Below are 238,057 nucleotides of genomic sequence, written 5' to 3' on the forward strand. Positions count from 1 at the left end.
CGGGAAGCACCTAAGCTATGCTTTTGTCCAGCGACACCAACGATGAAACGAGGATGCGCCCCAAGGAACTGGGCTCCAGCAGAAAGCTTCCGTGTAAAAATACTGGGGAAATGGCCATTTCATCTCATTGCTTTACAAAGCAAATGCACGTATTAGAGGCTCAAGAAGAGCCCTTGGATAAAAGAACCTGTTAGATTTTATTCTGTTCCTTCTTTTCCCCATCTTATCTGACCGTGGAACCCTTCTTATTTGGGCTGAATATACAAACTTCCCATAGGAAACATTCTGAAGATAGCGGAGGTTTGGGGGTTAAAACCACCTCCGCTGAGTGACGAAGGAACAAGGCAAATCTGACAGAACTGGGGTAGGAGGAGGAAGAGACTGATGCCGGAAGCCCGGGGCCGGGAGGTACACCTGCCCCTGCTTTCCCCGCAGCAGGTGACACCTAGAAGGAGCAGGAGTGTGACAGCCGGCCGACACCTGGGGGCACGGACAGGTGCTCTGTGAGAAAACCCAGGGGGAACGCACGAGTTGACGGAACTGGAGAGAAAAGGAAAGGGTGCCAGAGCCAAGCTCAGGAGGACGCAGGACACCGCCCCTCCTCCTCCTCCAGGACTTTGTCTTAAGGACGATATGGCGACCAGGGACAGCGGGGCTGAGCCGTGTCGGGAGAGAGGAGGACGTCAAGGAGGAGGCTCCCACCCGTTGATCGGGGAGACCTCGCAGAGGAGGCGCTCGGAAGCTGCCTGAACGGGAAGGAGGCGACAGCCCACCTCTCTGCTTTCACATTTCCTTTTTGAGCAGGTGCCCAAAATGCAGCTGCAACTTGAACTCAGTGTGTCTCATCAACAGTTACAGAAAGATCCCTTACCCTGGACTCACGGCAAAGTAATAAACATGGCCACGGAGTGATGGTCTCTTTCGGGTGCTCCACAGGGAGAAAACATTTAGTTACTGCCACTAAAAGGTTTCTCTACGTGCGGACCAAGGACCATCTGCATGGGAATCACCTGGGAAGCTTGTCAAAAACAGATTCCAGGGACCACCTCAGCTCTGCTGAGTCAGAACCTCAGGTTGAAAATGAGCCCTCCTGCGTTAGCGCTCTGTTATACAAGGGATGACCCCTCATCCAGCATGGTCCCGTGTCTGCTAAGCTTAGGGCCGGACAGCCAAGTGAAGATACCCCCCACCCCAAACCAGAGGAGGCTGACGTGGGAATCTGTTTAGACTTGTTTACCTGGACGTAGGGCAAGGTCTGCAGGATGAGAACAGCCACCCTTTAGTGAGAACCTACTCTGCGCCAGGTGCTCTAAGGGCAGCACCTCCTTTAATCCTCACAACTGCCCTTCAAGGTCAGGATCTCACTATTTTACCACCGAGGGGAAAGCCCTCGTGACACTAAGAGGCCACGTGCCTCGTTCTGGTCCTGGAGGCAGTGAGGGTTAGCATCAGGTCCATGCCCTCCCCACAGTGCCGGAGACCTGACCCAGAACCATCTTGGGGGGTGGCCAAAAACAGAACGCAAAGCTGAAAGCAGCACCAGGACACTCGTGGGGATGGGGGGAGGTGGGCCACCGGCTCAGGTGCTGGGGGCTCCACAGGGACAAGCAAGGGCACGTGTCTGCTCGCCCACTTTGTGAGCTGGGTTCTTCCGGCCCCTGGAAAACCCGGTTCGTGGCCTCTGTCGCTGCCCTGCCATCTGAAGCACCAATTATGAATGGACGACATTCACGTCTGGAAAAGCCCAGCAAAACACGGCCCAGCTCACAAAACTTCCTCCCCTCTTCCCTTCCTGCCTCTCCTGAGTCACGCGAGCAGAAACACCAAGTCAGCCAGCTGTGACCACCCACCTCTCACTGCCGCTGACTACTCTACGAGAGCTGGGCATTTTGCCCTCCTGGGCCCACCTGCGGGCGTGGTGCCCTCCTGGGCCCACCTGCAGCCGTGGGCCCTTCTCACGGGGACACGACCTTCTCGTGGGGGTGGTGGAGTCACGTCGGCTGCTCTCCGTCTGCCCCTATCTGGGGAAAGGCGCAGCCCTGCTGTCTCCTCCCTGGGCAGCTGGAGCCACCATGCACTCCCCGCCCAGCATCCTGGGAGCTTAGGTTTCAGGGGATGCGGGCTGGCTGTGCTCTCAGCTGACTCCTGCCACCTACCAGTGAAATCGACCCCAAAAAAGGAACTCAGAGGGGCTCCCGCGCCAGCCGTGCATTCCCCGGGGCTGCTGCCCGACAGTGAGTGCGGGGGCGTTATCTGGCTGAGCGCAGCTGACACGGCCTTTTGGAGAGATGTCACATGCCACCTCCATGGAGGATTACGCGGAGAATTTGAGGTCAAGGGTTTAGGCCAAACCAGCTTCTATTTATAAAAAAAGAGCCTCTGGGGGGAAACATGAGGGCAGGAGATGCTCTGTCTGGGTGCCGCTTGGCAGCAGGACACACCGAGGCAGGGCAGCTCTTGTCATTTAGTCACGCTGCTCCCTTAAAGCAGAGCCCTCCACTGCGAGCAAGATCCTTTCCCTCTAGATGGCCCTGTGGACGCCTGCGGATCAGCTCTCTGGCTTGGCGGGGCGGGGGGGGGGCCTCATGTGAGAACACGTGGAGACGGGCTCTTCAATTCCACAAGGACCATAAAGAGTACCCATTGAGTGACTGAGGTCCAAGCTCTCTGAAGGAGACAGACACCCTGATGAGCGGAACATATGAACGGACCCTCACTCTCCTCTCACAAACTGCACAGAAGACAGGCTACGTCACCCAGGGACCCGATTCCGGTCCGGGGCTGCTGAGACCCAGCGTGCTGCACTAGGAGGCGCCTCTTCTCATGAGCGCAGGAAACCACCAACTCCAGCTCGAGGGCATCCAGGCCCAGTTTCAGTCCTACTGAGTCAGAACCTGCAGGACTGGGGCTTGTGAGTCTGTACTTTACACAGAGCCCCTGGCAGGGCAGGGACCCGCAGGGGAGGCTGTGGCCCCCAGGACCTCGCCGAGGTCTATCCTCCCAACAAGCCAGCAGAAGCAGCAAGGCCATGCTGGCTGTAATGTGACAAATTAAGTCACATGGAAAATTTTTATCAAAACAGTTCAAAATACAACTTTCCAATATATAAAAATCTAAATAACTGTCCCTTTCCAACCCTCCCCTGCTAATGGCCCAAGCCGAAGCACTGGCCTATTCTGAGCCTGAAAGATAACAAATTCTTATGCCTACGTGTGGTGCGAGGCAGTCCTTGTCTGTCAGCCACTGGCTGGGACATCACAGGCCTAAGAACTAAAATACGCCCAGGCCTGGAGCACAGTGCATTACAAGCACTCGAGACTGAAGTCACGACCTCTAGGCCATCCTAGCACACCTGCGTGGTGGCACTGGGCAGTAGCAATGTCTTCTCAACTCCCGGGTCTGCCCAAGGGTTAGGTGCACTGCGGTTCACAGACAGGAGCCAGGAGTGGTCACGATGTCACTGTCACCTACTGGAGATAAAAGCTGTATCTCAATTGCCCACCTCCCCACGAGAGCACAAGGAATTAGCTGTGGGACACATAGTGCCCAAGAGCCAAATGGAGAAGATGCGTGGAGGGTTCCCAGGGCCGCGTGCCGTCCTTAGCACCCACTGGCCCGTTCTCCACGCCACCTCACGCTGCCTGTACTCTGAGGCACGAGTACCTCTTCTGACACTCAGCTAACGCCTGCCTGAGTGAGTTCCCTCCTTCCACCCGATCACGAAGTTGGCACCTTGAGGGGCCTGATACTCAACAGCAAAAAGGACGTGAAGAAGAGACACCAAGTTATGGCCTCAAAAGGCGCTGGCCAGCACCCGACCTCTTCCCCCTGGGGAGGGCCCAGGTCCAAGGAGACCAGGGGGCACCGTGTGGGAGACGCGCCTGCCTACGTGTGTCCCGTGCTGGACCCTTTCAGCGGCCGTCTTTGAGGACACACGCTGCCGGCTGGCTGGTGGAAGGCTGTGCAGGTTCCTGAGAGCCACAGGAATGAGGAAACCGCTCTCCTTGGCTGTGACCTGAAACAGCCCACATGCATTCTGTATGGAAACAGACCAAACAGTTTAATAGCAGGCGGGGAACAACCAATACAACGTATAAAACAAAGCAAGCAATCAAGCATCTCTGGAGTTTGGTTTCTGCTGTTTCTTTCAGGGTGACTATTTCAATGACAATGTCCAGTTCAAAGGACTGCTCCGGGTTTTCTCGGCGAAGGGGAGCTGAGAACGCAGTTGGTCACAGGAACGGAAAGGAACACCGACACCCACTCAGCTTCTCCAGCCACCAAAGCCCTGCACAGACCTGCAAGGGAGCATCGGGAGAGGTGGATCAGCTCCTGCTCTGAGGAAGGGCTTCAGGGTTCATGCAGCCGCCTGTGTTCAAAGTTCAGGACTCTGAATTTCTAATGTCATGCAATTCTACACAGCATAGCGTGAGGACCACAAAATAGGACTTGGTAATGGGCTTGGAGCCCAGGAGCTTCTGAGCCACGAACAGGAAAATGAGGACAAGCATCTCGAGTCCGGCCTTCAGGCAGTGCTCATCAGGGGCACAGTCTTGTCTCCCACGCTTGGCCCTAGAGGAGGCAGGCCTGCCCCCCGCCACGTGCCCACCCGGATCAGCAAGTCCACAGAAACTGATGCCAACCACCACGCTTCCAAGATGAGCTTTTAAAACAGGAAAAATGGATACTAAATGTACAGATGGAGCAAAAACTAGTATTTTCATATACCACACACTCTTCCACCCTTACTTAATGACTCAAAATTGAAGGTAGATACTTACGAGCTAGATGATCCAAAGCTGAATCCTGAAAAAGAGGAAAATGGGGGAAGTTAAGACCCCCACACACTTCAAAGACAAAGGTGGTCTCTAGGCCGCACTCCCCCTCCTTTGTCCCCACAAGGAAGCCCTCCTCCTGCACTGTCTGCAGGCCCAGGTGGGCAGGGAGGAGCGTGGCCTTCTGGGTATTTCAGGGCTCTTCCCTCCTCCCCCGTGGGCATTGGCCGAGGGTCTTTGGTAGGCCCCCTCTTTGCTGCACGTGCCATGCAGACTGCATTAGGAAAACATGTTTTTTCTACTTTTCCCATCCACGTGCTTCCTCTTCTTTTTTCTTTTTTAATTAATGAATTAATTTATTTTATTGGCTGTGTTGGGTCTTTTTTGCTGTGCGTGGGTTTTCTTTCTAGTTGCAGTGAGTGGGGGCTACTCTTCATTGTGGTGCGTGGGCTCCTCATTGCCGTGGCTTCTCTTGTTGCAGAGCACGGGCTCTAGGCGCATGGACTTCAGTAGTTGCAGCACATGGGCTCAACAGTTGTAGCTCACGGGCTCTAAAGCGCAGGCTCAATAGTTGTGGTGCACGGGTTTAGTTGCCCCACGGCATGTGGGATCTTCCTGGAGCAGGGATCGAACCTGTGTCCCCTGTACTGGCAGGCAGATTCTCAACCACCGCGCCACCTAGGAAGCCCGCTTCCTCTTCTTCTTGAGGCCGGAGCAGCAAGACCCTTGGGTTCTAGGCCTGGCTCTGCTGCTCACTGCCTGACCCTTTGGGGAAACTGGCCGCCTGGAGTTTCTGCATCACTTGGAAAGTACTGACGATGCCTAACTCTGCGTCTCGGTGGTGGGCTGCGAGGAGGCACATGCCCTACCAGGTGAAGGAGCAGAGTGCCAAACAAATGGAAGGCATTTTATTTTTTTCTACATCTTATTTTTTGCACCTGCTGGTTTAGATTTTTTAAATCAGGGTCTAGTAGAATGATGACTTTTGGAGGGTCCTCAAATCTTGAGAGAAAAGTCAAGTTGGCCATTTCTTTATTTGGTAAGAAACAGCACAATGTTATCAGTTTAATTAAAACCTAAAAAGAACATTTTGTCTCTCAAGCACTTTCAGCTTTTAAGATACTAGACTGAACAGCCAGGTAAAATCACTCATTCTCTTTTTTTGTGGGGGTGTCAGGCATTTACTGAGGAAAAGAAAGGAGAGACCAGTGTGAGGGAAGAGGTCGGGCTGCCTACCTCCTCCGCCTGATCCGAAGCCAGAGAATCCCCCGCTCTGGGTCCCAAACCCGGAAGACTGTTGGGACAGTGACCCGAAAGTTGGAGCGTTCTGACTGGCGAGGGTGCCGAAGGACGTGGTGTTGCTGCTGCTTCCAAACCTGCGTCCCGGTGAGAAATGAGACCGTGGTTAGCACGGCCACGCGGTCACCCTGCGCCCGACAGCCTCCGCCCCTCCTGCGTCTCAGGGCGCACAACACACGTGATTCGAGGTGATGTGCTTGCTTTACATGGACAGCCTCTCAGAAACAGCAGGCTAGCGCCCAGGGCAAACCTTCCTCTCAGCTTTGGGAAGGAAAATAAAGGGATGCAATAAGAAATCCCACTGGTCCAGTGTTTGAGTTTTCCTCCACTGTCTGGAAATTCCAGGTCACTGGTTCTGCTCTAACCCCATTCCTGCCTCAGAGGTCAGTCGGGGTCAGAGACAGTTTCAGGGCCAGGGACCTGAAAAAGGGTGACGGTCTCTTTTGGAGAATTCATAGCAAAGCTGGAACTCAGCTCTACTGGACAAAATGGAACTAAGCAGCCAGTCAGGGTTTCTGTGGGAGAGCCCCAGCCAAGGCAGAATATGATCCTTTCTTACCAGTGAAGAAATAGCTGGTTTCAGATAAATAAATAAAAACCTCAAGATTCCCAGCCAACCACCAACCTTCCACCAGCTTTGCAGTATGATGTGCTGGGCGGTCACTGGAGAGAACAGTGCCCGTCAGAACCTGCCAGAATACTGGCTTAAGTTGATCCCAACTCTCCTCTAAAAGCTTTCCTTAACTTTAAGTCTTGGGGTTTCCTGACTTCCTGGGAGAAGCTTAAAAGACCCATTGGTCTCTGCATGAAATCCAAGAAACGATATGTCTGTGTGCTCGCTGTCCTTGAAACTCGCCAGCACAGCTGCACGAGCAGCCTTCACGCAGAGGAAAGGGTATGAAGAGGACTCTGACTGAGTTGATTTTCACGATAAACATGCTCTTACCTGGCCAACCCTCATCCCACGTACCCTGACACTTCTCTCAAACAACTCCCCAGCCACCTTCCTGAACTCTTTAGCTTTCCTCGTCCTGAGCCAGTGCTGAGGGCTAGGATAGGCCTATCAGATGTTCATTTCAGACCGCCATACGTCCCTGGACACTTTGTAGCCATCACCACACATATTTTACTGGGACTTTGTGGTGTGGTGTAGGCTGTTTTTTCCTTGGGGGTTTTGGTGACCCGATCGAATTTCTGGGGCTCTTAAAACCAAATCTCTAATGTGGCATTTTCAAGCAAGGATATGCACAAGGCAATAAGACAGGACTGGAAGGCTGAGCAGTCATGGAAACTCTGAAATGTGTATGGGGCCCAGGCAGCGCCTAAGGAAGATGGCCCAGGAGACTGTGGACTGAAGACCCACTCTGGGGGTCTGCAGTGGAGCAAGGGACATAAGGAGTTGTTTGCTCAAGGACAATGGGTCTTCTGCACAACAATCCCAAGAGGAAAGAATCTGATAAAAACTACTCATTCAGGACTTCCTACCAGAAGTCACCACACAAGGGGGCAGTCCTGGCTGTAAAGCCGCCAGGGTGAGACTGCTTTCCTTCCTTTAACTAATGCTTTAGCCTCAGCAGGAGAACAGGGTCTGCCCGCCAGCACTCCAGGTACCAGGGGAAGCAACACAGCTGATGTCTACCATGTAACGGACAGAGTCTGGCTTGGGAGAAAAGAGCCTGCCCCTGGAAAGAACAGGAATCCTGGAGCAACTGGTTTGCTGATTTTGAGGGACGGGCCTTCAGCTCACTCAAGAGTAGGGAAAACAGAAGAACTTTCTTTTCAAAACAGCAGTCCTGGGCCCCAGTGCTTCTGCTGACCTGAGCCTGTGGTTTACCCAGGCCTCTCCGGGGAGCTTACCCGAATCCTCCTGCGCTGGCGGCCGCAGTACCCTCTCCGAACACTTTGCCTCCCGTCGAGCCCAGAGGGCTTGTAAAGGCTGGGGCTGAACCGAATGCTGGCACCCCTCCAAACCCAGGGGATCCCCCAAAAGTAGGAGGGCTGCCAAACACTGGAGCAGCACCGAAGCCACCTGAGCAAAACAGAGGCAAACAAACAGAAACAGGGAGAAAGAAAGAAGGAGACAGGAAGAGAAGACGATGAGCATGAGAAACCAGATCAAAAGAGGAAGGAGAAAGGGGAAAACACGTTAGACGTTCAAATTCAACCACTACGGCAAAGGGCAATACCCCTTCTATCAGCAAAATAATACACCCAAACCCAAACCCAACCAAATCGCCACCCCTCTACTTCCAGCAAAGGGGTCTCTGTGAGCTTTCCAGTCCCCCCGCAGAGGCGAGCTGGACTCATCTGCTCCAAGTCTCGTGAGATCCGACTGCCACCAAAAACCCACTTGGTGCACATCAGACCCCCGCCCAGCCCCTCTGCCACGTTTTGAGACTCTGCACTGAAAAGTTACGCTCGAAAGCGCCAACCCCTACCCAACTATCACAGTGGTCAGAGTTTATTACTTATCACCACGTAGGCAAGGCATCTAGCTTCAGGGAAACACAAATTATAATATCAGAGGCTCAAATTCCCTCTCAGGGAGTGTCTACGAGCTGGTTACAGAGGAGATGGAAGGACGCGTGGCTCTGGCGCTCGGCCAGGGGCTTTTTACTTATTTAGAGCCTGATGGCTCTCGTGTCTCTCACAGGAGTCTCTCTCTCCCTGTACAGAAGAATTTTTTTAAAATGCTCTCTCTCTGCAGTCAGGAACTACTCTTCAATAAAAAAGCACACTGCATTTCTCGTCTGCAGGAGGGCTGTGGTATGGATGTGATAAAGCAATCACTCGGCCCTGAGGACCGCCCTGGGCCCACGACCCCTGGGCAGGCTCCCAACGCTGCTGCTCACGTGGACACACACAGAGGTGACCGCGCAGGAGGGGCCAGGCGTGCCCGAGGCCGCCTCCCCTGATTGGTGGACGCCCACCGGGTGGGAAGACAGAAGGTCCTTCCCTAACTGTTCCTTCTGCTCCTGAGGGGGGTTTCCAAACCCTGAGATACTGTTCACATCATTCTGGGCTACGAGCAGAGACACTCACTGAACGTCTACTGAGCGGAAGAGAACAAAACGGTACCAGACGTGTGCTCTGAAGGGCAGTATTTCTCGCAATGACTATTGGCCCAAGCAGAGCCGGGAGGCAATTCGCCCAGGGAAACGGGGCCCTCGTTCTCGCCCCCTCAGAAAGGGAACCCCAGGTCAGAGGGATCACTCAGGCCTTCTCATCATGAGCGTAATTACACCACGCGCTTCGGCCGCCTGCACCAGGAAAAATCAAACGCTGGGCATGGAAGGCTGTGGGCTGAGCGCCTTAGCTAGCTGCTGCTTTGTGGTCCACTCGTTTGCTTATTCACCACGAACACAGAAGCACAACTGAGAAGGGGCTTTCTGCGCGGGCTCACGTTTGGGTTTACATTCTGTATTTTAAAACCTTGAGTGAAATTCCAAGCCATGATAATGGAGACTGTTGGGTTACAAACATAACAGACTGGAAAAAAAAAAGTGCTAAAAAAACCCTTGTAGTTGAATTATTTAAGACTGATCACAGATCTGGTTACACTTTCTTCCTGGACACACAGGCCTTTATCTAGTGCCTTGTACTCAATATTGTTCAGAGTTCTTGGTGGAAGGTGAGTGAAAAATGAGACTTCACAATGATACAGAAAGTACAGTGAATGTGGACGGGAGGAGACACCCCCCCACACCTACATACACAGCCCCCCAAACCATGAATCCACGTCACAACCAAGTGACACAGAAGAGAATGGTCACTTGGGCTTTAGTTTTGGAGACAGGCAACTCACTCCTGATCTTGGGGGGTCCAATTTTATCAGATGCTTGTATTGTCATGATTTTCTTCTCCAGAAGAGACAGCAATTTAGTAGTACTCAATGATAATAAGATTTCTGATTTACTGAGGGCCCTCCACGTGCCAGGTGCTGTACACCAGTTTGTTTCAATCCTCCCAACAAACCTGGGACCCTACTTCACAGGTGAGGACACCGAGGCTCAGAGAACGTGTCCCTTGTCTAACAGAAATACCAATACATTTATGTATGCTACACTCAAAAGTTAAACAAAAAATTATTTGGGAAGGAGAACAAAATGACACAGACATAAGAAACTGTTTAGATAACCTGTCTTGCCTATCACAGGTAACAGGCACCCAAGCACACTCAGGACGCTTCCTTGTTTATATGTCAGCTCCTGTGGTCTTACATGTTCCCTCACTGTGGTTGTTAAATGCAACTCTAAGTATTTACAATGCTTTCTTTCCTAAGAAAACACGAAGTTCTCTTAAGGGCTGCATGATATGCATTCTGTGTTTTTTATGTCTCAGGAGACCTAGAAGAGTGCCAGGAACATAGTAGATGCTCAGTAATTAGAAAATGAATCTGGGGGAAAAGATCTCTTCCTCCATTCTCCAGTCCCACTCCCCTGAGAACCACCCCAGAAAGCTCTCCTTCCAGAGGTCCATGCATGTTAAATATGCAGGTAACAATAACCACAGCTAACAGGCATAGGAGTACCTGTTTTATTTGGAGTGGGAAACCCAAAGCCTTGGGAGGCCACACTTCCTCCTCCGGAGCTAAAGGTGCCAGCGGGCTTCTGGTCTCCAAACGATGAGCTGGCAAACCCGCCAAATGTCTTGGCTCCACTGTTTCCAAACAGGTTAGCGGTATCTGAAGAGATGAAGAACAACGCATGAGGGAGGTGAGAGGGAGAAAAATGTCCTTTTCGACTTCCTAGAACAGAGAAGGAAGGAACCTCCCTAGGTGTTTGGGGAGAAGGGAGTGACAAAGAGGTCTAGGATCCAAGGTCACTGAGGGGCAGTGAAACAGAAACTTTCTTTGATTTGCATGTATCCTGATGACAAATTTTTAATCATTCTGGTGCCCAGGCTCAGGATTTCCTGGCACCCAGGCTCAGGATTTCCTGGCACGATTCTACAGGCACCAAACAAAGGGGCCACAACAGGTCCCAGGGAAGATGCTCTTCTGCAGAGCGGCACCTGAGTGCCCACAGGTATCAGGTGTGTCCAACAGAGGACCAACCTGCAGCTGCACACGAGACTGTGCTTGTGAACAACAGGGCTGGTATTCACGGATCTCCTCGCATGAAGACCAACGTCAAATTGTGTCTAACTAGAGAAAACAAAGTCAGAGAGAACCCAAATGGAGCGCAATGGCTTCCAGCATTCTGCTTTCACCGTCCAGCTGGGCGTACCTGCGCTGCCTGATCTGAGCAGAGAATGGTAGACGAAATAGGAAAACCCTGCTGCTCCTACCTGTGACCTGCTGGGAGCTGGGGATGTGCTGAAGAATGTAAGAGGCCAGCAAGACTTCCTGTCTGATTTCCTCTGTCTAAGAGGTTCAATTAAGCCCTTGACCTTTCAGATGTTTATCTAGTGGGTTGCTCCCTCAGCTACACACTGAACTGGCTCCAAGAATTAAAGGAAAAAAGGAAATGAACTATTAAAAACCAAGATGGGTGAGAAGATTTTTGGTACAAGAAACGTGAATCCGACAGGCAACATACAAATAGCCAGTCATATACGCAGAAGTGCTGGGAGAGTACAAACAGCACACTACATGGCTGCAAGTTTCCTCTAACCCTTTGCTGGGGGGAGAGACGAGGGACAACCCTCAATTCCCCACCTTGTCTGGACCCGTGTAAGATGAGTCTGCACCCCCGGTAAGGCAGCAAGAAGCTCTCCTGAGATGGGATCGATGCCCACAGCACAGGCACAGACAGGAGACTGAGCTGACGTGCTCCAGGTGGGTGAAAAAGAGCTGACTCCACGTCACCAAGCAAGACATACAAACACGTCACCAAGCAAGACGTACAAACACCTTCACAGGCCAGTCTTCCCCAAGCCAATCAGGTGCTCACAGTGCAGGTGATGGAAAGGAGAAGCCTGGAGGACGAGTAACTCTCAGAGTCAAGCTGTCTGAAGAGGTGGTCCACCACTAGCCTGTCAGTGCCAGGATCTCTCATCTCGCTCTGGCTGCCAATCCCACCCCCGTGTAAGATGCAACTCTGTTAATACTACTTTTGGTTGCAATGCTCCTGATCTACAATCTGGGAAGTGAGGCTCCTCATCTCAGGGACATGACCGCCTCAAATTTCTAGGCACCAATAACACAGAACCTCAGACAACCACAGGGTCCCCTGCTCTGTAAAACTGTCGCTGACAGTTTGCGAGCTTGGCTGTAAGTACGTCAGGCACTGAGAGCAGCAGTGGTTAAGAGATTCCTTTTCATCACCTTCACATACGGCCCCACAGGGCTATACACATCCCAGTGGAGTCTGCAAAATGCCCTCTTGAGCAGTCTGATCCCTCCCTTAGAAGAGCCGGCTGACGGTTGCATCTGATTCCTTCAATGGCAGTACATCTGACACTGGGACCAAAACCAGGCTTCTCAGTCGTTCCTTTTATTTGGTATTTCAAGAACAGAGGACTGTGATTTTCTGACTTTGTCAGTGCTAACAAGGCAAAAATTCTAAACAGCAAACAAATTCAAGTGCAAGATTAGAGGCTAGATCTCCTCTTGGAGAAATCAGAAATTCAGAGATGAAATGATTTTTTTGGGATGGTGTTGGAAGGCAAATTCTGGAGAAGTCAGAGAACATTTACAAGTCTTTGGGCTTTTTTATCCCTTTATCTCTTTAATAAAGAGTCCTTTGTCTTTAAGATGTTCACAGATAAGATAGTGGAATAAAGGAGTTGGCAGTCAGCCCTGACTTAGTAAACCTATTAACTGTGGGGCAAGGACTTAACCTCCTGAGTCCCAGTCTCCTCATACGTGAAATGGGACAGCAGCTGTGCCCAGGCAAGGTTGCTGGGAAGACTGCATGAGTCAATGTATGGGAAGCCCCTAGTCAGGCATAAGGTAGCTCCTAGAAGCCAGAACTTCCCCGCTCTGCTTCTTTAACTTTCCTCCTGCCAATCACGTTTCCTACCCCAATCGTGTTCACTACAATAAAACAGAGCAGGTCGAAACCCTTTTCATTTTGCAAAGATCACAAGAATGAAGCCATTCAAGCTGCACTAGTCATCTTTTGCAGTCTCAAAAGGAGTGCTGCATGTCGAAACGTTTTAGGATTTATTTAAGCTGCTCTGGAACAAAGTGGCACTGAATCATGGGATGACGGCTTCTCTCTGCTTCTATGGCCAACAATGTGCCTCTCAGTTTTCTCCTAGTGACTCCTAAATAACAGTCGCTAGCTCTTGAAAATATGGTAAATAAGAGAGTATCTTGGTTGCTGGAACAATATGTCATTGTGGAAGACACGTCTTCACTTGTGAACAAACCAGCCAGTAAGAAAGCTTGTCTCTGCAGAGCCATCGGGTGACTTCCACTGGGGGTTCCAAGAACGGTCACACTGGCATCTGCTCTGGGCTTCCCCCGCTGGTGCGACGTGGATCCTCCACGGTCTTCGATTTGGGAAAGACACTAGCAAAATCCAACATCAGGGTCTGACTCAATTTAAATTAAATTATACTTGATATAAATTTGATATAAATAATATCACAGAGACCAGGTCCCACATCATTCCGCAGGTCTAGTCACTAGACAAGGATTCAACACACACTGAGAAGGCGGTTCTCAGGAAGCCCTCATCCAGGACACCTTCCAAGACATTCTCTTAAAGAACAGTTGTAGAAGGAGCCTTGTGGGACCAAAAGATTCTCATCAAATGGCTTCTTCATCCTCATACAAACACGTCTTTCAGGTCCCTGTGCAGAAAGAATGTGCTGAGAATGGTTCTCACAGTGTCTTTAGGATAAGACTCGATGCAACAGGGCCTTACAGGTAACAACTGACAGGATCCCAGGGGTTAAGTGTATCTCTGGTAGCGTCTCGGGGAAGAAAGACAGAAGAAACCTTTGCCGTGTGAGCTTCTGGATACAGAAGACGCCAACTTCATGCAACAGTGTTCCTAGCTTGTCTTTCTCCATTGCTGCATAGTTACAATCACTTCTCAGGGCCAAAGAGGGCAGCTCCAGGACCAGGCAGCCTGGGGCCTGAATGTCACCAAGGGAACTGCTGGCCGCCCAATCTGTGCTCAGGTACCTGTCTGCAGGGGAGTGTGTTTAATGCCACGCGAGACGAGCACAAGGGCTGTCAGACTAGAGGCACAGGGAGGAGTTCTGTCCCACAGCAAGGCCAGAAGATCTCAGGAGGCAACACGGTGGATCAGAGCTCTGCACACACACCTGGAAGAAATCCTCCTTACGCCACTGGATGGCTGTTACCTTTGGAAGTCTGCATTCCTGCTCTGAACCTACTTCCTTACTGGTCAAATGGGGATGGCCACATCTAAAAATACTGTTGCGAGAGGTGTAGACCGCGTACACCGAACAGCTGGCACACAGCAAGGGATCAGTGAAGATGAGTTCCCTTCAGCTGCAGGACTCCAGAGAGGGGGAGATCACTGTGCGCCCTCATGACCCTTTGGCCACGCGGCACAGGGGGAAATGTACATTCCTCCTGAAAGGAAGGGTAGGTTCAGAGAAGCAGAGTGCAGGGAGCAGAGTGAAGCCTGGCACTGAAGCAGGGAGTGTGTGTGTGTGTGTGTATGTGTGTGTGTGTGTGTGTGTGAGAGAGAGAGAGAGAGAGAGAGAGAGAGAGAGAGAGAGAAATGCATACATGTGTGAATGAACTGAGTTAAAGTCAGAACAGTGTACTGGGGCTCACGGAGGGCCCTGAGTTGCAGCCTAAGGAGTCAGTCTGGACTTTGTTCTAGAGTTAGTGGGACGCTGCCAAAGGATTCTGAGTAGGGAGAGAGACAAAATAAAAGAATTTTAAGACATTCAATTTGGTACAGATTTCAGGCCACGATGCAGGAGACAGCAGGTGGAGACGGAGTCTGGAGGGTGATGGGGACACACCCCACGATGACAGGGAGGAAAGAGAAGAAAGGCCGCAGGGAAGGAACTGTGTGAGAGGCAGGAAGAGACCAGGAGCCCATCCCCGCAGGGCAGGAGCGCAGCGCTGCTCAGAGAATCACACGCTGCAGAGTTGCCCGAGGAGGAAGAGGCCGCCCCTGCGACCTGCGGAAAACATTCTCAGCTCTGTGGCAAGGACAGTGCCCTCCCCAGGGGCCTGTCCGCTCCTTCTCCACTGTTCCTTCCTCTCATCCTACACTTGGTCCTCAGGGCTACAGAGGCTCTTTTCCCTTCACTAGCAAATCATGCAGTTAGTTTTTTTGTTTTTTTTAAGAACTTTTACTGAGATACAGTTAACAGACAATAAACTGCATATATTTAGAGTGTACAATTTGGTATCCCAATCTCCCAATTCATTACCCCCAACCCTCCCCGCTTTCCCCACTTGGTGTCCATGTGTTTGTTCTCTACATCTGTGTCTCTATTTCTGCCTTGCAAACGGGTTGATTTATACCATTTTTCTATAGTCCGTCAAGCAGTTAGTTTTTAAAAACAAAATAAAGTTAAGTCTTTGCTGTACAGTTTCAAATTCACTTAAACTTCCCTTAAGTGTGAAAGTAAACTGCTGGATTAAAACAGCCAACGTCTAGGAGATGAAGACCAGCAGGTGTCTGGTATCAAGAACAGATATATGTTTATTTTAAACTGGAATTAAAAATTAGAAACAATGGTGTGCCTGTGAAAAACTGGGGGGCGGTCCCCCGATTTGTAGCATCGTCCGGATGTTGTGGTGTAAATTACTACTCCCTGATGTCACTGAGCGGAGAGCTGGGGAGGAACGTGCAAGCTGGCTCTCCTGGGCTGGTACAGGCCGGCTCCAGCCCGCCACTGAGAAGGTAAGAGCCACGGCATTAAAGATGAGTCTGACTGGAGGAAAGGAACTGTTACAAGGCTATGACACACCTATGTTTAACACAATAGGCTAGTAACACAATCTTGCAAACAATAACCTACCTATGGGACAAGCCCACACGTCTCACTAGCGTGTTTGACCATGTGCCTGTCCTGTGCCAGAGGCTGTGTTTGGCACCTCGTGTATGACCTAGCGGAGTTCTAGGGCTGCCACTTTCTGGCTTTGTGACTAAAAATCACCTAACCATTCTGGGCTTGTTTCTTTATTGGAAAATGGAGAGTGCCACCCAAGGATCATGTTTCAAAGTGTGTGCTACGGAGCCCTGCAGGTCTGTGCTGACAGCCGGGGAGAAGACGGGGGAAACCACCCAGGTGTATCGCTGGTTCTTGGACCCCGCCTCCATCAACATCCTGTTTTCCTGTTTTACATATCAGGATTCTGTGTAAGAGTTCATCTGCAGAAACACTTTCCGAAAGCTGTTACTAGACTTGATTTCTCAGATCCCTTCGTTCTAGGATTCTAAATTCCTCCTAGCAGAACACAAATGTCTGATTATATAATTTCACAAGTTGAAAGGCCTATGTGTGACTTCACTACAACCTCTCCTTATATATTGCTAGATGAACAGAGACATCAAAATAACTGATCTGTGACTCTAGGAGTCTCAGGAAAGAGAATTTTGCTTTTAACTACATGAGCCTTAGTATGAAGGAAATATCTGTCCTGTCTACAGAACAGGAGCTCTCGAGGCGTTAGGGTTGTGTACAGCACAACAGATGAGAGAAGCTACAGCAAGGATGACAGGCGCCCGCCTTCCCATCTCAGTCTGCACTGGCAGCAGGATATGTTTTTTTTTAGAAGACTTAAACAAACAAATTTCTTTCATTTCCAACCATGAACAGACAGATCAACAAGGAATTAGCTGGAGAAGAAAGTGTCAGCAGAAAGCCACGGCTTCATTTGAAAATAAGACAAAAATGTAAGAGATGAGAAATAATGACGGCTTCAACTTTTGTGTGACATTCCTCTACAGCAGCTGAATTTTAAAGCAAATTCAAAGAGAGTCCAACACAAATGAAAACCCAGATGCTCCTCCACGCACGCCCAGCTCGCTCTGCTGCTCCCTTTTATGCCTGTCTGCCTGCATTCATTTCAAGTCACTTCAATCCTAAGAAACAGAGCAATTTGGGCCTTGGGAGAGAAGAGGGGAGTATCGCAGTACGCAGATCCTCTCTCCCTGCAGCTCTGATGTCTTTTCATGATTATATAGGACATCTCATTAGAAAACCAAAAATAAAAAACAGAATCAAAACAGATCACACTGCTTTGGGGTAGATGTTTTAAATGGGCCTTCTAGACCTTTTCTTTCCTTTCCACACTTGTCACTGAAGCTTTGATAACACCAAGAGGATGACGACGACATCAGGGGACCGAGAGACTGGGAAAACGGTCTTAACTTACTTGGGGTGGCTGTGGCTCCAAAGCCCCCGCTGGCCGAGCTGAATGGGTTTTTGTTGGCCGCATCCTGGCTGGGTTTCCCTCCAAGGCCACTGAAGAAACCTCCCCCTCTTCCAGTGCTTCCAGACCCAAACACGCTGCCGCTGGAAGAGGACGATGGCTAGGAAACAAAAGGGACAGGAAGCGAGACAGGATGAGAGGTCACGGTACAATGGCAGGCCACGTCCACGGAGAGGACGCACTCACAGCTGTACAAATGGAAAGAGCCAGAGGACGCTGATTAGTTCTGGGACAGATGCTCTAACAACCACAACGGAAGCTGAGCTCTGGGCAGGAACACTCCCTACAATCACAAGTTCTCAAGTTCTTCTATGCTCACGGGTCTCTCTCATTTACAGTAGGTGGGAGCCTTCACAGTTCATCTGCCCCGCTGCCTGCAGTCTCTGCCGGACATGATGCCAGGCGGGGAAACCAAGCCCTCAAGAGTGGCCCCAAATGCAGAATTTTAAACGCACGGCTCAGTTATGCTGAGCACCGCTTACAATGATTCCTCTAGGGTCTGGCTGACCTCATCAGCGACCGAGGCTAAGTGATTTACACTGTCTTTTCTCCCAATTTGCGTGCTTATATTTCATAATGACTTCCCTAGTACTGCAGAAATGAGCTTAAATTAGCTCCATTGTTGAAATGATGACCGCAGCTGAATTCTGTCCAAGTTTGCAAATCTTATGCTCAGAGGATGCTGCTAGCTTAGGGCACGTGCTGACACAAAGCTGTAACAGGCACCACGCGCCGTATTTCTGTTTAGAAACTGGTTCTTTACAGAAGACCAGTGCTAGATTTGAGGGACCATTAATACTGGCATCTCCTTGGCTGATAAGGTAGAACACGATGGGCCATCAGAAATGGGTCACTGCGCACAGGAAACTTAGAGAGCCCCCTTCAAAGGTGCGGCGCAGGAAGAGAGATGTCCAAGTCCCTCTTCTGTAACATGGGGAAAATAAGCTACCCACCTCAAAACAGTGAGTGAAATATCAATACATGAGCTAGAAAGGTACTGCCCTTCAGAAAAGTGCCTAAAATGTAATCACATACTCAAAAAAGGGTTGCTGTTGAACATTTTACAACAACCACCATTACAAACCAATGGCTGAGCACTTTCTCTGCGCTAGGCACTTGTCCATGCACTTCACAAGTAGTTATTTAACCCCCACGGCAGTCAAACCTCTAGCGGGCCGCCCCCAAACATGCCCCCAGTGCGTCCCTGCTCTGCAGGTGCGCAGCCACCGCCCCCAGTCTGAGTCCCCCAATCGTGCCTTTCTGTCTGGACCATACGACAACGTCACGGACGTCCTGCTTCCCCTACGATCTGCGTTCACACAGCTAGAGTAATACCTGAAAACAGCAGTCAAATCACTTCCCTCCTGCTTACAAATTCTGAAAGACAACACGATTGGCCGCTTCCACCTGTCTGCATTGTCTTTTATCACCCCCCTCACTTGGTACAGTCACACCCGTCTTTTGTGCCTTGAACACGACAAGCTAATTTTTACCTGAGGGCAATGTACTTAATGTACTTGCTTGTCTCTCTTCCTTTTCTCCCCCCTTTAAACGTCTTTAAAAACAACAGTGACCGTTTACTACAACCATTTACTGACAAGTAACAGCTTTTTAAAACTTGGAGTTTTAAACCCAATCATAAGAGCACAGGCTTTGATAACTAGTAAACTGACATTCAAAGGAATGAAGACGTGACAACCATGCATGCAAGCAGAAAACAGAAAACATCAGGCTTCTCAGCCGCCTTCCATGTGCCAGGCTGAAACACAGGAAACTGCCAACATACGGACATTTTTACCCTACAAGAAAAAAAAAACAAACCCACAAAACCCAGCAATTTCAGATGGTTCAACGTATTTTTAAAAATATGATCTGAAAAATCATGGATATCTGTAGAAATGAACAGAAGTGAGTAACACTTCACTGAAGTGGATGTGAATCAACAGTTACTGCATCCTCAGAAGCGGGTTAGAGTATCCCATTCATCCTAATTACAATAAACAATAGTTTTTAAAACTTTATATGATGGAAAATCTCAAAAGTATAAATGGAGGAGCATAATGAACCCATGTGCCCATCACCCAGCTTCACCCCTTAACTCAGTGGTCCCTGACTTTTCCGGCCCCAGGGACCGGTTTCATGGAAGACAATTCTTCCTTGGACGGGGGCTGGGTGGGGGGTGGTGACGGTTCAGGCGGTGATCCGAGCGATGGGGAGCCGCAGAGGAAGCTTTGCTGGCTTGCCTGCCACTCACTTGCTACTGTGCAGCCCTGTTCCTCACAGGCCTCGGACCAGTACTGCGTGGCCCGGGGGGGTGGAGACCCCTGCATTAACTCACAGCCAGTTGAGTGTTACCCAGCGCCCCATTTTCGTCCCCTCATCCTTTATTAGTATGAAGTAAATCCCAGACATCTCACCACTTTATCCACTGATCTTCCAGGATAAAGCTCTAAAACATAAACCATAATAACACTAGCGTGTCTAAAAAACTGACACTTCCTTTATATCATTAAATAGGGAGTTCGTGTTCAAGATTCAGCCTAATAAAATTGCCTAAAACCCGGTGAATCTCATCCAGCTGCCAGACCCAAGCACCGTTTCACAGGAAGTGACAGAGGACAGAGGACCAAGTTACTTGGAAGCTACACCACAGGGATCTCCACAGGATCACCCACCTGCTTTGGTCAACAGCTGTATTAAGAGGAAAAATAAGAGTGACAGACATGGCAACTTGTAGACAAAGAGCCTGAAGAGACCTATCAACCAATCTCAGTGAGTGAACCTGACTCGATCCTAATTCAAAGAAATAAATGTAAAAAGAGACATTTATGAGACTTTTTCAGAAAGGCACTTCCTGATAACTATCACATCACCCTGCTTTACTGTCTTCACAGTACTGAAAACTCTTGGAAATTAAACTGTTCTAATACAGAGTGACACCCCGCCCAACCCCCTTCAAGTGTAAGCTCTGTGGACACAGCCACTTTTAGCCACTTTTGTCCGTCTTGCTCATTTCTGAACTCCTGCATGAGTGTCACATTAATTTTCACTGTCCTGGTTCTCTACTGCCATTTTAACAATGTTAAACCTTCTGATCTATAAACACAGGATGTCCTTCCATTTATTCAGATCACCTTTATTTCTTTAAACAATGTTTTATTGTATTCAGAATACATGTTTTGCACTTCTGTTAAATTTATGTCTAAGCATTTAACTCCTTTTTATGATGTTGAAAATGGAATTTTCTCAATTTCAATTTCACTTTCAGATGGCTTGTTGCAAATATAATGTAGAAATATATGGCAAATAATTATAGAAATATAATTGATTTTTATATATTGATCTTGCAAACTTGCTGGACTCATTTATTGGTTCTAGTTGTACTGTAGTGGATTCCTTTGGGATTTCTACATACGTGATCATGTTATCCGCAGATCTGTAGTTTTACTTCTGCCTTTCCAACCTGGATGCCTTTATTTCATTCTCTTGCCTAAATGACCTGGCTAGAAATGACACATGCTTTAGAGATCCATCCTTGTGGCTGCACTGTGAGTCGTCCTTCCCTTTTCATTGCCAGGCAGTGGTCCACTGTGTGAGGATGCCAAGGGCCACTATTCTGCTGATGGGCATCTGGATTGTTTCCAGGTTTGGTCTATCATTATTGAAGCTGCTGCAAACACTCTGATAGAAGTCTGTCTGTGAACATATATTTTCCTTTCTTTTGGGTGAATACCTAGGATGAGAATTGCTAAACCATAAAATTAGTATATGTGTAACTTACTGAGAAATTGCCAAATGGTTTTCCAAAGTGACCACACCACTTTACATTCCCACCAGCAATGCATTAAGAGATCTAGTCGCTCTAGATCTTTTCCACGTTTGGTCTTGTTGGTTCTTAAATCTCAGTGATTCTACGGGTATGACATAGTATTTTGTGGTTTTAATCTGCACTTCTCTGATGACTAACGATGGTGAGCAAGTTTTCATGTGCTTACTGGCCATCTGCATATCCTCTTTTATAAAGCATCTGTCCAAGTATTTCGCTTATATTAAAATTGAGTTGTCTTTTTATTTCTGATTCATAGGAGTTCTTTATATATTCTGGGCAGAAACCTTTTAGTTTATTTAATGTATAAACATTTTCTCCCAGTCTTTACCCTGACTTTTCATTTTCATAACGAAGTCTTTTGATGAACATTAGTTTGTAATTTTAAGGAAGTCTAGTTTTTCAATTTCTTCTTTTATGGTTGGTGCTTTTTGTGTTCTGAGAAATCTTTGTCTTCCTAATGGTTTCTTCACGTGGCATTATGGACATTTTGGGCCACATAATTCTTTGTCCTGGAGGGCTGCAGGATGTTTAGCAGCATCTCTGGACTCTACCCACTAGATGCCAGTAGCATCCCCCACTCATGAGGATCACGTCTCCAGACGTTGGGACTGTAAAATTCTCCTGGGGGGCAAAATCGATAGCGGTTGGGAAGCACTGATTTACTCCAAGATAGCAAAGATATTCTTTTTCCCTTTTTCCTATGGCTATCATACAGTTAATACCTTGCTATTAACCGCACAATACATTGTTTCTCTTTATGTTATGGATCTTTTTTCTTTAGCTGCTTTAAAAGTTTTCTTTCTGTATTTGGTTTTCAGAAGCTTAACTAGGCTATGTCCAGGGGTGGTTTTCTGGTATTTACTCTGAGGTTCACAGAGTTTCTTGGATTTGTGGATTCCTGTTTTTCAACAAATTTGAAAAAGCCTGGCCACTGTCTCTTCAAAAAAATTTTTTCTTTCCTGTTCTGTCTCCTGTCCTTCCGGGGCTCTGATTACACTATGTTGAATTGCCTGATACTGTGGCCCAGGTCACTAATGTTCTATCCAAGTTTTTTTCAGTCTTTCTGAGCTTCATTTTAGGTAATTTCTATTGACATGTTTTCAAGTTCATTGTTCTTCTGCAGCATGCACTCTGCTACTTAATCTGTCTAATTGTTTTTTATTGCAGATACTAGATTTAAACTTCAGATACAGATTGACTTTCTGTTGTTTCTGTGATTCCCATTTCTCTCCTGAGATTCCTTATTCAACCATTCTTTTATTTTCCTGTAAATGTGAGCACAGTGGTTATTGCAAACTCTCTGCCCGCTAGTTCCAATACTGGATCATCTGTAGGTTATTTTTTGCTCATTTCTAAAACACGATTGTGGTTCCCCTGTTTCACTTTACTTTGCTTCTTCATATGTTACATAATTTTTTTGTTCGTTACGTACACTGGACTTTAACAGTAGTGGTGACTGAGGAATGCTAATGTTTCCCCCAGAGAGTGGGAAACCACTCTTTCATCTGTGTTCTAAAGTGAGGATGCAATTACCCAGATTTCACTAACTGTTCAGCCGACTGGGAACTGGTTCACAGATTTAGAACGAGCTCACCTCTGGTTAGCCAAATACTGTCTTTGCTTAGGGTTTAGGTTATTCGTCATATAAGTGTTGGAGCCTGAAGCCAGGAGGCAGTTGGGCTGCAGAGCTACCTCTGGATTCAACAGTTTTAGAGAACAGGAGGTTGCAAGACTGCAAATCCTTCTGCTTTACTTTCTTTCTCTCAGCAAAATAAGGGGAGAGGTGAACAGAGGATTTTTATACTGAACTTGCAAGTCTTTCAGACTCCAATTTGTGTGTGTGTGTGTGTGTGTGTGTGTGTGTGTGTTTAAGCAGCTTTATTGGGATATAATTCATATACCACACAACTCACTGATTTAAAGTATAAAATTCAATGGTTTTGGTGTATTACATCTTTAAGTTTTAAAAATTGTGGTAAAATATGTGACATTAAACATGCCATTTTAATCATTTTTTAGTATACAACTGAATGGTATTAATTACATTCACAATGTTGTACAACAATGTCCACTATCTATTTCCAAAATGTTTTCATCACCACAACCGAAATCCTATAACCATTAAACAAGAACTCCCTAGTACCCTCCTGCCCCAGCCTCTGGCAGGCTCCAATCTACTTTCTGGCTCTCTGGATCCACCTATTCTAAATATTTCATACAAGTGGAATCATACAATATTTGTCCTTTTATATCTGGCTTATTTTACTTGGTACAATGTATTCACGATTTATCCATGTGTGAGATGAGTCACAACCTCATTCCTTTTGAAGGCTGAATGATATTTCTACGTAAGAAGAGACCACATTTGTTTATCTGATCACCCGTTGCTGAACGCTGGGCTGTTTCCGTCTTTTGGCCACTGTGAACAGTGCTGCAGTGAACATTGGTGAGCAAGGGTCTGTTTGAGTTCCACTGCTGGGTCACAGGACAGTTCTATGTTTAGCTTTTTGAGGAACCCGTTTTCCATAATGGCTGCACCATTTTCCATTCCAACCACCAATATATGACAGTTCCAAACTCTCCATATCTTTGTCAATGCTTATTATTCTTTGTTGTTGTTTTTTAATTATAGGCCTCCTAGTGGTTGTGGAATGGTATCTCACGGTTCTGATTTTCATTTTCCTGATGTTTATAATACTATTGATTGCCTTTTTGTGTGCTTATCAATCATCTGTTTGCCCTCATCGTTGCCAATAGCTTCCTCTGGCTTCTTCTCCAGACAGTAAATTTCCTTCAGCAAGCCTCTCTTCCACTTTCCCAAACCCAGATCTGATATTTGCCTCCAAAAGCTGCTGTACCATCAAGCTCACCTACAATTAACTCCTCTCTCTGGAAATCAATTCAACAAGGCTTTCTGCCATGTAGTCCTATTGTGACAAATTATAGTTTCCAAAGATGGGCACAGTAATATTTCCAGACCTAAATGCTCTTCTAGAGCAAGAGGTGAAGTCTACTCCCCTTCCCTTGAACCTGGGTGGGACTTTGTGACTGTCTTGAACAAGAAGATGCAGCATAAATGATGCTCTGTAATCTTTGAGGCAGCTTCTGCCTGGCTCCCTCTTTCTTTGGAATATTCTCCCCTGGAATATTCTTCCCTGGAATATTCTTGGAATATTCTTCCCCAGCTACCATGTTGTAAAGAAGCCCAGGCTGCGCAAAGAAGTCACACGTAGAAGTTGTAGCCAAGAGTTCCAGCTAAGGTCAGAATTAACAGCCAAGCCAACCACCGGAGAATGCTAAGTTTTGAGGTAATTTGCTACACAGCACTAGGTAATTCTAATACCCACAGAATTAGTGTGGTTTTCATACTATCTGGATTTTTCTTGGTATTATGATGGAAATGAAGTTCTTCTATACCCTGGCCAGAATCTACCTCGTATCCTTACATTTTTCTGAGACTACTCCTACTACCTGAAGATTCGTTCGTTTTTACAGTGCTTATCCTATGCTGGCCACAGTCCTAAGCACTGAGGATACAGCAATGGCTGTAACAGATAAGGCCCCTCCCACGACAGAAAAAAATGCATTTGAATTTCTAGCCTCTCCAGTTGCAAACATAATTCCTGTGAAGGAATAACATGAGGTGTGGGATGGTAACCAGTATGGAGTTTGTCACAGTAAGCTTTTAATCTCTTGGCTCAAATTATGCCTGTGAGAGAGAGAAAGGCTGTATGCCTGTAAAAGTTACCCACGTAGCTCTAATTTGTTCATTTTCAGAACTCTACTTCACAGTGTAGTAACATTCCACTACAGAATACCACAAGTGCATCTACCCAATGGAACGTCCACAACATCTGAGTAGCTTCTAGTCTTCACTTATTATAACGTATCCTTGCGCACAGATGTGTCAGTTTCTCTAAGGAACCAACTAGGAGTGGAACTGCAGGGCTTACTAGATCACGCCAAACTACTTCCAGGGTGACTGTGCCAACCTACACCCCGACTAAGTGTATGTGAGTTCTGCTGCTCTGCACACTTGCTGGCATTTGATACTGTTGGGCTTCTAAATTTTTGCTGTCTTACAGGTGTGTATCTCTTTGTGGTTTTAACTTATGTTACTAATTACTTTGACTATGTTTATGGTCCTCTGGCTATCCTTTTAAAAACAAAAGTTTTCTTATTTCTCTTTTTCTAAATTGTGGTAAAATATACATGAGACTTACCATTTTAAGCTTTTTTCCCCCAATGTGTACAGGGCAGGAACCAGGCATAGGCACAGACCAAAAGCCAAGCCGGGACAAACAAGGAGTCGCTTTGTCCCTGGCTGATGTGAGACAGGCACCAGCCACCAGGTGCCACTCTACCTAGGTCAGCAGCACCATTTTAAGCAGCTTAAGTGTGTAATTCAGTGGCATTAAGTACATTCCACAATGTTGTATAAGCAACACTATCCTTTTTTATGAAGCCTCTTGTCCTTTATCTTTCCATTGTGTTTTCTATTAAGTGTTATAAGTAGAGAGCTCAATGAATTTTGACGTATAACTGTTTATGACGTTCAACACTTAAGACATCAAACACTGTTAGTACTTTCGATGGCTCCCCTGTACCCCACTTTTAATGTCCTAAGAGTAACCGCCATCCTGATTTCTACCATGATAGCTAAGTTTTGCCTGTACTTGACTCCTAGGTAACAACAGTATGTCCTCTTGTGTCTTTGTCTTTCACTTAACACTGCGTGTGGGGTGCACCCGTTTTGTTCCGCATAGGAGCAGTGCATCTTATTTCACTGCTCGGAGCACTCGGCTGGATAAATACACCACAATTTATTTACCCATTCTTCAGCTAAGAAGCTTTGGGGTTGTATCCTGTTTTTAGCTGTTTCGAATACACCGCTATGAACATTCTTCTCCGTACCTTCTGGTGAACAAAGGCACTCGTTTCTGTGGGTTACACACCTAGAGCAGATATGCTGCAGGGATTCCGTGTACCTAGTTTTGATACCAAAGTGCTTCTATGAACTTTCACTCCCGCTCTGTGCGAGTTCCAGTTGCTCTGCTTCCTCCCCAGTCCTGGGTATCATCAGACCTTCATTTTTAACCATTTTGATGGGGATGCAGTTGTCTTTTTTTCTTTTTGATTTGTATTGTTTATATATTCTCAATACGATTACTCTGTTGGTTATATAGGCTACAATTTTCCTATTTCATGGTTTGTTTTACCATAAAATTAAGAAAGCTGTAATTTCAATGAGGTCAAATTTTCCTTCTGCCCGAAGAATAACCTTTAGAATTTCTTTCAGGTCTGCTAGACATAAATCCGCTCAGTATCTGCCCCAAAGCGTCTTGATTTCACTTCACTCTGTACAGATGTTTCTTGCTGGGTTCAGAAATCCTAGGTAGGTGGACTGTCTCTGGTTTTCATGGTCACTGCTGAGAACTCAGCTGTTAGTCCAACTGTTACTCCTTTGAAGGTAACTTGTCTTTTTTCTGAGTGCTTTTAATATTTTATATTAGTAGTTCTGCAGTTTCACTATGGCAGGTCTTGGATTCAATTTCCTTTTACACATTCTGCTTGGTATTTGTTGGACCTCTGAATCTGTGGGTTACTGTTTTCTGTTGGTTTGGAAATCTGTCTTTTTCTCTTCTCATATTGCCATACAGTCTCTCTCTTCTCCTTCTGATTAAATGTATGTGAGATTTTCTCTTTTAGCATTTTTGCTTTCTCTTTTGTATTTTCCACCTCTTATGCTCTCCACGATGAATTCCAGATAACTTAATCCGACCCTCTAGTTCAAGGCTCAGCACACTATAGCGCATGGGCCAAATCCAGCCCGCCATCTATTTTTATAAATAAAGCTTTATTTGTGTGGAAATAATCACACTCACTCATTTCTGTGCTGTCTGTGGCTGCTTCTGCGCCACAATGGTGGAGCTGCGTAGCTGTCACAGGAGCAGTCTGCAGCTCTCTATTTATCATCTTGCCCTTTAAAGAAAAGGTTCCCTGATACACGATCTAGTAGTTTACTGTTCTCTTCAGCTGGGTCTAATCTGCTGATTTAAAATTTTAATTATTATATTTTTCTAGAAGTTCTATTTGGTTCTTTTTCAAAGCTGCTATGACACTTCTTATAATTTCCTACTCTTCACTGGTATCTTCAAGTTTGCCTTTTATTTCTTTTTGACATGTAAAACACAGCTGTTTCATAGTCTAGGAAGTCTTTGCAAATATGTGTCTCATGTTTATTCTGGCTCTTGATCATAGTTCCTTATTTCCTGTTGTGACAACTTTACGTGTGGGAATCAATGATCTTAAAAATGATCTGAGGCCTAAAGTTCCTCTTCTTCAGAGTGGTCTGTGCTGTTCTGCCAGACATCTGGAGACACTGCCACCCTCGGATCAGGTCGAGCTCATTCTCAAGCCGGGACCGGTGGACCTGGCGGCATCGCGTGCAGTGGGGGGGGTCTCTTTTAGCTCTCCCACTTCGTGCACATCTTAGTGAACGATGTCTGGCCCTCTGCCCTTTGGGGTTGTTAACATGGGAAATTCAGGTGCTCTCAGGTGAGCAGATGCTCTCACGGCAGAACTGGCTTCTGTGCTCCACTCACTTTTATAGGTTCCCATTTTCCCTTTAATGTGGTCTCATAAAATACCATGTTAGCTTATAAGTACTTTTGGAACTATGGTTTTTATGTTTTACCTATAGCCATTTTCAGCTGTTTCCAGTGGGTAACTTCAGAATCAGAAGTTCCGTTTCTCTGTCAAGGATCACCAATTAGGGCAGAGCCCATCTTCTAAGGGAAAAGGTGATAAAGAAAATCTCCTATTGACGACTTGGAAGAAACATATAACATGGCTACCATTTTCTTAACAACTGGACAAATACCAGCTTCACCTTTAGAAAGTCAAAATCACTTCCAATATATCAGATTACCTTTCTTTGGAAGGACTCCTCATGAGGTTATTGCTATGATCTAAAAGCAGCTGGCTTTTATAACAGTAAATTTAACCCCCTGGGTCCTCTGTGTCCTCATCTGTCAAATGGGGATAATAACAGCACTACCTTCTACGAGCACTTAGTGATTCCATGAGTCAATGTGTGTACGGCACTTAAAACCACACCCAGCCCAAAGATAACCACTAGCTAGACAAACTGAAAGAGCTCAGGTCACCAAAAGGAGTCCCTGGACTACGTATCACTTAGCACAGGGGCCGTATACAGTATCCATTGCATATTCTTCTTCTTCTTGTTTAAACAACCACTTAAAAACAAAAAACAAAAACAAAAAAAGACCTCATCGCTCAATGGCCTTAAAAAAAAAAGCCAAAGAGCAGATTTATCACATGGCCATAGTTTGCCAATCCCTGGCCTCACAGCAGGCAGAAGATGGATGGAAATCAGGCATGTTCTTTAACGTGCTTTCCGAGAGGACTTTCACACAAGGATCAAAACTGGAGTGATTCTCTCAAATCAGAGGCTAAGACTTCTGTGTCCCCAAGGGAGCTACAGAAGGCAGAGCTTGAGAACCACAGGGCTGTTTGCTGGGGCTGGGCACAGAACACAGCTGATTACATCCTACAGGAACAACGCAAATGGGTTTGATATATGTCAACACGAACAGAGGCAAACATCCATATTTACCTGGCCAAAGACTGTTCCACCAGTACTGGCTGCTTGACCAAACAAAGAACCAGTATTACTAGACCCAAAACCTATAAAATAAAAAGATAGCAAAAGATTAATTTGGATGAACCTTCTAGAATATCGAAGTCTTATTTTTTGTTTTTTAAACAGCATTTAGGTGTGCTAAAGTACCTCATAATAAATCAACCCATGAATAAAATCTGTTTTCCTATCTAGGAAATGGAGGAAATTACGAGTAAATATCTTAAAAACCTTTTTTTCATTGCTAAAATTTTATGACAGTTAAAAAAAAAAAGTCCCAAAGTCCCAAGGACTGAATCCTCGTCTCCTACCAAACCCCAGGGTGAGGACTCTCAGAGTAGCTCTCCCCTAGATGCACAGCTGCCAAGAAGTGTTTCCAATGACTGACTTAATATCACGAATATTCCTACTCCCTGGTTTCCTCTAATCTCAAATACCAGATTCATTCAGGGTAGCTTATCTCTCTTCTAGGTGGCATCACATGGTTGAGGTGATGAGTTGCACAGGGCCTGGGAAAACCAGGCAGAACTGTATTTTATAACCAAAGAACCCTAACAAGGAGTTAGAAGACAAGAGTTCCGTGCTTATTTCTGCTACTGGTCTAGACAAGGGAGCTCAGGCAGGCCTCAGTTCCTCAACCAGGGCTGGAGGGGGCTGCTCAGGTGTCCTGCCACCTAGCTACTGCAGGAAAGAAGAGTTTTTCAGAGGTTCTCAGTTGTACTGAAATAGTTTTGATTATACTTGTGAATGCGGAGTCTCAAGTTTTGACTGCAGAACAACAGATTCACTAGCAACAGTGTTGACTACCCTCCTCTCTTTTAAGACCTACAAGGCCTTTTCCCTGCCCGTTCCCTATACCAACTTACTACATTTCCCATCACCCAAACAGGCCGACCAGCCTCTTCACAGGGCATCAGGTGGACCTCCAAACTGTCTTGCACCACTGTGTTCTTGTAGTGGAACACAGTGGGAGCTTAACATTTGTTGAAGGCAGGAAGGAAAAGCCTTTCTTTCTAATAAATTATGAACCAGTTTCAAGTAAATTATCACCAAAGGAATGTTTCAGCAGTTATCTATAATCCTGTCCACCAAGAAATCATTGATCTTTGAGCCCCACCCCCCTCCCCGAGCCTGCCTGAAGAAATACCTTTCATAAGATAACCACGGAGAAAGGAAAATTAGAGAAGATTTTCGAATTGTCCTGTCTATTGGTTTGAAGAGTAAAAGCAGCTGCTGAGACTGGACATGCAATAGTGAGGATTACGTTTTACTTTCAAAGTTAGTAAAATTTAAAGATTTGTTTAAAAAAAAAATTACACTGAAAATCGAAAAAAATCCAACTTCTCAAATGTAACTATCTGCCCTCCTGGGAAGCAAGATGGCATCCGAGGAAATATGAAATATTGGTGGGGCAGTGGCCGAGGATGAGAAGCTCTGGAGTCTAGTCCTGACTCCACTACTGGCACTAAATGACATCAGATCAGTCACCTCAAGGCTTGACAGTTTTGGACATAATGACCTCTAAAGCACCTTCCAAATCTGAAATTTCATTACTTATGAGTCATTCATTACTTGCAATGACTTTAAACTTGTTTTTCTCCCCCATGAAACTGGCACTCTGGTGACAAGGAGAGTGGAAAACTTGCTGAGAAGCAAAACTGGAGCCACAGTGATTAAACCAAAGAAATGCCCGAGACTGCCAGTGTCCGAGCTCCCTTCTGGACTTTCCAGAGCCTCTTCTGTTTTCCCTCCTTTTCTTTTAGTCACCAAAGTAATGCAGATTTGTTGCAAATGTTTCAAATAATACAGAGGACAACAAAGTAAAGATGTTCCCTAAAATCTTACCTGAAGCTTGACAAAAGCTAAACCCAGAGGATGCGGCTGTCGTGGTGGAGGCCGAGGTGCCACCAAACACAGAGCCTCCCTGCCCAAAGCCGGGACTCTGACCAAAAGCAGGAGGGTTGCTCTGGCCAAACAGTCCCGCTCCGGTGTTGGCAGAAGACTGTCCGAACGAGAAGGAGCTGGAGCTACTGGTGCTCGAAGAGGCACCGAAGACGTTCCCGCTGGTGGACGTGGGGGTGGAGGACACGGACTGCCCAAAGGCAGGCACGGAGCTGAACCCGGGCTGATTGAAGGAAAAGCTGCTCGCGGGGCTGCTGGTCGACTGCCCGAAGGCCGGGGCCTGCCCGAAGCTCGTCTGCCCGAAGACCGCGGGGCCCGTGGTGCCAAACGCCGGGCTGCCGAACCCCGAGCTGCTGGCCGGCGGCGCGGTGGCCGCCGTGCTGGCGATGCTGCCCGTCTGCGGCCCGAACAGGCTGGGGGCAGTGCTGGCGGCTGCCTGCCCGAACATGGGGGTGGCCGAGGGGGCCGTGGCCGTGTGGCTGGGGAGCTGGCTGAAAGCCGAGCTGGAACTGGCGGCGGGCGGCTGGGTAAAGCCAGACGAGCCAGAGGTGACCGCCCCGAACACCGCGCCCTCCGCGGCCGGGCCTGGGCTGACACCGGGAACCGCACCGGAGGTGGCGGCGGCGGCTCTGGCCGCCTCTGGGGCCACGGGCTCGACAGGGGCAGGGCCGGCGGTCTGCCCGGGCACGGGGAGGCTGGCGGCCGGGGCCGGAGGCTCTGTCTTGACGTCTGGGCCGCCGGTGGCTGCCGCCGGGGCCTCTGCGGAAGGCGCCGGGACGGTGGTACTGGCCGCCGCCGCGCCAGGGCTGCTGACCGCGGGCTGGGCGAGCGCGGGCTCTTTCTTCGCAGAGTCAGAAGCCGGAGCAGGAGCCGAGGGAAGCAGGGCTGCCGGCGGCGGCCCCAGGAGGGAGCCTGTCGACGTGGGGGCCTCGCTACCGCCTGGCTTCTCGGGCAAAGCCGATGATGTGGCTGTTTCGGTGCTTTTACCAGAGGACGTGGGCAGGGTCGGAGCAGAGGCTGAACTCAGGAGGCTGCCAAACAAGGTGGGGAGTGACGTAGGAAGGGGTGTGGCCGCGGCAGCAGGCGGCAGGGCAGAGGAGGGCGCTGTACTACTTGTCTGCTGGCCTCCGAATGAAAAACTGGTCTTGTTACTGCTTAGAGACAGCCCCCCAAAACTGATTACCCCGGAGGGTGCCGCACTGGTGAGGGGCAGGCTGCCAAAGATGCCCGTCGAGGAAGGGCTGGGGCTGGGGCCAGCTGCCGGCAACGGTGCCGCCGTGGTGGTGGCCGTGGAGGAGGTCACGGGAGGCTCCGCGGGCTTCCCCAGCACCGCAGGGCCTGTGAAACTAAACCCGGAGGAGACAGCTGAAGTCTTGGTGGGCTGTGCGCTAGCACCAGGCATGCTCGGGGAGGAAGCCTTACTGGCTGGCTTGGTAGCATCATCTGCTTGGCCAACCCGCAGTCCTGAGAAACTTCCTAGAGTCTCTCCAGCCAGAGAACTTGGAAACAGAAGCTCCCCCAACTTGGACGGCGGAGCTTCCAGCTTGCTGGAGGGGGTGGTAAGAGCGATTCCAGAAGGTGCCACGGGTCTGCAGCTGGACGGAGCAGACTCTCCTGGAGCAGCGATGGCAGCCCCGGTGCTGCTGGACGTCGCCATTCCCGAGGGAGGTGAGCTTTCAGGAACTGTCTCGTAAAAAGGTTTGCCTCCCCCGCCAAAGGAGAACGCGTCCAGCTGGTTTGACTCTTTACTGGGGGGTGCTGTTCCTAGCAAGAAATAGAAATTAGGAAATGGGTTGGATTTCACAAAACATGACCTATCACAGTCTCACTGACTTTTCTAAGCCAAAGCCTCTCTCCTCCCTTGATCCCAGTAGGGACAGCCTGTGTTGACAGCAGCAGACAGAACGAGAGCTTCTCCGCAGGAACGTTAGCTCTGAGTCATTTCACTGAGGTGAGATGAAGCAACGTTCTCTTCATGACCATTAAATCATAACAAATACACCTCTATCTAGAGTACGTGAAATTAACCTAGTGGTCCAAAAGAGAAAAAGGGCCTCTTCCCACACTTCCCCCTGTGTGTGTGTACCTCAATGATATTCTCTATGGACCTCTTGACAGACCAGGAATTGATCCCAAATAGAAGTTTTTCCCTTTTTTTTCCCCCCTGGCCACGCCATGCGTCTTGTGGGATCTTAGTTCTCCAACTAGGGACTGAATCTGGCCCTTGGCAGTGAGAGCACAGAGTCCTAACCACTGGACCACCAGGGAATTCCTCCTTTGGTTTCATGGACAAAGTGTCAATTCACAGGCAATCATTTTTACCTATAATTAAGGGCTACTTCCTAGTGCTCTCCTCACTAAGTGCTTTCACAGTGGCTGTGTGGCCTCCTGGTCAAGGACATGGGTGGGCTCTGAGGCTGGGTGCTCTGCCACTTGCGGGCTGTGTGACTCTGGAACAGTTAATTGACTTCTCTGGGTTTCAATTTCTTAATTTGGAAGACAGAGATAATAATAGTATGTACCTTACAGAGTTGTTACAAAGATTAATTGAAATACAGGTAAAGCACTCACAAGGCCTGGTCAAAAAAATGGTCAATAAAGAAGACTAACTAAAATTTGTTATTTACAAACTGAAATTGGCCTACTGCAAATGCTGGTTAATGTTTCTAACTCCATGCTGTTTTAAGAAGTCTGTCTATCACAAACTCCTGGGAACACTGCAAAGTCCCTACTAACTGGATAATCTCCAGAAAGCCCTCTTTGAAACACTGGTGTTGTACTGAGTTGCTTGTGATTTTGGATTGTTGTCTACTCTCGTATTAATGAAAATGTTTATGGAATTATTATTGTGTTTTACTCCTAATTTATTTCACTTAGGATTTTTGACAATTATTTTGTTCCTCTCCAATCTTTTTATAACATTTTTTTTTTTTCTAGAAAGTGAGACTAGGGAGAGGGTGGGCCTTGAGATTATTTGGCCATATCTAAGTGGGCAGAACAGTTTAGGAATCACTGTTCCAGGGAGTAAGGAATGAAATCAACAACCTTTTAAGTGCCACACACTGACCAGGTGTAGGAAGTCGGCTACGCTTTCAGCTCCCTAATCTCCCTCTAAGAGATTTTAGGAGATCCCTTTTTCACTAAAAAACTCTTACCACTTGGGCTGGCACATAGAAAGCACACATAAAAATATGCGTTGAATGAAGAGATGAAAGATGGTCACTGTCTTATTTATTACAGGGAAACCTGGAAAGAGCCTAGATGTCCACTAGGTGGATGGGTAAAGAAATTATGGCATATCCACAAGACAGAAATTATGTAGCCATTAAAAGTGACATTTATACAAGATTTTCAATAATACTGGAAAATTCAGAAGAGATTTTGTTAAATGAAATAAGGCGGAAGCAAAAACCCCAGAAGGAAATACAACAAAATGGCAATGGTGAAGGGTACAATGTGTGATTCTAGAACATATCACTTTCATAATAAAAGCTTTCTTTTTAAAATAAAAGTAAACAACTACCTAAACTGAGAACTGGAAGGCACTTAAAAAATACATTTCATTTCCTTATAGGTCCTCAAGTTCTTTTAAACATTAAAAAGATGCCGGTTGGTAGATCTGTAACAATATACATGGGACCAGTGTGCTTTCTGATAGGTTATCAAGGAAAAAGACAAGTTCAGCCTTTTATTTCTATAGTACTATGTCTATCTCATCCTATAATTTGATAGTTTTAAATGACATATGAAAAAGATGGAGAAAGAATTCTAATTCACATGTAAACATTCACACTGAAAGCACAGCCTTGCTTTTCTAGAAGCAAATCCTTTCCTTGTTCTTAATTATGAAGATAGAAGCCCTTCCCTACAGTTTCGTACATCTAGCCTATTTCTAACGCATAATATCAACACCAGGCTAACTGCAGCTACTTTAGGCAAGATGCAGCAGCAAGTAAAATGTCAACGCATCTGCCCCCAAAACCTGCACTTTAGGGGGAAACACAAAAGTAACGCTATGCAACACAGAGACTGTACCTTGTGCGGCAGTGAAATTAGAAGATGGTGTTGGTGTGATTATCCCAAAATTAAAGCCAGTCCTAGGGAGTGGAAGAAAAGAAGTCAAAAATGAACAAACCTAAGGTACAACACTGCGCTTTTAATAGTACATTTTATAACATATTCACACAACCTGCTCTCGAGGGACTTACAATCTAGAAGATAAACGTCAACAAAGTAAAAGCACATGATCTCTGAAGCAGCAGAGCGAAGCTCTCTAGGCGGGGAGAGGCAACTTGTGGGTGAAGCAAGATGGGGGAAGCAGGTGAGAAGGCTTGGAGGAACGGCTGGGCTTGCCAGGATGGAGGCTGGGGTGGGGACCTATTCTAAGGAAAGCAAAGGAGTGGTAGAAACGCACTAGGAAGGCGCCTGTGGGTACAGTGGCCAGAGCAGATGGGCCCGCCTGGTGAGGGAGATGAGACAGGCTGGATGGCCTCCATGACCCAGTCCGAGACCAAAGAGCCGTCAGGAGAGTGCACGCCACGGGGGAGACGATGGACAGCACGAAACAGAAGCCACGGTCTCTGCCGTCCGACAGAACGCTTAGTTCCAGGCTGGGAAATTTGGTTCAGAACTTTTCTTTACTTTCCTTTTTAAAATTCTGGCCGCACCTCGAGCTTGAGGGATCTCAGTTCCCTGCCCAGGGATGGAACCCGGGCCACGGCAGTGAGAGCGCCGAATCCTGACCACTAGACCACCTGGGAACTCCCCTCAAAAGCTTTTCTGATTCTTTTCATCACCTCCTCTCCTTTTTTTTATTTTTTTTATTTTTTTGGGGGGGTACTTTTATTTTTTGGGGGGTACCTCCTCTCCTTCTGTATATTTTCCTTACACCATGAGTGAAGACACCACAGCCAAAGAAGAAAACGCAGCACAAGCTGAGCCAGAATGGACTACTCACTGTGAGAAAAGCTCAAATAGCAAATTTAAAAAATACTACATAGCTTTAAAATAGAATGGACCAAGCATATCAAATACAGTAAGTAACAGTAAGGACTGGACTTCGGCTTCATCAAATGGATCAAGACCACCTAAGAAGATGTGTTATGCATTTTATCACGTTAAAAAATAAAACAATTCTCTTTCTTTGTCTCAACCTTAGTGAAGAAATTTTATCTAGCAGAGGTAAGCCGCTGGCCCAAACCTTTTCGGGTGATTTTAAAAATGGGAGGACGACTATCTGCTCACAGAAGGAAAGAGTGATTAAAAAATGCAGTGACTCCTGGCACCGCCCTTCTCTTTAAAATTTGTTCCAAACTACCTTTGGGAAGTAGAAAACACAATGACTCACAGCAAAATATATACAATTTCCCCCTCAAGTTCTACTCTAACACTCTCCTTTCTCTTAAGGTGTTAGGTTGAAGGACATTCAAGAGACAAGTTCACATCAGGGAAGAGAGAATTGTGGTCAGTATGATTTCAGTTACAAAAGCATAAACTGAAAGAGCTTAAGAGGCTTTTCTAATAGAACTGAACGCGCAACTCTTCATGGTAAAAACAATCTTTGGACAGGTTTTTACCTCAGCCACCCAGAGTCTAACTCCACCCCTGAAGGGGAAAGACGCTTTGGCAACTGTCACAGGTTTCAAGATGAGTGCTCGTAGCACAGAGAAAAGGAACTCTCCCTTCAAAGTTAATAAAAGTTCCCCTTGGGGGAAAAGGCGGGGGTGGGGGGGGTGGGGATGAATTGGGAGATTGCGGTTGACATATATGTGCTAATATGTATAAAATAGATAACTAATAATAACAAAAAAGAAACATTGTAAAGCAACTATACGCCAATAAAAATTAATTTAAAAAACCTACAATTTCGCAAAAAAATAAATAAAAATAAAAGCTCTGTTGGAATGAGGGTTTAAAAAGGACTCAACCTGACAAGCATAGCCATCATTACTTTTTAAAAAATGAGACAGAAATGGATTTCCTCACATCTATATAAAGCCCAAATTTTCAAATGGCTACTGTCTTGATCTCTCAGAAGTTTCATATAACGCAACCTCTCGGGGCAGCAAAGCCAATCCAGATGTCTCATCCAGCCCCCAAATGGTGTCAGAATGAAAATATCTCAGTGTGATAAACTAGATCAACCATGGACCCACTACCCAAAGAAAATGAGACTCATCCTAAAAAACAAAACAAATAAACAAATATGTAATAACACATGCATAGACTCGGATCAAAAAGGGGAAACAGATTTACATTGGAATGTTATGCTACTGCCACTATCATCAAACGCATCCCTGTAGCATTAAGAACTCTGGCTTCACATAAGTACACCTGCTGACTGGAGGACCTGGGGAGGCTATCTACAGGCTGCTGGTGATGCGCCAGGAAATTCGAGCTCACTACTGACCCTGATGAAGGAAATGAGAAAGGCTTGCTGAACTGCCCGACAACAGACGGGGTAGAAGTCACAGCTGTTTCTATTTTGGTTGCCACTGGTCCTGAAAAAAATAAGAACATTACAAAAAGACAGAAACACCATTTCAGTTTAATTCTCTGTGGCACCGAATGCATGGTGCCGTGCAGACCGCAGCCACAGGTCATGCGCTTGCAGCCGTGGTGAGTGTTGCCTACGTTGTGCTCAGGGTCTCTGCACTTGCTCTTTGGCTCAGTCACTGTCAATTCCAAACCAAGACAGGCTACATTTTCTCCTTTCCAGAAAACAGATCAAAATAACTGGAGTGCAGTTCAAATTTAAGGCTTTAAAAGCAGCTTTTACAATTTCGGAAAAGTAACATATACCAAAGGGGAAAAAAAAAAATCCAAAGAGAAATAGGTTAGGTTAACTCAATATCTCCATGTAGTGACTTCATGGCTATATGCTTTCTCTCCACATTTCTGCATTTTCCATAGACTTGCGTTTAAATAATAGTTTTCTTTCTTTCCTTCTTTCTTTCTTTGCTGTAATATAGACAATGGAGAGAGTTAAAAGTGCAACCCATCATCCTTCTCACATTCACTATAACTACTTATCAATAGTCTGGGGCATTACCTACAATCTCTCCCCCATCACTCCACTTTTAAAAGGAGGAGGGGACTCGGGGAATTACATTTAAAAAGCCCAAATCACACCAAACCAAACCAAACAGTAAGAAAAAGCACCTTCTCTTTAAGTAAGTATGGGGTAAATATTTGTAAAAGTATCTAAAAAACCACTATAATACAATGTGACGTGTATAACGAGACCCAAGGCAGACTTACTTATAATCTTGAAAAATTAAAAACAATTTAAGCTATCAGCAGAGTAGTGGTAAAACTTAACAAGGTACAACTGTACAGTGAAGTCCTAGACTACCATTAAAATGAGTGAGGTAGAGTTGCATCAGATCTGGAAAGATGAACACGATATTTTTAATGGGGGTGGGGGGCAGGGAAACAGATTACACATCAATACATATAGGATATGGCTATTTTTGTTTAAAAAAACAAAAGATACACATTAAACCCCAAGAGATATATATCAAATCGTTGAGGGCTGTCATCTCTGGAACAGGGACCTCACAGAGTAGCTTTCGTTTTTATATAGCTCTACACCATAGACTTTTTGTGGACCTGTAATATTTTTATAATCAGAAAAACAATGAAGGTATTTCCATTATTAATTAATAAAGGAATTATTGTATAGAGGTTTCAGAAATGCATTTTTTTAAAAGAAAGTTTTTGCAAACTCTTAAATAGTATTTTTCAGGGAAATTTTTCTACTCAAAAAAACTCTGTTTCCATCAAGTGAAGACAGAAGGAAATATCTAGCAAGGACAGAGAATATTTCACAATCATGATTGAATGACAAATCTTAGAAATTTCTTTGCAAGTCATGCTAACTGCCCAGACATGCATAAAACAAAGCCCCTTAGATGTCTTTGATTCTTAACCTCAGGAGTGACAAAACTCTCCAATAAAATCCTTGAAAGGGGTTAGGATATAATCTTTCAAAAATTTTTTCTAAAATATTAGCTAGAAATGGAAACAAATCTCTTAATTTGAATCCTAAATGATTCAAAAGTCTTTGACAATTCCACTAAAATTTCCCTTTCAACATACAGTTTTTAGCTCCTAGTCAAGAAGTGTTATATACTTCCTTCTCATTTGGGAAGGCTTATATGACAAAAACTGTGCTCCTCCATTAATCTGAATTCCAGAATACAACTTGGGCTTTCAAAATAATGGTTTTCTTCTGAGTGCAAGGAATATTTACTGAAGGTAAACCCAAGATCCAATGAGAAAGATTTGACTACAGAGAAAGTTGAGATAACGGTATGACTATGTAGAGATTACGGAAAACAGGCTGCTAAAGTGTGGAGTTCAGCATCTCTAACAGAATTTATTAGCTTGAGACCCACTTGAGAGCATGATCAGAATAAAAGCTGGAGTCCAGAGCACGGTGAGAACGCTGGACTGCAGGCAGCACAGTCCAATATTTTCTGGACCGTAGCAGAAAATAACACATGTCAAATAAAGTTGGCTCTACCATGAAGCCAAGAAAAGGGGCTGCTAAGGAAAAGACCACGTTAACCTAGGCTGCACAGAAGCATGCTTTTGAGTCAGGTGGGCTTGGGCAGTGTGAATGCCTGGTCAGAGCACCTTGTGGTGACTGTAAAAGCTAATTTCGGTTAAGAGTAACTATGCCTGAGTGAGTGTTGGAAGCATGTGAAGCCACAGTCTTTTAATACTGAATTATATCTACTCTGAGATATTACACTGTAACAGATCCTTTTTACTTTCTATGTTTTACCAGCTTTTGAACTGTTCTTGTTAACTCAGAGAGTTTTTCTTTCCTTTTAGTAGAAGAAATAGAGTTCAATATTATGATCCATTCCTCTCTAAACCTTCATCACCCAGCAAGGCAGGTGCTCCTTTTTAGGAAAAACATTTAAAGAAATATCGCTTATTTCAGAAGTCTGCGGAGCTGCTGAAGGGCTCACTAATTTCCTTGAGACTCAACATCAACTGAGCCTTTCAAATGTGTCTTTACTTGATTTCCCGTGTCAGCTGCCTTTGTGATCTACAACAGTGACCTCTATTGGACAGCATATCTTTCACCTTTATTTTCACTAAAACAAAAGTGCAAACTGACCTGAAGCTTTATCACCAGATGAAAACTGACCAGACACTGGTGTGGGCCCAGACGGCTTGAGGGCATTTATCAGCGGTCCCTACAATAGGAGCGAAACATTTATGTGAAACCACAAACCAGCCTTTGGAACAAAGGAACATGTAAAATGATACGATAATTTAAAATAAGCAAGCACAGACACTTTTATTTAGTTTGATTTTGTTTTTTTCCATTTCAATTTAAGTCAGTATTTTTAAATGCCTACCACGTGTAAGATTGTATCAGAGACAAGAAGACTCCACAAGCACCAAGAAGCCAGAGTCACGCCTGCTTAGCTTGTGCCTATTTCCTCAGTGCCCAATACAACGCTTGGCATGTAAAAGGCACTGGGATATTTGATACATAAGTGAAGGAAGAAGTGAATGAATGAAATAGAGTCTGGCTCTCCATAAAACTTATAATAAGGTTAGAACTGTTCAACTTGTCCATCTCCAGTCAATGTTCCTTTACTCGTTTATGATTTCTGCCTTACCACGTGTCCTCCAGGATGAACATGGAAACCTCCAGAAGGAAGACCAAATGCTGACTGCTTAAGTGCCATGTGAAGTCACAGCCAGGTAGGGAGCAGAGAGCCAAGTCTGAGAACTCACAGTAGGCAAGTTCTGACGTTCAACCTCAGACACAACCTGCAATTACCTTTCTAGAGACAGAGATGAGTGGCAGAGAAACCAGCTTTGCTTAGGGAAAGTTTCAGAGAGAGCTTGATCTACCTTTCAGGCATCTCCTATTATTTTCATCTGGATTGTTTAACTGTTTACAACATAACCTATTTTTGTAAGAGACAATGTTTATCAGGCAAAAGCCTGAAAGTAGACATAACAAACATCACCAAAGATGTGAGGTCAGAAAAACAGGGATTGCAGGAGAAAGCAAGAGAATCTATCCCCTGGACGCTGATACTAACAGGCACAATGACAAAGCAGTGGACAGGAAGAAGCTGGAAGACTTGGGTTCCAGCTCTCATTACATCATTTGATAGAAACTGTGGAAGCCTGCTTGAGCCCCGGCTTCTTCATTAGTGAAACACAGCTGAACACCTGTCTTGTCTATATGGTTGCTGTATCGGTTAACTAAGACAATGCTAAAGGAAAATAAATTTCAACTCCATACAGATACCCCACACAAATACAGAATTATGATCCAAGATTACTAGGTGCAGAATGTCACATGGCCTACAAAGAGAGCATCAGGTCCTGAGTGACCTACTAGGTCAAAACTGGCATAAATTGTGGGGAAAGGATCACAGATCTTTGTCAGACTAACAGTCCATTTAGACAATGTGATGACTTAGTACTATATTGTCCTCAGTTACAAAGAGAGTCACTGCACGTCACGTTAGGAAAGCAAAAATCAGCAGTTTACCTGCTTAGCTTGGTTAGCAGCCGCTGGGGTCAACACTGGGTGAGGTGTTTTGGCTGCAGAGTACGGCAATGAGGAACTGAAACACAAAGCATACGCTCAGGAGAAAGGCACGACTGGGTGAAAATCACATTCATCCCCAAGCCAACCTTCCGTCCAAAAAATAATACCAATTTGGGGGTAGAATATAGATGTCTGGGACCCTAACCAAAGTCACTTCACATTTTTCCGATTGAAGAATAAATTCTTTTTTTTTTTTTAATTAATTATTTTATTGGCTGTGTTGGGTCTTTTTTGCTATGTGCGGGCTTTCTTTAGTTGCGGTGAGTGGGGGCTACTCTTTGTTGTGGTGTGCGGGCTCCTCATTGCCGTGGCTTCTCTTGTGGAGCACGGGCCCTAGGTACGTGGGCTTCAGTAGTTGCAGCACATGGGCTTCAGTAGTTGCAGCACATGGGCTCAATAGTTGTGGCTCACAGGCTCTAAAGCGCAGGCTCAATAGTTGTGGCACACAGGCTTAGTTGCTCCGTGGCATGTGGGATCTTCCTGGGGCAGGGATCGAGCCCGTGTCCCCTGCATTGGCAGGCGGATTCTTAACCACTGCGCCACCTAGGAAGCCCGAAGAATAAATTCTTTAAATGAAATCTGGGTCAAAGCAGTGACCTTAAAATGTAAGGTCATTCTTCCTGTAATCCTAAGGAAAAAAGTTATGAATGTTCAAAAGTAGATCCTTTTCTTATCTGGAGACTAAGCCTTCTCCACCTCCTCCCCAACGCTCACAACCATTCCAGACCAGGTGAGGAATTCCTCATTCTCTTTTCCAAGCCTGAGAAAATGTTCAACTGGATCTATGGGATGTATACGATCTGGCTCAAAGAAGGGATCTCAGCTTCTCACAGCAACCAGCCCTTGGAGCCCAGGTCAGCACACAAGAGAGTCAAACGTACCACGATTCCGTTCCCAACCTGCACTTCTGCTGTGGTATGAAAAGTGCACCCAGTATATGTAAAAAGAGTTCCCACCATCTTTTGTTACCCCTGAACACAGTATGCAGAGAACTGTTATTTCAATATGTGAGAAAAAAAAAAAAAATCACCTGTTTAACACAAAGCTCTATTCTTGGCTCCTGGGAGCAACGCTTTCCATCAATGTACCTGACCTCAGTCCAGAGCTACTCTGACTGGTATGTATAGCAGTAGCAACAGTAGGATCTGGTTTTCTTTTTCAGAACTCCCACTTAGGGAGGATTAATAATTTTGCATCAAAAAATTAACTTGGAAGAGGAAAGACAAAAATAAGCCCACGCCTCGTAGAAAAAAATTATCAAACACTTTAGTTATCTTACAGTCACCTCAGGATACTCTCCTGAGTAACACAGGAACCTTCCCAAACAAACTTGATTAGATTCAGAGGAAGAAATAATGCAGTTATTTTCAATGAAACAAAACCCTCTTTATTTTCCTACTGAACAGAGAAGCAGCTACGAATGTGCGCCTCTGAAGAAACACATCCCTGTTCCCCCGAGACATTGTACCAAGCAGGTATGCAGGGACACTGCTCCCCTCAACTGCTGCCTCCCCGACGAGAAGAGACATGTGTGAGTGAGATGCTGGGACTGAGGAATCCCTGGATGGACACAGCAGACTTGGTGGAAAAATGGTACAGCTTGTGAGTCACAAGGGAAACGAAAATCTTTCACACTTTCTTAAAGATACACAAAAAAGCAACTACAAATACAAACAAAAGTAGCAATTCACCCAATTTTAGAACATTTTTTAGACCCCAAACTTAGTTATGACATGGTGGTAAATTAAATTACGCATGAAGCAGATTGCGTGTAATTATTGTTCTATTTACTTGTGATAATGCTATAAATCTCTTGGGTGTCCTAAATCCCCAAACACACAAAATTAGGATTCACAGTACTTACACACCAGTCATGTGACAGCCCTGCAGAGAAATGCTGTTCACTGCAATGAGCTAACAAACCAACTGACTAAATCGGTCCCATCATGATCCAAGAGAACAAACAGAAAAGAACATACACTGCCAAATAAGCGTGCTCCAAGACTTGTGCGCCATCGTGAACCAAAACAATGGGAATCAACAGCTAGAAATGTTCAAGAGAAGATGGAAATAGCAAACTTGGAATTACCATATTTTAGATGACTGTATTCTACCTTCTAGCAGTATGGACCTGAAGAGAGATCATTAGAAATTCATTTGAAATGTTCTGTTCCACAACTGAAAACAGAAATCAAAGGACCACAGGCAGAAAATGGCGCTACATGAGTCTACAAATGGCACTTACCGTACTGGCAACGCTAATACACTGCTCCAGAAAGGAGGGATGGAGCTACACAGGTCACCAAGAGTATTAACATTAGGTTCTTGGAGAAAAGCAATTGCAACAGAACTTAAATTCTCTAACTCTTCATCACCCAGACCACCCTGATAAACGTTAATACACAAGAGGAGGTAAACATATCAAATATAATATTGAAAAGCGTCACAACAAACCTCGTTCAAACAGCGCCTTGAACACAGAAAAGCCATTTTTTTGTTCTTTTTTTTGCCACACCCTATCAGCACTGCCTGCTGACATATGCAAACCAATGCACACACATTCTAGGTTGTGTACTCTACACACAACGATAAAATTGAGGTAAGATTGTGAAGCATTAAAATGTGGCCTAGGCCCTTTCCTAATGGTCCCTTAAACTTTAATGAACTTTAACAAGGTAAATATTCACACCACTGTTGTGAAAGGGGACAACTACTCGTTCTTTTACCTATTTCAGCATTTTAAAGAGCTTAAAAAACAACAGATCTGGTTATGTTTTATTTTGGTAAGTCAATCATTATCATGTATATCTTTGTGTATATTCACATATGACACAGTGGATCTAAACTGTGAAAGCTACTAAACTTATTTAATGAACTATGCATTTTTTGTAATAATTTAAAGGTGACGAAAGTAAGGAGACAGGCCTACTTATCAAGAGCAACTGAAGAAACAAATCTGGAGAGAAAAAGAAAATAACAGAAGGAACTGAAAACAAAAGCTATCAGTTCATTTTTTTCACCTATCAGATTGGTAGTAACCCTAAAGTCTGATAACCTTGGCAAAGATATGGGGAACCAGATTGTCACACACTGCTTGCGGGAATGAGAAATTGGTATAGGCTCTACTGAAAGAACACTGACAACAACAATAAAAATTACATGTATGTGTACACACCCACTCACATACGCGGATATCTCCTTCGCCTCAGCAGTCCTACAATTGAGAATTTATCCAGCAGACACGGCTGCAAGCATGCGAAATGATCTAAGTGTGGAATCATTTTAGCAATGTTGGTAATAACAGAAGAAGCGCATCCCTGAATACTGGTCAGTAGAGAAAAAAAAGCTATCAGTTTACTTTTAGGGGTTTCTTATGTCTATCATGAAGACTGTAACCACCGTTATCCCCTATTGGTAAATTTTATGTCTTTGAAGCCTCAAATACTTTCCAAAATATCATCAAGAAGTCTGCTAAATCAAACTATAGTTTTTGCACGAATGTCTAGATGCCAAGTAACTTAATACAAGTTGGAACTGCATTAGAGTTTTTAAAAAGACCGATATTAAATATGAGAACAGGATTGTTAAGAAGAATTTATAATCACATGGAAAAATGTTAACAATTAAGTTTCATGGTTAAGCTGAAAAATGAGATTACAAAGCAGCATGTTCTTAAATTTTACTTTATTTCTTTGGCCACACCGTGCAGTGTGCGTGATCTCACTTTCCTGACCAGGAACTGAACCTGGGCCACGGCAGTCAAAGCACCAAATCCTAACCACTAGACCACCAGGGAACTGCCCCCAAATTTTACTTTAAAAAACTAAATTTTCATGGAATAAAGATGAAGAAACATATAAACAGTGATAAAACATTTGCAATGGGAATAAACATAATTTAAATTTTGTTCTTTTTTAACTATCTGAGATTTTCATACTGTCTACAATGAACATTTGTAGTAAGAAAAATAACAGGATGAAAGTTTTTTTAAGGTTATGACAATTACTATAGCTATTATTATTATTATTATTATTATTATTATTATTATTATTTTTGCCACACTGCACGACATGTGGGATCCTAGTCCCGCGACCAGGGATCAAACCCACGCCCCCTGCATTGGAAGCACGAAGTCTTAACCACTGGACCACTAGGGAAGTCCCTATAGTTATTATTTTTAAAGTGGGGCAACTTTAAGTCAGTGAAAGAAAAAACTGTCAACCTAGAATTCCTTACTTAGGAAAAATATCTTTTAAAAACAAAGATAAAATAAAGACTTTGAAAGACACACAAAAGCTGAAAGAATTCAGATCTACACCTGAAGAAATGTTAAAGAAGTCCTTGAGCAGAAGGAAAATCATACCAGATGGAAACCTGGGACTAAACAAAGGAATGAAGAAACCGAAAATAACTATATGGGAAAACAAAAGATATTTTTCTTCTTATTTAATTCCGTTTAAAAGATAATCAGCACTCTTTGACATACATCAAAGCAACATCCTTTTTGACCCACCTCCTAGAATCATGGAAATAAAATCAAGAATAAACGAATGGGACCTCATGAAACTTAAAAGCTTTTGCACAGCAAAAGAAACCATAAACAAGACTAAAAGGCAACCCTCAGAATGGGAAAAAATAATTGCCTATGAAACAACGGACAAAGGATTAACCTCCAAAATATACAAGCAGCTCATGCAGCTTCATACCAAAAAAGCAAATAACCCAATCCACAAATGGGCAGAAGACCTAAATAGACATTTCTCCAAAGAAGACATACAGATGGCCAACAAACACATGAAAAGATGCTCAACATCACTACTCATCAGAGAAATGCAAGTCAAAGCCACGAGGTATCACCTCACACCAATCAGAATGGCCATCATCACAAAGTCTGGAAACAACAAATGTTGGAGAGGGTGTGGAGAAAAGGGAACTCTCCTGCACTGTTGGTGGGACTGTAAGTTGGTACAGCCACTATGGAAAACAATTTGGAGGTTCCTTAAAAAACTACAAATAGAACTACCATATGATCCAGTAATCCCACTCCTGGGCATATACCCAAAGAAAACCATAATCCCAAAAGAAACTTGTACCATAATGTTTATTGCAGCACTCTTTACAATAGCCAGGACATGGAAACAACCTAAATGCCCATCAACAAATGAATGGATACAGAAGATGTGGCATATATATACAATGGAATATTACTCAGCTATAAAAAGGGATGAGATGGAGCTATATGTAATGAGGTGGATAGAACTACAATCTGTCATACATAGTGAAGTAAGTCAGAAAGAGAAGGACAAATATTGTATGCTAACTCACATATACGGAATCTAAAAATGGTACTGATGAACTCAGTGACAAGAACAAGGAAGCAGATACAGAGAATGGACTGGAGAACTCGAGGTATGGGAGGGGGCGGGGGGTGAAGGGGAAACTGAGAAGAAGCGAGAGAGTAGCACAGACATATATATACTACCAACTGTAAAATAGTCAGTGGGAAGTTGTTGTATAACAAAGGGAGTCCAACTCGAGGATGGAAGATGCCTTAGAGGACTGGGGCAGGGAGGGTGGGGGGGACTCGAGGGGGGGGCGTCAAGGAAGGGAGGGAATATGGGGATATGTGTATAAAAACAGTTGATTGAACCTGGTGTACCCCCCCAAAAAAAATTAAAAAAAATAAAAAAAAAAAAGATAATCAGCTATCTATAACAACACATCATGGGGTTTATAACATAGGTAGGAGTAAAATACACGACAACAGCACAAAGGTGGGGGGGGGGTGAATGGAAAGAATACTGCAGTAAGAGTCTTATATCATATTTTAGCAGCATAATAACATTTGAAGACAGACCGTGACAAGTTAAAGATGAGTACTATAAACCCTAATGCAAATACTTAAGTAACACACAGAGTTATAGTTAATATGCCGATGAAAAAGATAAAACAGAACTACAAAAAAATTTGTCAATCCAAAAGAAGGCAGAAAAAGAGAAAAAAATGGAACAGAGAACAAATGGGGCAGAGAGAAAACAAATAACAAACCCAAACATGTTAATAATCACATCAAATGTAAATGATCTAAGTATTCCAATTAAAAGTCACAGATCGTCAGGCTAGATAAAAAAGCAAAGACCCAACTACATGCTGCCTATGAGAAACCCATTTTCTTTTATTTAATTTCTTTTACGTCTTTATTGGAATATAATTGCTTTACACTGTTGTGCCAGTTTTTGCTGTACAACAAAGTGAATCAGCTGTATTTATACATGTATTCCCATATCCCCTCCCTCCCATGACTCCCTCCCAGTCTCCCTATCCCAGCCCTCTAAATCATCACCCATCATCAAGTTGATCTCCCTGTGCTATACAGCAGCTTCCCACTAGCTATCTATCTTACATTTGGTAGTGTATATATGTCAATGCTACTCTCTCACTTTGTCCTGGCTTCCCCTTCGTCCCTGCCCCCACCCCATGTCCTCAAGTCTGTTCTCTTCATCTGCATCTTTATTCTTGCCCTGTCACTGGGTTCATCAGTACCATTTTTTTAGATTCCATATATATGAGTTAGCATATATGGTATATATATATATGGTATTTGTTTTTCTCTTTCTGGCTTACTTCACTCTGTATGACAGACCCTAGGTCCATCCACCTTGCTACAAATAACTCAGTTTCATTCCTTTTTATGGCTAAGTAATATTCCATTGTACATATGTGCCACATCTTCTTTATCCATTCATCTGTTGATGGGCATTGAGGTTGCTTCCGTGTCCTGGGTATTGCAAATAATGCTGCAATGAACATTGTAAGAAACCCATTTTAAATATAAAGACACAAAATAGGTCTAAAATAGAAAGAAAAAAATAAAAAGATATGCCACACTGGCACTAAACAAAGCAAGCTGGACTGGCTACATTAATATAGGAGAAAGCAGATTTCAGAGCAATTAATCTTACAAGGGAGAAGGAGGGTCATGTTGTAATGACAAACTGGGTTATTTCATCAAAAGTACGTAACAATCCTAAACATTAATACAACTAATAACAGAACTTCAACATGAAGCAAAAACTGATAGAACTGTGAAGAAAATAAATCCACAACTACAGCTGAAAATACCAACACCATTTCCATTAACTGGTAGAACAAGTAGACAGGAAATTATTGCTATCAACCACCTTAACTTAATTGACATTTATAGAACACTCCAACTAACAAGAGTAGAATACATGTTCTCTTGAAGTGCACACAGAACATTTACCCAGATGACTGGTATTCTAGGTCAGGGACTGGCAAACTACAGACCAAAGACCAGCAGCATGTTTCTGTAAATAAAGTTTTACTGTAACAAAGCCATGCCTATTCATTTACATTTTCTCTATAGTTGCGTTCATGCTACAATGGCAGAGTTGAGTAGTTAAGACAGAAACCTTATGCCCACAAGCCTAAAATATTTACTATCTGGCCCTTAAAAAAAACCTTGCTGATCCCAGTTATGCGCCATGGAAGAAGTCTCAATAAACCTGAAGAATTCAAGTCACACAAAGCATGTTATCTGAACACAACGGAATTACATTGAAAATCAGTAACAAAAAGGTGTCCGAAAATGTCCAATTATTTAGAAACAAAATAACATACTTTTAAATAATCCATAAGTATAAAAAAAAAAAAATCAAAGTATTTTGAGGGACTTCCCTGGTGACGCAGTGGTTAAGACTCCATGCTCCCAATGCAGGGGGCCCGGGTTCGATCCCTGGTCACGAAACTAGATTCCACACTCACGCTGCAACTAAAGAACCTGGGAGCTGCAACTAAGGAGCCTGTGAGCTGCAACTAAGACCTGGTGCAACCAAATAAATTAACACACACACACACACACACACACACACACAAACCACAGTCCTCATATCCTTTTTTTTTTTTTTTTAAAGTATTCTGAGCTGAATGAAAATGAAAAATAACATATTCAAAATCTGTGGGATGTAGCCAAAGCAATTTTTAGAGGGAAATTTATAACACCAAACGCCTGAATTAGAAAAGAACAGTCTCAAATCAATGACCTTAGCTTTGACCTTAAGAAACTAGGAAGAAAAAGAGTAAATAAAACTCAAAGAAAGCAGGAAAATGAAATAATAAAGATCAAGTAGGAAGGTAATAGGAAAAAAAAAAAATCAATGCAAAACCAAAAGCTGGTTTCTTTTAGATCAATAAAATTCTAAACCCCTAGCTAGACTGATGAGGGGAAAAAAACCCACAAATTATCACTAACAGGAAAGAAGGAAGTGAAATCATTATGAAGTCTATACACATTAAAAGGATGAGTATAAAATAGATAACTAATGAGAACCTGCTGTATAGCACATGGAACTCTCCTCAATGCTCTGTGGTGACCTAAATGGAAAGGAAATCCAAAAAAGAGAGGCTATGTGTATACATATAGCTGATTCACTTTGCTGTACAACAGAAACTAACACAACACTGTAAAGCAACTATACCCCAATTAAAAAAAAATAAAAATAAAAGGATGATAATTAGTGACTATTACAAAAAACTTCACGCCAATAAATTAGACAACTCAAATGAAAGGAACAAATTTCTTGAAAGAAAACAAACTACCAAAGTTCACTCAAGAAGCAGTTAAACTGGGACTTCCCTGGTGGTGCAGTGGTTAAGAATCTGCCTGCCAATGCAGGGGACATGGGTTTGATCCCTGGGTGGGGAAGATCCCACATGCTGCAGAGCAACTAAGCCCATGCGCCACAACTACTGAGGCTGTGTGCTGCAACTACTGAAGCCTGCAGGCCTGGAGCCTGTGCTCCACAACAAGAGAAGCCACCATAATGAGAAGCCCATGCACCGCAATGAAGAGTAGCTCCTGCTTGCGGGAACGAAGACCCAAAGCAGCCAAATATACATACATACATACATAAATTAAAAAAAAAAACAAAACAAGTAGATAAGCTGAATAGTCCTATATCTACTAAAGAAACTGAAATTTCCAAGCCAGAATGACTTCACTGGTGAATTCTACCAAATATATAGGATGAAATAATAACAAATCTACATAAACTTTTCCAGGAAATTGAAGGAACACTCCCCAACTCCTTCTATAAGGCCAGCATTACTCTGACACCAAAATGGAACAAAGATAATATCAAAAAAGAAAATCTACAGACCAATATCCCTCATTAAGACAGATGAAAACATTCTTAACAAAACTTTAGCAAACTGAATCCAACTATATATAAAAAAAAGGGCAATACATCATTACCAACAATTGGTTTAACATTAAATTAGAAAACCAATCAATGTGACAAGGACACCAAGACAATTCGAGGGGAAAAAAAAAAGTCTTTTCCGCAAATAGTGCTGGAACAACTGGATATCCATGTGCAAAAGAAAGATGTTGGACCACAGTTACACTATTCACAAAAATTAACTCAAAACAGATCAAAGACCCAAATGTGAGAACTCAAACAATAAAACATAGAAGAAAACATAGGAGTAAATTTTTATGACCTTGGATTAAGCAATGGTTTCTTAAACACATACCTATATTTAAGACACTTATAGCATAAGAAACAAAAGAAAAAAATAAACTGAATTTCATCAAAATTAAAAACTTTGTTGTTCTAAGGGTACAACTAACAAGAAAGTGAAAAACCACCCAAAGAAAGGGAGAACATAGTCGCAAATCATATATCTGATAAGGGACTTGGATTTAGATTATATAAAGAATATGACACCTCAACAATTAAGATAAATAACCCAATTAAAAAACAGGCAAAGGATCTAAACAGACACTTTTCTAAACAAATGCCCAATAAGCACACGAAGAGACACCCAATATCATTAGTCATAAGGGAAATGCATATCAAAACCACAAGGAGATACCACGTAACCCATTAGGGTAGCTGTAATCAAAAAGATGGAGATAGGATTAAGATGGCGGAGTAGGAGGACGTGCGCTCACTCCCTCTTGCAAGAGCACCAGAATTACAACTAAATGCTGCACAATCATCGACAGAAAGACACTGGAACTCACCAAAAAAGGCATCCCACATCCAGAGACAAAGGAGAAGCCGCAATGAGACGGTAGGAGGGGCGCAATCGTGTTAAAATCAAATCCCATAAATGCTGGGTGGGTGTCTCACAAACTGGAGAACAGTTATACTGCAGAAGTCCACCCACTAAAGTGAGGGTTCTGAGCCCCACATCAGGCTTCCCAACCTGGGAGTCCAGCAACGGGAGGAGGACTCCCCAGAGAATCAGACTTTGAAAGCCAGCGGGATTTGATTGCAGGACCTCCACAGGACTGGGGGAAACAGAGACTCCACTCTTGGAGGGCACACAAAAAAGTGTGCTCACCAGGACCCATGGGGAAGGAGCAGTGACCCCACAGGAGACTGAACCAGACCTACCTGCTGGTGTTGGAGGGTTGCCTGCAGAAGTAGGGGGCAGCTGTGGCTCACCAGGAGACAGGGGCACTGGCAGCAGGGGTTCTGGGAAGTGCTCATTGGCGTGAACCCTCCCAGGGTCCACCATTAGCCCCACCAAAGAGCCTGTAAGCTCCAGTGCTAAGTAGCCTCAGGCCAAACAACCAACAAGGTGTGAACACAGCCCCACCCATTAGGAGACAAGCAGATTAAAGTCTTACTGAGCTCTGCCCACAAAGCCCTACCCACCACCAGCCCCTCCCATCAGGAAGCACACACGCAAGAGCCTCCTAGATAGCTTCCTCCACAAGAAGGCAGACAGCAGTATCAAGCAGTATCAGCAATATTTCGTCCTGTGGAACTGAAAACCACAGCCACAGAAAGAGAGAGAAATGAAAAAGCAGAGGACTTCATACCAGATGAAGGGACAGGATAAAACCCCGGAAAAACAACTAAATGAAGAGGAGATAGGCACCCTTCCAGAAAAAGAATTCAGAATAATCATAGTGAAGATGATCCAGGACTTTGAAAAAAGACTGGATGCAAAGATCGAAAAGTTTACCAAAGACCTAGAAGAATTAAAGAGCAAACAAACAGAGATATGCAACACAATAACTGAAATGAAAAATACACTAGAAGGAACCAATAGCAGATTAACTGAGGCAGTAGGGCGAATAAGTGACCTGGAAGACAGAATGGTGAAAATCACTGATGCGGAAAGAATAAAGAAAAAAGAATGAAAAGAATTGAAGACAGCCTAAGAGACCTCTGGGACAATGTTAAACACACCAACATTCACATTATAGGGGTCCCAGAAGGAGGAGAGAGAGAGAAAGGACCCGAGAAAATACTGGAAGAGATTATAAGTTGAAAACTTCCCTAACATGGGAAAGGAAATAGCTACCCAAGTGCAGGAAGCGCAGAGAGTCCCAGGCAGGATAAACCCAAGGAGAAACACGCCAAGACATAGAGTAGTCAAATTGACAAAAATTAAAGACAGAGAAATGTTAATAAAAGCAACAAGGGAAAAACAACAAATAACATACAAGGGAACTCCCATAAGGTTAACAGCTGATTTCTCAGCAGAAGCTCTGCAAGCCAGAAGGGAGTGGCATGACATATTTAAAGTGATGAAAGGGAAGAACCTTCAACCAAGAATACTCTACCCAGCAAGGATCTCATTCAGATTTGACAGAGAAATCAAAAGCTTTCCAGACAAGCAACAGCTAAGAGAATTCAGCACCACCAAACCAGCCCTACAACAAATGCTAAAGGAAATTCTCTAGGCAGGCGGGAAATGTAAGAGAAGAAAGGGACCTACAAAAACAAACACAAAACAATTAAGAAAATGGTAATAGGAACATACATGTCGATAATCACCTTGAATGTAAATGGACTAAATGCACCAACCAAAAGACACAGACTGGCTGAATGGATACAAAAACAAGACCCATACATATGCTGTCTCCAAGAGACCCACTTCAGACCTAGGGACACATACAGACCGAAAGTGAGGGGATGGAAAAAGATATTTCATGCAAATGAAAATCAAAAGAAAGCTGGAGTAGCAATAGTCATATCAGATAAAATAGACTTTAAAATAAAAAATGTTACAAGAGACAAGAAAGGACATTACATAAAGATCAAGGGATCCATCCAAGAAGAGGAGATAACAATTATAAATATATATGCACCCAATATAGGAGCACCTCAGTACGTAAGGCAAATGCTAACAACTATGAAAGAGGAAATGCAAGGCAGAAATAGAGACACAGATGTAGAGAACAAACACATGGACACCAAGTGGGGAAAGCAGGGAGGGTTGGGGGGGGGGGGGATGAATTGGGAGATTGGGATACCAAATTGTACACTCTAAATAGATGCTGTTTATTGTATGTTAACTGTATCTCAATAAAAGTTCTTAAAAAAAAAAAAAAGATGGACAGGGACTTGGCGCAGGGGTTAAGAACCCGCCTGCCAATGCAGGGACATGGGTTTGATCCCTGGTCTGGGAAGATCCCACATGTCGTGGAGCAACTAAGCCCATGTGCCACAACTACTGAGCTTGCGCTCTAGAGTCTGAGAACCACAACTACTGAGCCCAAGCACCACAACTACTGAAGCCTGTGTCCCTAGAGCCCATGCTCTGCAACAAGAGAAGCCACCACAATGAGAAACCCCTGCTCATCACAACTAGAGAAAGCCCACACACAGCAACAAAGACCCAACACAGCCAAAAAATAAAAATAAAATAAATTAAAAAAAAAAAAAAAGATGGGCAATAACAAATATTAGTGAGGATGTGGAGAAACAGGAACCTCATATATTGCTATTGGAAATGTAAAATGGCACAGCTGCTTCGGAAAACAGTTTGAACTATGATTAGCTCAAAAGGCAAAACACAGAATTACCATATGATCTAGCAATTCCACTCCTAAAACATTACCCCAAATAACTGAAAGCAGGGACTCAGACACTTACACAACAAAGCTCACTGTAGCATTATTCACAGTAGTCAAGAGGGGGAAACACCCACGTGTCTGCTTACAGATGAATGGAGAAGTAAAATAGGATATATGCATACAATGAAATAGTATTCAGCCATAAAAGGAATGAAACTCTGACATATGCTACAACATGGACAAATCTCGAAAATTTGAGTGAAATAAGCCAAGGACAAATACTGTATGATTCCACTTATATGAGGTACCTAGAAGGGGCAAATTCTTATTAGAGACAGGAAAGTAGGATAGAGGTTACCAGAGACTAGAGGGAAGGGGAGTAAAGAGTTACTATTTAATGGCTACAGTTTCTTTATGAGATAATGAAAAAGTTCTGGAAACAGCATGAAGGTTACACAACATTGTAAACTGTACTTAATGTTACTGATACATATATTTTACCAAGAACAACAACAAAAAGCTTCCTGTTATCCCTATTTCTACCATTCCTCACTCCGGCCTTTTTCATCTATTCTCAATATAAGAACCAGAAGCTTCCAACTAAAACCACAGGTCAACAAAACTATCTGCATTTACTAAAGCTCATGGAATTTTACACTAAAAAAAAGGTGCATTTTACTGTGTTAATTAGGCCCCAATATTTTTTAAAAATTGCTAAAACTGCTTTTAATAAAGGAAACATAAATCAGATCAGGTTACTCAACATGTGCTGGTCAGCCAGGTCCTGACCCAGGCTTACTAGATGTTACAGGACCTGTACCCCCGGCCCTGCCCCCACTTCTCCTTCTCCCTCCAGCTGCCAGTGGCTGCCTGGCTCCTTCTTGGACCTGGCAGACATGCTCTCACTCCAGGCCTGGGGCTTGCTTGGGTCTTTCTTCCTCAGGATATTTACATGACCTGCTCTCTGGTCTTTGGTCTTTATTCAAATGTTAAGGGCCAAAGCCACTGCAAGGCAGAATGTTACATAAGACAGGAGAAAGCGGCTTAAATGGTTGAAAGGAATATGATCTGGTATTGCTGAGATATTTTAGTCACTAGCCATGTACAAGGAGCACCTTCCTTGCTCCTATTTAAAATTGCAACCCATGTCCAGACATCAGTCCCTAAACCCCTCTTCCGCTTTCATTTTCTCCATCATACCTATCAACACCTAAAACACTATGTATTTTACGTACCATCTGTCTCTCTGTGACTAGGGCAGGGTTTAGGGGTTTTGGGGACCTGTTTTGTTAACCGCTTTATCCCCAGTATCTAGAACTGTGTGTGGCATACAGAAAATGCTCATTAAGTTTTTGTAGAAAGAACGAATAAACAAATGTCAAATTTCCTGAAAGGAATGATGTATCTGGTGTGTTTTGGAAAAAAAACAAATCAACCAAAAATGCCACCATATTTCTAACCTCATTCGGCCCTGCTTTCTTCATCCTCCATTTCCTGCCACGTCTCTAGACACACTGGCCTTCTTTCACCTTCACTCAAACATGCTCTGTCCTTTCCCAGGTCTGGGCTTTCACAGATTCTGCATCATCTGCTTATAATCTCTTCTCTCCACTCTGCCTGGCAGCTTCCGGTCACTGCTCAACTTTCAGCTAAAACATCTTTTCCTTCTCAACCTCCTGTCAGCCCCAGATTCAACCAGACTGCTTCACTGTGTGCCCTCTTAGCACCTTGTACTTCTCCTTCACTGACTTACTATACTGCAGTTAGAGAACTGTTGATGTAACGGTTTAGTGACTGTCTTCTTGCTAAGATCTAAGTGCCGTGAAAGCGGGTACTTGGTGTGTCTTACTCACTACTGGATCCCAAATACGCAGGGTGTTATCATGCTCATGGCAGACACCCCTTAGGAATCTGCTGAATCAAGTGACTGAGCACTGGAGAGGAGTCTAGATAGCCATGGGTTTGCTCCAGATAAGCGCTCTTCCTGAAAACAGGAAATGAATGTAAGGCATGATGCCAACGAACATGAGATACACCAATGGCAGAAATGTGAAGCTCATCTTTTTTGTTTGCTTTTGTTTTTATTTTAAAATTTTTATTGGAGTATAGTTGATTTACAATGTGTCAGTTTCAGGTGTACAGCAAAGTGAACCACTTATACACGTGCATATATCCACTTTTTTTTTTTTTTCAATTCTTTCCCCATATAGGTTGTTGCAGAGTACTGAGTGGAGCTTCCTGTGCTCTACAGCAGGTTCTTATTAGTTCTCTATTCTACATACGGTAGTGTGTGCATGTCCGTCCCAGTCTCCCAGTTTATCCCTCTCCCCCTTATCGCCTGGTAACCATAAGTTTGTTTTCTACCTCCATGACTCTACTTCTGTCTTAAGTTCATTTGTACCCCCCCTTTTTTTAGATTCCACATACAAGTGATATTGTGATATTTGTCTTTCTGTGTCTGACTTGCTTCATTCAGTGTGATGATCTCTAGGTCCATCTATGTTGCTGCAGATGGCATTCTTTGCTCTTTTTTACGGCCGAGTAATATTCCTTGTATATATGTGCCACATCTTCTTTATCCATTCCTCTGTCGATGGGCATTTAGGTTGCTTCCATGACCTGGCTATTGTAAACAGTGCTGCAATGAACACCGGGGTGCATGTATCTTTTTGAATTATGGTGTTCTCTGGGTATATGCCCAGTAGTGGGATTGCTGGGTCATACGGTAGTTCTATTTTGAGTTTTTTAAGGAACCTCCATACCGTTCTGCATAGTGGCTGCATCAATTTACATTCCCACTCACAGTGCAGGAGAGTTTCCTTTTCTGCACATCCTCTCCAGCATTTATTGTTTGTAGATTTTTTGATGATGGCCATTCTGACCAGAGTGAGGTGAGACCTCATTGTAGTTTTGATTTGTAAGAAATGTGTAAACTTATAATAAATCTCTTGAAGATACTACTCAGAAAAAGTGAAATGCAAAATTAAGTATTTAAAACACACTTAGGAAACTACTGTGTAACAGAACCAGGAAGTAATTTTATAACGACTGTAATTCCCCCTCAAGCTTTCTTACTGGGGAAGATGGCAAATACCAATCTCCACTCGTCAAGTATGCTTACATTCGCCTACTACTCAGCAAGTGGCTGTTACAACGGAACTACACTCCGGGCACCACACTGCGCACACAAGTTAAATCACTGTACTGGAGTCCAATTCTGTGCGGAAAGGAAGAGGGTTTCTCTGACTCCTTTTAAACGTCTGTGTCTATTTTTCTTAAATCAGAAGGGCAAACTCAGCATTAACAAAGCCCTTATCAATGATTAGCTCAGATGAACTCTGAGGGGAAACAAAGCCTGAGTAAGATAAAGGAAATCACCAATAGGTGCTTCTCTCACAAGCTCAACAGCTGAAATATCTCAGAAACATCAGGCCATGTTTCTTTCACCATTAAGCCGGATTTTCCTGTATTACGTGATATTCTGCCTTGCAGTGGCTTTTCTCTGCCTACCCTACACTGGGAATCTGGCTATAACTCCCAAACTCCAATGCATAGTTCTTTCCCTGGAGAAGTTCACGACGACCACAAATGCCACCCTGGTCTAAGCAGCATAGCAGGGCTTCAAGGTCACTACGAGACAGGGAAGGAGTAGGCTTGTTTCTGGCTGTTAGTATGGCCCTGAGATAACTAAGAAATTCCTGGCAGTGTTGATAAATGGACCAATGTGGAAAAAGAGAGAAGGCCAGTGGACGAGTGAAGCAGCGCCACTTGATAAAGCCAAAACAGAACAGTGGGCAGACCTGGTGCCAGGGGAGTAGGAGAGAGCTAATGTGAACTGGAAGAAACACAGGGTCTGTTGCTGTTCTTCTCACCGCTGGACCTGTCGTGGGCACCAGACCCTAATTCCCTGAATGACACTGGTCCTCACCATCCCTACATTCAAACCGAGGAAAGGGCCTCACCTCGTCCCTCTTCAGCCACACTGAGGAGCTCCCAGCTACAAAAATACACAGAGCAGCAGGGCACAGGCATATTCTATGAGCCGTGCTGCCCAGAACAGCAGGAGGGAGCCAAGGCCTTGAATTCTAAACATGGATTCAGATTTAAGAAAAGTCAGCTCTGGAAACAATGACCCAGCCCTCAAATATGGCATGAAGAGAAACTGGAAGTCTCCAAGCTGAGCTGCTGCCTCTTAAAAAGATTGTTTTTTCATACAAAAGGTATGAGAAACTCGAAAGAATAGGAATGCCTGGAGAGAGGAAGGGAGGACTGTCAATCTCAAGATCATCACTGGGTTTTTAGAATCAATAGTCTGCATTAGAGCTGAAGTGTCAACTCAGGAGCCCCAAGAGTATTAAAAAAAAAAAAAAATTCAAAAATCAACCCCTACACCTCACCTGATTTAATAACCGTAATGTGTATCACACGTAGACTTACACATGGCAAACAGCATACTGAGTATATATCACCAAGACCTTTGAAGGTTTATGGCGCAACTGTCACTGCCAGTTGAAGAGGACAATTTCCTGAAAACCCAGTTGTGTACCCAAGATTAGCTGTCCACTCCATCCCTCTCATAGCCTAAAGCTCTGCAGGAAAAACAGTCACACTGTGACAACGCAATGCTGCCCCTTGCAGGCAGTTTATCGCTATTACAGAATAACTTAGTGACTTAAACACACTGAAAACACACATACCCCATCGCGGCAGAGGTGGCTGAAGGATTGTTCTTCAATTCCTGCACGTTTACCACCTGAGGGACATTCTTCAAAGTTGATTCAGTCAACGTATTGACAGCTATTTAAAGAAGAGACAGGCACATTAACTGCAGTAAAGAATCAAAAATTCTAGCCAGGTATAATGAATAACTAGGACACAAACTCAAGCAGAACGCACACTTATTATACAAGGGAAAGGTAGGTAGCTCTGCAGCACTGTTCAATGGAACACCTGGCCTACTCCATTCATAAAGGTTATTCGATGAAGCTTTGTGCAATATAATCAAATGTGCTAGTTTAGAAAAAGGAATTAACTAGCCAGCTTTCATGGAGCAGAGCCGAGATACCCGCCATACTGTTGGCTCGTCCTGGTAAAGGGCAGAAAGAGCTAGAGGGTCAGCAGAGTTCAGACTGAGGGCTTCTGCCATCCATCACGCATTCGTTCTTCAACCACTCTTTCACGTGAGCTTGTTACTGCTGGACTCTGTTAGGTGCTGGCAATACAACAAATGTCTTATAATTCCTTCTCTAAAGAAGCTCATGCCTTAGTGAGACAGACACAACGAATAATGTGAAAAAGGGAGCTTTGGTCAGAATGGAGGATGAGGCCAAGAGGCTTGAATTAAGGAATGGCAACAGGGATTGACTTGACACCTACTTATCTATCTTAGGCTTATCAGCTTTCATGTCTCTTTTTTTGTGGCTTATAGTTTAAAACTGTAGCCCAAGACTCAATGACATGTTATGATGAACTATTAAGAAGGCCTAAGCAAAGTGCTTAAATCTCTTCCAACTATATTTTGGGCAGAGTTGAAAGCTGTAGCCCAGGTAGGACGGTAGGTCCATGGCAGCTCACTCCATTTCCTCCTTCAGAGAGGCATCTTGCCCACAACAGCACATATTTCATCCTTCACACTCAAAGGTGCCGACACCTTAGACATTTTTGCTTCCGAAGGATACGAGATCACATCACCTCCTGCTGAGAGTGGAATAATCCCAAATCCCGGCAGACTTGAAGTTTATAAATAATCAACCCAATGAGCTTGATTTTTGGGCCTGTTCAGCACAAGGCTAAGATTCTGCTTGGTCCAACCAATCTTTAAAACATCAAAGGTTTCTTATTTTTTCCGAAGGCTCAAAAGTACCCTAAAAAGGTATCTTGTTTTTGCTCTTTCATATCTATTTTAGATGTCTTAATAAGGGCTTTAATATTTAAACTTTTCCTAGAAATCTTTTATTATTGTATAATGGTAATTCTTTTTTGTCTACATCAAACCACCTTGTCTTTTTAATTTAGTCTTTTAAAATTTTAGTCTAAATTGGTATGTGTTCTAAGCAGTTATGAAACTAAAATATAATTTTATTCAGCTAAAACAAAAATACTTGATTTATAGCTGAGTTTCTCACCCTTGGCACTACTGACATTCTGAAGCTGGATAATCCTTTGTTGTGGGGTTGTCTTATGCATTTAGGATTTTTTTTTTGCAGCATTCCTGGCAACAGCAATACTGCCAACTGTTGGCGGGGAGACGGGTGGGGCAAAATAGCCTCTGGTTGAGAACCACTGGCTTGTAAAACTGGTAACCAGTGATAACTGAAGTCCTGAGGTGAACCACCTAAGAATCTTAATGTAGAAAATTACAAATAGCCACAAACCACTGACAAAATGCACAAGCTGGTTAGCTCCTTAGAGTTTCCATCTGTCAAGTTTTCATCTTAAATTTGCAGTCTTAAGAAAAAGCTGTACTATAATACAAAGAACACAGGGCTTGCATCTGGGTGTTGTTACGTACAGGTGGGGTGACCTTTACCTCTCCAAACCTTTCATCACTCAAAAGCAAAATGGGCACACTTATACCCACTGCAAAGGGTGGCTGGGATCTTTAAAAACACTATGAGACAACTCTAATGTTATTAGGCGATCTAATTGCAAGCATTAATTTTGAGCTTAAAGCAGACATAATTCAAAAGTAGGGATTAATAACTCCATCAAAAAAACCCCACTCATCTCCCACTTAACTGAATGTGGAGATCTAATACCGCCCCCCTAAAAGGAAAGAGTCCAACTGAGTCTCTGCCCTCTTGGAACTCTCTCCCGCAAAAGGCGAGAGAGCTATCACATCGGTCTTCTTTTCCGAAGGGCAGCAAAGAGAGCCCACTGTTTCTTGGCACCTGTGTCCTGGCCTGGGGCTTAGACAGCTCACAATCAGCTCCTGCATAGGTGTCTTTACCTGGCGCCTGACTGGCCATCTGCCGTCTCAGCGCTGCCGCAGCGGCTGCCTGGGGAGCGGAGATGGGGTGGGAAGGGCCAGGGGCCCCATGCTTCACGGTTTTTGTTGCAAGCATTGTGCTATCAGCCCCTTGGGAAATAATTTTGCTAGCAGGTGTAGACACTAAGGGAAAAAAATAAATTAAGTGAGAGAGTGGGTCAGAGAAGAATATACAAAAATTAAAATGGTAAATTCTCCATGTGAGGTTGCAGGGAAAAAGCTAAGATTAAAAACCCTTTTAAGCATTAACACAGAAAATACTGGCAAGCTGACAGGCTGGCACCTTCATCTTTCAAAGATGCTATAGGCAATCTGCCTGCCCACTTCTATTAGTGAAAATACTTTTTACACGATCATCTCCTCTGACATTGAGCAAGATATCACTTTTATGCCCATACAGAGCAACGTCCTGCTCTCCTCCCATAAAATCTCTCCATTCTAGTACTTCAGGCCCGGCTCTGTCCTCTTAGAAGTCACTTCAACACAAAGTCCTGACGCTCTGAACTGAAGGTGTGACAGCACGACACAGGTCACGTCGGCGAGCCAACACAGACAATGAGCACTGTGGCTGGGGAGCTCGGAGGCACAGCATGGTCACAGGGGAGGGGCTGCAATGAGCCGGGACCTGAGAGGCACAAGCTGTGCTCCACAGGAAAGCGGTAACTGTGAACCCTGCAGGCTCTCCTCTTCCTCAGTGTTCTACCAACCCCTTTCAAGGGGAGCACACCTCCTGAATTTGTCTTGCAATTTCTAGAACATTAGCAGAAATGCGCTGGAACCCACAACTTATGGGTGTGATAGTATAAAACTCAGTTATAGTTCCTTAGGGAGTTAGAGGTCTCTTAGGGGAAAAAAGATAATTTCCTGTCTCACTGATTACTTACTTGAAGTTCCCATCACACCCGGCGAACCATGAATCAGGTGAGATTTAGCAAAAGGAGTCGCCTGGGTCAAGAGACTGGGCTGGATGGAAGGCGTTCGCACCACGGGCGCGTGCCGGGGGACCTGGACCACTGCCTCGTCATCCTTACAGGATGCCCGCGTGTCTTCACTCTCCAGAGACTGCGAAATGGATGACGTTGAGCTGACTTCATCCAAGTCTTCATAATACTTCTGAGACAGGAAGGCTGACCGAGACAGGCTGGCTACAAAGCCCAAAACAAAACACAACTTAGACAACTCAAGGCAAGTCCAAAAGCTATGAAATTTTCACTGTCACTAGAGAAATATCCATTTTGTAAATCGACTTAATTATTACTTATTTTAAGTGGAAGCAGTTGCTGTTGAATGTAAACAAATATAGTTTTTGCTCAAATGGGCTCTGCAAAACAGAGCTGTGTAGGACAAGAACATTTTGACTGTTAAACAAAAAAATGTGAGGTGAGAGACGGGATGCATTTTTTTGCTGGTGTAAAAGCAGGAAGTTCACAGGAAATAACACCATCTCAGCAAAGCAACAGACAAGCTTCCAGAGCTGAGTGAACAGTTACACTGCTGCTGCTGCTTTCCAACTATAAACTTCTAAGAACAGGCCTAATGCAAACCGGAAAAGACACCATGTCCTCAGTCCTGAGGGTCTCAGACACTGCCAGATAAATCTAATCGTTCTTTTGAATCAGACAATTAGGTTAAAAAAGTATATCACTGAAATCATTCCTCACCTTCCCTGTTTTTCTCCTTCCATAAATTATGAGGTAAGGCTTTATGCCATGTTAGTTTCTACCATGAATTTCAGAGGTCATGTTACTGTCTGCATATTGGAAAAAACCAAAAACCAACCTAGGAACATAGCCTTTTCTCCTCCTCAAGTTATTTAAAGGTACTGCTAGTATTTACTGACTTATTTGCCCTACAGGGATATTACTCTGGGAGATTTTATTTGTCCTAATGTAAGTGTAACATAAACAAATGCAACTGAAAACCAGCGCTGTGTGCTACGGCTGCTGCTCGGCTGTAGTGCCAATTTGGTAGCCATCAGCCACGCGTGGCTATTTAGATTAAAAACAATGAAAAGTAAATAAATGAAAATTTCGAATCCTAAGTTGCACCAGTCCCATCTGAAGTGCTCAACAGCCACAGGTTAACTGCTGTATCAGAGAGCACAGATTCAGAATATCACCGCCACTGCAGGAAATTCCACGGGGCAGCACTGCACCAAAGCATTCTGATGCAAGCCAATGTGCAGCAAGGTCACCTAGCAAGCCCATCCATAACCACCAGCACCACCAGTAAAACTGCAGTTAACATTTACTGAGAACCTACCTGGTGCCAGGTGCTACTCAAAGCACCTAACTAGAAATTGCTATTATCTGACTTTTTGGTTAATGCCTAGAAAGGTTAAGTAATTTGCCCAAGGTCATGAAGTTGGTAAATGGCAGAGCCGGAATTCAAATCTGGCGTGTATCTGACCATGTTCCTAACAACACTCTGTTATATATAAAATACGCTGTGCTGGGCAGAATTTTGATCCCATGACCTTTGCCCTCAGTGCCATGCCCATGGTTATGTTCTGTTAGGTGGTTATATTACATGGCAAAAGGGACTTTGCAGACACAATTAAGGCTACTAATCAGTTGACCTTAAAACAGAGAGGTGAGCCTGGATCCAGGTGGGCCCAGTGTAAAATCTCAAGAGCCCTTGAAGGTAGAGAAATGAAGCACAAGAGGAAGCAGAGAGAGGTGGCAGAACGGGAGGGCACAGAAGCACTGAACGTGCTATTGCTGGACTGCAGATGAAGGGGGCTGGGAGCAAAGGAAACAAGGACCTCAGTCCTACAGCTGACAGCTGCAAGGAACTGAATTCTGCCAGCAAGTCCAGTAAGTCAGAAGTGGGATCTTTCCCAGGGCCGTTAGATGAGAGCTCAGCCTAGCCAATGCTGACTTTAGCCTATAAGTCCTGAGCAAAGGACTCAGCAGAGCCTTGCTGCGCGCGGACTTCTGACCCACACACCCGTGAGATCTTAAACAGGTGGTGTTACAAGCCACTATGTTTGTGATAATTTGTTACATGGCACCCACAGAAAACCGATATAAACCCCACATTCTCTGAAGGCCACACTATTCTAATTTCTCTAAAATCCCATCTCCTGAGAGTTAGTGGCAACACAAGATGACTCATACTCACCACCTTCAGGAACTGGACAGAGAAACGGAAATAAGTAACTCCCAAGGTCTGATACCACCTGGGGTGCTCTCAGTTTCCTCCCTTCATCTTTCCGATGCCATTCATTGGATTTGGGAGGAGGGAGACCCACCAATGGAAAGATGCAATGGCCATGCTCACTGGCAGAGGCCAGGAGGCTGGAATGCTCACTGTCCCAAGGATGCTGCCTCCACAGCTGACACCTGCTGCTTCCTCTCGTGATCAAGGATGCAGCTACCTTCCTGGCACTAGAAAGGGGGCCCCACTGAAACCTAAAGCATCTCACTCTGCTTAAATGCTAGCTCAGATCAGGACAGGCAGAAAGCCACATTAACAGGAAGGAAAAGGGGTAAAGGACAGAAATCATGATCATCTCAGCAGACGCAGCAAACCTCACATCTTATGATGAACTACAAGAAGTGTTCCCTTTGGGATCAAGGCAAGGATGCCTACTCACCACTTTTATTGGACTCTGCATTGGAGGTCCCAGCCAGTTAAATAAGGTAAGAAAATTAAATAAAAAGCAGAAACAAAAGTGTTCATACCTATGGAGGATATAATTGTTTCCACACAAAGTCCAAGAAACAGCTACAGACATATTATTTGAATAAATGAGGTTAGCCAAGATGCTGGATACAGTCAACATACCAAAAAATCTAGTACATTTCTATGTACTACATCTAACATAAAATAAAACACAAAGTGAAATTTAAGGAAAGAATATGCATCATTATAAAAGCATCAAAAATACCAAACTCTCAGGAATAAATGTAACAAAAGATGTGCATGTCCTCCAAGCAGAAAACATTTAGAAAAATTAAAGACCCAAATAAACATACACCATGTCTAGGAAACGAAAGATCAACATTGTACAGATGTCAATTCTTTCAAGTCAATATAGAGATTCCATACAATCCCAATCAAAATCTCAACTTTTCTTTGAGGGCGGTAGAATTTAATAAGACAATTCCAATATTAATACGGAAACGGAAAGCACCAAGAAGGGCCCAAACAGTCTAGATCATGGGTCAGCAAACTACACGAGCCAGCTGCTTGCTTTCATAAAGTTTTACTGGCGCACAGGCATGCCCATCTGTTTACACACGGTCTGCGGCTGCTTTCCTATCACAAGGGCAGCGCTGACTAGAAACCACAGTCTAGAAGCCTAAAATATTTACCATCCAGCTCTTTAAGAAACAGTTTGCCAACCCCTACTCTAGACTGCAGGACTTCCTGCGATGATGAAATGTTCTATGTCTGTGTTTCCCATGACAGCAGCCACTACATGTGCCCGCGGAGCACTTGAAATGTGGCTGATGGGATTACTTGGATTTTTTACTTTAATTTTTAGTAATTTAAATTTGAATAGGCTATCATATTGAACAGCATACCTTTAGGATCTAGAAAAAAAACAGTATTGAGACTTATTTTAGCACTAGTTAATTGAGGCAGTGTGGTGGCAGTGATTTATAATCAGAGTACAGATCCACAGACCTACATGTATAAGGAAAACTGATTTACAGCAAAGGTGACCACCAAGCAGGGAGGAAGAGTCTTCACTCAACAGTGTTGGGACAATCAGATATCTAAACACAACAAAATGACAAGCGAGCCATACTTCGTATCATACACAAAAATCAATTCCAAATAGTATAAACAAAATATGGTCTACCCACACAACAGAATACCATTCAGCAATAACGAGGAATGAACAACTGACACACGATACACATCATGGGTGAACCTCAAAGTTACACTAAGTGAAAGAAGCCAAACCAAAAGACTACATATGATTCCATTTATATGCAGTTTCTTAAAAAGGCAGTTCCATGGAGAAAGAAAACAGATCAGTGGTTGCTGGGGGTAGACTAGGAACTGATTACAAAAACAGCATGAGGCAACTTCTTAAATGATGGAAATGGAATGTGGAGATGGTTATACAATTCTGTATCTTTACCACAATCATCAAAACTATACACCTACAACAGGGGAATTTTGTGATTTGCAAATTACACCTCAAAAAAGTTGCTTGAAAAAAATCAATTCCAGGTAGACAGATCTAAATTTGAAAGGCAAAACATAAACACTGCTAGACAATATTAAAAGTGCATACATACCTTTTACCTAGAGGTAGAGGAAGATTTCAATAGAACCACAGGAACTAACCGTAAAAGAAAAGGCTGAAAAATCTGTTTTAAAATTAAGAACTTCTATTTGCCAGTCTCTTAGGAAGAGACTAAAAAGGCAACAAAGTGAATATCTACAAACTCATGTAACCAACAAAAGGCTGGTATCAAAAACTGATAAAAACTTTATTGGTAGGACAGAGTATCCAATAGGTAGATGAGCAAAGGGTTTAATCAGGCACTTCACAAGGAAGATATCCAAATGGTAATTAAACACATAAAAAGGTGACACAGCAGAGTTAAAAGGAAAAAGACTGGCCATATCAAGCTTGGCCAGGCTGTGGAACAGCTGGAATATTCACACACTGACGACCAAGTGTGACTCGCTACAACCGCGCTGGTGAACCGCACGCAGAACCTGAAGCTGAGCACAGGGACAGCACGAGACACAACTCCACTCGGAGCCACGTGACCACATTAAAGACTAGACACGTGCCCCAAGGGACAAGCACAGCATGTTCAGAGCAACATTCTGCTATGTTATAGCTGAAAACTGGAAGCAGCAAGTGTCCACCAAGAGGAGAAGGGGTAAACAGATGCAGCATATTCATACACTGAAGCAACAAAAACAAACAGTTACATGCACAACACAGGTGACTCTTAGAAATCCAATGTGAAATACGAGAAACCCATCCGGAGAATAAATAAACAGACTTCTGCAGTATGCAAAGCCCCCAAAACAGGTAAAACCAAATTATAGTGTTTGGGGAGGCAAGCTTAAGTAGTAAAACTGTCAAAAAGAAAAAAAGTAAGGAGACTAAAGAGAACAAGGGCTTAATGCAACGTACAATCCTGGACAGGATCTGATCTTCTCAGAAGCTTGGCTGTGCAGAACCTAAGGGGGACAGCTGGCAAACAGCGAGCATGGGCTGCACTACGGTAACAGGGTTCCAGCAATGCTGGACTTCCGAAGTCTCATCACTGTTTTACTGTTGTGTAAGAGAACGCCCCTGTTCTTAAAGGACACGTACCGAAATATTTAGGAGTAACGGGTCCTGTGGGCAACTGATTTCCAAATAGTTCACCAAAAATAACAATCATAACATGTGCAAGTGTGGGAGAGAGGAGAAAACTGAAACACTGGGGCAAACGTGACTGGCAATGTGGGTGAAGCGGTGAGTGCTTACTGTATTATTCTTGTATCTGGGGATTTGAAATTTTTCAAAATAATAAATAAAAAATTTAAATGTCAGAAGAAAAAAGTAAAGGCAAAGACATGCTACCATATACATCCACACAGTGGTACCTTTGGGGAGCAGGGAGTTGGGAGTGCACAAAAGGGGGCCTAGGGAGTTGACACGGGCAAGGTTCTGCTTCTTAACCTGGGTAGAGGCTACGCAGACAGACACTTCTGATTTGTGTACTTTCTGTATATGTTACATTTCACAATTTTAAAAGTTAAAAATGTTTACATGCTCTGAATTATTCTTCACAGCATATATTCTAATGTCAAACAAGTATAACAAGCAGTTATCTGCTTAACGTCTGTACTCCCCCCTTAATCTAAAGTGTCATGTGGTCAGAGACTGTAGCTCTCTTATTTACCACTGTCTGGAACCGAGCAGGCAATCATTTTTGTTGAATGAATGATCATATAAATTACACAACTCTCACTTCTAAGGCATCTATAATAAAAATATAATCAGAGATGTGGTTAAAGGTTTGTGAACAAGAATGTTCTGAATAAAAGCTTGGCAGGAAGATTAACACTTAACAACAGAGATTGGACATATAAATTATGGCCTTCTAATACAAGGAAATATTATGGTCATTATAAGGCATATATGCTCATGGAATATTTACAAACAGAAGGCAAGGGAAGGGCTCATGATAGTTTTTACTTTAAAAAGTTTCCAATTATTTTATTGTAGTAAAATACATATAAAATTTACCATCTTAACCATTTTTAAGCATACACTCCACTGGTATTAAGTACATTTACACTGTTGTGTAACCATCACTACCACCCACCTCCAGAATTCTTCTCATCTTGTAAAACTAGAACTCTGTGCCCACTAAACAATTCTCCATTCTGCTTCCCCTCGGCTCCTGACACCACTGCTCTACTTTGTCTCTGAATATGACTACGCTCGGTACTTCAGATAAGTAGAATCATAAGTATTTGTCTTTTTTGACGGACTCGCCTCCCTTAGCATAACATTCTCAAGGTTCACCCACTGTGAAGCATGTACCAGAATTTCCTTTCTTTTTAAGGTATGTACATACCCACTGTTTATCCATTCACCTGTCAGTGGACATTTGGCTTGTGTACACCTTTAGCTATTATAAACAATCCTGCTCTGAACACGAGTGTACAGAATCTGAGTCCCTGTTTTCAATTCTTCCGGGCATACACCCAGAGGTGAATTACTGGATCATAGGGGAATCCTATTTTTAATTTTTTGAGGAACCATCAAACTGTTGTTCACAATGACTGCACTATTTTACATTCCTACCAGCAGCACATATGGGTTCATAGCTGTTCACATCCTCACCAACACTTATTTTCTGTTTTGTAGTAGTGCTTGGTGAATTTTTAATTAAAAAAATTAGGACACAGAACTGTGAGTGTTATAGTCCTAATCTCATTTTCAAAAAATCAAATTATATATGCAAAGAAAAAGTTTGGTAGTAAACCAAAATGACATAATTAATGACATATCTGGGTTAAGGGATAAAAGTAATTTTTCTTCTTTATATTTTTCTGTAGTTTTCCAATTCTATACCCAAGAAAATGTATTCTTTAGATAAGGAAGAAGGTTATTAAAAATTCACTTGTCTGTGACTATTACCTAATTTAGTTTATATGATTACAGAAAAATTAATAAATCATGGTACAGTAAGATTAAATTAAATTTCCTTCAGCTAATTACCAAAACACATCTGTTGCTGGTATAAAAAACAACTTCAACTCAAAATACAATTTCAAAGAAAAAAGCAGTTACAGGCACTAAAGCAAAGCAGGATTATGCCTAAAGTTGTATTTAACAAATATTTTTTAAAAAGAAAATTCAGGTAATTACATAGATAATTTCATGACAAAATATTTTTTTATCAGTTATATGGCTTCTTTTCAGCAAGTGTTTTTAGCCATCATTCCCTAATCTGTAGTGCTTTTTCTTCTTTCTTAGAACGTCTTTTTTTCAAATGCAGCCTTACTCAAAACCCCATACAAATCAGAAAAGTAAAGCTTCTCTAGCTAAAGCAGAGGCTAGGACCCCTGAAGCCAGCTCAGCCTCCCCCAAAACCCCTGGGAATCACTGCCACAGAACCTAAGGGCTGCGGAAAACACAGTGTAAAAGCCAAAAAAATAACTATCTTGAGCTGCTTCATTGACTACATATAGCTGCTTCTTACCCCAATATGCAGACGGATGACAGATTCTGGGAACACTTTATCTCCCATTAAGAACCAAAGGAAAACACACACACCCTATCCTACTCCCACAGCATGTACTATATGGTCTATCCCAAAAATTCAGGACCCGGTTTCCTCTACCTGGAGCAGTAGATCTCACCGGTGGGGTCTTCCTCTTGGCCAGGAAGTTTCTCAGTTGTGCCTGTTTCACAGGGGACAGTTTAGCTGCAAGAAATTCATGAACCCATGAATGCTTAAGACTCGGTTTTCAAGATATCAGTAGATGAAAGAGAACCAAGAGAGTTTAAAGACTGGGAAGAACGCATTTACCTGGTACTCTGGGCAAGGGTTTGGTGTGAGATTCTATGGTCGTTTTCAACAAAGCATTGCGCAGGCTTTCAAGCTCACTGTCAAAACTGAAACAGGATAGTGTTACACACGAACCAACTATGACCTGAGAAATCAGGGGTTGGAGGTGGTGGTGGTGGTATATTATCCTCCTAAATATAAAGGCAAAAGATGAGAGCATCCCAATACAGAAATGGAAAATCCGACCAATCAATGAAATCAATCCAAAAGGAAAGAGATCACAGTCTCCATATTTTATCCCACCCCCACAGCCAACACACCACCCATGGGGCTCCAGCAGGAAGGGAGATTAAAATCTACACATTTAGAGGTAAACTGTCTGACTGCAGGGTCTAAAATCTCCGCACTCTTGCAAAATGATAAATCTGAGCTTCAAGACAAGCTGGTCAACTTAATTCTGACAGCTAATTTTCAATTAAACAATACTATGACTACAGTATCTGCTGTCATCTATTGAGCATCTGTTTCGTCAGGTGCACTACTAGGTGCTTTAAAGCCTTAGCTGAACTCTCCAGTAATTCCACGAGACGCGTATTGCTAGCCCTACTTTTTGGCAAAGGAACAAAGGACGGAGAGGGTGGGAAATCTGACCAGGACCACACAGGTGGAAGACAGCACAGTCACGTTCTAAGACGACTCCACCTCACTCTGAATATTTATCCATTCATCTGACCACACTTATTGAGTGCGAGTGGCATTAACAGGCCGATTCTCCTGCACACCTGTGAGTGCTGCTCTGGGAGGGAACATCCAAGGGAAGGCTCCACTGGGAGGTTTGGTTATAAAGACGGAGCTGCTGCAGACTATCCACCAGGTGATTCAGCCTCTTCCTCTGCTGGTTGATGATCTCCCGGTTGTTGGCTAGGGTGTTAAACAGTGTCTCTCGCTCCGGCACAACCAGGCGCCTGTTGAGAGCAAGGAGGAAAAAATTAAATGTGAATGGTTCAAGTAAAGGAACTTCCCACTGGAAGGAAAAAAAAAAGACTCCAACTATAGCAGTGAAAAAAATAAAATGGAGAACCACTAGTGGGAAAGAAATTCAAGAAATTACTAGAACATAGGGACTTCCTGGTGGCCCAGTGGGTAAGACTCTGACCTCCCAATGCAGGAGCCCAGACTTGATCCCTGGTCGGGGAACTAGATCTGGCAAGCATGCCGCAACCAAGAGGTAGCACGCCACAACTAAGGAGTCCAAATGCCACAACTAAAGATCCCACATACCCCAACGAAGATCCCGTGTGCCACAACTAAGACCCAGTGCAGCCAAAATAAATAAATATAAAAAATATATATATTAAAAAAGTTTTTTTAAAAGAAATTAGAACATAAAAAGGGGATGCAAGCCTAATGAGGATAAAGCGGAAGGAGGAAAGAGCAGCTTAGGGTGTGCAGGACAGGGCCCGCAGCAGAGGACAGCGCAACCAGACAGAACCTCAGATGGGCTCCAGGGCAGAGATGGCGGAAATTCATCCAGCTGTATACTTAGGACATGTGTATTCTTCCCTACGTAAATTGTATGAAATAAAAAGAAAAACCCCAAGGGGTTCAGGGAAGTCTAGGGAGTCAGTCAGTCATTTCTTAAGAGTGCTGTCAAGAAAGAGAGGGACAGCACATGATTTAGCAGCGGCGGGGGGGGGGGGGGGTCACCCACCTGAAAGAAGTAAAAGAAGAGAGGGACAACAGTTCCTTTCTTTCTGGTGACAAGGTAGTTAGTTCAACGTAAATTTTTAAAAGGCGTTTCAGTAGGGTATAGGACACAAGGTAATATTTAGAGAAGGGCCTAAAACAGAGAAGTGCTAGAAAATTGTATAGATTTAAGAATCGGAACTCTGCAGAAAGGGAACTTAAAGCATGTTAAGCAGAAAATCCATGGGGTTGTTTAAAGGAGAACAAAGCCTGGAATCTCTGTTAGCATCGTGCACTTATTATTTTTTAAAATTTTATTATTTTATTTTATTTTATTGGCCATGTGGCTTGTGGGATCTTAGTTCCCCATCCAGGGATCAAACCCATGCCCCCTGCAGTGGAAGCTCAGAGCCTTCACCACTGGACCGCCAGGGAAGTCCCCATCGTGCACTTTTTAAAAAGCCAACTTATTAATTAGCAAAGAGAAATCCAACTGTCAAGCAGAGGAGAATGTTCTCGCTGTCAGGGCAGGCCATTCTCTACTTGGGGAGAAACATGAATTCAGAACCAGGGGAGTGTGCTCTGAAATCTCTAAAGCGGCCCAGCTGCCCACGGGGACAAGTGCTCCAGACTGCAGACTCTCCCCCGCCAGTGTCTGCGGGACACTCTTCACCACTGTCCTCCCGTATCTATGCCCCAAGCTGAGATTCCTTAGGTCGGGCACAAAGCCTTTCTCCACGCTGTACAATACAATGTATTAAATTCTGTTTACTGAATTTTAAACACTTTCTAGCCCTGCCCCTGACACAACACCCAGGCTGCCCCACGTAAAAGTCTGTGACCCCACAGCTTTGTAAACAAGTAAATAGATCATTTCCTGGTTTGTTTCCTTACAAGGCTAATCACATTAATCAAGTGTAGGTCTTTCAGAAATCTAGCATTTTGAAGGCTGACCTGGTTTTCACATTTCTTGTGGGCACTTACTGCTTTCACAATGTACTGCATTCTATTCCTTCTGGAAATCACAAGGCAAAAAACCAAATATCCACAGATAGAAAATTAGGATAGAAGGTTTTCCTCTACCTTTGTTTCCACTCCTCTCATTCTTTTAGTTATCCATACCAGTTAGGAATGTCTCCTCCAAAAGAAAATTTGGAATAGACAGAAAAGTAGAAAAGAAAATTTCCCCTTAATCCCACCTTGCAGGTATAACTGTATTTTGACAGATTTATTTCCAGCCTTTTCTACATTAGACCTCCACAATGAGGTCACGCAGTATTTTATTTCTTACCTTTTTCATATTTTATATATTGTACCTAACAATTATAGTTACAGAATTATATTTAATATGATTTTTTGAGAATATGCGCTTCAATGGTTATACAGCATTCTGTATTAAGAAAAAAATGTGACCAGATTTATTTAGCCACTCCTCTAACTTTTGGATAACCAGGTTGAATCCAATTTTTCACTCTCATAAACTGTGCTATAATAGAAATTCTGTAATGTAAATTATTGTGAACACTGCCATTGTTTCTGGAGAACAAATTTCCAGCTGTGTAATGACTGGGTCAAAGAGAATGAACCTTGGTAGGGTTTTTTTATAAATCCTCCTAAATGATCTTTCAAAAAGGTTGCAGCAATATCTACATGGTGGGTGAGAACCTCGCTCACTTTTGCTTTTTCTTTTGTTCCAAATGGCGGTCCCACTCCAAATCTAGAACATCATTCACATCTTGGACAGCAAATTTCACATACTGATGAAGGCGCCGAATTTCCTACAAAAAAAAACAGAAACAGCAAAATGACTCAGTTTCCCAGTAGCTTGCAGGAAGGTGTACCAAAGCAGTTCAAATGACTTTGAAGTCTTTTTCTATTGAGAACCATAATGAACAAGGAAAACAGAACAGGCAGAACGTTATTATTCAAATAAAACAGAAACTCAACCTTTTAAAGCATGTGACACAGCAGTGGTGCCAAGAAAAGGGAAAGAGAAAGGGCATGTGGGCCTAGGGCCTCTAGGGAACCAATGTTCTTGCTTAGTTCTTGTTTTTCAGCTCCTGGAAAGTATCTCTACAGGGCCTAGGAATTTCCCACGGCGCTCTGGCACTCCAATGGTGTGCCCATTTAGCTTTTGCTCTCCCACCCATGAAATTAACTGTAATAGAGACAAAATTATCCTAAAAAACAGTGCTGAAAATAATTCTGCACCTATCTATTCACAGAGTAGAACAATATATAATCATCTCCCCAGTGGGGAAAAACTCATTTCTCGAAAACAAAGAATAGTATCAGCATTAGAAACTGAATTTACTACAATTAAAAGTCTTACCTACTAACTTATTTTAGGCCTGCAATAATTTTCTTTAAATTTTGGCCCAGTGTTAACCTTCATTGCTATATAACCCGACTCTCAAAAATTAAAAATACAGCGCTCCACTGATGGAAACAAAGCATTCCATTAAACACATATGCAAACGAAGATGATGTGCTGTATACACTGCGAAACACTCTTTACATCTGTGCAAAGATCTTACTGTGTCTGACTGTATTTCCAAAATTAGTTTTGGACAAGGGTATGTGCCCTAACTGAAGAAGAAAATGTCATTTAAAGAGAGCCAGGCTGATTCTAGGAAGCAGCAGTAACCTTAGCATCAAATACAAATTTCAACCTAGGACTCCACTGACTACAGGGAGGCCTTTATTGTGGACACTTCAAATGTGAGCACACCGCTCTGTGCACTAACTGATGCTGTTTCTTTTGAATGCCCTCCCCACTTTGTCTACCAGGAAAAGAAACAACTGTTCTTTTACGGCCTATCACAAATATTTCCTCTCTGTGGCTTAGCTGCGCCCCCATCTGCAATCCCACAGCAACACACCCCACACTATATTCACATGTTTATCTTTCTGCTGCTACTTATCCAGCTGTAGTGTAGTGTGGAACAGCACAGGCTCTGAGCCGGACAGCCCAGGGTCCAGCATTTATTAGTGGTCGGACTTGGGCAGTTCCTGTGTCTCTCATTCGTTATCTTTCTTTTGTGTATGGTATGTGTTCAATAAATGTTATTTAATTTATTTTTTATTATTATCTACTTAACACTGTGAAAAAAGAAAATTATTTCCCTTGAATGGGGAAATTGTTCCCCCAAAGCTGAATTCTTTCACTTTGGACACAGAGCAAGAGGTGAAAAGGCACATAGGAAGAAAGTGTAACCGGATGCCACGCGGAGGCCTGTAACTTGATGAGTGGTAGGCACACAGGTGGCACTCTCTGTTAAGAGAGTTGCCATCCGCAGGAGAAGGACACACCTAGGAATACCTCAAGGGCGGCAGGACACAGCAGGGAAGGAGGAACCACTTCTTTCATTTTCCTACTGTCAGTATGTTTACCAGGTGTGGGATGGAAATGGCAGGAACAGTAGAGTCTGCAGCCTCACATCCTCTGAGGCAGGAGGGGTTCATTATACTCATGGACTCTCACGTCCCAGGTGAGGAAGGCCAGTGCTGCCACCCCTGCACCCTTTCCTACCCGATTCTAGGCAAATGCAAGATGCTGAGAGATGACCCCCACTAAAGCTGTGATGCAATAATTTTGAATAAATTAAAAGATGAAACCAAAACTCAGATTTAGCTCAGAGAGAATATAGGAATAATTAAGAATTAATGAGAAAATTAACTTAGCTAATAGTTACAAGAAGGAGCCCCAGAGGTGGGAGTTTCGATTCTGGTCCCACCCTTACTAGAATCAACATCACCTTCGGCAAGCTCCTTAGCCTATGACATCCCATTTCCTCATCTGTACAATCTGCACAACTCTCCTCATCAGTAAATCTCACCTTGCAGAGCAGCAGGTTTTGAAGACTAGAAATAATGTATTAAAAACACCTGGCAGGGTACTTGGTGCCCCATGAATAGTTGCTACTTTAATAACTATTATTCCTGATTTGACTTCTAAATATGTCTTTCTCAACAGCTACTCTCTACCAAGCGGAAGGTTTAATTAAGAATTATGTTTTACTGGAGGATGGAAGAAACCTTAGAGGATTGGGATGGGGAGGATGGGGGGACTCGAGGGAGGGTGGGGGGGACTCGAGGGAGGGAGGGAATATGGGGATATGTATATAAAAACAGATGACTGAACTTGGTGTACCCCCCAAAAAATAATAAATTAAAAAAAAAAAAAAAAGAATTATGCTTTTGTTTAATCCAAAAAACCTTAAGTGGGAAAGTGCCATTTTCTTGGTCACAGTCAAGGAAGTCTATGCGAAGCAGGTCCACACAGGAAGCGAACGATTCTGTAGGCGCAGTGGGCAACCCCGTACCTCCCACAGGAGAGCGGCTGTCTAGGAGTCTGTTTTCAGCAGCTCTGGCGAGGTTCTCCTACCTGGAGTTGAGCTTCACTCCTGGGGTCCAGCGGCCTCTTGTAGAGCAAGTGCAGATACCCAGAGTCACGGTTTCTCTCATTTTGTTCTCTGGCTTCTTCAACACCAGCAAAGCCCTCAAGTAAAGCTGTCTTCAGGGTACTTATATCTCCATGAAGAGACTAGAAAAGGTACGAGAATAGATACAAAAGTGGTATTTCCAAGAAATAAACCTTTCTTTCTAGATCAAGGAAGGTGGTGTTTCTCAAATATTTAACATGATGAACATCTGAATACAGCAAAAAGTGAATTTCACTGCTTGGAACGAAAGATACTAATGTCCATTTTTTTTCCTTTTTCATTAAAAAAATACATACTCTAATGATCGAGAACTCAGGAAATAAGAAAAGTACTGGTAATCCTGCCATCGAAAGATTATCACTGCTAGAACCCTGGAGGACTTTCCTCTTTTTTTTTTTTTTTTTTAATTTTTAAAATTTTTCTTGAGGTATAGTTGATTTACAATGTTTCAGGTGTACAGCAAAGTGATTCAGTTTTATATATATATATACATATATTCTTTTTCAGATTCTTTTCCATTATAGATTATTACAATATATTGAATATAGCTCCCTGTGCTATACAGTAGGTCTTTGCTGTCTGTCTATTTTATACATAGTAGTGTGTATCTGTTAATCCCAAATTCCCGATTTATCCATCCCCTACCCTTGAGAACTTTCCTCTTTCCAAGTGTGTTATTTAAGACCAGAGCTCTGGAGTCAGACCGTCCGGACTGGGATCCTGGCTCTATCATGCAGTAACTGGGTGGCTTTGGACAAATTACTTCATCTCTCTAAGCCTTGGTTTCCTGTTCTTGTAGAAGAGAAAGAATAATAGTGCCTACCACTCAGAAAAGCTATGAGGATTCAATGAGATAATATGAGATGTGCCTGGCACATAGTAAGTAGTAATAATAGTAACACAGTACATAATACAGTTAACAACAAATACTTGTTATTTTTATACTGTATTTGCTCTCACTATCCTGCTTTTTTTCTTAAACCTAACATTTTATAACCTAACAATTTATTATAAAAGATAGTAAATTTTCTCCTGTAAGTGACCCACAATATCTTCATTAAAGTCTGCTTTTATACCAAGAAAAAAAAGTTAGTAAATTTTCAAATACACCTAAACTAAATTAACAACTAGAATAAACTTTTAGGGAGTGCCTTGTAAGTGTCAATGGGGTAGAAGGTACTTACTTAATATCCCATTTTCCACATGAGAAAACTAAAACATACAGTAGCTAGAATAATTTGCCTAAAGTCACATAATTTACTATTAAGTGCTAAAGGTAGGATCTGAAATCAGGCATTCCTAGGTAAACCATTCATCCACATAAAAAACAACACTCGTGGTCCTTGAAGACAGAAAATATATACACCCATGGAGTATTTGGACAACAATTTTTAAAAGTGCAGTTCAACTTAGGAAGAATATCCAAACCACAAACCTCTGTGGTCTCTTTAATCTCCAAGAGAAAGGTGTGCAGGTCACCTGACTCTGTTCTCAGCATCTTCATCTCCTCAGAAGTGCCCACTTGGAAACAGGCTTTGGATGTTCGGGCTTTCAACTCTTCCAGCTCCTTTTGAAAGTGAGCAATCTGTAGAGGCCACAAATGAGGAGACGACTCAGGCTGACTGTCAAGGTCATCATGTCACAGCTCCTGGGCCCGCTAACAGTACAGACTCCCGGGACATGCCAAGGCTCAAGGTCAGAATAAAACAGGCACATGGGAGTCCACACTCAGAGCCAGTCAAGTCTCACTATCAGAGCTACTTCTGGAAAAAATCTGCTGGAACAAATTTACCTCCTCCCTGATTCCAGCCATCACAGGATCTGACTCTTTCCATTGAGGTCCCTGTTTTTCTGTAACAGGAGGCTGGAGTGATTTTGCCTGAAAGGAAACGCAAAGGTTTAAAAGTGCATCCCACAACCCAAGTGATGGCTTCCGGGAGCAGGTGGCTCAGTGTCTATCACAGGTGTGGCACTCTCACGATATCGTCACTGCTCCACCATTCACTCTTTTGAACCCATATTTGCTGGGTACCTTCTTGGTATAAGGCATGTTCTAGACAGTGGACCTAGAGGTAAACAAGGTAGATGAGGTCCCTGCTCTCAGAGAATTCACACTCTACTGGGACAAGAGCGATGATAAGAAGTAAACAAGTCAGGTAATCTCAGCTAGTGATAAGTAATTTGAAAAAAGTAAACAGGAACATAAAGAGAGAATAAAAACATTCTTGAGATGAAACAGCTCAAAAGCCCTCACTGAGCGCTGCCTCTGCACTGAGACCTGAAGTAAGGGAGAAAGCTGTGGAAAGTTCTAGGGGAAGCACCTCCAGGCAGCGAGAAGAGCAAGTGCAAAGACGCTGAGGCAGGAAAGACTTTGACAAGTTCGAGGCAAAGAGGTAAAGTGAATGTGGGCACATGGAGTCAGAGAGCGAGCTGGGGCAGGCAGGCGCAGGTCATGCAAGGCTATACCAAGCAGTCTGGATTTTATTCTAAGTGTGTTGGAAAACTACTAGTGGAGTTTTAGGAGAGTTTAAACTATTCTTTGATTGATGATATTACAAGATCCCTCCTGCTGCTAAACAGAGCAGGGATGACAATGACGGGCAGGAGAAGAAATAGGGAGAGTGGTCAGGAGGCTACTAGGGGAAGAGATGATAATGGCCTGAAATACGACATTAGCGGGGACAGAGATGTGGATTTATGACCTGTGAAACATCAGAGAGCAGAGCTGGCAGGACCCCTGCTAGAATGGACCAGGGGAGGTGCCATCCAAGAGAGGACTCGAGGATGACTTCTGCATGGGGGCTTGAGCAAACTACCTGGTTAGTGCTGCTTACTGAGATGGGAATACTAGAAAAGGAACAGGTTCCAGGGAAGACAGATATCAAGAATTCTGCTTTAGAGATGTTATAGTTTGAGACAGCTTTCAGATTATTTGATGCTTGCAGCAATTAACACACAGAGAGCTTCTAGCCTGCATACGCATTCATCAAAACAGCTTTATTTAATAAATGCCATGTCATGCATCAGGCCAAAAGCTACACCTGTAAACTGGACATTTACTGTGGCGCCCACACGGGTGTGTGCTGGGGTCAGGAAGGAGGTTGACTGGAAGAGAGACAGAAGGAAAAGACATGACCTCTGTTCTAAGGGCACTCAAATAATCAAGTGGGAAATGGACAGAAAATGCTCTTTAAGTTAAACCATAAAAATAAAAGGAGATGACAGACTGCAGATCTAAATACAAAAAGTAAAATAATAAAACTTTCAGAAAAACGTAGGAAAATATCTTTTTGATCTTGGAATAAGAAATGATTTCTAAAACAGGACACAAAAAGCACTGACCATAAAAGAAAAACTGATATATTGAATTATATTAACATTAAGAACTGCAGTCATCAAAAGACACCACAAAGAGAATGTAAAGGCGATTCAGAGAGTAGTAATACTTGCATTATATGTGTTTGCACACGCACGTGCATATCCAACAAGGAACAAACTCTTACAAACCAGTAAGAGAAAGACAAGCCAACAGAAAAATGGGTAAAAGACTTGAAATACTAACCAAAACGACAAAATACAACAACAAAAAATGAACGATACCAAGACTGGTGAGGACGCGGAGCAGCTGACCTCATATGGTCCTGGCAGGAAGGTACTGAAGAGGAATATGTGCAGAGCCTAGGACCCACCAATTCCACTCCCAGGTGTCTACCTGCCCAACAGAGATGCGTACACATATTCACCCAGAGACGTCAACTAGCACGCTCACGACGACACCACTCACGATGACGTAAACCCGGAAGCTACTCAGACGCCCGCCAAGGGTGGAATGAAACGTGTAGTACAGCTGCCCAGTGAATGCAGTACAGCAACAGGGATAGGGAAAACTCTCACAAACATAATGCTGAGCAGAAGAGTGAGATACAAGAATGTACACTGTGTGATTCCACTTCACAGGAGGTACAAGCAGGCTCAACAAAGCTGTGCTGGTAGAAACCATAACAGGGAGACCCCTTTGGCAAGGGCAGTGACTAGAGGGTGCGTGTGAGGGGGACTCTGGGACCCTAGTATGTCCTATGTCTCCATCTGGGTGTTGGTTACCAAGGTGTATTCAGCTGGTGACAATTCACTGAGGTGGACATGTGTCACGTGTATCCTCCCCCCCCACCACGTGTATTCTATGTTAGCAAAAATTTGAAGAACTAAAACAAACTGTGTTGTTATGGAAAGGCAGAGAAAAAGAAGGCAGTGGGTAGATTTCTTGGTCACTTTGGGAATCATAAAAAAAAATCAGGTGCTACACCACCCTCTTCAGACATGAGGAGAATTAAACACATGGAACATAGACTGGATAAGCTCAGGAAGCAGCAGAGAAAACAATTCTAAGATTCTAGGGTTGAAATAAATGGCTTTTATGAGCATATACTACAAATATTCAAAGTTCATACTTTGGTATTTCCTGTCACATAGTCCTAAATACTACTTCGAAGGTGTGGATTCTGAAACAAAAACCCATTTTACAAACATGTGTGTTTTGGGCAGTAAATTAATAAGTGCAGCATGGTAGGCTGACTGTAAACTTACCTGGGGAGAGCCTGCCTTGGCCACTGGAGGGGTTATCCGAGCTGATTTCTGTACCATTGAGGGCACTGGACTTGCACTGCCCTGAGCAGATCGCCCTGTCAACAGGAAGTCAGTTAAAACAAACAGTATTCATTCCCATTATTCCTCCCATCAGAAATATCCTCTCCTCAAATCTAAAAGGATAAGTTTCTCACTGTCCCTAGCCCGTTTATGGTCTTTGTTATGAAGAGTGACATCCACAGTTCCCGAATAACTAAAACACACACACTACATTTTAAAACAGGAAACTCCTTTGTAAAGCAGGTAAAACTGGAGTGTCTCCAATAATAGGTACATGCCTTGGTGTGCAGGCCCAGGAGGCTGTCCGCCTGGCCCATCCTTACTTCCCACAGAGGCTCCTGATGCACCTCTGGGAACTGGGGACAATAATCCCCATCACCTTGTAAGAACTCACAGGGTCTTCAGGACCCTCCTGGAAGCCTGTAGGACAAGTCTCACCCTGTTGTGCACTAGAATCACCTAAGAGTTTTTAAAAAACAAATACACCAAAACTCATACCCAAGCCTCATCTCTAGAGAGCCTGATTAAACGGTTAGGGAGTGGATCCCCCACTGCGTCCAGTGTGCAACTGGGATTGCGATCCAATAATCCAGGACCCCCAAAACTGTAAGAATTAAATAATGGCAGTGGGGGTGGGGAGATATGGGTCGTGAGCGGTATAAAGGGAGAAAGTGTATGCGCGTTACGGTTCAAGTCTTCTCTCCCAAACTGTAAAGAGAGGTGAAAAGACTAAAGTAAGGCTTGTTAATTTCTTAGGTCATAGACAGGTGCTTTTCAGAATTTGATGACAAGTCCCAGAATAAGGTGACTTTGGCAAGAGCCACAGGGCAGCCCTTTCCCCTGAGCAACGGGTAAGAGAGATTTCAGGAATTGCACAGCTCAGGGCTCCCTCAGTACCTATCAAGATAAAAATATTCCTGACGCTCAAGCACCAAGTGGCTACTCACATATGTCTGGCTAGGTATTCTCACCGGAAGTCATGGAAACAACCAGCCTAAAAACTGAGACAGATCTGACAAACACCATGCCAACCATGTCAGCAAACTGACATCACTTCTGTCGGGACAGAAAGAAATCACGTGACATGAGGCACATCGCCTACGTGGTATTACTGCTCACAGCGTTTCATGTGACTCTCGCCACGTGGAAACTCTCCAATCCAAACTGAGGGACAGTCCACAAAACTACTGGCCTGACCTCTTAACAAATGTTAACGTTGAAAAAGACAAAAAAGGTGAAAAACTGGTTGAGGTTCACGAGACAAAATCGGAATATAATGTGTGGTCCTTGAGTGTCCTGGACTGGAGGGGGAAAAGGCTATAAAGAACATTAGAGGGACAACTGTGGAAATGTGAATATGGGCCGTAGATTAGATTACTGCTAAATTTCCTCAGTGTGATAATGCATCAAGTGCCCTTGTTTCTAGGAGATATACAGTGAAGTTCAGGGGTGAAGTGTTTCATGTCTATGATTAATTTTCAAATGTTTTAGAAAAAAATTCACATTAAAAAAGAAAGACATAAAGCAAATGGTGCAAAATGCTAGCAAGCTTTGACTCGCAGGGAATGGCATGGTATTCAGAATACAATTTATGCAAACTTTCCACAGGTTTGAGAAAAGAAAAAGATAGGCTGGGACATCCCTGGTGGTGCAATGGTTAAGAATCCGCCTGCCAATGCAGGCGACACGGGTTTGATCCCTGCTCCAGGAAGATCCACATGCCGTGGAGCAACTAAGCCCGCGTGTGACAACTACTGAGCCTGTGCTCTACAGTCCATGAGCCACAACTATTGAGCCCATGTGCTGCAACTACTGAAGCACAGGCACCTAGAGCCCACACTCCGAAACAGAGAAGCCCACGCACAATGAACAGTAGCCCCCACTTACCGCAACTAGAGAAAAATCCGTGTGCAGCAACGAAGACCCAACACAGCCAATAAATAAATTTATATACAAAAAAAAAAAGATCGACTGGGTACATTTGCTCATGGAGTTTTATAATGCACTTCAACTTGTCTATAATCAGCATTTTCATTTATGATCTTTATTTAATAAATTTGCATGTGGTAGGGCTGGGTGTGAAAATCCAAAGACAGTCACCAGAGGAATAAGCACAAAGCCACTACAGGCACCTTCTCTTCTGTGTGGCTTAAAGACTTGCCCTGTGACTGACCTTCATGTAGGGCAGGCTCCGTGTGAAGATAAATGCCCCACAGCAAATCAGAGACAAGTGTGGCAGCACTGAGGCCACTGTGAATCTTCCCAATCCAGATTACAAAAGCCATGGGACTCTAGTGTGAGTTACAGGAAGCAAGAAAAAGTAATCTAGTCCAACTATGTGAGCTAGGATTTTTAAACGACTTGGGGGAAAAAAAATTTTTTTTCAGCTGTGCTGCACAGCTTGCAGGATCTTAGTTCCCTGACCAGGGAGTGAAACCACGCTCTCCGGAGTGAAAGCGCAGAATCCTGACCACTGGACCCCCAGGGAAGTCCCACAACTTGGAAAAATATTAATCTGGGAATTCAGGACTGAGTTCTAAAGCAGTTTGCTTAAAATCATACCCGATACTGAGGGAGAGACTGAGGACTTGGATGACAAGGAACTGGATGATGCCAAGAGAGGTGCGGGGTGGCTGAGAGGTCCAGAGGAAGCCGGCTTGGAGGCCGAGGAGAAGGGCAGCATGGAGGGTGTACTCTGTGAGTTGTGAACAGGAGCTGAGGTGGCCGCAACGGTGAACCTGGAAACGGCAGCCCAAATAGATCAGAACAGCCTGCTGCTGTGAGATTCCTCACACCAGTCATGAGTGATCATCAAAGGATAATTTACTAGCCATACATTCTCACCTTCAGGAAATGCAAATGATTAGCTATTTCTTACAAAAGGTGAAAGCTGCATGGAAACATTTATCGTCTGCTTCTTTAGAATGAAAAATTCAATGCAAAAATCAAATAAGTGTTTAGCATGAAGATGGAACTAAGCTTATCATGCTATAAAACACCTATCTTCTATTTTATCAAGCTGAGTTAAAAAAAAGAGGGTGGGACTCAACTGTACTTAGAGGAGTTTAGTACTCTCTCTTTGTCAAGGAAATTACTGAGAGCTCATTGTGGGGTGATCACCTCTTGGAGAATGAGAAAGGAAGAGGAGAGCAGGTCACCATTTTTGGGATGCTGACCGTCTACTGGGAAGGGAGGTAAGTTTCACCTAAAGAGCAAAAGTCTGTGGACAATCTAAACACCCAGCATCAGATGACTGGGCAAATAAATTACAGTGTGGCCACAAAATGGAATACTAGGCAACCTTAGAATGCAGTGGCTACATGACAATTTAAGGTTAACGACAGTGGCCAGCACCCCCTCCACAGTGACAAGAGAAAATACAGAAGAGTGGGGGAAAGCTGGTAGTATTTATATTCAACGGCAATCTTGGGAAGAGTTATAAGGGATTACTTCTCTCAAGAAGCTTACATTCTAGTGGTGAGAACAAAATAAGCAGATAAAGAAGTAAAAAATAAGACACAAGTGAGTTCACAGGACCCAGGTCTGGAGGAAACTGGAATACCACGCTAAAGAGTTTGGACTGTACTCAAGGGGCAATGTGAAGCCACGGGGGATGGTCATCTGACACACAATTTCACAAGATCACTCGGTGGCTATGTGGAAACCAGTTCAGAGTCAAGAGTGGACACAAGGGAGAAAAAGGACTAAAGAGATTCACTTTCCTTACGGGATATATAATCTGTACTGCTTCATTTTTTAAGAGTAAGGAATATCTCCTACATTTAAAACCTGAAAAACAAGCATTTAAATATAAACTTCTGGACTCTGTCCACTGATGAAATGCAAACCTTTCATGTCGTTTGAATTTTTACCATTTGCAAGTATTACTTTGGAAAAAAGGAAAAGAAAAGCTGTTCAATAACTCCCCTCACAGCGACTCTATTTCCAGTGAATAACAAGTGACATTTCTACCCATCAAACTTGGTTACTTACTTTTCGCTAAGGTTGACCTTGACTGCAGAGGCTGACGGTGGGAAGGTGGGCTTCATTCCTGTGTTTGGAGTGGACACGCTTGGAATTGGCGTGCTTTCCAGGGTAGGCTTAAAACCCGATGATCCAAAGGAGAACGAAGCAGCTGAGGGGGCCATGGGAGAGGTCGCAGGGGTGGGCGCGAGGGAGGCTTGAGGAGGAGCAAAAGAGAAAGAGGGTGCGCCAGGGCCCAGGGCTGCTCTGGAACTGTCAGAGGCACCGGAACACGGAGGGGCCTCCCCTGTGACAGAACCAGACGGCTTCAAGGACGAAGAACCAAAGGAGAACACGGCAGGGGCTCCAACGGCAGGAGGTAAAGAGAAGGTGGAGGTGGGAGCAGCCGGGGATGAAGGCAGAACAGAGGCAGGGGCTGCGGCTGCTGGCGCGTCGAGCTTCTGGGGGGCCTGGGAGGAGGTGGGGGTAGTAGGAGTACTTCCTGCGATGAAAAACACGGAGAAAAAGGAAGGGAAGAGTTAACCCTGTAACAGTGGAGGTCCACATCACAGAAAGTAAGTGGAAAAGGGTTTGTGGAAGAATGAAGTCAGATGTAATGGTCCTCATTCCAAAAGGGGAAGAAAAAAAGAAAAAAAAGGAAATGGAGTTGATGTTGGACTTTCTGTAGCAAACATTCCATATGGTAAGATGTTTAAAACTTTGAAGGAAAAAGGAAATGCAAAAAGACATTAGACCAACAGGACTTCATGAACACCCACTTGAATAATATAGAAAAAATACAGTTTTTGATGTCACAGTGAAAAATAAGTCATTCTGCAGTATTTTATTATCAGGAAAAAAACTTTAATTCAGACCCACACCTCACAACAGTCACTAAGACAACCCTGGTTAATTAAAGATACACACATATACAAAAACATATATATATAACTATATATCAAAACAAAGGAGGCAAAACGTGAGTTAAGTCTCTGAGAGTCTAACAACCTGATAAACCTAAAAGTGACACACACACACAAAAATCACAAAAGATAAAGATTTGACTATGTACAAAAATAGTTATGAAAAGAAAACGTAAATGAAAAAAAATCTGTGGCAAATGACAAGTAATATTTTTTCTTTTTAAAGATCATACAAATTGAGATTTTAAAAATTTTGAGACGTTAACAGATATAAGCTGGGAATCTAATTCACAAAAAGAAAACATATTCAATCTCTCCAATCAAAGAAATACAAATTTAAATGGTGCATAGTTTTGGTTGTCCTCTAAATTATCAAAATATAAATACATATAATCCCCTATGTTTGAAAGGGTAAAACAAACCTGAAACTTTTTATCACTACCCAGTACCTAATTTAGCGTAGTCTTTTAGAAACTATCTTAGCATTATGTTTCAAAAAAATCATAAAAAATGGACCCAGTAATCCCAATTTTAAGTATAAAGCCTATAAAAATAACCTAAAAAATGAAAAAGATATTTAATACAACCCAAATGGTAAAATATATTCAACAGAGTATTAAACACTCTTCAATGAATCATTAAAATTATGTAAGAACCTGGAAAACAGTTAAAATTTAAATAAAAGACCTGCATACTAATCATGTATACAATATGATCAACTGTGAAGAAAGAGGTTTATGAAAAAACACTGGAAGAGAATTCCATAAAAAGCAAATTTAAAATTTACCTTCACTGTGTCTGAAGCAAGGAAATACTTAGGACACAGTTATGAAAATGCCACTTTCTGAAAACCACTCTCAAGTAAATTGTCACGTCTATGAAAGTATATAACGCAAGCCTATCTATTCTGTTAATACTTCCTTTACACAACAAATATGGAACCAACCACAGCCAACCTCTTTAACAACCCAGGCATACGTGTTAATCTGAAAAGCATATGCCAACCCTGAAAGAAATCATAGGCATTTTCCCCACTGGAAATGGAACTAAAAATCTGAAAACCATCATTCAACCCAGCATCCCTGGCGCTAGAGTGTGGAAGTGGGCAGAACCATTGATGTCCTCAGAACCCATGAGGACATGGGTTTCAGCAAGAGTTGGTGAACTGGTCCTCCACCTTCAGTGGCTCGCTTCCCCTCATCTGAACATGGCTGTTACCTCTGGGCTAGGAGTGAGGGAACATGGGGTTTCTCTAGGAGAGGCAAATGGTAAAAACGGGCCTCTGCTTGCATTATATACTTTCATAGATGTGACAATTTACTCGAGAGTCACTGTTTTTAGAAAGTGGCATTTTCATAATTGTGTCCTAAGTATTTCCTTGCCTTAGACACAGTGAAGGTAAACTTTAAATTTTAGAGGCCAGTTTTATCTCAGCTTGGGGAATAAGGGGCTCGAAGCAAAGTCCCTCACACTGAGCTGTGCTCAGAAACAAACATCATCCCACAGGCTCCCAACCTCACAGGGCAGCCAGCAACTGAATGTAGGCAGTTCACAGGACTTAGGACCACTTAAATGGGAAAAAATAACTCAGAGTACACACTGCAGATAAGGAGATATCCCAACACTACAAAACGGACACAGTCTACGCAAGGCACTGGTACGTTACTTGGGGTCACACTGCCAGGTGATAGGAGCCCAAGTATCTGAGTGGCTCTAGGATGTACGACTCACTTCGCACTGGCAAGCAGTGAGAAAAGATCCCCTAAGTGTTCTCCACCACATCCAACCCAACTGGTCAACATATTTCTTCCTAGCTATAGAATTGGTTTCAATATGAGCTTTCTTAGCTATATTAGAAGAGAAAAAACTTACTGGTTATATACTCACAGAATTCAAAAAGAGAAATATTAGTAAAAGTCCAAAATATGAAACAATGCCCTTCTAAAAAGTTTATTTTGTTCTCACAAGTGATACAGTGTCACTGTGAAAATTCTGAAACGCAGACTGGCATTTACGTGCATGCATTTACGCACATGAGGAATATGTACCAAAATGTTGACTGGCTATTGCTTGATGACTAATGGGCTCTGAGGTGATTTTGTCTTTCCAATTTTTTTTCCAATTAACATGTATTCCTTAAGTGATATCTTCAAGAGGGGGAAAAACTAAAAAAACTAAGAAAATTAAATACAGAGAAAAAAAAATTCCCATGTTCTCATCACCCAGCAATAGCCACTATTTAGATTTTAATATCTTTCAAGTATTTTTTCTATGTACATGTTTTTCTCATAAGAAAGGAATCACAGAGTACACAGCGCTCTTTTAAGACATGCTCTGCCCTCCCCTGTCAATAGCTGCGATGTTTTTAGTAGTTACACGGCATCTCATTGCATGGGTGCGCAATCATTTACCTAACCAATCTCTCCCGGTTACACGTCAGGTTCAGGCCATGTAACACAGGCCTTATAACAGGGTGTTGCAGGAAGTTACCTAATGCGATCCATCGAGCTCAGCTTCCTTCTTCTCTAAAGTAGAGGCTGGAGAATAAAGCTTGGGGGTGAGAGAAGGCAAGTATGTGTGTGTGTTCTGGGAAAAGATTGGTCCTGCCTCAATAAGACAGCCCAGCTGGTAAAGACAACCACTGTGCGGCCCCACAGCACTCATCCCAGGAGACTCCTGCACGAGCCCTCAGTTAGGGGGAGGCACACACCTGATGACTTGGGCTGTCGCTCTCCTTCCAGTGAGAGCCGCTCTGGTGTCCTGAGGAGGGACCTAACGCCAGGATTTTGGTTGATCATGTAAAATGGACAAAGCACACCATCTGTTGAAAGTAACATAAGAACTGGAGCAGGAGGAAGAGTCTTCTCATCATCTGTTAAAAAAGAAAACAAAGATGACAAAAGAGCCAAGTCAACCAAAGGGCCTGGGCCCAGAAGGGGAGGACTGCCCGGAGCAAAATGGGCTTCCCTGGACTCATCTCTACGGTAGCTCAAGTAGGTCTGATCTGATTCAGATCTGAACAGCCTTTTCAGAAACAGCTCCTTCAAGAAGAGCTTCTGCCACGATCAGATCACCACTGTCCTGCCAGCCCTACATGGAAGCCCTAGCAATCCTGCGGTGGCCCTGACTCTGCCAAAACTCCAATTTTTACGTGTCCTGGTGTTTGAGAAAGAGGTGTAGCATTCCCCTGACAAAGACACGAGTCTCCAGGAAGCAACTCCTTTAGTGAAAAATGACAGGTGAGACTCTTCGGAAAACACATGGTAGGACTCAGAAAAGTGAGTCCAACTACTTTATATTCATTCACAGTTGAATCATAAGCATGTATTTTGTGAATTAAGTATTCATGAGGATTAGAGTAAATGAGCTAATCAGACCAAACAGCCTGATCAGGGAAAGGACAAGGAACTTAGCAATGCCTGACGGGGACACCTTTCTAAAATGAAGCACAAAGTGCAAAGGACATGTCTTTTAAAATATATATATATACATTTTATTGGGATAAAACTGACAGATAAAAACAGTGTGTATTTAAGGTGCACAACATGATGATTTGATAGATGTACATGCTGTGAAATGAGTACCACAACCAAGCTAATTATCACATCCATCAGCTCACGTACTTACCGTTTTGTGTGTGTGAAAACTTATTTTAAATTTTTATTGGAGTACAGTTGATTTACAATGTTGTGTTAGTTTCTGCTATACTGAATCAGTTATACATATGCATATATCCACTCTTTTTTAGATTCTTTTTCCATATAGGTCGAGTACTGAGTAGAGTTCCCTGTGCTATACAGTAGGCCCTTAGTGGTTATCTATTTTACATACAGTAGTGTGTATATGTTACAATCTACTCTCTTAGTAAGCTGCAAGTATAGGTCCCCAGAACTTATTCATATATAATTGAAAGTTTGTACTCTTTGACTAATATCTCCCCATTTCCACCACCCTCTAGCCCTTGGCCACCACCATTCTTACTCTCTGTTTCTACGAGAGTGACTTTTTTAGATTCCACATATAAGTGAGATTATGCAGTATTTGTCTTTCTGTGTCTGGGTTATTTCACTCAAGGTCCATCCATGTTGCTGCAAGTGGCAGGATTTCCTTATATTTTGGCTGACTAATAGTCCACTGTATACATATAAAACATTTTCTTTATCCATTCATCCACTGATGGGCACTTGGGTTGTTTCCATAGCTTGTCTGCTGTAATAATGTTGCAGTGAATATGGAAGTGCAGCTACTTCTTCAAAATCCTGACTCCATTTCCTTTGGAAATGGAAGTGAATTGCTGCCTCATTTGGTAGTTCTGTTTTTAATTTTTCGAGGAGCCTCCATCCTCTATTCCATAATGGCTGTACCTGTTTACATTCCCACCAACGGTGTATACAAGGATTCCCTTTTCTCCACATCCTCGCTAACACTGGTTCTCACTTGGCGTTTGGAGAACAGCCATCCTAACAGGTGTGAGGTGGTATCTCATTCAGGCTTTGACTTGCATCTCCCTGGTAATAGTGATGCTGAGCACCTCTGCATAGACCTGTTGGCCATTTGTACATCTTTTCTGGCAAAATGTCTATTCAGGTCCTCTGCCCATTTTCTAATCAGGTTGTTTATTTTTTTTTTTTGCTATGGAGTTGTATGAATCCCTTATATATTTTGGATATTAACCCCTTATTATATGGTTTATGAATTTTTTTTCCCATTCCATAGGCTGCTTTTCATGTTGATTTGTTTCCTTTCCTCTTTTTTTAATTCTCTTACTTTTTTTATACAATTTTAAAAGGTTATACTCCATTTACAGTTTACAAAACAATGGCTACATTCCCCATGTTGTACAATACATCTTTATAGCCTATCTTACACCCAGCAGTTTGTACCTCCCGCTCCCCTACCCCTATCTTGCCCCTCCCCACTCCCCTCTCCCCACTGGTAGCCACTAGTTTGTTCTCTAGATCTGTGAGAAAAAATATGTCTTGTCTCACTTCCACATTTCAGAGGACTGCGGCCTTGCTGAGCCTCAGCAGGGGAGGAGACAGACTCAGAGCACATACTCAGGCCCCATTTGGAGGCTTGTGCTTGAGGCCTCCATTTTACAATCCAGGCCTTCAGACCAAGTATTGGTATGCAGCACCCGCCTGGGCTGTTGTTCTCTGGGGAGGCACTGGGAAACTGGAGGGGCAAAGAAACAAAGCTATGAAATCGGTGTTCTGTGTTTCAGCCATGTTCTAAAGGACACACAGACATGCAAACACTCCAATGCATGGGCACACAGAGTATATGACCTGGGTCAATGAACAGCTATTCAAATTAGATGAGTGTTGTACAATGCACTCTACCTCACTCTTTAAGCAGAAACATGCTATGATAAGTTAAAAGTGCACAGCAGAGTAGATTCTATCATGAAAATGTAGAGCGGGCTTTGAGTATTAACCATGATGGGAAGAAGACTATTTCTGCACTAAGCTACATCAGACTACACTTACTGATGGTGATTTCCACTTGGTTAGTGTAATCTATGGCCACTCCCATGGGCAAGGAATCATCACTCTTGTCTGTCACAGGCAGTTCAGCTCGACTAGAGTCCTCCAGCAGCCAAGATTCCCAATTATTCTGGAGAAAAGAACAAGTAAAATAAGAATAAAATGCCATGTTGGTTAGAGCTTTCCCCAGCACTGTTCAAACAGGATAGAAGAATAAGGACAACTCACTTGGTTTAGTTGTGTGTTGACTGAGACTCTAAAATCTGGAAAGAGAGTCTAAAAGCTAAGTCCCCCAGCAAGCAAGGGGTTACTTTTCCAAGTCTCTCAATCTGTTCCTGGCATATGACATCCCTGCCTTGTGAATAAATAACCACTATTGTGAACATTCTCTGAAGTATCATCCACCACAACCAGGCAGACTCCTGAACACAGTGGGTAAATCCAATAGCTGCACTAAGCCAGTCAGCACCTGCACTCAGAAATCTGGGATGGGGACCAGGAACTCCAGGTGATCTCTATTGCAGTCCTGGGCACAGGAGCGTAAAACACTGGCCAGATGCCCTGTGCTCACTCGACCACATAGACAGAAGCTAACATTAGTTCTTGTCTTCCTAGTTCCTGCTACCAGTTCCTCACTGGTCAATCTTCCCGCCACTGGATTCCTTGAGAAACCACCACATCTTTCCAGTAAACTCCCCTTTCGCTCAACTTTGCTCGAGTGGGATCTGTTCCTTGCAACAAATGATTCCTGACTTTTAAAAATCACAGACATTTTGTCTAACTTGCAACCTTGACCAAAACTAGGCAGGATGAATCAAAGAGGAATAATGTTCAAAGAGAAACAGAAAAACCACAAACTGCTCAGGAAAGGAAACACAGTCGCACTCCGTGACTTAGCTATGGAGTAAACAGTCACATTCACAACAATGTAAACTAAATGGACACCAACTTTGAAGCCAAATGGGCTCCAACTTTGAAAAACAATCTATAGACAAAATAAAGAAGGCTTGCTAATCACTAAGAACAGAATACAAACAATATCAGCTTTGATTTTGCAAAAGATGAGCCACAAATGACAACAGCTTAAAGGTAGGAGTGGAGGAAAGTATGTAAAGGCAAGGGTGGGGTGCTGAGATGTTCCTCCCACAGCTTGCAAGATCAAGAGATATGGTGTATGGTAATACCATAAGAAATGAAGATACAAAATGATTACTTAAAGTTCAAAGATAACCAACAGAAGAAATTAGAATAGTGTTATAACCCTATTGAAAGGAAGCGGGGGGAGGGGGGGGGTTGAAGACTACATGTGAGCTAAATCCTTGTTTGCCATAACAGCCAAAATTAGTAATAAAACTAACAATCAATGACTAGTGATAAAGCAGGTTATTACTTAGGGATAAGGAGCTAACCATTATAAGAAAAAGTTTACAAGTTAAAAATGGTCCCCTTTAGAGAACAGGACAGACAGATCAAGACAGGATGGCCAGGGGTTTTTCACTTATAATCCTTTCTCCAGTATTTGATTTTTCAACCACGAACATAATTATTTTGATAAAAAGCAAAAATAAGTGCTTTTTAATGTGTGAATACATAAAATATTTGTGCTATTAGGAAATTGTTACTGAAGTTAATCCAAGAGCAGCAAATGAGACTGCTGAACTCTGGCCTGCGACCCTCTGAGAGCTACGCACTTACGGTGGGCCACCTTGCCACCTAGAGAAGGATGGATAAACTCTGAGTGACTGAAAGAGGCACATGTAACTGCATGTGGTACACGAAACAGTTTTAAACTCAAGGTAGACTTTTAAAGAGAAAAGCTCCTGGCTGAGGAGTTGTGAGAAATGGGCAGAATTCAGATGTATTTTGCAAGTAGACCAGACGTTACCTTTTGATAGTTGGGAGATGTGAGAGAAAGAGAGTCAGAGATGACACCGTAAGTTTTGCCTGAGCAATTGATGGAATGGAGATTAACCTACAAAGCAGGGAAAAACTTGAAGGAGGAGCGGGAATTGGGAGAAAAGTAAGAGTTTGGTTATGGAGAGTATTAGTTTAGGATCCCTTTTAAAAGTGCAAGAGGAGCTGCCACTTAAACATTTACATATGAGAGCGAAAAATGTGCCTGGTACAGACTCCGCTCGCTTCCTGCACGTGATTCTCTTGCTTAATGCCTCAGTTAATGGCGTGGCATTTAATGTGGGATGTCAAATTCTGATACAGATACTACTGCATCTGTATTTTATTGGTTCATATATTATTTTGTTTCTTTTGCCTAGTTCACTATTTAGGGTATATCAACACCCTGTAACAAATACAGAACCAAATATGTACTAGCCAACGTTACAGGAGATCTTTGGAGTTTGATTGGGTATTCAAGTTGGTGGAGTGGCTCTCCTACCAGCTTCATTCAGGGATCCAAGCTCCTTGTTTGTAGCTACACAAGCTATTATTTTGGTCCTTAACAAACTTTGTATCCAGGTGACAAAGGGAAGAGCGAATGGAGGAGGCCCACAGCTCCTGAGGGCCAGGCCTAGAATGAGCACAGAAACTGCTGCACCCATTGGAATAGGCAGGACTCAATCACGTGGCCACACCTAACACCAAGCAAGACAGTGGCAGAAAAACAGTTTATCATTTTCATGTTCAGAAGTGAAAGAAATTTTAGGTCATTCTCCTGGTTTTCTTAGCAATAAAAATAATATTTAAAGGAGGGAGGGAATATGGGGAAATGTATATAAATACAGATGACTGAACTTGGTGTACCTCAAAAACTGGTAAAAAATAAAATTAAATTAAAAAAAATTTTAAATTAGCAGACTTCTGATCTACTCAGTTTGATTAGTTTAATATTTAACTGACCCTTATTCAAAGTTCTCTGTATTCCTTTCTTACAATCCTTTACAAAATGCAGCAGAGGCACTAAAATTTAGCTCACATTTTAAATAAAACATTTTGTTGATTTGGTCTTCTATAGCTTATTGAGTTTTCATTCTCTCTTACTCTTTAAGAACGGCTCTGTATGTTTCTATGTTTGTCTCTGCCATTATTTCTTAGTAGTCTGCAACTATAGTTCTGAGCTTCTCTTCAACCTGAGTTATTTCAGTTAATGATTTTATATATGTATGTAAATATATATATATTTACCAGTATTTCGCAGTTTTGTTTTGATTACTTAAAACTGTGTCATTATCCAGCTTTATTACAAGGTCAGAAACTTGCAATGTCATTTCTGCATTTGACTTGATATGATTAATTTTTCAAAATGTTTTGTGGCTTCTGGGAAAAAAAATGTTCATTTTTTTTTAAGCTCTTTATTGGAATATAATTGCTTTACACTCTTATACCAGCATTTGAGGTACACCAAAGTGAATCAGCTGTATTTATACATATATCCCCATATCCCCTTCCTCCCTCAACTCCCTCCCACCCTCCCTAAAAATGTTTATTCTTGATGTGTACCCAAACATAATACAACCAGTAACTGACCTTTACTGACTGCATAATTAAAAAAAGAAAGAAAGAAAAGTTTCCCTTTCGTGTGTCTCCTGTGTACTCAGTGGGCACCACCTACCACAGCTCAGAAGAGCTCACCATGACAACCTCGGTCCACTCTGGCTTGCAAAGAGAACAAGGGGGAAGAAGGGAGATGGGTGCTTATCTGCACAGGTGCTTTTAGCTTTCTGGTAGTTTTTCAGAAGCAAACAATGTATTTCTGATAAAGTCACCATCTGGTTATTAGATTTGCATCTCTCCTCCATAGGCTACAGAAACAAAAGCGAACTGACTTCAATGAGCATAGCAGTGGAAACAAGGTCGAAGTTCTCATAAAATATCTGGGCAGAGCTCTTAGTTTTATTATATTTAGAGGTCAATACATGGAATTTTTTAAGTAAAAAAAAAAAAAGGGTTGTAGTTAACTGAATCAAAGAGGCAGGTTCAAGTAATAGAAAGAAAATAAACACGGTTAAACAGAACACAGCAGAAAAAACCTCCTACACATCCAGGTACACTCCTATTGGAGGTTAACTACTAGCATGTTTCCACACACCGTGGATGCGTCCTATCAGAACAGAAGGGCTTCTGATGACATTGTTGGAATGGCTAAGTCTGACACCCATGTGTATCCAATGCAATACCCAAGTCATCTGGTCCAAGGCTCTTGGTCATTTAAGCTGTGCTCTCATCCAGAAACTCATTAAAAGGACTTCATCTAAATCTAATCTCATAGTTAAACCCCTCCGGAATCTTTCTTAGGAAAGTATCACATAAAAGTGACAAAAGAGACACTTACCTGGCTGCTCTGTCGAGCGAGGATACTAACTTCTGTTGAAGCTGCAGATGCTGCCAGCACTAAATCCCTTCAGAGAACAAAACCAGAAGACTGTTAGATTCAAACAGTGGCAGTGGCACCTTGACTTGAGTCAGTGGCAACATCTACAAGGCTCTCCTTGAGATGTCAAGGAGAAAGGCAAGATTTTCCACCGGGTTGAAGAAAGGTAAGAAGATTTTGGATGTAAAGCTTTATTTTTTTAGTTCATAGGCCAGAGCCCTGGAGACTCCGCCAACTCCGTACTTAAAATAAAGGAGAGACACAGCAGAATCAAGTTTAGAAATCCAGTAAATACGTGCCTCTGTAGAGAGAATAATCTAATTAGAGGAACAGCTTTGCTTCAAGTCATCAATCTTTTAAAGAGACACTTCCGCTCAGAGGAAAGCTTTTAATATGTTCCTTAAATATCAGTATTTTCTTAAGTCATCGCTAGAGTTATTGAGAAAATGAGGTTTTTAAGTTTAGGATGCACTTGAGCTAAATAATTCAAGACGGGGGGAAAAGAAGTAGTAGTTAGAAAAGCATTATCTAGCATGAGCTGAAAATATGTTTGGGGCAATCTCCAGTCTCTATTTTCCTCTCTTACAGGGAGGAAAGAAAACAGAAGAGGCAGGGCAAAGGGCCTCAGGCATGCCCTGACAGTGATGGCAGCTGTGCCCTCCCTGGGCGTGTGGCTCACCACTCTTCCACGTAGCTGAGGTAGTAGTGGTGCTGCCTCTCGGTGCAGCTGCCGTAGCAGGGCTCCATGAAGTTCACAAACACTTCCGGGTGCTTTTCTTCTTTTTTCTACAATGAACAGAAAACCAAATCTCATGGGTGGTTTTTCTTTAATCCTACACAGTTAAGAATCTCGAAAGATAAAATCATGTAAGTTTTATGAGAAAATCCACTCAAAATATATAGACACGATATAGAGGCAGCACTGAGCAGTACAAAGAACAGAAGCACTGGCCACTGACCAAACTGAATGTAAACTTTTCTGTCACTGCAGCACGGACAGACTACTCAGCCTCTCTCATGATGTCTTCTCTCACGTATGATGGACCTAAAAAACCTACGTCGAAGGCTATTGTGAGATATGAAAGGATACATATAAAGCTTCTAACCCAGTACATGGGACATAAGTAGTATTCAACAAATCCTAGTGTTTATATTATCCATGGGAACAGAAAATTGTAATATCTTGAAATAAGGCACCTTAAACTTATTTTTAAAATTCAATATTGTCAAGAACCCAAAAGAGTTAATAAAAACAAGGCACTTTTTCCTCATATTAGATTGGCAAAGATTAAAAATGGCACCACTACATATTGACACAACTTTGGGCAACTGGTAGTCCTGTTGGTGGTAGGAGTATAAACTGATACAACTCTTCTAAAAGATACTCTGTGGCACTGACATATATACACTACCAAACAGTAAAACAGATAGCTAGTAGGAAGTTGCTGCATAACATAGGGAGATAAACTCCACCATGGGTGATGACTTAGAGGGCCAGGATAGGGAGGATGGGAGGGAGTTCTGGGAGGCAGCGGATATGGGGATATATGTACAAATACAGCTGATTCACTTTGGTGTACCTCAAAAACTAGCACAAGAGTGTAAAGCAATTATATTCCAATAAAGAGCTTAAAAAAATAAAAGATACTCTGGCAATGTTTTCAAAAGCCTATCAAAAGAGCATATATTGCTTGACCTAACAAATTCATTTCTAGGTATTTATCCTGAAAAATAAACATAATCCCATTAAATGTACATACCAGAATGTTAGTATCCTTTAAAATAGGGAAAAACTGAAAACCTGAGTATCCAACAGGAGAACAAGTGCTAAGTAAACTGATTGTCCAAAAGCAAGATTGAGATTTACTGACACAGGAAGATAGTTGTAATTTACTAAGTAAAACAAGGTTGCAAAACAGAATGACTAGTGCAACTCCTGCTTTCGTTATATTTAGACTTTCATGTATGTGTTTAATGTTTTTCTGGACTTTGAAAGCTAATAGGATTTGGAAATAGAAGCCCTGCCTCCGCTGTGGTTTTTTAATGCCACTGCAATTTAGTAAGACACTGCAGATCTTACTATTCAGGTCTTTCTTTGTCTTCTAAATGACTCACGCCCTCACTCGAACTGCTCTTCCTCAGAGGCCTTCCTTGAGCACCCAAGCTAAACGGCACCCTAGTCGGCACTCACCCCTCCCCCGCCTCATCTCCTCCATCACCCTCAGCACTCCTTGGTCCAACACTTGTGTGTGGACCAGCATATTCGTCTGAATGCAAGATTCACAAAAGCAACGATTTAGCCTTGGTCATGGCTGTGTCCTCAGCTTTAAAGCACACTGTAGGCATTTGAAAAATATCTGATGAATAAATAAGTGAACAAATTTTGAAAGTCAAGATATTTTCTTGCTTCTCCTAAAATGTCTTTATCAGGTTAACACCTACCATGACTCACAGTCTGCTACTTCAGCAAAGTTTTATGATTTTTTTCACCTTGTGACTCCACAGTAGGACATGCTCTAAGTGGACACCACCGTTTTGGTCCCCAGGCCCCAGTGCAGCATTAAAATCTTACACCTCAGGTTGCATCATCACTACCAGTACCAAAAGGAAACGGAGGCCTCAGCCTCAAACTTTACTAAAAGACTTCTAACATTCTCAAATAGCAAAGACCTCCCTCTCATACACATACCGGGAGTAGAGCCATCACCACGTCTGGCGCGGTTTCCAAGGTCCCATCTGCGGCGGCGTACACTATTGTGAATTCATACGTGCCGACCCACAGCACATCCAGAACTGAAAGACACGCACTCTCATAAACCACTGTGCGCTCCAAATAACCCCTGGACACCACGTTACCGCCTCACGGATTAAAGAAAATCCAACTACTATAGCTTTTAAAAAGGTCCAGGTTTCACTAGCTAAATATAATTCGCAAAGACTCAAGAAGCCCAAGTTCATCCCAAAGTGGTATTTTTTTCTGGTGGATTATAATTGAGGCAAATAATGACGAATTCTAATTACAACTTAGGATCCACTTAATGTCATTTAGCAAGAGACACAGGCGCCCACCAGAGGGCTTCTCTTACAGCAGCCTCACTAGCTAACTGAGAGAGCGAGGGTTTCACACAGGAGACACCACCACTCCCCTGAGCAGGCATACAGGTACTTCACGCAATCTGACATTTCTGCAATATGGACAGCACCTCATTAGAGGTCAGCCCGATAAGAAAAGCAAATGTGTTACCTCTGACGGGATGATCCGCTTCATAAAATGGAGGACAAGGAATGACTTTTTTTTCCTGCAAAGTCTGAAAGAGATTAAAAAAAAAAAAAAAAAAAATGTTGAATGAAACAATCCCCAAACCAATGAAACTGTCAAATCCAATAAGTTCCCCTAGAAACCACCTAGGCCTCACCTCCCCAGCCAGGAGAGAATGCACACAGAGGATCCCACCCTACAGAAACACAGCAATATGACTGATGCTCAATGCAATACCACTTAGAGAGCAAAACCACTCACACTGATCCAGGTGACCATGAATAATGGAACATGCATAAGTGAAGCACGGCTAGTCACACCGTGGACTACTATGCAGTCATGCAAAAGGATGAAGTAGCTCTATATGTAAGGAGTTGGAAAAAAAAAAGACTCCAATACACTTTTCTTTTCTTTTTTTTTTTTTGGCCACACTGTGCAGCATGAGGGATCTTAGTTCTCCGACTAGGGACTGAACCCATGCCCCCTGCAGTGGAAGAGAGGAGTCCTAACCGCTGGACGGCAAGGGAATTCCCTGCAATACACACACACTATTAAGTTAAAAAAAAAAAAGGCAAACAATAAAATTAAACCAACTGTGTTATCTTTTCACAGGCTAATGCCGTAAAAGAATATGTACCAAATGTCACATAACAACTTTTTGTGATGAAAGGAGAAACAAAACTTTAACCTCAAATCTATTCCACCACATTCACCACTCTGCAGCCCTACAGAGAACCAGAAGAATGCACAACAGCACAGACCTTGGCATTGCCTGTGAACATCTCCTTCCCATTCAGGTCTGACCAGACATACGTGGATGCCTTGTCAATCTATACTGAAGAATACACATGAATATTATCTCTACAAGACGACAGGGGGAGGATGACAGAGTGGACATGCAACAACTCTTTCCTGCATTCACTTGTGTCTGATAGATTTGTTGCAATGAGCACAAATTACATTTTAATAGAAAAAAACAGCAAAGATATTCCCAAACCACCCCCAAAACAGTGGGTAACTTGAGTAAAAAAGTTCTGAAGTGAAGGCAAGACTTACAGGAAGATACTGGACCACAGTTCCATTCTGTTTCCCCACTGCCAGCTGCTTTCCTTTGGGGCTCCAGCAGACTGGGTAAAGAAGAAAATGCTACCAATTAACAACTGAACAAAATGGAGCAAACCAATGAGATCTGTACCCAAACAGCCACATAATAACCACTTCTTGTTCCTCTGTCAGTCCATGGAAGACTGCGGGATCATCCCTACTTGGCAAAGTAAAAAAAGAAAAATCATTTCGACGATACAAGCCAATTGTGATGTATCCCTGGGCCACTGAATCAGCTACTAAAAATGCTTTTTCAATGGAGTATCACCCAGAAAGCTATAAAGTACATAAGATTTTATAGTCTTTAGATAAAACAAAGAAAATGAACAAGGTTTTCAAATATCAAGAAATCATTCTCTTGCTCCTATTGGATAAATTTTCTAATGCTTTTCCCCTGAAGGTACAAATGACAGTTTCAGAGTGCCACCCTTTTGGATCAAAACAATTATTCTCAACAACACAGTTCTAAACCAGCTACACCAAAATATTTCTTTCTCTACAAAACCCAAGCACATTCAAGTTAAATCATGTATGCTATCTGGCTTCAAGGACATTAACTATGGAAATAAAAACACTCCACTTCTACCAAAAAACAACAAACACGACAAAAAACCCCATTCGCTTTCTTTTCAGAAATTAATTGTTAAGTAGATTCCATTACCATACGTTACAGAGTAAAAGACTTTATTACTCACCAGACGTTACTCCCACTGTGGAAGGAAGAGTTGCACACACTTTTACCGTCTCTGTGACTTGCAGGACAGCAATGCTGCCATCGGCCAGACAAACGGCCACCATGGAGGAAACAGTAGGGTTCCACTTCATGTCAATCACCATGCCTCCTGCATCTTTCAGGAGTTTGTGATACGCAAATGGGCGTTTCTGCTGTTTAGCCTTTTATAACAAATGCCCAGATGCAAAAATAAATTAATAAATACAGAAACATTTACTAGTCAAAGAAAATTACTGATTATGCAAGTTTTCTTAAATTACAGCTCACTTTTCTCCATAGCCATGAAAAAAAAAATCTAGTTCTACACAACAGTCTATTCAGTACACGATTTTAACACAACTTTGAAAATGGCAATCAATTATCGTAGCATACTCAGAGGGACTCAACAAGGGAATACACAAGTGCGAAACAATCAATAAAGAGCAGACACTCAATAGAAATCTGGGCTCTGCTTCTTAATAGTGTTGGGCCCTTGAATTTTAGAGAGCTCTCATCTTAAAATACCTACTTTAATTGGTATGTAGAAGCCCCAAAGCCTTCAAAATTCCAAAATAGCCTCACTAAAGATTTGTTGTAGAAGGCTAATGAAAGATTAATGATATAAAAGGTGCTTAAAAACAAACAAAACAAACAAACAAGAACCCAAAATACGTAAACTCTGTGGGCCTGTTTCTCCACCTATGACATGAAGCAACAGTACCTACTGCATAAGGCCATGCGGGGCAGGCATGAGTGAGAACATGGCATGAAAAGCACTAGCACAGGGCCTGGCACACAGTCAGTATAAACACTCAATATCACTGACTATTATCATCACTAAACGGCCCAGAATGGAAGAACACTACATTAGGCGGGCAGAGATCCAGGATGTGGGAACTTCTGACATCATCTACTCACTCTGTGGCCTTGGCAAGTTGTCTAAGGGTTCATGGGCTCTGGTGGTCTCATATGTAAATGAGAAACGAAAACACCCTGGGGCAGGCGGTGTTACGAAATCATTTCTCAAAGTCACTTCTATCTCCGAAGAGCTATGATTCTATAATTAAGGACCTTTTAAAAACCCATATTTTACTCTAGAAAAAGAATTCAAAGGTCAACCAAGAACTTGTAGGCTATGATTTAATATCAGGAAATGTTCTTAGGTCCCTACAGTTTGCCAGCAGCTTACCTCATTCGAGAATGTGCGAACATCGAAAAAAGCAATAACGGAACCATATTCACTGGACATCATGCACACGGAAAGTGTGAGGTTATCACAGCTCAGGGCCAGGTGATGTATCGGGAATTTCATAGGAACTAGCAAGCTCTGAACTTTATCAACTATGAAAACAAAAAAACACAAAGCAGAAAATGGAATGTTCTAAGCACAAGCCACAAACCCTCTATTCAGGTCTATGTGAAACAATGTTTGCATCTACACAGAGACATGCACACACCCTGATCCCAAGTTGTGCAGATAAAGTGTCACTTTCTTATAAATGGATGATGCTGCATTAAGTATCACAGGGACTCTTCCTCATACGACCTGGGGAAACTGACTGTGACTGTAGCCCTTGTTGAAAATAGTGTCTTGTACTGTATTTTTGCAACAATGCTCCAAACAGTACACATTCCCATCTGCTTGGATGGTGCCGTTGTGACAACTAGAAAGTCGTGCAACAGAACTCTTCTGCTAGACAGAGGGAACCCAAGTTCCACTGAGCATGGCACCGTGGTGAGCTGTTCTTCCCTCTGAGCGCAGAGGAACGACTCGTCAAAAGATAAATACAAAGGACCAAAGAGCAGCCCCAGGAAGGCTTCCAGCAGCCTCCCTAGAAGTTCCTCTTCTTGGGGGTCTATCTCAGGACTAACAGCAGTTTTACTATGAATGATTTCTTGGGAAGCAAATGACATTAGCACTTCACCACTCTCCTCTATCACACAACATAAACCAAGGGACTTACCTATCTTATTGGGATCATCCCCAGGTTTATTCTGAATAAGAAGATTTTTAGTAGGAAAAACGTGCAAGCCACTGGCTCCACCAGCGAAAAGCAGGCCATACTTGTTGGACACGGCAAGCAGATTCGAGCGTTCCTTGGGCAACTCTTCAGGGGAGTCAAAGATTCTCACCTTCTTCAGTGCTCTAAACTGAAAATCCTGTGGTGCGGGGTCAAAACAAGATCAGTTCAGGGAAAACAGGAAATTAAATCACATCTGTCATTATATTCCAGCACACCCAATTCCAGTACAACAAAATACACACTACCCGCAGCGGGGTAAGGGGGTTTGTCATTTCTAAGCTTCCTGTGATACTGTGGCACCCGGTATAGTGCTTAGTAGTATTTATCGAGTAAATTAAATTTTAAAAAATTCTTTCATGAAGCCTTCCTTGACTAACCCAGCTAACACTGATCTTTTCCTTTTCTGAATTCCTAGCTTATTTATTGTCTGAACCACCACACAAGTTGGACTTTTTTATTTACAATCTTGTCCTATTTCATGATATGTCTTGTCTTATGATCCAGAGTAGAGCTTAATAAATTGTTGTTAAATATTGAAAGCATCACTCAACTACCCTGTAAGTTCAAACTACCAGTGCAGGACTCAACAAGAATACAGGAAATAATGACCAAATCCCAATAGTAACCAAATTCCAAGAACTGGCTTACCTGCATCAGATACTAAACAAAACCCCCCGCATAGAAAACGATATACACGGTCAATCTCTTGGTGTTCAAGAACTATAAACATACCTAGATGCTATGAGGACATCTAAAATCAAGTCCAAACCCCTTAACAGGCTGTAAGGCCAACATGGCCTGACCCGTCCACTTCCAGAGCCTCGCCTCGCAATACTCTGCTTCTCTCCCTCAACTGCGCCAGCACCTCTGCCACATCCAGTGCCACCTCCATTCCCCACCTATTTCCAGTTCTCATTTCCTCCCATTTTCACGCTCCTTAGTACCTTAGGGCCTGGGAGCCTCCCCCAACCTCCTGTCAATGCCTGACTCATCTAGTCTCCCATGAATCTATCCACCTGCTTTCAAAGAATTTTCAGCATGTACCACTTCTCGGTAAAAAGAGTTCCATAAGTTTACCAAGCATTAGGTTAAGTTGTGCTATGTATTTTTTTTTCTCCTTCTATTCTAAACCTATCTTTACGTCAAGGTTTTGGTGAAAAGAATGTGAATCTCCTTTTCTTATACTCCAAAAAGTGTAAAAGCCAAAGACAGCCTTTCTCAGACTTCATTTGGGTACATTTATGGTGTTTCCTATAGGATCCCTAACACCCCCCACATACTAATTTCCTTGAATTCAATATTCAACACATATTTGTTAAAAGATTAAATGACATACTCTTTGTAATTCCAACGGAGTATGGTCATCAGAAACCCACACAGCTTTCCAAGTGAGATCATAAAATTTTCAATCTCTTTTGTTAATTCTCATTCCGATAACCCCAAATATTCTACTTGGGTCTTGTAATCAGAAATTCAAAGAGAGACCATCATCTTCTAAATCTGTGGTTCTAAAACCTTTTCCTTCTCTGCCGCCGAATACATGAGGAATACAGCACCCTCTCATTGGGCTGCTCTTCCTTGACAGTGATTCTCAAGAAGAAAGAGCGCATCCTGGACTTCCCTGGTGGCGCAGTGGTTAAGAATCCACCTGCCAGTGCAGGGGACACAGGTTCAATCCCTGGTCCAGGAAGATTCCACATGCTGCAAGCAACTAAGCCCAAGAGCCACAACTACTGACCCCGCATGCTGCAGCTACTGAAGCCCGCGCACCTAGAGCAACAAGAGAAGCCATCGCAATACGAAGCTTGCGCACTGAAATGAAGAGTAGCCCCTGCTCTCCGCAACTACAGAAAGCCCGCTGGCAGCAAGGAAGACCCAACGCAGCCAATAAATAAAAATAAATAAAATTTAAAGAAAGAAAGAAAGAAAGCATCCTTCCTCTAAACATGGTATGGATTACTACGCCCTAATACATTTCAGTGATTTGTTGTTCAAATGCCTAAAACCTTCCTACAACTTATTTCCTTTCCTCTGTTTGTAACAATCATTTGGATCACCTGGCCCTCTCAGGTTTCCTGACTTTAGGCTGATTTCCAGTACCAAAACAGCCCTCCGATCCTAGTTAACTAAAGCTCTTGTAGGATAAGTGATGAAGCCTGGCTCTGGGTTAGGCAAGCCTGGACCACCTTACAGAAGTACCAGTACAAGAGAGGAGAGAGCATCTTAAAAACAGCAACAACCACCTGGATTTCAGCCCGCTTATCAAGTGCGGCTTTGGGTAAGTTGCTCCTCTACTTTAACAAGTACTTCGTACGGTTGCTGTGATAAATTATCAGTGCCTGGCACACAGTAAACACTCAATAAACAGTAATTATTACCACCACTCCGACCATCACACTAAAGTCGCTAGGATAACTCAAGAGGCTCGCACAACACCAACAGGGGACGCGGAAACTGCATTCGGCGGGGCTTCCACGCCGGCGGCACTGCAAGGTGCTCCAGGACGGGTCAGCGAGAACTCTGACCGCAGCCAACTGTTCAAACAGGAGGTGCGGGGCAGGGGACACCCGCGCTTCTCGGGTCAGCGGGGCTCCCCGGCAACACCAGGACTAAGGAAGGGAGGGAGGCCCCGGCCAGTGTCTGACCTTCATCTCCCGCTCGGGGATCACGGCATCCATCTCGTCTCCCATTGCGCCGCCCTCAATTGGTCAAAGCAGCCACCGCAGCGGCCCGCGCGGCCTTGCCGACACAGCCCAGGCAGCTCCCAGGCCAACTTCCTTCCCTCAGCGCCAGCGGCGCGCAGCACACTCCGCACTTCCGGCGCGCTTTGGTGATGTCACGCGTTTCGGCCCGCGGTGTGGCCTGCGGGGCCGCCTGAAGTCGCGTGCTCTTCCGGCCGCCGCCCCCCATTGGCTGGCTGCGACGAGTAGGGGGCGTGGCCCCGTATCCGTGCGCGTGCGCGTGCGCGTGCGCCTGCGCCTGCGCCTGCGCCCGCGCCCGCGCCCAGGAGCATCCAAGCGTCGCAGCCGCGTTCGCAGGGGGAGTGGGCTCGCTTCTTGTAGACGTCTCTCACTGGGAAGTGCAAGCGCGAGCCCTCCACGCTCGTTTTGTTGAGACTTCATAGTAATCCTTGGAAGTAGGTGGTTATTAATAGTTCCGATTTCAAAGCAGTTAGGAGCTTGACAAATATTTCCAAGGGGAGGCACCTGAGAAAGGCTTTGGAGGGGGCGTGGAGGAAAAAGAGGTTCAGAAAGTTGGTGCGGTGGGGCCTCGCCCCGTATGTGTCTGAAGGCTGAAAGGGGAGATTAAAGGGCCCCAGGGATCAGCTGTGTTTACTCTTTGGCGTAACAAGCCTGGAAACTGCGCGTAATACTTTAGATGTGTTATTTAATCTTCAAGACACCCTCGTCGCTTAGGGGTTATCGTTGACATTTAATTGATGAGGCAACTGGAAGCACGGAGAAGCTAAGGAAATTCCCCAGTGCCCCTCAGTCAGAAGATGGTGAAGGCTGGATTAGAACTGAGCATGTCTGAATATGCAGGTTGCTGACTATTACACACAGTCCTATGCAGAGATTTCCGTAGGGGAATTATAAGTGCCCTAAGACACAGATTAATAACTTGGAGCCCATGAGTCAGCTCCAGGGGACGTTTGGGGGGGCGTATTCTGCCACTTACTATTGGGTTCTCAGCAAACTGCTTATCTGCTCCAAGCCTGCTTTTCATGTATCAAACATGGATCGTGTAAAAGAACCTTACTCATGGGGTTGCTGTGAACAGTAAAGGAAGTTCAGCGTTCCAGGCACACGTGGCACATGCATTCAGTCTGTCACTATATCAGCCAACTATTCTGAATTTGCTAAGCCCCAGAACCATCCCCAAAATACACCAGCCAAGACATTGATAAGTTCGTCTGTTTTATTTCCAGTCTGTAGAGATGATATCCAGTACCACACACACTCACGTGCATACACACACACATACTGCATCCACTTGAACTTGCCCAACACACTCCTTCCTTTTTAATGGCAGGGACAGAGCCATACTTGGCAGTCCCCAAGTTGCTGGTTACATTAGTTAGATTTGGTCTTTCAGAAAGAAAACAGCTAAACTTCTAAGAAGCTGAGCCCTTAGCCAGAGAAATAAGAGTCCTAGAGCTAATACCCACAACCTGAAAGACATGCAGACCCCCCTCTTCCCAGGGACCACTCTTGAGACCCTCTCCCTCCAGGAGTTGAATTCCAAGAAACGATGAAGGAACTGGTGGGGTTTCCCGGGACACTCCCCATTCAATGAGAGAACTCTTTTCTGCCCTTTCTAGAAGCTGGGACACACTCACTTGCCCTCCTTCCTTAAGGAGGTTTCCTGAGCCCTTGTAAAGTGTGGAATCTGCTGAAATAAGCATGGTTGGTTCTGCCCTCCTGTCTGACTGAGGTACAGATACACTATGATGGGTACTTAAGGAAGGCATTAACCTTGCTTAAAGGTCTCAGCCTGTCCCAGAAAGGAAAGGCAGTGGGAAGGGGTGGAGACAGGCAGTTGCTCATCTAAGAATCTCAGGGGGAAAAAAAAAAAGGCAAGGGAGGGAGTAGGGGTGAGATTTTACATTTACAGGGAGGAATGTTTTGCTGGGGTTTAAACTTCAACTAGGCTTATGCATTTGAAGTACCTCCTTAGGCTGAAGATCAGTCAGTCATGGCCAAATAATCTTGTTCCTGAACTGGTCGAGACCAGCAGATTAACCCAGCCTGGCCATTTCCCCATCCCCTACCTGCTCCACTTTCTCGAGCTGCTGTAAAGTCAGCTCCTTGGGCCCTAGATTATGGGTCAAAGGAGGCACTGGGAGCTCACACTGGCTCCAACCTCCAACAGCCCCCAGACCTTTCCACTTAAGGTTTTGCTTAAGGCTTCTCCAAGACCTTTGCCCAGTCTTGGGCCCAGTTAGTCCTCCAGGATTGCAGTGCAGTCACCTCACATCCTCTTCTTTCCTCCCATTCATCGCCTGGGTCTGACTTCCCTACTAGACTCTAAATTCCATGAGTCTGTCCGTTTCACTACTGGGTTCTTAGCTTTTGGCCCATAACAGCTGCTTAATAAATATGTTCAGTGGATGAGTGCATCTAAGTCCTGAGCAGGCAGGGGAAGGGACTCCAGAATACAGGTGGGGTCAAGGCGGGGGTCCCCGCTGATGCTGCCTCAGAGGTGCTGAGCAGGGTGAATCCTGGCACAGGGCCTTCCCCAAGGGTTGACCTAGGAGACTGCCCCTCTCTGCCCCTTCCCTTGTTTTCATCACTGACTGAGGCAGCCCAGGGCAGAGATGAGGCGTGGGCAGGACATCTGAACACTTGGGCTCCAGTCCTGATCTTCCATCTCCAGGTTAACCCCTGACCTTGGGCAAGGCACTTAATCCCTGTGGGTCACCACAGTTTTCTCACCTGTGAACTGAAAGGCCTGACCCAGCTAACCTGCAGGGTGGATCAAGGCTCTAAAACCCTAGCCCACAATAAAAACCACAGATGACCCCAATCTGAACCCCAAGCTCAAGGTTTTGAGTGATTTGGAAACAGAATGATGAATTAGAGAGACAGTGGACATGGCACATGTCAGGACAAAGTGGGGGGACTTAAAGCTTATAATAGGCTGTCAATAAATACCTGTTGAATGACTGAGTGACTAAATGAAGAATGAATGAATGGTGTAAGGAAGGTGTAAGGCAAATGGGGAAGCAGAGTCAGGTTTCAAGCAGATTGGGATCAGAAAGGCAAACCTATTTCTCAGCTCCTGGCTTAACAGTGGGGCTGCCTCTCTTTGCCAAGAGCATTTAAGTCCTCATCCTCCTATCCTCTTGCCCTCAACATCCTCCCTAAAAGGTGGGACTAGACTGAGCTGAATCCCCTCCCCCAAGGCTCCTGGATCCCCTCTACCTCTGAAGCCCCAGCAAGGGTCAGGGGGGTTCCACCCTTCCTCTGAGCTGCCTATGAAGGTGTGGCCAGGAGGCAAGGCTAGAGAATTCCTCTGGAACCTTCTTGAAGGGCTCAAATTGCCAAGCCCCTCTCCTTCTCTCCTTCTGTCACCTCACTGAGGATAAGACAAAGTGTGGACTGATAGGGGACGTGGGACACTGCATGGCCACATCCTGGCCCACGCAAGAGCACTGGAACCCCAGAGCTGTCCGAGGAAACCCTACAAGGCCCTGCAGCCTTATCCCGACTCCAGGGTCTTCTGAAAGGGGCTGAGGTCCTCACCAGGGCCAGGCCAGGGTGCCGGGACTTTGCTCAGAGACCTGGAAGGATGAACAGTGCCAGCTTCAAGTGCGGGAATCACAGGCTTCTGGTCTCCCTGTCCTGGCCCTGGCTCCCTCCAGTTTTTGGTTTAATGTCAGCCCTTCTGCACAGGGAGGGGAGATGCAGGGAAAAAGTGAAGGAGGCGATCTGGACTCCCCAAACCAGAGCCCGTTTAAGGCAGATAATTTGTGCTATACAAAGAGATCACTGATTCTGCTGATGAAAAAACAAACGCGCAACAACCAAACAAGACAAATAAGACACATTACAATGAGTCAAGAAGGGCAGTGAGGTCAGGAGAGAGGAAGAGGAGTGGGGAGGGCGGGGCAGGTCTAGGCGGGGTTCCTCAGGGCAAGCTGGCAATGTCTCTCTCTGGAGGGGGGCCAGCTGGCTTGGGGCTGCTCTCGTTGGCTTTTCCTTCAAACATCATGACTCTGGTTTGGAAACGGAGAAAAAAAAAACACACACAAAACAGGATTAGCACTCCTTTCTTCATCCAGGGAAAGATCATCCCAGCCCTTACATCTGCAGGGTCCTCCACAGAATGCCCGTGCATCCACTCTCCAGCGAGATTTTCCCAGAAGCCCGCATGGCAGCTATGTGGAAGGGGCTGGTAGTCCCATTTTACAGAGGAGAAAACTGAGACACAAGGGGGCAATGTGACTCCTCAGAGTCACACAGGTAGCCTGAGGCAGGACGAGACCCCAGACCTTGGACTTCTAGGTCATGCGCCTTCCCCTAACCACGCTGCCTGGAGGAGGCAGAGCTCCGTTGGGCCATGGCTCTGCTCAAAATCCCTTCAGATCTTCAAAAACCTCCACTGCTCTGAGAGTAAAGTCTGGGAGCAGAGGATGGGGGTTTAGAGTATAGCTTCTGGAGGGAAACTGCCTGGATTTGAATCCCAGTCCTACTCTTTCCTAGCTGGTGACTTGAGCAAGACACTCAACCCCACCGATGCTCAGTGTTTCCAACTGAAAGTAAGGATGCTTACATCCTGGAGCTGTTTCAAGTGACAGTGCCCTACTCCCTCCGTACCCACTCCCTGGGTGGGCTCTTTCAGTCCCCTGGCTTTAAATCCCATCCAAAGTGTGACAGTCCACAAACGGCTTCCCTCTGAGCTCCAGATCTGCACAGCCAGCTGCCTCCTTAACCTCTCCCCCTGCACGTCTAGGAGCAGTTCCAATTCAACACATCAAAACCGAGCTCAGTTCCCACCTTCCCCGCTGCCCTTTTCTCAAAGCAAACAGCACCAGCATTCAGTTAACTCAGGCCCCAGACCTTACAGCCATCAGACTCCTTGTTTTCCTTTAAACCTGGAAGCAACCCTTCTAGCTCTACCTCCAAAATCACTCCCAACCCCAACAGCCCCTGCCCGCCTCCACTACAGCCTCCAGGCTAAGTGCCTCAGTTCCTACTTGCACAAGTGCATGAGCCTTCTACCAGCCTGCCTGCTGCCACTCCTGCCCCCACCACAGTCGGAGAGGGCCTTTTAAAAGTCAGCTCCTAGCTTAGAGTACTCCAATGGCATCCCTCCACCGTAGTACAAAATGCTAACTCAACCGTGGACTACAAGGCCCCATATCACCTGGTCCCGGCCCATCTCTGCAGATTCATCCTTCACTCACTGCACTCCAGGCACACTGGCCTCAGTGCTATTCCTTGAGCATAAAAGCATGGGACTGCCACAGGGCCTTTGCACTTGCTGCTTCCCCTGCTAGAATGCTTTCCCCTAGATTTTTACAGAGCTCATCTCTTCACATCTCCCTCACTCAGAAGGTCAAATGTCACCTTCTAATGAGATCCTCTCTGCCCACTATCCCACCCCCTCCCTTCCTCTTGCTCACTTTGTTTTTCTTTGTATTGCACTATTGCAATCTGCCGTTTTGGTTGTTTGTTTTGTTCTTGGCTGTCTCCTGCCATTAGAATGTAAGCAATTCATGTGTCCCCAGCAACAAGCATAATTTCTGGTGGTGCTCAATAAATATTTGCTGAATACATGAATGATAAATTTGAGTCAACATGCAGACCCATGCCTGAAACATAGTAAATCTTAGGTGTCGTTTTTAATAGCATCAGCACTCTTATTGCTGCCACTTGGCCTCTCAGGTGCAGCATGATGTGACCTCGGTGGTCTTCCCACCACACCTCCTGCCCGATCCCACCCCACACGAAAGGCTCCAACCAGCCCAAACCGCGGGCTCACGAGCAGGTCACCCAGCTTCCCCCTTTGTAAAATGAGACAGATATATTTTACATTGGCACATTTGAAGAAGTTAATCTTACAGATACACACCACTAAATATAAAATAGACAAACAACAAGGATTTACTGTATAGCACAAGGAACTACATTCAATATCTTGTAATAACCTATACTGGAAAAGAATCTGAAAAAAACCACGTATATATGTATAACTGAATCGCTTTGCCGTATACCTGAAACTAACACAATATCGTAAACCAACTATCCTTCAATTTTTTAAAAGAAAAAGTTAATCTTACTGCATAAAAGCCAAGTGAGTGTCCCTTACAGCTTGAACAAATACCGTGGGACTTGCCAAGGAATTTCTCTGCTGCTCTCCAGTGGGGAAGTACCCTCAAAGTGTGATTCTGGCTACCATACACTAGGTGTTTGCCATCAGCCAGGTGCCGGGATGGGCTCTTCACATATATTATCTCATTAATCCTCGGAACAACACTTCATGCAAGATATTTTTGATCATCTCTATCTTATAGGTGAAGGAAAGTGATTTGCCCAAGGTTGTTTCGGTAGCAAGAAATATAATCAAAATTTGAACGCGACCTCCCTTTAGAGCCGGTTTTTGACTCTATATAATGCTAACAACCCTGTGGGGTAGTAGAGTCACTTTACAAATGAGGATGCTGAGGCTCGAAGGTTTCAGCAACACATTTATCATCATTGTCACAGTCACAGTGGCTACTTACCGAGCACTGATTCTACCAGAAGTTCTGCTACAGGCTCATTCTGCCCGCAAGGTTATGTATTAACGTGACCATTTGACAGATGAGAAAATCAGGTTCAGCAAAATTAAGAACGTGGCCCCACAGCTCACACAGTGAATTACCTCCCTGCTGGGGACTGGCTGAGATGCCCAAGCGCAGAGCTTCTCCACACCCGACTTTGCCTCCAGAAGCCCCAGAAGAGGCAGGAGGTACTCACAGCTTGAGGACCGCCGACCGTTTCCCCAGCATCATGTTCACAAAATCTCGGTAGGAGATGGTGTCGCTGACCCCGCCCGTCACCTCCGAGATCATCTTCTTCATCTCCAGGTGGGTCTTGGGGACCCCAAGCTTCTCCATCATCCTCTTTAAAGACATCAGGTCTGCCGGAGGAAAAGCAGATCTGTTAAGTGGAGACAGGGAGCCTGGCCGAGTGGGGAAACTCCCCTCTGGCACCCCATGCCCAGAAGAAGCCCAGCAGGAGAGCCCCTCCCTGGAGACTGCAGTCAACGGCTTTTCTCCTCCGGGGAGAATGAGCCCATCACACCCTCCCTGCTCTGTACGGAGGCAGTATGGACTAGTGGTTAGGGACACAGGCTTCTAAAGTCAGACAGACTTGGGTTGGAATCCAGCTTTGCTATTCTTGGCTGTGGGACTTGGGACAAACTACTTAACCTCTCTGAGCCCCTGCTCCCATCAGTGGTAAGATGGGTTGATGGGCTCATCTGGAGTGAGGATGCACCAGAAGCACCTGGCACACAACAGGTGCCCAGAACACAGCCTCTCTTCTTCGTTCCACTGTTCTCTCTGCTGCTGCCTGAGGTTCGGGTGACCGTGAGCCCGCTGCTCCAGCTACCCGGGAAGTCATGGCTCAGTGAGGTGGGGCCAGGGAGGCGGCCTGACCCAGGCATCGGAAGTCACTCTCCAGGGCAGCTGGGTGGCAGCTCCTCCCCACCTGCCACTCCTCCCTGCAGTGCCGGGCTCCACCTCGCTGGAAGGGAGAGGGTGCCAAGAATATCCTGCAGAGCAGGAAAGCCAACAAAAGAACAAAATTCGAGAAAAACAAGGGAGGCACCGAAGTCACTACACCCGAGGAGTTGCTGCCTCTGACCTCCTGGCTCCAAAGATCTGAGGCAATTTCCTTCCGATTGTTCTGTGAACAATGGGTCAGCAAAGGAAGGCGGGAGTGGGAATGGGGCAGGGGGCCAATTTTAGGGTCCGGGGAGTGGGGGGTCAGCCCACCCGAGAGGCAGGGCGGTAGGACTGGGGCCAGACCCTTAGGTGCCAGGATGTCCAGGGCATTTCAAAGAAAGCTGGGCAACTTCCTACAGGAAGAAGTGAAAGTTCTCCCACATGCTGCTGGCCAGACTCTAAATTGGCAAGACCTTTCTGGAAGGCAATTTGGCAGGCTGCTTCAAAAGCCTTTGACCCAGAATGTCTAATTCCTGAGATTTACTCTAAAGAAATAATCAGCAACGTGGACAAAGATTCATGTACAAAGATGTTCTTCACAGGATTGTCAATCAGAGTTAAAACCAGACATCCTCTAAATGGGCGCTACTAAGGCGTTGGCTGAAAACATTTTAGTCTCTCCCTACAGTGGAATATCATGCAGCCATTAATTAGATTTCAAAAAAAAAATGAATCGTACATCAAAACACTAACAACATATTATTTTTTAAAAAAGGAGGTTCTAAAACGGTATAAAAACAGTGTTTGTGATTAGAACAAAGAATGGAAAGATATAGACCAATATCAGAGTTATTTCTGGGAAGTGGGATGGTGGTGATGTATTCTTGTCTTTGTGCTTTGCTGTGATTTCCAAAACATTCTATGATGACGATGTTTCCATTTGATACCCCTACCCCTTTTTTTTAAAAGAATAAAAAGGATAAAAATACTCAAAAAGGAGAAAAACAAGAGAAGATGGAGGAGGGGGAGAAACGCTGGAGAGAGAACCCACTTGGAAATCACAGGCTGGGCCCTGGGCCCTGGCTGCCACTTAATGGCCACCAGCGCCAAGCAAGTCATTTCACCTTTCTGAGCCTCAGTTTCCTCATCTGTACAATGGGAACAATTAAACCAGCCTTGACCATGTCATAGGACTACTGGTGAAGGTCAAGGCATGGTTTTGAACATAAGTGCCGTGGAAGAGGTGTTTGTCACCCCCAGCGCCTGGACGGCAGGACATAATGAAGGTCTGTTGGAAGAGAGAAGCAGTGTCCACGGAAGCCCCCTGTCAACTGCAGGACAGCGTTCAAGTAGAAGGACAGGCTTGGGGACAAAGGAAACGCCAGCCCCCTGAGCCAGGGCGGCCACAGCCTGAGCATCTCCAGCCCTGGGCAGGGTGGCACCTCTATCCTGAGTCCCAGGTGCACCTTGGGTGGGAGGCTGGGGCACGGGCAGGGAGCTGGGGTTGGGCGGAGGGAAGCAGTGGGGAGAGGAGTGTGGGGGGCAGGGGATCCAGGGTGAAAGGCACACGGGCTCAAGGCCCATCGGGACGCTTCATGGGTGCTCGTCACACTCACGAGAGCGCCCGGTGCTGCTCACCCGCGCAGGTGCATCAGTGGGGCGCTCTGGGCCCTCACGCCCCCCACCCATCAAACACCCCCCACCCCCACCCCCAGCACACCCAAGGCCCCACTCACCAATCTCGCCCTCATTGTTCAGGTCAAACTCCATGTACTTCTCTGGAAATTACAGAGCAAAACCCGGCATTAGCTGGGAAGCAGAGTTGCCCCCTGCAGGGCCCCAGGGACTCGCTTGAGGGTAACTGGCTGGGTCCTCAGGGAGCCCACACCATCCTCCTCACCCCACGTGGGGGTCTTGATGCAAGTCTCGTGGTTGCAGCTGTTGTCTCTGGAGAAAGGGCTCGCCCCACCTGCACCCCTTGCCCACAGGCACCATGGAGAAAGAGGCCCGGGGGCCCCTCCGACCCTCTGCCAAGAAGGGCAGTGGCTTCCTCCCAGGGCCCCACCAGAGAGGGCTGGCTGCTTCCAAATTGGCTATAAAGTGACTGGAATAGATTCCCGGCCCTGGAGACACGGATCTGCGGGAGCAGATTTTGGGGGCAGAAATTGGTGTGTTTTTGGAGTATCTCAGGTGATTCAGGTGGGCAGCTGGGTGTGAGAATCCCCAATTTAAGGAGTTCCTGTAGTTCTGAACTTTTGTGGGGGATCATGGGTACCACTGAGAATCCGATGCTCTTTGTGAAGAAATGCCCGTGGACCTGCCCTTAACCACAAAGTGGCATATACAGTGCCCAGGGGTACACAAACCCTCCCCAAAAACCTCAGCTACAGACTTTGAGTTAAACCTCCCTGATCAAGGGGTCAGAGCAAGGAGCTTGGTATCTCCTGACAAGGCAGTGTGTGCAAACAAGTTGTGTGGCCTTGGGCAGGTCACCCCTGGCACAGGGTCTATTCTGCACCAAGCAGCCAGCATGAGAAAGCCAAGGTCCTCCCAGTGACCCTTGAGCTCCAGGCTTGCCGCCCTCTGCCTGGAATGTTTCTCCCAGACATTCTCAGGGCCCCTCCTCATGCCTTCAGGGCCCCCCCAGCCTTTCTAACTGGGCACCGTCACCCCCACAAGGCACCTACTACCATCTGACACACTTTCTACTCCTTGCTCTCTCTTCACCACCCCTCCCCAACAAGGACACGGGCTCCTTTGGCGAGGGGCCGTCTTGTGTGTTCTGCGTTCTGTCCCTGGACCCCAAACAGCCTGGTGCCTAGTTAGGCTCATTTGGAGATCAAATGAGTAATGATTTGAAACCTCCGTAGTCCCTTTGCTTCCAAGGTAACTTCCTGTGGTCCCAGGATGGACCCTATCCTACAGCCCAGTGAGGTCAAGGAGAGTAGACATTAGACCCCTGGGACTTCTGTCCCTCCTCTCAGAGCCACCTCTGAAGAGTGACCCTATTGGTATCCAGAGAGAATGGAATGGACCGGCTGCTCCTCCTTTGCACTGGGAGGGGGAGGGGCAGAGAGATGGGACAGGGGAACCAACCAGGGGTGGGGGTGTCTTTGTTCTAGTTCTCCTTTTCTCTTCTCTTCTCGTCTCTTCTCTCCTCTTCTTTCTCTCCTTCTTTCTTTCTTCCAGTTCCTTCCTTCCTCCCCTCCTTCCTTCCTTCCCGTAAAAAGCACCATTGTGTACCGGTTAAGAGAGGGTGCTTTGGAATGAGACCAATATGGGTTCAAGCCCCAACTCTGCCATAGGTGAGCTGTGGGACCCCAGGCAAATGACCCCACCTCTCTGAGCCTGAGTTTCTTCATCTGTAAACTAAAGCTCGTACCATCTCCCTCCTGGCTGTATTGGGATGATGCAGGGAGATCTCAACCCGGACCACAAGGTCAGCGCTCAACAAATGCTCAGCCATTGGCGTCCTGCCTAAGGATGGCTAGGCTGCAAGTAGTTTGAGGAGCACTGGCAGGTTCTTTGCCCTGGAGCAGGGAGGATGCCCACATTGCCAAGACTCTGAGTGGAGGGGGGGCAGTGGATGCGGCCTGGAGGATGTTCGCATGGTCCCCCAGTGTGCCCAGGGCTCCCGCACCCCGAGTGCATCTCCCGGGCAGGAAAGGTGGGCCTGTCCCGCTCCTTATGTGCACAGCTCCTCTCCTTTCGAGCTGCTGGCTGGGAACCAAGCGCCAGGGCCCGGAACAGAGGGACCTTTATGCCGCCCCCTCCCCGCGCGGGCTCCTGGGCCATGTTTTCTTTTCATCCCGTGCTGCCGGGATTCAATGGGCAGAAACTCTGCCCCCTGCCCCACTGGGGCGACACAAACGTCCATTCTCCGCAGGGGCTCCCGAGACGCTCCACGGCGAGGGGGAGAGGCAAGGGCTGCTACAAAGAGCCGATTGTGTGTGGGGCCCCGGGAGCGAGCAGGGCCTGGGCAGCAGCGGGCAGGAACCAACCTGAGCCCTGCGGGCAGCGGAGGCAAAAGAGGGGCAGGGCAGGCTGGGCCCAGCAGGCAAGGGGCGAGGGGCCTGTGCCCCCCAGCTGGGCACCTCATCTCCTGGCCCAAAGGGAAGAGGGGTATTCTGGATGCAACAGGGGTGCAGCCTGGCCGTGTGGATAAGGAAGGATCCACCCAGTTCTCCCGGGGTGTGGGCAGCCAGCCACAGCTCACCTTTAAAGGCTGCGAGCTTTTCTGGCAGGTTCTCTTCATCACTGTACTTCTGGTCACAGAGGAACTCCTACAGAGGAGAGAGGACAGGGCTGAGCAAGGCGTAAGCAGGCAGAACTCACCCACTGCCCAGCGCCTCCTCTCCCGCCAGGTGGCTGGGCTTGGCCGGGCAGCATTTAGTCCTGGACTCCTGTCAACCCCAGAGGCAGATCCGCACAATCCCGGGTAGGAAGTTCTCTCAGCAGCTGAGGGTGAGGCCTGGAGGCTCTGCTCTAGAAGACTAAACACCTTCAGTCAACCTCTGAATCACAGGTGTGGGGACCTGGGCTTCCCCCCAGGGCATCCCGGCTTCAGGATCCAGGAAGCCGTGAGCAACCAAAGACAAGTAACTTGGTTCCAGCATTAACTTTTTTTTTCTTTGGCTGCGTTGGGTCTTAGTTGCGGCACTCAGGATCTTTGTTGACGTGCACGGGCTAGTTGTGGCCCGCAGGTTTTCTCTCTTTAGTTGGGGCACGTGGGCTCCAGAGAACATGGGCTCTGTAGTTTGCAGCACACGGGCTCTCTAGTTGAGGTGCGCAGGCTCAGTAGTTGTGGTGCACGCAGGCTTAGTTGCCCCAGGGATCAAACCCACGTCCCCTACATTGGAAGGCGGATTTTTTTTTTTTTTTTTTTTGCACACGGGCTTAGTTGCTCCACGGCATGTGGGATCTTCCTGCAGCAGGGATCGAACTCATGTCCTCTGCATTGGCAGGCAGTTTCCCAACCACTGTGCCACCTAGGAAGCCCTGGAAGGCAGATTCTTTACCACTGGACCAGGGAAGTCCCCCAGCATTAACCTCCTAGGTATGTGATCCTAGCAAATTGATCCCTCTTTGAATCTCTATTGCTTTATCTGCCAAATGGGTGTAACTATCATAGCTTCTTCTTGTATGAGAATCCAGGGGGAGTGTATATATGGACCTTGGCAGCTCAATAAACAGCAGCTTTCATATTATTAGTCTCTCTCTAGCTAGAAAATAACTGTACATTTCTTGAGAGGTCACTTACCCTCTCACCTGTGTCCTCACCTTTAAAACAGGGTCCACCTTCCCCTCAGATGCTTGGAGAGATTCACATGAGTCCTTCCAGAACCAGATGGGGTTGGGGGGAGATGGAATGGGATTAACAACAGCCCCCAGAATGAAGCATCTACCCACATGATCACTCTGGATCGCCCAGTGGGCCCAGGGGGTAGCTACTATTATTAGTCCCATTTTACAGATGAGGAAACTGAGGCCCACAGAGCCAACTTCAACTCAGCTCTGTCTGACTTAGAGCCTGCATCTTTAACCCTGACACTTAAAGATGGGCAGCAAGCAGGTATTCACTCAGCTTTAAAACAAAAAACTAACACTGTTGTTAATCTTCAAGCAGCCCTAAAACGTGATTCCAGATGAGGGAGCAGAGGGTGTGTTCCTGTCCTGGCACTGGAGTTTTGTAAATCCCCTCTACTTCCCTGGTCTTGCTTCCCTCATTGAGCCAACTGGACATGGCCGAGACGCCTTCATTCCTTCATTCTTTCAACAATTTTTGAGGGACCACAGTGTACACTGCTCTGTTCTAGGCACCTAGAGAGCAGGTGAGACCAAGGTGAATAAGACAAGGTCCTTATCTAAAATTACAGGAAGTCCCTGTTCAAATGATGTTAGGGACTTCCCTAGTGGTCCAGAGGTCAAAACTCCGCACTTCCACTGCAGGGGGCAAAGGTTTGATCCCTGGTCAGGGAACTAAGATCCCACATGCGACACAGCACAGCCAAAAATTGAAATGAAATGAAATTGAAATGAAATGATGTTAAGTGTTATCTAGGTCTAACTAATACAGTTTGAAGACCCCTTCTGCCCCGCCCTAATCCAATTTTTTCTCCTTCTCAGAGGTAATCATTATGCTGAACTTGGGGTTTCTACCATTCTCTTGAATGTTTTTTCTATTGTGACTAAGCCCACTACTGTTGTAACAAGACATCTTATAAGTTAATTTTGAAGGGTTTAAAAATGTTTCTAATTCCAAATTTTGGAGGCTTCCATATACATATGTACTTGTGGTTTAATAACTGATATTTTAAATGAGAAAAACATTACCCCGGTCACTCACTCAACCTGTTTCTAAATTCCTACTGTCATTTCCCACTAAATGATGACCAAGTCTGTACTTACACATCTCCTAGGACAGGGAGTTCACTACCTCTCCTGTCAGTCATTGTAAATGGAATGCAGAATGAGAAATGACAAGAAGTGAGGATAAAGTCTTCTGGATCTGGATCTCAGCCTCTCCTCACCAGCTGTGAAGTGGGCACACAGGTGCCCACCTCCTCGGGCTCCTACCCCTCAGTGGAGACAACCCACTGAGGGTAGTTAGCACCCGGCTCGAGCATCCATGCTCAGTAAACAACGGGTACGATTCCGTGTGGGGCGGAATCTGACCCCTTCCAGGGTTCAAGCTCCTCCACACCAACTCAGCACCCTTTGAAAGAGTAGGAGGAACCCATCCGCCAATGCAGCTCCTCTCACTGGGTCAGGGGGCCTCTGATCCCCCCCTTGCTTTTAGCAGGCACTCTACTATCCCATTCAATCCTCACAGCCACTGTTATTTGATTTTACAGGTGAGAACAGGAGGACCAGAGAGGTTACAACATATCCAAGGTCCCCTGGCGCTGGGGAAGCTTGGGGTTGGTTTGGAAGCTGCGTCCATCAGACTCCAGGGCCTAGGGCCTCCAGCAGCTGAGCAGGTGGAGGGCAGCCCCGGGGCCTCACTCGGAGCCTCATCACCACGTGCCACGCACAGCCCTGCCTCCACCTAGCTCCACTGAGCTGGAACCTTCCCTGCAGCCTGGGAGGTTGCCCTCCTGTCAGCTGGCTCTGTCTGTCCTTCCTTTCCTCTTGGCTTCCTCCTGCAGGTCTTCTCCACTGCAGCCCCCACCCCCTTTCACCCCCACCCCACCCAATGAATTCTTGTCTGTGACCCTGAGCAAACCAGGCACCTCCTGGGGTCACAGATCTCATATCTGTCCAACAGAGGTACAGATTGGCCAATGAGTCCCACACTGTGGGGTAAAGCAGAAAGAAACATTAAAAAAAAAAAAAAAAAAAAGGTGGGGGGGAGGTGCTAATATAGGGCTTCTGAGATTTTATTTTGCCAAGTAAAGACTTTAAATAATGACCATTGACTTCTGCCATGAGTTCAGAAAAGGTTATTTCATAAAAGTAGGAAGACTTTTTAACTGGAATCCAGTTAGCCTACATTCAACTCACCACATTGTCCCTCTGTTCCCTTCACTTCACCACATTAGGAACTAGAACGCCTTCCTGGAAAGGCACAAGAACACAGACAAGGCCCAACATCTGGGAACTTCGGGGGGGAGACCTGGGGGCCCTCGGTACGCCCATGCTCTGGTTGACCAGAAGTCCCGCACCAGCCTGGAGCTCATCTGTAATATATGGTGATCACCTCTAGGGATCAGACAGATTGGATTCGAGGGTCAGGACATGGTCTCAGGTCTCGGAGACAAATCAGACACAGACAAGAGCTCAGCCTGAACTGCAGGGTGCTTAATAGCCACACCCCTCCCTGGACCTGACCCTGGGCCAGGCTCTCAGCAGGCACAGCAGCCCTAAGGCTTCCAGGATTATTGTCTTTTCTCTGATGAAGCCGGGTTTTCTCCTTAGCACCAATCACCACATAACATGCTATTTCTTTTGTGTTCTCCACGTCCCACCCTCTACCACCAGCACGGGCGCCTCGGCCACCCTGACCTCCCTTCTATGGCTCTCCCATGCCAGGCGTGCTCCAGTCCCTGGGACCTTTACTCCAGCTGTGTCCCCTGCCTAGAGCACACATATCCGCATGTCACCTCCCTCAGGTCTTTACTCAACTGTCACCCTCTCAATGAACTCAACCCCATCCACTCTGCCTACTGCCTCCACTTCCAATCCACCTTAAGATAACACCTTTAGTCCATGGTGAGTCATCTCCTAACACAATTTACAATGTAATTGCTTATTAAGAGTGTTTTCCATTATCTGTCTCCCCCTGCTGGGTTCTACATAGTAGGCGCTCAGTAAATATTTGCAGGAAGGGGCAATGAACTGAGACTCAGAAAGGATAAACAACTTGCTCATCAAGGCAGCACAGCTTACAAATGGCTGAGCTGGGATTAAACGCCACAGCAGAGGCTGCTTGGGTTCCCTCCCTGCACAGAGCTGAGGAGTAGAAGTGGGTCTTGGAAGGAGGCAGGGAGGAGGCAGCTCCTTGGTCACAGGTTCAAGGAGGCTGTGTTTCCTGTCTCTGCCCCATGGATGCCTAGCACCTGGCAGTGCCCAGCATATAGTAGGTGCTCCATAAACACTGAATGCACGCAGAAGACTGCTGTTCAGCCCAGAATGACTGTCTCCACTCTCACCCCTGAAATGGAAAGGCAGCTTTGCAAAAGCATGTGTACGTGTGTGACAGAGGCTGGAGAGGACTCAGAGATTGGAATCACATTATTTCCTTAGAGCCAACAGTGACAAATGCTTGAGCCACAGAGTGACCAGGGGTGGGAGAAGCAGCTGACCTGTTCACGTGTGGGTCGGCAGCCCTCACTGACCCCAGGCTTGGGGCAGCTGTGTGGACCATGCCTTTGGCAGGGGGCCAGAGAGGAGGAAGGCGGGTGGCAGGAACAGGGGCTCCACTGGCTGGGCTGCCGGCTCCCACCCCACCTCCCAGCTTTGGATTCCTGATTTCTGCTCAAGCACAGCTCACAGCTTCCTCCCTCCAGGCATCCTCCCCCTCAAATCCTAGCCCAGCCTCAGGGCACAGCCACACCCACTGGGCGGGTACCTTGTCAGTCCAGACTCCAGTAGCCCTGCCTCTGCCCTACCTCTGGGCCCCCAGGTGGAGGAGATGGAGCTAGAAGTCACTCCAGATGTTTGGAAGAAAAACAAAAGCAGAAGCAAAAAGAGAGCAAGCTGGAGCCAGGATGCCTAGGTTTGAACACACTCAGTGCCGTGTGAAAATGACCTCATTTGTTTGTGCCTCAGTTTCCTCACCTGTAGTAAGGATAAACATATTAACCTCATAGGTTTGTCCTGAGAATTACAGTTTGGAAGCAAATATATCTAAAGTGCTTAACACAGTGCCTGGCACTTAGTAAATGTTAAGTAAATGTTAGCTGGTTATCATTATTATTGTCTAATGTTTATACACATTCAGTCCACTTACAACCCGCAGCTCATCACCCAGACCATCATCGATTATTAAATAGATTAGGAAGGAAACCCCTCCCCCAACTTAGGCTGGCTATGGTTGCTCTTTCCCGTTTCTGGGTACCCCCATTTGACAGATGGGACAACTGAGGCCCAGAGAGGTTGCTCAACATACTCAAGATTACAGCGTTTTCACAATTCAAGGCCTATCTCCCTTCACCATCCCAGCTCCCTCCATGCCCCAAACAAGGCCTGGCCACAGGTTTCTGAGCAGAAAGTCAGTACTGGGAGTTACCTTTCCTCTTGGGCAGCTAGAGAAAGAGGTTATTCCAGAGGCCAGGGAACCACTCTATAGCCCTCTAGGGACGTGGGGTGTGTGTGGATGGTTTATTCTAGCGCCATCCCCTCTCCCACACCAACACCCTGTCCCAAAAGACAAGTTTGTCGGGCTGTAGATACTGCTGTCAGGGCCTCCAGGTATGAGGGATGCAGGGACTCACGGGGTTCTGAGAGTGGCAAGCCTTGGTGGCCTGGTTATTCCCTGGCAAAGAACCATGAAACACAAGCAGGGACGAGCCTGCGGTCAAAAACAGGAAGCTCTGAGCCAGGCAGTCACTGCTCAAGCCAGTGTCCACGGGCCAGGCCCGGGGAGGTGGCAGAGCTGTTCCAACATCCACCCAGTCATAGAACCTGGAGGGGACTCCTCAGAGCATCCAGCTTGTCCTCTTTGTTCAACAACTGGAGAAACTGAGGCCTAGAGGGCAAGGTCTTGACTAAACCATCTTTCCACTGGGCAAGTGCAGAGCGGGCAAGGCAGAGGGACGAGGCAGGGAGGTTGACTTGGGGTTGCCTGGTTTCAAATCCCAGCTCCAGCTTACTAGTTCTGTGGCCCTGGGCAAGTTGCTTTACCACTCTGGGCCTCAGTTTCCTCATCTGTGAAATGGAGTCATAATGCTAGAAACTCCTCGTTGGGTTGGTATAAAGATTAAATGGGTGAACTGCATAGAAAGAGTCTGGCTCCTGGTACACTTCTAGGGGTTAGCAATCATCATCGTGCGTTTGGATTGTTCAGACTCAAGCCACACCAGGAGACAACTGTGAGTGGAGGAAGGGCAGAGAAGAGACCCACCCAAAACTTTCTTTGTCCTCTATTGTGCCACAAAGTCCTCCCGGTAAGCCTTGACCCTCTGGGCATTCCTTCTCAAGGGCAAACTTTGTTTTGTCCTTGGACACCTGGCTGAGCTGGCAGTGACGGGCCATCCACGGAGGACAGAGTGTGCCCATCTTAGCCCCGGGGGACGGTGCCCGCAGCCACACCGGCTCACTGCTGCGTCTCTTGGTCAGGCACATCCGAGTCTCCCCCCACCCCAGGAGCCCCATCCAAGTGCTCATGCCCAGGAGGGGCTATTTTCCAAACCAGCAGAGGTTGGTAGCCCCTGCTGTGCCCTGGCCCCCGGACCCTTGCCACCTGCCCGCTCCCCCGCCCCTGGACTCAACTCTCTTTCTGGGCTGGTACCTCTAGCACCTGCTCCCGGATGCTTGATCCTGGCCCTTCAGGCTTGCCTTTCTGTATTAGCTGCAGCAGAATTTTAGGGCGGGCAGATAGCACCATCTTGGAGGCCATCCAACGGCCTGGAGGCTGAAGCCCTGGGTGAAAACCCCAAGGACGGGCAGCACCATGCCTGACCGTGTGGCCTCTGACGCAGCCCACAGGCTCTTAAAGGGCCAGGGCCAGGCCCCAGATGTCCGGCCTGGTGCCTGGCGTGTAGGAGCCTGTAACATGCACCCACGGGGACAGCAGGCTCACGTTCCCCACGGCGGCTCCAGGTACTCATCCGGACGCTGTGTCCTCGCCAATAGATGGGGCAGCTGGAGGAAAAAAAGCCCCACCAACTACACCAATGAAGCAGACCCTGCAGAAATTCCATCTCCAGCTTCCTGTGACACGGCCACACCGAGGTCAAGACTGGCTGGACCTGCGGAGACACTGAATCCTCAGAGGCTCACGTGACCGCTTATCACCATCTCCCTTATAATATATTAAGGAAGAGCAAGAGAGACGGGTGCCCAGCGATGCCAGTTGGGCACATTCACCTGGGCAGGGACAGGGTGGCACTGCCAGGACACAGGAAAAGAGACACACCTGTGTGGTGCTTGGGTCAGGTCTCAGAGGTCCTCCCCTGCTGGGGGGAGGGGCCGGGGACAAGTACCCTCCCTGGGCAGAGGTACCCAGCCTGCTGTGCCCAGTTCTTCCCAGTACAGGTGCCGCGTGGGTTCTGAAATAAGCATCAGGCACCGAAACACTACAGGGAATGCTGAGTGCCCTTCATTCGACCCAGGAGGGCTGCAAGGGCGGGACAGTAGCCAGAGATCCTTACCTACATAAACAAGAGAGGCCTGTGTTACAGCGAAGCAGCGGCCACCTGGTGGAGAGGGGCCAGGGCGGGCCAGGGACGGTGTCTGGAGACAGAATCCCAGCTCTGCCACTTCCTGGCTGGGTAGCTTTGGGCAGGTGACTTCACCTGGCTGAGCCTCTGTTTCCTCATCTCTAGAATGGGAAGCTTAGTAATCCTCGTCTCATGGGGATGTGTACAGACGCTTGCTGCGCATCTATCTAATCAAGCGTTCCACTGAGAGGAGTCAGTGAGATGATTTATGTCAAGTGCCAGGCCCAGAGCGAAGGCACAACTCATGCCATTTTGTTAAAGATCCTGGCCTCTGGCCAGTGCGAGCCGCAGCTTTCACCATCCTCCAGGCTCCTCCAGGCTCCTCCTGCTCCGTCCCAAGGCGAAGTGAACTCTGAGGGGCACCCACCCAGCCCCACAGCTTCCCTCTGTCCCTGTAGAAAGCTGGAGAGAATTTGTCCTGTTGCCATATAAGGCCAGTTCTGGCTGGCCTGGGGTCACCTGCCATGCCATCAGGGCGCGGGGAATGTCAGCTATGTGGGGGGAGTAGGAGGCGCGCGCTGGTCCTGCCTGCTCCAGTAGTTCAGAGAACGCGCAAGCACACGCGCGGGTGCACACGCCCACACCCACACACACACACACACAGAGCACTGAGGTCAGGTGGGCACCCACAGAGGAGCCCCAGTCCAGCTCAGCGATCGCGAGAAGAGGCTGGGTTCCAGTGTGGCTGTTTAAACCCAGGCAATTTACTCAGCCCCTCTGAGTCTCGTCTCCGGCAAAATGGGAACAGACACTCGCAGGGTTGGAGTGAGCATCTGATGAGATAATGTCCGGAGCACACCTGGTACACTGCCTGGCACACGCCAAGCGCTCAGAAAATGATAGCAAAAACTAGAGTGAAACCCCCCAAAAGTGCATTTTCATACAGTTCCACCAGGACTCTAGGTCCACCCAAGTCTCCTTTTAGTTTGACTCCTGAATTCCTTATAAGTACAATAGCCAAGACTGAGCTACCCTGCTGCCCTCTGGAAGCTGGCCCATCCTGGGGGAGGGGGGAGCCCCAAGAGGCACTGTTGGCCCACAGAAGCCCCCAGAGATCATAGCCAGGCTGGGCTCTGCCCCAGGCAGCAGCCGCCGTGGTGCCCAAGCACGTGCACTGACTCATGCAGCCCCGTCCCTCAGAAGCCTTCCGGCTTCCAAGAGGCCACTGGGCAGCGGCTCAGCCCAGCCCCCCAGAAGCCCCACTCCAGTGGGGCAGTGAAACTGCACCCCAAAGGCTGGCAATCTGTGCTGCCAATACGGTTCCGTCCAGAATCCACCCACCCCAAGGCACTTCCGCCACGGCCATGGCCGTGGGTGAAACCGACTCAGACCCTCAAACACAGCAACTCCCTGAGAGTCTGCAAGGAGCTTCAGTCTGTTCATCGCCATTGACTGTTGTAGGGACTTGGAGCAGAGCAGGGGTCTCTGCTCCCACCTCAGGCAGGGGAAGATAAGATTCTGCCAGACAAAGGGGGCTGGTCCAGGCTGAGCAGCCAGTTTATTTCAGACCTTGCCCCTGGGTGTCCACTCCCGCAACTTTAAGTCCCAAACAAACGAATGACGAGGATCAAGACAGCAGCCAGCTCTCCTGTGTACTTCACATAGATGCTCTCAACTGAAAAATCACAACAAGCCTACCACCATTACCTCAGGTGGCTTGCCCGAGGTCCCAGAGCCAGTGAACACCCCTGCCACCCATGACTCTGAACTATGGCGGGGCCACCCCGCCCTGCCGTGGTAGGAAGCAGCTCAAACTTCCAGTCTGATCCTAGAGCCTCTTTCCTCCGGGAGCCCAGAGCCTGGGTCCCAGCAACCCGACAGTAGCCCGGGCTCACACAGTGGACCTCAGACTAGCATCCAGACAGGGAAAGGACACTAGACTAGAAGCTCTGCCAGTGGCTTCGGTGTGGCCTTGGCCAGCTGCATGCCCTCTCTGGGTGTTGGGGTCCCGAGGTGGTTGGACACAGTCCCCTCTTGTTCGCCTTCCCCAATCTCAGCGCTGTCTAGACCGGCCCCTGAGAGCCACAGACCCTCCCATTTCTGAGCCGAGCCAGTACACCTCCCCAAACAGCCTGCCCCCACCCCACCTAACCATCCCTCACACAAGGGCAGGGTTGACATGGAAAGCCCCACACACTCTCAGCTCCTCTGGTCTGTCCAGCTACAGTCACCTCTCCCCCATCCCTAGCTGTCTGTGGCTCGGGGTCCTCTGGCTGTGGGTGGATTCAATTGGCTTGGAATCTGACCAGATAAGTGGCCCAGGGGGCTGCATGAGGTCAGGGATCCAGGCTCCTGTCCAGAGGGCAAAAGCAGCCAAGACTAAGGCTGAGCTGGCTGCAGAGTGAACTGGGAGGGAGCCCAGCAGCCTGGACCCCTGAGAGCCCCAGCCAGACGTCCAGGCTCCCTTTCAGCTGTGCTCAAGATGGCACCAAGAGGCCAGGTGAAGATGGTGGTGAGGGGGCCAGAGTTACCCTGGAGTCCCCAGAACCACCCATGGGGTTCCTACAGCCAGTGGAATGAAACCAGGCAGACTGCCTAGTTCTAGGCAGTCCAAGGAAATCAAGGAGAGAATCAAGACTGCAAGCCCCTGGAGAGAGTCATACCACAACCATGCGGCAGCCCTTGGACCCACCTCCGCGTGGCCTCCACCAGCAACTTGCTGACCCTCACCAGCTTCCCACTCTGGGACTCTGAGCTGGGCTCAGATCCTGGGTGCCCGGTAGCCTCAGGGGAGCCCGCAGGGGGAATGTCCAGCCTTGTTTCAGCGTGCGTAACTCTGCAACCAGTTAGAAGGAAACCTGGAGACATCTTCCTCAGGAAGTAATCCTAGGACCATCCATTGAGGTCTTCTCTCGTGCCAGGTGCTGGACCAATCACATTACATGCCTTTCCTCATTAAGCCCTTATGGTGACCCTGGCTCTGTGATGCGAGGTCCTTGCTGGGGACCACAGAGCTGGAACATGATGGAGACCAGATCTGAGTCCAGGTCTTGCTGTGCTGCATTTGCCTTTTGGCCAATCCAGGCAGGCCCTGACACTTCTCCTTATCTTCTGGAATTCAAATGGTCTTTAAGGAAAGGTCTAAAACATCCCATTGTGTGCCTGGCAACAGCCGGAAGGATTTCTTTCTAGAAATCCACTCGGATCAGGATGAAAAGCACCAAGTCTCTAAGGCAACCTTTCCTAAAAGCTGGAGTGAGAAGGAGTTAGGGGGTGGGGGTGGGGGCAGACAGGAAGCCAACATTTTCTGGATGGAGAGAGCACTGGCCTGTGAGTCTGGATTCCAGGGACTGCTGTGCCACCTCGGAGCAGCCACCTCGCCTCTCTGAGCCTCTCTTCCCTCCCTCGCTGTAAAACTGGGGATTACTCCCGACATCAGGGCTCCTTCCAGTGCCAAGTCCCAGCAGCTGGTCTCAGGCCAGCTCCTGGGGAGCCCGGGCCGGTGGGCCGGGCTGGCATCAGAGCTCCAGGGAGGGCCCCACCTCCCTAGTCTTAAGAGTAACAACTTGCAACCCGAGACCAGAGGGCGGTGGAGGGGGTGGCGGGGGACCTACCTGCAGGCACAGAGACAGGGCTGGAGGGAGGAAATTGGGGGAAGCCCGGGAGGAAAGGAGGGGGGGTGGTTTTGCAGCAGGCACAGCCTCGCAGACGGAGGTGGGACCCGCAGCGCGCTGGGCGCTTTGGGGGCGACTCGCAAGCTGCCCTCGGCGGCGGCGGGGCTGGAAAAGCGAAGGCGGCGGCGCGCGCTTACCCGGTTGATCTCGGCCAGCCTCCTCTCCTGCCGGGCTTTGAGCAAACCGAACGCTTTCCCTCCTGGAGGAGACAAAGAGGCGGCCCGGGAAGCGGGGGTCTCCCCGGGCCGCGCGCCCTCGGCCGGCGCCCGCTTCCCGCGCGCCGCGGACCCCGCCGACCGCCCCGTGCGCACAGGTGGCGGGCGGGGGACACCGGGCGCGGGCGGGGGGCGCGGGCTGGAGGGCCAGGGGGGCGGGCCAGGGGCGCGGGCCAGCGCGGGGACCGCGGCGCCTACCTTGGAACCTGTTGCTGAGCGCGACCGACATGGTGAGCACCGGGCTCCCGCCGGCTCGGGGCTTCGCGGCCGCGGCGAGGGACGAGGAGGAGGGGCGCGCGCCTGGTCCGAGCTCGCGCGGCGTGTGGCGGCGGGACCGAGGGGCGGAGGGATGGCGCGGGCGGCCGGGCACGCCCCTCCCTCCCCTCCCTCCCCTCCCGGCCTGCCTCCCCTCCCCTCCCCGCCGCCGGCATCAAAGCGGCTATTATGCGGGACGGCGAGCCCGCCGCCGGCCCCTCTGCTGGAAGACGCGGAAAATGCACGGCGCGGGGGCCGCCCGCGAGCACCTCCCTCTCCGCCCCTCCCGGGACCTCGACCAGTCCCTTCCCGCTCCGGGCCGCGGTTTCCCCTTAAACGGACTGGCGACGACCTTAGTACACGTCGTGGGATGGCTGTGAGGATCAAAGGCGGCTCCCAGCTGCCGGGAGCTGTAACGTGCCTTTCGCCCTTTGCGCAGCACGCGCTTTTAGAAGGGAGGCCTGTGTTCCCAACCTGTATTCTCAACTCTTGAAAGATGTACAAACTTTTAGTTTGTTGAGAAAACGCATAATGACAAAGTGCCTCTAGGGTATCAGTGACACTTGAAATCAATTAGAACAGTTAGCGTTTTAGTAATAAAACCCATTTCTTGAGCCCTCGCTGGGCACCAGGCACTTTGCCAGACCAACACAGGGTATATGTTACATCATTTAATTCTCGAAACTCTGTGAAATAGGACTCGGCATTTCCATTTTACAGAAGAGTCAGAAAGTTGAAGCCTGGAGTACAAGTCCTCCAGGATGGGAAACCAAGCCTCTAACTCCTGGAATAGTGGGGCTCAGGAACTGGGGACATTTCTGAGAACGAGAGGCTGCACTCCTAACAATTATGCTGGGGTCACAGGCACAGCCAGGGACTGTCCTGGGTAAACAGCACACCTGGTCACCAGTAATGTGTACCTATCCACTCCCCCAGCATTCTTACACTGAGTGGGTCCCTGGGGATTAGATCCAGGAAGTCCCCTTCCCACAGGCTTCCCTCCAGGGGGAATCCTTGACCCTTAGGATTGAGATCCTGGGACCAGCTGGTTCTCTTTTATTCTGTAGCTGCCCCTGGGGAGGGAAGTGGCCAGGTTGTCCCAAGGGAGAGGGCTAGACAGAATGGGATGGCCCAAGGTGGGTTAATGCCAGGCCAGCAGTTGAGAGGGGCAGGCCCCATGTCCCCAGCACAGCTAGTTACTCACCATAGGCCCACTTCCTCCTACCTAGGTTTTGGATATGGCCAAGCTGTGTGACCTTGGGCAAGGCACTTGACCTGTCTGAGCCTCAGTCTCCTAATCTGAAGAATAGAAGAAACCATGCTTCTCACCCAGCAGGGGCTGTTATAAATTTTATTACCATCAGGGTAGTTTAAGCAGACAGGAGTTATAACCCTTGGTTGATGGGAGATGTTCCGTCTGGAGGCCAGAGAAGAGAGCTGACACAGAACAAGACCCTGAGAATGCACTTCCTGGTCTGGGCTCAGCCAGCCTGTTGTGCTGGTCGGTTAGGCTGGTTGGCCCCAGTCACTGGTTCTGCAGGTCAGAGGCCACCCCATCTTCCACTGCTCAGCTGCTGGGCTGCATGGCTAGCCAGATGTTCAGCAGCTGCCACATTCCACCCAGCCACAGCCCCACCTCTGGGGCCAGAGAGTGGCTCCCCACACACCAAGCATGACTGGACTGCGTGAGTCATGAGATGTCAGGTCTGAGGTACGTCACCGTGGAACAGAGGGGAAGACTGTTCTCCACCCGTTGGGGATGCTGGGACTGGACCCTGCTGAGCCCCCTATGGCTTGAGCAGATAAAGGTTTAAGGCCAAGAGCAGGCATCAGAAGAGCTGTGTGCCTCTGTCAGCAGAGAAGCTGGGTAGCAGGGAAGAGGGTTCCGGGGCATGAGACCCTGCCCCAGAGGTCTTCAAAGAACACCCGTCTCCCTGGCACCACTTACACCAGACATCAGTCATCAAATTCACAACCTCCCCACCCCCGTCCTCCCTCCCAAACCTACCGAGTCACTCCCCAGGTCACTGATGTGCACCTGGTCACCCGCCACCCCTGGCCTTGGTTTTCAGTTTCTCCATGGAGGAGGGCACCTCTTCTCTGAATGCTCTCTCCCAGTAGGGTAGCGGGGGTGGGGGAGGTACAGCGCAGGTCTCATTTTATGGCCTTGGACCCACAGACCCTTGATTTTCTGAACAGGAGTAGGGGGGACCTGGCCTAAGCTGGGTTGGTCTCTCCTGGGAAGCTGGAATCGGGACAGTTTCCAGCTTGTCTCTGCCAAGCATTTGACCCGACGACAAGTAAACACGGGGGCCGTGGTGGGTCCGGGTGGGGGCAGTGGGGACATTCTCTTCCATCAAGCACAGGAAAAGCAAAGAAAGCTGCTCTGCAGAGAGAAAAAAAACAAAGTAAACGCGGAGAGAGCAGAGGCAGAGACCAAGGGCAGAGGCGGGAGGGAGGGGAGAGGCAAGCCCCCAGCCCCTGGCCGTCTGTCTGCAAGGCTTGGCAGCCCTTCCTACCCCGGGATTCCAGGAGGCTCTCCCAAGTCCTCCCAACGACCTCCCCTGTTCTGCTTAAACCAACACGGGAGGGGGTCGGGCCTCGTGATCAAGAGCCCTGACTGAGCACGTGCCATGATCCCACCCCTGCAACCTGGGTTCCCGGAGTGACCCGTGCGGGCCAGGCCCCCACCCTGCATACGCTGGGCCGTGGCCCACCCTCTTGTCTGGAATGTTCCCGGCTGTCTCCCCACCCTGTGAGGCCTGGCCCAGAGCCCTCCTCCTCCTCTCCTCACTGGTGTCCCTCCCTGAGCCTTTCTGCACCGCTGGACACTGGTTTTGAGTTCATTTCCTGCCTCCGTGTCTCCAGCCTGAGCCAGAAGTCAGCTGAGGACCTCTCTGCACCCCACCCCTCACACTCCCCCAGCCCCTAGACTTTGCCTCATAAGCCCCCTGGAGCAGAGAGGAGAGGGCAGAGGCGTGGGGTCCCAGGACCCCAGCAGGGTGCCCCCAGTGGGAAGACCCTGGCAAAGCCAGTGGGCTCAGCGATGTCACCTTCCTTCTGCCTCTTGTGGGCTGAGAGGGATCACTGACCATTCCGCCACCAACTCACTGGTGCTGGGCAGGGCCACCCGCAGCCAGGGCGCGAGTCTACACCCGCAGCCAGAGCTCCTGCTGCCGGCCAGCACCGGAGGACCAAAGGCACACCAGCAGCTAGGAAAGGGGTCCTTTATTGCCACGTTAAACAGAGTTGGTTACACAGAATTGGTCTGGACTGCCCCTGTGGCCCCTGCCGCGGGCGGGAAGAGCACTGGGAAGGGGCTGGGCCCCGAGGCACCCATGCTCCCAGCGCCAAGGCCCTGCGGTCTGCTGCAAGAGGGCCCAGGAAAGGGGAGGAGATGCCGGGCGCCCTGGGCAGAGGCCAGCAGGAAGCCTGGCCACAGGGGGGTTCCCCGGCGTGACAGGCTAGAAAGACAGCCAGCCTCCACGCCCAGCAGGGCCTCCCCTGCGGCAGGTGGGGCCACAGGGCTGCAGGGCCAGTTTGGGACGTGTCGATGTATCAAAGGCCAACCAGGGTTGGCAGGGTCACAAAGCAAAGATCCACGCGACCTGTCTGAACCCGCTGACCCAGACGCCCTCAGGTCAGCAGGCGAGGCCTGGCTTTTTGGACAGGCCATGGTCTGAAGGGGTACCTGGCCCAGGGTAGGCGGTTCCTTCAGTGAGTCTGACCCAGTCCCAGGATCCTGAGAAGGAAGTATTCCACGAAGCCAGAGATAGCCCCGCAGGGGTGGGCCATGCCCCGGACGGCCTAGCAGGCTGTACCGTAGCGCCAGCAGAGCTGGGCCTCGGGTTCCACTGCTGAGAACCCTCCAGGATCTTGAGTCTTTTGGCCCGCCTGGTCCCTTGGCTGTGCAGCGCTGCTGGGTGTTCAGATAGCTCAGGGGGCTTCAGGACAGAGGGCAGGGCTGGGGCTGGGGGAGTGGCTCTTGCCGAACCCACCCTGGATCTCTGCGGATGGCCCCCCTCTGCCTCCCAGGTACCCACCCCGCCTGGGTTTGTCAGCCTGTCAGGCATTTAACACAACGCCCCCAGCATCCAGAGGAGGGCCAACACACATGGATGGACTTGTACACACATGCACGGACTTGTACACACATGCGCTCTACGCACAGGCATGTGTCCCGTGCCTGCGTGGATGGGGAGGGAGGGCACCTGGATGGGGGGTGGGCGCACACCGTAGCCGCCTGGATGAGTTCTGAACGCACACTCGCTCCGGCCGGTATGGAGGGACGTGGGCGCAGACTCGGGGGGGTACGCGGCAGCAGGCTCTGGTGAGTGTGCCGGCTGGGCGCACCTGCGGCGGGTGTGCGTGCCCTGGGCCTGGGGCACCGTGGGGTCGGGGCAGCCCTCACTGCCAGCTGGCGCAGCCCTCGGGCAGGCTGTGCAGAATGGCCTCCAGATTCTGCTTGTCAGCCCGGATCTCCGCAAGGTCGTTCTCAAAGCTCTGTATCTGCAGCTCCTGCTGCTCGGACTCCTGCTCCAAGAGCCTCAGTTTCCCCTGCAGGGCGCCCGGCGGGCCCAGCTGCAGCCTCAGGCGCTCCAGTGCCCGCTGGGTCTCATTCAGGGCCCAGGCTGGGGTTCCATGGGTGTCCAGCGACCCTGCGGAGGGGCACAGACAGCCTCAGAGGGGGCCGGCTCCCCTGCAGGCCCCAGGAATCTGTTCTGGCCCCATCCCCAGAGGCCCTCCCCAGCCCCAACCTTCCAGGATCCTGTTTATCCACGATCTACCAGGAAAGCAAGGGACCAAGAGGGCAGCGTGGTGAGGTGGGTGAGGGCCTGGCCTGGGCACCCCACCGGGCTTCTGTGCAGACCCTGGAACTTTCCCCCTTGGGTGGCATTGGGCGACTGTTAATTTTTGTTGTTGGTATTACTATTACTGTTAAAAAGAGGAGGCCCTGGGTGAGTCCTGAGCCCCAGTTTCCTCATCTACAAAGCAGTGTGTGGGAGAGAGGTCCCCGCAATGTCTGCTAGTTCCCACAGCGGGTGTAAATTCGCTGAGAGCACACACTTACAGATGGCACCTGTGGGCTGCGATGCGGGGACGCCGGGGTAAAGAGAAAGATCTCTGGCATCAGAATGAGGGCGGGGAAGCCGATCGGGCAGAAGGGGCTGCAGGCCTGGGAAGCAGGCGGCAGGGGGTCTAGTTCTGGCCCGGCCCGGAGTCGCTCTGTTGCTTGGGGTGAAGGACTTCCCGGAGCCTCTCCAAGTGTAAAATGAGGGGATGGGGCCAGGTGCTCACATATGAACTTGGTGATGGTGGCGTGGAATTCACGGGCTCTCTCCCCTCCCTGGCCTTTGTCACCTTGTCATTAAGGTGGCATTCAACAGGAAGACAGCTGAGGCAGGTGGGAGAGTGCTGGGGACAGAGAAACAAGTCCTAACCGACTTTTAATCCCACAGGACCCCACTGGGCCCCGGGGCTCCCCATGGCCCTGAGTTTCCTGGGCAATGGAGGCTGGGTTGGAGGGCAGGTGGCTGCAGGAGCTGAGCCTGCGGCAGGAAGAGGCAGAGAGAAGCTGAACCCTGCTGCCGGGCAGGTCCTGCTCCCAGCAAAGACCTGGAGAGGCCCCACCATCCACGGGAAAGTCCAAACAGCCTGGCCTTTGAGGAGGTTACAGCTGGGTCTCCCGGGGTGAGGACAGGGTCTAGGTGTGTGTGGTCACTCCTGCACCCCTGGGTCAAGCACAGGGAGAGCGTGAATGAATGAATGACAACCACAACAGCCGGAGTGGTTTACCCACATAGAGCGTCTGTTTCAGCCTGGGCATGTGTCCAGTGCGCTGAGTTCTTGCGGGTATAGACCCGTGGCTACGAGCGGGCACACTGTGAATCTGTCAGACCTGAGTGTGACCCACAGCCTCCCCAACGACTGGCTGTGGGACCCTGGGCACATCATTTAAATTCTCTGTGCCCCAGTTCCCTCATCTGCAAAATAGCAAGAGTGTAAGGATCCTTGCCTGGAAAAGTTAGAATGAGATAAGATGGTGTGTGTGAATAGCTGAGTGGGGGCCTGGCGTCTGGCCAAAATACAGAACATGGTGATTCTTCCTTGTCTTGTTCATCATGCTAATTGAAATACATGCTGTTACACGGATGAACCTTGACGTTACACTAAGTGAAATAAGCCAGGCACAAAAGGACACATTTTGTAGGATTCCACTTAGATGAGATGCCTAAAGTACCAAATTCATAGAGACAGAAAGTAGAACAGGGCTTGCCAAGGGCTGGGGGAGGCAGAATGAGGAGTCTGTGTATTAACAGGGACGGGTTTCACGCTGGGATGATGTAAAAGTTCTGGAGATGGGTGCTGGTGATGGTTGTACAATAAGGTGAATGTTGTACCTAATGCCATTGACCTGTATGCTGAAAGATGGGTAACATGGCAAATTTTATGTTTTGTGTAGTTTACCCCAACATTTAAAACTGCCTGTTGTTCATTTCAGCCTAACTGCTCTGATAACGACCCTTCACCTCCGCTCTGAGGGCTCCACATCTTGGGCGCTGTCCCCTTTTCTAGTTACAGTCTTATCATACTCTGCACAGTGTGGCCAGCACTCTCTAAATTACCCCACTGTTACGCCCATTTCCCAGGTCTGGGAACTGAGGCTCAGAGAGGTGGAATGATTTTCCCAAGGCCTCACAGCCAAGGAAGGGAAAGTGCCAGATGTGCATCCTGGTCTCTCTGATTCCAAAGCAGCACCTGATCCTCGATGCCAGATTTGCTCCTGCGACACTCTCTCTCCTCCTCTGAAACCCTCAACCTCCGAGGGCAGACCCAGTCACCTGGTACCTACAGGTGCTCTGTGGGTGGTGAGTGTTCCATGTCTCTCCCCTCCTCCTGACTAGCAGCCCCTGGAGGCACAAAGTGAGCTCGCTTCTGGACCCCAACCCTGCCTCGCGCAAGGGGACTGGGGCAATTACAAATGCTTGTCACTGAACACAAGGCTGGGGATGGGGGGAGCTGTGGACAGGAGGCCTAGGAGGCAGGCTTCCCCGGGACTGGGCCTCACAGGAAGATCCCAGAGATGCTCCAGGGACCCGGTGAGTCGGGGCCCGGCCTTGGGGACTCCTTACCCAGCCCGGCAAGCAGCTCCGACAAGGCTTTGATGTCCTTCTCCAGGGAGGTGCGTGATTCCTGCACCTGCCGCTCCATCTCGCTCAGCCCGACACCCACCTTTTGGGGAGGGGGAGAGGAAAGGCTTGAGCGGCTCCCAGCTGGCTCCTGGGACCAGGAGGGAAAGGGCTGAGGGTCTTGGCAGACATACCCGCTCAGCTGCCTCCAGCTCCTGTCTGCGTGCTTCTGAGGCGAGCACCTGCCGGGAGGCCTGTCGGAGCGTTGCCTGCGTCTGGCTGGAGAGCCGACCAGCCCGGCGGTGCTCCTGCTTCCCCTCCCTCAGCAAGGCCTTGGCGAGCTATGGGGTGGGCGGCAGCAGCAGGGAGGGGAGGGTGAGTGGAGAAAGTCCTTTTAGAGGTAAAGGGTGTTTATGGCCATCATGCCAAGTGCTCATGCCCCAGGTCATTTGTTCATGCACCCATTCAACAGATACGTACTGGATGCCGGCACAGTGCAGACTGCTGCCCTCTACTCCTCTCTCCCCAGGGGAGAGATTCCACTATTTTACAGATGGGGAAACAGAGGCGCAGAGAGGAGGAGCTGGCCAAAATCAAAATGGCAGGACCAGAGACCAAGCCTGGGGACTCCTTCAAGTCTAGCACTTTCTCTAGGCAGCTGTAAAGGCTGCTTACTTGGGGCCCGAGCATCAAAGCCAGTGATGTTGGGGAGATGCACATCGATTCAGATTTGGCCCCAATTAAATAAAAAAAGTCTAGAGGTTTGGAAATAGAGCCTGCTCCCTAAGGTGTGAGTCCTGGTTATGTGACTTAAGTTACTGGACCTGGCTGGGCCTCAGGGTCCTCACTGTCCCTTGGGGACAGCCGTGACATCTATTTCATGTGGAATCAACAGTGTCACCCGTGTAAAGCTCCAGAGCTCAGAGCCTGGGACCGTGTAGTAAGTGCAGAGTATTCAGCACTGCACACAGAAGGGCAGAGATCAGCAGGGGCATTTATCCTACAGAAGGCACCTCTTCTGCGACAGTCCTCCCACAGGCCAGAAGACAGGGATGCCCCTGGGGTCACATCTGTGGCCCTGACCTTGGCATTGTCCTTGGCCAACAGCTCGGCTTCCCTGCCCTTCTTCTTGGCACTGGAGGAGAGGGATGCCGCGTTTCCCAGCATCCTCTCTGCCTGCTTGGTCTTCTTTTTCGAGTCTGCAAGGAGTCTGTCCCGGACGAGGGCTGCCTTCCTCCTCAGCGCGGCCTGGTCCTTGGGCCGAGGAAACCTTGGCTTCATTCCTGGAAACCCGGCCAAGGCTGTGTCAGGAGGGCTGGGCTCACGCCTGGAGAGCCCGTCAGGCAGTCACTGCCAGATGCCTGACCAGCCCCAGACCCTTGGACAATGTGAGCAGAGGTACGCGATGTGTGAGATCGTGTGGAAACTTCTCAGGCTCCCCCAGGAAAAACAAATGAGTGAGCACACTGCCCTGTGAGTGTAAACATTCATGTTATATTATGATACTTACTAAAGTCACAGAATTACATGGTGGTTGGGACTTCCCTGGTGGCGCAGTGGTTAAGAATCCGCCTGCCAACGCAGGGGACACGGGTTTGAGCTCTGGTCCAGGAAGATCCTGCATGTCGTGGAGGACATGAGCCACAACTACTGAGCCCGTGTGCTGCAACTACTGAAGCCCATGCACCTAGAGCCCGTGCTCCACAGCAAGAAAAGCCACTGCAGTGAGAAGCCTGTGCACCACAACAGAGTAGCCCCCGCCTGCCACAACCAGAGAAAGCCCACGTGCAGCAGCGAAGAACCAATGTAGCCATAAATAAATAAATAAATAATAAATCTTAAAAAAAGTTGACCGAAGAAAAAAATCTCCTTAAAAAAAAAAAAAAGAATTACATGGTGGTCAATGCCTGGGCCAGTGGTGGGATGGGAGCCGCAGCAGAGTACACAGAAAGAGCCATTCAGTTCTCTGTTTTTACGGACCACCCATTTCTGAAAAGACTTTGAGGCTGTTTATCGTGATGAACAGACCAACAATTAGACTATGAAGATGAAAAATCAAAGGCCATATGTAACTGGGAGGGTAAGGAAGAATGAGACGTGCCAGAAAATTAGGATAATGGCAGCGCAGGTACCAAATGCCTCTATCTACCTTTTAGCCTCCTAACGGCCAAGACAAAAAGGGAAATTCTACCATTCACGTAGGTTTTTATTATCTAATAAGAAGTAGTTTCCCTCTATAAAGAAAGAGAGACTTTTTCCTTTCCTTTCAGGTAAAATTGTAAGAGAAATTTATCCTAAGGAGTGCTGATTATAGTAGACAAAGTCAAAATTTAAAAAGAATCAAGCCTTCTAATTTTCAGGGACATAATACTACATAATTGTTCTATGAAGACAATCCAAAAGTTAGATCTACTTTGCTTCTTGTACACAAAATTGGTGTTTCTTAAAGTGCATGCTGGGGAGTCCTAATTCTACACAGAGTGCTGATAAATGCTGGGGGAAATGTCAGTTAAGTTTACGTACAATGAACCTGGTTTCTTTACTGCAGGACTTCTCAGAGCCTTTAATATTCTCAGGTGTGCACTGCAAGGCCTCGGGGGGATTGATAGCACGTGACATTTCCTAAACTTATTTGAACACAAACCCTCTCTTGGCACAGCAATTATAGGCTAGGGGCTGGTCCACATTTCATTTAGCAAAATTTCCTCTCTTGGTCTACCCATATGTAAAATGGGGGCACTTGGCCTCATTTTCCTACAGCTCAAAAGAGACCTGCACTGGCATCAACCCACACCCTGTTCTAAAGAGAAACGCTGCGGGACTTCCCTGGTGCTCCAGTGGTTAAGAATCAGCCTTCCAATGTGGGGGACATGGGTTCAATCTGGGAACAAAGATCCCACATGCTGTGGGGCAACTAAGTCCCCGTGTTCTAGAACCCACGCACCACAACCAAGAGCCCACACACGGCAAAGATCCTGCATGCTGAAACTAAGACCTGATGCAGCCAAATAAATAAATACCTTAAAAAGAGAGAGAGAGAGAACACTGCATCCCTTCCCACAGCCCTGCTGGACATTGGACCAGGGCAGCCATATCTGTATCAGGTGACTGGACCCCTAGCCAGAGTGGCTGAGATCAAGGGTGGCCAGCTGATGGTATCGCATTCTCTTCCCCTCTGGCCCTGGGGGGCTCTGCGTGTGGTCTCATGATGGATGGCCACATGGGCAAGAACCTGTTGAGTGGGATGGGAGGTAGGGAGGGACAGGCAGCCGCAGGAGAGGGAGGTCCTGAGAGGCAGAGGGGGTGGTCTCCTTGGCATATGCCACATGACTGGACTTCTGTCCCCTGCAGCCAAGCCTGCGCTGGCCGAGGCATGAACAGACAGGTGTCTGACGTGGGCATCTGTGTATCCATGAGCCTGGGGCTAAGCAGGGCTCACATACCTTCCAGGTCAGCCAGCAGAGTCCTGGCTCCTGTGACAGTCACCGTGGCAGCCTGGACAGATGACGAAGCCCGGGTCAGGGCGGCTCTGGCTTCCCGGTGCAGCTGGAGAGAGAAGAGAGAGGCTGGTCAGGTGCACTGGGCAGAGCTGGGTCATGTGGGCACCAAACCCACATGTACAAGGTCCCAAAACATCACCAAAACTCTGACACCAAAACTCTGAATATGCTGTTTACCAGGAACCCCTGATTTATCTTATTATACCACCATTAAATCTTGAATATCTCTCCCAAGAAGTTACTTGCCCCACAAAAGCTCAGAGGAAAACTGGAAGCTGAGAACTAAAGGAAAGATGGACGGCTGAAAATTTCTTTTCAGAATGCTGCTGCATCGCAGCCAGAGGATGTGAAGTAGCGAATCTGTTTATTACACAGCTTTTACTCACAGAAAATTAGTTTCTTCCCCACTGCCACTAAATAGGGCTAGATACTTAAAGAATACGGGTTTGATGCTCGAATGGATACACAAAATATGGTGTATCTACACAATGGAATATTATTCAGCCATAAAAAGGGACAAAGTGCTGATATACACTACAATGTGGATGAACCTCTAAGATATTATGTTAAGTAAAAGCAGCTGGACAGAAAAGGTCACATATCGCACGATTCCATTTATATGAAATGTCCAAAATAGGTAAATTCATAGAGAACAGCTCTGGCTGCTGCTGCTCTGTCTGTCTGTCTATCCTCCTCCTCTCACACTTTTACTCCTTCTCAGGAAGTCAGGACCTCCTGCCTTGGCAGGGGCTGACTGAGGTTCTCTGGAGTTTGAGGGGAGGCACTGGAGGGGCGGAAAGAACCACTTGTGGTCTTTGCCCCTCCTTCCCCTGCAACCCCTGACCCCAGATCATGCCTGGGGCAGCCCCAACCTCCTCCATGTGCTGTCTCAAAGGACGGGAGCCCACCTGTGTGAGGGGCTCTGTCTTGTGCAGCACAGCCTGGGCGGTGGCTTGGAGCACCCTGGTGGCCTCCGTGACCATGCGCTCTCTCGATGTGACTGTCTTCTCCAGAGCCTGTACCTTCAGGACCAGGGTCCTGGCCTGGGACTTCTGAGGCTGCTGGGAGATGAAGGGCTCAGACAAGGCCTGATGGGAAGGTCCGAGGAGCAGGTGAGAGAAGCCCAGGGGCAGGGACCATGGGGGTAGGGCTGCACGTGGACCCCAAGAAGCAGAGGGGCCAGGGCAAGAGAAGCCAGGCTGGGGCACCTGTCACTGGAGGCTCAATTCCAGCCCCAGCAATTTCTAGAAGTTTGGCCTCAGGCAACTCATCTGACCTTCCTGACCTGCATTTCCTTCCCCAGGCTCACAGTCCCTTAGCTGAAACCTCGGGGCTGGATGTACTTCTGAATTCAGAATCTCCTGTGGGGACTGTTTACTACCTAATGCCCCCAGCAGTATCTGGGCAGCTCTCAGGGCCAAACACATCACCACTTGCATTTTGCTTTTTCACACACAGCAGGAGAATCAAAGACCCTGCATAAACAGCCTGGGAGCAGTCAGTCCTGGCAGGCTGGGCCCCAGATGCATTTCTGTAAGTTTAGCCTTTTTTTTTTTTTTTTTTTTTTAAAGTTCAGCTCCCCAGTTTCGGGATTTCAGGATTACTGAGAAGACATGATGAGCTGATTTATCCAGAAGTGAGGAGTACAGGGTGTCAGGCACAGAGGGGATGAGGGCTGACAAGCATTGAGGCCCAACTTGTACATTACTCACCAAGCCTCTCTGGCCCCTCAGGGATGCAGCCCTGAAATAACCTAATGCGTGAGCTCCATCTGACAAAGAAACTGAGGCACAGGGATGGGATGTCCTTGGCCAAGGTCACAGAACTAGAGTGGCGGAGCTGGGATTTGGTCCCATGTCCAACTGGTGTCATTGCCAATGCCGTCTCCACTATGATGCAGAAGAGGCCTTGGCCTTGATATTATTATGATAATCAACAATAAAGATTGGCTGAGATCTGCCTCTGTGCCAGGCAGGCACTCTGCCAAACTGTGGAGGTGGGTTATCTTTTAATCAACCGCTATAGAGTTAAAAATAAGCCACGTCATCCACCTGGGCTGCACTGGTTTCCCGGCTGTCACGTTCTCCCCCACCCCCACCCCATGCGGAGCTCCAAGGACAGCCGAGCTGACCCGTGCTGCAGGGGTAGCCAGTGAGGCCAGGCGCAGGGCCGAGTCTGCGCTGACTTGCTGCACGGCGGCCAGCACACTCTCAGCTTCAGGTAGCACCTCTGCCACGGCCGTGCCCAGCGCCTTCTGGGCTGCTTGCACCTCCTGGTACCTGGGGGGAGACAGAGGCAGGATGGCCCAGGAGCAGCGGGCAGGCCGGCCCTCCCCATTGCTGTCCCAGCCTCCCAGTGGAGCCCCTGATGGAAGGGGGCTCTGGCAACTTCCTGGGCAGAGCCGCCATCTGCGGAGTTGGTACCCAGCAGCTGGCCTCAGAAACTGGCTGCTACTGGGCAGCTTTCTAATGAATGGAAAAGGCAGCAGAGGGAGTGCCTTCTTGTCTCTTCATTCACTTAATTCAATCATGCTTTTCTGAAGGGGCTCCCACTTGGTTTCCACTTGAGAATCACATGTTTTGCAAATGTTTGGTGCCTCTGGATGAATCATGAAGAGGAAAAGGCCTGGTGTTGGGGGAGGGATGGCCGTCTAGGCCCTGATGCCCTTGGGTGACCTTGGGCATGTTGCTCTCCAGGTAAATGGAGACCCCTGGGCTGCATGATCACTCTGGGGCCCTTTTTCCCCTGTAGTGCTGTAATCCACTAACTAGGACAGCACTCCTGTCCAGCTGTCCACATCCCGTCCCACCCAGCTCCTCCCACCATAGGCACTGCTGAGATGGAACCTCCCCCAAGGGTCTCCCCCATCCCTCACCCCTTTCCAGAGAGCCAGCGCCCTTGCCCCAGGAGTGAGTCATGTGATTCGCCCAGCCATACCAAATGGCTCCAGACTGGCCACCTGACCCAAGCTGGGCCAATCAGATTCTCTCATCTAGGAAGTCCACTTGGGCCCAGTGAGATGTCCGTGTGTCTCCACTGACCCTCTGAATGAGCTGGATACAAGGGGAGGCCACCCAGAACAGGGAAGCAGAGGCCAAGAAGAAAGCTGGTGCCTGAGAGGAGCTGCCCCAGGGGCCTGGGGTCGGGCTGGGGAAGCTGCTGGGGGTGGGGCAGGACGTGCTGATCTGGGCTCTCTGTGTTTAGGTTCTTGGCTCTTCTCTCCAGAGGCTGAGCTGCACCCCCAGGCATGAGTGGGTTCCTATAACTCACCACCTAGCGGGCCCAAGACCCCCGGCATCCCACCCCACCCCAGAGAGCGTCAGGACTCAAGGGAAGGAAGCCGGACCTGGAACCAGCAGCCTCTGGCCAGGCCCTGTCGGCTCTGGGAAACCAACCCAAGCTCCTACCGACACCTGTGAGGTCTCACCTGTCCTCCAGCTCCTGCTGGACCTCCAGGGCCGCTCTCCCCTCCACCAGACTCCAGAGAAGCGCATAACTGGTGTTGGAGGCGAGCAGCGCCCTCCGAGCAGTGGCCTCAATCTTGGCGCTGGTGTCCCTGTGACTGTATGATAACACCCAGCCGACCATCACCAGGAGCTCACACAGAAGGGGGCCCGGGCCCAAACCACCCCCCATCCCCCCGCCCCCCCCCCCACCCCCTACATGGGCCTCTTGCCGTCCCAGAGTACAGCCTCTGTGGCCAGGCTCCTTTCCTCCCTCTGCCTGACACACAGTGAAGACTGATGGGAAGGGGACCCATGCCCCTGTTCCTGTTATATAGGGTTTATGCCTGTCGCCCTGGCATCATCAATAATAGGGCCTTTCATCACACAGAAACACCTCAGTTTGGACAACAAATTATATGGTCACCATAACAAGAGATAGTACAGAAAAGAGTGTCAAGACAGCCTGGGTTTGAATCCTGGTTCTATTACTTCTAAACTGTGTGTCCTTAAGCAAGTCACTTAACTTCTCTGAGTCCGCTTTGTCATCTGTAAAATGGCTCTACAGTCCCTAAAGTACAGCTAAAGGGACAAATTACTTCAGATTTCACATTTTTTAGGATCTTAAGCTACTTCTTAAAGGCAGTGGATGAAACAACCCAAATGTCCATCAACAGATGACTGGATAAACAAAATGTGGCACATCTGTACAATGGAATACTATTTGGTTATAAAAAAGAATGAAGTACTGGACTTCCCTGGTGGTGCCGTGGTTAAGAATCCGCCTGCCAATGCAGGGGACGCAGGTTTGATCCCTGGTCCGGGAAGATCCCACATGCCGCGGAGCAGCTAAGCCCATGTGTCACAACTACTGAGCCTGTGCTCTACAGCCTGCAAGCCACAACTACTGAAGCCCGCAAGCCTAGAGCCCATGCTCCGCAACAAGAGAAGCCACTGCAATGAGAAGGCCGCACACTGCAATGAAGAGTAGCCCCCGATTGTCACAAGTAGAGAAAGCCCACATGCAGCAATGAAGACCCAACACAGCCAAAAAAATAAAAAATAAATTAAAAAGAAAGGAAGGAGGGAGGGAGGGAAGAAAGAAAGGAAGGAAGGAAGAAAGGAAGGAAGGAAGGACATATGATACAATATGGATGAACCTTGAAAATAGTATGCTAAGTGAAAGAAGCCAGATACAGTATGATTCCATTTATATGAAATGTCCAGAATGGCAAATCTATAGAGACAGAAGGTAAATTAGTGGTTCCCAGGGGCTGGGGAGGGTGAAGGGAATGGGGAGTGATGCCTCAAGGGAACAGGACTTGTTTCTGGGGTGAGGAAAATATTCTAAGGCTGAGTGTGGGGATGACAGCACAATCTGTGAATATACTGAAAACCATTGGATTATACACCGTAAAGCTTGAGTTGCACGGTTCTGTGAATTATATCTCAATAGAGCAGTCACCCACCCCAACCTCCACAGACAGCTCTGTGCTCCCGCTGCCCTGGCACACCTCTCCTTCCCACAGTGGTGACGTCGCGCCCCACCAGGCAGCTCTGTGCTCATCTGATTCCACCTCCTGGGGTGGGGATACCTGTGGAGCTGGCCCTGACCCTAGAAGCCCCCAGGAGAAGGGCTGGGCTCCCTTCACGGTTGTGTGGACAGGACCTCACCATGCTCCCAGGGCATGGGGGCTCACCTCCTGGCGAGGGCACGGGCCTCTATGGCCAGGTGGCTCCAGTTGGTGGGCTGGCCAAGCCCTTCCTGAGGAATCACCTTTAGAGAAAAGAGACACAGGAGGAAACTGATGATCCATCCCTGGAGGGCAGGGGCCACATCTGGCTAAAGTGTTGGGCAGAACTGGGCCATGCCAGTTATTTTATAAACACTCAGAGCCAACTACAAAGTCAGCATCCAGGGGGCGGAGCCCTAGAGCTTGGAAATAACAGTAATGACGCCAACCACTTGCTGGGCATTCACTGTCCACTTGGAATATGCCTCGTTCTTTGCAAACATTATCTCACTGAATTGGCAGAAGAGGCACTGTGTGATCCCTATGTTGCAGATGAGATAACTGAGCCTCCCAAAGTGTGGGGGCGGGAGGAGGACTGCCCCAGGCTCCGTGTGGGGAGGAGTTGGGGGAGGGTCCCCTGGGGTACCAGAGATGCAAGGATGGTGGCTGCATGCAGAATCTCCTCTTCTGAGGACGCCAGCGCCATCTCTAGGTCTGCCAGCTGGATGCAGGTCTTCTCAGCGCCAGCCTGGGCACAGCGGGCGTCCCTGCTCAGCACCTGCAGCTGCTCCCAGGCAGCCTTCACAGCACCCTCAAGGCCCATCGCCTGCTCCAGGAAGGCTTCCTGGGCCCCTGCAGAAAAGTCCACAGTCCAGGAGTCACGGAGCAGTTGAGATTTCACAATAAAACTTCCACCCTCAAGGGGCCCCATCTGTGTCCTCTACACCCCCTGGGCACAGCTTAACTCCATCATCTGGCCTGAGCGCGGGTTCCAAAGAAAGAGCCTCGCCATTTTACAGATGCAAAGGCTGAGGCCCAGAGATGGCAAATTATGACCCAAGGTACCACACACGGGAAGTCAGCCACAGAGGAAGGACTGGAGGAACCCAGGCCTTCTAGAGACACAACGAACAATTCCTGAATATGAGACAGCAGTAAACCCCCTTAGAGTCAGCTCTGTAATTCGCAGAGTGGCTCAGTGTGGGCTTTTTAACACACGGTATCTGATAGATCCCTATTTTTTTTAAAGCTCTTTATTGGAATATAATTGCTTTACACTCTTGTACCAGCTTTTGAGGTACACCAAAGTGAATCAGCTGTATTTATACATATATCCCCATATCCCCTCCCTCCCGCGACTCCCTCCCACCCTCTCTGTCCTGGCCCTCTAAGGCATCACCCATCATCAAGTTGATCTCCCTTTGCTATACAGCAACTTCCCACTAGCTATCTATTTTACAGCTGGTAGTGTAAATATGTCTATGCTACTCTCTCACTTCATCCCAGCTTCCCCTTCACCCCCCGTCCCCCCAACCCCATGTCCTCCAGTTCATTCTCTGCATCTGCATCCTTATTCTTGCCCTGTCACTGGGTTCATCAGCACCATTTTTTTTTAGACTGCATATATATGAGTTAGCATACAGTATTTTTCTTTCTCTTTCTGGCTTACTTCACTCTGTATGACAGACTCTGGGTCTATCCACCTCATGACATATAGCTCCATTTCATTCCTTTTTATGGCTGAGTAATATTCCATTGTATATATAGGCCACATCTTCTTTATCCATTCATCTGCTGATGGGCATTTAGGTTGCTTCCATGTCCTGGCTATTGTAAATAGCGCTGCAATGAACATTATGGTACATGTTTCTCCTGGGATTATGGTTTTCTCTGTGTATATGCCCAGGAGTGGGATGACTGGATCATATGGTAGTTCTATTTTTAGTTTTTTAAGGAACCTCCAAACTGTTTTCCACAGTGGCTGTACCAACCGACATTCCCACCAACAGTGCAGGAGGGTTCCCTTTTCTCCACACCCTCTCCAACGTTTATTGTTTCTAGATTTTTTTGATGATGGCCATTCTGACAGGTGTGAGGTGATACCTCATGGTGGCTTTGACTTGCATTTCTCTGATGATGAGTGATGTTGAGCATCTTCTCATGTGTTTGTTGGCCACCTGCATGTCTTTGGAGAAACGTCTATCTAGGTCTTCCGCCCATTTGTGGGTTGGGCTATTTGCTTTTTTGGTCTGAAGCTGCATGAGATAGTTCCCTATTTGTTAGTCTTGCTAACAGGTGTTCAGCTCACCTGTGGCTGCTGCAGGAGTACAGGTGCTTGTGAACGCAAAATTGAACAAAATAACCGATTCACTTGATGCTCCCTGAATTTCAGTGTCCTAGGGCCAAATTCCACCTAGACCTAATGACAGTGTCTTTGTTTGTTTGTTTTTTCTTATTTACCCATTTATTTTCTATGGTGGGGATACAGCAGCGGGCAAAACAGCCAACAGCCCAGACAGCAGGAACTCTACCTGTTCAGCACCTGGGACAGCACCTCAATGACTGCTTGTGGGCTGACTGACAATGAATGAATCCAGCCCCTGTCCTCACTGAGCTTACGGGTACAGTCTAGGTGGCGTAGGGGGCATGGCGACCGAGGCTATAGTCAGAGACTGATAATAATAAGCTACAAAGTACAACTGGGCGAGGGACATTGAAAGAGAGGTCCATGGGATGTCTGGACTGCATCCCAGGAGGAATTCACTTAACTGGGGAGGTCAGACAGGCTCTCCCAGCAAGCAAGTTCTCCTAGGGGTGAGCCCAGAGCCCCTGAAGCATACTGAGGCCAGACTGAAGGGCTCCAAAGGGGGCATCTGACCAGCCATCCCCCTCCCCTTGTCTCCCAGTCTCCAACTCTGCACTCTCGCTGTACCTTGCAGCAGATGGTGGCTCTGGTAGATGTCCCCCCTTGGGTCCTCGCCCTGTAGAATGTCCAGTGGTCCCCAGGGAGTGCCACAGTCGGATCCCTGCAGCCACCCCTCCATCAGGGTCAGCCTGGCCTTCAGCTTGTCAGCCTGGAGGGGTCAGGGAAGGAAGGGTGTGTGAGGCTGGTGGCCTGAAGTCTTGCTTGGATACCTCTGCCTGGTTTCTGCCTACCCTGCCCTCCCCCAGACATTGCCTTCACCAATCCTACCCTTGGCCTCAAAGCTAAGGACACACTGGACCTTGGAACCAACTATGACCACCCTATCCTGGGAGCTATCCCTTCCCTTCTCACACCCACGGCACCTGCTGGCATTGAGCTGACATACCTCTGCCCTACTGCAGGAGGGATGGGAAGGGAAGCCCCAGGAGGATGTGTTCCCAGCACTTGGCACAGAGCAAGCATACGATCCTTGCAGGCTGAGTGAGTGTGCTTTGCAATGACTCCTAGCCCTGTTCTTTCACTCAGATGAACAATACATGCATTTATGGAGCACATGCTAGGAGCCAGGCATGAGCAACCACTGGCCACACCCCAGCCCACGTTCACCTTGTAACCACCCTTAAGGGGCAGGGGATACTGGTCCCGAGCCCTCTTCTTGATTCCAGCATTCAAAACACTCTGAAAACCCGCAAAACTTTCCATTCCTTATTGGAGGGCAAAATCAGGTTCAAAAAACCCTGAACTCATTTAGAAACAAAACTGTTCTGAACAAGGCTCCTTGTGATCTTTCTTTACCCTCTTGGTATGAATTTTCTCCTGTTTTCCTCCAGGTGTATCAGTGGGTTTGATTGGGGGGCTGGCCCAGGTGCCACAGGGAGTGGTACCTAATATTCAGCACACACCATCCTATCTTTCAACAGAACCATCATTCCAAAAGCGGGCCTCACAGGTTTCAGGTAAGGGCTTACAGGCCTGAACTATTCCATTTTGGAGCAGGAGAGACATGCTGAAACTTACCGAGGCTGTCACCCGCCTGTGCTTGTGACAACTAACAGGGTTGGGGGGGTAGGGGAACCCCAGAGGTCACGATCCTGACCCCTGCATGACACTACCTCCCTGCTTGGAATCCTACTTGTGTCCCATAGGGGGCACCACCCTCCTCCTGACCCTCCCCCAAAGGGCCACCTGGGGTCTCATCCCCATTGAACTTAAGAAAGAGTGAGACCCAGGCCTGGGGGGTTGGGAAGGACATGCAGCGGGAGACACGTTTCTCCTGTCCACTCAGGAGCCAGGGGAGGACAGAGGTGAGGGTTGAACCAGATGGCTGGGGGAGCACAGGAAGGAGGCAGCCGGTGGTCCCAGAAGGCCTGAGGGCTGTGGATAAGTGGGCATTTCCTGGTGCCCAGCACAGAGCTGGTGCTCACCAGGGGCATGAAATGAACAGAAGGTGGAGGGGGCCTGGGCAGGGCCTAGACGGGGAGGGCTCACCTCCTCCTTCACCAGGGCGTAGCAGGACGGGCACTCCTGGCAGCGTGTGCCGCCAGCCGTGAGGAAGAAGTTGTCCTGGCAGCGGTCACACGTGTAGCCCACAAAGCCGGGCCTGCACACACACGTGCTGTTCTCGTGACACTGGGCCGAGGCGGCGCCCTGCGGGGAGCACCTACAGGCTGGGGGCCGGGGCAGGTGTCACTGGGTGCCCTGATGGCCGCCCCACACCAGAACCCCCAGGTCCCCTGCACCTCCACATCTGGCTGCTCCAGACCCCCGTGGGCAGCTCAAGTACATTCCTGGGTCCTTCCCAGGAGACTGATTCAGAAGGTTGCAAGTGATGACCAAGAGCCTGAGCTATTTTAGTGCCCCTGAGAGCTGAAGACCAGCCAGGTTTGGGACTGCCATGCAATCCAACCATAAAAATGAGGCCCAGAGAGGTGACCTGATGGCCCCAGGCACACAGGAATTTAGCAGCGGTGTCTAGGACTAGATTCTTGGCCCCTACAGTCTTCTGCTCTGGTCACTCACTCCATGTTCCCACAGCTGCTCTAAGAAGACTTGCCCCGTATCTGATCTTTCTCTCTCCTGCTGCTTGGCCATCTTCCCTTTGGTCCTCTTTCCTAGAAGCCTCATTCTTTGGGCAGCCTGGGGAGGACCTGGCTTCCTTACCCCGGCAGCCCTTGATGGAGAAGCCAAAGAAACCCAGCTGGCATCTGTCGCAGGCCTGGCCCTTGACACCTGGACGGCAGGGGCACTGCCCAGTCTTGGGGTGGCACTGGTCCTCCTGGGAGCCCAGCGGGTGGCACTTGCAGCTACGATAAAGGAAGGGACCCAGGTCTGAGTCCAGCACTGGGCCGTTCCCAGCCCCGTGTCTGCCGGCTAGGGTTGGTGAGGGGCCTGGGGATCACAGCCTCTGCTGACAAGTTCCCATGTCTGGGCTGGTACATGTCAAAGTGCTTCCCCCAAGCTGCGCCCTGGGAAGCACAGTCTCACAAAATTCTTCCCCCCAATAAAAGGTACGGGGACATATATACATCTTGCACTACACCCTTCGGTTGGAAAGTCACAATGCAATTAGCATATTAAAGGCCTGAGAAGTCTGGTCAGGAAGAAACCTGTTTGCTTCACTGGGCATTTCCCTGGAGTTCTTCGCAGATCCCTAAAGACAGTATCTAGGCTACTGCTGTGGCCAGAAAGGTCACAGAGTGACGGAGTTACCGAGAAGGGAATCGGAGACCAAACCAGCCCTTGCCCATCCAGACATCCCTTAGGGCTGCTCTTGGCCTGCATCCTAGGTTGGCAGAGCCATGAATCTGACCCCCAAGGGACCATCCCTTTGTCACCCTTCAGTGCAGGGCACAGTGTACCTGGCAGTTGGCCTGGGGTGGACACATGCCAAGCCAGGCCCCTCTCTGGAGGATCCCTGGCGACTTCTTCCATCCTGGAGAGACATCCAGGGGAAGGGCACCCACAGCCTTGCCCCACCCACCTCCGGCAGCCCCTCCCAGGCTGGAGGTCGTAGAAGCCAGGGCTGCAGTGGCCACAGTCCTGTCCGGTCACATGAGGCAGGCAGGAGCACTGGCCAGTCACTGGGTCGCAGGGGCTCTGCTCGTTGACTGAGCCCGCCGGGTTGCAGCTGCAGGCTGGGGGTGGGAGCAGGAAAGGGTGTCGGAGAACCATGCAGATCAACCTTTGGGGACCCAGGAGAGGCAGAGAAGATGGGGAGCCCATGGAGATGACTCACATTCAGCTCAGATTCCTAAGACATCTCTGAAAAAAGGCTCTAGGGCTGGGCTCAAGTCTCAGCCCATTTTCTATGTCCTTGGAGAGACAGCCCAGAATAGTCGTGGTGGCAAATGGCCCTTCTGAGCCTGCCCTGAGCTCCCACAGGCTGGAGAGAAGGCCAGAAACTCAGTTGGGGGTCAGACCCTTGTTCCCACTGTTTTGGGTCACTTGACTCTGCTCTCCTGGACCCCATGAAAAAAGAGGCTGACAGGTGCTATGTGGAGCAGGGGCTCAGGAACAAGTGAGCTTGGGGCAAATGCTGAGCTTCTCCCTGCAGCACTTCTGGAAGCCTCCCATGAGCTGATGCACGCTGTGGCCCTCTGAGTGGGCACAGAGGGCTGAGCAACTTGGTGGGGAGGCCCGGTCTGACTGGAATCCCAGGGGCAGGACAAACATGACGAGTGCTGCAGGCCATCTGGAAAAGTCTTACATGCCAACTGTGGAGCGTGAGATAAGTGCAAAATTATCCAGGCAGGGAAAAAAAAAAAAATCACAGGATCAGAGCTGATCAGATCCCGAGGTTGAAAGACCTTGGAGAAGAGCAAACCCTGACACTTCCTTGACAAGGCAACAGAGAAGGTGAGTAATCTGCTTGAGGTTGCACAGCCTTGCAGAGCAGCTGCCTGGATCTGGTGGAGAACGGGCCCATCACGCCCCACCCTGTGGGTCCGGGAGGTGGGTACTCACGCACGCATTTGTCTGTGGGCCGAGGGGCCAGGGCACTCCCATAGAAGCCTTCCTGACAGCGCTCACAGTGGGCACCTGTGGTGTTGTGCAGGCATTGCAGGCAGTGGCCAGACAGGGGATCACAGTTGCCCACAGCATTGGGATCCACGTTCCCACTGCACTGACACAGCTGGCAGGGCTGGGGGGCCCCAGAGAGCCCCAGCGGGTCCCCAAAAAAGCCATCATCACAGGTCTCACAGCGCCGCCCTGGGAAAGGAGAAGCCTTGTGTGAAGGAGCAGGAATGAGGAACCCAGCCTGTCGGGTCCATGACGCGTGAGCGTGGGCGTGAACCAAAGTGAGCTCTCTCAAGGCTCCTTGTGGAGCAGAGCATGGTCTCTGGGGTCAGGCTGACCTAGGGCCAGGGCCCGGCTGGGCCATCAGTGGGCTGTGTGGTTTTAAGCAAGCCACTGTGCCTCTCTGAACACAGGCTCCTTGTCTGCAGAGTGGGGACAACAATGGCAGCGACCTCAAAGGACTGTTGAGAAGGTTTGGCGAGATAATCTGTGCAAAGCACTTAGCACAGATTCCTGGCAAATGGCTGGTGCTCAGCAGTAGTGGCTGTTATCCCCCTTCATGATCATCACCCTCCTTGTCATCATCTGCATTCTCCTCATCTTCACTGCTCTCTTCATCAGCACTTTGACCATCACCTTCATCATTATGGTCATCGTCTTGATCATCACCTTCACCATCACCACCTTCATCATTCCCTTCATCACCTTCAGCATCATCACCTTCATCATCATCTTCACCTTCATCACCATCACCTTCAGCATCACCATCTTCATCATCATCACCTTCATCATCACCTTCATTGCCTTCATCATCATCACCATCACCAGCTTCATCATCACCTTCAGCATCATCACCATCTTCATCATCATCTTCATCACCCTCATCATCATCACCTTCAGCATCTTCATCATCATCTTCATCGTCATCACCTTCAGCATCATCTTCATCCCCATCTTGATCTTCATCATTAGCGTCAACTTGAGTATCTTCAGCATCTTCATCATTATCTTGCTCATCACTCTCTTCATCATCACCTTCTTTGTCTCCATCTTCAACAACACGGTCACTCTCCTCTCCCCCATCTCCCTCTCTAAACTGTGGTTGCTTTTTCATTTGTGGTTTCTGACCCCTTTGTCCTTTCTGCTGCTAGTGGTTTCTGAACTCCCTTTGGACTATTCATTTCATACTCCCACCCTGCTTCCTGGGTTTGATCCGGGGCTGCTGCTTCATCTTCCAGCCCTAGGGTTACTGTGAGTCTCAGAAAAAAAAAAAAAAAAGCTGTATGAGGAGGTTTTTGGAGGGTCATGGTCTGGAAGGTCCACTCTGAACACAGATGGGGCATAAAAGAACATACTTGTACCATGTGCTTCACACAGTGTCAGTTCGTTCTGGGTAAATATGCCCATCTCTCTGTGTATATCTGCATGAAACAGACAATGGGGGGGGGACTCTGGAGGTGGCAGGATGATGGGCACCTTCAGTTGTCTTCTTGCTTGCATGCAGATTCACGTTGCTCTTTACACCTTTACAGTTTACATTGTTACAATGAGTATTACTAACTTCATAATTTAAAAAATAGCTACTTCATTGTGAAAAATAGTTGTGGGCTCCTTGCATCCTCAACGTGCATCCGTCCAGCTGAAATGAAGTTAATGCGACTAAAGGCAGGCAGCCTTGAACACAGAGAGGAGGAATACTAAGAAAGAGAAGAAAAAAAAAAGAGAAAAAGAGAGAAAAGGAAGGAAAAGGAGTCCAAGGTAGAGGCTAGTGTCTGGCTTTGAGATACTGAAATAGAAATGAAGTACGATGGGGGAAATTGCCTGGCAGTCCAATGGTTAGGACTCTGGGCTCTCACTGCAGAGGGCCTGGGTTCAATCCCTGGTCAGGGAACTAAGATCCCACAAGCTGTGCAGCATGGCCAAAAAAAAAAAAAAGTAAGATGGGCAAGGGGGAGATTGAAGCTGGTGATGAAGAATGTGGTCCCCGTAGTAAAACCTCCATCCACTTGAGACCAGGTGAGGATAGCTCCCAGGCAGGAGGCAGCTGCAAGGGGTCAGGATGGTAGGCAAGTGAGGCAGGCAGGGATTGGGCCTTGACCCTGGTCAGTCCCGGCTCAGACTGTCTGGCTGAGATCTCTGTGTGCTCAGCTCTGGCGGGACCTGAAGGATGCCGGTGTGAAAAAGACAGGGGCTGGCACAAAGCCCCAGGGCCCTATGTCCACCCCAGGCATCCTTCCCAGGGCTCCCTCTGCAGTAGTGCCCTGCTCCCTGAAATCCTCCCTCAGGTAACTTCTCTTTTCCGCCCTCCCATTGAGTGGGGTCCCCTCGTGTTGCAGACCAGGGGAAGCCACAGGTGGGGAGCCAGAAAATATGGGGGAGCTTATGGAAACAGATGGTGGCGGGGGGCAGGGGCGGGGGGCAGGGTCCTGAGGTGGGACCTCGCTCCCTCAGTTCTTGGGACCCCTGCCCTGGGGCATCTCCCCAGTCCCGCTAGCGTCAGGGAGCTGCTTTTAGAGTGGTCCCGACAAGGCAGACATCTGACAGGACCAAGATAATGGGCTGTCCTGACGCAGCCTCAGGTACCAAATATAGAACCAGATGTCTGGGAGCCCTGGAACATTATGCCAAGTGAAACAAGCCAGACACAGAAGGACAAATACCGTCCGAGTCCTCAAACAGTCAAATTCAGAGACAGAAGCTGGAATGGTGGGGGCCGGGGGTCGGGGGGAGGGGAACTAGTAAACAATAATTTAATGGGTGTGGAGTTTCTATTTAGGATGATTAAAAAAATCCTGCGGGGGGATGGTGGTGATGGTTGCACAATATTGTGAATATACTTAAGGCCCCAGAATTGTACACTTAAAAATGGTTAAAATGGGACTTCCCTGGTGGCGCAGTGGTTAAGAATTCACCTGCCAATGCAGGAGACATGGGCTCGATCCCTGGGCTGGGAAGATCCCACATGCCACAGAGCAACTAAGCCCGTGCGCCACAACTACTGAGCCTGCGTTCTAGCACCTGAGAGCCACAACTATTGAGCCCATGTGCCACAACTACTGAAGCCCACATGCTTAGAGCCCGTGCTCTGCAGCAAGAGAAGCCATTGCAATGAGAAACCCGAGCATCGCAACCAAGAGTAGCCCCTGCTCGCTGCAGCTAGAGAAAGCCCGCATGCAGCAGTGAAGATCCAACCCAGCCAATAAATAAATAAATAAATAAATATTTTAAAAAATGATTAAAATGGCAAATTTTATGTTATGTGTATTTTGCCAAAATTAAAAAAAAAATCAATAATGGCATATACCAAAAAACCATTGAATTGTATGCTTTAAATGGGTGAATTACAGGGTATGTGAGTAATATCTCAATAAAGCTGTTTTTTCTTAAAAAAAAATCAGATGTCTAGGATGACCCGGAGCCCTGGTGTGGGAATGAGGAACGGGGGGGGGGGGGGGGCCGGGGATGGGGGCACTTCTTCTTCACACATTATCTGCCAACTTTTTTATTTTTCATTTTTATTTATTTATTCTTTGCCACGCTGTGAGGCTTGTGGGATCTGAGTTCCCCGACCAGGAATCGAACCCAAGCCTACAGCAGTGACAGCACCAAGTCCTAACCACTGGACCACCAGGGAATTCCCATGGCGACATTTTTTGAAAGCTGAAAGTTCAATCAGAGGTTTTCCACCTTAACTACATAAAAAAGAATCAGCCCAGAAACTTGATAGGAATACAGATTCCTGAGCTCTGTCTTAGCTACTGAACCAGACTCTATGGGTTCAGCCAGGGCCGGACATGAGGATTTCCAGAATCCCACCTGGTATGTCCAATGGCCCAAGTTCTGCCAGGAACCCACTCAGCCCGGGGCCCTGGCTATGGGGCTATGCGACCCAAGTATCCCCAGAGGTCAGGCCTGTCACCCCTAAGCCAGGCCCCCCCTCATCTGCCACACGCCAGACCCAGGACTCACTCCTGGAACCTGGGCAGAGGCAGGGCCCCAGGGCACCAGCCACTCACCTCTCTGGCCTGGGGGGCAGTGGGTACACACCACCTCCCTGCTCTCTGGGATGGTTGTACAAGGTGACTGTCCAGGGCACGGACAGGGCTGGCAGGCATCAGCTTGGCCTGTGAAGGGGTTGCCATGGAAACCTGGCAAGCAGCGCTCACAGGACGGGCCCTCGGTGTGGTGGCCACACAGGCAGATCCCTGAGGGCGAGACAAGTACCTAGTCACCACTGTCTGAGCCCAGATGCTCCGGAGACAGGGGGCAGACTTCCGGTCGTGGGGGTCACAGAGCATGTCCCAGGCAGAGTCAGGGTGGGAACCCTTCCCAGGTGGAGGCAGCACCGCCCAGGGATGAAGCATCCACCCTGGGTTCACGTCTACCACTTCCTGGCTCTGTGAACATGGGCACCCCCTGCCTCAACGTCCTCACCTGCAAAATGGGCATAAATGGCTCTGACCTCAAAAGGTTTTCATCAGGATTCCACAAGGCCACACAGAGTGCCCTACACAGTCTCTGGCACACAATTATTATTACTGTCATCATTATTATTTTGTATTCCAAAACCTAGGACCAAACCAGCAGAGGACACAGCTAGCATTTGCTCTCACAGTTTTCGTTTCTCGCATCCTCTGTGTTCTCTTTTTTGTTGTTGTTCTTTTTTCAACTGAAGCCTCCACTTCCTCTTAACTTCAGGAACAGTGACAAAGACCCAGGATTCTGGCCTTGGTGTGAGGCTCCCGTTTAGGGGCTCTATTTCCAGAGGCTTCCTGGTCTCAGAACAGAAACCCTCTCTCTGCCCACTGGTTTCTAATGAAAGGGATTCTGCGAACCCTCTTCTCCAGCCCCACATCACCTGGAGTCTGCTCCGAGCTGCTGCTGGGGATTGAGGGAGGAGCCTGGCTAAGAAGGGGTTAAGCAGAACCAGCACTTCCCAGAGGCCCCCAGCAGCACCCAGCAGGGACTGAGGCAAACGGGAGGAGAGGGGACCCGGGGGTGGACAAGCAGAGCAGGGGTGGCATCTGGGGGAGCTGTCACACCCGCCCTGCTTTCCACTCAGAGCATCACCCACGCGCTCACTGCTCCTCCTTCCATCCAGGGTGGGCGGCAGTGGCTGCTGTGCCCATTTTACAGATGAGGACCTGCCTAAACAGAGCTGGAAGTTGGGCCAAGGCACGGGGCTCTGAGGGATGACAAACCAGTCCCATCTCACGAGATGACCCTCCTGGAGCCCTGCACGAAAGGACTATGGGGACTCATCTGGCTCGATTAGTGATGCCTGCCAGGGGCACAAGAAGGAGGGAGGCCCTCCTGTTGCCCGTGATTGCCCACCCCAGCTGGCCTGCTGATTCCCGGGCTACTGTCCTTTGTCAGCTGAGAAAAGGCATTTCCCTTTTCAGAGACCCCAGCAGCTCCACGAGAGCAGCAGGGCGTGGACCCTCCCACCCCCTGTGTGAGGGATCAGCGTCCAGCCCTGGTCTGGCACCTCCTGTCCAGGGACCACAGTCTCTCCCCGGTTTCCTCTGCTACAGGTGGGGATGAACAGCTGGTAGTGAACTTGTGGGAGGAGCAGCTCTGCCACCTACTGGCCATTCGGCCCCCCTGCACCTTAGGTGCCTCACCTGTAAGATGGGACAGGCACGGTCTCGGCACCTCCAGGGGTTTTTGCAGGATTCAGTGACACAGTATATAAAAAGGTGCCAGGGAGGAAGGGGGAGGGGGGAGGGGGAAGGAGGAGGAGGAGGAACTCGAGGACACCACCTCATCGGTACTGTTTTTCGTGATCACTCACACGCACACGGCTGACCCCATTCAGGTCAGTACTCATCTCGCTGTTCTGGGTGCAGCTCAGGTGGCCTTAGGGTGGGGGGTGCAGGGAGACTCACCTGTGTTGGGGTCACAGGTGCCATGCTGGTTACAGGTGCAGGGAACACAGTTGGCATAGGGACCCCCCAGTGGTGTCTCCCTCTTGTATCCCGGAGCACAGGACTCGCAGAACTGGCCCATGTAGCCCTTGGGACATGAGCAAGTCTCCACCCAGGAGGCTGGAGGGGAGAGCCCCCGCCGAGCTGACGTGAGCCGGACCTCAGTCAGGAATACTGAGCCTGCAGAGTGAGGAGAGAGAAGGAGAGCATTTCATGCATGTGTTTCTCCCCCAAACCTTCCTATTCACATGTATAACAGGCAAAGGGTTATTGGCCCACATATACAAAGTCAGTCCATGGATCAATTATAATTTTTAAAAAGCAGATGAAGGGCAAAGGAAAAAATAGGTAATTTTCAGAAGGAGAAATTGATCTGGCCGGGAATTTTACAGAAAGATGCTCACTCTCAATGGTTATTAAAGATATGGGGATTTCCCTGGCAGTGCAGTGGTTAAGAATCCGCCTGCCAAGGCAGGGGACACAGGTTCGATCCCTGGTCCGGGAAGGTCCCACATGCCGCAGAGCAACTAAGCCCGTGCACCACAACTACTGAGCCTGCGCTCTAGCGCCCACGAGCCACACTACTGAAGCCTGTGCGCTCTAGGGCCTACATGCCACAAGAAGAGAAGCCACTGCAATGAGAAGCCCATGTACTGCAACGAAGAGTAGCCTCTGCTTGCCGCAACTAGAGAAAGCCCGCATGCAGCAACGAAGACTCAACGCAGCCAAAAAATAAAAAAATAATAAAGATATGTACATTTAAACGCTGCTATCGTCGGTGAGCATTCTACAGATCGGTGATGGCGGAGGACGGGGGTGTGGGGAGCTCACGCACGTGCCTGTGTGAATGTGAGTCAGGAGGTCCTGCTCCTAGTAATGGAGGAGTAGCTCCTATCAGACTCACCTTCCTACAGGAGACAACTAGAAACTTGGCGGTGAAAATATAAAAAGAACTATCTGGTAAACACTGGAGAAAAACCAGAGCAGGGAGATGGGGGAGGAGGGCGGACACTTGTCAGCAGAGTATAGATTGGTACAGCCTCGCCGAAGCAAAAGTTGACAGAATGTGCCGAAATGTGAATGGATAAAGAAGGTGTGGCATATATATACAATGGAATATTACTCAGCTATAAAAAGGGATGAGATGGAGCTATATGTAATGAGGTGGATAGAACTACAGTCTGTCATACAGAGTGAAGTAAGTCAGAAAGAGAAAGACAAATATTGTACGCTAACTCACATATACGGAATCTAAAAATGGTACTGATGAACTCAGTGACAAGAACAAGGACGCAGATACAGAGAATGGACTGGAGAACTTGAGGTTTGGAAGGGGGCAGGGGGTGAAGGGGAAGCTGAGACGAAGCGAGAGAGTAGCACAGACATATATATACTACCAACTGTACAATAGATAGTCAGTGGGAAGTTGTTGTATAACAAAGGGAGTCCAACTCGAGGATGGAAGATGCCTTAGAGGACTGGGGTGGGGAGGGTGGGGGGGACTCGAGGGGAGGGGAGTCAAGGAAGGGAGGGAATACGGGGATATGTGTATAAAAACAGATGATTGAACTTGGTGTACCCCCCCAAAATAAATAAATAAATAAATAAAAATTAAAAAAAAAAACAAAAAACACACCCTCTTGGACCTAACATTTCCATTTGGAGGAATCTGTCCTAAAGACACACTTGCATGAGGATGCAAAGACCTTTATGTGAAGCTATTCCCTGCAGCACTATTTGCAAAGGTGCAAAGCTGGAAGCCACATCAATATTTATGAATAGGCGGATGGGTAAAACTTTATGGGGCACCTCTACCATGGAGTGATACGCTGTGGACATAGAGAGCCAGGCTTTTCTATGTTTAAGGCAAGTAACAACCTCCAGGATGAACTGTCAGCTGGAAAGAGAAAGTGGCAGAACATTATGCTGTGGGATCACATTTCTATGTTAAAAAAAATATATGAATGTAAGTACATGCACACAGAAAGGTCTGGAGTGATATACCCCAGAATGTTACCTATGGCAAGAGGAGGTTTGGAGGGTGGGGTGAGATGCATGTCCACACATCCACATGAATCTCCAGTTCATCCCCAGCATAGGCCTGCCCTAAGTAGGTGCCTTGTAAACGTCTGTTAACTGAAGGGTGAGTGAATGACAGAAGAAAGTTCTGGAAGCTGCTGGAAAGAGTGAAAGTGGAATTCCTGCAAGGGCGTCCTGGGGAGCAGAAAGCACTGGCAAGGATGATGGGATGAAGGTGGTTAAACCACAGCCCCAAAGAAGAAGAAAGTCTGGGGCTGGAGAGGGCTGGGTTGCAACTTCCAAGCTTTGGGCCTTTTCCAAGGGGCCCCAGGAAAGCTGGCCATCGAGGCCAGGGGTTCTCAAAAGGAGCAAATCACCCTCCTAGAAGCAGTGATTGTTTGGAATTCTTGTGGTTATTTTAAAATATCATTTACTTTCCTTTTATCTATTCTGTGTATTTCAGTTAGGATATTATATTGGTTTTTTAAAGTTGTGTATAGGTAGGTTATAATATCTGTGAATTGCATTTCCAGATAGTAAAAGAGGTGCTATATATAAAAAAGCTGTTCTAACTAGGCACATACAGGTATGGAGTGTGGAGGAGAGCAAAGGGTGAGCCCACGAGGAGGAGAAAGGACATTAAGGAAAGAGGGAGGAACAGGAACAGTCACAGGACTGTCAGGGCAGTCACCCAGTGACCAGGATGAGAAGTGGTGGGAAGTCCCCGTGGATGGCTTAGCCGGCTGGTTGAGAGGGTTTAGAAACCAGCCTTTCTCTAGGCGCAACCCCTCCAATGACCAGCAGGGGGAGCCGACCCCCAGGGAATCCTGGCCTGGCCCCTGCGGCCAGCACCAACCAAGGGCCCTCTAGGGTCCTGCCTCCTGGCAGTGGTGGACTCTGCCGTGGTGTGACCACGCCAGGTTCTTGGCTGCCTTGTGGCCAAGCACCTGTCCCTTAGAGCTGTCCATCCTCAGGCCCCTCACCCGTCCAGCCCCTGCCTCTGTTCTCAGCATCCACTCCTGCTGCCCTTACTGGTTATATGAACTTGGGCAAGTGTCCCGACCTCTCTGAGCCTCAGACTCCTTTGTGGTAAAGTGGGGACAATAATCACCAGCCGTGAGGACTCAGCAAGGCTATGCACGAACGAGCCCGGGGGCCCAGCTGGTTTTGGGGGCGGAGGTGTCCCTATCACCACTGACCGGAAGGGCTGGGGCTGCGGCCACTGGTCCGGATGCGCAGAGCAGTCAGATTGCCGAGCAGCCACTGGAAGTGGAAGGGCGGCAGCGGAGGGTCCACGTCCTCGGAGGTCTCCTGCAACCTGGCAGGGGGAGGGGGTCAAAGGAGAACCTGCGGCTGGGGCAGGTGGTGCCAGGAACGCTCCAACAGGAGCAGGGAGGGCAGGAGCCCCCAGCCCTCGGGGAACCGAGTGTGCCTGGACCTCAGACACCACGCCGACTGCCCGACCCCATCTCTCCGGACAGAGCAGGATACTTACAGGAACGTGAGCTGTACCTTCTCCGGCTGCCTGGCGTCCGGGGGGCTGGGCGAGCTGGAGGGCCGCAGCGTCAGGGCCAGGCCCCCCCCTTCCAGCCTCAGCCACACGGGGAGTGGGGAGCTCCCCGGGGGGACCTGGAAGGTCAGTGTGAGGGGTTGCCCATAGCTGAAGCGCTGATCTCCCAGGAAATTCTCTGAAGACAAGAGAAGGCGGCGTTGACGGTCTTCACTTAATTAGCTGGACTTTAAATGTCTATGTTGATTTCACTGGCAATTAGACCTTCAGAAGATAAAACTACAAAATCAAAGGGTCGCTGCACACAGGATGCTGGGGGTGGCCCGCCCATCCCTCCGCAGCCAGGGCTGGCTGCACGGGCACGCGGCCCTGGCTGTCCCCCGCGGCCCCACGCCTGGTTTAATGCTCTGCTGTCACTATCTTGACATTCTTAAGACTTGTATCTTGGAACTTGGGTTTTGTAAGTCAAGTGTGATGGGACAACGGAGTCTATACAGGAGCAGAGGAGAAACAGTATGTACAGCGGCGGCGCCTGCCTGCCTGCCGGTTCAGGCAGCGCTCATGATGCCTGACGCCCTGTGAGCTCCGAATCCCCAGGGACCCGCATCCGTGGGCGTTTAGGGAGGCTCAAAGCAAGTACCAGGCAAGCGTGCCACACGCGTGACCAAGCAGGGGGGCTGATGGCCCCCAAGGGTCACACTTTCCATGGGAATCGGAACTTGCTTCCAGTGGAAAGAAGGCGGAAACACAGAGGACCAAGGAGCCCCATCACAGCCTTTCTTACTCTGTCATTTCTCTGTATTAGCCAAGTGCTTATGTGGAAAATCATGACACAGAAGGACAGGGACCAACAGACACCCCATCCTTCCTTCCTCCAGGCCTTCTGTACGCACAGGAGTGTTAGTAGAATGTGTGCGTAAGAAGAAGTGAAATAAAAACGGTCGCGGTCGCCCACCACCTGCCAGGCTCACAGCAGTGTGCCCAGCTCCCAGCAGAGAAACCCAGCAAATCTATGCTTTTTGAGTAAATAACTCCTTTTTCTTAAATGTGTTGACAAAGCAGCCATGGAAGAGAGCGTGCTTTCTGCTCTTGGGCCTCTGAACTTGGAACACCTGCCCCAGGAGGGGACCCGAGGACCCCGTGTCCTTTGCTTCCTGGCTGCAGGCACACGGGTGCTGTGTCCACACAGCTCCTCAGACGCCCGTGTGCCGCCTCTCTGGCCCCTCTTGCAGTGGGAGGGAAAGGGCGGGACCAGGTGGAGTGGCCAGTGGACCCCAAATCTGGCCGCAGTAGAGCTAAGAATGGGTTCCAAGCTCCTGGTCTGATATGGTTGCCCTTAGGAGAGCAAAGCTGCCCTTTGTTGGTGGGGGGTGGTTCAGAATAATCTAGAACTTCTTGCTTCTATAGGAATACCACGACCCTGGGCATGGGGTGCAGTGGCCTGGCAGGGTGAGATGCTGATGGGAAACGCACAGGGATTGTCTGGGGGTGCGACAGTGGCCTGAAGGACCCCTGGCTGGCAAGGCCGTGATGAGGAAGCAGATGCTGTGGGGCACGAGGTCGGCAGGAAAACAGCCCCCAAAGGGGTCCAGGCCCTGATCCCTGGAATATGTGACTATGTGAGGCTGCATGGCGGGGCGATCAAGGTTGTGGTGGAATTAAGGTCGTTAATCAGCCAGACCTTAGAGAGATTATTTTAGATTATCCAGCTGGGCCCAATGTAATCACAAGAGTCCTTCAAAGATGGGAGAGGAAGGCAGAGGACTTGGTGTCAGGGAGATACATGATGAAGGCATGACCACCTTTGAAGGAGGAGGAAGGGGCCACGAGCAGAGGGATGCAGGCTGCCTCAAGAAGCTGGGAAAGGCCAGGGAACGGATTCTCCCCCAGAGCCTCTGGAAGGAACACAACCCAGCCGACACCTTCACTTCAGCCCAGTAAGACCCGTTTTCGACTTCCCACCTCCAGAACGCTAAGGGAATACGTTTGTGTTGCTTTTAGCCACTAAGCTGGGGGTGATTTGTGACAGCAGCCACAGACAACGGACGTGGCAGCCCTGCCCCGCCTGTGCTGGCAGATACCTGGTGCTGTGAGCTCCTCCTCATCCTCCGGGTCCAGGAGGAGCCCCCTCGGGCTCCATCGTGCAGGATGCTGTGGGCGCCCTGTGTTTCCGGCCTGCCAGCCCTCGGCTCCTGGACAGCAAACACACACACACACACACACACACACACACACACACACACGCCCCTGTGAGGCCCTGGAGGGTGGCCTCTGCCGCCTCCAACTTCACAGCCTTCTCTGGGTCCCAAGGATGACCCCCAGAGGCCTGAGTGTGGCCTGAAACAACGGGACCCAGGGAGGGGAGAGACTGTTCTAGAGACAGGCCAGGTGGGGATGAGAGCTGTCAGATGCTAGCAGATGCTCCGTGCCCAGCGCCAGGCAGCGCAGATCCCCCTCCCAGATCAGGATGGGGTCTTGGGGTGGGAGGTGGCCCCGGAGAAGCTAGGAGGCTCAGGGACCCGGCTCTGTTAGAGCATGGTCAGACCTCTGGGCCTGTCCTGCCCCCTCGGTGGGCTTTCAGCACACGATGCGGACACGGCCCAGAGACCCCCTTGTGGGCCATCTCTAACAAGCATGGACTTGACCTTGTCTTCAGGTCTTCAGAGAATTTCCTCGCTCACGACCTCACCACCCCTGTCCTTCCTGGTGTGTGTGCCACGAGCCCCACTGCACCCAGGGAGGCCACCTGGTTAGGAAGTGGCCAGGCCAGCGCGGGAACCCAGCCCACCCTCCCTCTGGTGCTGGCAGGACATCAAGCACAGTCGGGCACAGAGCAAGTGACCCTTGGGGGTGCGCTCCAGGGGGGTAGCTGGAGAATAGGGTGGAGGCCCAACAGCTGGGGCACTCAAGGGGTGAGGAGGGAGGGATGAAGAAAGGGAAAGAGGTGAGAAAGGGGAAGTCTGGGGCTACTTGGCGCTAGACTAGGTTCTGCCCCTTGCTGGCTGTGTGGCCCTGGGCAAGTCACTTAACCTCTCTGAAGCTGGTTCCTCATCTGCAAAATGGGGGCAATGAGGTACCGTGGCCCTGGCAGCAGTTCCCCAAGTTGGTCTGAATACCCCAGGAGATCCCTAAGACTCTTTCAGGGGGTCCATGAGGTCAAACTATCTTCTTAATAACATTACAATGTTATTTGCATTTTTCATTCGCTTTCTCACAGTGAGAATTTTCCAGGAGCTGCAAGATGTGTGACATCACAACACACTAAATGGCAGAAGTCATGGTAAGAATCAGCTGACTTCTTTTAAGCCAGACCTTAAAGAGATGTGCAAGGACTTCTCTAGTGGTCCAGTGGTTAAGCATCTGCCTTCAGATGCAGGGGATGTGGGTTCGATCCCTGGTCGGGGAACTAAGATCCTGCATGTTGCAGGGCAACTAAGCCCGTGTGTTGCAACTACTGAGCACACGAGCCACAACTAGAGAGGAGCCTGCATGCCACAGCAAAGAACTTGTGCGCAGCCATTAAGACCAACTGCAGCCAAAACACAAACAAAAAAAGATGTGCAAAAATGTAAAACAAGTAGTGCTCTTCTCAGTTTTTTGTCTTTTAAAAAGATAGTCGTTTTTCACAGGCAGAAGTTATTTTTTGCTCTTAGTATGATCATTGTAAAATGAATCGAGGCACAGATATTTTAAAATTACTGTTTTAATTTCTAATATAGAAAATATCCGTGTAAACAACCCACATAAACAAAAGGACGCTGAGGTTCTCTCTAATTTTCAAGAGCATGAGGGGATCTATAGAGCAGAAAGTTTGAGAACCGCTGGCCGAGGGTGTCTGTGCGATGCTGAGACTGAGTTGCCAACCCCAGGGCCTGGCTCCAAATGAGAACAGGTCCTGAGGTTATTCTAGGATCTACAAAACGAGTCCCTTCTGACCCTGACATCCTCGACTCCGGGCCAGGTGACCACAGCGCTGTCCCCATTCCAAGCCCCTCTCGGGGCAGCAGAGGGCGCACTGACCCCTGCATCTGGGGCGCCCCAGAGCCAGCCCTGGGGTTCAAGCTCCCTGGTGGTGATGCGGGGGTGGGGCGACTCCGTGGGGCGTGGCCGGGACCCTTGCAGGCTATGATTTAATGCAGAGTTCAGAGTTCCACTGCTTTCCTGCTCCAAAGAGCTACCTGGAGCTGGGGGCCCAGGGCCCCACAGCACCCCTGGACCCAGGATGCAGAGAGAAGGCCTGCACATCAGAGAAGAGCAAAATTCAGGAGCTGATGAACCCGGGGTGCCAACAGCTAAGTTATGTGACCTACCTCTTCTGGGCCTTGGTTGCCTCATCTGTAAAATGGGAATGAGAGTATCTACCTGCCAGGGAATCTGTGAGCTTCCATGCACATTAAGGAGCTCAGCATGGTGCCTGGCTTATAGCAGGTGCTCAATAAATGGAGGCCAGGGGATTGAGCCTGGACCCCCAGCACTAGGATACCAGGATATGCCCAGGGGGCCAAGGAGCAATTGGAAATTCCCCTAGGCTCCAAAGGCTGCCACACACCCACCCTCCATACCTGCTGGAGGCTGAGGAAGGAGGCAGGGGCCGGGAGGGAGTCAAGGGGTGCAGGTAGGTGCTGGGGGTGCTGAAGGATGCAGAGGGGTAGGGCCGGCGTGTGGGTCTGCGGGGGCCCCCCGGGCTGGGGCTTGAGGCTGCCCCCTTCTTTCCACCCCCACCGACCCCCACCACCATCACAGGATCTCCCCAGATCAGGACCGCCTGCCCCAGCTGGGCTGAGAACAGACCCCTTGGAGGTGGCTACAGGGGGCACTTCTTACCCTGGTGGAAGTTGGAGAGGATGTGGTGCTCCCGGAACTGGGCAGCAGCCGCGCACACCTTGGAGTGGCCGTAGCAGAAGCAGCTGCTGCAGCCGGCCGGGTTGTGGGGCTGCAGGTTAAACGTGCCCGGGCGACATCTGCAATGGGGGCGGACATGCCCACGGGGGCTAGACGATTGGCTACGTTCAGGGGATCCCAGCTAGACTAACTGGGGCCCAGAATCACTGGAGAAATTTTTTTTTTAATTTCAGATTTACAGAAGAGTTGCAAAGATTGTAGACATGGCCTCTTCACCCAGCTTTTCCTAATGTTAACATCTGCCATGACCAGGGTACATTTATTAAAACCAAGAAATTAACATTGGTTAACGTTATTTACTAAACCCCGGACTTTATTAGGATTTCTCCCCTTTTCCCACGAATGTCTGCTTTCTGCTCCTGAGTCTCATCCAGGACACGGCGTTGCATTTAGTGGTGTCCTTCATTTCATCTGTAACAGCTTCTCCATCTTTCCTTGACACTTTTGACAGCACTGGTAAGATATTTTGTAGAATGTCTACCGTTTGGGTTTGTGTGATGTTTTTCATGATTAGAGTGGGGCTATGGGTTTTGGGAAGAAATAGAGGTGAAGTGCCCCTGTTGTCACATCATATTGGGGTAAATAATACCCGTGTGACATCACTGATAATGTATGACATCACTGGCGATGTAGGACATCGCCGGTGATGTATGGCGTCACTGGTAATGTTAACCTTCATCACTTGGTTGAGGTGCTGGCTACCAGATTTCTCCACTGCAAAACTGCTATACTCTAATCAGAAGTAAGTCACTAAATCCAGCCCACAGTCAAGGGGAAGGGAATTAAGCTCCACCTCTGGGTGGGGATGGGTAATCAAAGAATTGTGGACATACGGTGAAAACATCACAGTAATTGGTAAATACTTGGAGGGAGATATGTGGGGGCTATGCAAATATCCTGTTTCTCCCTCAAATTCTGCCGACAAATTTCAGCCTTCATCAGCGGCTCTGGTCTACAGCCACTGTTACTCTGATATTCAAACAGTGATTTTATATTTCCCTCATTCCTCATTCATTTATAATGTGGAATTCTCCTGCAAGGAAGATTTGTCTCTTCATCCCCGTGTATTTATTTATTCACTCATCTGTTTATATTAGTGTGGACTCATGGATATTTATTTTATTCTTTGGGTTATAATCTGATATTGTTGTTACTTATTTTGTTCCAGCCTTGGGAACTCTTTCAGGTTAGCGCTCATGTCCTTTCAACACGGGCCCCCATCCTGGTTTGGGGTTTTGGGGGGTTTGTTTTTGTCTGGTTTTGTTTTTAAGCACTTCCCTGCCGTCTACAAGATGCTTCGGGCTCATCCTGTGTTTTCCCCGCCCCAGCCCTAGAATGAGCCATTTCTCCAAGGAGCCCTGCAGAAGCCTTTTACAAACACAGGTTCCTGGTTTGCACCATGGGGGGCTCCATTCAGGCCAATCCATGTGGAGGAATCCGATTCGTAAGATGCTGCCAACTGCCCCAGTGCTGGGCCAGCTCCAACGAACACATGTCACCCAGCCCTCCCATTTCACAGATGGGTAAAGTGAGGCTCAGAGGTGGCCCTCCTCAAGGTATGAGGCAGTGGAGCAGAGCTAGTGAGGTCTAGTCCCCCAATTCCACTCTGTCTCTTCAGCTTGAGGGGTCTCAGGGGAGGAAGACCCAGCAGGGAGTCCACCTCCTACCCCTGGGCCCACAGGCCATGTGTAGAAAAGGTTAGAGTCAAGGCTGGGCTTCTTCCTGAACCAGTAGAGGCCCAACACAGTCTGGCAAGAGTAGAGCCCACAGTATACTGCTGTGTCAGGTTCCCCCATACACAGCCCCTGGTCAGAGGATCAGCAAGGCCCTGGCACACCCCACGCTGGCTGCAAAGGCTTCAGAGGTCAGTGACGAAGCCAGAAAGAAGAGACAGAGTGTGCCTAAGGATATAAACCCACATTTGTCTGCCAAGCCATTGCTTGGGTTAGGAGGCCCCCTAAACACAGGAGGAAGGAAGTTTAAAGAAAAGTCCTTCTGCCTTGTTGAGCTTTAGAGGCTCCATTTGTACCATCACAGAATGACAAGGATGGTAAACAAGCCTGAATATCAGCTCAACTGGTAGGAGCTTCTTGGAGCAGGGCATAGAGTAGGATTCTGAGGTTACAGTAGAGCTCATGGTAAAGACTGCTGTGGTCCATTAGTGACGTCTGCCTTGTATGTGAGGTGGGAGGGTTGTGGCAGTGCTCCCTTAGTGATGTCTGTCCTGGATGTGAGATGGGAGGGTCGTGGTACGAGTACCATGTATTTGCTATCCCTGGATTAGATGATCTCTCCTATCCTTTCTAGCTCTTTCTTTTCAGGATTCTGAGCTAGGGAAAAAAAGATGTATTTTCACAGCTTATGAACTATCAGTGGTGGTGGTTCAAAGTATAAATGGTGTCACAAAGTCTTTAGATAACAACTTGGGTGTCAGATCCAGAGTGCTCCAGAAAGGGTGCCGGGTGGTGGGATTGCCCAGGTCTGGGAGGACCATGGCCCCTGCCCCTCCCACCACCATGGAGGTCACTTCCAACAGGCCTATTATATTGGATCAGTTCACCCACCTGTCGCACAGGTTGCCTTCCACATTCTCTTTGCAGGGGCAGCGCCCACTGCGGGGATCACAGGTGCCCAGACTTCCGGCAGGATTGCAGGTACAGGGTCTGCCAAAGAGACAGCACAAGAGGAAGGGGTCCAACAAGCAACTCCAGAGTGGGAATAGCCCACCCTCCTTGGAAGGAATCTCTCTCTCCTTCCCCACACCCAAGAGGAACAGGAGGCAGGTTGACCCAAGAGCCTGCCCCCTGGCTTTACTGTTCCCATTGAGTGAAGGAAGTGACCCATCCATTCACCTGAATAGCGATCCATCTGCCTACCCACCTGCTTATCCATCTTTGCATCCATCCATCTGTTCATCCATCCACTCACTCACCCATCTGTGCATCCTTCCATCCACTGATCCATTGATTCATCCTTCCATCCTTCTATCCATCCCACCCACACACCTATTCACTCACCCAGCCGTGCATCTTTCCACCCGCCCACCCATCCATCTACCCATCCATCCATCCATCCACCATCTGAAAAGACATGATCCCTGTCCTCACAGAGCTGAGAGTCCAGTTAGGATGGACAAGCAAACAGATGCTGTACTTTGATACAAGCTATCGGAGAGACTGCAAGAGGCTGTGGCAGCACCAATGAGGTGTCTGGAGTGGGGACAAGGGGGGAGTTGTACCTTGGCTGAAAACTAAAGAATCGGTAGCACTTTGTTCAGACACAGGCCAGGGAGAAGTGGGGGGCTGAGGGAGAGGAGAATGCTCTGGGGTAGGAAGAGTGGCATGTGCAAAGGCCCAGAGGCACAGAGACCCCAGGGAAGCATCCAGGTCCCCACCTAATGGTCAGTTTTGCGCCTGGGACCACTGAGTATTTTGTGAGAGGTCTAAGACTCCCCATACCTCCCCAACGCCATTTCCACCGCCTTTCAAATATACAAGGAGACTGTTGCAATTAACCAAAGCCAAGTTCATTTAAAATTGCTTCTGAATTGATAATGGCTTTACTTTTTTGGTCATTTGTGTATTTTCTCAATCAAGAAATAGCAAAGTGTTAGACCCCTCTTCTGAGGTCCAGACCCCAGTAGCCCCTGCCCATCTCTCGCCTCTTGGATGCCCCACCAGCACTGCAGACTCAGCTTCTCCCCACGCTGTGCTCCCCTTGCCATGAGCGGCCTCCCTTTGCCCAGGTACTCAAAGCAGAATCCTGGGGGGTGCGGGTCAGTCTTCACCCCTTCTTTGTCTTCCGCTCCCTGGAAACCACCTCCTGCCAACTCTGCCTTCCAAGGGGCTTGGGTATCTCCCTCCTGCTTCCCATCATTCAGTCCAAATCCACCACTGTCTACAGCCACTGCCCCCACCGCCCTCACCTGCAGCCACCCTCGCTGAGCGAGTGGAACCCGGGCAGGCAGCGGTCACATTTCCAGCCGGTCACCGTGGGCTTGCAGATACAGGTGCCCGAGTCCTCACACTGGAGGTGCAGGGAGCCTGGGGAGGGAGGGCACAGGGCAGCAGGGGCCCGTGGTGGCGGGCGAGAGTGGGAGGGCCAGGGCAGTGCAGCGCGCTCACCTGCTGGGTGGCAGTCACAGGGCTGGCATGGCGTCCGTGGGTTCCATCGATAGAAGTTCTCCTGGCAGTGCTCGCAGTGTGGCCCGGCTGTGTGGTCACGGCAGTGGAGGCAGCGCCCGCCGTGGCCCGAGCTGCGGAAGAGCTCCCGGTCAAACATGCACTCCTCAGCATGGCCGCTGCAGTTGCAAGCTGTGGGCAGGAGGCGGGGGAGGGTGTGTGAGAGAGGCCGTGGCATGCGGTAGGAGGGGAGTATGTGCCAATCAGCCTCCTTGTGGTGATGAGCAGGCAGCTGGAGGAAGGTTCAAGGATGGAGTTCAGGCCCGGCTTGATCAAGGACCTGGAGACCAGTTGATTGATCTTCCAAAACAGGACACTCTCAAGAACAAAAGGGGCACCATTAATAAATACACCCAACACAGGACCCCACCCCCACCCCCAGGCAAGCCAGGACATATAGTCACCTGGTCATGGATCACAGGCTGGCCACCCTCTTGAGTGGCAGCGTGGCTCCCCCGGTGGATCCCTGAAGCCATAATTGTGTGTGACTCTGATCCCCAGTGACCATGAGGTCACTCAGAGGCATGGAAAATACAAGTCACCTCTCATTCACTCATTAATACATTTTTTAAAACTATGTACCAAGGATTAGCTCCATCTTGGCTCCCGTGGTGAGCCCGGCATGGAGGTGACCAGTGAACAATATGCACCCAGTTCCAGCATGTAGGGTCCCACCATTTGATGGAGGTCAGATGCAGCGAGCAGGTGAAAATCCTGCAGGTGAAGGGCTGTGATGGGAGAAGCAGGGAGGCTCCGGGAGGTGAAAGGAGGGCCCTACAGCTGCCTTCCTGGAGGAAGTCACACCTAAGTGGGACCTGAAGGGTGAGCAGGAAGGAAGCGGCCGGGCAAAGGAGGAGAGGGAAGGAAAGGGAGAGTTCCAGGCAGGAGGTGAGAGGATAGATGTGGCACAGCCAGAGAAGCAAGGTTCACCCAGTGTGGGGGTGGGGGGTGGCATATCACGTGATGGGCAGGGCAGAGGGTGGGGACGTTGTGCAGTGTGATGGGGCAGGGAGGGGTGCAGGGGCAGCTATGAGGTCAAGAGGTCAGCCAGGGCTTGACCCAGCGGGGCTGGGCAGTCAGTGGACTTCACCTTGAAGCAAGGGGCACTGTGGATGACTATAATCGCATTTGCACTTGAAAGTGCCTCTGGATGCAGGCAGTGGGGGAGGGAGGTGGTGGGGGAGGGGTGGTGGGGGAGGGGGGAGAGGGGGTGGGGGGAGGGGCGGTGGCAGGGGTGGGGCTGGGAGAGCAGGGAGGTGGGGGCTTCAGATGCTCAGGGGAGGGGTGATAGGCTGGACCACGGTGTAGGCTGTGTACAAGGACACAGTTAGATGGGCCAGAGGGATGTGGATGAGGCCAAAATTGGGGCTCAAGGGCTGCCTGGACTGGGGGGCGGTGAGGGGTCAGGTATGCAGCCCAGCTTCCAGGCTGGGAGGACAGAGGTGTGACCTCAGGGGTGAGGACATGGCAGGAGAAGCAATTTGACCTTTTGTGTCCCCACCATGGAGACAGCCCCAGACTCAGAATGGGTGAGTCAGCCAGTTTGCTTGGCCCCAGGAGGACTTCCTGGTGGAGGCAGGCCAGCGAGGGCAGCAGGAACTCATTAGGGCCCCAGTGGCTCTGGGAAGCTCCTCTGCACAGCACCCTGCTCCATGGAACAGGGCGTCCCCTCCCCATCCCAGCTCTACACGCCAGCAGCCCAGGTCCAAGAGCACAGTGGGGCCAGAGGCCGAGCCGTCAGGAGTGCCTACACATGAAGACATGCCTCCTGCCAGAGGCAGAGCCAGGCGGGGCCTGGTGCCCAGCCACAGTCAGCTACACACGGGAGCCTGGAGCAACCAGATGACTGTCAGGGGAGGCAGGGCAGGGCTTGGGGACAGAGGGAAGCTGGAAATGGCACACCAGGCTGGGAGGAGCCCCCTACCCTGTGCGCGGCCCCCATCCTTGGAGAAAGCATGACAGCACCATCCTCTCCAGCATGTCTGTGAGGTTAGGCAGTGCTGGCCACATCACACGGGGGCCGGGGCAGCAAATGGCTGCCTGAGGGCCTGCGGGAGAGGCTGGGTGGGCAGGTCAGCACCCCCAGAACCTGGGGCGGCCTGGCTTTGATTAGCAGCTGAGGTTGGAGCGGTTGTAACAAAGGAACAAGTTGGGGGTCCTTCTCAGCCCTCCCGCCCACGCACGCCTCTACTGGAGATCGGGTCTGGGGAGCTGTCTGTTGAGGTGAGGACTGAGCTCCTCCTCATGCCTGCACAGGGCCAGAGCCCTAAGCTGCTGCCAGGCCCACCCAGGAGCAGCCCTGCTGCCAGGGATGGGGAGTTTGTTTCCCAGACTGCACCCCCGGCCTCTGGCCCCCAAAGTCCCAGGACACTCACGCAGACACTCGTTGGCGGCCTCGGCTGTGCCCCGGGCCCACGGGCGGTCCTGGAAGAAGGGCAGGCAGCGCTCGCAGTCCGTGCCCGTGGTGTTGTGCTGGCATCGGCAGGCCAGCCGGCCCTCCTCGTCGGGGACACACTCGCTCGCGTGCCCGTTGCACTTGCATCTGCGAAAAGAACATGGGGGCGGGGGTGTCCAGAAACTGGGGGAGGTGCCGGCGGAGAAGGGGTGAATCCCCAGGTAGTCCCCATCTTCGGGTGAGCCCCTGATTCTACTGCTCAGCTATGGAGCTTTATTGAACACCTACTACGTGCTCAGGGCGACAGTAACAGAACCGACCAGGCTGGGTGTTCCAAGCTCTGTACGCATATAAACCCATCACATCTTCACAAGCCCAGTATGATCCCCATTTAACAGACGGAGGAACTGAGGCACAGGGAAGCTGCCCAAGTCTACAGGTTAGTCATGGTAAAGTTCTCGATGCTGCCACTGAAGGTGTCACACCCAGGGGCCAAGAGGGACCTGGGAAGAAGTCGTCTCAGTCTCTCGGGTGGAGCGTGAGCCAGCTCCCAGGGCCGTGGGTAGGAGGCGGGGGCAGCTCAGGATGCCACCTCATGCCCCCTCCTTTGTGTCTAAAGGGATAAGAAGGAGATTATTCCTTACACAGGACAGCCGCCAGCACATCTCAAGACCCCAGTGAGTCTGTGCCTTTGACGGAAGCCCCGGGTCTGCCCCCGACACCCACAGGGTCAGACAGGTGGAATCAGGCAGGACCAAAGGTGCTCAGGGGGTCACATAGTGTGCTCAGTTGAGCCTGACCCCATGGGGCCATCACCCCCATCCCAGCTGGCCAGACTGAGCCGCTCAGAGGATGGCCACGGCTCCCAGCTCCCAGCCTTCCTCTCTACCAGCCCTCAACGGGGCCATCAGCTCCCTTCATCTCGCTGGGGCCCCAGCACTGCTGTGGCAGGGACCACAACTATCCCCATTTCACACATGAGGAAACTGAGGCCCAGGCCCTGAAGTGACGGATGCTACGTGGCAGAGCTAGAACCTGAACCCTGTTCTCGCCTTCTCCACGCAGACCTCGGGCTCCCGGACACTCCTCTATGGCCATTCGGTGTCTCCCCAGAAGCTGTGTTCCATGCTCTGTCCTAAGTGGGTGTTGAAGAATCTCTGACCAGTGCCAGCACCCACGGTACTGGGGACACAGGACCTGGGAAGGGCATGGGCACTGTTTCCTCGCCAGGTCTCCCTAGGAGCTCAGGGTAGGCAGGTAACGCCCAGAACTTCTGGCAGGGGTGAGGCGGGCACCAGGCAGTCTTGGGAGACAGTGGTCACCTGTCTCAGGACAAGGGACGGCCCATGGCCCTGAGGGGGTGCTGCAAACACTCCCTCCCCCATGAAGCCCCCGGATCCCAAGGGAAGGAGTGAAATTCCTGTAGGCCATTGTGGGACACAGGCTGCTGGGCCACTGCCCCCCAGCCAGTTGCCGGCCTGAGGGTGGTCTGGCTCTGGCAGCTGGGGTCCAGATGTTCTCTGTCCCGAAGCCCCGGAGAGCAGACGCAGCAGCTCACCGCCATCCACCATCCTTGGAGAGGCTCTGCTCCTGGGCGGTTTGACCTGAATCAAGTGTGGGAGTGGTGGGGGTGGGGAGGAGCAGAGGGGCCCCCCATTTCCCCTTCACTCCCGAGCCCCAGCCTCCGGAGGGTGCAGACGCCCTGAGTGCAGGCAGCTGGGCCTGTGTTCCCTTCCCAGACATCTCCAACTCTCTGAACACGACCTAAGCATCCCTGAATTCCAGAAGCCCCTTGGTCCCTACGCCCATGGACCACCACCCCACATCGAGCTGACTTTCCATCCTAAACAGCTTTCGGATCCACACCTCTCCCATCCTACCAGCATCTCTGCCCAACCAGCTTCTTCTCTCTCATCTGCCCCCTTATGATGTCAGGGGTTGGGGTGTTTTAGAAGTCTGACCCTGTTACTACCCTGGCCAAATCCTTCAGCAGCTTCCACTGACGGCATAAACTTGGTCCACGTCCCCGACCATCTTCCAACCATCTCCACGCCCCCCGTTCCAGCCACAGGACCGTCAGCTCGTTCCTCAAGTCCGGGTCTTGCACTCACTGGCCCTTCCACCTGGAGTGCCCGCCCCTCGCCTCCTGCAGCCTCACCGGGCCCGCATCTGCAGGGTGGTGTCCCTGACTGCCGGCACACCTGCCCTGGCCTCCCGTCCTTGTTACTCTGGGGCGTGTGACATGATTACTGGGGTCTGATCTGGTGACCGTCTGCCTGGGGCGGGAACACGTGTGTTTTCCTCTCTCCTTTCCAAGAAGGAGCCTGATGAGTGTTTACGCTGAAGACATCATCTGTGCCTCCCTCATCCCAAACCCACCTGGAGGGCCCAGTACCGGGTGGCCAAGTGTGTGGCAGGCCTGGGATGTCGATGGGACATCGATGGCCCCTGCTTCTTGGAGAGACAAGATGCTTGAACAGACAAACTACAGTGTGCACTGACAGATGCTAGAGGAGCATGTGGGCCAGGAACAGGGGTCCCAATGGCATGGCCTCACTGTCCCCACACGAGAAGGGGGCAAAAGCACGGTACCTCCTCCCCCAGTGACCTTTCTAGGTTACCGGCCATGTGGCTTTGGAGTGACCTGAACACATCTGTCCTGTGCCGAGGTGCCTCAAAGCCTTATTAAACATGCTTAGGTCCCCAGAAGCCCTACTCTACCCAAGTTTACCAGGAGACTTGGGGAAGAATGGGGTTGATGGGCTCCATTGGTTATAAGCTCACGAGTGCTGATTAAAAGAAGCGAAGCTCTGAAAGCCTAGGGTTCCGAGCCTGCTCGTGGCCACTGTTAACCAGCTTCACTTGGAGCCCACGGCCCACGGAACGGTGGTCCAGCTGGAAATCTAAGCAGGCTCTCTCTGTGGGTTAGCTGGGAGTGCGGAACACTGCCCCACATGGACACCCGTGGTGTGAATGAATGTACCTGTCAGATGCAAAAAAAAAAAGAGAGAGAGAAAAGCAAGGAGGAGGGACTGCCAGGCAGAGGGAACCACAGGTACAAAGGGCTGGCGTGTCCCTCTGATGGTGGTGGAAACACAGCGGATGTGGGAAAAGCAGCAGGAGTGGGGCTGGGAGGCGGGATGCAGCTGGGTCACAAAAGGAGCCTGGGGACCAGGCTTCTGCTCCCTTCGTCCCCTGGAGCACCAGAAGTGGCTTCTTTACCCTCCACGGTAGCCACCGGGTGACCCCACGTGGCAGCCACCCAATCCAGTGTCCCGGCCGCTGCCCTGCCTCCCGCCTACCTGCCGCCCACAGAGAAGTCCGACACGGCGTAGTAGTAGGACTGCAGCACCCTGGGGTCCTTGAAGATGTCGTCCCCGAACGTGTTGAGCCGGTCTAGGGAGATGAGGAGCTCAGTGCTGGTGACCCAGTCCTGGGGGACAAGGCGGAGGGGAACGGGTGCCATCAGCAGCCTCCTCAGTGTTCGCTCCCACCTCGTTCTGCTGGGAGGTCCAGCCGGCAGCCCCAGGGGGTCTCCTGGGACACAGGGACAGGCCAAACCCAGACCAATCCCGAGAACACTGCAGAAACAAGGAGCCTGTGCTTTGGGGTCACGCCAACCTGGGTACCCGGCCCCCTCCTGGCTGTGCACCTTTCGGGAATTTGCTCAACATCTTGGAGCCTCTATTTCCCCATCGGTGAAATGGGACGAGGAATAATGTCGGCCCCAGGAGGGTGCTGGAGGAGAATGGCCGGTGTCAGCGGCGGGGCGTGGGCTCTGGTACGTGATCGGGGTGCTGGGGGAAGGGCTGGTGCAGCCCATCTCAAATCGTGTCACCCAGGTCACCTGACTCCTCCCAGCGGAACTGCACGGCCATTCTAGAGGTCAGCTGAGGGAAGATGCGTCCCAGTGCCCCGGTGTGGGGCGGGCCCTGGGTTTATAGGCCTCTCACGTGCTAAGGATCAGGGTCGCACAGACAAGGCACCTGGCAGGTGACCTCTCTCCCACCAGAACACAGCCCCACGAGAACAAGGACTCAGGACCCCTGGTTCTCACTGCATCCCCAGCCCCGGCTGTGCCTGGTCCGGAGCAGGCACTCAGTAAATTCTTGCTGATGGTGGAATGAGCGGCGTCCCCCTGGAAGGGCCGGTGGGGAAGTGGGGCAGAGCCCACGTGAAGGCTGACATTTTCATCTGCCTGCTGTTACAATCAGAGGTAGCTCCGGCTGAGTGTAAATCAGCATTTTGATTCAGCCCAGGAGCTCCTGGTTGAGCAATCAGGCCCATCAGGACAGAAAATGAACTCCTGGCAAAGTCTGACTTCTCACCCCAGCACGACTCAGGCCAGCAGGCTTCGCCTGTCCCCTTGCGCTCAGCAACTCTCGAGCCCGTGACGTGGGGCCCAAGGCCTCTGCAGGAGGATGCTTCAGCCAGGGTGGGGGTCCAGCACCAGAAGCTTCAGAGGGGACCTCAGCACTCAGCTGAGTCTGTAAACCCCCGGGGTGTCACTCCCTGCGTCACTTCCCAAATGTGAGTGTGCATTCAGGGATCGGGTTAAAATGCAGCTTCTGATCAGAGGTGGGGCCTGGGACTCTGTATTTCCACATGTGTCCAGGCAGTGCTGATGCTACTGTCAGTCCCTGGAGCAGCTCAGAGGCCAGGGGCTAAGGCCCGGGGTGGGAACCCAGCAGAGCACAGCGGATGCCCTAAGAGTCTTCTCTTTCTCTGGAAAAAGTGCCCCTAGAGAACTCAAACTGATGTCCAAGCTGGAAGGTGGAGTAGCTGACACTTATTATGTGGTTACGGTTCAGGTCCTCACAAGAACCCCACAGGGAGGTGTTATTCTTACCCAAGTTTTGCAGATGAGTAACAGACTGAGGCTGTCCGGGTGAGCACTCTGCTTCCAAGCTGCATGGCTGGTGCACGCAGAGGGCGATTCAGGTCTATCTGACCCCAGGGTTCCAGCTTTAGCCACTAGGTAGTCTGCCTTCCTGCATCTACCCCAATGCCCTCATCATACCAGTGGAGCCCAGAGGGCGATGACCTGCCCAAGTGACACTCAGGGACCCTCCTCTGTGTTCCTGCATCTGCTTTGCTCCATCCGTCTGTGAAGACATTGGCGATAGGAACAGCCTCAAAGCCTCCCTGAGACCCCAGGAAGGGAGTTGGGAGAGGGAAGGGGAATTTGTTCCTTTAGCCCAAATTGTAGAGGTCACTCCCTGATGCCTTAGAGGTGGCTTCCAGGAAAACCAGAGCCCCAATGTACACAAGCAATAGGCTTTTGCACGTTGCAACGGCCCAGGTAAAACTACGAGTGGGCTCTCTGATTTTGGACAGATCTGGGGCCGGTCAGAAGGCAGTGTAAAGGAGAAGCGGGAACCTCCTCTCCAAGCAGCAGCGGTTCTGCTCCAGCCGGCACCCCCAGGGCCCTTGGCCCCCATGGGGGACAGAGGGACCCAAGATGCAGCAGCCACACAGACACGTCCTTCGTTTCCCCCCACCCCAAATGCTCCACGGCCTCAGAGGAAGCGTCACCCTGGGGTTCCCAGAGAGGAGAGAAGGGGAGAGGTGGGGGCTTGCCTTTTTCTGTCCTTCTCCGACCTTGGCTTCTGCCTGGGGGCCGCAGGGGCCTCATTTCTGAAAAGGCTGTTTCCCCATTAGGGACAACATCCAGGACATAAGAGGCAACATGTCAGGGGACCCCGCTGCCAAGACAGCACAGACGCAGGCGGAGCAGGGGCCCAGCCCTTCTGCTTGTCTCCAGATGACCTTGGCTGATGTTTTCTAATCTACAGAGCTTGGAGCCCCGTGGAGAAGAAATTGTCATTTTCAACAGAATCCTGATGATCACCTGTGAACATTTCTAATGGGATAAGCAAGGCCTGGATATCTGGAGATGTGATTTTGTGCCAAAAAAGATTAACCTTGCCCAGCAGAGTTCTGGCCTTTGCCCCCCACTCCTGGAGGGGTCACCTGTAAGCCCCCAGAATGTCCTGCTTGATAAGAGTACCTTTGTCCACCTGGGGCCCTGGGCCATCCCAGATGGTCAGTGCTGACCATGTCGTTATGGGGAGGCCTTGGGCCACGTGGGATCAGCTTGACCTCTGGAGGGGCAAGGTCGGCCACAGGCAGTCCGCCGTGGGTACGTGGCTGATGCCCAGGTAAAAACCCTGGGCTCCGAGGGACAGGTGAGCTCCCCTGGCTGGCAATGCACTCGTCACACGTCGTTGCTGGGAGAAGTCAGTTCTGTCCCCACGACTCCACTGGGGGAGGACACCCAGAAGCCCCGTGCCTGGTCTCTCCTGGACCGGCCCATGTACCTCTTCCCTTTGCTAGTTTCAGTCTGTATCCTTTCACTGTAATAAATCGTCACCGAGAGCACAGTGGCTTTGCTGAGTTCTGCGTGTCCTTCAAGTGAATCACTGAAGCTGAGGCTAGTCTTGGGGACCTCAAGCCAGCTGACTCCATGTCTTCTTGTGCTGGGCAGCCTGGGTTGGGCACGACCTCTTTCTGGGCCTCAGTGTCCCCTCTAGAAACAAACGGGTTTCTAACCCCAGCCCCTTTGTTATCCCACACAGGCAAAGGAACTGCTCTGAATATGTCGAGAGAGGAAGACGGCAGTTCTTCTCAGCAGTGGCCTGTCTGAACCCAGAGACGTGCACTAGAGGACCGTCCAATGCCCCCAAACATCAAACAGGCCACCGCATCCATAGATGAACCATCACTGACACACAGGAATGTGGACATGCGTGGGTGCTGATACTGGTAGGGCCACAAACCCGAGTAGACCCAGGTGGGCAGGATGGAGGGACCTGTGTGGACGCACACAGCCGCACGCCTGCCGCGCTCTCTGCCTTGACGATGAGCTGCCATGAACTCATCTCCAAAGTATGAATGAACACCTCTTACAGGCCACACACTGTGCTGGCCACGTTATAGCGACTGTCCAGTGTGGCAGCTGCTGGCTCCATGCAGCTGTTTGAAATTCATTAAGATGAAATAAAAATGAAAATTCAGTTTCTCTGCTGTGTTAGTCACGTTTCACGTGTTCTACAGACACACGTGGCTCGTGGCTACCCTACCGGACCGCGCAGGGAGGGAACATTTCTGCCGCCACAGGAAGTTCTGTCGCATAGCTCTGCCTGACAGCACAGAACCCAGGACTCTGAGACTCCAAACTCACATTCTTTTCACGTTTTCCCTTTTGTCCTCGTCAAAGCCCTTGGAGACACACAGGGCAGGTAATGCCATCCAACACAGAGGGAGGAAGCGGGCCCCCCACAGGGAGTTCTAGCAGGAGCCCCAGCTAGGAGTCAGGACCCTCAGGGTCTGCGCTGGACCCTTGCACCAACCCAGGTGTGCCCCTGCGAAGTTCCCTCCCTGCTCTGGGCCTCAATCTCCCCGCCCGCCTAAGGAAGGGGTCAGCTGAGCTGGTGGCTGTCACAGGGCACCCTCCTCCATCCATCTCATTATCAGTCATCCACAAAAGATTCAGACACAGCAAAAGCTTCTGTTGTTTAAAATCTGAGAAGCATGGGATCTCGAGGGGTCCCTTGTGTTCTCCTGCCCTTTTACACTTCCCTGTGGTCCCCTGGATCCGAGTGTCTGGCCCAGCCCCTCCTAGCAGGCTTGGGACCCTGCCCCCGCCCCCAGCCCCACTCCTCTCTGACCTGCAACACAGGGCTCTCCTCAAAGTTGTAGGCACTGGGCCGGCCCTCCAGGGTGGAGAAGGCCACGTTGCCCCCGCTCAGCGGGGAGATGTCGCTGAACTCAGAGGTGCAGAAGGCCAAGCGCTCGTCCTCGCCGGGGCGCAGGTACTGGCCCTCGGGCTTGCCGTAGGTCTTCTGGCAGGAGGCGCTGTAGTACTGGTAGGGCTCCCAAGGGCCGCCGGCCCGGCTGCGCTTGTAGATGGCAAAGCTCTCAGGGCGACTGGTGTGGAACTTCAGCCGCACGTAGGTGATCTCGTAAGCTTTCCCTGCAGCGGAAAGACGTGGACCCATTTTACAGAAAGGAAGGAAGAGTCAGAATCCCAGTCCAGGGAGAGCAGAACGGCTGTGCTGCATACACTATCTTGGGTAGATCGTTAGAGGCTGCCTGGACGTGCCGTGATCAGTCAGCGATGCCTGTCAGGGACACCGCGGAGGACAATGCTGGCATGCTTCCCAGGTATTTGCCATCCTTTAACTAGGCCAATTTGTCTCCCTGCACAGGATTCTGAAGTGTAACACCCCTGACAGGCAGCCATCTCTTTTTGCTCAACTATCTCCAGCAATGGGATACTGCCACATCCTAAAGAAGCATGCTCTACCATTAGAAAGTTATATCTTTTACTATACCCCAATGAAGCCAAACCTTCCACCTGTGCCTTTCAGTCTCATTCCTTCCCAGTGATTTCAGACCCCTGGAGTCTGCAGACATGCCCGTTTCAAGTCCCCCTAATCCTAACACAACCCCCCCTCCCCAGGACCCATCTCTTCCTCCTGCTTCCATCTAACTTCTGTTTGATCCAAAGTTCTTAAGAGAAGTCTATACCTGCTGGTCCTGTGACCTCATCTCCCAATTTAACCCTCAGTCCACTGCAATTCAGCTTCTCTGGGGCACTGGACAGAAAGTGCTCTCTCAAAGCCTCCTCACCAACAGCCCCTCGTGGCCACAGCCAGGGGACCCCGCCTTGCCTTACTTCCTGGCCCACGGATCATTCCTGTTACCCTGGAAGCCTCTCCCCCAGGTCTCCGTGCAGCCCACCCTCCTGGCCCTGTCTCCTGGGTCTTGCTCCTGGGCTGCTCCTCCTGGCCCACCCTGGGTCCCCTCCTCAGCCCCCTCTGCTCAATCCCCTCTCCCCCAGTGGCCTCTCCATCTGCTTTAGTCCTCCCCTCCCCCACACTGCTGACATCAAGAGGTAGGATCTTCAGGCCCCTTCCTGCCCTCCTCCCTGCCCAGCTGCTACCTTCATGCCCCAGGAGTGCTCACAACAATGACCCCAGATCTCCCACAATTACTCAGAGCTGCACTGGGAGGCTGGGATGGGAAGGGGGATGTGGGTGGGGAGCTGGGTGGGTGGGGAGGACAGCCTCCTACATCCTCATCTGCCCTCGCAGGTGTCAGCAAGCAATGCCCAAGAACAGAAAAACTGATGGATGGGTGAATGAATGAATGACCGAGGGAGGAGTCCTCCCATAAACTCTACCATTAGTAGTCAACTCATATTCTCCAGAGCAGCACGGAAGTTCTCTGCACCCCCTTCGCGCATCTACTTGCTTCTCTCTGGCTGTTCTGCCCTGGTCCCAGATACCCCAGGAGTCCTGCCCCTGCTGCTGCCACCTCTGTCACGGTCCACAGTCTTCCTCATGCACTGAGAAGTCACTTCAAGCCTCTGTTTAAACACCTTGGTCCAACGTGAGAGCTAAATCTACAAAACTCTTAGAAGAAAATATAGGAGTAAACCTTCGTGACCTGGGTTAGGCAAAGCCTTCTTAGGTGTGACACCAAAAGCACAAGTGACAAAAGAAAAAAAGAGATGAATTGAACTTCATCAAAATCAAAAACTTTCGTGCTTCTAAAGACACCATTGAGAAAAATGAAAAGCCAACCCACAGAATAGAAGAAAATATTCGCAAAGCATATATCTGTTAAAGGATTTATCTAGAGTATTTAAAGAATTCTTACGACTCAAAAATAAAAAGACAGATAACCTGGGAATTCCCTGGCAGTCCAGGGGTTAAGACTCCGCACTTTCGGGACTTTCCAGGTGGCGCAGTGGTTAAGAATCTGCCTGCCAGTGCAGGGGACACAGGTTCAGTCCCTGGTCTGGGAAGACCCCACATGTGGCAGAGCAACTAAGCCCATGTGCCACAAGTACTGAGCCCACATGTTGCAGCTACTGAAGCCCACACACCTGGAGCCCATGCTCCACAACAAGAGAAGCCCGTGCACTGCAATGAGCTAGAGAAAGCCCACACGCAGCCACGAAGACCCAACACAGCCAAAAAAGTAAATAAAATCGAAATGCAGGAGAAAGGTGGGAAAAAAACCAAAAAGACTCCACGCTTCCACTGCAGGGGGCATGGGTTCGATCCCTGGTCAGGGAACTAAGATCCGGCAAGATGCACAGTGCAGCCAGGAAAAAAAAAAAAGATAAGCCAATTTAAAAATGGATTTACATAGACATTTCTCCAAAGAAGATATGTAAATGACCAATGAGCACATGAGAAGATGCCCAACCTCATTAGCCAGACCAGAACCACAATGAGATACCACTTCACTCCCTTAAGATGGATATAACAAAAAAGACAGACAAAAATAAGTGTAGGCAAGGATGTGGAGACATTGGAAGCCTCGTACACAGCTGGAGAACATGTAAAACGGTGCAGCTGCTTTGGAAAGCAGTCTGGTGGTTTCTCAAAAGGTCAAACATAGTTACCACATGACTCAGCAATCTAGTCCTAGGCATGTACCTAAGCGAAATGAAAACATACGTCCTCACAAACACTTGTACACGAATGTTCAGAGCAGCATTACTCATAAAATCCAAAGAACAGAAACAACTCAAATGTTTGTCAACAGACGAATGAATAAATAAAATGTGGTACAGCACACAAAGGAACGTTATTTGGCAAGAAAAAGGAATAAGGTACAGACAGATGCTACAATGTGGATGAACCTTGAAAATATTGTCGTAAACAAAAGAAGTGAAACCCAAAGACTATATGGTGTATGATTTCATCTATATTAAATGTCCCGAACAGACAAATCCAGAAAGGTAGAAAGTAGATTAGCGGTTTTCAGGGCCTGGGGGGGTGGGGTGAAAAATGAGGCGGGGGGAAGTGACTGCTAATGGGTACAGGGTTTCCTCGGGGACGGGGGAGGGGGTGAAAATGCTCAAAATTGGATTGTGGTTGGGACTTCGCTTCCAATGCAGGGGGTGCAGGTTCGATCCCTGGTCGGGGAGCTAAGATCCCACATGCCTCATGGCCAAAAAACCAAAACATACAACAGAAGCAATACTGTAACAAATTCAATAAAGACTTTAAAAACGTTCCACATCAAAAGAATCTTTTAAAAAAATGGCTTGTGGTGATGATTATACAACTCTATGAATAATACCAAAAAGCACTGAATTGTAGGCTTGAATTGGGTGAATTGTATGGTAAATTGTCTCCATAAAGCTGTTATAGATTTTTTTTTAAAACTGGTCCTCACTTCCATTAGGATGGCTATTATTTAAAAAAAAAAAACAGATAACAATAACAAGTGCTGGCGAGGATGTGGAAAAGTTGGAACACTTGTGCACTGTTAGTAGGAGTGTAAAATGGTGCATTTGCTATGAAAAACAATTCGGTGGTTTCTCAAAATATTAAAAATAAAATTACCATATGATCCAGCAATTTCACAACTGAGTATATATACCCCAGAGAATTGAAAGCAGGGTCTTGAAGAAATATTTGGACACACACGTTCCCAGCAGCATTACTCACAATAGCCAAGATGTAGAAGCAACGCAGGTGTCCATCGACAGATGAAGGATAAACAGAATGTGGTCCATCCACCCAATGAAATATTATTCAGCCTTAAGGAAGGACACTCTGGCACACGCTACAACATGGAAGAACCCTGAGGACATTACACGAAGCAAATTAAGCAGTCATCGGAAGACAAATATTATATGATTCCATTTATATGAAGTCCCTAGAGTAGCCAAATTTATGGAGACAGAAAGCAGAATGGTGGGGGCCAGGGTTTAGGGGAGGGAGCTGTGGTATTTAATGGGGACAGAGCTTCAGTTTAGGAAGATGAAAAAAATTCTGTGGGTGGATAGTGGTGATGGTTACACAACAATGTGAATGTACTTAATACCAGTGACCTGTACACTTACAAATGGTTAAGATAATAAAATTTATGTTATGTGTATTTTACCACAGTAAAAGAAAAACTGGGGCAAAAGTATATATATTGGCCCCTTGGGAAAGCAGTGTGGCAACACAGATGAAGAGCTATAAAAATATTCCCAGCCTCCGGTGAAAAAAAAATCTCACTTCTGGGAACTCAAACAAGGAACGGAATTTAAATCAAGGAGTTCGTCAAAGAATTTTTTTACAATAGGGAAAAATTGGAACCATAAGCTTTGAATAAATTGCAGGACATAAACTTACAGGATGGTTGAAACCACTGAAACAATTGACAGTGAGTTTATAATACAAGGGGAAGTCAAAATGTTGAATGAAAAAAAAAAAGACAAACGATCCTGCATTTGGAATCATCAGATATTTAAAAATCCCTAAAGAACAGGCACAAAAGACATCAAACGCAGAAGCATGACTGTCCTCAGTGACTTTTCTTCCCTTTTCAATTCTGCATTTTCCCAATGTTTTCTCACGAAGCTTGTTCTAATTTAAAAACTGGAGAAAACACAAATTACAAAAAAAACGTAAAAAGCAACCGCCTTGCCGTGTTCTGTTTTAAGATGTTTTTCAAAGTTACATTGCAGCACAGCTTGGCACTGTCACTCCAAGTCCCTTAAAAGAAAGCATGTGTCGCAAACGGAGCCAGCGTCTGGGGCGGCCGCTTCTGTTCTGAGCAGGCGTCTGGCCTCAGAGCCAGGTGGGGACCTGCCCCAGATGTGCGTTCATGAAAGATGCTGTGTGGAGGTTGCCGTGGGTCCACAAGCCCAGGCTCCTCTGTAAACATCGAGCAGCCAGACACCTCGCAGGACAGGAGCTTGGAGCCACTTAAAAGGTAGCTGGCAGCTAGAAGTGTGATTGGAAAAAAGCAGCCACCAGGATTTCATGCAAACGAGCACATCACACGCCAGGAAACATCGAGGCTTTTCCCTTTCCTTGCCAAGCCAGGAGGTGAGAGAAGAGGCAGGAACATCACAGAGGCAAGGCAGGGACTTCCTGTTACAAGAGTTAATTAGAAGGGCTAAGAAAGCAACTTAATCCCTGCTTTGTGATGAAAACGTTTCTGTCACAGGCAACCGGAAGGCCAGGCCACGAAGGCCAGGGGAGGGAACTGGCCCTGAGATCTTCTAAACAGCGATAAGAATTAAATTTGCAGCCTCAACCCAGACTCTTGCAAGCTCCAGGGACCGATGAGGCTTCAGGGTGATTGAGACAGGTGTACTCCCATCAAGAAAGCTGGGCCAAGGGGCTTCCTAGGTGGTGCAGTGGTTGGGAATCCGCCTGCCAATGCAAGGGATATGGGTTCAATCCTTGCTCCGGGAAGATCCCACGTGCCCTGGAGCAGCTAGGCCCATGCGCCACAACTGTTGAGCCTGCGCTCTAGGGCCTGTGAGCCACAGCTGTTGAGCCTGTGTGCCGCGAGTACTGAAGCCCACGTGCCTGGAGCCCGTGCTCCGCAACAAAAGAAGCCACCAAAATGGAGGAGCCTGCGCACCATGACGGGGAGTAGTCCCCACTCTCAGCAACTAGAGAAAGCCCGTATGCAGCAACGAAGACCCAACGCAGCCAATAAATAAACACATAAATTAAAAAAAAAAAAGAAAGCTGGGCCAAAACGTCACTCCCAACCGTTAACTGGTGAGCGACACTGCTGGGGACCACGTGGGTCTCACCTCCCAGCCACCCGATATGCGGTTCCCTCTGCCTGGAATGCTGTTCCAGCCACTCCTCACCTGGCTGGCTCCTGTGCAACCCTGCTCATCCCACTGGTTTAGCAGACTGATCACACGCCCCAACCTGAGTCCTGCGTGGAACACTCTTCTCCTGCCTTCCCTGGTGGCTACTCATCCTTGGAGCTGTGGGTTTGGGTGCCTCTCTGGTGCTCCCCAGATGCCCTGAACCTCTTCACTCTGTCCTGTAAAGACCTGCCCGTCCCTCCCACTAGTCTGTGACCTCCTTGGGACGGAGCAGTGAATCCCAAGAGCTGAGCATAGTGCCTGGCACCCAGTAGGTACTCCATAAATGCTTGCCAGATGAAGCATGATTTGTACCTTCAAGGAGGTTATAATCCAGTGAGCAAGTTGAGACAGCAGGCCCAACAACGTGGCTGAGGATGTCACAGTGTTTCTGGAAATCACTACCCCTGAATGAGTCTGTTTAACAACAGCCAGCATTTAGTGAGCACCTACTATGTGTCAGGCACCTATGCTCTACGTACACTGTATCTCAGAGACCCCCAAACAGTTCCATCACTGTGCACATCTTACTAACAAGGAACCTGAGGCTCAGGCAGGAGAAAGGGACTCATCCAAGGTCACGAAGAAAACAGCTGAATCTATGCTCGACTCAGGTTTGTTTGCCCCAAGATCGTTTGTCGGCCCCAAGGTCCCCGAACCAGACACGCCTCCATTCAATGCTCAAAGAGAAGGGGCTGCCCAGGAACGGGTTGCCGGCACCCATGAAAACTGCAGAGGTCACCCAAGCCAGCACCAGGAGCACCAAGCCTCTCCAGCCAGCTGGGACATAAAGCGCAACAGGAATGACACCAGGCCGGTCATAAAAGCAGGCCAGCCCATATCCGGCACTGACCGAGCAGAATGAGCTCCGAAGGAGAGGCTTATTTTGGGAAAATGGAAACAAAACAAAGTCCTTTAATTGGAGCCATCTGGGGAGCAGTGGCCTGGGGATGGGGCTGGAGGGGGCAGGGTGGGGAGCCTTGCTGGAAATGCGTGGGTGAGGCTGCCCTGCCCACTGCGGGCATGAGAACTAGGTGGGGAGAGCCGCTCCCAGGCCATGGTGGGCATCACAGCACGGCTCCTCAGCCCTAGCATCTGGTCATCTACTGTTCTGTCTTCCTCTCCCACCCTAGCTCTTGGCAATTTGGGGCTCACTGAATCCCTGTGAGGATCTGGGGAATCCCGTGACCACAATGCCAGATACCAGGATTCCTGGTGGAATCAAGGCTGGGCCCATGACACTTCCCTCATCTTTGGGCCAAGAGTCTAAACCCCCATATATGGATCAAGATCGTCAAGTCTATTGTCTAACCTGGGGAGGGTGAAAGTTTTCGTCTGATTGATTATTGCCTAGGACTTTGCGTTAAGAAGGATTCTGAGGTCCAGTCTGAACGGAGCCGTGACTGAAAAGTACAAACGACAAGTTTTCAAAGAGAGGTGGCAGGGCATTCAAGACCACTGCAACAAACCAGGGAACAGACGAGGGGCTGAGTGGAAATGATGGAGAGGAAGGCAAAGACAAGGAACATTCCAGAGAAGGATCTAGTGATCCAGTGAATGCCGAAGTCAGAGGATAAGGAGGGAAGAATCGCAGTGGATCCCTGAGTTCCTTGCTTCGGTGCATGGAGAGGCAGTGGGGAGAAGGATGCCTTTACTTTTTAACTTTAAATACACATAACATAAAATTTACCATCACAATCATTTTTAAGCATATAGGTCACTGGTATTAAGTAGGTTCACGTTGTTGTGCAACCATCACCACCATCCATCTTCAGAACTTCTCCATCTTCCCAAACTGAAACTCTGTACCCATTAAACACTAACTTCCACCTCTTTCCTCCCCCAGCCCCTGGCAACCACCATTCTACTTTCTGTCTCTATGAATGTGATGCTTCTAGGGACTCAGATGATGGAATCATAGAGTGTTTGTGTTTCTGTGTCCGGCTTATTCACTGAGCATAATGTCTTCGAGGTTCATCCCCGTAGCAGCATGTGTCAGAATCTCCTTCCTTCTTAATGCTGAAAAATATTCCATAGTATGGCTACATTTTGCCTATTCACTCATCAGTGGACACTGGGGTTGCTTCCATTCTTCAGTTATTGTGAATAACGCTGCTATGAACATGGTTTACAAGGCACCTTTATTTTTGGATCCTAACTTTGGGGCCCTTGTGTGACATTCAAGGGCTGACTTTCACGAGGTTGCTTGAATGACCCGTGCAAGGGCTCAGGTGGCAGACTGAACTAGAGGTGAAGGTGGAGCCCGAAACATGGACCATGATCCCAATAGGCAAAGCCAGGGGCCTGAGATGGAGAGCGGGCTCACCTGGTGGCAGGGCTAGCGGGGAGATGAGAGAGTAGGGGAGGGGAGGTGGGTTGAGCAGCTGGAACCCCGGGGTGGGCAGGTGAGGGGCAGGGCCGGGGGGAAGGATGGGGCCACAGCGTAGGAGTCTGGGATGTATCCAGGAGGGCTGGGGAGTCATTCATTCATGCATTCATCCACTGGATCCTTGTTCCCAGGGAGGAGATACAGTGTAGCCATGATGTGCTGGGGTTCGCATCCCAGCTCCACCACTTAGCAGCCTTGCAGCCTTGGGCAAAATACCTAACCTCCCTCAGGTGAACTGGACAAGCGTCTTGCACACAGTGACTCAGTTTCCCCATCTGTAAAATGGGCATCACAATAAGACGGCTTAATGAGTAAATGCCTACAACGGTCCCTGGCACGCACACAACTAAATGCTAGCTGTTATCCGTTCATCCACCCAACCAACAGCACCACCGCGCAGGGGGCCCTGCACCAGGCACTGGGGTGCAGCTGTGAAAACAGCCATTCTCTCTGCAGCCTGGAGCCAGTGATGGACACAAACAAACCACAACCTCACAGTCATGATCTAGACTGTGACAGGGGAAGGGCGAGGGCCTGCATGATCTAGACTGTGACAGGGGAAGGGCGAGGGCCTGCAAGAACACTCAGGCAGGCCCTCTGCCCAATCCTGGGGGCTGAGGGCTTCCTGGAGGAGGTGACCTCAAAGTCTAGCAGGGCAGACAGTGGCTTGTCCACTGCTGCATCCCCAGGGCTTGGTACAGGGACTGGCGTAGTAGGCACTCAGTTGTTTTGTTTATGAATGAGATATGGGTTATCCAGGAGAAGGTGGAAACAGGAAGTTATGCCTGGCAATGCAACAGCAGAGGTAAAGACCAGGAGGAGAGAGGCAGTCTTGGCCCATCCTCGGCCCCGCTGAGGGGCAGCTGGTGCAGTCAGAGTGGGAGGGGAGGGAGGGGCAATCCAGAGGCTGCCTGCATCCTTCCTGGGGTTTGAGACTTCCCATTCCTGCAACTGCTGGGTCCATCCTGAGCCCGGGGTGGGGGGGGGGGGCGGGCAGGGCCAGCTGGGCCCAGGGCTGTGGGGGGCTGCTTCTGTGGTGGAGGATAATCAGGGCTGCTGCCTTGATCTCCTGACCTGCCTGGGGCCCAGCGTTCCAGCCAGAACCCCCAGGGAGAAGGAAGGAGGACTTGGCCCCCTGCCACTGGCCTCGTCCAATGCAAACACCGCCTCCCACTCAACAGGAAGACGCAGTAGAGCCAAAGCTCGGGAGACCCGGCCGGCGTCGGGTTCCACAGGGGCCAGCAGGTCCTTCCGACGTCCAGCTTCCACTGGGCCAGGCCCTGCTGTCCTCTCATCCCCCCCGCTCTGGCCATCCAGGCCATGCAGGTCCAAGAACACACAGAGTGGCCTCCTGGCTCCCCTGTGCGGTCCCCTTGGCCTGGAAGGTTCTTCACTCGTCTGTCAACTCCTGTCACCCTTCAGATCTTCGCAAGGCCCGCTCACGCTGGGTGTGTCCCCGGAGCATAAACCTTCTTCCTCATCGTTCCCGGGGCCCAGCTCGTCTTCAGCTGAACGGATGCAGGGAGAACCAGCCCTGCACACAGGCAGCCCCCAGCCAGGATCTGAGGCTGGAGGGAGGGAGGCAGAAGCCCACCCACTGCCACTCCTGCAACCTTCCCCTCACGCAGGGGCTCAGAACTCACCTGCTCAGGGACTTAAGGGTCTTTCCAGGAGGTTCTCAGGAATCCAAGAAAGTGGACAAGCAGGAAGGGAGATTCCCGAGAGCCCAGCCAAAAGCCGAGGCTCTGGCGAGCCTAACCTGGACACCTATAATCCCCAAGTGCAGTGCGCTGTGGGAAGGGTCCCAGGGTCTGCGGTGGGGCCCTGGGCACTGATTTCATCCTCGAAGCCTCCGTCTCCCTGTCTATAAAAGAACAAATGGGGACTTCCCTGGTGGGCCAGTGGTTAAGACCCCACGCTCCCAATGCAGGCGGCTCGGGTTCGATCCCTGGTGGGGGAACCAAGATCCTGCATTCCCCACGGCCGAAAAGAAAAACAAAATGGTATTAGGATGGAGTGCTGACTTAGTGGGGTTCCTAGCACGTGGTGAGGGCCCCCTGAATAGAGTGTTACCCATGCTGACCATCCACGTCCCCCACCACCCCCCACCCGCCACGAGGCGCCAGCCGTCCATTTTCCCAGGGCCTCCGTGGAGGGCTAGGAGCCGCCGGACCCCGCTGCTGCCTTTCATCCCAGACAGGAAGGCTCAGCTTAGCGACTGGACTCAGGGATCTGGAACAGATGTCTGCGAGCTTGCAGGGGGCTGGGAAAGCAGCGACCTCCATCCGGGGCTGACCGGCCGCCTGTCCCTCCCCCTCCCTTCACCCCACTCCCTCCAGGAGACCTGGGCCAGAGCCGTCACCCACGTCCCCCTCCCAGCAGGTCAAGGAGAGAGAGGGCGGAGCCAGCATAGGCGGCCTGAGGGCTAGGACAGGCTCCCCGCCCACCGCGTCTGAGCATCCACTGGGGCCCCTACTGGGAACACCCGGATGATGCCAGACCTCTTCTTTTCCCCAGTGTTATGCAATCTGTGGCTCCGCGTGGAGAAAACCAAATTTGAATGGAACCAAAAATGGACCAAGTCTGGGGCTGCTGTGGGTCCCAGGCACCCCTCCTGCATAAACAGGACCAGGGCGGGGACGTCTTCTGGGAGCCAGCTGGGAGAACAGTTCTTAATCCCTTCGGAAGAGGCCACCCCAAGCGGAACCTCAGCCTGAGCCGCTCTCAGCAGAGTCCTGATGGTCACACACAAGGACCGCCCCAGCTGCTGCAAGCTCCTGGCCCACCCAAGCTCAGGGGACCTGCACAACGGCCCTGGGAGGTGGCAACCCTCACTCCACATGACAGGGAGGAAACGGAGGCATGGGGGGGTTTCCAGTGAGTGGCTGTGCTGGGCAAAGCCGATTCTGTCTTGGGGCAGGCAAAAGAGAGCTCTGAGCTGGGCCCAGAGCACAGGACAGAGGAGGTGGCATTGTCTTTCATTCACTCATCCATGCATTCCTTGTGCAAACCCTTCCACAGATCCTCCCACGTGCCTGGTGCTACACAACACAATAGGAGGAACAATGGTGTGTGTGTGTGTGTGTGTCTGTGTGTGAGGCACAGGGCCCCACACACACCCAGTGTAAATGAGAACTGCCCCAAATCCAAAGATGCAGACGCTCCCCCGCCCCTCCCGCCTCGTCTGTGCCTGAGCCCCTCGCCTGCCCCACGAAGCAACACATCGGCCAGTCCCACACCCTCTGTCATGGAACAGACTGTCTCCCACAGCCCCCACCCTGTCCCAGATTCCTTCCCCTGTGGCCTTGGGGTCCTGCCAGGCCCGTCCAGCCAGCTCCCCCAACCTCTCTCCCCACACTGGTTTCCTGTCGCCTGCCTGGGTAGGGACCCTGTCCCATCCCAACCGTCCCATCGCATTGACAAGTCCCAGCTGACAGGTCAACGGGAGGTGACACCCCCAGAGCAATCAAGCTTCTTGGGGTGGCAGTGGGTACCACCCTGCTCCTCTGAGAAGGCTCAGGGTCCCCACCCCCCACCATCACGTCAGTGTCATTTCCCAGCCCTCCCCAAGGCAATGTCACCCAGAGCTAGGAAAAGCCAACTCCACTGATGGGTGGAACTCATGTCAAAGAGTTTATGCTCTGATCTTGGATATACACGCATGTCAATATCACTCAGCAGCTGTGTGTCTTTGGGCAAAAGACTTAACCTCTCTGAACCTCAATTTTCTCATCTGAAAAATAGGGATATATTCCCATAATGTCTTATCCAACTCTTTGGCTCTGGATGTAGTTTAGAATTCGGAACCTTTCAGAATTTAGAGTGATGATGCAGTCCTTATGCCATGAATTGTGTTAACGCCCCCAGCTGGGTCTGGGGCCAACAGCCATATTCAAATAACATCTCAGTAACGAAATGTATGAATATTCACTCTAGGATCAACAAGGTCTATAAATAGCCTCAGGTCAGGTTTAGCAGCCAAAATAAGTTATAAAAATACTTTGAGTTTTCAAAACTTTAGGAAATTTTGAGCCCACAGATAAAGGAGTGTGGAAGGGTGGAAACACTCCCTCCCTGAACAGGCTATGGAAGTGGGGGACGGGAGTTTATTTCCATTCCCTACAATAGGGAAGGTGCCAGAAGTGAAGTGCTGGGTCCAGGCTCAGGATTCCGATTCCCAGGGACCTAAGGGCTCCTGCACCTTGGCATGGACTTGGTTGGAAGGAGGCTTGGGCACAGCAGAGAGGCCATGCCATCCGGTCCAGTTACCCAACAGCTGGGTGAAACGTGGCTCCTGCCCTGAGGGTAACCTTTCCGGTGAAGAACACGCTGGCTCTGTCCCCAAGATCACTCCCAGGGACTGCACACGGCCTCAGGGATTCACTGAACCCCGGACGTCAATCGGATGACCCAAGATTAGGAGCCCCTGTCCCAGAGAGCAGACTAGTTCACCCCCTGGTGGGTTGCCTCCCTCCTTTGCCCACAACAGCTCTGGGATGGACAACCATTACAAGGCGTGGTCCAGGCACCCAATCCACTGCACTGTAAAGCGGTCCCAGGAGGCGTTCCACCCCTCCCAGCCTGAAGGGACACCTATCAGTCTATCCTTCCAGATAGTGGGGGGGCACAGGTCCTGTTCCTGAGCCCCACCCCCCATATCTGGATCCTATAGCTAACCCAGGGCACGCAGCAGCCATGGCCTCTTGCCTCGAGCCAGTGATGGTGGGGACAGGGGACGAGGTGGTGGCCGAGCCAGGAGCCCGTGCTTACCCAGGTTGAGTGTGATGTTGACCGAGGTGGGGTACTGCACCCCAAAGGCCATGGACGGGCTCTGCCACCAGGTGCTGTCCTCCTGGCTGTGGAAGTCGGTGAGGTAGGAGGCGTTGTGGTGGTGCTCGGGATCGGCGGCGTCGCAGCGTTGGCACTGCGCCCCCGCGCCCTGGGCGCCCACGTGCGGGCAGAAGTCCTCGGGCGGGCGGCCGCACGTGTGCGAGGCCTCGGCGAGCCGGCCGAACGCCGCGTTCTCGAACACGGGCAGGCAGCGCTGCGGGCGCCCCGCGCCATCGTAACACGCGCCCATATCCCCGCCGGCCGCCCGCGGCGCCAGGAGCGCCAGACCCAGCAGGAGCGCGGCCGCCGCCATGGTCAAGGGCACCGACGCCCCTGCGCTCCGGCCGTGAGCGCCTGGCTCTGCGCGCCCGCCTCGGCTCCGGCTCCGGTGGGCGCGGACCGCACGCGGGGCGCCGGGACGCGCCTCCCCCGGCGGGCGGGACCCACGGCGGGAGGGTGGGACCGACGGCGGGCAGCGCCCCGCACCTCCCCGACCGCTCCGTCCCTGGGCGCTCACCCCCACCTGGTGGACGTGCCCGGGAGTGCCCGGCTTGGGAGTCAGCCGCAGCTGCCTTGCCCTGGCTCTGCTGGGGGAACCCTGGCTCTTTGAGCCTCAGCATCCTCATCTGTAAAACGGGGTCGGTGATGATGGAGGTTCATGACCACGGTGGTGAGGATTCGATGGCTGCTCAGGACATGGAAACTGCTCACCAGTGCCTTTTAAGTCCTGAGATAAAAGGGGGCATGAGGGTCTTTACCTGGTCTTTCCCCTTGCACGTCTCCTCCCAGCAATAAAGTCACCGTAGGAATAGTTCCTTACGTTTCCACTGTTCCGTTAACTCTGAAAAGTGCTTCTTCTGCTGGCTATCCTCTGCTCTCAAAGCAGAGATTCTAAGCTGATATTTGTGACCAAGGATACCTGGTCTCATCACAAACATCACCTCAGAGAGAGGCCTTCCCTACCCCCACCCGCAGGAGATGCCCCCTTATACTCTCCATTCATTAAAATTAGTAAATCAACGGAGAAAGCCAGATGCTCATATCAATAGATGCTAGAGAAAACACTTGATAAAACTTAGCAGCCCTCCCCAGAAAAACTCTAAGGAAAATAGAAATAAACGTCCTAAACATGCTCAGGACTATTTTTCAGCTGCAGCCTTTGCAGCTAGGTCCTGCCCGTCAGATGTCCCTGCTTGAGGTTGGGAAGGTAGAAGTGGGCAGAGGCCATCCTCTGCCCTTCTGGTGATGTTTCCTGGTGGCAAGTGAGGTCACAGAGGAGGAGGCTTTCCGCAGCAGCATGCTTCCCAATCTCCAGCTCTGTGGGGGTTGAGAGGGTTTTGTGTGGTGGTAGCAGCAGCTGTGGCATCTTGACTCCTACTTCTGCCCCCTTGGATTGCTTCTACAGAGTGAGCTCCCAGAGCCTCAAGTGGTGGCAGTTTCCCAGGTGGGTCAGTTCTGCAATGTCCTAGATGTCAGCACTTCCAGTGTCCTTCCATCCATCCCCTGAGCATTTACTACCCTGCGTTCAGTCCTTCCTGTTGCAAACATCTAAGCACTTGCCAAGTGCTTGGCCCAGAGCCCAGCACGGCGAGGGTGGGGAGGGTGTGCAATAAATTGTTATCACTACAATGAAGACAAGATCCTGCTCTCTGTGAGCCCTCGGTCTGGTTGGAGAGGGAGACAGAGCACTAAAAAACAGCCTGATGACCTCCCAAGGCTTGTTCTTGCCTGTTTTATAAAACTGGGTTGTGACCACATGTTTTTCAGTCATTTGTTCCTCAGCAAACATGTACTGTTGCCCACTGTATACCCTGCACTGTGCTAGGGGCACAGGGGCAGAGAGCTGAGTTAGACAACCCCACCCTACCCCCTAGTGAGGGAGAGGCACCATATGCATTGATGTCAATGAACAAGCTGATAGGATGTAACAGAAGGTGGTGCACAGGGGGCTTGGGGTGCAGGGAGGGTGGGGTGGCTAGTTCTGCCTACAGGTGGAGGGTGCTTCCCAGAAGAGATGATAAACACATCGAGTCGTAAAGGATGAATGGGGGAAAGGGCATCTCAGGCAGGAGGCACAGCATGTGCAAAGCCTCAGAGGTCTGAATGGGTAGGGCGAGCCTGTTGTGTGTTGCAGCTCTGGGTGGGGAGTTGGTCCTGGGGGGTGAGGCTGGAGCAGGGTACAGAGGCCAGATGATGGGGGGTGCTGGGCACCGTGGTGATGAGCTGGGGCTTTGTCCTGTAGCAGATCTGCAGCTGCTGAGAGTTGTGAGTTCTTGGGGGGCAGGGACCTCAGGTGCCTCACCCTTGTGTCCACAGGGCCTGTGCTGAGCATAGTTCAGGGAATGTTTGGGGAATGATCGGGAACCACGTGGCTGGCAAAGGCTGATCCTCCAGGGGCGGGGCTGGAGACGATGACTCCTTTAAGAGGCACCAGCTGGGTCCTCCCTGACCTTGCCCAGCTCCTGGCAGTGGCCCTCGAGGGGACCACACTGCTTTGGCTGGCAACCTCAGTCCAGGTCTGCAGGAGGTATCCTCCCAGGCCCCCAGTGCTGGTGCCGGCTGCATTTTCAGTTTCTCCTCCTTGCACCCCGCGGCCAGCTCTTCATATTCACCCCAGATCCACCACCAGGTGGCGACATTGGCCACATGACTGGAAAGGCTCCTTTCGCCCCCTGGCGGCCCAGGACACCTCTGCTGTCCCTGCACTGTTGGCGGACCGTGGACCAGAATAAAGTCATTGGGCCCAGGGCATCGGTTACACAAATGGGGAAACTGAGCCCCAGAAAGGGCAAGTGGTTTGGTGAGGACCTTCGCACAGGCCTTTCCCATCCCAGCAGTCAGCTCCTCCCAGGATGGGAGTCAGGGAGGTGCTGGGGTTCACAGATGCCAGGAAGCCAAGTGTGGCCCCCTAGGCATGGGGCTGTCTGTGCACCCACAGAATCTAAGGATAACTCCCCAAATCTGCATGAGAAAGGGACAATAAACGCTTCTGTAACTTCAGGAAAACCGTGGACATCACCATTTGGGACACAGGGCAACAAGATGCCTGCTACCAGCTCTCCATCAAGAGAAGACTCTGAGTGGGACTTCCCTGGCCGTCCCATGGTTAGGGCCCCGTGCTTCTACTGCAGAGGCCCGGGTTCCATCCCTGGTTGGGGAACTAAGAACCTGCATGCTGCACAGTGTGGCCAAAAAGAAAAAATTAAAATTTAAAAAAAGAAAAAGAGAGAGAGAGAAGGCCCTGAGTGTTACCCTCAGGCAGGATCCACCACGACCCCAGCAAAGGCATCTGTGCCCTATGGCCTGGGGCCCCACTGCACACATGTGACTTGAAACCCAGGTCTTTGAAGGGCCACAGAAGCCACAGGGGCACATGGCCTTGGTTTCCCTGCAGCCTGGAGCTTTGAGGCCTGACCTCACAAAGTGGCCATTGTCCTAAGCTGACACAGGTCCTAGTGGTGGCAGGGAGCCCTGGAAGGCTCTCGGGCATCGGGTGGGCAGCGGGACCCCTGTCAGTTTCCCTCAGGAAGATGGATGGGGGTAGAATCTGGGCAGCATGGAGGCGTTGTGGGAGGAGGGGCTGGTGTCTGTGTGTGGCCGTTGTCGTTGTCGGGGGGAGTGCCTGTTCTGGGGGCCTGGGGAGTCCCTGTGGAGGCCTGGCCTCCTCCTTGGAGCTACAAGCAAAGATGCTAGACTCCCCTCCCTGCAACCTACCTACTAAGGGTTAAAACCTTCCAGGCAAAGAAAGGAGGGAGAAAAGCCCTGTTCTGATTTGCTTAATGAATGTTAATTAAGAAGACAGAAGACAGCAGATTCCTTCAGGACAGAGATGAAAGGCCTGTTAATTAAATCTGGGGAGATTGGGCCAGGACCCTGCTGATCCTGCCTGACAGCGCCACAGCCTCGTTGGAGCCCTGAGTTGGGGGCACTAGGGTAGGGGAAAAAGCAGCCCTGGCCCCCGGCCTTGGGGCCCTGCCTTGGATGCCTAGGAAGGAGCTGGGGCTGGCCCAGACTCATTGTGGTACCTTGGGTGGGATTGGTCTAGGTGGTTTCTCATGACCCCCTGTCTGGCTCCAAGGCTCTGAAAGTCTGTGCTCTCTGTCTGCATGTCTGGGCCTCAGTCTTCCTTTCCATCAAGTGGGCAGATCACCTGCTCAGCAGATAGGCTGACAGGCAGGAAGTCAGAACTGGGGGTCTGCCGAGGCTATACGTGCCCCCTGGGACCCTACTGCCAGGCCCAAGCCCATCTGTCTGCACTGTGATTGCCTCCTGCACATCTCAGTGACTGTCCTGCACCTCTGAGCAAGGACAAGGTGGCCATCACAGAGGCTTCCTGGGAGCCAGGCCTGGGCTGAGTGCACCACTTGCAGGGAGGCCGAGGCTCAGCCAGAGGCATTTACCCAGGACCACCCGCTGGTCAGCATCAGAGCCTGGACTCAAGCCCTGTGTGCCTGGCCCCAGAGCCAATGCGCTTTTCCACTTTACTCTCATTCATTCATTCACTCCTTTAGGGAGCACCTATGCTGGGCACTGGGGTTGCCATGGTGCAGGTAGTGGGTAGTCCACGACCTCATGTGATTTCCTAGAGAATTGGGGAGACAGAGAGTGACCCAGGAAACAAACTGATAAATTAGGTAGTGACAGAGCATGGTAAAAGCCACAAAGGAAATAAATAAAGGGCCAGGATGAGGGGGTAAGTTTAGTTTGGGCAATCAGGGGAGGCTTCCTGGAAGAGGTGACAGCACAGTGGAGACCTGCAGGATGGGACAGGAGGCAGGGTAGAGAGGGAGGGCTCATGCTGATGGGAGCTGACAGGGGCCCCTCAGCTGTCACTCTCGGAGAACATCTTCTCCCTGGAGTTAACAAGTTCAGACAGGCCCAGGGATATGGTTGGCCTTGGGGCATGCCACCCACAGTACAGCAACTGTCTCAACCTCCCTTTGTCCCCAGCCTGAGCAGAGCCTGGGCCTGGGATTGAGTCAACCCCGGATAGCCTTCAAATCCAGGGGCCCAGGTGGATAAACGATGCCCTTCCCCCCACTTCTGGTGGTGCAGGGGCCAGAGGCTGGGCTGCAAAAGAGGTAACTATGGCTGTCCACCCATCATTCATTCACTCACTGTTCAGGCATTTACTGAGTCCACATGCCAGACCCTGGGCTGGGCACAGGGGACAGAGTGACGAGTTGGTGAAATTGTCCCTGCCTTTGGGGGGCCTGATAATAAACTGGTGACTATAACACAGAGTGATCAGAGTAAGTACTGGGGAAGAGAGAATAAAGAGAAGGTGCCTACCCCAGCCTGGAGAAGTCAGGGAAGGCTTCCTGGAGGAGGTGAGGAGACCCAGAGAGGAAACCCAGAGAGGAGGAGATAGCCAGTAAAGGGGTTGGGAATGAGCATTCCAGGAGAGGGAACAGCACGGAAAGGCTCAGAGGTAAAGCTGAAGAATTGAAGGAAGCCCAGGGTGGCTGGAGATGGGAGTTTGGGAAGAAGCAGGTTGGACGGCAGAGAGGGCAAGCTGGTAGAGTAGGCAAGGGCCACCTGATGCAGACCCCACATGTCCTGCTGAAGAGCCGGACTCCACGTGGGGGCTGCCAGAGAGCAGCCTCCCTTCTCTGACCTCTGCCAGGGGTGCAGGCTGCCTCCTCCCGAGGGAGAGGCTCCAGCCCTAGACCCGGCCTCTGGCCCCTGCTAGGTCCCCTCCCACTTCCCCTGGACACTCAGGGTCCAGTGTGGCAATCCATGGGCCTGGCACTCCCTGGTGGAAACCCATGGCTGGGTCCACACAGACACGTCTCTGCTGTGCCAGACACTGCCCACCACAGCCAAAGCTACCCACAGACAGGTCAGCCAGGAGCACCAGGCCATGGGGCTCACCCTGTGGGTACATCACACAGCCCAGCTGCTCCTCACTGGGTTTTCTTATTTGCCTGCACTGCCCCCCAGACTAGGGGCCCCTGGAGGGTAGGCGGGAGTGGTATGACTCATCCCCTGGGTAGGCAGTAAAGTGGGCGCTTGCAAAATGCCTAGTGAGTGAATGAAGGATGATGTGTGATAAATAGATGGTAAGTGAATGAAAAGTACATGAAGAATGAGAGCATCTGAATGGATAGATGGATGGATGGATGGATGGATGGATGGATGGATGGATGGTGAATGAACGGATGTAAGTGTAAACGATGGTGATGGTGATGATGATAATAGTGGTGGTGATGGTGGTGATGGTGGTGGTGGTGGTGGTGGTGGTGGTGGTGGTGATGGTGGTGGTGGTGGTGGTGGTGATGATGGTGGTGATGAATCAATGCGCGTGTATGGGAAGTGAGGGCCGTTCCTCCCTAAGCTCTCCTCACACAGCCTCTGCCCCCAGTTCTGGGCCCCTCACCCTCCCAGCAGAGGGCACAACCTGATAGCCCCCTCCCCATGTCTCCCAGTGCACCTGCCACCCTCTCCCTTTGGCCGCTCGGCTCAGGCCACAGGGGCCTCCTTCCCGAACACAGAGTGCATTCCCACCTGAAGGCTTTTGCATGTGCTGTGCCTTCTGCCTGGAGCACTGTTCCCACAGATTTCTGCATCCCTTCCTGCCCCCAGGGCCCCTAGACGGAGAGTCCGACCCAGCCCTTCCTCTGTGCTTCCTGCTCCTGCCCTGTGCGCTGCTTTCCTCCCTAACCTGCGCCACATATTCGTACTTGCTTGTTTGTCTGTGGTCTGTCTCCCCCATCAGACTGGGAGCTTCCTGAGGGCGGGCGACTGTGCTGCCCTCCTTCCTCTGCCCATCAGGGACACCTGTGGCACGAATTCACGCGACACAAAGCAGCAGATGAGGGCACAGAGTCCCCGGCGAAGTGACCGGCTCCACCCTGGTCCCCACCAGCTGTCCCCACCACAGGGAAGCTGCCCTTAAACAATAATTTCATTTCCGAGCTCTTTCTGCTGAAGACAAGGAAACAGCACTTTTAGGTCAGTCACAGAACCCGGCAAGGGAAGGGAAGGCACAGATAAGCCACGGCTGCACTCCAGCTGTCACAGGAATTCTCCGTCAGTGCCGTGAGCACCACTGGGACCAGGAGGGACCCCCAGGCCTGAGTCGGACCCCTGTCTGTCCCCAGGGCCTGGCACAACCCTGCAGGGGCCTCCCATTGCTCTTGGGTAAAGGTGGTCTCTGAGATCTCAAATCCTAAGACCCCAGAACTCCTTTGTCCTTGGCCAGCATCTTCCAGACCCTCAGACTTGCCAGGTCCCTTCTGGCCCCAGGACTTTAGTACCTGTCAGTCCCTCTGCCTGAAACGCTCCTCTGCCTCTTCTCACCAGCCTGACTCTTGCTCCTCCTCTAGGGCTCAGATCTCAGAATAATGTCCCTTCCTCAGGATGCCCTGCCCCCTGACCTCATGGCACTTCCAACACCCATCATTATTTCACATCCCTCTTTCCCATCAGGCTGCCGGTCCCAGAGGACAAGAATCCTGTGGCTTCCTACGCTGTCCCTGACATGCACTCCAGGCAGGGTGTGTGCTGGTAGTCCCTGAATAGTACAGAGTGAATGAGTGAGTGTATGAAAGCAGATGGGATGGAGGGAGGGAGGGAGAAAGAAACCTGGCAGTGGGGCGCAGGCTCCGGTTGGGCTCTTCTTTAGCAGGGGAAGGCCGCCCATAAATGGGGGTGAAGTCCAAGGGCAGGGAAGGAGCTCGCAAGCCCCTGACCCACGACTGGAAAGTGATCTACAAGTGCACCTCGCCCTTCACGTGGCTTTATTTTGAAAATGTGAACTTTACAAATGTCAGGGAGAGGCTGGGATTCTCGGCCTGGGACCACACGGAGCCATTAGCATTCCCGGTGCCAGCTTAATGGGGCTCTGCACGGGCTGCGGGAAATTTATGCCGCCTGTTGGCGCCGGGCCAAGGCCAAGGCAGGAGCAGGAGCATCTAGAAAATAAAATAGTAAGGCTGCCAAATCTGTGCCTCCCCCAGGAGGGCGTGGGCCGCTGGGGGGCACCTGGAGGACAGGGAGGTGGGCAGTGTGTATCCGCTGGCGGTGGTAGCCATGGAGATGGGAGGGCAGTTGGAAGTCCCCTTTGCTGCACCCTTGGAGGGGTGACCGCTCACGCTTCCCACCTTGGACAGGGCCTGTCCCTGACCACCTGACACACAAATCATCAGGCTCCTCCTCAGGAGAACCCTACTAGGGAGCAGGTATCGGCCCCACGCTTCCGATGGGGAGGCTGAGGCTCAGGAAGCAAAGTAGCTCGCCCAAGTCTGCCCGGCTGGGCGGGATCAGGAGGTGTTTGAACTCAGTTCGCTTGGATTCTCTAGCAGCCTCCTAGCCCTGCCCTCCCCCGCCTCTCCCGATTTCCAGAACAAACCACATGTAGGACGGCCCATAGCATCTGTGTCAGATGAGAACTCCCTCCCAGAGCATCCCGGGTGCTCTGCCTGGGCCAGGGAGCAGTTACACATGCGCCGTTCCCACGCTGGGACACCCTCCCCATCTCGCCCCTCGTCCTTCCGAACTGTGGTCGATTGTCTGTCCCGCCCCTCAGCAGGGAAATTTCTCTCTTCAATGGAGATGGTCCTGCACTGCTGTGTCAGGCATGTGCTGGAGCTGCCAGGCTTCCATTTGGTTGTGTGTGTGTGTGTGTGTGTGTGCGCGTGCGCGCGCACATGCATGAGCTGTGTGTGTTTTGTGAGCGTGCAATGTGTGTGTGTGATCAATCTGGGATATATGCACATGTGTATGGTGTGTGTCTGTGTCTGTGTGTGTGACTGTGGTGTGTGTGTGAGTGTGTGGTAGGACCCGGGCTGGGGGTGGGCACAGGGCACAGCCATCTGAAGGCTGTGAAGCCCTGAGACACGTGGGGTCCAGTGGGCAGACTCTGTGGGAGCTGGAGGAGGTGGGGGAACTGATGGGGGGTGGGGGATGTGGCCCCTGGAGCCTAAAGTTACTGGCAGGGTTGTCATAGGCCCTGTGGCTGGGGGCGTGCAGGGCGCCGAGCCTACTGCTGGGATGGGAGACTCAGGGGGTGGGAGCACCTTGGAGAGGGGGGACTTGGGGCAAGAGGCTGGCCCCTGGAGGACAGGCCCCGAGGGGTACGGGGAGGGGTGCTACAGGTTACCCAAATCGTGGCGTGCAGGAGCCTGCATGAGATAGGGGGCCACAGCACGGCTGTGGAGGGCCGCCACGAAGCCAGCCTCAGAGCTCTCCAGCTGTGTCCTCAGCAAGGGGCAGGGACTCAGCCACTGAGCCCTTCTTTCACCCCCAGGACAGGGCTGGCTGAGGGCAGCGCTGGGGCTTGCCTGTTCCCCTTCACCAGTCAGGGCCCGGGCAACGCTTGGATAGAGTGAACGCCCAGCCCTGTGCCCTGAGTGTGCTCAGGGCCTCCCCACATCTTGGAAGCAGCCCCGGGATAAAGGCTGCTGCCGTATCCTCAGATAAGGACGTGAGGATTGGGCAGGGTGACTTATCCAGGTGCCCAGGGCTCAGAGGCACCCTCAGTTGGTTTCCAATATGTGGTTTGACTCCAAAGCAGAAGCACAGCCTGGCCACTTGGTGTGGGGTCCCCGTGGGAGAGGGGGCAAGGGACACATGTCACCAGTCTTCAGTGTTCTCCACCCTCAGGAGAGCTGGGACATCTGGACCCTGGGGGTCCCTGCAAGCGAGGGACGCTGGCTTCGGTCCTGAGTGGGGACGCCTCGGCCCGGTGGCAGGCAGAGGGCGGGCAGGGCAGCCTGCCAGCTGAGGCCCCTAAATAACGGGGAGTGACCGGCACGTCTGCTCCCCGTCCCAGCCGGGGGACAGGCTCGGGCTTCATAACGCGTGATAGATGGGCCTAATATGGGACTGGAGACAGCGGGCTGGCAGCCCCGGCCCAGCCTGCCGGCTGCCATTTGCCCATATATTTATTTATTTATGCATTCTCCTCCATGGCAAAAGCCCAAAGACAATAAAAGAAATTGAATTGCATATCAGATGGGACATCAGAGGGAGATACAGCTATAAATCGCACCGTATTTATTCCATAAATATCAGGGCCTCCAGAATAGCCAGCACCCGTTATGAAGTTATAATCAGGAATCTGGTCCTGCGATGCTCACCGCCAGCCCCTCCCCCAACAGACAAACGGGCTGAATCCCCAAAATAAATAAATGCTTCCTCAGGCCACCTGCCCCCTCTGAGGTAGGCATCTGCTCACCCGGGATGCCTCCACCCAGAGTACGTGGCGGGGTCCACAGGAAAGGGCAAGTGGTGGCTGGCATTGCAAGGTGCTGGGGCCCTGATGCAGTGAGTCCACAAAGGCAAGTAAGTTTCTGCAGGCCCTCTGCCTCCACCTGCACACCTCCCACCCTGACACACGATGGGAGCCTGGATTCTTTCTCTTTCATCCTATGACAGTTTTTTCTCTCCGAGGAGTAATTCACATTCAGTGAAATGTACGTAGCTTGATGAATTTTTACATGGGTATGTACCTGTAAAAACAGCACCAGGATCAAGGCTAAGAACATTCATCACCAGGAAAGTTCCCTCATGCTCCTTCCTTGTCATTACCACCTTTCCAAAGGAAGTTGCACTTTCTGTCACTGTAGGTCACTTTGCAGGTTCTAGAACTTCAGAAGAACGTGGTCACATAATATGTACTCTTTGTGTCTGTTTTCTTGTTGTTTGACATTAATGTGTCGGCGATCCATCCATGTCACTGTGTGTATCAGGGGATCCTTCTTTTTCGTTGCTATATAGTATTTCGTTGTGTAGATACACAATTTTTTCATCCATTCTCTTGTGGATTGACACTTGAGCTGTTTCTAATTTGGGGCTATTGTGAATAAAGCTGCTTGTATGTGTCTTTTTGTGAAGATAAGCATTCATTTCTCTTGGGTGCATTGCTGTGAGTGGAATTGTTGGGTTATAGGGTAGAGATACATTTAACTTTACTAGAAACTGCCAAGCATGTCTTCAAAGTGGCTGTGACATTGTACATGCCCACAGCAACGTGTGAGAGTTCTGGTTGCTCCAGGTGTGTGTCAACACTTGGTGATGTCGTCTTTAATTTTAGCCATTCTGGTGGCTGTGTACTGGATCTCTTTGTGGTTTTAATCTGTATTTCCACCACTGACTCTTACCTAGATGACTGCATTGGCTGCCCACCTGGGGTCCCTGGGCTGGCTCCTGGCCCTTGTAGTCCATCCTGCACCCAGTAGCCAGAGGGACCCTGTTGTCAGGTCAAGACCCTCCCATAGCTCCTGGCTCACTGAGAGTAAAAGCTGAGGTCCTGTGCCTGGGCCTTCCTCCACTATTGTCCTCTGTACTCCCATCCCTGATGCCAGCTCTCCAAGGGCAGCAGCTGTGTCTTTTCCCTGTTGCATCCCCAGATCCCAGGCCAGTGCCTGGCACAGAACAGAGACTCAGTCAACACTGGTTGAACAACTGAAATGACTCAGTGGCAGGTAACATGGCATTTGGCAGAGCCACTGTTTTGAATGAACATGAAACTCGCATAACCTAAAAGTAACCATTTTAAAGCACGCAATCGGTGGCATGTACCGCATTCACACTGTCGTGCAGCCACCGTCCCTGCTTTGTTCCAAATGACAGCCGTTTTGACATGGCCTCCTCAACCCTTGCTGTGACCTTAATACTCTCCCCTCTTTTATTTTTTTAAACAACTGAACGTCTCCGAGTCTCCAGCTCCCAGCCCTGCGTCTTGCTGTGTCCGGGAGCTTTCTCCTACAGCATTTACAGATGGTCAGAACGGCCCACCTTGAAGGCTGGCTGACTGAGGGCTCCCATCCACATGCCCTGAGCACACCCTCCTCCACGTAGCCCTCCCAGGGGCCTGACGGAGAGACCGGGGGGCACGGAAACGGCTGGTTGTACCTCCCCTCCCCCTGACAACACACACATGTTGGCCCCTCTGCCTGGGCCCACAGAGCCCCTAGAGGTGGGACAGTCCTGGGCACACCTGGGCTCTGCCGTGCCCCACCCCTGCCCGCCTCCCTCATGCCCCCAGCCTCCCTCTTTGACCCGGCAGGAATCTTTCCTTTCCTTTGGCTGATAACTGGGTGGGGGAGGACGACCCAATTTATTTGGCAACAAATAAAGAGCTGCCATGATTAAGAGTGGGGGAGAAAGTTTAAAGGAGGAAAAATACCTTGGGTAATGCCATCTCCTGCGTCTTTATATTCTGAAACGGATCGTTCTGGACGCGGGCAGAAGGGCTGATTTAATATCCGCATGGAAAAGACTGCACCTGATCCAATTACCACGGGAATTTTGATACAGTCAGCAGTCAAGTTGAAAGATTCAGAGGCACTCACCGTGGGAGTAAACACAGAGACTGAATTACCTGGCCTCCTCCTGGGGGTGTTAAGCCGCTCGGGTCGCTGTGAGGGCACCTCGGGCCAGGCTGGGGGGCTCGACGGAGGCCAGTTTGCTGCAGCTGGCCCTGCAGCCATACTTCTCTGTCCCTCGGGCCACCCCCCACGATGCACTCCGGGCCAGCGGAAGGGCCTCCGCTTGGGGCCCTGGTGCGGCAGGCCAGGGGCTCCACGTGGAGGGGGTCCACACATGTGCCCGGGCCCAACAAGGCCCTGGAGGTCCTCCTGGATGTCCAGACACTCCCCCGCTCCACCCTTGCCAAGGCTGCCTCCTAAACCAACCTCCACGCACCCAGCTGGCTCAGTTTCCAGCCACCAGGCTGGCCCAGGCTCCGGCCCCCAAGCTGGATGCCACAAGGCAGCCCCTCTCTGGTCTCCCTGTCTTGTCCTGCTACCCTCCCGTGATAGATGGCTTACAAACATGAGTCTAACCATGTCTCTTCCATGCTCAGAACCCTTCAATAACCTCCAGCTGTTCTCAGGAGAAAGTCCAAAGGCAGGAGATACCTCCGGGGTACTGCACACACTCCAGCCTCCGCTCACCCCCCCATCTCCCTCCCCTGTACCCACCCGGCCTCCCCTGTCCCCAGACCAGTCCAGGTCTCCCTGCTACGTGCACTCTGAGACCCTGTCCTCTGCCTGCAAAACATCGGCCATGATGATAATTATTGCACAGCCATCTAGGACTATCTGTGGAAATCCATCTCCCTGCACTGGATTTGGGCTGCAAAGAGGTTGGAAGGGCCAGAAGCTGCCGAGTCTCTGTCCCAGGCTGGCCATGCAGCCTTGAGAAAGGCTCTAGACCCTCTGAGCCTCGGTTGACTGATCTGCACAATGGGACAATAATGTATGCTTCCCAGGGGTGGAAGGATGGAGGAGATGCTGAAGGAAAGGAGCATGATGCAGAGCAAAGGTTCTGCCACCAGACTCTTCCAGAGCCAAATCCCAGCTCTGCTGCCCACAGCTCCGTGTCTGTCTTCTCATCTGTGAAATGGGTCATTACAGCGATCACGTGAGATAGTATCCCTGGTGTGAATAACACCATAGCCATGTTAGCTCTTGTTACCTTGTTCAGTACCTTGAACACTTCCTGGTTACTAGTGGAGCTCCTTCTCCCTTAAAAGGGAGGGTCAACTAAAGGCCTCGGGGCAGCCTCTCCATTAGAGACCAAGGCCAGGATCAAAGGACCAAGTGTTTCCCGCTGAAGCCGTACATTAACCTGTTAACCACAAACCCATGAGTACAGCCAGACCTGTCACCTCTGGAGCTCACCTTTGGGAAGGGGCATGGCAGGTGGGGTACACGGAGGGATACGTTTTGAAGGGGGGACAGGAGTGTAGCCTTGTGATTGGCTTGCTCCCTGGGTGACTTTTGTGCACAGAAAAGATGACTCAGACAATGACTTTGACTTTAAACATTCACATTTGATTCATGAATGTTCCATATTAAAAAACGCTGTTCTGGGAATTCCCTGGCGGTCCAGTGGTTAGGGCTCTGGGCTTTCACTGCTCAGGGCCTGGGTTCAATCCCTGGTCGGAGAACTAAGATCTCGAAAGCCAGACGGCGTGGCCAAAAAAAAAAAAAAAACTAAACACAAAAATGCTGTTCTTTCTTAAGTTTTTAAGTTCACTTTACACCTTACTATTCTATTTCTATTTCTATATTTACAAATGTAGCACATCTGAACAATCTCTTTTAAGGGCCATTTGATTACTCTTTGGTCCCATTTACAAAACTAGTTAAGCAAATTCCTTTAAGCATTTGAAACTGCATAAATAAATTGAATATATCCAGTTTTCTTTTAAGTACTTCAATGATCTGACTGAGAAGCCAGCCTCTCTGCAGAATTAAGTACATCCTTTGCACATCTAATACTTGGAATTTGTAAATGTGGTAAACTCCAGCACTATTTACAAACTTCCAAAGAGTACAATCTAAAATCCCAAGTCTAAATTAAGGACTCAATTTCATATTTTAAATTCGAATCACAAGGCTTGACTAGCGCTTTAATCTGCAAAATGCTCCTGAAACTTACAAATGCTTAAGCTACCCAACCTGCACACACTTAAGACAAAAATATTAATGTCGTTGTTTTGATTCTCTTAAAGGTGCCTATTATTTTTTATTTTTTTGTGGCCGTGCCACGCGGCACACGAAATCTTAGTTCCCCAAGCAGGAATCAAACCCATGGCCACTGCAGTGGAAGTGTGGAATCTTAACCACTGGACCGCCAGGGAAGTCCCAAAGGTGCCTATTCTTAACTCTAAAGCTTCTTGCGGCTGAAAGATCCTAACCCATCATGGAGAGCATCCAGTTCCCGGGGGCCCTGGGCTGGTGGGGATGTGACCCTGGGCCCCTCATTCTCCTCTCTGCTCAGCCAGCCTGAAGCACCCCCCACCATGTCCTCCTCCTCCCCAGTAGACTAGATTCAGCTGATCAGTTCATTGATTCATTCCATCTTGAGCTCTTCATTTTCCTTCTCTCAGTTAGGGCCGCCACCATGGAAGTGATCCAATCACCTAATGACAGGTGATTGGATTCTGTGTGTCACTCAGGGCTTTTGTCACCGTTCTGAGGTCTCCACAAGGACAAGAGCGGGGTAGAAAGCCTGGCCACCGCCCAGAAAGAGGCCCAGAGTAGGAGGAGGGGGTGGTTACCAGGAGACTGGGCCTCTGCGAGGACCATGGACCCACATGGAGGCTCCAGTGTCCCCCCGTGAATTGTGGGTCCTGGATCCACGGCTGCTGAAGCCACGCAACGTTGGGGTGGCTTGAAGAAGGCGGGCTCTGGGAAGACCTTGAGCTTCGAATCACAGCAGCTGGCAGCACTGCACCACCTCACCCTTCCTGCTGAGTGCTGTGGGGTAGTAGCTCCACCTGTTACACAAACCAAAGGCAAATGGATGTCATGCTGGCTCTGGATCGCTGCTGCAACACTGAACAGGGCCTGGTGTCCCGCGGGCTCCGTGTAAACATCAGTCCCCTTCCCTTCCGGAGGCTGGGGCAGGGGTGGAAACAGACCTGGCATCTACACGAGCCCCTTTCATTGACTGAGCGCTTCCTAGGTGCCAGGTGCATGGGAGGGGCTGTCCATGCCTCTCTTGTTTGATGTCTCAACAACTCCATGAAGGCTGTAACTAGTGTCTGGTCAGCCCTGGGGCTCAGAGAGGTGAAGTAACTTGCCCAACATCACACAGCTTAGAAGCAGTGAAGCTGGGGTTCGCACTCAGGCAGATCTGACCCCTTGGGCCCCTCCTCTTGGCCCCTGTGCTATCCTTTCCCAGGGCTCCGGGCCCCCAGATTCGGCAGCAAGCAGCAGGAGGAGGCAGCCGTGACCGAGCTTTTTCCACAGTGGAGAGGATTTCGTTCCATCAGCTCGTCACTCCCTCCTCAATTATCTCGCCACCAGGAACCTGAGAGAATCAAATCTGCTGCAAAGGCAGCCACTCGCAGATGAAAACCGCAGCCTGCAAGCCAGGCTGACAGCCCCGTGACAGGGGTGCCCGCCGTCCCAGCTTCTCCTGGCGGGACCCACTGGAGGGTGGGGGCTGTGGGGAGGGCGGCTGTGGGTGGGGGTCTCCCCTGCAGCCTCTCCTCCCTTCCCACCAGCAGTGGGCAGGGAAGGTTGTCTTGGTAACTCGGGCTGAGTTGGTGTTAGTCATCTTCCTGGGATGTTTTTCCCTGTGATGAAAGGTGCAGTGAGGGGGGCAGGGCGGGGGAGCGGCAGGTGGGGGAGAGTCAGAAGGAGCCTGACGCCCTCCTTCCACTGGGCTCCTGACTTAATAAGAATAAAGGCAGCTCTGAGGATGCTGGAAACATCAACTGGAGGTTTGAGATGTGGCTTGGGGGCTGGAGAAGCCAGGCCTGGGTGCAGGGAAAGTCCTCGGGTCCCAAATACCCCCCAGGTGGGGGCAGAGGCTTGGAGGGACCAGGGTGAGTCCATGGCTCCTCAGAGGTGGGCACAGCTGCCCAGTGGTTAGAGCTCAGCCCTGATTGGCCTTGAGTTCCCTCTTTTCACAGACTGGGTGGCCCTTTCCTCATCAGAACAGGGGGAGTAATAGTGTCCCTCCCTGGGCTTGGGGGGTAGGGGTTGAGTGAGATGTTGCAGTGAGGTCCTTCGTGGACGGCCCCACCCTACAGCCAGCACAGCCCTCATCGTGGGCGGTGCGGTGGCCTCAACGCGGCCTCACTGGAATGTCCACCCCAAGAACTGGAGGGCACAGGACTGAGACCGGCTTCCCTTTATCCTTTTCTTTTTTTTTTGAACCAGCTTGCAGAACTGCAAAACATCTCCCTTGGACTTGGAAGAGAGGCTCGCCATGGCCTGCTCTGGGACAAGAGCACGTTCCTGCCTTCACCCCTATTCACTTACATCCCTCTTTACAGACGTGGCCACAAGCTCAGGGAGGTGACGTGACTTGCCCTGGGCTCCCCAGCCGGTTGGGTCTTCTCTGGCCAAGGTAGGTGGCCTGGGGTGGGGGTGAGGGTCCACGTGGCCCCTGCACATGGCTCTTTTTTTCTGATAGCCGATTGGCTCTGCCCTCTGTGCAGAGACCCTTGAGTCCCCAGCTGCGATGAGGATGGCTTCACAGTAAAATATCCACACTCTCTAACACAGAGCCCTGCATGGCCTAGGCCACATCTCCAGGAAATGACCACATCAGAGGCCAAACCTGCTCTTATAACTGACCATTTGCCGAGGCACCAACGCACGGCCTGTGAGTTATTGGGGCTGTTATAGTCACGGAACCAAGGAGGAGAACTTCTCTGATGGGAAGGGGTGGATGATGGGGCTCGGAGAGGGCTGCAGACGTTTTCTAAAGCTGCCTCTCCCTAACCACTGTGCAGGTGGCCCGGAACACCCCCCACTGCCCGCGGGGGCAATGCCTCGTTCCTGAGTATCTGTGCTGACCGGACTGTGGTGCATTCCACAGCAATCAGAAGAGGTTTCATCTAGTGAGCACCTACTGTATGCCAGGCCCTACACTGAGGCCCTTCGTGCTAACTGCATGCAGTGGGGAATGTCGTGTCCATTTTACAGGTGAGGTAAGTGAGGCTCAGAGAGGCAAAGTCACCTGCTGTCTTGGGCGGGGTCTTCCAGGAGCAGATCTGAGTCAAGGATTTCAGGGCAAGTGATTTTATGAAGGAAGTGCCCCCAGGAGAAGCCAGGAGTGGGGAACGCAGGATGGGAGGTGGGGGGAGAGAAGGCCGACAAGGGTGTGACTTCAGCCTGATCCCGTGTGTGAGGAGTGCTGGGGCCAAGATTGCACCCTCGGCGTTTGTCTCATCCGGGGACCAGGCTGGGCTTCTGTACCCACCCACCAACGAACTGTAAACTGTTCTCAGCAAAGCTAGAGAAGCTGGCAGACAGGCAACAGCTCCAGTAAAGAGGACTCTGGGGACCCGGCCGGACACCGAAGCCTCTACCTTACTTGCTGTGAGTCACACACCTGGCAAGCAGCAGAGCCAGATTCAAACCCAGCCCAGCCGGGTGCCAAGCCCTGGGTTCTCACCCACTGCCTGGCACAGTCTCTCCCGGGGCTGGCATGTCCTCACCCACAGGCCGGCGTCCCCTCTGTTCCCTGACCTCTGCCAGGAAGCCACGGGGCACACTGTAGGTGCCGAAGTGACATGAGTGTACATCACATGCCTCTATCACCCCACACTGTATCATGTCTAATACACGTCTCACCACGGAAAATACAGCTCAAGGCCTCATGTATCTTTTATGCTGCACGACTCTCGACGGGGGTATAGTGGGGGAGTTTTGAATATATACCCTCGTGGCTCTGCACACTCGGAGCATTTCCCAAGCACGGAGGGAAAATTAGACACTCCTGAATTAGGGCCCCTCTCCTTGCCTGGCAAAGCGAATAAACAAACGAGTGGATTTAAAGAAAATGATTCTGTAAATGGTGTGATAGTTGGCCCACGGGTATGGCGGGGTGACTGAGATTTGGATCAAGCTGTCTGTTTGAGGGAGGAGGAAACAGAGGCGCAGGAACGGGGATGTGGGCCTGGGGGTGCACTCCTGGGAGAGTCATTCCTGCCCTACATGGGGTGTTGGCTCCAGACAAGGTCAATGCCACCCTCACCACGCCCTGGGAAATGGGATCATCCACCCTGCTTCTGGAGGCTGTCACTTCTCCAAGTTAGACGCCGATGTGTGACTTGCTCTGGCAAAGGAAAGCTGATGGGGAGGGGTGGGGGCCACGACTGGGCCAGAGCAGGTACCTCTGGGTGTGGGACCCCTGGCTCTGCTCTCCCTCCACGTGGCAGAGGTTCCATTCGCCTGATTCCTGGAGCTTTTAAGCCAATGCAATTCTGGGCTTGTTACCAGCCTGTCTTGCTGATGGGGCATTTCACAGGTAAGCAAACGGGCCCAGAGGCACAGGGAGACTCACCCAAGGTCACGCCCCTGGAAGTGGGGCAGCAGGACCCAGATCCAATCCCTTCAGCACTGCCCCAGCCCAGCTCCCTTCTATTCCTGGGACAATCTGGGCTTGTTTCAGTCCCTCAAAACCCCACATTCCTAAGGCAGGCCTTCCCACAGGCTGTTCCCGCTGCCTGGAGCACTTGTCCCTGCGAGGTTAGCCCAGCTCACTCCCACACCTCCTTCAGACCTCCTAGTGTTAAGTAGTAAGTGTGAGGGTGGAGGTGCCCCAGAGCCCAGAGTCAGGGCCCAGGAACTGTGTGTGTGTGTGTGTGTGTGTGTGTGTGTGCACGCGCGCGGGGGCTCCATCCTCCCTCACACCCCTCCCCAGATGCTCTAGTCTCTGTCCAGGCCCTGTCCCCACTGCATCAAGCCAGGCTTGCTCCCTGTCCACCTCTCCTACCGGAACACAAGCTCCATGCGGGTGGGGGCTTTGCCTTGTTACCATGTGACCTTAGAGTCTCACCCAGTGCCTGGCACAAAGGAGGCATTTAAATAGCCACTGAGTGAATGAATGAATGAATGAATGCTTTGCATCGGTTGACACCACGAGTGGCCACGAGTCAATGAGGATATATTTGAATTTCTCTGCCTGTCCCAGCTGGGACACACCCCCATGAGTGTGACCTTCCTGCCCACAGGCCTGGCAGCACCTGGTGCCCCTATGCTCAGGGTCTGTGTTCTCTGAAGTCCATGTACCGAATCCCTCGTACCTCCCAGGAGTCAGACCTCAAAACTTGAGCATGTGCCTCACACTGGTTCTGGGTGGTAAAGACCTTGGGCTTTGGAGCCAGAGAGACCTCCTTTCCAGTCCCTCGTGCTAGCTGTGTGGCCTTGGACGAGCCACTGGACAACTGGGTGGAAACCTCAGTCTTCACCTCTGTAAAATGGGTATAAAATGGTACCACCACCAAGAGCCATCATGAGGATTTGGGGATCCAACGTTCAGAGTGTACAGTCGTTACTGTTATGCATCAGCCACCCAGCCCCGCCCTTTTGACCTGCTCCCCCAGGCTGGTACTGCTGAGCACGAGAGATTCACAGGGTAGTAACACGGCTTAGCCCTCCGTGGAGACTCTCCCCTACCGAGTTAGAACTAGAGGGGCCTTGAGGGTGGAGTGTTTCACATCTGAGGGAAACCACTCACCTGTCTGCATTCTCCAGGAGGACGTACCTGTCGAAGGTGTGGCACCAACATCACCGGAGGATGCTCCCACCCCGAGAGCACGGGTGGCCTCATCTCAGGAGAAAGGCCACGCCCCACCAGGCCGGCAGCTGTCAGGTGATGGCCTGAGGGATCATTAGGTGAACCCTCTCTCTTCTCTCTAAGCCCAGGCAGGGCTTCTAGACCCCTACTGCCACGTTTATGTGAAAGCCTTTGCCACGTTTCCAAACCCGTGGTCCTCTTACCGTCATCAACTACGATGAAGAGAAGTCCCTGGAGATTGGGCAAGAGCAGGTGTGAAACACGGGCTGGTTCAGAACTTGACCCAAGGCAAAAGGTGGGAGCAGCCGGAATGGCCAGGGGTGGTGGCCTGGTGGACATCACTGTCCTCACTCCTGCCACCCCATGAGAGCTCCCCTCGGCCTCCCACCTGCCTGAGACCAAGGCAGAGGCGTCATGGGTCTGCCTTCTGTGTCTGCTGCTCCTTGCCTCCTCCCTCGGGGTGGGGCTGGGCAGGGAGGGCTCACGGCGCAGGGAAAGGCTGAGATCCCCCAGGAAGCCCTGGAGAGGGGATTCTGCCTCTGCTGAGCTCTGGAAGCATGTCTGAAGTTTCTGGAAAGTGTAGCAGCTGCTGGACTAGTGGTTGCTGTCATCGTCACCTCATTTAACCCTCGAGACCACCCCGGGCAGCAAGAGTTGGGGCGTCCCCCTTCATTTTGCAGATGTGGAAACTGAGGCAGGAGAGTTTTGGGCTGGCCTGGGGTGGGAGGTCGCAGCCCGCCCGCCCTTCTGACCTCAGGAGCTGCTGCCCGCTGGCCCATCATTCTGTGTCCTGAGCACTGGGACGGGGGCGGGCGGTGATGACAGCATCCATCCCTCACCCGAGGACCTGAGGACCAAGGACAAGACCCTGTGTCTGGGATGACAGTGGGTCCGGGACTTCCGCAGCTCCACCCAGGCTCCCCAGGAGGCTCAGACCCCCAGCTCTCCTCCCCCAGCGCCCCAGATCGCGTGTCCCCCATTCTCTGGCTGTCCCTAACCTGTCTCTGTTCCTGGGTGTGAGTGTGATGGGGGAGGTCTCAGGCCCTCCCTTCCTCTGTGCTGCATCTCTGTGTGTTCCTGTGTTGTTTGTGTGTTTTTCTGTGCCTGTCTCTCTCCATCCCTCTGTCTCTGTGGCTTCTGCCTGGATCTCTCTGTGTCGTATCTCTCCGTGTATACGTATCTCTCTCCGTTTTTGTCTCTGTCAACCTGTGTTTCTCTAGGTCTCTCCGTGTCTCTCTCTGGGTCAATCTCTCCCCCTCCCTCTGCCCCTCTCCTTCAATGGAATATCGACCAACCTGGCTTATTAGGCCTCATTATCTCTCAGAGCATTTGCCTTTGAAATTTCAGCAGGTGGGCTGGGGCCTCGGGGAGCACCTGGGGCTGGCTGCCCAGGCCACACAACGCACTGGGGGCCCAACCACAGGGGCGCCGGGTCCACTGCCCACTCCCCGCTGCCCACTCCCCACTTGTGCAGGTGCCAGACCGGCCTTCCCGAGGTCTCTGCCAGCCTCTGCAGCTCCAAGGCCATGGGCAGCCGTCGCCTGTCCAGGAGTGTTGCTGCAGGAGGGAGTGGTGTGTGGGCAGAAGCCATGGTCCCAGCACCACTGCCGGGGCCCCCGTGCAGGCGGCCAGGGCTGACTCCCTCTCACTGTGCTGTAGGGAAGAGGAACTGACCTAGGTCTGTGGGCACCGGGGTTCACGGAGGCCCCAGAGCGCAGGGCCCTGGTGGCTGACATGGCCCAGCTTTCTTCCAGAGCCTAGCTGCCCACCCCGGGGTGGGGAGTTCCCTGCCTCCAGTAGCCTCCCCCCGCCCCACCCCTAGCCTCTACCTCCTGAGTATCCCAAGGCTGTTTAAATGACAGTCCCTCCATCAGGCCTGGAGGCTGGGGCCGCAGCTGTGGGCCTTTCGGTGCAGACCCTGTCACCTTCCAGGTGGGACAGGAGGGTCAGTCACCTCCCTTCCTGGCTCACCCCAACCCTCACCTCCAGGACACAGCCCAGACGCGTGCCTGGGGGGCTGCAGTGCCCACCTGTCCAGCCCCATGGCTCATTCCTCCCCCAACCCGCGTCCCCCCCAGGACAGAAGCAGACTCACAGACAGAAAACAGACTTATGGTTACCAAAGCGGAAAGGCGGTGGGTGGGAGGAGGGATAAATTAGGAGGCTGGGGTTGACATATACACACTACTGTATTTAAAGTAGATAATCAGCGAGGACCTATACAGCACAGGGAGCTCCGCTCAGTATCCTGTAATGACCTACATGGGAAAAGAATCTGAAAAAGAGTGGACGTGTGTATATGTGTAACTGATTCCCTTTGCTGTACACCTGAACCGAGCACAACATTGTAAAGCAACTATACTCCACTATAAAATAAAAAATAGGTGAATGCTCACCACTGGGGACAGAGAGCCATTCACTCATTCGTTCTCTCCTCCACTCACTCACTCACTCATTCACTCACTCACTCATTCACTCACTCATTCATTCACTCACTCACTCATTCACTCACTCATTCATTCATTCATTCACTCATTCACTCACTCATTCACTCATTCACTCATTCATTCATTCACTCATTCATTCATTCACTTCTTAAACGTGTGAGTTGTCTGGCTAGTGTAGATTATTGATTACATTTTAGAAACTAGGTATCTCCTGTTCCTTCCACTATTCCTCCGAGACTGTTCTGAGCGTTCTTCGCCACCACGCAGATTGCTGGACCTCAGGCCTCCTCTGAGCTCAGAAACCGCGTGCAGCCTCTCCTGTGCAGTGTTCCCCCGGCTGGTGCATCTCCCACAGGAGGGCGGGGGTGGGGGCTGGGGCTGGGCGTCCATCTCCAAGTCCTGCCTGCCGCGCCCCATCAGATCCGGCCCAGGCAGCAACCGTGCAGGCTGACCTCCCAGTCACACCTGGGAGCATCTGCTGGAGGGCCGCCCAGTGCCAGGCCCACGCGCTGCCCGCTCTCAGCTTTGCCAGCGCAGGAAGGAGAGCACCTTCACGGCTTCATTTAACAGTTGGGAGAGGGAGGTGTCACATCTGAGGTCACACAGCTTGTGATGGCAGTGCTCTCGGCCACCTTCCTGTCCGTCAGGCCAGGGCCCTCGCCTGGCCCCTGTGCACACAAGTCCTCTCTCAGGGCCCCACACAGCTGTGGCCACTTCGGGCTCATCTCTGGAGCTTGGTCCTGGAGTCCTGCCTCCGCGTGGAACAGAAGGTCTTCCCCACCCTGGTCTACAAACTGTCACCATAACCCAGCTAAGCAGCAGTTCGATTCTGCCTGCTCTCTGTGCAGAGCGCAGCTCGAGAGCACAGCCCTCGTGTCTTAGCAGGCGGCATCCACACTGCATGGCCCTTGGGGCTCAATAGAGCAGAGCGTGAGAGGGAAAGTGCTCCCCTCACTGTCTCACCCCTCGCCCCCACCCATGAGTTTCCTCTCCAAACGTACGCTTCCTGAAGCCCCTCCCTGAGGTGGCTGCCCCGCAACCTGGCTGTACATCAGACGCCCATATTCCTGGGTCTCACGCGTCACATTCCAATTCCACCAGCCTGGGTATCTCTTGGCATTTGTTTATAGTGCTAAAATACACAAACGATAAAATTTATCTTTTTAACCATTTTATGTGAACAATTTAATGGAATTTGATACATCTACAAGGTCGTGCAACCACCTCCACTATCTGGTTCCAGAACTTTTCCACCACCCCAGTGGAAACACTGTACCTATAAAGCAGTCAGTTCCCATTCTCTCCTCCCCCAGTCCCCTCCCCCCAGCCCCTAGCAATCACTTATTCTACTTTGTGTCTCTATGGGTCTGCATGTCTCTATGTACTTTTCTACTCTGGGTATTTCATATAAATGGAATCATACAATATGTGGCCTTTTGTGTCTGGCTTCTTTCAATCACCATAATGATTTTGAGGTTTGTCCATGTTGTAACGTGTCAGAATGTCATTCCTTTTTAGGGCTCAATAATCTTCCATTGTATGGACGTACCACATTTTGTTCATCCGTCCACCCTCTGATGGACACTTGGGTTGCTTCCATCTTTTGGCTATTGTGAAGAATGCTACTATGAATGTGGGTGTACAAATAGCTCTTTGAGATCCTGCTTTCAATTCTTTTGGGAATATAATATATTTTTCTTGGAATATGTCCAGAAGTGGAATTGCTGATCCTACAGTAATTCCATGTTTAATTGTTTGAGAAACCACCATGTTACATTTTTACCAGCAGTGCACAGGGGTCCAATTTCTCCACATTCCTACCTACACCGGTTATTTTCTGTTTGTTGTTGTTGTTGTAGCTGTTGTTTTTATTTTATTTTATTTTTAAAAAATTTATTTTTAAAATTTATTTATTGGCTGCTTTGGGTCTTTGTTGCTGCACACGGGCTTTCTGTAGTTGCAGCAAGCAGGGACTACTCTTTGTTGCAGTGCGGGGGCTTTTCATTGCAGTGACTTCTCGTTGCGGAGCACAGGCTCTAGGCACGCTGGCTTCAGTAGTTCTGGTGAGCAGGCTCAGTAGTTGTGGTGCACGGGCTTAGTTGCTCCGCGGCATGTGGGATCTTCCCCGACCAGGGATTGAACTCGTGTCCCCTGCATTGGCAGGTGAATTCTTAAGGGAAGGCCCTGTTGTTGTTTTTTATAATAGCCATCCTAATGGGTGTGGAGTGGTACCTCTGGTTTTGATTTGCATTTCCCTGATGGATGTTTCTTACTTCTTTTTCTTGCCTAGCTGTTTTGGCTAGAACTTCAAATACTGTGTCGAACAGACGTGGTGAAAGCAGACAACCTTGCCTTTTTCCTTCACTGTAGTTTTACCAGAACTTGGGGTGATTCTGCTGGGCAGCCCAAGTGTTTTTTCAGAACTTGGGGTGATTCTGCTGGGCAGCCTGGCTTGCTCACAACAGTCTTTTGAGGCCCAGTTTGTGTACCCACTTTATAATAAGAGAGAAAACAGATGTCCAGAGGTGGGGGTTCTCCATAGGATGGGTGGTGGGCAGCAGAGCCAGGAGGGCCCAGGCAGGGTAACAGGTCTCCTCGTGCACTGCTCAGAGCTGGCACCTGTTCTGTCTGGTGAGATGAAGATACTCAGCTTGGTGAATATTTCAAAGGTCACCACTCCTGGCCCAGGTCTGCCTGATTCCGAAGCTCTTTGTTCCACACTCCCTCACCAGGCACAATATGGTAGCCCAGGGGTTGGTAAACTACAGCCCATAGTCAAATTCAACTCCAGCCTGTGAGCTAAGGGTGCTCTCATTTTTAAAAATATATATACCTATTTCTTTATTGGCTGTGTTGGGTCTTCGCTGCTGTGCGCGGGCTTTCTCTAGTTGCAGTGATCAGGGGCTACCCTTCGTTGCGGTGCCCAGGCTTGTGGTGGCTTCTCTTGGGAGCACAGGCTCTAGGTACACGGGCTTCAGTAGTTGTGGCACACGGGCTCAATAGTTGTGGCTCATGGGCTTAGAGCACAGGCTCAGTAGCTGTGGCCCATGGGCTTAATTTTCCGAGGCATGTGGGGTCTTCCCGGATCAGGGCTCGAACCCGTGTCCCCTGCATTGGCAGGTGGATTCTTAACCACTGCACCACCAGGGAAGTCCCAAGAGTGTTCTCATGTTTAAAGGCTTGCAAAAAGAAATCAAAGATGTATGTGAAAAGCCTAAAGCATTTACTATTGGCCCTTTACAGGAAAATTTTGCTGACCCCAGTGTTGCCCAGAGGAGAAGCTCTAATGGAGGAGACCTCCATCCACAGGGCGGGCGGTGCATGTGGTTTGGGGCACAGTCCACAGCCATGGGCAGTGACTCCCAGCTGTGCCTGGCCCAAGGCCCAGGCACTGTGGAAGGACTGAACCTGGATCCCCAGTGACAGACATCCGCTCTCAACAGCTCAACCCTCCTTCATCCCAGGAGGTGAAAAATGTGATACCTCAAAGTGGGACATTAAAGTTTAACAGGGGCGTTACATATTTAATGGGGCTTAACAAAGCATTCTTAGAGACGGCCCAGACAGCCCTCCCCCCACGGGGCGGGGGGGGGGGGCGGGCAGACTGCAGGAGAGCCGCCCTGCCTACCACAGCCCGAGTGCTCCCTCATCTGTCTGCGGTGGAACAGCTTGGCATTCCAAGCTCCTGCCAGAGCCAAGTGCAGGCCCTTTTATTATTAATATTATGAGGATGTCTTAGAGGCTGCGTGAGCAGCGGTGCAACTCAGGTTGCCTGGCCCCGTTCCAAGCAGCCCCCGGCCTGTGAGACAGATGTGGCAGACCTGCCCGGCATCCCCTGACTTCTCCCTCCATCCTCTGATCCGCCACTCGTGTGGGGGGCCACCGCTGAGGGTGAAAGATCAGCTGGAGGCATTCCTAGGAGAAGGGAACAGAGACGGCCCCCTGGGGGCTTTGCTTGTGATGGATCCCAATTGACTCTGAGAATCAGAGATCACAGAGTCTTAGATTCATGGCAGGCATCTCGGAGGGGCTGCTACGGCCTGTCCTGCATCTGAATGGGCCAGGCGGCTATGAGTTCTGACGATGTCACAGGAGCCACTCACTTTGCTGTTCCCCACCGTCCACGCGACTTTGCAGCTGCAGCCTACTCTCAGGGCCACCCAGAGACCTCTAGGGATCCTGGGGTCTTCCCCCAAGGAGACCACCTGTCCTTACCGATGTCCCACACTGGCCACTCGACAGAGGAATCTCCCCTCAGCCACGTGGCAGGCGCCCCATGCAGGATGGCAACCTGGGATTCTCAAGCCGGGAGTCCCTGAGCCTCGGCACTGGCACCCTTGATCACAGCTCGTACAGAGATGACACGTGACCTGCACCTGCAGTCCAGCAACTGGACCTCTGCCTCTAACTGCAGCCTGTAACGTGTCGCATGGAATGATTGAAGGGCTCCCCCAGCTCAGTGTGTCAGTAGGAAGCTTCAGATCTGCCTCCAAGGTCCTTGCCCAGGTTCCCTGTTGAAGTGACTAGCACCCCAGGCCAGATGCCCGTCTAGGGGGCACCCTCAAAGCCCACCTCTCCTTCACCTGTTTCTGACACTGTTCTTCCCAAGGTCCTGCTTGACTCTGTCTTCCCCACTCCCTCTCCTCTCCCCAGGCTGTTCCAAGTGGCCAACACCTCTCCTAGCCCCTGTGCAGCCCCAGGTTGGCCCCCAGTCCACCTCCTGTCACCATCAGAGTTGACTTCCGGAAGTGCCACCTGAGCACATCAAGCCCCTGTTTAAAACCGTCAGCGAGTTCCCAGTTCTCTCTAGACATCAGGGCGTGCAGGGGGCACAGAGTCTGGCCCCTCCGCCCCACAGCCCTCATCACACACCTTTCTCCTCGCCTCTCTCCCCTCCCCCACAGCTGCCCCCCTCCCCATCACAGGGCCCTGGCTCCCTCCTCTCCTCACCTGTTAGCCTTCCCATCGCATCTGCTCCTTGTCACTTCCTCAGGTGACCCTTCCTGACCAGGTCAGACCCCCAAGGAAGTTCCTGCCCCACTAGGGTCTCTCTCCCTCAGGACACACATCACAGAGGGCATTTGACAGCTCTTGGGTGACCCCGTCCCCACCTACCAGCTGACCCTCCCAATGCCCAAGGGGTGCTGGCTCCACTGTAAGATTCCGGGCATCACCCAGGAACCTGGCTTCAGGCTGAGATGTGAGATGGGCCACCGCCATCTGTGCCGGTTACTCAGTCTCTACTTATTAAGCACTTGCTTTGGGCCAAGCCTGGTCCCCTGGGTCCCAGAGCAGCACTGCGTAGCCCCAAGTGTCCCAAGGTCCACCTTCGGCAGGGCCCCTTCCTCGGAGCAGACACGCCAACCCCCACCTCCTTCAGTCACCTCCACCCGCCAACATCTGGGGCCCGTGCTCGGCTGGTCATAGACACGCGCAGAGCCGCCGGCCAGGCTGGCAAGGAGCCCAGGCTCCCTTGGAATCCGAGGTGCTTACCCGTCGTCTTAGAATCCGAGGGTTTTCCAGTGTGAGCAAGTTTGGATATCACGTCTGCCGAGCATCCGTCCAGGCCAGGGGTTAAGGATGTCTCACGATCTCAGGTTCTGTGGAGTGGCTTTGTGGGGCTAAAGGAGGAGAGACCGGTAGGGGGCCAGGGGCCTTCAGCACCCCCTTCCTCTCAACCCAGAACAACTCTGCTCTTAGATTGCGCGGTTCCGTAAAAGATCTCATTTAAACAGAGCTTTACAGCTATAATGGAATCCAGAGACCTCACTTGAAAATGGGGAAACTGTAGCTGGGCCTGGGGGAGGGGGCACTGGGTTGGGGGCTCCTCCTGGTCACAGCTGTGTCCCAGGCTAGCAGGGACCCAGCAGCAGAGACGGGAGTGAGCAGGAGAAGGTGGGGGTGGGGGGGGGGTTTGGCAACATCTGGAGTGTGTGTCTGTCTCTGGTTCTCGCTCAAGAAGCAGCAGGTGTCCTGGCAGCCTCTCCAGCCTCCTCTGTGTTTCCACCCGCTCCCAGACACCCCACACCCACCCACCAAGATGGCACAAAGGAATCAGCCATCCTCACATTTGGGAAGCATTACCAAATTCCTTTGCCATTTGTTACCTCTCTTTTTAAAAAAAAAAATTATCCCAACATCCTGGGAGGCCCATGATTTCATGATTCTAAGACCGTCTGGTCCCCAGATTCAGTGGCTGGACGATTCTAGGAGCTGGAGATTCCCATTCAGTGACTGGTCCCAGGGTCCCTAGCCCTCTGGATGGCAGAGCCCAGCCTGGCCTCAGGCCACCTGTTCTTCCTGCCCTGGCCTGAGCCCTCCCAGCCGGTCCTGTGAGCTGAGAGACAATTCCAGGGCAAGATCCCAACTGCTGGCCTCTGGGGAGATGAGGTCAAGTACCCTCACTCCCATCAGGGTCCCCCCGGGGCCACCCTGCTTGAGGGAGGTGTCGCTGTGTGGAGCTGTCAAAGCACATGACCACGGCTCTCTCCTCTCCTCCTCAGGCTTTGAGGGCCCCCCACTCCCATCACAGCCTGGGTGGGCGGTCCAGGCCCCACCCCAGGGAGGGCAGGCCAACCCTGCCCCACCCCGGTTCTCACACCCCTTCTCTTGAGGCTTGAGGTGAGAACTGACGGTCCCTTTCCTGGCAGAGAGTTGGGGCGGCCACCTGGGGGTCAGAACCGCCTCTCAGCCCACTTTGGTCTGGGCAGTTTAGACCTGAGTTGCTCAGGACGTGACAGAACGCTCCACGGAAGCTTCTGGAATTGGACGCACACTCAAGTCCCATCTCACTTCCCATTCACCATCATCGTCGCTGGAACCATTCTCCTTCACGGGCCTCCAGGGTGGGGTGACCAGGGTCTGGGGCAGGACACCCGAGTTCCTGGCCAAATCGTATCCTACAGAGCCTCAATCTCATCCCATTTTCCAGGTGCCTTTGGGACTGGAGCCCTGGGGTAGCCACGTCCACGGTTTACCTCATCCAGCTCCTCTGTGAGCCCTCTCAGCTCTGATGTCGGTAATTTACGGAAAAGGGGGCAGACTGGTGGGCGGGGGTGGCAGAGGGAGGCCAGCAGGGAATCTGGGCTGAAGAGAGGCCCCTGTTTCACCATCAGGCCCCGCAGGGCAGGCCTGAGCCAGGATGATTTTGCAGCCTGGTAACAAAGCACTAACGCTGGGCCCAGTGAGCTGGGCACAGAACTCTGCTGCTCAAGGGCGCACTCTGATTCAGCACAAGCCCTGGGGGTACACACGATGGTCCATGGCGAGAGTAGGGCTGGGGTCAAAGAGGGGGAATGAGGACTTTTGTGTAAAAGTAGTGGGGAGGCGTGGTGGTAATGGTGATGATGGTGAAGATGGTGGTGAAGGTCGTGGTAGCGGTGGAGATAATAGTGATGATATTGGTGGTAATGGTGGTGGTGGTGATGGTGGTGGTGATGGTGATGATGGTGTGGTGGTGGTGGTGTTGCTGGTGGTGGTGGTGATCGTGGTGGTGATGGTGGTGGTGGTGGTGCTGGTGCTGGTGGTGATGGTGGTGGTTGGTGGTGATGGTGGTGGTGACGGTGGTGATGGTAGTGTTGCTGGTGGTGGTGGTGATGGTGTTGTTGCTGGTGGTGGTGGTGATCGTGGTGGTGAGGGTGATGATGGTGTTGCTGGTGGTGGTGGTGATCGTTGTGGTGGTGATGGTGGTGGTGGTGGTGGTGATGGTGCTGGTGGTGGTGGTGGTGGTGGTGGTGGTGATCGTGGTGGTGGTGATGGTGGTGGTGGTGGTGGTGATGGTGCTGGTGGTGGTGGTGGTGGTGATCGTGGTGGTGGTGATGGTGGTGGTGGTGGTGGTGGTGATGGTAGTGTTGGTGGTGGTGGTGATCGTGGTGGTGGTGATGGTGGTGGTGGTGGTGGTGGTGATCGTGGTGGTGGTGATGGTGGTGGTGGTGGTGGTGATGGTGCTGGTGGTGATGGTGGTGGTGACGGTGGTGGTGTTGTTGCTGGTGGTGATGGTGGTGGTTGTGGTGATCATGGTGGTGATGGTGATGATGGTGGTGGTGGTGGTGGTGTTGCTGGTGGTGGTGGTGATCGTGGTGGTGATGGTGGTGGTGGTGGTGGTGGTGCTGGTGGTGATGGTGGTGATGGTGGTGGTTGGTGGTGATGGTGGTGGTGACGGTGGTGATGGTAGTGTTGCTGGTGGTGGTGGTGATGGTGGTGTTGCTGGTGGTGGTGGTGATCGTGGTGGTGAGGGTGATGGTGGTGGTAGTAGCAGTGATGATAACAACAGCAGCCAACATTTATTGAGCGCTTGCTGTGTGCCAAGCCCTGTCCTAAGGAGTCAATGAGCCTTATCTCATTGTGTCTTCACAGCTCTCCAAGGAAGTGTGGCTTGTTGTATTATCATCCTATTTACAGATGATAAAATTGAGGCTCAGAGAGGCAAAGTCACTTGCTCAGGGTCAAGGTCCGTTGGTAAGTGGCGAGGTGGGGGCAGGAATCTTTGTCTGCCTGCCTACACCACACTGTGTTAACCTCTCGTATTTGGCCCCTGCTGCAGGGAGTGAAGGTGGCAGGCCTGCTGGAGGAACCTGGCCCCCTCGCCCCCTCGCCCCCTCCCCTGCAGTTGCCCTCCCCTGGGCACCTCACACACCCACCTGCCCCAACAGCATCTGAGTCTGTGACTCACTAGCTCCTTCGAAGAGTGACTTCACAGCCCTTGTCTTCTTTGGCCCCCACAGTGGTCCTGAGAGGTAGACCTGGTTAGCAGATGGGGAAACTGAGGCCAGAGAGGGGATGGGACTGGATAGAGGTCATGGAGCACAGTTGAGGAGGCGATTGGTCTAGAATACAAGGTGCCTGACTCTTAGCCCAGGCTCTACCCAGCACCCTCCGGTGGAGGGTGGGGGGGGTCATAGCCTGGTCACATGAGCACCCGAATCAGGGCAGCACAAGGTAGTGATGAGGGCACTTCCTGGCTGTGCAACCATAGGTGGGTGTCTCAACCTCTCTGAGCCTGGGTCAGGACTCAGCACTGGCCCTGGAACAGGACAAAATGTTGGTCCATAGGCTTGTGGGCCAGGGCCTGTGCTGGGCACGAGTGGTAACAGCCCAGAGCCTTGGGATCCATGCAGGAGGCCACCCTGCCACCCACTTCCCAGGGTGGAAGTTCCTCTCCCTGGAGGAGGGGACCCAGTACATCCCAGTGGGCTGGAGTCCAGTTAAAGACAAGCCAGAGCCCCCCTCTTTCACTGGTCTCAGAGCAGGAGCCTCGGAGGTGAAGCGCCTTCCTGAGCCTCAGGTGTGTGGTTGAGCTGTGGGTCTGGCGGGCTGCTTGGAGGAGGAGGTCGTCATACACAGCCCACTGTCACCAGAGCCGCAAGGCCTCTTGGCAACAGGGACATCCAGGCTGGGCTGCAGCCCCCTCCGCAGCACCCAAGCTGTTGATAATGGGGGAACTTGAAAAAAACACAACCAGATGCTTCTTTGAACATTCCTGGCATTGATAAGGCTAAGAGTTTCATCCGAAATGCAGCTAACTTCCTCTCCCCTGCTGCTGCCTGTCTTCTGCCCTACGCCTCCCCCACCCTCCAGGTGGGCAGCAGAATAACAGGAGAGCCTGCTCTTCCCTCCGAGTCCCCCTCTCCCCGCCTCCCTCTCCCTCCTCCCCCTTCCCCCACCCCCACTCCACCTCACAGTGCTCCACCTCCCGTAGAGTCAGCCCTCCATCCCACTGCCGCCTCCCCCGGGAGCCACATCCCTGGCCGCAGAGATCTGGCCCTGCGCCTGGACCCACGTCTGATGGCCCCTCACCTGCCCGCTCCTCCGCTTCTGGGAGGCCAGGACCTTTGCCAGCCCCTGGGGGCCTCCTGCAGAGGAAACGAGGCCCCAGCTGTGCTCTGGAGAAAGGCGACTCATGACAGGAGCCGCTCAGTGTGGCAGCAAAGGGGGGGCTGGGCGTCTGGGGGCTTCAGCTGGTCGGCACCTCAGCTCGAGGGAAGTGGTCCCACCTGCCAATTAGCCAAGGGGCAGAGACCTGGGCTCTGGGCCGTTCCTCGACACCTGCCCCGGGGTTACTCAGGGAAGGAATCCAGGGAGGGGGCTCTGCCGTGTGTGCTGAGGGCCCCTGTGGCCTCAGTTTCCCATCTGGTCATTGATGGGGGTGGGGGGTAGGCTGGATGGCCTCTCACGGCCCTTCTGACTCTGATACCACAGGATTCTAGAACAGCCACCCCCTATAACCTCATCTCCATCACTAAGGGAAAATAAAAGGGAAAAAACACACCCACCCCATCTAATCCTTTCCTGGCTTATACCACGCAGCTCAGCTCTCTTGCCGGCTCCTCTGGGGGATGATGGAAATGTGCATTTAAATAGAGTTATGTCGAAAGAACATTACCCAGCACGGTCCCAGCAGGGAGAAGCCCCGCCGAGCCGCAGAGGCAGGCCCCTGTCTGCGTGTTTGCGAGGAGGCCAGCACCCTCGGACAATTACAATCAGGAGGTCTGATTAGCCTTCTTTCCGGCCGGCCCCCTTCCCAGGACTCTCCTTAATAGCTAGCTGCCTTCTTTCGGGGCACTGGGGCTGGCTGCCGTGGACCAGCCGGGTGTAGATAATCTCCTGGTGGCACCATGATGCCATCCGCAACGAATGGGGACTCCAAACCGGCTCTCCGGGTGGCTCAGTCCCCGCTGCTGGCCAGGGGCGGCCGCCAGCCTGGGACGGGATTAGCATGGCTGTCAGCTCCGAGCGGAGGGCTCAGCCACGGGGCTCCGGGCAGAACAGAGCTGGTGCCAGGAGCTGGGGGCACCTGGGAGGCCCTGGCTTCCCCTGCACAGCCCTGAGCCCCCCTCCCCCCCCATGACGCCCACACTCCTCTTTCTGATCTCCTGAGCACCCGGGAGGGAGGGGACAGTCTGCCTTGCTGACTGCCAAGCGCAGAGCAGACACTCAGGGAGGGCAGGGCTGTCCTTCCCGTGCCCTGGGCCAGGGGGTTTGGGACATGTAACTCAGCAGGGGCAGCTAAGACAGGCCGGCAGGGCTGGCGGCACGGGCTTGTGTTAGAGGTGCACTCCTTGGGGGGTCCTAGCACCCCAAGCTCGGGCCAAGAGGGCATGGCAAGCCTCAGTGAGAGAGCCAGGAGCCGGGAGCCTAGTGGAGTTATACCTGGGGCGGGCAGGCTGGTTGAGCAGGGCCCTGGATTGGCTACACAGGGAGGAGGAAGAGACCAGGTGAGCCCAGAGGGCAGGGATCCTCACGCTGTCTGAACACGGGGTCTCTGACGGCACGCAGGGCAGGGATCAGCATGGGGAAAGGCCCCTACCTCCCACTGCCCTTCCTGCCGCCGTGGGGCCTGATGTGGCTGAATGGTGCCTGCTTTGGGATTAAGTTCCAGAAGCTGCTCTTAGCCCCCAGAAGTGGCGGTGGGGGAGATGACAGCCCTGTGTAGGCTCCCAGGATGCACCAGGTGCTTCTGGAGGGTCCACCTGGCCCAGGGCAGACCCCAGCCCTCATTCAGAGTTCTGGTTACTGCTGGAGTCTTCGGGTTGGGCTCTCAGGCCGCAGGAGCAGGGGGCTCCAGTTCTGTGCCCGCAGGTCCTCCCCCAGCCCGCTGAGCAGGCTGCTGGCCAGGGCCCTTCTCCCAGCCCTGGGAGGCAGCAGTGCCGAGGGGACCCAGCCCTGGTGGCTGCATCCTTGTGGCTGCTGGACTCAGCCTTGCATCTCAGGTCTGACATGGAGAGAAGTCCCCTTCCCCTTGCAGAGCTGAACTCCACCCCCTCCCACCTGCCAGACACACTCGTGTCCAGAGTCTCAGTCTCCCCTGGGAATTACTGCTGGTTCGAATGTTCTGGGTGAGCCCGTACCATCCCTTCCAAACCCTGGCCTTCTAGACACGTGCTCGTGCCTCTGGGGCCCCACCATCCCATCTGGCGCCTTTGAGTGAATAAGAAAAAGGTGTCCCTTTCAGCTCCCACCACCTTTCTCAGCCAGGTGGCCTTGTGCAGGGCACAGCCTGGACAACCGTTCCGGGTGACCCTGCTTCATTCCTCCTCCTGAACTCCTAAAGCAGAAAGCCCTCTGGGCATTTGTTTCACGCACCTGGATGCCCCAGGTGTACCAGTTCTTTGCAGCTGCAAACAAAGCCACCCTGGATCCCAGTTTTGACTCAGCTGTTGGTGCCGTTTGGTGTAGACTGGGTTCTGGGTGCTGGGCAGTTATAATAAAACAACAGCGTCACCGTGGACCGAGGGCCTGCAGGTGCCCAGCACCAGGCCCAGTGCTTTCGGGCACATCCGCACGTGTTCTCGGCACCCCCGGGAAGCAGGTATGGTGGTTTAAAAAAATATTCATTCCTCTCTTAGGGCAAACCTCCCCCCCCCCGCCCCCTAAGTGTGGACTGTGCATAGGTGCTCCTTTCTAACAAACAATGCGGAGGAAATGACGGCGTGTGACTTCTAACTGTGGCTCATAAAAGACACTGAGGCGTCCCTTGCTCTCTCTGACCCTCTGCTCCGGGGGAAGCCAAGGACTGTACTGTGAGGAGGCTCGAGCCCCCGTCTAGAGAGGGCCATGTGGCCAGGGACCGAGGCCTCCCACCAAGCAGCCACGTGAGTGCTCCACCTTGGAGATGGGTTCTCCAGCCCCAGTCAAGCCTTCAGATGATGCAGCCCCAGCCGGCATCTTCACTGCCTCCTCCTGGGGGCCCCTGAGCAAGAACCACCCAGCCAAGCTGCTCCTGAAATCCTGACCCTCATAAACGGTGTGAGATAATAAATGTTTATTGTTTCAAGCTGCTAAGTCTTGTGCAATTCATAATGCCACAGTCAATACCCGATACAGTAGGGTTGTTTTTAAAATTAATTAATTTATTTTTGGCTGCATTGGGTCTTTGTTGTTGCACATGGGCTTTCTCTAGTTGCGGCTCTGGGTTCTAGAGCGCAGGCTCAGTAGTTGTGGCACATGGGCTTCGTTGCTCTGTGGCATGTGGGATCTTCCTGGCCCAGGGCTCGAACCCGTGTCCCCTGCATTGACAGGCAGATTCTTAACCACTTCACCACCAGGGAAGTCCCATAGAGTAGGTATTTTTTTCTCTGGTTGTTCAGACTAGAAAACCGAGCTCCAGGGTACCCCGGGCAGGGGGCCTGGCTTAAGCAAAGGTGCCCTGGCTGGAGCACCCGTGTCAGAAAGAAGAGCACTTGTCAGGGAAGGTGCACAGTGGGGATGAGACCCGGGACAGCTGTAGGGCTTTGGCTGCAGACTGAGGGGTTCAGGTCTGCATGCTCCCTTCCCTCCTGCCCCAGCCACATGGAGGGGAGCTACCCTGTGTGCATGGGGGCTGCCCCTGTGGGCTCCAGAGTGGGGAGGCTGCTTCACGAGGAGCTGCTGGGCAACGAGAAGTGGATCCAGGCAGGCCAGGGGACTCGTTCTTTCATACATTCATTCATTCATTCATTCATTCATTCATAACCAAGCCCCTACTGTGTGCCAGGAACAACCTCAGTCCCTCCTTTAAGACCCTCCCCTCCTCCCCTGCCCTTTCTGGGAGAAAGCCTCCACCCTCCTTGCTGGGGATACAAGTCAGCCCCAGGCTGCCAGGCTGGAGGTCAGGTGCAGACTTGGGCAGGCGGGGGCCAGGTGGAGGCAGGCCAAGGCTGGATGCTTCCCAACAACGCTTGGCTCAAGACAGTGTGGGAAAGAAGGCAAGCGATTCCACAGGCAAGGCCAGAGCAGGGCAATGGGGATGAAAGTCTTAAAGACAGTCCCGTCCTTTGACCCTGTAATTCTCTTCCTGGAAATCCACCCTGAGGAAGTAATTAGCAAGGCCGACAGCAATGGGGGGGGCGAGGCTGTTAGCTGTGCATTGTTTCCAATGACTAGAAAATAGAAATAAATATCCAAAAATAAGGGAGACTTAAAAACACCACGTCCCCCGACCCCAACTCTGGAGTCCGATAACCCGGATGTAAGTCTTCAGTCCACAGCTGTGACTTCTCGGTGCCTCAAATTCCTCTTCTGTCAATGGGGAGAATGACGGGACTTAGCTATGGGCCCCGTGTAAGGGTTTGGTGAGTTAGCACCGGGAACAGGCTAAGCTCAGCTCGTGGCACAGAGATCACCTTCCGTCCATCTGTTAGCTAATAGCATCGTTACACAGTCAACTCTAAAAGTGAGTTTTGGAATCTTTAAGAACATGGGACAATTCTCACAATGAGGTTATGTAGTGGTGTGTACGGTATGACCTCCATCTGGGAAAACATGATGTGTGCCAGAAATAACCACCTCCGCTTCAGCCTGAGGCCCTCCTCTGGGTGGAGGGAGAGACCTGGTCCCTGGGGCACAGAGGCCGGTCACTTCCATCAGCACACTGGCCACGGCCAGCGTCTGGCGCACAGTAGCAGCAAGTAGAATACGGTTATGCTAGACCTTGCTGAATGAACGTGAGAAGGAGTAGAGAGACACGTAAAGCCTACACACGCAGCACCTGGTTGCCTTATGTTGGCTTCCCCAGAAGCAGAAATGTAAATACAAGCGGTTTATTTGGAGGTGATCCCAGGAAGCGCTGCGGGGGGAGTAGCAGGCTGAGGCAGGGAGGGAAGACAGCCTGCACTGGTTGTGTCAGCTCGCACTGCAGCACCTGGAGCACCGGCCCCCGGGGGGACTCTGAGAAATGGGGTAGGCCATGCCCTCGCCAGAGAGCGAGGGAGCTGGGGTATTTACCCTTCTCTCTCCCGACTCCCCTCTGTCATTGGCCAAGGGCTGCCCTGGGGGGAGAGGGTGCAGTTGCAGGTCTCAGCACTTTCTGGAACTGTGAGTGCTCACGTGGGCAGAGATCCAGCGGTGCCCCCTGTACTGCTAGCTGGTACATGTTGAATAAATGCTGCTGATATTTTCCCATCTCAACTCCACGGGCCTGCCCACAAAAACACCACCAAGATCCTCTCCCCACGTGTGTTGCCTATCAGTACACACAAATAGGTTCCCAAGACATTGCTGGTCCCGCAGCCCATAGTCTCCGGCAAATACTTAGAAAAAAGACTGGAAGGAAGAACCCCCAAACGGTAGTCAGGGTTGTCTCCGGGCACAGCTAAAATAGATGATTTTTACAACTGGAGTAATGAATGAAATCAAAGAAGGAAACACGGGACAGATTGTGGCAGGGACGACCATGAGGAACCCAGGGTTGGGAAGACGCTTAGGGGAACATCTCTGGTTTAAATTCACAGTTAATTCTATGTTAGTAACACTAAGTGGCCTCCGCTGAACACTCACTGTTGCCAGGTCCTGTGCTGAGCTCCCAAGTGCACGATTGCATTTCCTCCTCCCCACTGCCCTGGGAAGGAGGAGCCGGCTCTGCCTCTGCTTGTGCGTTAGTCAGCGATGGCTGCAACAATGCTGTGTAATAACCACTCCCAACATTCAGTGACTTACTGCAGCAGCATCAGTTTTTCTGGCTTGTGGCTCTGCTGGGTTCAGGCCTGTGCCACATGTCTCTCAACCCCTGGGACCAGTGGCTTCCCAGGGTGTCATGAAAGTCATGAGAGAAGTGCAGGAGGGTATCTCTCAAGGTCTGGGCTCAGAACGTCATCTGCGCTTCTGCCCATATTCTAGGAACCAAAGCAAGTCACACGGCCAAGTCCAATGTCGATGGGGTGGGAGGCACAGGAGAGTCACCAGGCAAGGGGCATGGCTGTGCGATTCCTTAACACGAAGCAGTAATTCCATTTACCCCAGAGCCCGCCACCCACTTGTGACCTCTTCTTGTCTCATGGCTCAGAGTTGATGACTCTGGCCTGGACCTCTCCCTGGGATCCCAGATATTCGATGCCCACTCCATGCCCTTCTGGGAGGCCTAACAGGCACCCCAAACTTAACATGGCAAGGACAGAACTCCTGATCACAGCATCCCAGCATGCCTCCCCCGGGTTTCCCCTATCTTGGTAAGTAGCGTCACCATTCACCTGGGTCTTGGGCCCCAGACCTCAGCATCACCCTTGCTCTCTTCTTTTACCTCATTTCGCACATCCACTCCATTGGCCAGGCCTACTGGCTCCATCTCTAAAACATGTCCCTCATCTGTCCGCTTCTCTCCTTATCCACTGCTAACACCCCAGTCTGAGCTGCCTCTATCTCTTGCTAAGAAAGCTGCAAGCAATTCCTCAGTGGTCCCTGCCTTCCCACCGAGACCCTCCTGAAGCCCAGCTTCAAAACATCCATCAGTTCACATCACGTCCCAGTTACAATCTTCTGATGGTTTCCCACTGCAAGCAGTGTAAAATCCAAACTCATTCCCTGCCCTGCCAGCATCTGTGCCCCCTTCCCTCTCCAACCTCATCTCTGCCCCCTTGTCCACTGTGCTCCAACCACAAGGCCTTAGTCAGGTCTTAACATATGCAAATCTCCATCCTACCTCAGGGCCTTTGCACCTGCTGCCGCCTCTGCCTGCAGAGTCCTCCCTCAAAGCCATCCATCGCTCCTTCTTGTCCTTAAAGCACCACCTCCTCCCCAACCACCCTGTATGACAGCAACCTGTCTTATTTTCCTAGAGTACATACACCATTTGAAAGTATCTTATTTGTTCATTAGAATTAAGCTCCACATAGTAGGTACTCAATAAGTATTTGTTGAAAGAACTCATTGATGGGCTGGATGTTGGAGGTGAGGGAAGAGGTGAGAAAGCGAGTGCTCTCCCTGGGAGCTCAGCTGGTCTGGTGCAGGGTTGGGGGGGCTTTCAGTTGGGTCTTCAGAAGGGGCATGGATTGCATGGGAAACACGGCTCTTGAGTCCTGGGCCCTGCCAGAGGGCAGTCCAATCCTCACCGAGGTTTGGGACATTCTCACCTGGAGGAGCTCCCCGGGACCTGGCTGGCTGATGGGCTTTCTCTATCTGGCCTCACCTGCCACTCAGGTGAGACCTGGAGTAGGAGCCAGGGTCACCTGGAATCACACACTCCAGGAAGGCAGGGAGACAGAACCCAGCAGAAAGCCAGGGCCACACCCTAAGGGATCAGGCAGGCTGAGAACAAATCCACCTGCAGGGGAAGGAGGATACCAAGGAAAAGATGTCCACTACGGATGTGTGACCATGGGCATGTTCTCACGGAGATTTGGGCTGTGAATTTATTCTACCCCTCCCCCACCCCGCTGCTGCTAATGGGAGTAGCTAATGCTACAACCACGCTGGGAAGCAATTTGGCCGTTATTTTGTGAGGGCATGGCCTTCAGCCCTTGATGCTGGCGGGTGCCGGGCAGCGCAGCTGGAAAGTGGGGGAGGGGCAGGCTGGGAAATACAACGATGATTGACAGGCCCTTCCACTTGCTGACACATTTCCGAGTTTGACCAAGACGCCAGCCTCTTCAGAGGCACAGATGACAGCCAAGCTGCCCTCCTGGCCACGGCTGCAGGACAGACCTTCTGGCAGGCAAGACAGGAAAGGACACCCGCATGGGCAGAGTGGCACCTGGGGGCAGTCCCCCGGCCACCCCGAGGCCCAGAAGAATGGGGCAAGGCAGGCGGGGCGGGCCTGCGGGGCAGGGGCTCAGGAAATGTTTGTGGAATGACTGAGTGAGTGAGTGACGGGGCTTCAGGCAGACACATCAGAGCCACCATTACCCATGTGGCCCCCACAGTCACACTAGGAGAAAATCAGGTGTGAGACACAGCGCACCTGCACCCCAGACACTGCTAGTGGGGTGTCGTATGGTACAGCCGCATTGGAAAGCAGTTTGGCTGTTTCGTATAAAGTTGAACGTATAAAGTTGAACCCCATCCCCCAGCAATTCCAAGGAATGTGTACATGTGTGTACCAGCACGGGCGTACAAATGTTCACAGCAACGCTGGGCTTGACAGCCCCAAATGGAAACGGCCCAAATGCCCATCACCAGGAAAGCGGTTAAGCCAATTATGCAGCACCATAAATAAAATACTAGTGCAGTAGAAAGGAACAAACTGCTGAAATACACAACGTGGATGAATCTCATCTGCCTAACGCTGAGCGAGGGAAGTCAGATCCAAAAGAGCGCACGCCACGTGGTTTCATCACATGAAATTTCAGGAAAGGCAGGACAGAGCTATGGTGATAGAAATCAGAGCAGTGGTTACCTCTGGGGGGCCGTGTGTGATGGGGGAGGGGCACGAGGGAAATTTCTAGGGTGACAGAAATTCAGCAGACTCTACCCTTAAGACCTGGGCATTTTATCATAGATAACCTAGAAGTTAATTATTTTTTTAAGTTAAAAAAAGTAAATAGGCATGAGAGAAGAGGGGCTTTTGTTTTCAATAACTTGGTAGACTCGACATCTACAATACAAAAAACCTACCAAAGTTGGATATGATATCACAAATATTCTTTTAAATGTATAGCTAAACTGAAAAAACAAAACAAGGAAATCAACGGGGGCCAGAAACCAAAAGGTGGCAGGGAACCTGCGTGGAGACGGGCAGACTAGGAAAAATTCCTTCCTTTGGGGAAGGGAAGAGAACAAGGAAAACGTTTCCACTTTTTTTTTTTATTGGAGTATAGTTGCTTTACAGTGTTGTGTACAAGTTTCCACTTTAGACTAACAACCACCACAGCTCTGTTTTCTGAAGATTCGGGGTTTGAATTCATTCTGCATGTAGGGTGAGAACTTAAAGTAGCCCTGAGTTCAGAGCATCCTCCGGTGTGTAGTGGAAACAAAAGCCATTCTTCTAGGGAGGACAAATTCTCAGCCCAGAACACACCAGATTCCCAAAGATAAAGCTCTGACAAAGATGGAACACACAATCCAAAATTACAAAACACACGGGGAAGCAATCACCATGAGTGAGAGTCCTCAGCAGACATAGTAACCAATGGGATTAAGCACTGCAGGGACTCGAGACAGTGAATCCAGTATCTTACGTACACAGAATGGGAAGGAACTAGAAAACAAGGCATGCCATTTTTGAAAGTTTGGGCACTTGTAGGTTGGGATTTTTGTTTGGTTGGTTGATTTTCATTGGTTGCAAGATTTTTATTTTCCATGCCCAGTTCCTTTCCTTTAACAGCAAACATTGGTAACCCAGGTGTTAGCTGCATAGGAAATTCTGCAGCTGCGGGCTCTGGAGAAGTGGATTCTGGGACCAGACTGCAGAGCTCAAATTCAAGCTGTGATGTTTATCAGATGTATAACCTTGAGCAAGGTACTTGACCGTCACGTACTTCCGTTGTTGCTTTATCTGCGAAAGGGCATAAGAAATAATAGCATCTGCCTCTTAGGTTCTTGTGAGGGTTTCAGTGAGAAAATCCAAGTCACCTGCATGGTGCCTGGTACAGTGGGTATTCAGTAAAATGGCACCTGTCCTGATTCTTCTAGAACAAAACCTGAAATGGCTCCAGCTCAAGTCACCTGTTGGTGCGATTTCCTGCTTGGCCTGAATTCTGGGCCTCTGTAGCATCCCTCCCCTCCATCCCCTCTCATAGCCCGACCCTTCACCCTGCCTTGAGCTGACCTCGGTAGGGGTGGGGCCCACTCCCTTCATTTCCCCCAAAGCCTTGCAAACACAGGCTGTTGAGCAGAGCAGACTCTTACCAAAGACCGAGGGATAATGGATGGGATCTCCTGCAGCACAGCACGGAAGCCGCAAACATCCCGTTCGGACTGATATCCACGCTGGGGTTCCCAGGCCAGTCTTCTCCCCAGGCCCCCAGCCGGCTGGGTGGGCTTCAGCCTCTCCCTCTCTTGTTCTCTCTGCCTCCCTTCCCCCTCCCCCAGAGCCCCGCCCCTTCCAGCTGCTTCTGCTGAAACCACATTTCTCCCTGGGTTTCTTGCCTCCTTCTTGGGTCCTGCTCTCCCCTCCCAGGGCCAAGCTTGAGGCGCAGCTTTTCACACCCAAATATTCCATCAAGATGTTCTGCTGAATACAAAGCCAGAACTCTGCCTCCAGTTTTTAAAATAACAGTGTTCCCTTCCTGCTCCGTATTTCAAGAGCACGGATTATGTCTCGGAGGACCCGTGGAAAGGGCTGGGGACACCAAGCCCCGTGGGGAGGTGCTGTCTCGCCCATTCTGCCTGAGCTATCCCACTCCTGGGTTCCAGCCACAGCCTTGAGGGCCCAGCCTTGGCACGCGTTTCTCTGGTTCCCTCCGACAGACACGGTGCAGAGATGCCACATGCAGCTTCCCAGTGGACTCAGGGCGCAGACCCACCCGCCTGTGCACAGCGCATCAACGCCAGAAGCTCACACACTCACACACACACACGTTCACTCCATGCTAATTCTCGCCTTTGATCGAGGCCTCTCGTCTGTCATCACCACTCAGTGTTGACAAAGCAAGATAAAAAATAAAAAAGAAAGAAATCCGCCCTGTCACTTGGACTCCCCCACACCCCCGCCCCTACCTTTGTATTATGGGTTTATGTCAAGGTATGTTGGATTCTAAATTAAATGTCAGCCCACTGTACATTTCTGGCTCCAGCCGCAGAAAATGAGGAGCTGGTGTTGGAGACCATCCAGCTGTTCCCTTCCCCGTGCCTAACCGCGAGGGGTGACAAGCCCATTGAATCACTGCACAGTAGCTTTCCACGCCATGGGAAGCCAAGATAAATTTATTTTTAATGATAAATGTGACTGTCAGAGCTTAGTTGAGACAGCTTTACGGTGAGAGTTGAGTGCCCTCAACATCGCGGAGCAGAGACTAGGGGGACGAAGGCCAGAGGTCCCAACCTCCCTGCCAGTGGGTCCCTGGGGCCCCATGAGACAAGTGTATTTGACATTCAGCCCACGTTCGCTGAGCTCCATGTTCACTGGTCTCAGGCCCAGCTCTAGCCAACCAAGAGGATGCAGACAAGGGAGAAAGGGAGATACACTCCAGTCGTGCAGAGAACTGGGTTCAAATGCTGGCCCCACCAGTTGCTGTGTGATCTTGGCCAAGGTACTTAACCTCTCTGAGCTTCAGTTGCTTCATTTATAAAATGAGGATCTGAATAACACCCACAGGCTTTTGGTGAGGATTACATGAAATAAGATATATTGCTAATGAATGGTACACGGCACATGAAAAATGCTTCCTGAATGGTAGCTATTATTTATATCATTTTACTAATCGCACTCTTACCCAAGTTATGTAACTTACCTTTTGGAGTCAGTTTTGACAACCATGAAATGAGGATAACAATAGCTCTCACTTATGAGGGTGGCAGGGAGGATGCAGTGTGCCTGGCACAGGGCTGAGTGTAAGGAAGATGGGTGACGGATCACAGCCAGTCAAACAGCAGGAACCCTGAATGTTGTCACCCAGCATCTCTGGCTACTCTTTCTCGTCTCCTTGATGAGAAGGCTCTCTTCCTCTCCATCCCTCTCATGTTGGCATGGCTCACTGCCTGCCCCGTGCCCACTCCCTGCTAAGGCGGGTGCCCTGCATCAGGACCCCACAGCCAGGCCCTCCTTTGGACTATGGTGGGCACCTAACCAAGGATGGCTGTCTTTGGCCAGCTGATGACCTATGACTGACATGTCCGGGCTCGAAAGGATGAGCAGGATGAATCACAGCCCTTCCTCTCTAGAATTTAAACTAAAAATCCCAGATGAGAGTTTTCTGTTGGTGAGGCCATCACGTCTAGGTGGCCACAAGCAGGCAAGACAGGAAGGCAGGGAATCAGTGAGCCAGAGGGAGAAGGGGGAGTGGATGCACAGGGAGTGGGCAGGGTGCCAGAGCAGCCTGGGGGCCCTGGGTTCGGCTCCCCTGAGGTCATGGCTACTTCCTGGAATGCCCTGTGTTGGGCTTGCTGGAAAGCCCTGATCCCACCCGGATCCTGCTGAGTACATGTGAGCTCATTCCTGGGGCTCTGTGGACACCAACTTTGTCCAAAGGGAATCAGAGGGCGGGGCACTGTCCCCTCTACGGGGTCAGCTGCACTTTTGCTCACATAGATCTTGGGCTGATAAACAGAGGCCGGCCCCTCCCCTCTCGCAGTCAATGTCCCACGTTTGTCAGCTGAGGGTAGCTTGTAAGGGGCTGAGCAAATGGCTGCGGGTTCCTGACAGACTCCACACCAGGGTTGACTCTTCTTCTAGGGGGCAGAGCAGGGGCATCATCACAGAGGGGGGGATGGATGAAGACCACCCCAGCACAGGCACTCACTACACCCCCGCAGGCAGGAAAGTGAGGAATCTGTGGCCAAGCATACGAGACAGCCTGACCGCAAACAGTGCCAGGAGCAGCCGCTAGATGGCCCCCGCTTACCTGTCCAACCGCCCTTCTGCAGGCCTGGGAGCAGAGCATCCAGCCAGCGTCCTCCGGTTGGCACCTGCCCATACAGGCTACTGTCACTCTCCATCCTCTGCCTTTGCTTTGCAGCTTCACAAAATGCCTTCCTCCCAGCACCCAGATGTCCCCACCTTCACAGCCCGGCTCACATCTCCTCCTTCTCCTGGGTGGGCAGGCATC

The 238,057-nt window shown here is 49.7% G+C and overlaps 3 protein-coding genes and 1 non-coding gene across 11 annotated transcripts; all 4 read right to left on the minus strand.

The window, feature by feature from the left end:
* Positions 1-4,130: 4,130 nt before the first annotated feature.
* On the minus strand, positions 4,131-105,619 carry NUP214 (nucleoporin 214). Of its 3 annotated transcripts, none has more exons than XM_057720361.1 (36): positions 105,429-105,619; positions 102,724-102,919; positions 101,949-102,100; positions 100,743-100,941; positions 100,000-100,070; positions 98,929-98,992; positions 98,374-98,477; positions 96,364-96,470; positions 95,646-95,712; positions 91,361-91,487; positions 88,582-88,743; positions 84,979-85,450; positions 83,548-83,723; positions 80,926-81,020; positions 78,134-78,220; positions 77,777-77,926; positions 76,284-76,442; positions 73,571-73,674; positions 70,993-71,175; positions 70,232-70,317; positions 70,043-70,126; positions 62,102-62,362; positions 61,179-61,340; positions 58,927-59,026; positions 41,329-41,404; positions 39,928-40,006; positions 37,204-37,294; positions 34,830-34,891; positions 30,738-32,552; positions 28,869-28,939; positions 17,344-17,500; positions 10,606-10,758; positions 7,932-8,103; positions 6,012-6,151; positions 4,782-4,806; positions 4,131-4,298 (listed from the first exon to the last, which is right to left on the minus strand). In XM_057720361.1, the coding sequence occupies exons 1-36, from the start codon at positions 105,471-105,473 to the stop codon at positions 4,265-4,267; spliced, it is 6,288 nt and encodes a 2,095-aa protein (XP_057576344.1). In that variant the 5' UTR covers positions 105,474-105,619; the 3' UTR covers positions 4,131-4,264. The 3 variants fall into 3 exon arrangements, with proteins under 3 accessions (XP_057576344.1, XP_057576343.1, XP_057576345.1); XM_057720360.1 differs by having other exon boundaries at positions 30,738-32,558; XM_057720362.1 differs by having other exon boundaries at positions 30,738-32,558; positions 84,979-85,036; positions 105,429-105,617.
* LOC130847246 (small nucleolar RNA SNORA48) lies at positions 25,473-25,607 on the minus strand. Its single transcript, XR_009052030.1, has one exon. It is a non-coding gene; the product is annotated as a small nucleolar RNA SNORA48 (small nucleolar RNA).
* A 1,075-nt stretch (positions 105,620-106,694) lies between the features above and the next one.
* On the minus strand, positions 106,695-129,019 carry AIF1L (allograft inflammatory factor 1 like). Of its 5 annotated transcripts, XM_057722383.1 has the most exons (6): positions 128,849-129,019; positions 128,573-128,634; positions 117,156-117,222; positions 114,676-114,717; positions 112,248-112,410; positions 106,695-109,501 (listed from the first exon to the last, which is right to left on the minus strand). In XM_057722383.1, exons 1-6 carry the CDS (start codon positions 128,877-128,879, stop codon positions 109,414-109,416), a joined length of 453 nt encoding a protein of 150 aa, XP_057578366.1. In that variant the 5' UTR covers positions 128,880-129,019; the 3' UTR covers positions 106,695-109,413. The 5 variants fall into 5 exon arrangements, with proteins under 5 accessions (XP_057578366.1, XP_057578367.1, XP_057578369.1 ...); XM_057722384.1 differs by lacking the exon at positions 114,676-114,717; XM_057722386.1 differs by lacking the exons at positions 128,573-128,634; positions 128,849-129,019 and adding an exon at positions 127,454-127,473.
* A 3,149-nt stretch (positions 129,020-132,168) lies between these two features.
* Positions 132,169-193,597, minus strand: LAMC3 (laminin subunit gamma 3). Of its 2 annotated transcripts, XM_057725234.1 has the most exons (28): positions 193,162-193,597; positions 180,040-180,344; positions 175,672-175,802; positions 172,350-172,516; positions 169,918-170,106; positions 169,719-169,836; positions 168,358-168,456; positions 165,716-165,852; positions 162,973-163,083; positions 160,877-161,069; positions 160,581-160,699; positions 157,324-157,542; positions 155,452-155,640; positions 151,382-151,627; positions 150,399-150,552; positions 149,579-149,721; positions 148,907-149,085; positions 147,425-147,566; positions 145,139-145,344; positions 144,679-144,755; positions 142,963-143,097; positions 141,667-141,814; positions 140,444-140,593; positions 139,479-139,581; positions 137,119-137,318; positions 136,230-136,376; positions 136,039-136,138; positions 132,169-133,563 (listed from the first exon to the last, which is right to left on the minus strand). In XM_057725234.1, the coding sequence occupies exons 1-28, from the start codon at positions 193,532-193,534 to the stop codon at positions 133,313-133,315; spliced, it is 4,731 nt and encodes a 1,576-aa protein (XP_057581217.1). In that variant the 5' UTR covers positions 193,535-193,597; the 3' UTR covers positions 132,169-133,312. The 2 variants fall into 2 exon arrangements, with proteins under 2 accessions (XP_057581217.1, XP_057581218.1); XM_057725235.1 differs by lacking the exon at positions 140,444-140,593.
* Between the last annotated feature and the right edge of the window lie 44,460 nt (positions 193,598-238,057).

Source organism: Hippopotamus amphibius, chromosome 2 (assembly GCF_030028045.1).
Source record: "Hippopotamus amphibius kiboko isolate mHipAmp2 chromosome 2, mHipAmp2.hap2, whole genome shotgun sequence".
NCBI classification, from domain to species: Eukaryota; Metazoa; Chordata; class Mammalia; order Artiodactyla; family Hippopotamidae; genus Hippopotamus; species Hippopotamus amphibius.

Excerpts from the sequence above, each read along its gene's own strand:
- LAMC3 (XM_057725234.1), bottom strand. The coding sequence starts at position 193,534 with ATGGCGGCGGCCGCGCTCCTGCTGGGTCTGGCGCTCCTGGCGCCGCGG. Across the intron at positions 163,084-165,715 it reads CCTCTCCAACTTCCACCAGG|GAGCCGAGGGCTGGCAGGCC; the intron begins GTAAGAAGTGCC and ends TTTGCTGTCCAG. Across the intron at positions 139,582-140,443 it reads AGACAGAGCCCCTCACACAG|CTGCACCGGGAAGCCAGAGC; the intron begins GTGGGCTCCCGT and ends TTCTCTCTCCAG.
- AIF1L (XM_057722387.1), bottom strand. The coding sequence starts at position 123,998 with ATGGCCTCCAAGATGGTGCTATCTGCCCGCCCTAAAATTCTGCTGCAG. Across the intron at positions 114,718-117,155 it reads AAAGCTCGCAGCCTTTAAAG|AGAAGTACATGGAGTTTGAC; the intron begins GTGAGCTGTGGC and ends TGTAATTTCCAG. Across the intron at positions 109,502-112,247 it reads CGGTCGGCGGTCCTCAAGCT|AGTCATGATGTTTGAAGGAA; the intron begins GTGAGTACCTCC and ends TTTCCAAACCAG.
- NUP214 (XM_057720360.1), bottom strand. The coding sequence starts at position 105,473 with ATGGGAGACGAGATGGATGCCGTGATCCCCGAGCGGGAGATGAAG. Across the intron at positions 78,221-80,925 it reads CCAAGGCAGGCTCTCCCCAG|GCAAAATCACTCCAGCCTCC; the intron begins GTAAGTTTACAG and ends GTTTCCTTTCAG. Across the intron at positions 8,104-10,605 it reads TCCCACTCCAAATAAAACAG|GTGGCTTCGGTGCTGCTCCA; the intron begins GTACTCCTATGC and ends TGTTTTGCTCAG.